This window comes from Oryzias latipes, chromosome 13 (genome assembly GCF_053564925.1).
Source record: "Oryzias latipes strain Hd-rR chromosome 13, Olatipes_Hd-rR_3.1".
Taxonomy (NCBI): Eukaryota; Metazoa; Chordata; class Actinopteri; order Beloniformes; family Adrianichthyidae; genus Oryzias; species Oryzias latipes.
This window is the reverse complement of record NC_136249.1, coordinates 9,727,916-10,016,273: the sequence shown is the minus strand read 5'-3', so window position 1 is coordinate 10,016,273 and position 288,358 is coordinate 9,727,916. Positions and strand designations below refer to the sequence as shown.

Genomic DNA, 288,358 nt, shown 5'->3' with positions numbered 1-288,358 from the left:
AGCAAATTTATGTTTGGGGAAAAGATAGACTTACAGCTGAAAACTATTACTAATATTGAAATCATCTGCTATATTTTATTTTAGCTCGCTTGAGTAGAAATGCCTTTTATTTGGCCATGGATTTTTTAATGGCAAATTATTTTATTTTGTTTTGAATTATTCCAAGTGGATCTTGACATCCTGTAAACTGTGTGTTTTGGTTTTCTTTAACTCAATTAGAGTAAAATATTCTGTTTTGAAAACTGAAAAAAGTAAATAGCAGGAGCTCTGACAATTTGTCTTGTCCCTAAAATGAATGAAAAATCTTTATTTCGGAGTTTTAAAAAAGAGGGTTAAAAAAGTAAAATTTACTGTTAAATAAGAATCATTAAATATAAGCGGTCATAAAATCCATGAAAAGCAGATGAAAATATAAATAAAGATAATTACATGTCATCCACTTTTGAGTATTAAAAGCTATTCTTAAAAATTGAGTTGCTCACCTTTTGGCATATCACTACAGGGGTCGCCACAGCAAATAAGCTTTCACTGATTCCCACAGGAGGTTTGGCAGAGATTTTTACAGCGGACATCTTTACCTAGGCTGGGGACCGACACAGGGACACCCACACTTGGGCAGTGGCGCGAAGGGTCTTGCGTAACCCTTGTGCTATCTTAGATGAGCCTACCCTTACATTGACGTGTTCTCCCTACCATGACAAAGGTGGATAAAGGTGGAAAGATTTCATGTAATCCATGGACACCAGTGAAGATCACAAATCATTGAGGTAAAAAGCTCTGTCTAGTGGGTCTACATGACCCAACTCCCAATGTCAAAGTGCCTAGGATAGCACAAGGGTTAAGGACCCACACGGAAAGAATCTCATCGCAACTCCTGGAAATTGAACCTTGATTTCACACGTTCCAGTCTGCACTTAACTAACGTAGCAATCCAGCTGCTTTCTAAAAAAAGATAAATAAAAATCAGTAATGAGAAAAAATAGCATAAAGTTCCATTTTTTGGAATAATGCACATATATCATTACTTCTATCAATACGCCCATGTTTTAATTCGTCAACTGTAACATAAAAAATACTGTAAAAAAATCAAATTTATTTGGAAAAATAGAAATATCAGAAAGTCCCTAAAGGTTGTTCATTTCCCTAGAAATCAGTAGAAATGTCACTTCTGCTCTTTTAAATAGACGTTTTAAAGGTCTGCTGGTGCATGCAAAAGCGCTGATTTATTAGCGATACACAGATGTGCTGTTTGTCACGTTTGACATAAGACAGTTAAAACTTGTGTCTTAACACTGAAAAAAAATACTTTTTTGGAGAATCTTTGCAAGCTATTCCATAAAGCATCTGGAGTAAGGTTGCACAATGGCGTAGTAGTAGCACTCCTGCCTCATATCAAGAATCCCTGGTTCCAATCCCAGATGGGACTTTTCTGTGTGGATTTTGCGTGTTCATTGCGTGTGTGCCCTGGGTTTTTACCGGGTTTCCTCCCACAGTCCAAAACCGTGCTTTGTCGGTCAATTGATGATTCTTACTTGTCCCTAGGAGTGACTGTATGTGATTGTGTGGCTCTAAGACACACTGGCATCTTGTCCAGGGTATGCCCTGCCTTCAGTAGCTGGGATGGGCTCTGACAGGGATTCAGCAGGTTCGGAAGATGGATGGATGGACGTCTGGAGTAAACTCATGGAAAACTTTGGAAACAAAAAAAAAGAAGTATGAAAAAAAAAATCAATAACAAGCTATAAATGCTTGTTTTTGTTCAGCTATGGGAAACCGTTTTCATTTATGATGTTCTGAAACTGAATTCATCTTTTCAGAGAGTGCTCTTTGACCAGATCCTGAAGTTCCACCAATTCTTTGCTGCAGGCGATGAATGCACTTTGAGTGAGGAAAGACTACAGAGGGAGTTAAATGTCAATGCGTGTCAATCTCAAGTCTCTGTCCTGTAAACTATTAAAACCGAACCAGACCAAGACCCTGTGCCTTTGAACCAGTGACTAATGTTTTGTATTTTGTAAGACTTTCACGGTTAAAAAAAGATTTCCTCCACACGCTCTGTTATCCTGGAAGAAGAACAAAGAAATGCAATGTCAATAAAATGTCAATTACATCTGATGTTCCTTTCTTTTTCATTTTTTTATTGTATTATGGTTTAATAAAAAAGAAACCTAAAGCCTTTAGTATTTTTGCAAATGTAAAAAAATATAAATTACTTTATTCCATAACAGCATAGTTTCTTTTTAAGGTTGAACTTATTTGATGTTTTATTAATTTCTACTCATCGAGAGAGAAAAAAAAGTATCCAGGGAAAGAAAGAAAATCTTCAGGACTTCACAAACTGATGACACTATAGTTAGTCTCTGCTTTTGAAATAACCAATTATTAACCTCTTGCCACCTCTTGATACAAATATACATCAAATCATTTTGATTCCAAAGTGACCTTAATTTAGTATCTGCACAAAAGTAAAAACACACACAAAAATTTTTTTTTTCCATATCTGGAAATAAATTCAGCCATCAAGGGGTTAAATAGAGTTTTATTCAACACGTGAAATTTTATATATATGCTTTTTTTCTCTCTTTATGCTTCTGTAGTATTACTGAGTACATAAAGTGAGCTAAAATAAAATGATCTCAACTTTAGTAGTCACTTCATCTACATCAGCGGTCCCTAACCCCTTTGTTCGTGGGACAGTACAGTGTGGTACCAGGCCGCAGAGAAAGAAAAAACAAAAATATCAGCTTTATTTATAATCTGATTCTGAAGGAAGTTTTATTTTGAAAAACTGAAGAAAAACTTTACCCTCAAAAGTCAAAGGAAACTGGAAGCTAGCAAAAAAAAATCTGATGCCCACTTTATTCTCATACAAGGCAATCCATGAAAACATTGTCTGACATTAATGCTTTTATTGGTTTTAAAGATTAATGACAATCAAGCTTTTTCCATTTTTTTTGAAGAATCTAGAAGTAGAAAAAAACAAATCAAGGAGTGGACATACACCTAAAAACAAGTTTACTGGGTTTCCTTTTCTTGTTCTCAAGAAAGTATGAAAAATGTTAACGCTCTGGGGTGTGTCATAAAAATGCCAACTCTGAAAGACTTGTAGGAGAGAAAAACAAAACAAAAAATACAGTAATGCCATGTAGTGCCAAGCTTTCACAAAATGCCTGATACTAACTTTATAAATCTTTGAAACCTTTTGTTTTTTAACGTTTGGAACTATAACAGGAGGTATTGCAAATGTATCAGCAAATGTATATATCAGTGTAAGAAAAAGAACACAATCATAATTGTTACACACCATCTAACAGGTGAGAAACCATCTGTTTCTTAATTAAAAATGATAAATTAAGATTCTTTATCGTTTGTTGATAGTAACCAAACAGGGTAAGCTTTCTTGATTTAAGGCATCCCTATAAAATATCATGTTAGAAGAATGATCCCCCACTTTTAATCTGTTACATGTTCCTGTTATCGCTCCAAAATCGTTAGCTTGAAGTGTTCAGGGCAAATCTTGGAATAAATAACTGTCATTTATTAACTTTTGAAGTGTTAGACCTTGATTACCACAGTATAAAGGCTGTTTTTCCCCCTTTTTTTTTTAAAAAAAAAAAGGCTTGCAGTTGCCCTACATGTTCATGCACATAACAAGCAAGACCCAAGAAAGCACATGAACTTGACTGCAGGGAAATTTACCACGCAGAAAGAGTTTAATCCACCGCAGAAAGTGCCGTAAGGATGTCTGCAATCGTGCAACTCAAATCCTTTGTCATTTTACTCTGCATAAAAATACCCGTTTTTTCTGTATTGACAGGACTCTATGATGTCATGTGTTTGTCTTCTAAAGTGGGATTTTTGTCAAAGGAAGAGTTCTTGGCTTTTATAAAGATGAATGACTTTTTTTTTTATTAGTGAGAAAGAGAGATAGACTCTTCAGGTGAGTCTTTGTATTTGGTTCAGCTTATATAATAAAAAATAGCTGGTTATACTAAAATACTTGCACAAAAGAAATATGAAATTAGAATCTCCTTGGACTTTTTTTAAATGGTGTTTTTTCTTTTTTGTACTCCCTTCAGGGGTCCACCAACCCATCGCCTAAACCCGCTATAGTCCCATTTGGAGTCCCAGAGATGGTGGAGGCTGCCAAGCAACTGTAGGACAAATTAGGGTACACTCGGGACAGGTCGCTAGTCCATTCCAGGCCCTGGCAGGGCTTGCCACGGCGTATCCATCCGCCTTCATCTAATTTTCCCATGCACACTTCATTTCAGTTGAGTCATGCTCTCATTTTCTGTAATGACCTTTGTCTAGTCTGGGACAAAACGCTCACCTGCAATTTCTATGCTATGAAGTGTCTAATCATTCATAATCTAAAAGAAAATGAAGAAGGTAGATATTGCAGTAGAAAGGCCTTTTTTTTACTTAACTACCTGATTGTGCTGCTAAGCATTCGACCAATATGGCCGCCTTAATGTATGCCATCTAGACAGGAGTTGACCGTGAAGCGATTGTGTTTGACACTATAAGTTTAGCGCTGGGCCCACACAGTAAATGCCGGTGGGATTCAGTAGGGTTTACAGCAGTGTGGTTGGCCTGGGTCACCAAAGTGAGCTTTTAGCACATGCAGGTTGAGCTTAATGGACTGGAGTTCCTTTTCAAACAAGGACAAATGAGGAAGAGCCAGGCTAAAGTCTGGCTTAGTGGCCTTGAACTGAAAAAACTGAAAAAATCGCAGTGTCAAAAAGGCTGGTATACCTGAGAACGTCGGAAGTGGAGTGACTTTTGTGCAAAGGTTAAAATAAGCAAAAAGTGAAGTAAATAGCAGAGGCCCCTTATTACAAACTTTCTCTGTGCCCTTTCTGTCCATCCTATTCTCTCATCTTTGACTTTTTTCTTCTTTCTGTCATCCTTTGCAACATCCTTTAATGTGTACCACTTTTTCTCATCTGCTTTCTTCTTGCGAACCACATAAAACCCATTTTTGTCGACAGCACATCTCTGAACAAACACAGAAGCGATAAACAAAACTGACATCAGAAGACGAGACAGACAGACAAGGAGTTATCCCGTAAAACCAGGGCTTGAATGATAGACCTAAAACAGACTATAAACTGCAGAACAAAGCCATATTTATAAAATCTCATGAGACTCAGTCAAAGTGAAAGTCAGAACATGATGAAACTCCAAGCAATCGGACCCCCAGTGAGCGAAAAAGGTAAGAGCTCCACGATGTCTGGTTAGCAGTAATGTTAACATTTGGTAATCTGGTAGAAGGGAAAAAATAGCGCCTTTTATTCATGGCAGTAAATCTGTTTTGTCGTGTTTTTAGGCTGAACTTGTTAAAAGCTATCTTAAAATCAGCAATACACAGCTTTCCACCTGCAGGCATGAAACCTGTTATTCCTGCTCCATTCCCCATGGGCTGGTAAAGTTCACCAACCAGCACTTGCCGCTCATCCTGATGAGCTGTCTTAAGTTGAAATGACATTTAGCCCGAGGCATTGGTTGCTGGTAAACATGAGGCCACTGCAGGTGAAGAAGTCGGCACGTAAAACAGGAAATTCTGCGTTGTTTGTTGTTGTTGCTTTTAGCTGAATTTAGTTACAATCGCGTTTTTCTTTTCAGTTCTAGATTTTTTTCTATTTCACTTGAATCTTCAAAAGCAAATTTAAATAAATTATTGTTTTTGAAATCAAGCAGGCATATGGGGAAAAAAATGAAGCTAAAATAGAAAGGTACTGTTGCCATGACAGAAGCTATATAATTTTGAAGGTTACAATTCACAGCGCAGCGCTGTACTTTGTCTTTTTCTTTTGAAGATGTACTCGGTTTTTATCAAAGATTTCTCAAGGCGGCGGGAATTGGGAGGGGTTAATGCGGATAAAACTGTTCTTTGTACATGGATGCGTTCCTCTCCTGTGCTCAGATACTGTAATAAGGAACGCAGTGGAAAACGTGGAGCTTTTTCGTCGAGTGGATGAGCAGCGGTGGAGGAGGATGGATGGAGGCTTGCGTTGGTGTGTGTGGGAAAGGAGCGGAGAGGTGCCAGAAGTCAAAACCGACCTAAAGTGATGATCCAAAGTAAGCCAGTGGAGCGACCTGGTCCAGTCTTACTTCTGTCTCCCCTCTAACAATCCGGCTATCGTTTCAGTTTCCTAATGAGTTCGTCTTGGCCTTGTGGGAATTTTGACAGGCAATCCATTCCCTGCTTTGCTGCCTTTTGTTGTTCTTTTTAAAAATCTTATAAGTGGGCTACTGTTATTTTCTTTTTGCTTTTTAGCTTAAAAAAAACCTCCATACATTAAGTCTCTTTGAAATAGCTCTCATTACTACCATCCTCTCTCCTACCTCTGGGCTTTGATAAGCAGCATATGGCAGAATTGTGCACATTTTCCCACAATTATGAGTGTATGTGGAAGCAAACATCACCTAAAACATGTTTATTATTCTGCTTCATTTCTGCATCAACATACAAAAATAACCCCACAGGGAATAGCAATCTTTATATTCCTAATTCTGAGTTTGGACAATATTTATAATTGTAAATACATGACATCTGACATAGTTGACAGTTAACTGAAAACAGCTCCTTGACTTGAGGTCACAGGAAGTCACAAAAGGGGTTGTTAAATGTCACAGACAGAAACACCATGGGGTCATAGGAGTCCTTTGAAAGGAGGTATAAAGCAAGATTTATCTCTCACCATTCATCTATTTTTAAACGGATAGTTCAGTCTGCCTGGGAATAATGTGATTTTCTAGGATTACCTGAGTCCTTTTCTTCCACCTGCCTGTCCGTCTAGTCTTCAGTGGGGGAGCAGAATTAAGTACTTTCACTGAAGTACTCAGTTTATAGTCCACACATGAGGCAGTGGAAGTATTGCACTTTTCTACTACACCATTTGTTTCACAAAGGAGGCTAAAGTTCATGTTTCACTGCTTTATTTATTTGAAACAAATGCACAATACTTTGAAATGATCTCAATCCTTCATCTGGTCAAAAAAACAAACACAAAACAATAAAATATTTTTTTAAATACCAAACTGACATTCTAAAGAAACATTTTAGCCGAAAACGCTAACCTTTTGCTGCAAAGTTCTTATAATACTCCACTCGATAACCTTTGTTTTGTTTCAAGCAATGGTTTCTAATCCATAATTCATAAAGGGGTTATTGAGTGTTTTTTGGATGGGCCATTTTCTTTTAGGACAGGCAAGGATCCATCAATCCAATCTCATACTCCTTTTTTCACCCCCTGAGTTTCCTTGAAAGCCTGCTTTACCTCCCACAGTGCATATTCCAGTGCTACACAGATGAGCTCTTGCAACCTCAGAGACACCAGGTGACATCTTCTTCTGAGTTTGCATTTTGTTCTGAACCAGCTGAAGACATCTGACACTGAGCAGGTCATGACTGCTGAACCGTAAAGTCCTTGATGACTGCTGTGGGAAACGCAATGGAAGAGGAAGCAACCAGCTAAGTCATAAAGACCAACTCGGATCATATTTGGATCGGTTTTAAAAGTGTTCCCAGTGCTCTTTTAATGATGGTCATTGCTGTTTTACCCAAAATCAAATGACCTGTGTTATTTGTAACCTTGTGCTATCATAGGTACTTTAACATTGGGAGTTGGGTCATCTAGACCCACTAGACAGTGCTCTGAACCTTTTTTCTTCAATGATTTGTGAACCTCACTGGTGTCCATGGATTACATGAAATCTTTCCACCTTTATCCATCTTTGTCATGGTAGGGAGAACACGTCAAAGTAAGGGTGGGGTCATCTAAGATAGCACAAGGGTTAAGGAAATACTGTAGTTTCTGCAGAGCGGCAGAGATTCATAAGAAATTTGCCTCTGAGTTCTGGGCAGAACGCTTGGCACGAAGGAACCCACCACCCTTCCTCTCCCTATTGTTGTGAGCTCTCTTTCTTACGGTCCCTCCCACTAGCTTACAGCCCCTCACAACCCCAACCTAACATTACAATGAAAATGTATACACTGAAATATAAGAGCTATCCAGCCATTCAGTTTGGAGCTCAGCTCGTTGAGAAAAAAAGACGTACATGGAGCTAGAAGTCCATCAGAATGGAGGGGAGCAGGGACATAAATGATTACATTTTTTAAACTGCGCCTTTTTGTTTTTTTATATCTGGTTTATATAAAGAAATACTCTGAAATGCAATTTTGAGCTTAGTTTTCTTAATATATGTATTCCTTCATCAGAGCAAAAAACATGACAAAAACACCAAAATTGTACTTCTAATCGGAATGGATCTATGCAGAGGAGACAGCCTGGGTTAAATGTGTTTTCTGAGCTATTTCTGTAAAAATGTATTGATCTTTATTTAAATGCTTTAAAAGTTTTGTCAGTAAACTTTTGCATTTTCTGTTAATTGATTTGATATTTGAGGCTGAAAGCAGCACTTGCATTAACCTTTTAAGATATGTTATTTATTCTGAAGGTTTATTATTTTCTTCCAATTCCTTTCATCATAATCATTATGCCCCAGTTGTTTTATTGCTTTCTTTTCTTGAATGCTATACGCTTGTTTTTATTCTGCAACCAAAAGTTCTCTCACCTTTGGAAAGGAAAGAATAGTCAAACGGAACAACATACTCGTGTTCTGACTTTCAACTGCAGTTTATAAAAAGACGAAAGCTAAAACTTTGAATTCACGTCAAAGCAAGAAACAATTTGTCCTATTTGACAGAAGCTGTCTTTTTCTCAAGGAGAGGCATCTTTGTGATCTGAGAAGTGAACCTAGCAGACAATGGGAGACTTTTGCCCTCGCCTTTTGCTGATGGAGCTAATTGAAGACAACAATCTGCACTCCTGTCAGCAACCACCCACCACTATCTCTAGTGCTGCTAATGATGAACGTGTGTGACCACTGTATCAGAACCGGGCCCTTTCTGCATCACTTCATGTGTGTCTTACTTTTTTTTTGTTTTTTCCTGTGCAACGGCACAACAAGGTTAAGAAATTGGGTGCAGTGTCTCATACTTGCAGTTTAATCAGGTCGAGTTTCTCGAGGAGAATCAGTGTTAGATTGACTGTTTATCAAAAGTGCAGGATCCATCGTCACCCCCCCCCCCCCCACACACACACACATTTTCCATATTTTGCCCTAAAAGTGTCTGATTGTCCTTCTATGCTGAGCAGAACATGCCTCCATTAGCCTGGAAAAGTTGGTAAAGACATTCCTCGTCGTTTCCTGTGATCTTGGCAACTGAAAAGGAGAATAAGACGCTCTATTTTTGAAACGAGCCTGACACACACACACACACACACACACACCCACACAATGAGACTCACATATGCTCAAAATGTCAGAGGGGCAATGAGCTACTTATTAGAGAAAATACTCCGGAGACAAGCCCTTCTTTAATTAATTTTGCACATGCCAGTGACATGGAGAGGAAGAGGAGGGGTATGGTCAAGTCAGTCTCCATGGAGACATCTTCAATCCAGGTGGGGGTGGCTATCCTTATTCAATACCTTTATTATACATGAAAGCACAAAGAAAAACATTAAACATATAAGGGAAATGCAGTTGTTGCCTATGGCTCACAATGTCTGAGTGAAATTAGCTCTGAAAGAAAGTGATGTCTATTAATGAGCAATCAGCTTTTAATGTGCCTCTATCTGGTGCTTTTTTTGGTCAGAAATAAATGCCTACCCTGAGCTGAACCACGTATGACTAACAAATCTCTGTAGCCCTCATTAGGATTGCATGAGCTGGACACATTGTGCCATCTCTTGCCCCCTGCTCCCCCTGACTGCTGTGTAGGATGACAAACTGTTTCATTTCCACTCCAACACGTAAATACTCACAGGCGCACATGCCCAATTAAACACAGACCATTCCCTGAAAAGTGTCCAAACAGATGACTGTGGATGAAACGGATGACTGAGGAGGCTTTTTTCCCACAGCCTGTCCATGTTCTGTTGGCAGATCCCGCTCAGAGGATTTGTGGATGTAGACATGTGGTACAAAAAAACACAAGGTTAAATGATTTTTTTTTTAGGTTTAGAAAAAAAAACACAAGTGGTAATAGTGTAGTATCAATTTTCATACAGTGTGATTGGCTGAATATTTATGAAGGATGAACCTGCAGAGATCCAATTTAGCCCCTGAAATGATCTGACATTTGCGGATAAAATGTATTAATGATGTGGCAAAAGACACGTGTTTATCTCCTGAACATGATGGAATTTAATCAAGAGGCATCAGCTCAAGAGTTGAAGTTAAAACACTTTCTTTTTTAGAAAGAAACCTAAGGTGAAGGAACAAACCACATGCTCTTAATATGTTACCACTATTGAAATTTTAACAAATAAACAGGAAAAGGTGTTAATTATATTTAGCTCTAGCTAAATTAAACCAGCGTGTTACTTTGTCGATAAGAATGCATGTTAATAAATGTGGTTATTAGTTAAAGCAGTTTGAAATAAACCAACAAAACTGAAGTTTATTGTGATGATTACAGATTCTGGCTGGGACAAAGACATGGATTTAATCCAGACACGACCCCAGCTCTGTTTATTATTATGATTTACTTCCATTTTTCTGTCTGATTCAGACCGCAGTGGGGCCTAACTGTTTTTGGCTTCATGGGAAAGTGATTAACATTTGCATGAGTGTATAATCAAAGTTGCAGTTTTGTTTTCTCACTAGTATCTTTTTTTTTATCTGATTGTTTTTATGCCACCAAATTGCCAGGAGGGTTACTGCCAGGGATAGAGATAAGCTCTTTGCCGGTAACAAATGAGCTGTCTTTAGTCACACACTCTAAGACTGCATCACCAAGGACGCTACATGTTCTTAATATATGCCAAGATGCAGGATGTAAGGACTGAATGTGGTTGGATTACCTCTCAAGCAGAGCGCAAAAGCCAGGGCATAGAAAGGAAAAAAAACTACAGCAAAGAACATAAATGGAGGAGAAAAGAAGTCTTGAGACTTTGGAGAAAAAATTGTTAAAAAGTCACAGTTTATATTGGCTTTTATTGTTTTAACTTCTTCCATACTAGCCAAAATTTCACTCTGCAGATTAAAATGGTATATATGCGACATCGTATGTCCTGATTGTCCTCACTTATCTGTGTCATTTTAAACATATCTAAAAGTGATATATGATAAATCCTAACAAACATAAAGATTATGTGGACATTCAAAAATATTTTAATATTATACAGGGGTAGTTATATATGAATAAATGGTGTTGTCACTGTTATTGTTGTATATTGATCAAGAAAATAATGTTTGTTGATAAGGACGACTATGGATTATAACTAATTAATATATTACCCTCAAAGTAAAATTATAGCAGTTTAAAGGGGCTCCAATAAGCTAAGAGTCTGCCAGCTCCTTTCAAACAATTTTTGCATTGTTGTTATTATTATTTCACTGTTGTTATATTTGGTAGTACAACTATTTTTATTTAAAATCGATTCAGCGATGTATCGCAGTACTTTCCACATAAACCCCTAAATGTTAGTTGACAATTGCAATAATCAAACATTTTATTCATTGTTTTTATTATTATTTTCCTGCTGTTGTTATTTTTACAATACCCCAATGTCAGTACTGTAGATCCTGGTGATGTGGATCAGGGAGTAAATGTCACGCTCGCTCTTAGCATATAGCTTGATATCATCGTTTCGGAAGAGGTGACTGATGTTGGCCCCATTTCTGATTATTTGGCTGAGGGGGTTCAGACCTATGCAGAAAAGCAGTGGGGACAGAGCATCACCTTGGTATATCCCACATTTGATGGACACTTGTGCAAGTGGCTTCCCATTGGCTTCAAGGGTGGTTTTCCCCAGCTTCATCGAATTTACTATGAAGGCTCTTAGAGTCCTGTTGATGTTGTACAGCTCCAGTGATCCACGTATGTGGCATTGAGTCATAGGCTTTCTTGTAATCAATCCAGGCTGTGCACAGGTTGGTGTGTCGTGACATGCAGTCTTGAGCGACTGTTCTGTCAACCAGGAGTTGGTGTTTGGCTCCTCTGGAGTCTCTTCCATAGCCCTTCTGTGTGTTACTCATGAATTGATCCATGTGCCTATTTATCTTGGTTGCAATGATGCCTGACATGAGCTTCCATGTAGTGGAGAGACAAGTTGTTGGCCGGTAGTTGGATGGGATTGCACCCTTTGAGGGATCCTTCTGGATCAGGATCGTTCGCCCTTCTGTTAGCCATTCGGGGTGAGTCCCATCTCTTAGAAGCTGGTTCATTTGAGCTGCCAGGCGCTCGTGGAGTGCGGTGAGTTTCTTTAGCCAGTAGGCATGTATCATGTCAGGGCCCGGTGCTGTCGAGTTCTTCATACCTGAGACTCTTTCTTGGATGTCTGCCACTGTGATGGTTACTGGATTCTTTTCAGGGAGGTTGCTATGTTCTTTTCTCAGAGAGACCAGTCACTGGGAATTGCTGTTATGTGCTGTCTCTTTCTCCCATATACTTTTCCAGTACTGTTTAGTTTCTAGCCTTGGTGGGTCTTCTCGGCTGTTTTGACCCTGCCACTGAGCGTACACTTTCGCAGGTTGCGAACAGCCTGTTTATCCATCTGGCTTCATTGTCTCTTGTGTACCTCTTTAGGCGGCTGCTCAAGGCTAGGAGCCTTTGTTTGGCAGTTTCCAGTGCTTCAGGTATGGGTATCTGGCTGTATCTCTTAGGTGCTTGCTTTCTCATTGTACCTCTTTGAGCCTTTGTCAGCTTACTCACATCCTTCCGAGTTGCCTTGATTTTGGCCCCTAACCATTGCTTTCATGGTGGGTATTGTTGATTCCATGGTTGCTCTTATAGCTAAGCATCTCAAGGATCCCTGCTGCTGAAGTGTAAACCAGTTCATTGTTTTTTTTGATTGTTGTGGTAGGAATTGCTCTCAATGCTTTATTCACAGTTTCTAAGAGACTTTCAGGCAGTACATCACTTAACCGTTGTAGCTGGTGTTGGGGTTGCCTAATGTTCATTGTAGACATGATCTTGTCTTTCAGGTCAGTTGCTGCCTTGCTCAGCATATCTGTGGTTGTTGGGGCTGTGTACCCAAGCTCAGGGTGGGAGTGTGGCGTAGCCTCCTCTCTGACATGCTGTTCTGGCTCTCCCGTGGTATTGCAATTGAATTGTTCCGCTTCAATCTCAAGTTGTGATAGGAGTTGCCGTTTTTGGATGTTCGAGCACTTGGCTGCCAGTTGTTTGGTAGTTAGCCTTGATTGTGGGTTTCAAAGCATCCAATCATTCCACATTCTCTGCATGTAGTGGGATTACTTGAGTAGTAGCATTCTAACAGAACCCACCTTGTTCTCACATCTAGTCCATTTCCATCTTGTTGCCCACTTTCCATCAGGTTTCCATCCATGCTCTGGTCCCTCTGGTGTATGTATATATATATATATATATATATATATATATATATATATATATATATATATATATATATATATATATATATATATATATACATACATACATACATACATACATACATACATACATACATACATACATACATATATATATATTATATTACAAACAGATTTACAAACAGAATAGATGAGTTATATTTTTCCTTTTTCACTGTCTCAACCCCTTTTTTGTTGAAACAAAGACTGCAGTCATTTTTGCGTAAAGTTGTGATGTGAAACTAGCAATGTCCAATGAGGTTTGTGGCTGGTGAGGCACTCACTACCAATTGTGTTTCATGTCCCATATCAGCATTCCTCCCGTAGACAGAGCAGGTACATTTGGGGGCAAAAGAAGAAAATAAAATGTATAGTGGTTCAGTAAGCTTTCCAAAAACACCAAGATGGATGATACAGACAGACTGTGACGTAGACACAGCACTAGGGTGTATTACCTCTCTTGTTTTTTTTTCACACACATGGGATTCACACACGGGTCTAACTTTTACTTGTAAATGAAATCCACACATCTTTCCTTCTGAACAAATATTTCCTAAATTTCAAGTCTCTCATTCTCAATGGAGAAACTTTGGTCTAACATGGGTCATCCATGATTAATCTCTTCATTTTTGGATTGAAAGTCCAGTTTGGGGAAATTTCTGAGCTGATATGTTAAATCTAACATTTTTCCCTTCTGTCAGAGAAAAACGTAAGTAATAGACTCCTAAAAAAACTTTACTTTAACACATAGAAGAACCACAGAGAAACATTGATTGCAGCTAAATTTACTCCTTGCTTTACCGTCAGTCTTTTTGGTGCTGCTTTATGCCAGATCTAAACACTAATAAAATGATAGGTATGTGACAAATAGACTTTTACATGGAAAGTGAGGACTTGTAATAAAAACATCAACAGTGCATTCTAATAAAGCATTACCGCAATTTCTGCACTGTAGGGCACCACAGTAGCGTATTCACAATACCCCTAACTCCCAACCTTGTTAGTAACACGTAAAAAATATAGTCCGTCAGCGGGCTATAAGGCTTTTAAGTGTGTCAAAGTGCAGAAAATGTGGTACATTGTTAGCATACACAGAATAAGTAAAAGGCACACGCCAAATCCAGTTTGCAAAGGATGACGTCAGGGCTACCTCACCTTGCTGCATGTGCTGTAATTGAACAGAAAATATGTAAAATACAGCAATTCTGAGTTTTACATGTTCATTGAGCATCACAAAAAAATATTCTTTGTGTCTTCAGTTTGAAAAAATAGACACAATTCTGATATTGGTTCAGATTTAACCTAAGAAAAAAGCAAAGCATTAGAGGTTTAAGAACTAAAAATGTGGAAAGAATTGTACTTAAGGGGAGAAAAAAAAAAGATTGCATGTCTCATCGTGGTGAGTGATACATTTTAAACTACCAGGAAGTAAGACAACTCGATCTCTGAGGCACCGGCTCAGGCTTCTTATGGGTGCCGCCCATTTCATGATGTCAACCTAGAGCCGACCTCGGCAGCGTGTCTGTGTTTTGCCCCCGAAAACAATATCCGTATTTTTGCAAAGATGGATGTGCATGTTGTGCATATGAAATGATAGCATTTTGTTAATCATCGCTAGCTCCACGGAGAAAGTCTGTGTGTGTGTGTGTGTTAGCCTGGTGGAAATGCTGGCTGCACAGACTGTTCCTGGAAGGGGTGTTTCTTACTTTGTGACATCACAATGTGAGAACCCACTTGTTTTCATGGATTGGGAAAGATTGGTCGTCAGGTTTCAGAGGAATGCTCAGAAATGCATGAATGGATCAAAATATCGCATTGGGGTTGTTTTTGTGAGGAATTAACAGTATAATACACCTCAAAAGCTCAAAAAAGTTGATTTTGCATGATACAGGCATTTGAGAAAACATGTTTAAGTGACAAGGATTTTTTTTTCTTAAAATTAGAATTTTTCTAACCCTATTGGAGATAACGTTTTTGTTTATTTGAATCAAATCTGCCAATAGAGTAAGACTTGTTGACTTATTTCCAATGGACCTGCTTTTTCAGTGAAGGCTAAAATGTGCTGCAGAGGTTAAACACATCCTCAAAGACAATTTTGTCTCCTACACATCGCATATAGATAGAGGAAAGTATGACAATCAATGGGGAAACATGTTCAGTGCTCAAGATACATTGCTTGGCATAACTGACTGGTCGCCCCCCAGAGTGATGACATATGTTTATAAAAATCACGGCAAGATGTCCTCTGTATTTAAATGTTCCAGTGCCAAAAGGAAAATGATAGAGTTTTGAACCTAACTATGCTTGTGTGACTGAGATCACATTTTTGTGCTGCACCATCTCCTTGTCAGTTCAAAAAACGGTTGGGTTCAAAAACACATGTGCACACGTGCCTGTTTCCTTCCTCCATGTCGCACAAGTACACACACTTGACCCAGAGAGTTACTCAGCACCTAATTTACATGCAAATGTTCCTAATTGAAATACAACACTTATAGGATGAAAGGGGTGATAATTACCCGCAGTGCAGAGAGTGGGGCACGGGCTCCCACTGAGCCTCTCTTTGTTGGCTTGGGTCACAGTCTGGACCCAGTATGGTTTCATGCTGCACGCAGGGGACCAGTGACAAACGACTGTACGGTATCAGATCAAGCTGTTCAATACCAGCACTGCAAAAAACCCAAGTGAAATCACAAAATGACAGATTTCAAAGGTTGTAACATGTTAATATATGTGTTACTTGATGCTTTTAAATGCAGAACAGCACCTTTGTGGTGTATCTGGTTTGTGCATAAACGACAAAAAAGTTAAATGTGTTCAACATTTTTTAGGGGCAGTTTTTGCTGTCAGTCAGTCTTGGAACTGTCGTCTGTTGTATGGCTATTTTGGAACAAATTGGGGGGCATGACTCTAAGCAATAGCAAAAGGAAAAAATATTCAGAACTGCTGGCAATTTTCCCAGGAGCTGATGTTTCAAAAGGTTCAATTAAAGGTCAAACTTTGCAGTGCTTGGAGAAATTGCAAAACAGTCAAGCTCCAAATCTTGTGCTTTGTATGCAACAGATACAAAACTAAACACAACTTTTTGTTTTGTTTACTACACTCGAAATTATGTTTCTGAAAAATATATCTTATCCCATCTATTTCAAATTCTACATTTTTGGTAAAGATGTTGTATTGACTCATCCCCAAATTATTCTGAACTTTGGTTTTGATAGTGCCATCCATCCATCCATGCATCCATCCATTCCCTTTCAGGGTCTTGTAGTTGCTGGAACCTATCCCACCTTTGGTTGGGCAAAGGTAGAAAACATACTGTACAGGATGCCTATCTGTTTCAGTGCCACATAATCATACTTAAGGGCAATATAGAGTCACCAATTAACCTGTGAACCATATTTTTGGCGTGTGGGAGGAAGCCTGAAGAAAACCTACACATGCACAAAGAGAACATTCAAACTTCACATGGAGAGGTCCCAGCTTAAACCAGGGCTTTCTCGCTGTGAGGTGAGAGTGCTGACCACTAAACCACCATGCAGCCCATTTTAATGAGAATTTTGTTAAAAAATAATAACATAGATTATTTATTTCAGATATGGTTAAATCCTTAACTAAATACTATTTATTAGCTAAATATCATAATGCAAAGGCTATTTGTAAGCATATTTGTAATGACAAAGTATTATTCTCATCCTTTCTTCATGTCCTGTTTTCAAAAATGTAATCATTAGTTTTTTTGTTATTTCCCCAAAAAGGCGAGTCTCGTTTTGTCCTCAGTGTCTGTCACTGTGCCCTTATTCCACACAGCAGAACACTGATGATATTATGGCCGACTTTCCACTGTATGTTTACTGTCACTGCTGAGGCTCAGTATTGTAATCCCACAATATGGACCCAGAAAGGTGATTGAACAGGTGTCACTTTAATTACGTGGCTTGTTATTGGAAGCTGTCAGTCGACCAGGAAAAAGTGCCTTTCCTAATTAGAATTGGAACACAGGTGTTAAAACATGGTGACAGTGACATGCTTTATACAAGCAAATATTTAGACAATATTTATCAGTTGGCATGACTTACGTGTTCCAACAAAATAAAATGTGTTCACTTTGGAGTGAACACAGCATTGTTTGTGGTTTTCTTTACCTTCTTTCGCTTTAGTAAACACAGCCAAATGAGCCGTAATGATGTGGATTACTATCTAAAAATAGGGAAAAGATTTTCCCTTTTTAGATGAATGTTTAGTCGCTAACAACATTGTAAAGGTTCATAGAGGGACAGAAAAGACCTTTCATCATTCTGAGGTTAATACATTTCTCATACCCAGATAAGTGGATTTGTTGAGTGGGTGTTTGGTTCATTCTATTGCGTCTTTCTGTCAAAATGTGGTCCCCTAATAAGGCTGAAATTTAAATTCTGATTTAATCCAGATGACTGATCAAAAAAAAAAAATCAGAAATAAGTGATTAATATTGAAAAAAGTTGACACCAGGCTGTAAATATGTATATTTTTACTGTAAAATGTGACTTCTTAAGCATAGTCATAAAGGGGAAATTGCTCACTGCTGACACCATCCCCCAGTGTTCTCTGGAGGAACTGCAACAGTTTGGAAAAAAAGGTGGGGACTCGGATTAAACAAAACCTGCCCTCCACCGTGCATGTCAACAAATGAAAGATTTGGAGTGTATTCAGAATGGAAAATTCATTGATCTGGACCCAGTCTGCTTAATTTGGTCCCAATCGAGTCCTGAACGTTGAGTTTGGTCTGTACTCAGACTGCCATCAAGCAGACTTTCCTGGTCTGACTAAAGAAGTCTTCAATCACTTGTCAGAAATTACGAGGGCGTGGCAAAGCAACTAGAGTCAGAAATTATGGAAGTTCTGCGCTCTGCAATCCATGTCGGAATAGTTCACTGATTCAAAGTCAAAATTTCGCTCACCAATTTTGAACGTCTGTATCAACGTCAGGTTGAATACCTTTTACTCACCTTTTTGGTCTGGTGGAGTCATGCTGCAAGGCGATTACTGGCAAGCAAACGACGTAAAAGGCACACTGATAAGTGTTTATGACACACAGATTGTCGCTGAAAACAAAGTGAGAAGCAATATTTGTCACGTTAAAAATTGCTTTATTGAATTTTCAATGAGTTGCTGTGTCTCATCGTTGTGATTTTATGGCATTGTTTTTAAGAAGATTCTGTTAACCATTTAGCTTTGAGGATGACATCCCAGCAGCGTCGCGCTTGTGCCACGTAAAGAGACACAGAAAAGGTTGTAAGAGGCGTTTTCAGCTGTGTTAAAATAAACATTCTAACAAGTAAAGAGTTGAACCCTCTTTTCCTCTTTGATAACATGACAATCTTTGCTTTATATTGGTCCACGGCTCATCTATTGCTGCATTCCTAATTTGTTTATATCATGTGACCACTAGCTACAGTGGTTGTTTGGTTCAGTTGTTCCACTCTAAGGTCAGATTGTATTCAGACTGAGGTATCTCAGAGTGAACCGAAGCTCAGTCCGATTGGAAACGAACCAAGGCCACCTCCAAAGATGGGTCAGAGAGTGGTTCCTGGTCCCAGACCAGGGTCTGCTTGAGTGTATTCAGACTAAAAATTTTGTTCTGGATTATCAGGGAAACGAACTCTGGGTCACCTTACAGGAACCAAATGTGAGTCTGAAGACACCCTTAAACTATCAAAGACCCAGTCGGCTTCTGATCTATTTTAAAAGTGTTCCTAGCTGTGTGTTAATTTATGATTATCCTGTTTTTAGCCAAAATCAAAAGACCTGTGTCGTTTTCTAGGACATAGTGTCTGCAGAGCAGCAGTAATTCATTAGCAAAATCAACTCCCCTTCCCATTTCTGAGACCTCGGAGAAGGGAGCTTGTGGCTCGCCCACTCAGCATATTAAAAGTTATTTTTCAAGCTGCATTTTTTCATCTGCTTTTGATTCACAATATGAATAAAGACATGCAATCTTTAGCTGAATTTTGTTTATATATGTCCTCCATTATAAGAAAAATGCCGCAAGAACATGTTAAAACATGGAAAACACAGGTTTCATCGCAGTGAGTCTTTAAAATATGCACTTTTTTGCAGGTAAAGTCTTTCACATTTCCATTTTCCAAGAAAAACTATGTGCAAAAAGAAAATAATTGTAACTTTTAGATATCTGGTCTTCTCACAGCATGTTTTTCTATGGGGAAACTAATAGACTGAAAGTTATCTTACTACAAAAATACAAATTAACAAGTTATAGCAAAAGGATCACATGTTATGATGAACCAAAAGGACAAAGTGGAAATCTATCACCAAAGAATGAACATACACTTAATATCATCCCAAGAAAAAAAATCAGATTAAAAATATAACCGAATCTGAGATATTGTCTTTTATGTGAGAAGTATTACTGGGAATTGCAGTCTATACTTGAGATTCAGTTACCGTCGCTCAAGCTATCTCTTATTACATTGCCTTTAGGAAACATTAAAATACCATAACATCCTTCTGTTTCTGGCACCGCACACTCTACCTCCTACATCTCTACCATTCACAGTCTCTCAGGAGATTGAGTTAATGGGGCTCCATCTTTCACCCACGGGCTCCAACTCCTCTTCTTATTTCAAGAAAATGTTGAAGATTTATTTTAAATGTCATTTTACTTAAACTAAGATTCACCTTTTCCAAAAGATTAGGAATAAAAATTGGGAAATGCAACATTCCATATCAGCCAAGCTGGTCAAAGCAACAAATGACCAGAAAACAAACTGGAATAAGGTTTGAACGGATGTTTGTGTTGCAACTTTGTGTGGACAAATGAAAAGCAGATAGCGTATGTTCTTTGTCAACAAACCAAAGTTTAACAAATCAGTTGAAGCAAAAAAAAAAGAAAAATCAGGTGAGGTTGGAATTCACAACGCTGAAACATTGTGCCTCCCTCATCTTTTTTGTGTCCATCCATCTACTTAGTTTTGTCCTGATGGGGGTCAGTCCACCACAGAGTCATACACTATAACATGTGCAAAAGGTCAGTGTTAAGAGGCTATGCACAACTTCTTTTTGGGGTGTTTTTGGACTGTAGAAAAAAAATAGATCACCCAGAGACAGGCATTTGCAGGGAAAATAGTCAACATTGGCAGATTTTGCTGGGATTTGAACTTTGACAATTCTTTGGTAGTTTAACAGTTAGCCTCCACTGGCATTTAAGACCTCTGATGCAACTTTGATAAGCTGTTGACAAAGACTCGCCCTCATATACTTATATCATGAATTAATGATGCTTTAAAAGAATAAATTGAATATACTGTTTAATAAGGAAGCATGGGAGACATACACTGACTGTGAATATCAGGTCTAATACACAGTTTTTAAATAAAGCACACACTATTGATTTGGCATGTTAAATCAAAGTGCAAGAATGGGCTGCTTCTGGAACTCTCCAGCTTTTTAAAAATGATCTGATATTTAGCACTGGCTGTGCATATAGTATTGTTTTGTATTTGTTTAAAGTCAGGCTACTTTACACCTGTCTTTCTGAAATAGCGGCTGTAGTTTTGCTGCATATTGTAAGAATCATATTATTATTATTTATTTTGTGCATTCGGCAAAAAGTTATCATAGTGCAAATTTATAGAATCACCAGTTGTGCATTTTATTTGCCCCTTTGACGTACACAAACTGGTTCATAAACAATGTGGCAATTGCTTTTTTATTTTTATTTTTTTTATTTGCTGTCTTTTACGCATCCAAACCTTACGAAATATGGTCGACAATCTTACTTAATGGTCAGAGCGGGCAGGTTCAGTTATTCTAGTTCAGTCATTTTAATTGTACTGTTTTTTTTGTGCTTATTATTGGTCTTTTAATTTCTCTGATAATTGTTTGGACTTATTATATGGTAAACTTGCTGTCTATGGAGTCCCAAACTGTTCATAATTAAATAAATGACCTTGTGCAATCACACAATCAACCAATAAATCTCTCATAAATATATAAAAAGATCATGAAATTGTAAAAAACCCGCACACAGATTTTAAATTAGCCATTATATTATTAAAGATATTTCATTTTGCTTTAAAAACACATTCCTGTTTTTCAGAATGACTTATTTATTTCATGAAGAGCTTTTTCAGCAGAATGAGTCTGTCAATCAGTGAAACTGAGTGGGATCTAAATGCATATTGGTTGCTCCCTGGAAATCAACTCGTATTCCTAGATACCCACTCTGTGGTGTGCCAGTCAGAGACGTATTTCTGCGACATCTGCACGGCTTTGCTGACATAAGAGGATCAAATAGAGACAAACAATCTGTCCGCTACAGAAGATGCAAACACATACGACTCTGTTTTTGCTAGTTTGAGGGTTCATGTAGACCACACCATAGAGGAGCCTTCTTTAAGCGCTGGTCCTCCATGTCTGGAAGTTCCCGTTGCATTACTCCCGACTCTCGTTCTCTGTGCGGGATTGTCAGATAGTGTCCAAGTTTTCCTGCCCAAAAGTCATCTGGAAACCGTCCGACCCAACAAGAAACCACCCAATCCTTCTTTGACCGCGGACCATGGGGGGTCTTAAATGCAAATTGATTTTCAATAAATCATAAATGAAAATGCAAAATGTTACCCCTGCCTACGCCCACAAGTGGCCAGGATAGGCTCCGGCAGCCCCGTGACCCCGAAAGGGACTAAACGGAATAGAAAATGAATAAATGAATGAATAAAACCTGATCTCTGAACATTCTCCGTGCATTCTTCCATACATTGTAGATGAGATGAACACAGACACAGCTCCATGTAGCCATCAGGCTAAAAACATTAGCTGGTAGCTCCTCCCACACGCGGCCTGAGAAAATAAAAAATGTAGAACCGACACCGCCCAAAGCCATTTTTACCCGCAAATTCAGAACCAAAACGGCCAGATCTGGCAACACTGTCAATGCGTTGAGGTGCATACTCCCACCTAGTGTTGAGGGGTGTGCATTGCGCCATCACATTCGCTGAAGTGACTTCCATCAATGTAGTTAGGGTGCTGCCACTTATGTCTGAGTAAAGGAGTAGCCAATCACATAAGTGTCTCCGCCTTGTCTGATTTGATTGACAGACAGACTCATTCTGCTGAAAAAGCTCATCATGAAATAAATAAGTCATTCTGAAAAACAACAATTTGAAATAAAAACAAAGCTATTTTGTTAAATAATGAATTTGAAATCCGAGGTTCTGAAAAAAGAAAGAATTCTAATAATATTCAACATGATTAAAAATGAATATTTTAAAATACTGTTTTAAAATAATGGACAGGTTTTTAAAGCAAAATGAAATATATTTAATAATATCATGGCTAATTTAAAATCTGTGTGCAGGTTTTTCACAATTTCATGATCTTTTTAGAAGGAGGGAGGTAAGAATGTGTGCCCTGTCTAGGCTACCCCACTTTGGTGGGACACATCCTGGGTATATAGATATAGATATAGATATATGAGATATATATTGGTTGATTGTGTATTTGCACAAGGTCATATTCATTTATTTAATTATAAACAGATTAGGACTCCATAGCTGTCTGCTGGTTGCACCTCTTTATTCTGTCCTAATTTTGTTTAAGCCAATACTTTTCTTAACTGTATAAAGTTTTTGAACATAACAATTTTCCACACTTGAGTATGAGATATAGGGAAGAAGTAATGATCTTGGTTTGTTACAATTTGTTTTACTTTGATGTGCTAGTGCGATGCCTGCGTCTAAGGTCGATATCCCAATAAGTGAAGAGAGGAGTCTGCACATCTTGAAAAGAACGAACCCTTTTTATACAAGTCAAACTACTGAATTTTGTGGAACAGGATTTAGAAACCTGCTCCTCATTGGATATTTTCATTATTTTTCCTATTTAATCCCCACTGAGTTCGGTCACTTTAAAGTTTTAGTTAAGCATGAAATTATGTACTGAAGACTTGTTTCACTGATACAGCCTGTTCCCATTTTTTGACCCAATTTTTTGTTCTTCAACAGCTTGTAATTCCTTTTTTATAAGCTCACAAACAGTCCTCTGGCAGTATTGAGTTTAAAGGCTCTCACCTTGGTTTTCCCCTGCAGTCCTGCAATTTAAACAGCTGAATGCTCTTAAGATCTGAACGGCAGTATTTGATTTTTTTCCTCCCCCTTTTTATATCTAAAATGTTGCAGAAAATTGCCTTGGTGCAGCAGAGTTTGAATGTTTTTTGAGCAATGGTATGCTTTCTGCATTACTCACCATGACAGTGTACAAATTGACAAGCTTGTGGCCAACACAGATCTGTAGTTAAGAAAGATCCAATGGTCCAGTTTGCCTACCGTAACTTCCCAACAGTAATTCACCAGCTTTTCCGCAAGTACATTTATTTGTAGTTTATACTCAAATGATATTCATATACTTCAGAGAAGACACAAACGATTTCACCAAAAGGGGTAGTAGGCATTTGGTATTTTATCTGCGTAAATAATTTCAATGTTTTATTTTCCCATCCATTTAAAAGATCAATCAATCTATGAATTTGTTTTTGATAAGATTTTGATATTGAATTCTGTTGCAAATTTTTGCAACAAATTTTTGCAAATAATGGTGCAGTTATGAGTGAAAACCCCCTGGGGAGGCTGTGGTTTATTGGATGGGCAGTCGTCTACCAGTATTAGAATTGGTGGTTCAACTTCCATCTTTTCTAGTCATGTGTTAAAATATCTTTGGGCAAAATACTAAACCCACTAATACCCGTTCCTGTGGATTTGATAAAGTTCTTCCCACCAGCATGTTAATGGGTAAACATTTGTGTGCACAAAATGAGTAGATCAGCAGGTTGAAACCATTTAAATTATAATTGGGAAAATCAATTTGCAATCTATTTCCCTGACTTTTTTTTTTTTTACTCCTATGATCCAATCCCTGTTATTTTATTTGGCTTTCCTGGATTGAAAACATTTCAGTTGGTTTTGCATACAATACCTTTTTTTTTAATATATAGATAATCATAACTAAACACAAGCAAAGGTACAGTGAGGATGTTTCTGTGTTCCCAACTCTTTAACATTCATATTCTTTAAATGAATTCAGGAGGGAAAATAAATTATTTGAAAAGGATGGATGAGTTGGACCAAGTTTATTTTTTGTATCCATTCATTTTAAATCCAATTAGGTCAGTAAAAGGTAGACCAGCCAAAACATGTCCCCAAGAGCAACATTACTAACAATATTATTTCTTAAGTCACAATAGAAACGTTTCCTTCCTAAGGAGTATATTTGAGTATCTTCGTCAGTTCTGGATGGCAATGGGGAATTCAGATTATATCTGTGCTCATTATTTTTAAGGTGCATCAAAAATGTTAAATACCTTGATAGATTACGAGCCAAGGCAGTGGTCAACTGTGCATTGTTCATCAAGATAGTCGTTTAGTGAGCTTTGGTGCAATATTAGGCTACGTTCACACTGCAGGGCTTAATGCTCAATTAAGATTTTTTGAAAAAATTCGATATTTTTTTGCAAGGCCGGTCACATTTCCAATTAAATGGGAACTTTTGTGATCTCCTGTGTGAATGTGAAATGACCCAGAAGGGACCCGCATGCACAGAAGAGTACTCAACGGTGAACGACTTCACTTGCTGTTTGCGGAAGTAGCTAACGTTAACAATGGATGTCAACAACGCAGGGCTTATCCCCCAAAATGCGGTCCAGGTCTTCGTAAAATGGACAGGTGATATGTTGACGGCCACTTTGTTTGTTCCAGTCTTTAACCTCCTTGTTTTTGGCTCCGAGGCTTTTTATCTTTCACTGGCATTGGACCCAGGATCGTCTGTACCCACGCTCGGCCATTATGCTGGAAATTTTTTCAAAAGCCACCCGGTTGCGATGAGAGCCCTGGAGTTTGATCTGAATAGAGCTGTCACCTCAAATATAAATCAAATCAGTGACCCTGCTTTTCTTCCACTGACTGGTCTCAGCAGCGTCGTCCGACATGGTTGATGTTTATGTTCTCGTTCCCGCCTACTTCAAAGCAGAATTATGACGTTTGTAGCGTATCGATGACACACGGGTCGGATACATGTGACCTGGCCATTCAGACGGCGGTGGCATTTCAAAAGATCGGATACGTATCGGATTCAGGACCACATGCCCAAGTGGCCTGGGTCACATTTAAAAAGATCGGATCCGTGTCGTTTAACTGTCATGAAAATATCAGATACAGGTCGCATAGGGGCAAAAAAATCGGAATTGGATTGTTTCAGCCTGCAGTGGGAACATAGCCTTAGTGAAGAAAATCTACCTCGCTTCCGAGGACACTGGGTTGTTACATCCACCTACCCTCCATTATTAATTAGGCTTTCACTTTGAACAAATAGCTGAATTGCCCACCTTTTCTTCTCAGCTCATCACAATCATGCTTTCACCTTAAAATACATAGATGGTTATCTTCTTTCATACTAGTGGTTTTGTCTCCCTCCTCCACCTGGAACAATGGTTCACCACAGTCTGCCCTTTCATCACCTCCTGGTCAAGGCTCTTGGGTGTATTTATCAATGGTCCATGCTTATTCCAAGCACCCAAGACGTAGTCTGCCCAGAGCCTAATCGCTAAGAATTATATACTTATTTAATGCACATTTTTTATATCACAAATAAAATCTTTGCTCTCATTCCCGGAAATTCTCCTCATTGAAATGTATTGGACGGTGTGAATAGGATGCTTGTCTCCTGGGATTGTACATGGGAGACAGTAAAAGTCTGACCCCCCCACCTCTATTAGGGGAAGATTTCTCTATTTTGACATAGATGGCTTCCTTCACTCCTCTTTCAAACAATCCATCCAGAATGAGCACTTTATTGTCTTCAAAGGATTGTCCAACGTCCTTCAGGACTTAGCGAACTGCTGAGTAGCAAACTGATATTGTGGCCCCTCTGTACTGTGCCATTCTTTTGTGGAGGGGTTATTTAGTTTCTCCGGTGTACAGATCAGAACTCTCCTTAATCTTTTTCCACAAGAATTCACTCAGCAGCAGTGTCAGCCATTTTGTTAATCACTTGTTTTAGGCTAACCCTAACCCTAGCCATTTAATATATAGGCATGCAAAATTCTGAGAAACTATATACTGGCCTCCCAAGTCATGTCTCACTTGCTTGTCTATAGCTTTATCCAAGTGATCTGTAGCTTTGACACAGGCTGGCAGTGTGCTACAATTCTCTTCTTCACAAACAAACACAATTCCCTGCTTCTTTTTCCACTTTACTGCATTTGTTTCTATGTGTTTGACTTTAATAGCTTCTAGGATGCATTGCATCACTTTATAATGTGTGACAGCTCATCCTGGACTAAACATTTAACGGCAGAAATCAGAAACTAGTTTATTTCCTTGAATTAGAATTTGAAATGTTTTTGTCCAATTAAAGTAAAGAAAAAACTCTCAGCAGACATTTATTTTGTTCAAAGTTATGCAACTATGAATTTGATGTAATGCCTACTGAAAGTCTGCATCACTGTTTTTCCAACATGACTTGGAAAAACCTCTGAAATCAGGTTTGTGGAGACAAGAAAGTATCATCTCTGTTTATTGACCAGTCGTTTTGATGTGCTCTAATGTTCCTACAGAACAGTCCAGGTTGTTCAAAAAGCATGTGTAGCAACATGGAGATCACCAGATTTTTTTTTTTGCATTTTACAGCGAGAACATCTGAAAGCTCGACACATCTGTGTCAGACCTTAAAAAAATATAATCGATAACTGACGACTATTTAAAGACCCACTTCATGGACAATCGTGTTTTTTTGTGTTTTTTACATGTTCTCGTGGCATTTTTCTCATGATGGAGGACATGTAATTAGAAAATTAAGATGAACATTGCATTACTGTGTATTTTTTCATTCAAATCGTTGTGAAACAGGAGCAGAACGAAACACGCTGTTTGAAATAAAGAGCGATTTTTTTTGTGACGTAGGAAATACACTGGGCGGGCCACAAGCTCCCTTCTCCCCTCCATTCTGGTGCATCCAACTTGTAGATGACTAAATCCATGTCTTGGTTTTCCTCGTCCGATCTGGTATCTGATCCAGAACTTTACAGCTGGGTGGCTCTAATATTGCTTGCCATTTTTATTGCACCACTAGTGTTAGACTGGGGTGTTAGGGGCTGTAAGCTCAGAGGTTTTTGGATTTAGGCTAAGAATGCCAAAGAAACCATCAGGAACACCTAAAAAAGCTCAAAAAATAAGTTGTTCTTTAATACAATTAACTTAAGAAAGGCAGACTTTTATTAAAAACACTCCTTTAATGGATTTTTTAATTTTTTTCAAATGTTTTACATAAGGGACTTTCGTATTCTAATAATAAAAAAAATCTTGCAGAGTCCACTTTTCAGTTATTCTCTGAACATTTGCATTCAATTTTGATATTTTGTTTTCTTTTAAAGATGCCACTTGTCCTCTCTGTCAAAGTCATTATTATTCTCAGCAAGTCTACGAGAATGTAATGAATGTTTTGTAGCCTTTGGGTTATTTCACAGCTCTGAAATTACATTTGAAGAACATTCTGCAACAAGTGGCTTGACATTTTTTTGGAAGCACTCTGACAACATGACATTCTGTTTTAATTACTAGACTTATCGCTGCCTTTTTTGACGTCAGTTCCCCACTTCTTCTTTCTTTTAAACATTTATTTTCTCACATTTGTCATCTTCCTCCAAAGATATCTTTTTAGAAAATTTCTCCTGACCTTTTGAGCCCATGATCACATCTATTTCCTTTCACTCTGCTTATCTGAAAACTTGAATAATTGCTAATTCCTTCTAATTTAAATGGCAATTTCCAAGCTGGACTGTATAATCTTATCGACTTTCAAAGATTTTAGTTGGTCATCCTAACACCTTCATGCTAGCTATGAAAAAATGTGATTTATCAAAAAGTGGAGCCAAATGCTTATTTAGTTGGATGTAACTAAATGGTTTGAGATCTATACAGCATTCCAAGGACGTGCTTTTTTCAAAGACGTATAGAAAACATTTAAAAAATGTGTTTATGTGAAAGCTTGAGACCTTCAGTATTTTCACTTAAATGTGGATCTAGATTTCTTTTATCTATACAGAGTTGTGCTGGAAGCTGGATTGTTAGAAAAACTTTTTTGTTGGGGAATCAACAAAGATAATTTCTAATTATCCTAAATTTGATGTATGGATGTATGAATGCTGATTGTATTGTTTCGTGCATTATTCTTGCTTTGATTGCTTAAAATAAAACATTTCAAATCAAAACAAATCAAACATCAGATCTGGTGAAACAAAGCCCCCTAGTAGGCTGATGATAATAAAAAACTATACTAGAAAACTTTTTGACCTCGTAGGCTGATGAAAAAAAAAACTGTCTTAGGAAAAATTTGGCATCAGTTGCAGACATAATTAGCCAACTTTCTCATGTCCTCAATGCAAAATCTGTTCACACCAAGTCTGCCTGCAGCAAAGGTTTATTAAAGTCACCATGGTTTTATTGTACTAAACTCAATTGAAAAGAACACCATAAAAGTGGAAAAATATGAAATTCAATTCAATTCAATTTTATTCGTATAGCCCAAAATCACAACATTAACAAAACTGAAACAATAAAAGTGGAATCAAAGGAAAATTTTAAGCATTTAACTAAAAACAGAGGAAAAACACCCAGTTATGAGACTTTTCCGCAACTGAAGCATAAGTAACATCCATGCCAAAAAAGTTACATGAGAAATGGAAGACCAGGACTCTATCAGAAGTGATCTCAACTTTGTGGTGTTTCTACCCTGTAAAGCCTGAACCATTAAATAATTGGCAGAAAATTTCATTTCCTTGAACATGGAGCCTTTATTGGTCCTTTTGATCATACAAACAAAAAAAATATTGAAATATGATTTTTCATATATGAGTTTCAATTTGTATCATATTTGATACATCAGGTCACACAGCTCGGGGATACGTTTTTTTCATGAACTAAAAACATGTTAAGACCAAAACAAATTTGTAATTCCAAACCTAAAAAGGGCTACCATAATGAATTATCCATCATTGGAAGTGGCCAGGTGAAAATCTGTAAACCATAACATTTCAGTTTCTTTTACACATTTTGCAGTTTTCAACCTATTTATTTTGTATGGTGGTAGGCTTGAAAAGAGTTTTTGCCCTTATTCAGAAAAAGATGTACACATTGGTAATGTGGCTTGTGCAGCGCTCGCATCTCTGTTGGGTTTCCCACGTTGGTGTCATGACGCTCTAGCGTGAGGACCCAGATGCTGTAACCCAGAAGGAAGACAGGTGAGGGATTTGGCGAGAAAAGGTTTATTATTCCTGCTAGGAAGATGGTAGGAGTTGGGTGAGGTCCGGACTTGACAACGGCTGGTGGCGTGGCTGGAGGGCTTAGTGCGGTTAAGGAGAGCCGTGGGATCCTCAGGATGTCTCTGAGCAGCAGGAGGGAAGAGAGCGCTGACGTCACTCGTGAGGTGCTGGTAATCCTGAGACAAAAGGCAATAATTAGTTTGAGGCTTGGAACAAGAAAAGAGTTTGCAGAGCATAAACTTAAGACCAGGCATAGTCACCATAAGGGGTAACGAACTGGCGTTGAACTGATGAGTAAGGTCTCCTTTTAAGCAGTATGGCCGATGAGGTGAGTGGCGTCAGCTGGTGGCAATCAGGGAGCAGAGCAGGCAGAGCTGGAGGGGGAGGAGTCTGACAGGCACCATGACAGTTGGGAAATGTTCAAGGCAATCCTTTCTTACATCGGAGGGTTTGGTTTTTCACTTGCAGGGAGGGGTTGGTGTTGCTTCTGGAGAGGACAGTGGTCTACCACACTTTTTGACCTTTCTTGCACTCGTGAGGGCAATGCCAACAGAAGCCTGAAACGTTTGCAGGGTCAGGGGTTTCTTCTGGGCTGCAATTTCTCCAGGTCTCTATTGTAACGGATCCATGCATTGATTACTGCCACTGTCACGGTGTGGACCCAAATGTAAATGTACCATCTTCTGAATCTGCAGCTGAACTTGTACAGTGCAGATATTTGACTAATTTGACAAAAAATAGTCAAATTTATAGTGAAAGTGCCAAGCAAACGGACATTTCAAGAATTTTATCATGGTAACACCAATTACCAAACCAACACATCTAGCTTTTTATTCTAAATCTGCCAAGTTAAGTAATTTAAAAATAACAAATAAAAAAAGACTTTATGTTGCTTGATGTTATAAACGATGCATGAAATACAATAAATTGACAATTGACTGCCTTTTTTCGGTTTTTGGTCTTCCTCTCTTCCCCCACTGCTCTAATCTCTGTCTGTCCTTCCTCTGAATGTGTCCAAGCCATTTTAATCCGGCTTCCCTGGCTTAATCTCAAAAGTATCTGACATGAGCTGTCCCACTGATGCATTCATTCCTGATTCTATCCATCTTTGTCACTCCCAAAGAGAACCTCAGCATCTTCAGCTCTGCCACCTACAGGTCTGCCTCCTGTCTCTTTCTCAGAGCCACCGTCTTTAAGCTATACGAGAGTGTTACTCTTACATCACACCTCAAACCTTCCTTCACATGTTCCGACCTGCTTGCTCACACCTTGTCACCTCTTTCCCACACTCTCTGTTGCACTGTTGACTCGAAGTACTTATGTCCTTCACCTTCTTCACCTCTGCTACCTGCAACCACTGCACTGGAGTCTTCCTCATTTACACTTTGATATTCTGTCTTGCTGAGGCTAATCTTTAGTCTCATTCTTTCTAGAGCAAGCATTCACCCGTCATGTTCCTGCTTCTGCTACCTGCTCTCACTGTAGATCACAATGCCACCTGCAAACATTACAGTCCGCAGTCCTTTCTGTCAAACCTCATGAGACATGAAATGATGTAGAATTTTGCTTTCGTTTTGCTATCATTTATGGATTGAGTCAAGGAAAAAAAAACATTCCTTTAGTGTAATGGTACACCATATAAATATATAAAGGAAGCTACAAAAAAAAATTACTACATCTAAAAGTATATAAAACATTTTTTTTCTATTCATACATTTATGTATAAAAAGTGTTTCTCTTTAAACAGATTCCGCCAGTGTGTTTTTATTTGAGAGTTCTCTCGGATTATTATTCCAGGATCCTGCTGTGCTGTATTTTGAAAAACTTGTTTTTCTAAGATTGTTTTTTGCTCCTGGAAGTTCCATCTGGAGATGTTTAGGTACATTTCACTCTTTCTCTAAAATACAGTTTCTAAAAGGTCTACAATGGATCAGAAGGCTGTAAGAGAACTTACATAATTCTTCCAGATAAATGCCCAAAAATAAGTCAATTTGAGTGTACAATTAGACTTGGTCGATATAAAAAACTAGCCATATTATCTATCTATTGTAAACTTACAATGTTCCAATTTGTTCTGAAGAATATTCATATAGTATGTACTACATGGTCTATAGCAGGGGTGTACACACTTTTTTTCTTTATTTTTATTTTTTTTAACTTGTCCTGTCCAACAGCTGGGCAGACAGATGAGTGCTGAGGGCCTCTTGTGTTGGACATATTTTACTTTAACAAGAGGGGTTATTAATCTTCAGACAAACCAAAGGTATGTCTGAATAAACCCCTTTTGTAATTGAGGCCAAAAATTATTAATTTCAATCATGTTTGAAAATCTTTGGTGTTGGACCGGACGGAAAAGGAAATAGGGGAAGAAGAGAGAGGGACGTTAGAGAGAGGGGGGGGGGTAGGAGGGTGATAATAGGAGGGGAAGGGGGATAAGACCATGAAGCAGCATAAAGCAACAAGTTTACTGGTTGTTAATCATTATGGTAAGGTTCAAATGTAGTACAAAAAGGGCGGAGCCTGTCCACACACACACTCAAATGTTATAAACACACCTGCTAGCTGCAAAAATGTCCACCTGTCGACATGTACACAAAACAGATAGTGTTCACACGCATACTTATGCCTTAAAACCAACTAGTGTGAAATATTTCAGTCATTCAGTCTGTTGAGCTAACACCTGTGCTCAGGTGAGTGTTTATGTTCTTCTAAAATGGATGGTGGAACGTGAAAAGAAGGAGGGAGAGTGCCCAGCCATCCCCACCCCAAGACCCCCACCGCAGCAGCGGCAGCCGGAATCCCCCCACCGCAGCAGCGGCAGCCGGAATCCCCCCAACGCCACACGGGAACCGGCAGAGAACAACCGCCGCCCGGGCGACCAAGCCCGCCACCCAGGCCAGGGCCAGCAGGACTGCCTTCTTTTTATTTTTTGTATTCCCCTCTGTTTATGGGTTTGAGTTTAAGTATTTGTTTTTAAGCTCTTGCTTGGTCTCCTGTAGTTTTAGGGTCCTACAGCCCTGGTTCCTCACAAACCATGTACTCTGGGGAGCCTGCATTTCACAATAAGATCATATTCAGTATTTATAATTCCTTCTGCACTGAACCACATTTAGCAATGTTTCCAATGTTATTATATAGAGCCTGTCTTTTCCTTCTGAGAGTTTTTTGAGGAAATATGTTTTGATACGTCATATGGTTTGCAACGCTTTGGGAAAGTTAAAGAAATAATATATTAAACGCAGGGATTATAAATAAATAGTTCCATACAAAATTGGTTTAGATTGCATCACTAATAACAAGAAAGGAAATGTTGAAAAGATCATTTTTAACTAAAAGTCATGCAATATACTTCAACAAGGTGAAATAAATTAAAAAATAAAGTTTTCAAAAAATCTAAAAACATAAAAAACTATGTTATCCAGCGCCCTGGATTTAATTTTTTTTTATAACGAGTATGACCTCAAAGATTTCACAAAGTGAAATTTAACTGATAAGAGAATTTTATGATGACTATTTATGAATCCACTGAATTCAGATGATGAAAACCTTTTTAAAATATACATTTAAATACAATTTTTTTTGCAAAAATTGTTCAAACGCAATGCATTAGGGTTAATATTTGCCAATATAGTGAGCATCGATGCACACTGATTAGCCCCCGCGGACCCTGAGGTCCTCTGATACAGGCCTTTTGGTTATTCCAAAAGTAAGAACAAAAACATACGCCGAGGCCTCATTCAGTTTTTACGGACCTCGCCTGTGGAACAGCCTCCCAGAGAGCCTAAGGGCCGCAGAGACTGTTCATGTTTTTAAAGGAAGGCTTAAGACCTACCTTTTTAATTTAGCTTTTAGTTGAATTTTAGGATTTTTTTTTTTAATTATTATTATTTATTTATATTTATTATTATTTTTTTATTTATAATATTTTAATTATTTATTTATTTTTCTTTTAACTAGTTTTATAAGTGTATGTCTTCTTCGTTCTCTTTCGGCTTTTCCCATCAGGGGTCGCCACAGCGAACGAGTCGCATGGTAAACTTGGCAATGTTTTACGCCGGATGCCCTTCCTGACGCAACCCTCTCAAAGCAACCGGGCTTGGGACTGGCACAGAAGTAGAGAAGGGAACAGGGAGCAGCCCGGAGTTGAGCCCTGGTTTCACGGATTAAAGGCGCCGCAAACCAGCACGAGCTAAACCGGCTCCCAGTTTTACATGTGTATGTAAATACATTTATTTATTTATTTATTCTATCAATTTTTAAGTCGCTCTTACTATTTCATATGCCTATTAAGGTTTATGTAATTATTTGTTTTTTGTCCATGTTTTATATATATTTTAATTTTATTCCTTTTACATTTTATTACACTCCAGTGTTTTCCTCTGAGGGATCCTCCACATCAGTGACTGACCCTTCTCAGTGAGCGGGGACACTGCAGTGGGATCTCCTGGGTCTGACTCTTTTGATCGGATCTGGGGGGTTCTGTGGTAGTGTTCTCCGTGAACATGGGTTGGGGGGTCGCTGGTGTGGACATGTCCCCAAAATATCGTTTCCCCACGTCAGGACAAAGCCTGGTCTCTACATTCTATCATTTTATCACTTTTTTATATATTTATTCATTTATTTATTGATGTGTGTGTGTGTGTGGGAGTGTGTGTGTGTGTGTGTTTTTGCCGGGGGGGGGTTGTCGAACGGTTTGTCTTGTCATCTTGTTTTTCAATTTTATTGTTTTTTTTGCACAACACTTCGAGTGACATATGTTGTTGAAAAAGTGCTATATAAATAAAGGTTGATTTGATGTGATTTGATTAATCACAGAGACTACTGGGAAATTTCTACAGCACTCGATTTGGAATAGTAGATTTTTTTTTTTTTAAACTCTTTTACTGTGACGCAACTACATGTAATTCCCCATAGCACATGAAAATACTTCTATTTGCCAGCCACAAAGTTCGTTTTCTGTTGCCTGCTAGCATAAGCCCCACTGTGGTGGATCATCTTTGAACACCGTCTGCCTGTAAGTTAGATCCCAGCACACACTGATGTAGGACTTAGAGTCTGTAGCTGAGTGGCCATGATCAGTGGCTCTGTGCTGTTTTTTATTCAAAGCACCTGAGCCAGATCTTGGATCTGTGTGAAGAAGTTTGTTCTTGCATTCTGGGTCAGGCCTTCCCTCATTGTGTCCCCTGATTCTGCCTTTCTGTTTTGTAGCTCTCAAGCTACAGACACTCCAGACATGTGACATGCGTTTCAGAACAGACTGAATGCAGGGGCATTTCTTCCTTTTCTAGTGTTTACTACCAAAGATCCGCCTACAGTTGGAAGAGGCTTAATGTGTAATGTTGAAGCGGTGCAAATCTTGCTCCAGGTCGGGCACAAATATCGAATTACATAAATGCCAAAAATTGAAAGGGCGTGAAGACAACTAAGCGGGCGTATTTAGAAACTGAGTGAGTGAACCTTAAAACTGTGATGGCGCAATTCTAACCAAGCGACCCCGTATTTTACAACTGAACGGCTGCAATCCTAACTGAGCAGTGATCCTGCTCTCTTTTGCACCCTCACCTGGATTTACGCTCAGTGTTAAGGGGGCGTTTTTGTCACTTGGGGGCGGTATTCAGGGGTGTGTTTGTCACTTAGGGGCAGGAACATTTCTGGTTGATCTGATTGGCTGAAATTTGCATGCCAAGCAGCGGGGCGGGACTTTTATTTTGGGGCTTTAATAGAAAAGGAAAGGTGGCTGTAACGTGGATTAAAAGCATTAAAACGATAACAAATACAGTGAATTTCACATGAGAAAAACTTTGGTTTGGTGACAGAAGCTTTAGTATCGTCAGAGCCATTGAGCATTTCTGTTATGATTCATATCTCTATTAAATTTTAAGAACTATAAGAAATAAAATAGAGGTTGACTTTCTAACAAAATTTAGTATAATAAATAATAATGTAGCATGACTATGCTGACGAGTCTTCATTACCAGTTCATATAAATATAGACATTTATTCGCTTTTTAAAAGTTCACTGATTTTTACAGAATGGTGTTTCACAGAGGTTGCACTTTGTTGACGGTCTCTTGGCAGCCGGCTCGCTGCTCTGTTTGCATTCACAGCTTAAAACGAACTATTCTGATTAAAAGGCAATAAAAACGAACTTTTTTCTTTAAAAATGCTTTTGTAGTTCACTCTCTGTGTTAATACGAAATGAGTGAGATACTTGCTGACACATTTAAACGTTGATCAGAAGAGTTATTGAAGCAGGAAGTCCGAATATGTGAAGATCTAATTTAACCGAACCACAGCTGCTCTATTCCCGTGTTCCTCCGCGTAGCTGATAGCTTGCAGTTTAAACTATGCCTCATAATTGTGTCTCTTTGCATTTCCAGGGTTTCCAAAACGAAGTAGTTCTGCATTGTGCTCATATCTGCTCCTTTGTACTATTGGGGGGGGGGGGGGGGGGGGGTCTTCTTTCACGTCCTCTCCTCTCTCCGTACCGTCATCATGCTGTTCTCTCCTAGATCCTCTTTACCGAACGCAATAACACATTAGGGCCGCTCTGTCCATTTTGGAGAAAATGTAAGACTTTCACCTTATGGTTGTGAAAGTAGTGAATATAAAAAATATGATAAAAGGCAGAGAGCTGCATGCAGCTCAAGAGCCACCTGTTAATCCCCCCCGCACTGAAAAATGAAGGTCCCGCCCCTCTGCCTCGCCAATAAGACATGCAAATTTCAGCCAATCAGATCAACCAGAAAGGTTCCTGCCCCAAAAGTGACAAAAACGCCCCCTTAACACTGAGCGTAAATCCACATGAGCGCGCAAAAAGGAATTGACCGCGCAAGATCACTTCTCAGTTAGAATTGCGCCTGCGCGGTTTTAAGGTTCACTCACTCAGTTCCTAAATACGCCCGCTTAGTTGTCTTTACGCCCTTTCAGTTTATGGCAGAAACGTAATTCCATACCATACAACCAAATCCTCTATTGGTCACAGTTTAAACTGGTTTGACTTTCAACGCGCCTTCTATGGCCACACGACATGGAGCCCGAAAACAGTACCAGAAAATGTGCGTAGCTTAGGCTACGTTCACACTGCAGGGCTTAATGCTCAATTCGGATATTTTGAAAAAATCTGATTTGTTTGCTAGACCGTTCACATTTCCAAGTAAATCCGAACTTTTGTGATCTCCAGTGTGACCGTGACACGACCCAAACGAGACCCGCATGTGCAGAAGCCAGAAGAATACAGTGAACAACAGTGAACGATGTCACTTGTTGTTTGCGGAGCAAACGTTAACAATGGATGTCAACAGTGTTGTCCAGTGCTCTTTTTGTAATATTAAATTTATTTTCACGAAGGAGCAGCACAATTACAATCTTCTCATTTTAAGAAGGTAATGGAGTCGGGATCGTCTGTACCCACTGTTGTGGAAAGGAAATGTGCATGTGTTGGGGCCGCGCGCCCGCTTGTGTGTGTGTGTGTGTGTGTGTGTGCAAGCGCGTGCCGCGATAGAGAATAGGGGGGGGCAGTGTGGGCGCGCATTGATGTTGTGTGTTACGGAGGACGGTAATAAAAGAAGGTTTCCCCCAGAATAAATGCTATGGACTCTTTGTTAACCCGTTCTGGAGAATCTAAGGATCAGAACAGGGAGGAGGAGGAGGATCGCATCGGGTCCCCCGCGCTTCTGAGCACAGTCGGAAAGGGGAGAAAGAAAAAAAAGTTATCGCGGGAAAGGTTCAACACCACGCTCTGCCATTTATCTGGAAATTTTTTCAAAAACCGCCCAGTTGCGATAAGAGCCCTGGAGTTTGGCCTGAAAAGAGCGATCAGCCCAAATATTAATCCAATCAGTGACTTCCCTTCCCTTCCACTGACTGATCTCAGCAGCATCGTCCACCATGGTTGATGTTTACGTTCTCGTTCCTGCCTACTTCAACGCAAAATGATGACGTTTGTTGCGTGTCGATGACGTAAGGTTCGGAATCAAGTCGCCTGGCCGGTCAGACGGCGGTCGCAATTGAAAAGAACGGCTACAATTCGGAATCAGGACGGCAAACCCACGGGGCCTGGGTCGCAATTGAAAAGTGTCAATGCGGGTGTTTTAAAGTCCAAAACATGCATTTACTGTGTTGCCGAGGGCGTTGTTAACGTAGCTTGACAAGTATTATTGGCATCCTTTTTCTTAGTCCAGTGGACAACATCAGAGTGCTGGATTTGGTATAGATTTAAGATCGCTCTTTCTTTTGCAAATTTGTAATCACAGCAGGATAATTGATAACTAAGACGGCCGTGCTGTTGTTTTGATCAATTTATTTCATTTTTTTTTCTGATGGCATGTCAGAAAGGTTTTAGCTGTGGCAATTTTCCTTGTGACATTTTCATGATTTCCATTTGCCCATTGGTTACAAAGGTATTTATAATGCTGCCCGTAATGATGGATAGATAGATGGATAGATAATTGAGAAATGTATTCACTCGCAGCCTGAAAGGTTAATTAAAATGATGTGTAATGAAGACAAATCCTTGGAGAAAATCACTTGTTTTCTGTGAAGAAGTTAAAAATTGCCAGAAAGGGTTGCAACTAACTTCCATCAGATGTCTATCCACAGTCTTCTAATTGTTGTCACAGAAGGAGGTTTTCTTCAATCACATAATTCGGGACCTTGATTACATTTGACATTTTAGTTATGGAAGTGGATTTTTTTTTTCCAGTGATGTGAATGAGGTGAACATTTTGTCATTATTCAAATAGGGCTGCAAATATTTCAGAAACTCAATGAAAAACATGTTTAGTGGCCGAGGCAGTTAAATGTTTGCTGGTATGGGGAGTAGATTTATGATTTAAAAAATAGTAAGAGTACTTTTTTCTTTTAATCTATATTTCCTATAGTTGCTCACGTGATCCACACTTGTGTGGAGAGCCTCTGTTGGAAGGAAAATAGCTCATGAACACAAGGGGGCAGTATGGAATCACAATCTTCGAGTCACAGCCTTTCCTATATGTGCAAGTTTTTTGTGTTCTTTACCAAAATATTTGCAAGCCTTTTATTTATGTTGGATTCAGAAAAGCCTGATCTCTGCTGGTTCCCCCATTTGCATCTTTCCCTTTAACCTGAAGTCTTTGCGGGATGTTTCAATGTTTACATGGGGTCATTATGGAAGGACGGGCACAATGCATGAAAAAAAATAAAATAATGGATTTCAATCAGTACTAACACACAGTGGCATTACGCAGCTTTGGTTTTTGCTCTCAGTTACTCATTAGCAACTTTCAGCGTGCATAATGGCATCAAGGCGGTTGCTTTGTAGTATGAATGGTTTGCATCTGACTTACCAAAAGACACTTAGAGGGAAATGTTCAGCTCATTAGAGAAAATGACTCACTGTTTTCTGCCCTTTCTCCCAACCTCCCTTTACTATACAAGCTTGGCTGCCACCCCCGGGCTTAAACCCCTCCTAATGTGCTCGCGTGAAGACTCCAATAACTCCCATATATGGCACAATTAAAGCATTATTACACCCTTCACTGGACCTGGTGCTTTGGTGTGAATTATAAGGGCGGAGAGGGTCGTCTCTGACCCCCCACTTCATGGGCTTCAGCCTACTGTCAAGCTTTGGCAACTTTTATCCCTGACCCATTTTGCTCCCCCCATGTGTCCCGCTTTTACACCAACACAGTCTTTCAGAAATGGTCATGCTATGCATACTCACACTGACACATTTAAGCCCCCACTCTGCTGTCTCCATCCAGCAGGCAGAAATATGGCATGGTGAGTCACGTCAGTGCCAGCAGCTGTGCAACGGGCGCCATGTGGGGCACTCATCCGGCCAAGCAGTGGGTTGGGGGGGGGGCGGTGTGAGCATCGTTAGGGATTGGAGGGTGATGTGCAGGCACCTTTTCTTCGTCTCCTACTTTTACCCCTCTCCTTGCATGAAGGAAGCCATCTGGTTGCTGCCAGTCATGGATGAAAGCGAGAGAGTTTGTGACACTTTTGCTCTTTGAGTGTGTCTGTCACCCGCCCACCTCTTCTCATGTACACGGGACAAAATGCCAAGATCTGTTACTGACCATCTTTGCGTTGGTTAGGCTTTTAAAGCTTTTTTTTGTGTTATTTTTTGTTATTAAGAGGTTTAGCAAGCAGCCTGACATGCTTGCTGAAAAATAATCTTTTTTTTTTTTGCATTGAACAAATAGATTGAGCCCGTCTTTCTTTAACCTGCACCTCCTCAGGCCGATCAACAATAGCAGGAAAAAAACGCATCCTTTTACTCAAACACCTTCAGCAAACTCCTCCTCCCCCTCCTTTTGATAACATCAGAGATCAGGAGTTTAGAATTTTTTTCCCCCGTATTTTGGCCTCAAAGATATCATCTTTTATTTCAGCGGGTAAGCAGGAATAAAAGGTCATCACTGCTTTTCATCAATCTGTGTTAAATAAATTTCCTTTGTGATTCAGTGGAAATAACTAGATAAGCTTGGGTTCCAAATTATCAACTTTAAAGATGCCCAAACAGCTGCTCCAGTTATTCGCTAAGGAACCATGTGCACTGTCCATGCATTATTAATATTCATTCATGCTAACAGTTTTTTTGAATGTGTCTGACTCAAAGAGATGAGCCTAACAAATGGACTCGCAAAAGAAGGCTTGCACTCCAAATGTCACGACTGCAGGCTGTTCAATTTGTTTTGAATGCACTCCAAATGAAAAGCAATTTAAGAGCTCCAACCATTAGAAAGAGCCCTCAATACTGAAGTGCAAACTGAACCTTAATTAGGAAAATCATAATTGCTCGGTGTGTGTGTGTGCTCATTTTGCTTTACAATCGCCTAACACCGCTTATTGTAATGCCTTCCCCTGAACAATTTATACACTTCAGCCATTTTAAATGCAAAATAACAACATCTCAAAGACTAAAATTTAGCTGGACGAAAGAAAAATGGATAAAGCTCCAGCATCATAACTGGAAATGAGGATAGTTGACATGCCTCCCAAGCAAATCTGGATATTAGGATCCCTGAGTTGCTGTTTTCTCCCTTAAAGTCTAATCAAAGAACACAGTCTGGAACAACAACGACCATAAAAAGGTCAAATATTTCACATGCATTTCAGCTTTTATTTTAACCCCTCCCCCCCGAAACAGAAAAGAATTTTTTTTAATTTTGTTGTCATTTTGAAGAATCAAAAAACATAATAGTGGCTATTGTTATTGAAAAACACAGTCAGAGTAACTAACAGCTTGATGTGGAAAGATAATGTTTGATCAACCCAAACTGCCCATGCTTAAAGCCAAGTCAACAGATCTGGAACAATAAAGAGCAAGCTTTGACACAGAGAAAGGTCAAAGGATCAATAATTCATTTAAGATGCTCTGTGGGACTGACTGTGCAGTCAGTTTGTAATCAGGAGAGGAGATTTATTTTCCTTAACCAACTTTAAATGCACATTCCTTTGGAAGGAAAGAAAAAAAACACAGTGCCACCTCAGTCGATTTTCAGTGCTCTCACAAGGCCACAGGTTTTTCTCTTTTATTTACCCTTGGCTTGGCAAGAAACAGCTCTTAAATGGTACTTTAGGCTTTGAAACATTAGTTAGAGGGAACGATCAAGGATAGACCAAAAAGCGAAAATGTACATAACACTTTTGTTATTTGAGCTTCTCCATGTTTTTTGAAGTAACACACTGTCCTTTTTTTAATCAAATACCTTAAAGACGCCCTCTGGTCATCTTTTGATCTATTTTAAAATGGCTCCCAGTGGGCTTTAAATTATGATTGTGCTGCGTTTAGCAAAAATCAAAATATATTAAAAAAAAAAAAATTTTTATGACATTTTCTGCAGAGGAGCGGTAGTTCATCAGAAACTTGTCTTCGAATTGTGGGCGGGACCGTTGGACTAAGCCCCTCCCTACTTCCCGACATCCATCTTTTTAAGTGCTTCCCTTAGCTTACTCCTAAAACTCCCAACATAACATTACTGGTGCAACAAGAACAGTGAGCAATATCAGAGCTATCCAGCAGCACAGTTTTGAGCCAGATTCCAGCTCAGATCAAAATAAACAAAGATGTACATGGATCTGTTTGTATGCAAGTGATGCATCAGAATGGAGCTTATGGCTATGTAGCTTTTACGTCACAACCATAAACCTTTCCAACTGCATTTTTTCTTGTTTGCTCCTGATTCACATGAATTTGATTAAAAAAATACTCAGAAATGCAATTTTAAGCAGAATTTTTTTTATGTGTTCCATTACAAGAAAATACCACAAAACACAATTTACATCCGTGTTGGTCTTTCAGGAATTCTGTGTATTTTTTCTTTCTTTCTTTTTGTGTGTGTTTTGAACATATCTAAGGTTTCAGACTTATTGAAAATGTACCATCCAGTTTGCAAGTTTTCTCCTGCATGCAGAGCTAACACTGCTGGACCCTTGATTTGGAAACGTACCACAGGCGGCCAGACTTCTGTAAATTATGCAGCCTTGCAGAGAAGGGGAATCCAGAGGTTATGTATATGCTCAGATGTTACAAACCTGACCAATATGAATGATTTAAAGGATGCCTGTCAAAGCCAAATCCAGGTGCAAAAAGATACACACATATATATATATATATATATATATATATATATATATATATATATATATATATATATATATATATATATATATATGGATATATATGATCTCAATTTTTTTTAATCAAAATGCACAATGCAAAGTTTGAGGAGTTTCTCTCCTGTGTCCTCTGGCAATCAAACAAACTTTCACAGTTGTGGCGCTGCGTAATCCCTGGTTGTATTACATTCCAAAGCAGCATGACTAAAAAAGGATTTTCAATGACTGAAATGTCACTGACACAACACTAAATACTTCAATGCTGGCCTTTCATCGCTTTGATTTTTAGGAAAACATTCAGGTAAATCTTGAGGGACATGTGACCAAGTGTGTGAGCTGTACAGTGCCTTTGACAATACAATAACCGTAGTTGAGGTAAAGACTAAAAAGAAAAAAACCTAAAATAAGTAACTTTTTTTAAGTCACAATAGACTCTTGTTTTTTATGACCCACTCTGACCCACTTAGTGAAGGCCCGTACACACCGGGACGAATATTCGCCAGCGTTTTTCGCCACGTTTTTTGTGTTCACACCCAGGCGATTTTCGCTGACGATGAGCCGAGCGAACATGCAATTACATTCCCTGACATTAGATGGCGCTTAATGTAAAACAGAAAAACTCCTGTACACAAGGTGGCGCTGCACAACTTTATGCTTCTTTAAGTCGCTTTTCACTCAGAGGAAGAGAGCAAGTACTTACGCGCTTGTCAGAATCATACAAAGAAAACATGAATATTTCAAGCACCAGTAGCTCCAACTAGTGCTTGGTTCGGGGATATTTTAGATTGTCCGTCATTATTTCTTCGCGGCAGTGTAGATGCTACTTGGCGTATATCTTCTTCGCCGCGACGTATGTGTGCTCAGCAAGACAGTTTTGTGTTTGAGCGCCCCCAAGTTGTGTTTTACTGTAACTTCAGAAGCTCCAGACACGTGTGCAAAAGCGCCATTCTCATTAGTCGTATAGTTTTCGACGCGACGCGTCAAACCAAAAAAATGAACCAGAGGCGTTTTTTAAAAAGTGACGCTTTGACGCGTGGCGTTTTTTCGCGTCGGTGTGCACACTCACATTGGTGCCCTTTGTTTAGTCACGAGGCGTTAAACGTCGGCAAATATCGCGGGCGAAATTCGTCCCGGTGTGTGCGGGCCTTGAGAGTGTTCCTAGTTGCCTTTTCATTTTGCTGATTTTCGCCAAAATCGGAAAAAAACTGCCTCTATCTGCAGAGCGGCAGGAGTTTACTAGAAATTGGCGTTTGAGTTGTGGCAAGGCAAGGCAAGTTTATTTGTATAGCACAATTCGTACACAAAGTAATTCAAGGCGCTTCACAAAACAGAAAAATGCATTAAAATCACAATACATCATAGAAATAATCAACGTAAAATTTACTTTAAAAGAAAAGAAAAAAATTTGAAAATTGATTTAAAAATAAAGGAAGGAATGGAAAGAAAAGTGCAGATAGGACCTTTCAGTCATATACACGGCTAAACAGAAATGTTTTAAGTCTAGATTTGAACATGAACACAGAAGAGGCCTGTCTTACGACTTCAGGGAGGCTGCTCCAGATTTTAGCTGCGGAATATTGAAACGCTGATTCCCCCTGTTTAGTTCTGACTCTGGGAATCAACAGGAGGCCGGCCCCTGAGGTCCTCAGAGTACGAGATGGTTCATATGGCTCTAACATGTCAGAGATGTACTTTGGTGCTCGGCCATGGAGAGACTTGTGCACAAGCAGAGCTGCTTTGAAGTCTATTCTTTGAGGTACAGGGAGCCAGTGCAGAGACCTGAGCACAGGACTAATGTGATCATACTTCCTGGTTCTGGTCAGGACTCGAGCAGCAGCATTCTGGATGTACTGAAGCTGTTTTACAGCTCGTTTGGACAGGCCGGTGAGCAGGCCGTTACAGTAGTCTAACCTACTGGAGACAAATGCATGAATAAGTATCTCTAGGTCTGGCTTTGACAATATGTTTTTGATTTTGGCAATGTTTTTCAGATGGTAAAATGCCGCTGATGTTACTAACTTGATATGGCTGTTAAAGTTCAGGTCAGAGTCCATGATTAGATTTCTGACTTGATTTGAGGTTTTAAGAGACAGAGAATGAAGGTAGCTGCTGACACTTTCTCTTTGTTTCTGTGGGCCAAAAATAATAACTTCGGTCTTGTTTGAGTTTAGCTGGAGAAAGTTGTTCTGCATCCACGCACTGATCTGTTGGAGGCAGTGGCTGAGTGAATCCACCAGCCCATATTCACCAGTTGTCAGTGACACATAGATCTGAGTATCATCTGCATAGTTGTGATAAGATATGTTATTACTGCGTATTAACTGCCCTAGTGGCAGCATATAGAGGTTGAACAGAAGGGGTCCCAGGATCGATCCCTGGGGCACACCACAAATCAAGGCCATGTAGTCTGAGAGTCAACTCCCAATTTCAACAAAATATTTCCTGTCTTCTAGATAAGACTTGAGCCAACTTAGGGCAGATCCAGAGATGCCAACCCAGTCTTGGAGTCTGTGCAAAAGGATCCCATTATCAACAGTATCAAAGGCAGCACTCAGGTCTAGCAGGATTAAGACAGAGACTTTGCCATCATCAGTGTTCAGGCGGATGTCGTTGGTTACCTTGATAAGAGCAGTTTCTGTGCTATGATGGGGTCTAAAACCTGACTGGAAAACATCAAATGAATTGTTTAATAAGAGAAAGTCAGTGAGCCGTTGGTAGACAACTTTTTCAAGGACTTTTCCTAAAAATGGCAGATTAGAGATAGGTCTGTAATTATTCAGTACAGTGGGATCAAGACCGCTTTTCTTCAGGAGAGGTTTAATGACTGCAGTTTTTAAGGCCTCGGGAAATATTCCAGATTGAAGAGACATGTTAACTATTTGAGTAATTGATGGCAACACACTGTTCAGGACAGACTTTAGAAATCTAGTGGGTAACACATCAAGGCAGCATGTAGACGACCTCAGACGGGTGATGGTCTCTTGGACAGTTTGGTCAGTGACAGGTACAAAGTGAGTCAGCTTAGAGTGAGTAGGTGGCCGTTGGATAGTTATATGTGTTGTGGAGTTGATGGCTTTTGTGGACAGGACTGTTGGTGTGGCGTAAACCTGCGCTGACTTTCCATCTTCTCATTGCTACCAATGAAGTTTTTTTTGGCCTGATTTATCTGCAAGTGGATGCAACAGTATGGAGTGGAGCGGAGCGGAGCAGAGAGCTTAAGGCCCGCCAACTGCAGTTTGTACGTAACGCTATATTTTTTCATCTGTTCCCGATTCCCAATGATTTGAACAAAGAAGTACTCATATTTCAGCTTGATTCTCTTTTTGTATATATCTCCTCCAACATGAGAAAAAAATGCCACAAGAACATGTTAAAAAACACAATTTTCAGTGGAGTGGGTCTTTAAAAGGAAACGTTTTCAGAACTAATCTGAACCACAAAGGGTTTTTCTACTTTCTTAACTGTTACAGTTTAATAATCAGAGATTAGAATGATTTTAGGTTAAAAAACACATTTTACCGATAACCATATAGTTGTGTTTGATTGTTTTTTTTTTTTTGTTTTTTTTTTTAACTTGTCCTGTCCAACAGCTGGGCAGACAGACGAGAGCTGAGGGCCTCTTGTGTTGGACATATTTTGCTTTAACAAGAGGGGTTATTAATCTTCTGACAAACCAAAGGTATGTCTGAATAAACCCCTTTTGTAATTGAGGCCAAACTTTATTAATTTCAATCATGTCTGAAAATCTTTGGTGTTGGACCGGACGGAAAAGGAAAGAGGGGAAGAAGAGAGAGGGACGCTAGAGAGAGGGGGGGGTAGGGGGTGATAATAGGAGGGGAAGGGGGATAAGACCATGAAGCAGCATACAGCAACAAGTTTACTGGTTGTTAATCATTATGGTAAGGTTCAAATGCAGTACAAAAAGGGCGGGGCCCGTCCACACACACACTCAAATGTTATAAACACACCTGCTAGCTGCAAAAATGTCCACCTGTCGACATGTACACAAAACAGATAGTGTTCACACACGCATACTTATGCCTTAAAACCAACTAGTGTGAAATATTTCAGTCATTCAGTCATGCAGGCTATTAGTGCAAAGGTGAGCTAACACCAGTGCTCAGGTGAGGTTTTATGTTCTTCTAAAATGGATGGTGGAACGTGAAAAGAAGGAGGGAGAGTGCCCAGCCATCCCCACCCCAAGACCCCCACCGCAGCAGCAGCGGCAGCCGGAATCCCCCCAACGCCACACGGGAACCGGCAGGGAACAACCGCCGCCCGGGCGACCAAGCCCGCCACCCAGGCCAGGGCCAGCAGGGCCGCCGCAAGGCCCCCAGAGCCAGAGGCTAGGGAAGCACGGAGGGAAAGAGAGCGCCGCCCCAGCCCAACCAGGAGAGCAGCCCCCCCGCCGCGCCGGGAGAACCCAACGCAGAGCCCCACCGGAGAAGGACGCCCACAGCCCCAAACGAGCACCCCACCACCACCCAGGAGTTCCGGGCATCCCCCGCCCCAACCCCAGGTACGAGCCAGGACCCCCCAAGGGAGACCCGCTCCGCACTCCAGGCAGCCATCCGCCCGGCCCACGGTTGGTCCAGGGAGGAGCAAGGCAGGGGGCCCGCCGCCCCCGCCCAGGAGGGGGGAACCCCGGGGAAAAAAAGAGGGCCCACAAGGGGTGTTATAAATATGGCCCGACCAGGCTCGTCCACAGTTGGAAATTTGGCGGGGCCCAGCACTCAGGAGCAAGGACCAGAACCCACCCCCCAGGGACCAGACACCCCCGGCTCAGATGTAATGTGAACTCCCCCACCGCGCGGAGAGAGCACCGCCGGGCCCAGGAAGCCGGCACCCCGGGGACACGGCCGCCGTTGCAAAGGGGCCCGCACCCCCCACCAGGGAAGAGGCAGGGGACAGATGGACCCAGGTCCCACCTTCCTTGCAAAATGTGTGTGCGTGTATGTGTGTTTGAGATGGTGTGTGTGTGCATGTGTGTGTGTTTATGTTGGGATGTATATTGAGGGGGGAGGGGTGTGTGTACTAAGGGGGGTGCAGTTAAAATTGGCGGGTAGGGCACTAAGGGGACATCTCCTGATTACTCACAGTGACGTCCCCTCACCCTCCCCACCAAGGGGCCCTAAATGTCTAAGGTGCGGTTAAAATTGGCGGGTAGGGTGCTCGGAGGACATCCGCTGCTTGCTGGCAGTGATGTCCAAGCACCCCCCCTACCAAGGGCCCTACATGTCTAAGGTGCAAATAAAACCGAAAGAGGGGGGGCCCACTCCATACGGCAACCATAGGAGGGGGGGGGGCACTGCCTAGTAAACCCCCCCCCAAGGCTCATCGCAGGCTAAGCACCCCACCCCCTCACCCTATTATGAGGTTATATGAGGAAGGGGGTAAGTTGGGGACAGCTGATAGACTGTCCCCCGGTGGTCAAACAGCTGTCCCCCGCCCCCCCCCCGGCAAGGGGGTCAGGCCCACCCAGCCCAGGGGCCCCACCCCCGGAGGCGCCGACACCCCAGGCCCAGCACCACCCCCCCCACACAGAGAGAGAGGAGCCAGAAAGCGCCGGCCCCCCCTGGAGCAAGCCCAGGCCCCCACCCCCAAACGCCGGCCCTAGAAGAGCTCTGGTCAGGCCTCGGCGGGACCGAGGAGGCCAACCGGCCGAGGCAACCACTGATTGCCTCAGCGGAGACCCCGACCCGTCAACCCCCCCTGCCCCGTACCAATAGTGGACCCCCCCCCTCCCCCAGAATGCCCCCCCACAGGTCAGGGCCGACAAGACCCCCCACCCCACCCCCCCCCAGACCCCGCAGCCGAAGCGGAGGACACCCAGAGCGACCGGGGGCCCCAAGAGGGTTGTGTTTGATTGTTGAAATTAAAGTTACATAAAAGAAGATTTCTACACTGATGTGATGAATCATTAGTCCTTGTAACCCTTGTGCTATCCTAGGCATTTTACCGTTGGGAGTTGGGTCATCCAGACCCACTAGACAGTGCGCTGAACCTATTTGTGATCTTCACTGGTGTCCATGGATTACATGAAATCTTTCCACCTTTATCCACCTTTGTCATGGTAGGGAGAACACGTCAATGTAAGGGTGGGGTCATCTAAGATAGCACAAGGGTTAAGAGACAGTTTTGTGTTAATGTTATTCTCATCAACTGCCTATGGTTAGTTAACGACAAAGAAAATAAAGGTAAAGGCTGTTTCATCAAGAAAACAACAGACCAGAACATTTGCCTGAGTGCATCAGTCAACTCTACTTTTCAAATTGTTTTTAAACCATTTCAGCTTACATTGTGAAAGCCACAAACAAGTTTGACTGACAATCTAATCGGGCAGTAAGAGTAGGGGGTAAACACAACAATTTTCTGAATCTAAATGCTGGCTGACTCTAGAATATGGACAAGTACACTTTTGTTGGACACATTGGTGTGTTTGTTAGCTATGCAATTGCCAGTCTGTTCATGCTTACTCTTCCTCTACATTATTTTGTTAGACAAATACCTGCTTCTCCAATTTTCCTGATGGTGTGTTGGCATCCCAAATGCTCACTCTGCCATTTACTCTAAATTTCCTCTTTGGTTAAATTAGACTCTGAATGCAATTACATGCCAAGGTGGGTTCATGACAGACTAACCTGTCATGGCTGCTCATTTGAAAGGATGCACAGTTATTATGAGTCATTTTGCTGCAGTACCGTATCTGCTGGAAGAGGTGAGGACCACGGGGAGCTCTACAAGCTCCACGTTGTCAGGGAAGGCAGGGATGAATGATTAGTGCCTTCCAGTAACTAGTTCCAAGGAGAGTGTTTAAAGCAATAATGCAAGCAAATGGCTGGCCTAGTTTGCCTCAGTAATGAGTTGGAGCACTGTGATTAGTAAAATCCATCACAAATGGCACCATTTGTGTAAATTTTATTTGGAAAACAGCTCCTTTTTTTAATTTTCCTGGGAAATCATGTAGCTGGCAGAAAAACTCTCAGTATGTGGACGAGTCTGGCGGTTGCACCTGCTTTGAGGTAAGTTGATTTTGGCAGGGCAAATCTTTGTCTGCTGGCTTCACAGGTTTCGTACTTTGTCATCTTCCGTGCCACACGGGGCTCGCAAAGTAGAGAACTTTTTCCTATGATGGCTGCTAGAATGCCACATCTCTCTTCCCTGATTCCAAGTGGATTAATTCAGCCCAGGAGTAATTGCCCTTGCATTGTATTGACTATATGCATGAGGGAATCCAAATCACATTTAGGTTTCAGTTCTGTAGGACCACAGCCAGTATTTGAGACAAGTTAAGGTGTTTACGGGAGTTCATTTAATTTGGATGGGAACTGCAATGGTCGTATTAATGGATTAAAAGACTGCATGTAAATGTAATGGCGTGAATCTGCTGACTGCCTGGGAAAGAGGGAATGGGGTCAATAAACAGCCGTTGCAGAGATTTTCAACAGAAATAAGTATGTAAGTCAGGCACAGAATATGAAGCAACTGATGAGTGTCTGAGAATAGAAAACTAAGATATTTTGATGACAGTGATTTAATCCTGTGCAGCAACACTTGACAAATCAGTGTCACAGATGGGGTTTTTCTGCTACTATTTTTGCCCCATTATTTTAATTAAATTAATTTAAATTAATTTAATTAATTAAAAACAACAGAAGCTTTAAGAATGTATTCGCGGTTTTGATAATAGTAGGAGTAGGGGAATTCTCGATCAGGTTTTTTTGACCCTGATCCGAGTCATTTAACTTTAATTATCTGCCAATGCTGGGTCCCAATTCTCCTGTAAAACATTTTAAAAAAATGAAAAAATGTAAAGAACAGATCCAATATTTTCCCCCATTCTTATCGCATTAACCTTCTTTTTTCATTTAACACTTCACAGAGCACTTCTGTGAAGTAGCTTTTACAATAAAGTAAAAAAAGTACAAATATTGTAGTAAAAACAGGAAATTATTAGTCAATTTGGTGACTGTAGTTTTATGATCTTCATAACTATTGAACGTTTTTGATAATATCTCCATGAATGAATCCCTAATAAATAAAAACGATTTAAAAAATAGTTGTAGCGTGAATATGATGATGAGTATTCATGACTAGCTCATATCAATGAAACAATTTATTCATTTGGGTTTTTATTGAGATATTATTGATTTTTCTTAAATACCTTTTTTCTGTGCTCTTGCACTTTGTAGACGGTCCCTTGCCTGCCATCTCACTGATGTCTCTGTCTGCAGCACGGAATGAGAGATTCTTATTAAAAGTAAACAGACATACATCTTTCTCTTTTGAAATGCCTGTGTAAGTTGTTGTTTGCATTTGGACAAACCAATAGAGACACTTTCTGCCGGTTAAATTTTTTAAACGAGGCAGAAGGTCAAAATCTATGAATATCTTACCAAACTGGTTTTTGTCCATACTGTATGCCCTACTCTGCTGCGTTTTACGGCAATAAAATATCATGACCCATTCAAGATACGCAGACCCCTACTAGTTTATTTACTTGTAACAATATGCTTGAAATATAAATTGCTGATCATAATAAGACTGATTGGGATTTCAACTCAGATCGAGTGTGAAACTTTGTGATCTCTCCTGATTTCCGATCAAAGTAAGAGGACTTACAGTATGGCTTGCATTGCATTTGCTGTGCTTGTTATTGAAACCATATTCCAATGAGCTTCCTTAAGAGTAGATTTTCTTTTCTGCCTCAAGGTGTCCAAGGACCCACTCAGGCTGTTAATGACTTAAATTTTCTCCTAATCATTGGATGCTTGTGAGTGTTCTACGAAACTGTTGCTGTTTGCTGCCTTTCTTATCCTTTTTCAAACAGCTTCTCTTCCCTTCTTCTTGTATGTAAAGGTTTATTCATGAAGTCATCAAACCACCTGAGTGGATTTAGATTGTCAAAAAGGAGCACAAATAAACGCAAACTCAAACATCAGTTTTATTCTCCAAATATACAGAGCAAAAGCATCAAAGATTCACAGACCAGGACAGTTCAAATACAACTGTTTTTTCCTGTTTTTTATTTTTTTTTTCTTAGACACAGATGGCCAGTGCCTGAAAATAGTGGATTACCTAAGATAATTTACACATTATCTTCTTCTTGCACATACTGTATGTTTATGGTTATTGTTTATACAACTGTTGAAATGATCATCCACAGAAAGTACTTTTTCTGATCTGTGACCTGGGTGTTTGTGACTAATTCACTATATTTGTAGTACAACACTTTACCCAATCCCTTTTAGAGGCTTTTCCGTGATGCTTCCAGCTTTCTTGTCTGACTTATTATACACGAGAAACCACGTTGCTGCAAGCCAAACCCCATCGATTACCCATGTGCCCTGAAAGTTAAAGCAAAATCGGAAGATTGTTTCTAAAACACTACACAGCCCAGGTCATACAGTTGCGTGTTATTAAAGTACTAACAAGGTATCGATTTTAAGGAAAGAAAAAAGTGACAGAAAGACAAAAAGCGTTTATACATCTATGAAAGGCTTATTATGATCAATTCCATGGTTGAAATGGCACCTGCTCAATGCATCCCATTGTGAACATTAACACCTCTCAAACACAAAGGGCATCTTAAACCCTTTTAAAACCAAAATATACACATGGTCGTGTAAACAAAACATAATTCTGCTAAAGGAGCAATTTTGGTTCTCACCTTAGAAAAAGCTTCTTTGTGATTCTTCACTGTTTTTTTCCCCCTTAGTGTCTCTAAATACTAAAGTGGCCTGAGTCGTCTCCTCTGGATGGGTTGTTCTGTTTTATCAGGAAAGGGCAGCGACCTCTTGTAATTGTTCTGGGTCCCCGTGTTTAATCATCTGTTCTGCCCTGGCATCTGTGCTGTGCTTGTCGCCAGACAAACAGGCGGTGCCAGCATAAGTAGGCCAGGCATCCACAGGTGAGAGGAGCACACTTTTTCCTCACATAGGCCGCATTTCTAACACCGCAACATCCACAGACTGGAGGACTGTCGCTCTAGACACTCCTGGTAGATTGGCCAGAAGGCTTGCCTTTATTTCATTTTTTGTGCATGTGTTTTTGACTAGAAAAGACATTGTGTCAAACAATGTGTGAAATAAATTTGACCCTTTTTAGCCCACATCTAAAAACTTGTGTTGTTTTTTTTTTTTTATTTCAATTGCCTCTGAGTTGTGGCAGGACTGTTGACGTGGAACATGCCCGCCCTTACTTCCCAACATCCTTCTGGTTACACTCGCTCCCACTAGCTTACAGCCTCTCAAAACCCTAACTTAGCATTAGGTGTGTGACAAAAATGGCCAGCAATATTGGAGCTATCCAGTAGTGCATTTTTGAGCCAGCTTTGACGAGGGAAAACAAAGACATACATAGATGGTTTTTTTTTTGTGTGTGTCCACAAGTGAATGCATCAAAGTGGAGCAGAGCTGGGACCTTGTGGCCCACCAACTGTGGCACCTACATCTCAGCTACAAGTTTTTTCCTTCAACATCCGCTCCTGATTCACAATGATTTGAATAAGGAAATACACAGAAATGCAAAAGTATTCTCAAATTTCCTATAAATATTCTCCTTCATGAGAAAAATTTCACATTAACATGTTAACAAAACCAAAAACACAATTTTTTATTGGAGTGGGTCTTCAAAGAATTATATGCACCAATTTTTTTGTATTTTTATAAACCTATCTGTTGCAAATCCCATCATGATTGAATGCTGCAGATATCAAGGGAACAAAGGGCTTATGCTTATAAATTCTTGGAAAAATAAATAAAAAAGTGGCCAGCCATACTTGACAGTCTTCATGGTGCCAAGCCCAAAATACGACTGGGCATCTCTCCGAGGGACTGAAGGAATAATAACCTCTTACTGCCTCTCACTTCAAAGCTGTCCCAGATAAGCTCTTCTCTTACCTCTCTATGTTCTTGGCGCACCCAGAGTCACATTTTTTTTTGATAGAGAAAACTGCGCACACAAGCCTTTAATGTAATTTTTCCAAAACAAGCAGTGTTGATTAAACTTTTGAAAATGAAACAAAGAAAAAAAAAAAGATTGTCTGTCTGTGCAGTTCTTTTGCCACGTGTTTGTCGAGCTCGAATATGCTGCATTGAATTCTGCATAAAAAAAAAAAAGACAGAAAAACCAGGAAAAAATATATATACAGAGAGAGACAGGATTAGAGATTTATATACAGTCTGCTAAGTGCCAAGCTGGATTATCAGCATTGAGACAGAGCTTTTTGTCTTAAGCTGTACAATGGGCACCAATCCATTTGTAAAATTAGTTCAAACCACTGGCACTCATGTGGAAAACTATTGAAATGACTTGAATAAAATCATATGTAAAGTGCTTATAACAACAATTTGCCTTTTCTCCGCAACATAGCATGCTTGATATTTCATGGGTCGAAACAGATTTAATAGTTTTATGCTCATCCAAAATCATTTCAAGCTCTGACTGCTGCACAACATCCAAAAACGTCCTGATATTGGTTTTTTTTTGTGCTGTGCTTTGACAAAACAAAGTGGACACAATGAGCTGCTGTTCTTTCAGTAAAGTCTCTGATCCATTTATGCTTCCCAGAAATGCTCTTTGTCTTTTAATAAACTGATGAAATCAGTTGGAAGAACCCATGAAAGTCATAGCGCATGATTCTTTTCTTTTGTTTTTATCAAATGTTATGTGGAACTCTGTATCGCTCCTGCTGTTTGTTTGCTATTGGTTCCTGCTAGTTTAAATTGACAAAGAATAGGGTAAACAACAATAGGTGGCAGTTTTTAGTTGTGTGATTTAGCTGAGGCTAAATTAAAACAAAATTAAAAAAAATAGGCAAAGTTTTTGCCTCCATCATTAGAGCATCTGCTGTGCACAAATTTATATGAGAACAGCCAGATTTGAGGACTCCAAAATAGCTATTTCCGTCTGTTATGACTTTGTTTCGGTCGGAAAATATTTGGAGATTTGGATTATAACACATTTATCAACCTGCTTGTGTGAAAATATAAAGTAAAACATGAAATAAATCAATATGCTGTGTTCCCTATTGAAATAAATACATAATCAGTGACCCAATAATCTAATTCCACATTTTGTGCATAAACTGTCCTCACTGTCTTAACCCTTGCAGTAACAAAATAAAGAAAGAAAATGTAAAGCAAAATGAAACTTTTGCCATGTCCCCTGTGTGCTTGCCCAAGCACAGAGAGTAAGAATGCGCTCATCTCCAGTGTCAATGGTGATGCAAATAATATTTCCGCACACTTTAAGAAGTTTGAGCATAGTGTTTAAATTGCATTCAGCAGGTGCCCTCAATTATAGCTGTTGGTGTGTGTCTTGTTAGGAAGAGAAACTCACAGGTACAACAACAAGTCACAATGTTTGGCTTTCCTGCCACATATGCCTTGAAGCAGGATTAAGCATGGTAACATCGTGGTGGTTGCAGCTCCCCAACATCAGACGAGCTGATAGTGTTTGTCTAAGCTCTCACTTAGCCAAAGTTTGTAATGACCCAGTTCAAAAAGGCCCTCAAGGCAAAGTAGATATGGACGTGAAGAGGCGTTCGTGTCTCAATTAGAGTCATCCGGCTGGGAAATCAGAGTCAGAAATTAAACATTAGAAAAGAAGTAACATATGTACACTGATATTGTTTTATCTCAAAGTAAAATGGTGGGTCTGGGATTAAAAATGAGATCTCAGCTTATGTTTCTTACTGTGGCTCAGATACAACCATGGTAAAGGGGAGGACAAATGTTTTCAGTATTTGAGACATCTGTGGGCACATGGAGAAAGTTAACTTCCACCTACACTGTCAGCCACTTTTAGCAAGCAATCACTTAAAACTGTAAAAAGTGTGGAGTGGGGTAATCACGACGGTTGTTAAAAAAATAAAACTCACAAGCGCATCCATTGTTGTGCTGTAAACTATAAAAGAGTGGCAGGACTTTAGCTTGCGCTCATTATTCTGCAGTGTCTCATCGTAATCTTGCCCGCTTTGAATGACAATCTTCAAAAAGCAAACTTCACAACCAGTGAAGCTGATTGTCAGACAAAGCCTTGTTGTCCTGCCCTTTGTTGTGTTAACAATCTGATTGTGGAAATCAAAAGCTCAAATTCCTCTCATGAATAGTGTCCTTTCTTGGCGAGTAACCTCTCTGTGGCACAAGTAATTATGGGTTGAAAAAAGAGGGAGCTAATGAAATAAGCATGAGGGAAAAGTAAGGCTTTTTCATCCATTATTTTTTTTTCTTTTTGGGAAACTAATAAGTCAAAGAAAGTCTCACAGGCCATCAAGCCAAGTATCCCCAGCATCTTTAGGCGTCCATAGGAAACAATTCATGGCATGGATGCTTTAGGGTTTCCTGGTGGCGCACTCTTTTAAAGTCTTACAATCCAGGCTGCTTCAGACTCCCTAACAACACCCTCCTTCCCAAGAAGGTCAGACATGGGTCTGCATGCGCTTCTGGAGGGGACGAGTGAGGTCAGAGTTTTGCGAGGAGGACTGAGAATAGTGGGATGAAGAGGAGGCTGATGCCTTGCTGTCTTTGTCGAACTGCACGTAGCCGTCTGGCTTACTGTAGCTGCTGATGCTGCTGTCGCACTGTGTGTCGATAAAAGAGCTGGAGTCGCTGAGCGAGCCGCGCTGGAACTCTCGCTCACACAGCTCGATGGAGCTGCTGCCCATCCCCAACACGAAGCGTTGACTGTAGTCGTACAGGCGGTTGGAGCCCGCTCCCAATGTGGAGTAGATGTTGGTGAAAGACATGCCTGTTGGTACTCGCTGCTTGCCCAGGGTACCAGTGCTGCTTGGGTTCCTAACCTCGGTGGTCTGATTTCCTGACATGGTGGGTGTGTGGTTCTCTTTGAAGGTATTGACGCTGTAATAGCCATTTGTAGGGTCCTGTTGAAAAAGCACAGACAGTATAAGAATGTTAAAAATGATTTGAAGCCTTTGGTACATAAACCCGCATAGGTCAACACCAGCACTGCCGGGTTTTGGGGTTTTCTGGGCCCGTAGAGGGTTGAAGAGAGGAGGGGCAGCATCATAAAAAGTAAGTCTGGATATTACCAATAATTTCCAGAATCGATTCGATCAATTCACGATTTTTTCCGTTCTTTCAATCTGCTCGATTTTATTAGATTCCATTTGGAATTTACCCGGTTTACACATTCATATATATTTGTATAGAAATACATTAATAATCTATGTATGTTTTTGAAGATATCCATATTATCCTGATTAAGTTCACTTACTGTAAATGTTATCAATGAAATAATAAACCAGAGAGATTGTTAACAGCATACAGTGTTACACGATTTCTCAAAAGAAGAAGCTCCAACATGTTCTGCCTCTCCTGGAGGGCCGTTCAGTTTAACCTCTAGGTGGACCTGGTGCTGTAGCATTAAACTTTATTCCAGAAGATTTGAGCAAAAAGAGAATTTGCTTTAGACCACAAATTCTTGCCTGTGAGTCTATAAAGCGGTTCATTTAGTCAGCTATGTATGTTAAGGTCGACCAAGCGTTAGCATCAGCTGTCCTACGGGAAACTCTATTATATGTTAGCATCAAGCTAATGGACTTTTTAACTGCTGTTATGTGTTAGGTCACCGGAATAGGAAAGGAGTAAAAGATCGATCTCTACTTTTATGGATCGATTGTTAATTTATTCATCTTGGATCGATTCAGATTGATTAATTGATTTTATCAACCCAGACCTAAGAGTGCACGCATGTCTTGCAGTTCCCTTGAAACCCATGTGGCCACCTTAAGGGATATCATGAAAATAGAACATATCATTTTTGAGTGTGGAAAGTGTATATTTGACATTGGATGTCCACACATTACACGCTGATGATCTAATTTCCTCATTTCTAACAGTCAAGCTGCTAACATTGGACATGGGAGGGTTGCACAATTATTACTTAAACAGTACCAACAGGCTTTGGCAGTTGAAAAAATTGAAAAACTTGTATGACATGCCTGTCACCTATTTCCCCCCTTACTTACCTCACGTGTTGTCATTCCAACTTTACTACATGTCTTGTACAGATTTGCCCATATTTGAAAAGTGGGTAAATCAGCACAGCACTTTTACTGGAATTGTGTAAAATATCATTGATTGAGTACGATCTTAAAACATCTGGTGAGCCACCTACATGCCTCGTACAGATTTGCCCATTTTTCACCTGCATACAGCCCTTATCTACCTAAGGCTTAAGTGAAAGAAGGAAGAAAATGGAAAGGAACAGGTTTGTATCTGAACATTTTCATGTATTTTCAAGACTGTGGCAGCAGAGGAGCTGCTTTAAAAGTGGCAGTAATTACCATTCAAGCTGGAGATCAAATTAAGTAACAGTCTGCTGTTTTTGTCATGGGCAAAACCCCGGTCAAGCTTGGAATGAGGGTTTAGGGCAGCTACCGGTAAGATTAAAATAAAGTCTCTCTCTAATTAAGCAAGCCTTAATGATTTACACTTTGGCGTCCAAGTGTCACTGAAAGGTCCCGTTTGTTCACGTCCCGTCTCGGCTGAATAACCTTCCGAGGCTGCAGCCCTGCCACTTGTTTGTGTGTTAGATTGATGACACCACACTGCTGTTGCTAAGGGTCCAGTTAAGGCATGTGAGCGCTTTCTTGTTTCTTTATGAATGGCTGTGAATGTCAAGCACAGTGAGCGTGGTGACAAGTCCCGAAAGAAGAATGCTCAAAATGGGAGAGACAGCCTGAGAGGATCCTCGTTATGCTTGTCATTATCAGACAGCAGTCAGAGAGATTGTTTGTGTCTGGCCTTTATCTCGCACCGGCTTCTCTCTCCATTCTCACCTCATGCGCGATGTCATTAACCAGGATCAAAAAGTGTGGTCTCCAGAGGCAGAAAAGAAGCAGGGTTAGCACAAAAGAAGCAAGCTTCCAGGAGCCAACGCCAACGAACGAATGGACAAAAGAGCAAACAAATGCTATAGAATCTATCTAAATGTGCTGCACAGGGTTGCTGAACAACAGATGTACCCACTTCTTTGGTAAAAGCTGTGTGCAGTGCTGAAATCTGTTTTTTCTAACGGAATTTATTTACATTGAAAATTGAATGTTAGCACTAGAATAAACACCTGCTGAGATAAGCCGCTGTGCTTGATTACCAATGCACATACATGAGAAGCACTGATTTGTTTTTTTTTCCTTAAGAGGTTTTAAGACTTTTCTCACGCATTTCAGTACTTTTATTGAAACTTGTGAAACACTAAGATTTCCTCTAAGAAAACAAGCTGTTCCTTTATGCAGGTGACAAATCTACTGTTAGATTTATTTAAAGTTTTCTTAAATCTTTAGTAAGTGAATGATTGCTTTTAAAGAGTTTATATTACTTACTTCAGCATTCAATATTAACCCTTCAAGACAAGAGCTTTAGCTACAGTGTTGACATTCTGTCGACTACCATCACTCTTTGACCTTTTACGAATTCAAAAGCAGCTTTGCGTTGATATGCAGCACTTTAAAGTAGTGAAGCGTCAATGAAAATCAACTGATTCGAAAAATCGGAATATCGGAATTGAGCAGTAACCCTTGTGCTATCCTAGGCACTTTAACATTGGGAGTTGGGTCATCTAGACCCACTAGACAGTGCTCTGAACCTTTTTTCTTCAATGATTTGTGATCTTCACTGGTGTCCATGGATTACATGAAATCTTTCCACCTTTATCCACCTTTGTCATGGTAGGAAGAACACGTCAATGTAAGGGTGGGGTCATCTAAGATAGCACAAGGGTTAAGCCCTGCAGTATGAACGTAGCCATAGGCAGGCAAGGTGGGAACCAAACCTGCAAAATATCGAATCGAGGTCAGACGCTCTACCAGTGCACCGCGGCCACCAAGGCTAAACTCAGGGAGCTATTTAACATTTGTCAAACTTTAACATTGGATTATGTCCAGCTCCATAACAACAGTGCACTCAAGTTGATAAATGTGGGCAGGTAGTCAGTAGTCAGTTAGTACAGGGTTAAAAATGACGCGTGAACGGCAGCCCCACAAATTTAGTCTAATGTAGAGTAGAAAATGCTGTTTACATCACTTTTTTAATAAAAAATATAAACGACGGCAGAAGCAGCTTTTAAGGCTAGACCTGCTTTTATCAACACAACTGCAAACAACAAGAGACAAAGCGAATGGTGAATTTGACCTTTACAATAGCGCATTTATTGGTAACCTGCAGAAAAACAAAATTATACATCATACAGTGAGCTGTATGTTTGGAAAGGGCTTTATGTAGTAAAGTGCAAATCATTTGTGCAGGCTGATCTTTTTATTTACCATGTAAACGTGTAGTCAGGGGGATGCTGGTCTGCTGTGAACATTTCCTTTAACAGGAGTGGGATTTTAGGTTGAATGTGACCTCAACATCATACATACAGAACATGAATGTGTGTGAGCTCCGAAAATGCTATGATGAATGATCAGAAAGGTTGGCCACTCATTTTGTACCTTCGGTGTCACTGATCAAACGCACTCCATGGATTACCTCATATATCAAGTTTCTAAAAAAAGCATTTGTCTCTTTTTTTTCTTGCAACCAGTAGGGCAGAACCTGACATGTGAGTCACGCTTTGCTTTTCTCACATGCTGATTATGTCACTACCCATTAAATGCTGGTTTGATTCAAAGAGCTGCAGTCTGTAGTTGGTCAGAAAAAATTAAGCTGTTGCTAACGTGGTGACCCACTGGGAAACAGATGTGATGACAGACAGCATGTTGGGTGGATGAACTGAAAGGCCAGTTAATGATTTTGTTGAAGCAGCCAAATGACTAACTTAGAAACTGGCATTCTGAATGTAAAGCTGCATTCACACCAGCTGCATGTGGTGCGTTCAAAAAAATGCGCAACACGCGGTTTCATGAACGTGCATCCAGCCGGTGATGTTCACACCAGACAGGCAGGAAGCGGCAGGGAGGGGGATTCTTCTTATTTTGTTTTTTTAACTGCCCATCACCTACAGTGGGATAATGCTTGATGCGAGATGCACAAAGCAGTGAAAATCCCGCAAACCTTACTCCAGGCTTATTCTTTTTCAGCTTTGCTCTTATAAATGTTCCTTTTGGAATCATATCAATCCGGCCAATTAATAGGCACAAATCACAATTATTAATTTCTCCTTCGTGATCATGTTTACAACAGTTGGCATTGGTCACAATGCTGCGTCGCCACGATTAAATGTGAAAAAGTTCAACACATGCATATATATATATATATATATATATATATATATATATATATATATATATATATATATATATATATATATAAAATGTCCGTTGATACAGCAGCTGCAATTTTAACGACAAGGCAGACAAACTATATGATTATTATGAGTTGTGGTTTGATTTAGCGGCACTGACTACAATAGTCTGACTGAAAAGTGTTAGTTTTTGGTTTAGGAAATTCTTTGAAAGATTATGGTAAAGTTTAGGAAAGGCTTATGGAAAACCATTGTCAAAAAAGTGTACGAACCCTGTTAAAAGTAACTCAGAAGCCCAAAACTACATTGCAGATGCTCAGAACACTGCGAAAAAAGAAAACTGTTGGTTTTCCTATGTCCTGTCAATGTTGCACTCACAAAGCATAAACATTAGATAATTGAGACGAGCATATACAAAATGAGGTTGCATGCAGATAGAATTTCTGTTGGTATGAAGGAAATTGAAGTAGTGTATGGAAGTGTGCTGCATTCAATTAAACAACAAACAAAAAAACCCACAGGTGATCTTCATTCTAATTGGTTTCGTTATTTTTGTTCTAGTAGTTTTAAGAATTCACTGATTCTGGGACAAAAGACCTTCAGAAAAACTGAATCTGTTCTATTTACTGTTCAAAAAAATGTGTTGACTTTCATATTTATAGTTTAATACATTTTCAAACTGCAATTTAATTGTGATATAAATGTTTTCACAATTATGAAGACTTAATCTTATAGACAAACAACAAAAGGCGCCATGTCACTAGTCATACATTTGAGCAAATATATCTAAAAAAAAAGGAATCCAAAATTCCTTTAGATCTAAGATAGTGAGTAAGTCCATCCATTTTGAATTAATGAAACATTTAGGTGGGACATGTTTTGTCACGGTTTGTCCTGACTCTCAAAAATTCAGTGAACTGCAAAAGCAAAGAACTACAAACTTACTAACCTCATCTGCTAATGAAAACTACAAGATGAGCTGCAATTAAAAATTGAAAAGCCACAAATTGTCCATGTCATAGACATGATCGGGAGAATGTAGGTTTGATTCCCGCCATGCCTGCCGTCATGTCGAAGTGTCCTTGGGCAAAACACTGAACCCCATCTTGCTTCTGGTGGAAGGTTGGCCCCAGTGTTCAGCAGCAGAGCCGCCATCAGTGTATGGATGTGACTGGAAAGCGCTTTTGGCCTTTGAGGAAGGTAGAAAAGCGCTATAGAAGTACTGTATATGCCATTTACCATGATCCATTTTGTTTATGTGCTCGTCACATATCGCCAGTCTGTTATTCCTACTTACTTTATCCACAAATATTCGAAAATAAAACATTGGATGTAGTTCAATTGACCAATAGGAACTGTTTATTTTTATCTGTGGTTATTGGTGCAGAAACCGAGGCTACGTTTTCTGCATGTGAAGGTACAGAGGCAGGGAGGGACTGTCAATAAACTACATGAAGACAAAGCAGTTACTCTGTAACTCACCCTAAATAATCTCATTCTCTTTACAGTATTGTTAAAATAAAATCCACGGGATTTAGGATTAGAGTAAACCCAATGCAAGTTTTAGACGCGTCCTTATCTCTTCATTTCAGGATTACAACTCTCATTGGCCTTAAAAAATATTAAAGTTGACCACACCCACAGCGTGACATCCAGCAGGTCACCCACAGACTTTGCTGGCTTGTGCCCGAAATTATTGCCGTCGGGATTGACTCATAGACGAAATACATAAATAAACAGTTCATACTGATAAATGATTAATACTTCCCCAAGTATTACATTGGTTTGTAATGTTAGTGGATAACTTAAGCAGGAAGACAAAACAGATAAGCGATATAGTGACAAGCACATAAACTAAACAGATCATATGACACGGACACATTGTGGCTTTTCAACTTTATATGAGCAGATGAGGTTAGAGCCCAGCCTGTTTGGAGTTCTTGGCTTTTGTAGTTCTTGAAAATATTAATACAAAAATAACGGAAAACATTTCAACCAAGACCACCCTTTTTTTATTGAATGCAATATCTCATCACCAATAGTGTGAGTTTGAACTTCTCCCACATTTAAAATTCAAATCTCATTAAACTCTTTTATTTTTTAATGTATTTTTGCATCTGAAATATAAAAAATTTCATGACTTTTCCAAAACTTTACAGAAGATGTCATTTTTCACAAACTTTTCAAGGACCTAGAAATTGCATTTTCCATTTCCAGAACTGCTCCAGGCTTTTCATGACCGTGCGAACTCTGTTTCAGGTTTCTGTCCATTCGCACTAGAACCTGGCATGGGATTGTAAAGGAAAATCTGAATATGCATCCAAAAGATTTTTGATCAACTCATCGGTACAGTTTTCCCTTGTGTATCGCAGGGCTTACTTTCTAAAAATAACCCACGATAGGTGAATTCCACAAAGTAAGGCTGTAAAACACCTCACTACACACTTGTGTCAAACTGAGCGTACAGTACAGAAGACACCGCACAGAGCAGATTGATTGACAAGGTCAACAGAAGATCAGGATGCAGAATACAGAACGCTGTTAAATTGCACTGAAATAATCACCGAACAAGCAAGACCACAAAAGGTGAACAACAAAAGGACCACTATATTAAAGCCTGCTGTGTGAATGTAGTCCAGTACTGAAGACGATGAAGGTCATGACATTTTTTTATACATTTGTCTCCTTGAGTTAACAACCTAATTACTCATTATTAAAAGTCAAAAACTACTGTTTTTCTTAAGAAGACAGAATAAAAGTAAATCTTATCTCAAGATCACAGTTTAAAACAGAAAAAAATCTTAATCCTAATTTTCTTTTCATATGATGATGATGGCAGACTTGAAAGTTGTTTCTGACTGACAAACTTGACTATTTCTCAGCTGAAAAACAGGCTGGAAAAAATGCAAACATGGCAGTGTGCTAGTCTTCTGTGATGTAACTCTACAGTAGAAAGGCCTCAAATGAAAAGAAATGGTTCTGAAAGTTGATTGCTTTTAACACAGATGCTTGGCATGATGGGAAACAAAAAGTATTAACTTATTCAATTAGGCTTACCATCCTTTCAAGCTTTTTGTCAGACTTTCTGCTGGTAAATTTGAGTTTTTTCTTCATATTTTAGCCATCATTTTAGCTAAGATATCAATTAAATTAGTTATGTAACACAGAACTTCAGTTTTTCTGGAATCAGATTTGCCAACAACCAGACACCATCACATTATTTCAGCTAATTGTAAAGCTCCTGGCCTTCTTGTGTGTTTGTGTGAGCTTTTATTTCTTTCCTTCCGCATTTGTCTCCTGTGGCTGACGAACCACATTTAATTGAAGCTCTGTTTAAACTCCCTGGTCTGCTTCACACTTATTGGGAGTTTGTTCAGTATTGTCTCTTGCTTTGGTGAAGTAAGCCAGTTTGAAGTCCCTCTCTTACATTTTTCATTAAAAGCCTTTCTGAGAGTTTTTTTTTTCTTTTTTTCCGGAAAATAATTTAATTTAGAAGGAAAAATAAAAACTTAACAATCTTGATGCCTAACCTTTTGTGGGTTTATTTTTTTTATTTTTTGGGGGGGCTTTGATTGCATCAAATTAAATTAATATGGAACTATGACTGACAATTTATTATGCAGTTTTATAAAATAATATGTGAACAATCTGTAATATTAAACTATTCTTTTTGGTTAACATATGCTTTCAAAAAATAAAAATCTTTAAAAATAAAGTTGGATGGCAAAAATAAAATCAGGCCAGGTGATCAATACCCAGAGCTTTAACCAGGTCCTATCAATCTTTCAGATGACTAATTTCAATTTGTGCATTTATAGCATAAGATAAGTATGAAATAAAGCAGCTTAGAGTCTACTGATTTTTTCAGCTTGTGTAGTTTATAGATTATTTGTCGATTATTGACTATTATTTATAACTATATTAGTAATATTGATTATTTTTGTTTATTATTATTATTTGTTTATTGTTTTCAGTTGATTATGAAAATTATTAATATAAAAAAAATCCTATTTTTATAGGTATTTTTTCTTATGATAATAAATCTGCACATATTTTCGACACTTGATCTCTACATGTTATGGTGATTTCTGAAATAATTTTGGGTCTATTTACATGATCATTAACTACCTTATGTTTGTCATGCGATTTGCTGAGACTTAGGGATTTTTTAATTACCTGAATATGTATTGGCAAAGTATAAATAACAGATCAGAAGTTAAGAACCAGATAAGGATAATTTAGGTAAAGAAATAAAATTACAGGTCAATTAAAGCAAAAAAAGGGGTGGGATTATAATTTCCCACTAAAGCAGTCTATTCACCGCTTTTTGACTGTCTAAATATTTATTAGTTTCATTGTGCCAGAAACTATAGTGTATGTGGATGTATGAGTATTTTCCAAACATTTTCAATTACTATATATCCTATGGATGATATATCTTTGTACAGATCTATGTCTATTCTTTGTCTTGTTTTTGTATTCTTTCTGCTTTGATTGCTTGAAATAAACCTTTTCCAAATCCAATCCAAATCCAAAATCAGTCCTTTGAGATGACCTAATATGCCTGTGGAGATGTCTTTGAAAACAAAAAAAAGAAATGTAGGAGGAGAGGAATTAATGCTGGACAGGTTTGAGAATTGAAAACCACTATTTCCCCCCTGGCTATTTGCTCTCACCGCCTCACCATTTTACCTTTGGGCTATCTAATACCTGCATTCAAGCCATTGTGCTGTCAGCGTTCATCAGGCGTACCTTTATGTGCTGATACTCCTTCTCCTCCTCTTGTAACACTTCCAGCTGCTTCAAAACAGATTCCTGCTGAAACTCTCCACGTTCAACCTACACAGACATCAAGTGAGGCATGTTAAGAGCTTGGGCTAATCGAACCTGCTCCACTAAAAAAAGACATTCTGAGATAAAAGGGTTAAACTTTTATCACTTGTTCTCCTTTTTTAATATCAGTCAAACATGCTTCACCTTCACTCAGGGCTGGCAGGGAGCATTAAAAATTCATCTCTGAATATCTTTTATTTATCTTTACATAATGCAGATTTGTGCGATAGCTGAGCTAAACTTTCTGCTCCAACAGCAAGTGCCGACTTCACTAAATATTTTGAAAGAAAGTGCAATCTCAGGGCTTTATCTATGAATAAACCAGCAGTTGAACAAACTAAAAACAACACTTGTAAAGCTTAAAGGAGGTTTTTTTTTTTTGTTTTGTTTCAAGGATGGCTGTAGAAATGCAACAACCGCTGTAGGATTACAGGGCGGTTGTGAAAAGACGATGTACTTTTATCCAAAATACATTTATATACCCAAAGTCTTCGTGAAATGTTGCATTTTTACAGAAAACACCAAGACCAGCAACCACATGCATTCATTACTCAACTGTCAGATTTGAAAAATACGCTGATATCTCTGATAAAGGAAGGATGCTGTGACACTCACACTCACCATCAGTTGTTTCATGGAGCTGTGCTCTTCGTTTTCTCTCGCCGCATTATGGTCTTTGTGCACAATCTCCACCCGGATGTCATTTTTCGCCGACACGGCTCCTTTCAGATCTGTCAGAAGAAGACGACACATGCGGCATATCTCAATAATTTCCCAGAAACAACCATCTGTATTTGTTGACATAATGATTTCCCACATTTCAGTTTGAAGCATTGTAATGCTTAACAAAGGCCCTGGGTCTGCTTTGTTAGAGATCTCCCCTTTTTCAGAAAACAAAACAACAAAAAATTATCAATTATTTGCTTCCTGCCAGCACACGATCATCTGTCTTTTCACATACATGCAGTTTTCCAGCGGTGGTTCATTCTGTTCAGGAAAATGCTGATGTTATGCTGTCATATAACAAAGTCTTACTTTCTGTCTTAATTTTGCTTGCAAGTTCTCTCTGGTGAGCACAGATGGAGACGGGCAGTGAGGGCATAACCAGGTGCGCTTCCTCTGTAGTATACAGACAATAGACATGCTGAGGGGACCAGTAGCACAATGTGGTACCTGGATGGAGACAGTGGCTGGCTGCCTCGAGCTGTAGTCATTTGATTTATGGGTGGGTGACGATGGACAAAGTGGGACGTAAAGAGTCTCAAAAGCGAATGCAGCCTGATTGAGAATGCACAAAATGAGCCCTGATTCTGATTACGATCTGGCGATCTTTGCAAGACAAAAAGATGTCCATCTTTAGAAGTCGTTTATTCTTTTTAGAACTATCAGAATGAGACAGAATTTTCCTAAACTCAATTTAAAACCTACAAGAGCCAACAATGTCCTAATGGCTTTGTGTTCAAGTAACAGCAAAACAAAATCTACAAAAAATTGTTTGTTTATAACACACAAATTTGTTCTCTATCCCTGAAGTCAAAACAGAATCTGTGTTTGGGTGGATGGACATCTTTCAGTGTGCTTTGGGTTAGTACAGCACTTTGGCATGCATGCTAGAAAGGACGTAAGAATAGAGAGAAGACGTACTTCTTTGGGAACGAGTGCAGCAGAATGCACCGATGGTGCCCATTAGGACAATGAGGGCCACAAAAGCTCCCACTGCTATGCCGATGATCACAGCCACTGGGAGGGATTCTGCAGAGAGCAAAGCAGACACATGTCCTTCCACAATGAAAAACCACAAACATCTCATTTGCACACTGAATTCCAAAAAAAAAGGACTTTCTGACAGGAGTTTAGACCAAACCAAAAAAATCACATGAAACAATGAAACAATCACATGAATCTTCTTCTATGTCTCTGCTGCAAAATTGAAGTTTCAAGCTCTGTCTCTTGGGGACCATTGTATCATCTCAAAGGTAGTGAAACTATGAAGGCACGATAGATAAATGTATAAATGTGAGCAAAACTCTAATTACCAAACATTTTTTGTTATTGCTGTGGAAAAATATTGAACAGAAATTCTCTCATTATTTTATCGTCCGATGAATATTTACATTTATTGAAGCTATTTTATTTTTTTTCCACTGTGTGGTTTCATTTTCAATCAGTAAAGCGCAGGTGTTTTTCTATCTATTGAACTGTAATCATGTCTTTGGTATTGGTACATGGATATTTATTATTCAGTGTCCCCATTGTGGGGTCAGTAAAACTCTATTCTATTCTATTCTATTCTATTCTATTCTATTCTATTCTGTTCTATTCTGTTCTATTCTATTCTTTCAAACTGTTCAAAAATAGACAGAGATATCAATGGCATTGAAAATGAGGAAATGTGTGTTTTTCACATTATGTTGGATCCTACTTTTGACAATAAATCTTACACTGTTGGAAATCCTATTTATTACTCTTCAACACTGTTGAGGATGTGGGTTGCATCCTTGAAGAAACTGCCATATGTTTCCAGCCAAAACCAAACACATTGTTCTACAATTGACTCTAGTTTGGTGGTGTGGATGATTAAATTTGAAAGACACAAAACACTTTGGGAATTTGACACTTGATTCTTGCAATAAACAGTTGCTTCAGAGCAAATGAAAGAAGCACAATACTCTGGCACCTTCTACTAATGCTGGACACCACCCTGGTCACACTTACCATATTAGATGATATTTATTCAATCAGCATTTGCCAACGCTCAGCCAATGAGGCTGTGTTTGTCACTGTTACATGAACATCACGCATTGGCTGATCTTGCAAGTATTTAAGTTTATGGTCCTATGTGCTGTGCTACCTATGTGCTAAAGTGTCATCATTGTGGAATGCAAACTTCATGGCTTGTCTCTGATAGCTCCCATTATAAGGAATTTGGCCCTCAGTCTTATCTAGAGATAAATGTCTCAGCACATGGACCCTATCCAGATCAATCAAATGTGGCTTACTGGGTATTGGAGCAAAATCCTAAGGACCACTGTGGCAGGGCACATGCTCAAAGGTGCGGGGGGTTCCACAATCAACAACAATATAAGCTGTCTGGCACAGGCAGAGAACATTTGGCTTTTTTAAAATAATAATCAGAGCAAATTTCCTAAATGTATGTGCCAAGTTAATCTGGTAACACACTCTTCATTGACCACTAAAGCTACCAGCCAAAATGTATAACCTATTTGGATGTCAAACACACATGATTGGTGTGAGTGTCCCTGTCACAATTAAAGTTTACATAAAAAGTTTAAATAATGTCTTCAATTAGTAATGTCAGCTTCATACAAGATCCTCAGAGGATGAAAACATGATAAAACTGGGGAGGAGGTGGCAATAAACAAGTATTTTAGGTATTTTAAAGTAAAAAAAAAATCACTTCAATGCTCAATAAAGGCCCTTACAGTTGAGTTCAATCCCAATATATTGACAAACTCAGCCTACCATCATGCCGCCTTTTAACATACCATAAGAATAGCATGTAATTTAGGGTTGGGCGATGTCCCTTAAATTGGCCGTTGACGATGTTTGCTGTCAACCATCGGGATGGACGATGACATCGTCGGGGGGGGGGTATTTTTACATTTTTCGTTCTTATATAACTGCTATTCGTTTTTTTTTGCTTTTTTCATTTTATTTCCCAATTAATGACTAATCCACGATGATCCAGTATAAACTGAGGGAAGTGACTTTAACAAAAAAAAGTAACAAACAAAATAGAAAAGAAGTGGTCCGCTCCCGCACTTCACTAGTGAAGTGGACCGGCAGAGCGCGGACTTACAGCTATGTGTTTGAGGGGGGGGGGGGGGGGTGCTTTGTTACATGAGCGGTATGTGGGAGATTTAAGACTGCGATCCGTCCCGCAGCTCTAGGGGTACAAGCAACCGAACTCAGAACCGGGTCTAAAAGTGTGTCTCTGAGCACAGCTCGGATCGTCAGCACACAGCGGTTTGAGCTTCAAAGCAGAAATGTCGCTCAGTCCTTAGAAAATATTCAAACAATCACGTGGATTTGTGTTTCCAGTCGTGTCCCGACTAAATAAAGGCTGATGTTATTCTTACATGTTTACGTGCAGCCAGCAAGCAGCACCACCCAAAGCTAATGTTGTTAGCCCGTTAGCATACTGCTAATCCTGGCTTCGTTCAGAAAAAGCACTGACCACACGGATTAAAATTCAAATGATGAGCGAACAGGTGTTTGATAATAACCGTAACATTGTTAAAAGCACGTTTAGAAGATCGTCTCGTATTTTACCGAGCTGACATGTCAATGTATATAGCCGCTCGGCGCTGTTTAACATTGTTTTGTATTGAATTGTTACATTCAATAAAGTTTGAAAAAAAAAAAGCCGCTCGGCGGAATTTATATCCTTCCGGTTTTCAAACCCTACTTGCATGTGCGAATGATTTATTCTGACGGAAAGTGTGACCTTAGTGAACGTTTTTATATTCTGAAAACATTTTTCTGGGCCCATGTACACGGTTGGATTCTAATCCGACCATTGATCCCATCAAGATATTTTGTATATGTAACCGCGGCTTATGGTGTCGACGCGCAACGTGGCGGGGGCGTGGCATCACGATGGTGGTCTCTCCATCGGGATGTCAGTCACCCATCACGATGGACGATGATATCGTCCATCGGCACAACCCTAATGTAATTATTTGTGCCCAATGACCAAATACCATTTTAATGTGGAAAAGAATGTAGTTTGCATTCAGATTTTGTCATCTTACAAAACCTGTAACATGTATGTTCCTTTTATTAAAAATAAAAATAATCAAAGTATACATATCTTTTGACTGCATGAATTTGCTATTACAGTAAAGTATGTGTCTCCATTGATTGTACTTGACTGGGATTTCAAGTGTTTATACCACATTTGTGCAGGAATGTATCTGCCCTTCTCTTTTATTTATGAAAAGGTAAACACTAATGGCTACAGGTCCACACTATCCAACTAAAAATAGAACCAAGGTGTATATCATTCCAAATCAATTGGTTGGTCTCCACAGGAATCCTTATGACCTACTAAATAATCTGTGGAGCAAGAAAAAAAGTATATTTAACCTGGAAAACTGTTAGATTTCATAAAAAGATTTGACTTACAAACAAAGGAGACAAGAACCTCCTTGCATATTAGAAGTTCATAAAGGTAGTTATTTTTAACCTTAATTTTTAAGCAGAAAGTAAATGGAGTAGTGAGCATCTTTTAGTTGACTCTTATGTCATCTGCCCAAGTCTTATCAACGACGGCAGTACAAATGAACCTTCCTTAAGATCACCAGGACAATTTCAAGAGCCCATTAAATCTGTTCACGCTAAAGTAACCAGATTGCATTGGCTTTCTCAAATAACCTGGTTTCTTGAGTCTTTTGCACACTGGAAACCTGGTTTCCTTAACCAGGGTAGGGAATTGGGAAATCAGCTTTTACCAAGTGCACATTACCATGACAAAGGCAGTTGACACAGAGCCCTCAATTTTCATTGGAGAGAAGCAGATGGATAAAAAGAGAGATAAAGTCCCAGTGAGGGAGGGAAGGTATGGAGACATAGTTTTGTCCATGTAAAACCATAAACTGATTAAAAAATACAACTGAAGTCCAGGTAAAGAAAAAAGAAAAAAACACTGTGTCAACAGAACTTGGAGACCAAAGGAACAACCACAGTTTGCCTATCATCTATCAAAAGTCTATAGAAAAGCACAAACACGGAATTTGAAGAAGAGGAAGGTGGAACCTGTCGAACCTTGGCTCCCACCTTGTTCCTTCAGGCGTATGATCTCAGTGTCGGAGCCAAAGCTGTTCCATGCTGTGCAGTTGTAGATGGTCTGGAAGTCTGCTGGGACGATGTTGCTCATGGTGAGGGTGGAAATGACCCCTTCCTCTGTGTTTACAGTCTCTACAGTGTAGCGGCCAGAAGTTCCAGACTCCAACACGGTTTCCTTCCATGACCATGCCTAACAATGGAAGAAGAAGAAAAAAAGACTTTTACACTCAATACAGCAATTTTGGAACATTTTTCAACTTTTGTGAGCTGTACAGACATTTAGCAGATTGCGATGGAGGGGGGGAAGGAATCATTACGTATACAATGAAATACTGCCTGCTGAGTAAGATTTGAAATAACTAACAATACGGTCTGGTGGAGGTGTGCTGCGGATGAAGCATTTGATCTGGCCCTTTTCTCCATGCAGAGCTTGCTGAGTCTGGGTGCTGGATATGGTTGGTGGTCCTGAAAAAGAAACAGAACAGAAGTGATAAAATAAAAATAAATAAAAATATCATTTCCAGTGTTCTTCAGTTGGATCTTGTTAGTAACATCTGTTCTGAGCTTTGCAGCTTTGGCTGCATCTGCACGTTTCCTTCATAAGTACAGTTTTCCCGTATGCACCTTTGCCAGATTTGAGCAAAGGACATAAGTGGTGACCTAGACATCCTTCTGGATCAAGACGCTGTTGATTTATGGCTTGGTTGATTTCTCCTGCTGAGGTAGATTTTGTTCTGTGAAGCGTAATCAAGACTGCACAGATGGAAGAAGGACATGCCTCTGTGTAGAGATAAGCGCTTGATGTAGTGTCCCACTACATTCTATTAACTTACAACAAAGTTCACCCCTAAAACACGTTACTGGAGAAAGACAATGTAGAATCTTAGGCCTCTACAGTTAATAAAAGAAAAAGTATGAATAACTGGTCATTAATTAAAGATTGGACATTTGTCAAGCTGTCTGTTTCTGCTGTGAATTACCAGTCAACAAATGTTTAATCGCTTACATTTGTTCTACGCCATTGAGTTCCCTCATAAAATTAGTTAGACTAAATTAAGTGCTCTTATTATTACCTTGAATTCCTTGAACAAGATTAGCTTATTCAACGGGAGAACTGAAGCCCTGCACATAAAGGCAGTATGCATCCTTAGAAGTTGAACAAAATCTTATTTGACACATCTGGCGTCGTGCAACCCGAATGGCTGGTTTGGAGGCTTCTCGCCTTAGTTAATGATGTTATGTGTGTTTCACTTTAGTTTAAAAGATTTTACCAACAATGATTTTAGCGTATGACTACGGAAACTGTGATGAAATGTACAAAACTAAGCCTTTTTGCTAAATTCCCGGGCGCAGCTCGTCTGCAGTTCACCGCTCCCCCAGGGGATGGGTCAAAGACGGAGAACAAATTTTGCACACCTAGGTGTGTGACAGAAAGTAGCACTTTACTTTGCTTTCTTAACTGGCTGCTATATTAATTCTTTATCCTCGTTAAATATGGTACAAAACATTATGTTCCATACCTAAATGTTTGCTGTCACATGAGCTTTAGCACATCTGAAAGCTGGGCTATTACAAAAAGGCAAATGAGAAAGTAGTGAGAAGTTCCTCCTGTTAGAAAGGCCTTTAAAAAGCAATAAAAAGTGAATGTTATGTGATAGGGTTAAGGTTAAGACTTTGGATTTGACATAGAGGGGTAGGCAGGCAAGCGAGGAAGCTTCTTTGATTAGTGAGATAACTCAAATCTCTGCCAACTTCCTTAAACTCCCGCTCTCTGCCATCTCTCTGGCGATACATAATTGCAGTTTATTACCTGTCTCTTATTAAAATGAATTAGCATTTTAATGAGACTTTGCCAGATGGTGTCTTGGTATGCTTCTGGAGGATGCTGGAAGGCTGCTACTGTACTGCAGTGCGCTGAGCTGCAGTCGTTTTCAGATAAATGTGCTGAAAGCTGTTGTCCTGTTTCCCCTGGTCAACCAGCATGGAATAGATGGGTTAACACAGCAAGTGCATGTCGTGCTCCCTAAAAGAACTTTTTAATCTAGAATGTAGAGGAATTAACTTATGATATATAAACGTGTGTGGTTAGCATCGCTTCAAGCTCACAAGGAAAGATTTATTGCTCTGAGGCATGTTTTGATGCCCGGAGAGGATGTGTTCAAGTGATAAAAGCAACAAATTTAACAATATAATTCAGATAGTTTTATCTCTCTGACTTTTCTGGGGTTAAAAGTGTGTGGATGTGTGTGTGTGATTAGTAAGCAGACATATTAGGAGCTAGGAGGTGGGTGGCAGTACAGCATCAGTGTTTGGGAGGATAATCAGAACACGGAGTGCATTGCTTTTATCATCCATCCGAGGTGTTAATGCTAAAGTGGACATCCCAGTGTTATTGCACGGTATCAATGTGGGTGTCAAAATGCCAGAGCTTACATTTCCTTTTCAAGCTGAGCTATTTGATTTGAACAGATGCTTGACATTTCCTGTCTACCTAGCAGATCGGCTTTCAAGATTGTCAATTTTTTTCCCTTTTTTGTGAGAAAAGTGAACACAAATAGCTCCAGGGCAACAGAAACGAAGATACTCAGTCACTTATATTTAAATTTAAAAAATGTGACTTATGAGGGGGAGACTTTGAACCAGCTCATTTTACTCTAAAAATATTTTAACCCTCTATTTCCATTTGTATCTTAGTTCATACAGACATTTTCTGAGACTCCTATCCTATTAGCATTTAAAAAAAAATAAAAATAAAAAAAACCTTAGAAATTGTTTGTAACTTGAGCCATATATGTTTCCCTGTAGTCCCTCATCATTCCACTAGAGGCAGTAGAGAAGCTTTTCCTGCTGATTTCAAAATGAAAAAAATATTTGGCGGAAAAGTTTAGCTAATTTTCAAAACTTTATGGTGAGAATAACTCATCTATTGCCATTTTTTTTTTTTTTGTGTGTGCCTTTGGTCCATGTCTTGAAAGAGCGCAGGCATTATTAGAGACCTGCCAACGTTTGCTTCACTGAGCCAGCACCGCCAGTGCAGTGTCTACTGGAAGGGGCTGTTCCTCACTAATTTATGTACGGTGGCCAAGAAGGGTCACAACACAACACTAGATTTCACAACACAACACAATCACTCACAACACAACACTTTAACTCACAACACAACACCATAACTCACAACACAACACAATAACTCAAAACACTTTAACTCACAACACAACAACTCACAACAAAACACAATAACTCACAACACAATAAGACGCAACACTTTAACTCAACGGAAGTACCAGTATATCTGCAAAGGAAGTGCTTTTATTCTGAAATTTCCACTGGGCTCAAACAGTGGTTATTAGTCTCCATTCAGGGTTCACAAGGTCATTTGTCATATGTGACCCACTTTGAAGGCTCAATGTTCCTCAGTAACCCATGTTATTTTGTGTTGTGTTGTGAAATCTAAAGTGTTGTGTTGTGACCCTTTCTGGGCCACCGTATCTATGTCACAATGTGAGAACCCACTCATTTTCGTGGATTGGGAGAGGCTGGTGCTCGGCGCAGGTTTTTTTAGAGGAATACTCGGAAATGCGTGAATGGATCAAAATACCGCTTTGGGTTTTTTTATAGTGAGGAATGAACATTATCAAAAAGCTGATTTCACATAAAAAATACCCCCTTTAACCCTTGTGCTATCTTAGATGACCCCACCCTTACATTTACGTGTTCTCCCTACCATGACAAAGGTGGATAAAGGTGGAAAGATTTCATGTAATCCATGGACACCAGTGAAGATCCCAAATCATTGAAGAAAAAAGGTTCAGAGCACTGTCTAGTGGGTCTAGATGACCCAACTCCCAATGTTAAAGTGCCTAGGATGGCACAAGGGTTAAAAATGTGTGGATTGAATTGGAGGCAGTGCTTTATTTTCCTGAACACTCATTTCAATGTTTTGCATCCTAAACTAAAAACTAAAACTAAAAAGAAAGCAATATTTTTTTGTGGATTTCATCAGTTAAAAAAAATCATCTTAAACACACACACACACAAAAATCTGTGAATTTTTTAATGTAGTGAGCTGTATAGAGTTAAAAAACTAAATAAAGGAAGCCCAAACATGTGATTGTTACAAATGAATTTGTAACAGTTTGCACAAAATATTTTTAGCAACTGTTAGCTTAAATGAATCTATGCAGTTAAGCAGATAATGCTCAAAACGTTTATGCTTAATAATAACTAGTAAAAACATTCATATTAAATTTCAAAAGAAATAGCGTTCTTCTTCTAGTTTGTATTTTTCTGTTGTCTCTAAAAGTTTAGAGAATGCTGGAGTTCTAATGAACCAGCCACATAGTCCAGAAGAGATGAAGATTTATAACAACAAAACACTCAGCAGGATATTGATGGGCTCTCTGGCCCTCCCTTTTTCTTGTTGCGATAATGGGTTTTTTCCGCCAAAGCTCCCCAAATACCGCATGGGTGTTAGTATACGTGTTCCTTTGCCCCTATAGAGACATTTGTGCACAAAAAGAAATAGAAGTCAATTCATAGATATTTATAAATCATATAGAAGTCTAATAGATGTACTTTAAAAACTAAACCCTTTCAAGCACGATAGAATAAATTACTTTTTTCTTTTTTGCAAAGCATTAAAAAGTAGACATAAATTTACGTTTGTTTATGTACTGTGTGTATAATTAGATGTATGAACTATATTATCTGACAGGTTTGTAGCCATAAAAGTAGCTTTTTGGTAAAAAAAAAAAAATGTCTCACTGCAGTAAGCAATATATATCCATTAGTGACTTAAACACAAACTGCCTCCCCTGCCAGCTATTTGATTATAATTAAATTACATTCATCCCCAGGGAAAGAAAAATCCTAATGTCTGTGCGGCATGGCACAGTGGGATCCGGTGACACAAAACGACTGAGTGAGATAGACAGAGGCGGTGATAAATTATAAACACATGTAGTTTAAATGATGGCTGTAAGGAATCAGGGGATAACTGCAGGGAAAACAAATAGCACAGAAACACCCAAAAATGCTGCAGACGCCATCTCATCATGAATAATCACACGTACACACTCATGCGCTCTCTTAGTGCAATCAATCGGGTGCATCTGAATGTCAACGAAGTTGGTCCTATAGGGGTGAGGGGAGGCGAAGCATGCCCAGGTTCATCCGCAGTTGAGATTGTGGCATGGGACAATCAATAAACCAAGAGATGAATCCCTGCACGGCTCCACTTCAACCACACTCTTTGCACATTCAGTAGTTTGACAATCTGATTTGCCTGGAGGTCCAGGTAAAAATTGACTCCGCAATACTCATGTGGTTTGCAAAAAAGCAAGGGAGGTTCAATTATTGAGCGAGAGGGACGAGGTCAGGTGGCTTTAAATGTCAGATGACAATCCGAGCACGGAGGCAGAAGATTATGAAATAGGTGAATGAGCAGAGCACATTTATTAATTCTTTGGGGAAACAAAAACTTTTCAAAAGCCTCAATTGTCTTTTCATCAAGGCAATATTTTGTTTTCAGAAATAACATTAACTACGTAACATGAGCACAGAAAAACTGCTGTAGAATAAACCAACACATTGAATATAATGAATTCTCCTGTAAAGATTACAGCTGAAAAGAGGACACTAGTATGGGCTGCAATCAAACAAATAGAGGACATTTAAAGCAGTTGTGAATTTTTGTCTTACGGCTGGATTTCAGCTTAATTCCTCTCCGAGGATGAGGGGGCTTCTTCAAGTTCATAGAAAGTCATGGTTCTGATCTTTGGCTGGAGGGAATACTGACATTCCCTTCTCTGTGATATGCAAAGCTAGTGTCTGGGTTTTGAAAAGGAAATCTTTAAACACAATGTTTGCTGCTTGATGTATCTACATTCCCAAATCAGCATGAGTACTGCTTACAGGCAAACTCCTTTGTTAGCTTTCAAAATGCGACACACTAGGAGCTTTAATTCAACATCATCCTGCCAGCTTGGTGAGGCCCGCTTCCTTCATTTTTTCTTTGTTAGACACATGTTTCTTTGAGATGGACATGGGAAAAAGAAGAAACATGTAAATCCTCCAGCTAAAAGCCTCTGCCACACTGAAGCATGCTCCATGAATATCAAGCGCTGATAATGAAGTCATTTGTTTGAGAGTCGCCAGGTCTCCCACCAAGGCTGGTATTCATTAGTCAGTCAGTGCCTCAGAAAAGGCAGCTTCCAAGTGATTCATGCAGAATATAATTAGCATTTAAGCACATTTCACCTGTTTATGAAATGTAGGAACACATTCTCAAAAGACTGGTTTATATTTACTCCATTCCTTTTTATATGTAAAGGCTTCTAAATAATACCATGCGATGAAATGACTGCTTTAACATATTGTAGGAGACACATTGTGAATTTGCATGCTTTTGTACAGTGTTGCTGTGGTGCGTGTTTGCTTAAGCTTTCCTATAACGCCTGCCTGGACTGTGATGCCCAAAAAAATATCAATGCATTGAATGAAAAAATAATGTGAAGAGTAAATGTAGGAAGAAATTATGCTGGAATTTCTCAAAGGAACACTTCTGTAAACTCTCAGACGAGTTGCTTACTTCCTTGTGCTGTGGTCCTAAGACCTCAAGTTTCACACTTGCATGTGTTATGCACTTGAAAACCTATTGGGAGGACATCCAGACTTGTTTGTGAAAAAAGACCAATTAGTTGTACAACTTACCATTAACAGTAAGAGAGACCTCCTTTTCGCCTGCGCCGACACGTGGGACCACGGCCCGGCAAACATATTTCCCAGCATCTTCTTGTCGCACAGATTTCAGTGTCAAGAGGTTCTCATTGCTAAGAACCTGCGGCAAAAGAGTCAGAGATCATCCAATGCAATGATTGGCAAGAAAAAAACAAAACAAAAAAACCTTTGCATTTGTGAGAGCTGCAAGGCGGTGCTAAGGGAAAAACCCAGGCAGCGCACAGACCATTTAATACTTTAAAGGGCACTTCTTCTCAATTATTAAAATCCAATTTAGGGTCCAAGCTTGGTGAAGAAAGGCTATGGCCCTTGATGTTGACAAAAAGTAAAGGGAAATGATTTTGAATTTGCGGATCAAAGCGATGGATCTTCAGTGAAAGCAAGTCAGCAAAGGTTTTGAATAGAATTGTAAGACTTTAATGGATACATAAGATTTTGTAGCTAGGACAAATAAATTACATTAAGTCTTGCCCAAATCATGACCAGCTTGGTTGATGCTATAACTTACCACTCCTGATCCTCTTTTCATCCACACAATGGTGAGAGAAGGATTTCCAGTCCAGGCACAGTTGAACACAGCGTCCGAACCAAGGTCAACCTGCAAGGACTGAGGCTCTGCAGCCATGCGAGGTCCAACTATTGAAAAGAAATGGGGCCAAAAATCCAAAACTAGACTTAAAGAACAAGTCATGATATTGCACTGCAGTCAAACAAAGGCATAAGAAGTGCTCTCACAGTAGACATCGACATTGCGGCTGACATTGGTGCTGCCGAGAGAATTGGTAACCTCGCAGGAAACTGGTTCGGTAAAGAAGGAGTGGTCCACTATCACCTCATATGTGTCTCCGGAGACCTCTTTAATTATGCTTCCTCCCTTGGCCCACCTGATGCAAAGACAATAGAAAAAAAAAACAACAGAGGCAAAGAGAAAAATGAGTCAAAGGGCAAAGACAGTTTAGACAGGTTTTCGCACCCTCTTGAGTCAACAGTTTTTTTCTCTTGTGCAAATAAATCATAATTCTGAGCGAGGGGTTTTGTGCGCTGGCTGCAGCGCATTTTTGTGGCAGTGCTCCATGCTGTGACAAGCTCCCTGGCAACTCGGAGTAGACAGCACGTTCCTCATTACGCCAGGCAGAGTGTGCAGCGCGGGGCGCCAGCTAAGAAAAACAAATCACAGAATGACAAATGGGTAGCTCTTTGAAGACATTGCTTGACACATACTGTATTAAACACAACAGCTGACATTAATAAATTGACTTGGGATCACATAAGAAAAAGCACATCTGTTTATTTTTGTGAATGATGACTTTAGTGGCACTCCACACGTGTTTAGGTGAGACTTGTATGGTGCCGCGGGCAGCTGCATCTCACTCTGCATGGCGCTGACAGCTCTCTGCTGTGGCAGAAGACAAAGCTCATTTATAAAAACGAAGCAGAGGTATCTGTGGAAGTGCTGGGCCTCTGGAAAATTAAGATGGTGCTACAGGACACCCGATTCGTCACTCGCAAGGAAAACCACCACTGCGAGCAGGTGGCAGCATGCTGATGTGAACCGGTGACAACACAACCGCTAGCTGTCTTCACTTTATATGCCTGCCAGTTCTAAGAAGACTTTTCATGGGATAGGGAACTCATTTGTTTTCCCTGACTAAGCTGGGCCAATGCTTGGCTGCAACACTATCATCTAAATGAGAACAGATTACCTCATTCAATCAGTAAGTGAAGTGAAGCAGAATTCTAATTGGGCTTCATGGGATTTTTTTTTTTTTTACCCCAGCTCATTTATTTTAGGCAGTAGATCTTTTCTGTGCTTCGCTCTTGTTTGACAGGAAGAGTTTTGTTACACCTGTGTGTCCAGAAATGTTGAAATTATGGCGGATGTGTGTTTCAAACCCATATCAAACAGAATGCTGCTTGTACAATGGATACTTTTGGGGAAATACACTGATTTATTACTGATAAAAATTGCACAAATGGACTGGATGATGATGAAAAATCGACAAAAAAGATCATTCGTGATAACTTGACATCAACTGCAAAATCATGATGAAGAAGGAAGAAGTTTTGACAACCTAGAGTGTTTAGTCTTTTTTTAAAATATTTGTTAAAATACATATTTTTTTCATTTCTTGAGGTTTTTAAAATTTAACAAAAATGCAAGATGCAAGTTATGCAACTTCTCAGAATTTCATAGGAAAAAGGTTTGAAAGGTCTTTTAAACTAAACTGACTTTTAAAGACCCACTCTGATCATCCTTTAGACTAGTTCCAAACCGTTTCCCGTTGTCTTTTAATCATGATTATGCCATTTTTTTTAATCTCAAATAAAAAAAACAGTTTTTTCTAGGACAGACTTCCTGCTGAATGGCAGGAGCTCATTACAAATTCACCTTTGAGTTGCTGTTGGTGCAGTAAGCCTGCCTTCTTTTCTCATCATCCATTCATGTACAATCTCTCACTCTCTTACAGCCCCCTCACAATTACACACTAACATTACAGGTGCAACAAAAATGGTGCGCGATACAGGAGCTATCAAGCCGTACAGTTTTGGTTGAGATTCACCATTGCAGTAAAAACATAAATACATAAATAAATTTGTGCAAACAAAACGTAATCCTGCAATTAAAAAGAAAAGCTGCAAATAACAAGAGATGAGGCTACAAATAAAGGAAACGCTAATGCAAATAAAAACCTTAAAAAAACCTGTAACCATCTAGAAACTTGTTGCTTTATGCTGCTTCATGGTTTACCCCCCCTTTCTGTAATCACCCTTCTACCCCCCCCTCTATAACATCCCTCTCTCATCTTCCGTCCTTTTCCGTCTGGTCCAACACCAAAGATTTTCAAAAATAACTAAAATGAATAAAGTTTGGCCTCAATTACAAAAGGGGTTTATTCAGGGGTTTGTTAGAAGATTCAAAACCCCTGTTGTTAAAGTAAAATATGTCCAACACAAGAGGCCTTCAGCTTTCATCTGTTTGCCCAGCTGTTGGACAGGACAATTAAAAAAAAAAAAAAAAGCGCGAAAGCAAATAAAATCCATGAAAATAAAAAACCCACAACATAAGTGGAGTAGCGGGGATATTTTTTGTCCGTGCACGGCTGTGAGAAGAAGGAGAAAAAAAGAACAGGAGTACGCATTGTCTCACCATTTGTACTTTTTAATGTGTTATTTGGCTAGGCCATGTATCCCTAGGTTTGAAGGTGAATTAAAGGATCCCGGTTTATTGTTAGCTTCGGCTAACATTGAGAAACCCAATGTGCAGAAAGACGAGAGGAGAGGAGAATCAAGTTTGCGATTTCACTCCAATATACAACAAAACATAGTTCTATGCACACAGTCTCACTCCAGAGCAGTGTTTTCCCCAGACAAACATAACTATTAACAGGTACTGAGAGCCTGGAACGTAAAAACATCCGAGTGGAAACAGCAATCAGCTAAAATGTTCAACTTCCGGTCCGGTGCACCGGCAAAAACCAATCCACTTCCATTGTAGGTCTTTTATTTGCATTAATTTTTTTAATTGTACCTGCATTTCTTTTTATTTGTATCATTTCTTGTTATTTGCAGCTTTTTTTTTTTTTTTTTGCTGTTTATTTTTTTGTTTGCACACTTTCAGTCAGACAACTCTTGGAGTAAGAAATATTTATTTGACATACTTAATTTGGCATTCACATTCATACAAGTTGGCATTCACATCTTTTCGTTTGGCATAGGTTCCGTTCAATTCCAAGAGAAATTTCCATAAAATCTTTGGGTAACAAAACCCCCCTTTACGGAGCCCACAGGTGGAAGCCGGGGAGGAGGGAGGGGCGAAGAATGAGCGCTGAGGGTAAGAAAGAGAATGAACAGCTGCGCACCTGGGCTTAAATAGGACGCTGAGCAGGTGAGTTAATTGACTGAACCGCCCTAAGGTTGTTACCTGTAAAACACTGCACCGAGTATCTGCCTGAAATACGACAAGTCGTCATTTATGTTGTTGTTGTTGCTGCCATGGTGAGTCATGACAACCTTAGTTTTGAGCTACTTGCCAGCTCAGATAAGAAAAACGAAGATGTACATGTATATTTAGAATGGAGCCGAGCAGGAAGCTTGTGGACCGCCAACTGCAGCCCCTACGTCACAGCTACAAGCTTTTTCCAATGGCATTGTTTGTCTTCTCCTGACTCACAATGATTTGAACAAAGAAAAACCTCAGAAATGCAATTTTAATCCTAAATTCTTTAACATATTCCCTCCATCAGAAAAATGACACAAGCCCATGTTAAAAAGACCAAAAACACAATTTGCATTGGAGTGGGTCTGTTGTAAAAAGAACAGTAGTGCAGACAACAATGACACTGTAAGAAAACAATATTGTTCCCACCTACACGCTATCAGCTCATAATGCAGGAGTCGCAATAGGTTAAGCACAGCTGTTTGGCCAGCCGGCTGCTCCCGAGTGGAGGATGCAGCTGCCAGGTTTGGGACCCCTTGACTGCATTTTAGGGAACAGCGACAGAATGTTGTCATCCTCAGGGAGCAAGGGAACTGTGCTGAAGTGTTGGGCCCTGTCCAAAACTCATGTCTAAACATAGCTGGCCCAGGGTAACACAAACACCTGCATTCCCTTTGGGAGGGTGGAAGGGTCAGTGCAGCCTCCCTCACCAGCTGACTCACTCTGTATGCTTCTGTAGCCTATTCATGAAGTTGATTCAGGCGGAGAGTATGAACCCTGTCTGCACAAGGGTGTTGGTGTGTCTCCACGCTAACACACACTGGAAATGAGGGCAATTTACGAGTTTATTTTCAGTCATGGTGTAACAATTCACTAGGATAGCTAGTCCTGTTACTAAAAAAATAAATACACGAAAAGGGGTCAAACACAAAAGAGCGTCTTAATGCGTAGAAATAATTTGCAGATAACAGAAAATTTCAGACACAACCCGTGCATAAATCAACAGCCAAAATTAAGGTATAGTCAGTTCAACCAATATGATCATTGTTCCATTCAAAAACAAACATTCAGGTGATTAGGCGTGCTCAGCCTTAGTCATTCATAGAGTTCAATTCTTCCGGAAAGTCAATAATTCCAAAAAATGAGGAGAGTCAATAAAGAAAGAAAAAAAAATAGCCCTAAAGCGATCGCTATTTTCTGGTATACCAGTAACTAAAAAAATACGGTTCGATCTCACCAGCGTTACTCCGGGATCACTGACGTGGCCTCTCGCAGCAAACTCTCCTGCTCCCGATCACGAAGCACATCTGCTGTGGGAATCGCGCCTCCCGGTAAAGCTTCCTCCGTTAATCCAACGATCCGGCTCCGGTGGGTTTCTTTCTTTTTCCGTTAAAGCTTCCAGCGTCCGAAAAAGTCAGAGAATTGACTCCCAACATCCACCTGTGGAGCTGTCATTCGCGGCCTGCAGGTGACAGGGGGAATCCTCGCACCACACCCCTCACCGGCGTTTACGAGGAAGTCAGCTGGCCCCGCTGTCTCGTCATCACCCCCTTATATAGTTTTTTCAGTCAGACAACTCTTGCAGTAAGAAATATTTATTTGACATTTTTCCACATTCTTTAAGTTGGCATTCACATATTTTCGTTTGGCATAAGGCTCCGTTCAATTCCATAAAACTTCCATAAAATTCCATAAAATTTCCATAAAACTTTCGGGTAACAAAACCCCCCCTTTACGGAGCCCACAGGTGGAAGCCGGGGAGGAGGGTGGGGCGAAGAATGAGCGCTGAAGGTAAGAAAGAATGAACAACTGCGCACCTGGCTTAAATAGGACGCTGAGCAGGTGAGTTAATTAACTGAACCGCCCTGGGGTATTTACCTGAAAACACTGCTTCGAGTATCTGCCCGAAATACGATAAATCGTCATTTCACGAAGTTCACCAATTATTTAGTTTTGATTCTTTTCTGTTTACAGAGTAATTTACATAAAAAAAACAGGCATCCCTTTTCCCCACAGCAGGAATACATATATAAATTTTTTTATATACAAAACATAAATTCCTGACGGTACCATGTCAAAAGAATTTTCTTTACTATGTTTTGCACACATCAGCATAATGTGACATTGTCACAATGGGTGTGTGAGCTGATGCAGTTCTAAAGGTAAAAATTGTACTGCTTATGGAAATATAATAACAGAGGCAAGAAAGAGGTGTTTCCGCACTATCATTCAAGAGAATAAAGCTTTATTATGAAAAATGTTAATAGTAATTGCTATAGAAAGCTGTACCATTATATCAATACTGTAAAATACCATTTGGATTGAGGTACAGTGGATTTTTACTTTACTATAAAACGTAAAATGATAAAGTGACATCAGAACGGACAACACACATGTAATGGCAGCAAAAAGTGATCAGTCCATCATTCCGGTCCAAATGTGTGGAAACACTTTGAATTTAGCAAAAAAGTGACTTTACATTGTGCTAGAATGTTCTAACAATGTTCCCTTTGGATTATTTGGATATAGAAAAACAACAGTGGGCTGAACTTTAGGAAACCAAAATGTGAATGGATTTGCCATTCACATTTGGTTTCCTAAATATATATATATATATATATATATATATATATATATATATATATATATATATATATATATATATACATATATACATATATACATATATATATATATACACATATATATATATATATATATATATATATATATATATATATATATATATATATATATATATATATATATATATATATACATACATATATATATATATATATATATATATATATATATATATATATATACATATATATATATATACACATATATATATATATATATATATATATATATATATATATATATATATATATATATACATATATATATATATACACATATATATATATATATATATATATATATATATATATATATATATATATATATATATATATATATATATATATACACATATATATATATACACATATATATATATATATATATATATATATATATATATATATATATATATATATATACACATATATATATATACACATATATATATATATATATATATATATATATATATATATATATATACACATATATATATATACACATATATATATATATATATATACACATGGTCGATTCTTTGGCTAAAGATGTCCTGGATCCATTTTAGGCTAGAGAATCAAATAGTTCAAAATGAACCAAAATCGATTATAAATCATATTGGCAACCACAAATGATGACATGAATCGAATTACCTTAATATATGTATATTTAAAAGTGCTGTGTGAACATCGGCCTTTGAAGGTAATTACTTTTTTTCCGGTTGTTTCTTGTGTTTGGCTACAAGGTGTTTTACTTTGCAATACGACCCATTAATGCATGATGTGTAATTGCCACCATATTGAGTTACCTGTCTTACTCAAGAGCACATTCAAACCAGAATTTGTTGTTGGGGCAGAAATTTAATGATTCAGTCGACGTGGTTTTTAAACAACTTCTCTTAAGCAACAACAATCCTAATAGATTTTTAGTGGTGGTTTGTGCACGTTTTATGTTCCTGAGTGTAGATAAGGTTATGAATATGCTTGTTTGGTCGTCTCTCATTGGTCATTATTATAAGGAATCTTTCTACGGCCGTATCAGGTGACAGTGGGGAGCTTGTGATGTTTGCTCCTTTTACCTCTAGCCATTTGGAACAGTGACAAAACTTTTTTTTTCTTTTTTTTCAAAATTACGTCTTCTCTCCTACTGCCATCATCTTCATCTCCAACTTTCTGACTTCTAATTGATCTTCTTTCTCCCCTTTAGCTATGGACTGGTATCCATTCGTATATCAGTGGAAATTTGTCACATTTCCATTCTTATTGTTATATTGCTATATTTTTACTCAGATTTATTGAACCAGATCGGTAATCAAAAAAGGCTATAAGGCAGAAAGAGACACCATCCCTTTGACTAGTGTCCCCTCTATTTTGGGCTTGTGTCTCAAGTGTGTATTGAATTGGAGGATAGAAGAGTGGTGCACTGCACATTGGGAATGGATGGCTCTCTTGGGAAGGGAAAAGAGGCCATCCGTCTAAGAACTACTCCATCTTTGCGCTCTATCTGATATGGGGTAGACAGAGTGTATTAGCATGGAGTAATGGCCCCACACTGCTTGACCAGTTTCCTGCTCTCCACTGTGATATTGCTCTCTTGAGGGGACTGTCTAAGGGCCCATAACTAGTTGAAGTCCTTCAGGCAAGTCTTATGATGTCCAAAAATCTCTCATTCATAATATTTTTGACACTAGTGGTGCATAAGTAAAAATGTGTTTATATACACTGTAGGTAAATCAAAATGAGAGATGATGGCAGGCCCACCATTTAAAGATCAGAGGACATGATCTCAGCCAAACATCACTACTTTAGAGGCAGAGAGCATGGAAAACAATGGGGGGTGGGGGGTAGTTTCCAGCAGCTGCGACCCTCAAGTACTTTTCATTCCTTAAATTTTTAAACTAAAAGAAAATCTTGTGTCACTGAGTCTCGGCTCTCGGTGCTTTGTGCTAAAGTTGGATTCAGCATTGATCCAAGCTTTCAACAAAAGAGATGAAATCCGTTTGCAGGTTGAAATAGACGTTACCTCTCTGGTGTGCTCCACCGCAATCAAATCTAAAGCTTGTTTTCCACAATATCACTGCCCCCCCCCCACACACCTTTCCGTTTAAAAAGGGCACGATCCATCAAAACAGCAACATCTCTATTTTGCCACATTGGGAGTGTGTTGTACATCCATTTCATTTGCCACATCCATCGCACAGTTCAAAACCCACCAATTCAACTTACTATCGATTCCACAGAATTTGTTCTCTCCTGGTTTTAAAAGCCTCCCACACTGAGAACTATATCTTGACAAACAACTTAAGTATTCTACTATCGGGCTTGTAAAAAAAAAAAATATATATCCTTGATCTATCTGTCTGTGTGAAACCTTTCTGTTATTTAAAAAAAACACTCTTGGAAGCTGTTGATTTTAAAGCGTAGTTAACATGCTTTCTCTTATCAGAGAGCTTTACATTCCAATCAAACTGGAAACAGTTATTTTTAAACACACATAGCCAATGTTTTTGCTTTGTAGTTTCACTGTTTTCTTTTGTTTTTTTCTGCTCATCAGTTAGTGATTTTTTAGCCGTGTATTTTGCCCTACGTCTGAGTGATCTTCTGCCTACTTGGTCACATCTAATTTAAAAAATGGTTAAGCAGGATCCTAACAAAGACCTGACTCGCTTCTTTGAAATTTCCAATCCCTGGAAAAAAAAAAGAAGGTATTCATGGAATATGCAAGCTTGAATTCTTGCAACACCATGTTACAAGCACTAGCAAACCCTTGGGGCAAGTGCTGTCTTATTTTACCATAACAGCAACAGCTGCAATTTCTGACATCTTTATCAAATGTCGTACAAATTATCTTTTCAGCTTTTCTCTGACACACTGATGGACATTTGAAAGTTCAAGGGAGATGGTGTGCCGACAAAGCAAAGAAGAATCCAGCAGTGCAACTTGACATGGTTTCCCAAATGATTTTCTTCTGTGGAATATTTTTATTACTTTTTTTTTTTTTTTAGGTGTGTTTCATCATTTTTCATCCCCTCATATCAAAGTGTGAGTAGAAGTAATGGCATCATAGCATCATCAGAAGATGTCTGACAATGATTAATGTTATCAATATGCAGCGTTAAATTTGACTACATGTGAAAATTATTCTCCAGCAGGGACATCAATCAAACACAGCCTCATTGTGAATTAACTTCTCTATCTCCCAAATGTTACCTTATCTTTCATGGTTTGTGCATGGCTTATACGTCTGGTTCAAAGACTTTTGCTTCGTCTGATCTTACCTGTAGAGCGTAACAGGAGGGTTGGCTTTGGCAGAGCATTGGAATCTCACAAGGCTGCCCTCCAGAACAGCTTGAGGCTCCACAGAGAGATTGACAAGTGGGAGATCTATAAAAGACACAAATACAACCAATTTTCAAGTTCCATTCTTTGTAAACATCATTGGTGAATGTTCATTGGTGAATAATAACTAAAAAAAGGTATAATGTGAGAGAACAGACACCTGACAGTAAAAAAATACAGTTTCTGGACTAACTAACTTTTTTTGTTGCCTTTGTAAAAACATTGTGCATGGGAGCACAATTTTTTAAGTTGAATCTCTGGGTTTTTTAACTTTCATGAAGCTAGAAAGCTACATGGCAATAGGGGCAACCCCAGTGTGGTAACAGTGCTCTCAGAAAAACACAGAATTTACTGAAAACCTAAGTGTAAGTCACATTTTATTTGGATAGTTTGGCCAGGGGTTCGACTTATACTCACAAGTGACTTATTTGTAATTTAAAAAAGACAAATATTGGCTCGTATTTTCTTTGTTTCCCACTAACAACCGCTTGCCCTCTAGCGTGGGTTTTCTATTACAGTTTTTCTTAGTCACTTTAGTAAAATTCTCAGATCAGAATGAAATTCCCAAAACTATTTGTTCAATCTTCACATCATGATGTCACTTGTGCACATTATATAAGCAGTTTCTCACTTCTTTGAACAAGTTGCAATTGCTTTGGTAGATCCATGCAAATGATTATATACAATTCTCTGCTCTTTGCTACATCATCAATTGTTTATGTCATGTTGATCAAAATGTATCATATAGTTCACTGTGCAATAGTCTTACTCCTCAAAACACCTAATCATTAGTTCATCGTGTAAGTCATTAACTGCAAATTAGTTGACCAAGTTCTCATAATGTGACAAACATATTTCGCTGCCTTGCAAGAGAGGATATTCGCTGTGATGTGGATGAGAATTTGTGGCCTAACATACAGGAACGACAAGAGGTGTAAAAAAACCACACCAATTCCTACTGCACTGCCTGTACTGTTGTACAGAATATTGTCCTATCTTTTTTTTCCCCTTTGTGTTACTGTTTGCAATGTTTTTTTTCTATGTTGGTATGACATGGTCTGTCAACAAATTACAATATGAACAATAAAAGTGTAAATGTGAATCTTGTCCAGTCTCTTGCAATCAAACAAAAAAGGTGTAACTTACATTTTACAATAATTGTCATCAAAACTTTAGCCATAGTTTCCATCAGAACCTCACTCTAAAGTACACAGTTATATTGACAACATGACTAAGTAATTTGACTGTCTTGTTCGTAGACAATGACACAAGGACTTGACATTCTGATGGCACTGACATGTTCAATGACATTAAGACTTAGTTTTGAGAGATGAACAAAAGATTTTGAGCAAGTTACAGGCTTTTGCAAGAAATCTATAGTGTTTTGCTGTTTGTACAAATTGTTTTGAGAAATGCACACACATATTTGCAAACTTCAATTCTGATCTGAGAATTGTACTAAAGCGACTGAGAAAAACTGTAATAACCACTAGGGAGCACTGTAGGTGTGTGCATCAGTATTTGCTTCTGACAACAACACAGAAGAAGAAGTGCCGTCCAGAACAAACACAGAGGAGAATCTTGTTGTTCTCGTCCTGAACTTGGGATGGATGGATGGATGGATGGATGGATGGATGGATGGATGGATGGATGGATGGATGGATGGATGGATGGATAGATGGATAGATAGATAGATAGATAGATAGATAGATAGATAGATAGATAGATAGATAGATAGATAGATAGATAGATAGATAGATAGGGTCTTTAATAACCATGGACTTCATCAACTGCTTTCCTTGGACTAATGCAGAACAGCAAGTTACATAACTGGATTACAGAGACATAGAAGTACCACTGAAAGCGCCATCATTCAAACACAGCTCGTGCAGTAGATGGTAAACATTTGTAAAAAAAAAAAAAAAAAAAAAAAAAAAAAAAAAGAATAACCACTAAATGATCTCATGAACCCAGAAACTGAGACATGATTAGCGATGCTTTTGTAGAGCTATATACAGTATGTATTTTTTCTCTTTATTCTACATTTTTTGGCTGCTGCAACTTATGTTTCAGAACGACTTATACTCTGAAACATACAGTATTCATATTTGGAAAACAAATTTAGTATGTGTGTTCACATTTTCCCCTTGGCATAATAAACATCTAGCAATGAGATAAGGTTGTTATACCAGGCACAGTATCTACTGGCTGAAGATTATCCTCTTAACATTTGTACTCTTCTTCTCAATATTTTAGACACAAGTGGGCAGCATTCAAAGCAATTGTGTCAACCTCATCCCAGTTTAAGACAGGATTATCTTTCAAACAATAGACACATTTTCTTGAATATGTTAATGTCTTAATATCATATCCTTGCTGCCCACCACAGATTTAAGACTGTGTTGTTAAAATAAAAAAATAAAAAAACATAGATGTTTTCCTAAAAAGTGTGAGCTCATGCTCTATTTTAGCATAAGGATTAAAATAAAAACAGAAAACAGCAGGAGAATTGATAAAGAGCTTCTCAAAATGGTAATTTACAATTAAAAGACTAGTCTTTAGTGAAATCTAGAACAATTAAAATACAGAACAACTTTGGTGGTTCAGTGCAGGGAAAACAGCTCTTTCAATTACAAATATTCAGATTATGCAAATTTAGCAAACAGCTTAATATATCCTAATTGACAAAGGTGGGATTCTTTTTGAAGATACTTGTTCATTTCCATATCAATCCTGCCCCATGTGAAACAAGCAGCTATTTACCTCACAGACTCAGAGGAGGAATTTAAATTAGGCAGAGCTATTTGTCAGGCTTCCTGAAAAGATGCTACAGGTAGGTGTATTTTGCTCAGCGTCGCAGAAGCAGAAAAGAGAAAACCCTAATTAGCAGTGGTCTTAGTCAGGAGTCTTTCAACGTGTTTTGTTTGAACATTTCGAGGAAAGTGTCTAATGCATTTGAACATATGATGGTTTCTTTAAAAAGAAAAAAAAAGGAATCTTGTTTTATGACCCTTGTCATAAAACTTAAAAGCCCATATTTCTTTTTCCCTTGCTTCACTTTATTCTTTTTAACTTTAGTACCAGTAGCCCACTGGTGAGGTGGCATGAAAAGTAAAGACGCAAAGGGAAGCAGGCTTTGAGTTGGAAGCTAATCACCTCTTTTTAACATGTATCTGGTCTGTGTTCAGTTACACAAACGGATCAACCCAAAATCTGTTTGGATGTGGATGAAGACTGCTGCAGTAAGCACAGAGGGCCAAAACAAATCTAAGAGGTGCACAAGCACCACTGTAACGTCGCCAAGCAATACTGTGTATAGTCACAAAGCATGAATGTGTGAGTGTGCTTCTGTGTGTGTCTATGGGCATGATGTGCAGGAAATCTGCCTATTGCCCTGTGGCTGTGCAGATGCTCTAGGTTGGCTCAGCTGCAGCAGAACCCCAGAGAGGGGGTTGGTCCAGGTGCCACATTCCTCTCCATTCGTGCACCATGTTGCCCATCAGCAGATGAATTTCCCTCCAGTACAATTGCTCCCTCCTCCTCTCTACCTTGAAATCCATGAGCTCCACTTGTGCCAGATCTCCCCAGGCCAATAAAGAAAACAACAACATTGTCGATCCCAGGAGACTTTTCAATTGGCATTTCTCCTCGGGTACTGAGCAGGTATTTGCTGTGACGGTGCCCATGTTCAAGAGGTATACATGCATATGAACAAGGACACTAAAGTGTGCATTATTGCAATGAAACGTATCGCTGCTCCTCAAGGAGTTTTTGCCTTGTGAAAGGTTAAGACTGAAATATAGATAAAAGTGAAAGACTTTATACGGTAGAACCAATGGGAGAAGTCGAAAAAAATGTTTAGTATTTGCTTTAAGACCCACTCCAATAACAGTTGTGTTTTGGGTGTTTTTAACATGCTTTTGTAGCATTTTTCTAATGATGGAGTACATACATTGAGAAAATAAAATAACATTTCTAAGTCCGATATTTTTTGTGTGGAGAATAAGTCGCAGGTTTTTGCATAGTTTGGCCAGGGGTGACTAGATCCATGTGCATCTTTGTCTTCCTCATTCAAGCAGGCCATTTTTGTTGCACTGGTAATATGGGTGGGGTGGGTAGTTTATTTCTAAGTCAACGTACATCTTTTTATTGCAGTAAATGCATATAAGGGTTGTAACGATTAATTGATAAATTGGTTTATCCAACCAGATTGATCTGTCTGATGCAAGTTGTTAATTGAGTCAAATTATACTATAACATTGTAAAATCGTTTTAAAATCAAATAAATCAATTATAATCTATGTTGAAAAAATGCTGTTTGGATTGAGGCACTGTTTTTTTGTGTGTGTTTTTAACTGTAATGTAAGAACGACCAAGTGCAGACAACACACATGTGATATCAGCAAAAACTGATCAGTCCATCATTCCAGTCCAATCTGTGGAAACACTTGAATTTAGCAAAGACATGTGACCATCCAGTGTGCTAGAATGTTCTAATAATGTTCCCTCTGGATCATGGAATTGGACTGTGGAAAAACAACAGAGAGCTGAAATTTAGGAAACTAAAATGTGAATTCTTGTTAACTTGTTTATTTGTACACATATTTAAATGACACTTGATTATCTTGCAAGAAATACAAGGAACCTGGAAAACCTCACCTACACTGTTCAGTATAACCCAGGTATTTATCTCTGAGTCACACTGGTTGAAGTTTTAGATAAAGATGTCCTGAATCCATTGTAGTTAAGTGAATCAGATCGTTCAATTCTGAGTCAGATCGTCAACCGTAAATTATGACAAGAATTGTTACAGCACTACAGATAAATGCAGTTAAAAATAAATCTTGACTGTAAGTACAACTGTTGATGGGCTATGTGGAAAAAAAATATTTGAATTGATTATTGTACTAAAGAACTTGATAAATGCAGAAATACATCTCCTCCTTTCTCATTTTCTTATTCTCCTCTACTAATTTCAGCTTGTACATCTTCATCCTCACTTGCAATCTTCCTCTTAAACAATCTTCTCTGCATATTCATTTTTAAATGACTTTTTCAAATATATATATATTTGTTACTGCACGTTTCACTTCTACCATTTCATTGGGTTTTATCTTGAACTGTCAATCACAATAGTGTTCAGAAAACTATAGGAATCATTTATTGTTTTTCTTGTCCTGTTGCAAACTAACCAACTTCCAGCTTGCAGATAAATATGCCTCTTTGACTGTGAATGAATGAATGAAGTATCCCTGCACAACAAATCAAAAGGTATCTTGTACGCTCAATGTGTTTGTTTGGGGAAATGAGAGAATTTTTGGATAAAGTGCGAGGAGAGAGGGACGGAAATTACATTTTGCAGCGATGATAAGACACTAAAAAGCACAGAGATGCTAAAATGATGAGATAAAGTGCTACCTGGTTCACACTTTTAGCAGCATTAGCTGCAGTTTTAGCCCGCAGCTGCTTTGATTAAGTGTTAAAGTAGCAAAACACAGCTGATCTTCCAGTCGGTCAGGCGTACATCCACTGTTACACAGTACTGAACCATACCGGCTTACTTTCAGCCCTGCTGGGTATGTTACATTGGGGGTGTTGGCAGGAGAGAGCGTAAACAGAGAAAACTCAATGGGGAGGGGAAAGGGGGCGGCATTGCTCTGTGCCGATAGTTCCACTTACACCTCAGAGGTGAACTTTGAATGAAATACTGCTGCTCTGCAAAAACTATGTTCTTGAAAACATTTCTTTTAATTATTATGGCTAAAAACAGCATAATGATAATTAAAAGATGACAGAGAAGGCTTTTAAAAAAGCTCAAAAGATGATCGGAGTGGGAATTTAAGCATTTAGAAAGCGATGTACGTAAAGGAAAGAAAGGAGGGTGATTTGAAATATTGTTTAAAAATGAACAAAATCCAAACAAATATAGAACTAACACTATTCCTGCATGGGACATTTTAATTATGTGACTCTATTACTTTTTGCCAAGAGGCTTCTAACGACTCTAATGCTCATTACTGTCAATCCCCCCACAAAATCAATGTTCTTTTCCCATGACTGAAGTGACCCTCTCTCAGCAACTCCCCCAGGCCTTCTGGACTGGAAGTAATGTCATGATGAGTTTAATTTACTGATGTTTCCATTGCCTTGAGACAGAAAAAAAAGACATCTGTGGGGTCAACAGCTGTCAAAAATGTGTCCGTATTGGTCCTGTGCACGAATCAGGTTGTGCTGCCCTCTGACCCTGGTGACATGACAGGCTGTTGAAAGAGAAGTCTATTTGCCACTTTGATGTATAAATGAATGAGCTGCTGGGCTTCATGTGACAGCACATCAATATGCACGGCAGTAATTCTCCACATTCCTTCAGGAAACAGAGGCAGAGGAGGGGAGGAATGGATAGATGGAGGAAAACGATGAACGCTTAGATCGATCTGAGATTCAGCGAAAAACAACAGGATGAATGGGGGAGGGGGAGGGGGTTTGGTCGGCCGACAGCTTTTGATCGGTTAGTTCAAAGTGGAGAGCAGATGGTGTTTTCTGGAAGTTCTCTCTTTCCTGGAGATAGTGCCAGCATTAATAGTTATTTCCCTTTCTTAAAGCTCAATTTCCGATCTCTCTGGGTCACCGTGGACAGATGTTCTGCAGCAGGACTAGCCTCAAACTGCAGGAGCGTCACATCCCTCTGATGGATGCAGAAGCTGTTTGCGGACCATTCGCCTGTGGATTACAGCCTCAGCAATATGGGCATGCTGTCATATGGCTGGCTGAGTGGGAGACTTCAGGATAGAACAGACTGACAGACAACCTAAGGTCTAACATATTATTCGTGAGATATTCACATGAGTAAAGTCGGAATTTACTCAGTTTAACAAAGGCAGATGTTCAGCCTGGTTCCCTGTAGCATATATATATAAGTGTCAAAATTTGTGCGTCTGCCCAAAGTTTTCTTTACAACTCAGAAGCCTTTTTCTTCAAGCCCCATCACTCTTCCAAACCCCCCCCACCCCCCACCCACCATTCTCCCTCTCAGTTTCTGTCTCTGATGAATTTACCATTATCTGCTTGATTAAGCAAGGAGAGCATGTAGCAGAGCAAGCTTCCCCAAAACAAATCCTCCCCGATTGCACATGTGCATGTTCTTTATTAATTAGTCTCAACAAATGGCATTCATTTCCCCCACACATGGCTCAGCTTGTTTGCAATGCAAACACACCGAGAACCTTGGCTTTACTTGTCCCTTGTGCATTCGTCTTTCAAAGCGCGTCTCTATGTGGGGCAAAGCTTTACAGATATGCACCAGAAAGTATTTGAGGAATATTTTAAAAATTGTGGAATGAGTGGGAATCAGTGGGTAATGAAACTGTGGCATCCAAAACTTTTTTTCATTTTTTTCTTTTTTCCCCTGCAGCAGTGCATCTTAACGGCAAGGAAGTGCACTGATTTAAGTTTAAAAAGGCAAGTTCAGACATGCTGCTTGAGAAAACTACATCAGGCGGGGGGGTAGCCACCCCTCCACCGTCCACTAATTACAGTCGGCTAATGGAATGTTATAGACAAGTGAAGTCAGCAGTCTAGCCAGAGTTTTAAATCACCTTTGTTGGCACCAGATTTCACTCATTTCCCATACTTCGCCTGTGCATACTATATATTTAGATGCTAATTTGCCTGAACCTTGGTCAGATAACTGGATGAGCTTTAGTGGGAATGAAAATGCTGATGTGGATGTAAACCACAAAAAAAAAAAATAATAATAATCCAGTTATTAAATGCAAAAGGTTTAAGGCTGGTTTAAGCCAAAGAGTAAAATGCCGGGTTGTGTTTCGATTGCTCTCATTGGGATTTCTATTAGAATAAGGCGATGTGAAAAAGGGGCAGCAAAGCACAGAGGTGAGCAGAATACAAAGCACTCAGAAAAGCACATTTGAATTCAGTTTTCATATTTTTTTTTTCGCAGTCATTTCCTACTGGTTCATACTCATCACACGATTTCATGTTATCTCAGTGAGTGGATCAATAACAAGAAAATAAATGAGACTTTTAGCTCAGCAATGCAACTGGAGTTACCTGTGCTGATATGCCCTGTATTTAAAAGGCAACTTTTAATATGTTAAATTAATTACTTTATGTAAATTATTATTAATGTTTTAAGGTAATGTTTTTTTTTTGTTTGTTTTTTTGGGGGGGTGTGGGCACAGATAAACGAAAACCATCATTCATTCATCTTTTAAACCCGTTTCATCCCTTTCGGGATCACGGGGCTGCCGGAGTCTATCCCCGCCACGCGTGGGCGAAGGCAGGGGACACCCTGGACAGGTCGCCAGTCTGTCGCAGGGCGGAAACCATTATTTGAACAATACATTAAATAAGATTAAACTTAGCTTTTAACAGTTGTAGACTAGGGGGTTTCAGATAAAACTGTGACCATGTTTATTAAGACTAAACAATACCAAGGCAGGAGTTTTTGTTTAGCCTCACATGTCCAGTCGCCAACATCTGTTCACTGCCATCTAATCTAATCTTCATTTTATAACTTCTAATTATTTACTTATGTTTTCTTTTTTTATATCCCAAATAATACATCTTAGAGACACCTTGGAGTACCGCTCCAATCACCTTTTGACCTATTTTATAGACAATCCCAGTGGATTCAATTATGATTTTGTTGTTTTTAGCCAAAAAGAAACAAAAAACGAATTAAACTTGTGTCATTTTCTAGGACATAATTTCTGCAGATTAGCTGTTGTTCGCTAAAAGAGTTGTTACTGAGTAAGCCCACCCAACTTCCCATCATCCATTTGTTTACACGCTATTGGAGCTATCCAGCCGTATGGTTTTGAGCCAGATGCCAGCTTAAATTCGGGAAACTAAAGCTCACATAGATTTAGTCATAGTCAGGTGGATATCAGAATGAATCTGAGCAGAGAGCTTGTGGCCTGCCGATTGTAGTTTCTACATCAGAGCTACAAGCTTTTTCCAACGGCATTTTTTCAGCGAGCTCCGTGCCCAGTGTCCGGCAGAGCTAGCTATACTGTCAATATGGAGTTAATTCAGTCTCAATAATCAGAAATGCACACAACCTGATTCACAAATACACACGCTCTGATTCACAACTGTAATTTTACGCAAACCTGCAATATTAATTTGGAAATGCACACGTGTGCTTCACAAATGCACACCCTGTGTTTCACAAACACACACGTTGTCTTTCACACATGCACACTAAATGTTTTACACATGCACAATAAGTGTTTCTCACAAATGTGCACGCTGTGTTTCACAAAAACACAATTCATTTTTCAGAAATTCACAATACATTTTTTAGAAATGCAAAATAGGTGCTTCACAAACATCATTTTTAGGTAAACTTGCAATATAAACTCACATATCATGCAAATTTTAGAATTGCTTACTTTAAGCCAAGGAACCATTTGATTGGCTGAAAGCGAGCATGCCTGCTTTGCTGATGAGTTTGATTGACAGATTCATTAGCCAATGGTGACATTAGTTGACCTGCAGCATGAAGAGAGTCTCAATATTCACTGTAGAAAAATCTCTCAAAAATGTGGGGAGATTCACAAATAAGAGCGCGTTTGTGAATGCACATTCTAAAATTTGCACGAACTGTGAGTTCATATTACAAGTTTACCTAGAAATGATGTTTGTGAAGCATCTATTGTGCATTTCTGAAATTTTTTTTGTGTTTTTGTGAAACATAGCGTGCACAAATGTGAGAAACACTTATTGTGCATGTGTGAAATTTTTAGTGTGAAACACAGGGTGATCATTTGTGAAACACAATGTGTACATTTCCAAATTAATATTGCACGTTTGCGTAAAATTACAATTGTGAATCAGAGTGTGTGTATTTGTGAAACATTTGTGTGCATTTCTGATTATTGAGACTGAGTTAACTCCATATGTCAACTGGGCGGCTGGCTAATGTAGCGGGCCCGCCCAGTGAGTGCCCACCAATGTGGGCTAACACAGGTGGGGCCACCACGGAAACTCTGGACAAACCCATTTGGGTTCCACATTTTTTTCCCACTTTTAAACAATATGGGGCCCACTTGGCCTTGCTGGCCGGGACTAAATTGATTTAGTCACAAAGACTAAATTGATTAGCTTTGTAATTTTGCACTGCTACCACTGCTTTGTTGAGTGTGTACTAAAATACAATAAAACTAAAATAAAGAGGGCCTGAGAGAGGGAGAACCCCAAAGCACCGCTGTAAAGCGAAGCCTGTTAGTGGTTTCATTTATTTGGCATCCTGACTGACACCTCCAGAAAGAATCATTTACCCTGATACGTAAGTGATGCATTTCAGCATTGCTGTGAAAGGCTTCGGAAAAGAGAGCAGCAGTAAAGTGCAGGTTCACTTTCACGGGTTTTTGAAAAAGTTGCAACATGTCCTAATGTCAGCCCCTCAGTGTTGTGAAAGCAGTAGCTTCTAGCCACTAATAATTTTAAATTTACCAAGTTATCATTTCTCAATATCATTAATTATAACCATATGTTTCTTGACTTTATGTTGTGGTGAAATAGCCATTTTGGACCTTTGTATATGTTTGTCCCAAAATATGAAAATATCAATCTATTCAAATTATTTCTGTCAGTTTAAACTTTTATATCTTTGTTATTTGGCCATTTAAGCTTGAAGCCTGTCATCCTGTCACAGTGCCATAAATCTGAAGTGGTAGTTTAAGGATATAACTATAAAATATTTTGACATTCTATCCTGCCTCCAAACAACAACAAATACCTTCATTTCACAAAGGAAATGAGTACAGACACATTAACTTTAAAAAGGAAATCTTTCCAGTCAACAGTGTAAAAAATGTAGAACTGCTTAAAGCACTGACGTTCATCAAAACTTTTCAGCTAAATGTAACAAACCTGAAAACAAATTGGACACATTAAATAAAGATTTAAAAATAAACATTACAGGAAATTGACTTTCAGTGAAGTAAACCAAACAAACCTACGAAAATGTTGTTTTATCCTCCCTTTCAAACTGCATTTTTTAAATTGCCTGTCTGAATTGCTCATTAATCGCCAGTTAAAAAGTAAAATGCTATTTGATTTAGAAAGATAAAAATATGCCATTAAGCCAAAGTATTGTTGAATCACCATAGACTTCCACAATGTGATAAAAATGAAGCATGCTTTAGAAATGAGTCTTCTGTAATCACAGTAACCGTCATTTTATTTATTAGGTGTAAAAAGTAGCCTTGTATTTCTGCCAAGCTTTAGTTTTGCACATACATGATTCAAGACAGCAGTGTAACTAGACAAAGGCAATTGCACTGAACATGTCTGAGCACCACGCTCACAGCATGTGTCTGGAGGACGGGATGCATTGTGCGCTTGCACTGCAGCCACCTGTGTGTGTGTGTGTGTCTCACATGACGTCGCCTGTTGGTTCACGTCTAATTAAATTAGACTGCATGGAAATCTGGCAAACTGATAGCCAAATGAATGAAAAGTGCGGTTGCGACGCGAGCAGCTTTATTTGAAAACTGAATCTCCGTACACTGCGAAAGTGTCAAATCTGTGTAGGAAGTGGGAGGCTGGTTGAGCATGAAGGAGGAAGGCTAGAGCTTTGGCCTTGCGGGAGACAGTTTCAACAATTAGTCTGTGCTGTCGCTTGGTGTGATCTCACACTGTGAAAAATGTTTTCAGGAGCTTTAATTGTATAAAGATGACATTTTGTAAACGCTAATTAGAAATCTGCTCTGCTCATTTTTCAGGGTTAAATCATACAACCAGAGACAAGGATGATGCTGCGATGACGAGCATTTATCACAGACGCATCATTATTCATGGTGACAAATCAGTTTTACACGTGGGCACATTTCTGTTTTGGACGACCAAAAAGGAAGAGGAAGAAACTTCGAGCGTCGCACACACCAACGACTGTTAATCACTCCTTACTCCCGCGTCTGAATCGGCCTTGTTGTGCTGTGCCGGCCCGTGCCATGCTTGCCTCTTGTGGTGTGCATAATAAAAAGAATGGAGCCGTCAGTCATAATGGCTCCCTAAATAGCATTTTCTGCTTTATTAGTCATACTTAATGGTGTTGACGGGGTTGCAAGTGATGCAAAAGCTCATTGTTCAAAGGCCTTCTCTTACTGCGAGCAGTTCTTGATGGAAAAAAAAGGATTCCTGACAGTTGAGGCTGAATATGTTTTACACGCTGGGCTTGCTTTGCCTATTTTGGAGCGAGGATTGTGGACATTCTCATCAAAAAGATTGATGGCACGAGCAAGGAAATAAAAGAGGTGAAAAGAGTTTGCATTGTGCCACAGCAAGACGGTAGCTGGACCAAAAAGGAAGCCTCTTTAATATTGGATGGACAAATCCTGACATTTCATGAGAGCAAACAAAAACCATCATGCAGCATCAATCACGTAAAAAAGCGAAGGGCAAAGTAATTATAAATGCCAATCATAGCTGATGATAATGCTGTAGGGCTGTTTCTCCCACTTTTTACTAGCATTTTTTTTTTTTTTAGAAAGATAAGTTTAGAAAAATTTAAGATGAAGCTGTGGTCTGCTTACGTTGGATGTCAATTGTAACACTGGCCTCCTTGCCGTTGGGCACCGCCTTGTTGGAAGCCCTGCAAATGATCTGCTGACCCGTCTCGATGTTGGAAGGTGATAGATAGAGCGTGCTCACTGTGCTTTCTCTTCTGCCGTCCCGCACCAAAGCCTGCAAAGAGTAAAAAAAAAATTCTGTGAATGATGATAATCAACACCAGAAGTCTTGCACTGTACTTTTGATAAAAGTAAGTAAAAAATTGATAAAACAACAATAAAGATAATTAAGAAAACAACTACTTTACTAAATTCTGAATATAACTAGTTGACAAATGAATACAGAAAAATGTAGAATTAGAAAACAAACAAAAAAAAACATTAAGGTTTTGTGTATTTAAGTTAGCAAGGAGAACAAAAGGGGAAAAAAAAGTTAAGGAAAGGCCAGGAATGAGCAGGTGCCTTAGTCCCAAGTGCCCCAATGGGTAAATATGGGCTGTCTCAGGGCGAAAAATGGGCAAACCTGTACGGCATTCATGTGGCCCACAGAAAATATCAAAGTCGTACATGGTTTGGTGAGTGAAAATATTCATGCACCTGTAAGTATGTACAGGTGAGGTAGGTGACATACAGACACGTCGTACGAATGTTTTATTTTTTCAATGCCCCTGAACCCTGCGTGCTGCACAGACAACATGTAAGCACTATTAAAGTGGTAGGTGAGCACATTCTGACAATTAGAAATGAAGCAATTAGACAATCAGAGTGCAGTGTATGTGGGAATCCTATGGGCACCTATTTGGCTGTCATGAGTGCGCGCACCTCACTAATGACTTGAGTACGGCAATAGAGGACCGTACGCCATCATCACGTCATGAATGCTTGTTACTCACATTATCCTTACAAATACTTCATGTTACATTTACCACAAGCACGACAATGGTTTCATATTCATGATGTACCTTAACCTTCGTGCTATTTTGTGGGGTCCAGATGACCCCACTCCCAACATTGGGAGTGGGGTCATCTGGACCCCACAAGATAGCACAAGGGTGAAGGTGGCCACAATAGGCTCAAGAAAACTGCAAGACCTCTCAAGAGGGAGCCCCTTCTTATTTCAACTCTCTATGGGCAACCTGTATGAGTGCATGTAACAAAAGAATGCAATCACAAAGGTCACTCTGAAGTGTTAAATAGATGATGATGTAGGGTTAACTAGTTTGTAAAAACACTGAAACTATCTATCTAGGTCTAGATCTATCTGGGTCTATGACTTGAGCCGTTGTTCTCCAGGTAAGGTGCTCAAACAAAATAATAACAATAATTTTTTAAAATCAACATTAGAACAAATGGGGAAAGAGCAAAGCAATTATAAACAGAGGCAACTCAATCATATATTACCAAGAAAAGAATCTATACTGTACATGTATATACATATGAGATGCTTTTTGAGCTTTTCTGTTGTGTGTTTAGAGAGCTGCGCTCCGCTGCCTGGTTTGTCATTCTCCACAAAGGAAATCAATCTTCTTTTGAGCGTTCATCCTCTGAGCCCTGCATTGTGGAAGCCATCTGGAATGGGTTGGTAGCGCTCAGTAGCTCTCGGTCTCCCTCAAACGCTCAGGGGAGGGCTCTGGGAGTCCATGTTAAACAGTGCAGGACAGAACAAAGTCACTGACTAGAACAAATTGCGTGGGCATCAGGGTGCAGTGTGGTCAACCACAAAGTCAAGATGCATTTCCTTGCCATTCCTTTAAAGCTGGCTCACTGGTGCTGTGTGCTGCTCGTAAAAAGAAGACTGTTCTAAAATGGAAACATGGAAACAGAACAGCTATTTTGACTCGTAGGAGCTCACTGTGGACTTGCTTTGCTGCACTGCTACCTTTGGATTAGTTTATGGATTTCCACACACAAAAGCACATGAAAAAACAACAGTGTTCCAAATCAACATCCAGCCAGCATTTTTAGAGCATAGTAAACTATTACCTCTCTCTGTGTTAAGGTGCATTTGTTCTGAAGGGTTAAATATGTGACAAAGCTCCTGTTGTGTCTTAGAGCAGTGGTCAGCAACCTTTTTAGGCCACAGACCGGTTTACTGTCAGACAATATTTTCACGGAGCAGCCTGTAGGAGGCTGAGGTGGGTGTCTGATTTTTATTTAGCTTCCAGTTTAACCTAACTTTAGATGGTGAAGTTTATATTCATCCTCTGTAAAATATTTGCAGCTGCTTTAAACTTTCTTTGTACGCTAGATTTTCCCTTAACCCATAATGGTCAAAGTGATGCTAAAAGAAATACGACTTTCGAGGTGCGATAGATAAATGGTATTTTATAAACGTAACAATAAGCTTCATCCACTGTTTGAGCAACTTTATTAGCAGCATCATCACAACATTACAGATGTGGTACCTGCATAGTATATGCAGTGCAGACTTGTTTTACTTGAAACAACCTCTTTTAAGTAAAGACTCCTGGTTTTTGTCTATTGTAGTTTTCTTTTATTTTGAAGTCGAAGGCTCTTCATCTATTTCCTCTGTGGATCTTTTCTGCCAAAAGACACTTTCTTAATATTTTTTTAAAATCTTTTTTTGTTGTTAATTTTGCTAGGTTTCAATTTAGCAGTCGTTGCAGTAGATGTATCTTCGACACGTGATCCAGTGACTTGACATGCGTCAAGAATGAGGGGGATGTGGGGGAGAGAATCCAGGAGTTTTCCCAAAATAAAACATCTTTCAGAATCAGATTATAAACAAAACAGATGCAAAATATATGCATACACACATTCCATGTGCTCTCACTCCAATAAAACAATATTTTGAATCCTGTAACTGAAATGTCTTTGAACTAGACGCAGCCAAATTTTTTTTTCATTTAAATCGAATCTTTTATACTTCAAGCGCTTCACCTAAAATAACCTGCGATAAGAAAATCTTTCACATATTTATTGACGCTGAAGCAGAAACAAACTTTTAAACTTCTGCTAGTTTTCTGTATGAAGAATGTGGTTAATGCTGTCTTTTGTGAAGACCAGTTTTATGGGAAAAACCTTGTAATGGAATTCACGGTCGTGAGTGAGTCACATCAACTGCCAGTTGGAGGCTATGACAAAGCTATATCCTCTGTGGCACCGTTGGAATTGTTTCCCTCATCGCTCTGAATCTGTCTGCAGTCATCAGTCATTCATCTTTTTTTTTGGTTTGGTTTTTTGTTGTTTAGTGGCTGCAGAATGGAATTCCTCAGGATTCTACACTGCAACTGTTTTATTTGCATATTCACTCTCTTAAATGCAGGAGGCCACAATAGGATTTACCTGTGTTGTTGTTTTCTAGGTGCTTTTGAAAGCTGTACAAATATCTGACCTCCAGGAAACATGTAGCTAATGAAAACATTGGCAAAGAATGAACAGTAAGCTCTGGTCTTGTAACTTGTGCTATCCTAGGCACTTTAACATTGGGAGTTGGGTCATCTAGACCCACTAGACAGTGCTCTGAACCTTTTTTCTTCAATGATTTGTGATCTTCACTGGTGTCCATGGATTACATGATATCTTTTTTCACCTTTATCCACCTTTGTCATGGTAGGGAGAACACGTCAATGTAAGGGTGGGGTCATCTAAGATAGCACAAGGGTTACTTATGGTTGTGCCGTTTTTAGCCAAAAAAAAAACATAGTTTCTGCAGAGTGGCAGGAGTTCTTCAAAAATTTGTTTCTGATTTAGGGGCAGGACAGTTGAGGGAGCGCAACCCCAGCTCTCCTTCGCCTCGCCAACGCTGAGAGCTCTCAGTTTATGCGCTCTCCAACTGGCGTACAATTCCTCACAATCTTAACTTAACATTACAACAGATGTGCAACAAAAATGCAGAGCAATACTGGTCCTATCCAGTCACGCAGCTTTGAGCTGGGTTCCAACTCTGAAGAGGAAAACAAAGCAGAATGGAGCAGGAAGTGGATTTTCTACGTCACAAATACGCTCTTTTCTTTAACTGCATTTTTTACATGCAGCTCCTGATTGACATTTGCATAAAGAAATACTTAGAAATGAAATTCTAAGCTTAATTTGCTTAATAGGACATGTTAAAAACACAAGCAACAAAAAAAAACAATACCTTTGCAAAAATGTTACGGCATGTAGATCCTGCTTAGTGTAATTGGTTTTATTTACTAATTGTTTGAGTCTCTTGACTTTAACAATGAACATATGCACCAAATGGTAATACAGTCCAACCACTGAACTAAAAATTAGCATTACTAGCATACAAAAGGCTGAGAACTAGTATCATGATTCGACAGGAAGATATTCCAATACCGTCCAATTCCAATATCTGTTTATTTTAAAGATACAAAGTTATACATAGCTACCAGAAGTTTAATAGCAATATTCACCTTGAAAAAAATCAGAGAAAGCATTAAAGATGATTTAAAAAATGAAAACATTTACTGCAAAACATTTGCCTTCATTATAAAAATATAAAGAACCCTGCTGGATCACCTTATGTTAACTTCAGCTACCAATCATCACACAGATTGTGTTTTTTTTAATACAATGTTTAATGTATAGTTGTATAAAGGCCTTTAATATGGGCGTTTGATGTGTGTGGAAAGAATGTGTCAGTCATGTTAATGAGGAGATGAAGGTTTGCTATTTTCTTAAAAGTTATAAAAAGTGTAAAGGCAAAAGGAGAACCCCTAGCTGAGAAAAAACATGTCAGCCAATCAGTAAACAGCTTAATGTCTGGAAACCTGTGACCTGTTTTACACCACATACAGAAAAATAACATGTTTTTTTGAAGCTCGCCAACCTTAAGAACAAAAATCCTCTCTTGACAAACACTGCATGTAAGATTTTCTATAAATTTAACTGTTTGTTCAAGGAGAAAATGTATTTATACAGCTATAATTATATTTGACCCAAGGTGTTATATTTACATTTAATAAAGCGTTCTTTTTCTATTCGAATCCCGACTCTCTTCTTATTGCATCTGATGACCTTTTGAAACATCTCACTCATCCTCGAAAAAGCCAGAAAATTTGGCATTATTTAACGAATGTACTTTTACTTACCCTGTAAGTAAAAGATATTTATGTAGCATCAATATTCTAATAACCTAACACACCTCTGACTTAAAATCAAATGTTTATTTCAAACACCCACTTGAAAGTTCTCGAAAATTCAAAACAGTTAAATAAGGTCAGAATCGTAGGTGTAATCACATTATTAGTAAAGAGTAGTGATATAAACATTCAAACAAACCCAACAAGATAAAGTAAACAGCTCCTATCACTTGTATTTAGTACTTCCTGAGCCTAATAACGTAATTGTCCAAGTCATTTTGGAGCTTTTTTTGAAGGAAAAACGCTATTTTTACTAAGCAGGTTATATCTTTTCATTAATATTGTCACAGTGAGTTTAATATGACTGAAAGAATTGTGCTATAAGGCTAACAATATTTAACCCTGTCAGCTTTGTCTACATATCTTAATATAAACCATTAAGCAATGGTGAACATAAATATGGATACAATGCAAGTCCTGTCTTTGTTTAACCCTTGTGCTATCTTAGGTAACCCCACCCTTACATTGACGTGTTCTCCCTACCATGACAAAGGTGGATAAAGGTGGAAAGATTTCATGTAATCCATGGACACCAGTGAAGATCACAAATCATTGAAGAAAAAAGGTTCAGAGCACTGTCTAGTGGGTCTAGATGACCCAACTCCCAATGTTAAAGTGCCTAGGATAGCACAAGGGTTACAAAATGTCAGATGAGAATTTCATTATGTCATTCCGTTTTTGGTGTTATTACACCTTTTGGGCTGTAAGAGAAGATTTCCGACAAAACAGAACCAGCAAAAATAAATAAATCCACACTGTATTTCATAAAAGAAAGCTGAATTGATAAGGTCAATACGGACAAAATAATTCTTTCTTTCCTGATATTATTATTCACCGTCTTCTCCTTTAGTGATTTAACCTGGCATTAATCTGTGACACAATTTTCCTTGGAAGCTGAGAGTGTGAACAATCTGCAGTTCCTCACAGTGGGAAGGTAACATGAAAAAGTCATTGCTGTTTATTTAAACACTTTACCACGGAAATAGCCTCTCTGTCTCCAGCTCACCTGTCAAAAAATATGTGTAACCCAAAGAGAAGTGTCATTATTTTCTTCTGACTGACTTTTTAAAAAAAATTTTAAAGAAAAAGTGTCTTAATGCGAAAACATACTCACATCAGAACTACTTTTCAAACTTGCAGGCTGAATGTGGTGACGCTTTTGAGAAGATGGGAGTTCAGTATTTTAGAGGAAATGGAGGATTTTACAAGAATTCTGTTTTGTTTATTTCTTTTTTGATTCCTACTCTTTTTGTTAATTGGGGATATCTCTCAATCTTGCAATACGGTAATGCTTTCCAAAGCTGCTCTCATCAGTTACAAATATTGCATCAATGCAGCTGCCGGCATGTGGAAACTAACCTAGAGTTTCACCAACTCTGATCATCCTTTGATCTAATGTAAAAATGTTCCCAGTGGTCTTTCAATAATGATTATCGTCTTTTCCAAAGTATAAGTTGACCTTTTTTTCATGGTATGGTAAGGGGTGTGACTTGTACTCAGGAGCACAAGATCTTTTTTTTTTTTTACATTTGCCCTTTAGCAGTTGTTCTTACTGTTAACCACTAGAGGGCACTGTACGGTACGTGAGCGTATCAGTATTTGCTGCTGAAAGCAATGCAGAAGAAGAAATGTCGTGCAAAACAAACATGGGCTATGTCAGAATTCCCACCTTAATCCTTAACTACTACAAAACTAAATAGTGCAGGAATATCTAGTGCCCTGGAGTTTAAAAGCAATTCGGACACCATGCTCACTGCTTTTTTCAACCCGCCGATTTCACGAAGTCGTCTAATTGATATGAGCGTTTTATGACAACTTATAAATCCACTTTGTTCTGATGATGGAAACGTTGATAGTTTATAAGACATAATACATCAGCGTTTAGTTTATGAACACATTTTTGGACAAGCAATAAGCATCGGGTTGCACACATTAAATAAGGCAGCATATGTGAATTTGATTTGTAAGTGGCATTTGGTGTGAACTTAGCAGTATGTTGGGCTAGACGTATTTATTTATTTTTTTCATAAATAATTGGACTTTTCTCCTAAAAATGAAGCTTATACTCCTGAATGACTTGTATATTTTTCCTTTTCTTTATTATGCAATTCTTATGACTCCTGCGACTTATAAACCAGAAAATGTTTTAGCCTAAATCAAAAAATACCTTTGTCCTTTTTTTTTAGGACGTAGCTCCACAGCTCGGCAGTAGTTTATTAGAAATTTGCCCCCGTTTTTTATCATTACCCATCTATTTACGCAGTCTCCCGATAGCTTACAGCCGCTCATACACCCAACCTAACATTACTGAGGAAACAAAAACGGCAAGCAATCCAGCAGTACAGTTCTGAGCCACATTCCAGCTCAGATGAGGAAAACAAAGATATACATGGATCTATTGGACTACAAGTGGATGCATCAGAATTGAGCAAAGCGCGGATCTTGTGGCCCGCCCAGCAAATCTTTTTATGTCAAATACGCTCTTTTTCCATCTGCATTTTTTCTATCTGCTCCTGATTCACAATTTGAATAAAGAAATACTCAGAAATGCAATTTTTGAGCAGAATTTTCTCAAAATGTGCCCTCCACTATGAAAAAAATGCCACAAAAAACATATTCAAAACTCCAAACACACGATTTTCATACTGCTCCAGTGAAAAGTTTTTGGTGAGGTCACAGCATTGGGGGTTCAGGATATACATATTGGGTACTCATCTGTGGGTCACAACTCTCATTATGCCTGACACCATCAGTAAAGCCATCTCAGCAAATCCTCCACCACATCTGCTCAAATTAGACCTCTTCATCTGTGGAATATGAGAGCCCCATCAGAGGAGATCATTATGTTCGCAAAATGTCCTCTCACTGCTCTTCGGACCCAAAAAAGTAATCTTCTTTTAATTGAGTCCATTGCTTTTTAATCTTATGCAATAGAGATAAGGGTGGAGAAGCATAAACTTGGGTTCAGTGCAGGCATCCATCAACTGCCAGCTCAGAGCTTCTCTGCATCTGATGTTGCTCAAAGGGAGAAGAGAAGGAAACTCACACCCCTAACAAACAGCCCCCCGCGCCATCATTTGATTCCAAAAGGCCTGTTGCTGTGCTCAGGTCCAGTCAATGGCATTTATCCACTCTTTGAAAAAAGCCGATAATGGGATGAGGCGGCGCAGGCAGTGAGCGAAGGCAGGGGAGGTGTTAGTGCTGTGAAGTGCCAGGTCTCTTTATGCGCTTTGTTTAAGCACAAAGTAGGACAGGCCCTAGTTGAATGGATGATTAGCCCTAAAGGCTAATGCCAAGCAGCCGTCTGCGCATCGAGGGGACGGCAACACCAGACTGGTGGGATTAATAAACTTTTTACATAACGGGACATCAAAAGTAGGAGAGCGCAATCTGCTGTTAAGATGCCACCACGAAAAGATTCAGGCCGACTCCGGCATGAAAGGTGCCATAGTGGATGATAACAGGTGGGATGGTACAAGCTGTTGTAGGATGATATCAAAACAGCAGAAAGAAATGCCAAGTTATTGATAGTTTCCTGATCTCGCCATCTGTTGTTTTGGGCTCACAGAGGAGAGAAAAGAAAGAAAGAAAAATCCCACCACATTTGTGGACAAAACTTACTCTGAAGAGATTTTATTTCTAAAAACATGTTGAACAGTGAGACAGAACCTACCAGTGAATGTGTCAAAGAGCGAAACATTTCATGGTTGTTTATCGCATTGCTGAATTTATTTACAGCAAAGTGTCAAAAACAGATGTTTTTATTTCATTATATCATTGAGCTAAAAAAAAAAAAAAAAAAAAACAGAAAAAACAAGGGAACATAAAAAAAAAAACATGGATCTGAATAAGATAAATCACTTGGCAACACTTTACCAACACATTTTGCATCAGTTATACAAACCTGCGATGACACACACCTCTATGCTTACCTTGGAGTACATGGCCCCGTTAAGGACCTCTCCATTACGCATCCAGATGATCGATGCTGCAGGCTTGGCATTGTCAGCATGGCAGGTCAGGTTTAGGGGGTCACCGGCCCTTAGGCTCACAACCGGCCCTCCGCCGATGACCGGGTCATCTGGGGGAACTAGAATCAAAGGGGGAGAGTAGTAAGTATACGGTTACCAACAGGTGGCTGATCCTGTGCTTTGTTAACACACTCGCTAGTTGTTGTTTTTTTTTTTGATGATTTACAATACGCATCCGTCTTCAGAACAAAGGTAGAGCGTCTGACCTCTGATCCCAAGGTCACATATCCTTGGATCAGACACTGAACCCTACATTGCTTCTTATGCAGCTTTAACGCCATCAGTGTGTGAATGTGTGTGTGCATGGCTGAATGGGACTCATGACTGTAAAGCGCTTTGGGCCTTAATGAAGGTACAAAAGCAGAATGTAAATATACGCCATCCTGAGTGGCTATAACGAGCATCATCAAATCAATGGTAAATGTCACATGCAGGGATTCGTCAGCATGAAATCAAATCTTACTTTTAAGTTTTCTTTATAGTGAAAGCATTTGCTTTCTTACAAGAACAGGAGAAATAATTGTTATTCAATAATTGTTAAATAGTGTTTAGCTATATTATATATATATTTTTTTTGTTCTCTGGTTTTTTCAAACCTGTAACTCTACCAAGGGAAACGGATGACTACAAAGAACAATGTTTCCATATTTCTCATTAAAAATAAATAAATAAAACAACAACTATCAAGTCAGTTATTACTCAAAGACAGAGACATGCAAGCATCGGATTTTTAAAAATCTACAAAGAAACAGCTGATTCGTTTCAATACGCTCTGACACATAAAAAGCTTGGGACTGAGAGAAGGTGCGCTTTTATGTCCCCATTAAAAGTAAGTCAATCAAATACATAACTCTGATCACACATGCAGCTGACGCGGGTTTCTTCTCTATTCCTCTCAGTGTTGACAAAAACAACACAGAAAGAGAGCATCACAACCATGTGCGTGCCTCAAATGGCACAGATCAAAGCCCAATTCCTGTTTTACCCATGAGTTGATCTGTTTTTTCTTTCTTTTTTTTATAAAGTGAAGCTGCAGTGAATTATTGATTGACCTCAGTGCTCATTACAATGCAGATCTGGGGCAAGAAGAAATCAAAGGCTTCAGGCACATGCGATATTCCCTTGCAATAACATCATGATCGGAAGAAAAGTTGTTATGGATTTGAATTCTTTTATCCAACAGACCTGGGGTGGATAGAAAGACTGTAAATGTAATTTTGGGTTTGTTTGAAGATTTAATGAAACTTAGTATAAAGATGTTCTTTTAAGGCTGCTTTAAATGAGAACATGGGGTCACTGCAGTGTGGATGTAAAGAACTACAGACTGTTCTGGGTACTGTCTACATGAATGTCTTCTGAGTTTATTTTAATTGAAAGCTGATAAATAATAAAACAGTTTTTTTTTTTTTTTTGTAACTTGGATTAAAGCTGCAGTTACATGAAAAAAGTATATTACCTGAGTCATCTACTACTGTGAACTGAAACATTATTGCTGTAGGAGTCTAAAGCTATAGGACAGTTTATAATCCAGTAACCAGGAATCCTTATTTTCTATTTGTTCTCAATGTGGAACTTGCTGCTTTTCTACATTTTTAAAGCATTTTCATTAAAAAATAAACTAAAATAAATACTTATATTAAGTACCATAGGCTCTCCTAAAGAACTCAAATTCCAAATAATTTGATTATAATAAAAAAAAGGAAATTAAAATTGAGACATGTAAACATTGGAGAGAAAAAAAACATTGAATAAATTAAATGCTAGAAACCTTTTTTTAATGTCAAACTTAACTACTTTTTATTAATAGTTATAAAAAATATACACCACAAAAACAGAATAAAAGGCCCTAGTTACAAGAAAACATATTTTTATTTGCCTCATAAGTCATAGTCTTATTTTCTATTTTTGCAAGAAAATATATCTCATCTAGATGCTTTTCAATAGCAAAATAATCTATTTTTAATTTCAGTTATTTATTTCAAGCATTAATTGTAGTGAATACGATAAACACATTCACATAAATGTATTAAATTCATTACAGAAATATTGAAAAAGATAAAAAAGCAAAAAACAAAGACACACTCAAGTGACATTTGATTGATAAATTATAGTGATCATTAACTAGAGTCAAGTAGAGCTTGATTTATTGCTTGACAGTGGGAATAAGCGAGTCCACATAATCCCACTCCTTTAAAATGCACGTTTCCTAGTTTAAGAAAACATGCATTAATGCCTGAATGTTTTCTGAAGATAATCAGTCATCAATAAGTGGACTGGAATTTGTTACTTAAAAAGAATCTATCTGATCAGAACTGGATTTCAAAAACTGTAAAACTATCAAATGAATTGGGATTATATAAACTTGCTTCTTCCCACTCCTTTCAAGCAATAAATCAAGCTCTACTTAACTTTAGTTAATTATCTCTATATTTAATTAAGCAAATGTGATTTAAGTGACTTTTTTGTTTTGTTTTATTTTTCTGTCTTCTTAATTTATGCATTTCAACATTTTTGCAATGAGTTTGATAAATGTGTAATTTCTTTATTGCTTTGACTACAATGCTTGAAACAAATCAATAAATCAAATCACATCAAATGACTAGAATTTTTTTCAATAAAATAAGAATTCTTGGTAAGATCATTGTTCTTACCTTATTGGAAAAATGTGTGGATATGTAAAGGATTTTTTGGTCTTTTTTGTTTTGTTTGAGATTTTTTGAACAAGGAGCAACAAACTAATAGCAAATATTTTTTTTTTGAAGAAGAATTAGTTTCACACCTTCTTAGTTATAAATATGAAAAATGAAATGACTCACGAGATCAGACAATTTTCAATGGTAATACAAGTTGGTTGATAATCCATTTTACCAAAGACAAGCCACATTTAGAAGCTACAGTCAATTTGTTGGACAGGGGTGTCATTTTAGTGAAGCATTCAGCAGTGAAGTCTAAATTTCCACTCCCAGCTGAACATCTGAATCCGTAAATGCAGCTTCCAATATGGGCTAATGTTTACCATGTGAGGCTATTTCTAGGTAGCTCTTTTTGTTTTTAAACTTCTTCTTCGTCTCTACGTGAAGAGGAGGAAGACACTGGGGAGGTTCATGCCGGCATAATCCCGTCAGACGTGAGAGTGGGCCGGTTTACAAAAGTGAGGAAGACTCTGCGTGAGCATGTGGACACCTTCTGCTCTTTTCTGCGCCATTTGAAAAACAGGGTCATCTGGATCACAACAGTTTTGATTTATTCATTTGCTAAGAATAGAACAGGTATGTAAATGAGCATAGGAGCAAAAAGACAAACTCAGAAAAAAAAAAAACCATTATGCATTTGGAATGACACTGGAGAGAAAAAAGAGACTCTGGGGATTGCTCGATGACAGTTGATTGGAAAGATCCTGTGTTGGCTTGCTGTCTGAGCTCTCCAATGAAATATTAATTAAATGTCAAGCATATAAGGCAGCCATAAAAGGCTTCACTATATGAGGAGAGGGGGAGATTAGATAGGAAAGACTGCATCACCAAATATGTCCTTTGGAGCTCAAACCAAAAAAGCAAATTTGAACAAAAAATACATCATACATCAGTGCCTGTAAATGAGGTGAAATTGTCACTACTAATAAATGTACTCAGACTTTCAAGGATCAGAAGTGACTCTATGCTTCCCTGTGGATTCCCTTTTGGCATTTAGTCCCAGTTTCTGCGATGATTAAGTTTTAAGTTTCCAACTGAGAGATGCCAGAGCATGAGAGAGCAAAAGAAGTTTGAGATTTCATGCGTAGTGGACTTACATGGAAAAATGCAGACAACCCGTGCTCTGATGCACTTCAAGGTCACGCCTGTCTGAAAGTGGGGGCTTGCTTGCCAGCTGAGGGTGAATAGTAAGCTCGGCAAGCAGATGAAGGACATGCTTGGCTGCCTCCATCCTGCAACATTCAAACCTATGCACCTCTGTCGCTCAGCGTGGTTGGCAGAGACTGACGATGTGATACCATCAGTGACAGTCTGGACAGATATTGTTGCAGCGGAATGTAAATAACAAAAATCTGGGATACAACGTGTCATCAACCAAACAGTACAGTGGAAGACTGAAAGTCAGACGATTTTGAAAACAATTTAGAGGAAATAAAAAACCAAAAAGTAAAAAAAAAAAAAAAAATACGGATCTGTTGATGATTGGGAGTCTGTGGTTGACTAATAACATAGACACCACTGTATGGCACATGCCTGTGAGATAAGTTATGACCCATTTATTCATTCATTAACAAACAAGGACACTCAGACCCACATGTCCACACCGACCCAGCTGGGTCTTCTCAATTTGGAAGAGAAGTAGCTCAATTCCTGGATGACTGAGTTTTGAACCGCAATCAAGTTATCCGTGCATTAAAAATACTTTTTTAAAATGTTCTTTTTTTAAATAAATAAAATTAGCCAATTGTTGTTTTTTTGACATTATTTTTCAACTACGTAAGCTCTAATTGCCACTTTGCTGTTCGTTAGAACATTCATTTGTTTTGTAAATCTGTGTAAATGTCAGGCTTCCGCGTTTAAAACTGTCACGTTCATGTGTCGCTACACAAGTTTTCGGGCTCTACATACAATATGAAGCCATTGAACGCACATTGAAAGTCAAGCCAGTTAAATTTTGACCAATCAGGGGTTTGGATTTGGATTTGAGTCCAGATGGAACTACATGACACCTAGTCTTTCATATATAGTATCAGAGCTGTGAAAGAAATTTTTTTACATTTTTTGTGCTGCTTTTTGCTATTGTTTTGGTGACAGTCCAGTGTGAACAAGAACCCGCGTTCTTGAACCCGCATCACATGCCCTGTTTGTGTTTAGCCCAACAGTTGCAGGACAGCAGCTCTGCCTTTTGCATGACTCCATCCATTCATCCATTTTCGGAACCCGTTTTATTCCTTACTGGATCACAGGACTAACCCGGCCACTGTTGGGCAAAGGCAGGGTCCACCCTGGGCAGTCTGTCGCAGGGCCACAATTCCACAGGATGGCAAGACTCCTCTAGTCGAAAATTCAGCTCCACCTACTTCCAAGAGCACCTCAACAGATACCATAACAATACTACAAAAAAGGAAAGATTCTGGCACAAAATAGAAGAAGAAAGAGTGTAGATCTGCCCTCTTATAAAGGGAACAAAGCAGTTCCACTTTATTCGGCAATGCAGGAAATGTTTGTATTTTGGATTTCCAGGCTGATGAAAGCACAGATGTCTACTAAGGAAATGGAGAGGAGGGAAGATGGGGGTTGATCATTACCCTAACATCCATTGAACATACAAATGACTAAGAAAAAGTGTAAAAAAAAAGTGTTTATCCTTGGAGAAGTCTCTCACTGATCCTGCCTGATGGCTGCCAGGTTTGACAGCCACACAAAGGCTAAGCCTCAAACTTGAATCAGCCATCATCATTACTGGGCTGTTTGCAAACTTGGCAGTCCCTAATGGTTCTAAATTAGCTCTTTACTTTAGCCATTCGATGGACTTGGCGTGAGTAGTGTGGTCAGTGGTACAGATTGATTGCTCCTCTTTAATTAAAGGGCTGACTCACTGCTAACCCTACTCTTTTCACTGATTCTTTTTTTTCTCTGCAGGTAAAATAATGTAACCCCCATTTCAATGCTTTTAGAAATTTGCATTCTACTATGCATGCACTGTGGGCAGGTGCACATTTCACAAGTATTCTGTTGATTATAGGCTTTCCACATATCAAAGACAGCAGACTGGAGACCACTCATGAAAGACTGCATGCCTATCTGTAATAATAAATGATGTGAGGTGGGTTTTCACAGGAAAAAAAATAAAAAGCTCCAACCAGTTTATTACTTCAGTCAATTGAAAGTGTTTTAATAGGGTTATATGCTTTGATTTGTCCTTTGATTCAGTGGCTTTTCTCAGATTGCAGGTATTAAGATCTGTTACAAGTTCCCAGCAGCTGTTCTATGCCTCAGGGGAAATCCAAATGAGTCTTTTAAAATTCATATTGACCTGTCTTACTTGGTAAGTTAGACACACCACTCTAATTTGCTTTCAGGCATGCAGATGTCATGGACATCCCTCACCTTACCAATTCTACAAATGCTAGACACACAGACTGTATATCCTGAAAGCCTGAACTCCTTAATAAAAAAGAGGGGAAGGGGCTGAGATGTCAGAAAGCAGGGACTTCGGTGTAATAATTTCCTTTTAGTGTAAAATCAAAGATATCCATAAATGAGACGGAGGCCTATTGATGAGTAATTAACTCAACAGAGCAAGGCTGTAAGTTAGTAACCTCCAGGATGAGCCTGAATAAACCCTGGGGGTTGTAAAGCTGCCTTTTGCTCTTTGAGACATGAATTCTCCAAACATCAGTCATAAAATTCTCCCCCACAAAACATAAAAGTTGAATTTATGTGAGCAGACTGATTACATTCAGTATGGTTGTGTGAAAAGTCGTTTTCAGGTTCATGCTGATGATGGTGAACCTGCTGAGTGTCGGGGCCAGACCAATATCAGTGGTCTCTCCCAAGCAGCAGATGAAATAAGCTAGAACCCCAGCTTTCCAGGAGTCTGAGTAACAGAGAAAAAGCAATTTGGAGGCAAATGAAGAAGTGAAGGCTCCTCACAAGCAGCCGGGAAGTTATAGGGGAGGGGGAAGGCAGCGTGTTGCTGCTGTAGTGTTGTGCTTCGACAGACGTGTCCTGTGCAACAATGAGCTTTCTGTCTATGTGACTTTCCTGTCTATTTCAGACAAATGCTCGCATGCGTTGCTTGTCACCATACTGGGTTCCCTTGCATAGTTTCTGATGGATAAATCAGTAAAAAATAGAATTTAAAGAGGAGCAGGAAAGGTATCCCATCACAGGTGGACGCGTGAAACATGTGTGGCTCACTGGCCCAAATCACCGGCCCTTCTTGAGAGCTGTCAGTGCACATCTGCTTAAGAACCTGAGAATCTTCAGCCAGATGTGTGCAGGTGCATTAACACCCACACATTAGACAGGGACAGGAAAATAGGGGGAGAGAGAAAAAGAAGCTGAAACAGTCATTCATTTCACTCCTGAATTGAGGTGCAGATGGCAGTGACAAACAGTGGGACAGAAGAAAAGAAAAGTCTGAAAATATTGCTAATTTACACAGAAACCACATGGCATCTTGGGGGAAATAGTAGAACAATAGATTAAAAAGAAGAAGTGAAACGTAAGGAAGCAGCTGGAAACAAATGAGAAGCAGAAGTGGGAATATTAAAGACTCAGGTATGCACTGCATTTAAATAAATGCGGGATGAAAAACATTTAGTAAGTGTTCAGGGGTGTCTATGACGAGTGCCAAGAAAAATGGAGGGAAGGAGGGATGAAGACGAAATGAGGAGTGGGGGAGATGCCAGAGCTGTCAGATATGTGAATCACTTGCTCTGTCACACCATAGCCATGTGCAGCCCCAGAAGCTGCTCTCCACACACTGGGGAGGATGCTGACATTGCTGAGTTGCACTTTGAGTTTGTGTGTATGTGTGAGAGAGAGCGGGAAGGCAGTGTTTTTTGGCTTTCATTCTCCAAATTGAAATTAAAAAGTATCGTCTCCCTGCGCTGAACATTTGTCATTAAGTGTCCTTGTGGTTTGAAAAGTTTCTTCATGTCAGTCATCAGCACACTAGAGGCAGTTCCAGCCAGCTCTGATGTAAATTCAAATCACTTCAACACAGTCTGTGATGTTGATTTAGCAGAGCGCAGATGTATTCACGTTAGCTCTACTTTTTCAGCTGGAATGCAGGGAGAGAAAGTGGAAAAAAAAAAAGATCCTACATGCCGTCTGTCAACCATAATCATGCATCTGTTCACAGCCTCTCTGATATCATGGATGCAGTTATCAGCCCATCTCGTGTTGCAGACAAAATGGCAGGAAAGGCGGCGCAATCTGGATGTTAAAGTCTGACTTTCTTCAAGAATGACTGCCGTTTAGGGAGACACCTTATCTCCACTTGAGCAACTGAGATGCTTGGGTACATCTTAAATCGGCCCTTGAAAAAGACAAATTGGCTACTTAGGCAGAAAGCTACAAAATGCAAGAGTTTTTCAAAACATGCAGACACATTTGGAGCCAAACCGTGAGATAGATATGGGTGGATATATATTACATGAAAAAAAAGTGAATGGAGAAATGCAATCTTGTATTTTATAACTTACATTACGGTTCAAGTATCCGTCTTTTAGCCTTAACTTTCTTTTTTTTATTGATTTAGCTACTTTTTTGCTCTTTTAAGTGTGCAGAAGCGATCCGTCGGTGAAAGTTTTCCATTTCCAGCACACTCCTTAACCATTTTCCACCAGAGGCTTAGCTACAGTGTTGACATTTTTTCAACTACTGTGGCTCTTCAACCGCTTGGGCAATTAACGTAATTCCAGCGGATTCTTAAGCAGACAAAAGCAGCCTTGCACTGATGTGCAACTCCGCACAGTAAACCAGCTGATTGTGTTGCAGAGAAAAGCGGCTTTGCATCGACATGAAACACTTTCCGTCAGTAAAGTCTTAGAATGTACAATTGTCACGTTTGTGGTATGTGCATCGTAAAATATTTGTAAGGATAATGTAAGTTACATGCACTTATTATATGCAAGGTATTCTGCTCTACAGTGCCCTTACACTCCAGCCATTAGGGCAGTGTGTGTACTGGCTCCTTACTGAGCACATGATTGTGTAGGTAATTTGCCCATAGGATAACCACAAAAATTACACTCTGATTATTTAATTTGCTCACTTAAAAAAAAAAAAAAAAAAAATTCCAACCACATGCCTGCGTCTCACCTACTACCCTTAAGTGTGAAGTGTACTCTACAAGCTGATGCCCGCAGCAGGCCCGTAGTAAACTGTGGATGAACGTTTTCACCTTTCTGAGTTGTCTACAATCTCAATATTACCTGCGTGCCCCATAAAGATTTGTCCACTCTTTACCCATATTCACCTGTGAGGGCAGTTTATTGTAGTTTATTGGTTTATTGCGTTGCATGTCAGTGCAAAGCAGATATAAAAAGCCACTTTTCTCTGCGTCTGAATCAGCGGATTCATGTTGATCACATAAAAAGGTCAAAGAGAGTGTGTTATTTAGGTGTTGCCAGGGGTCGAAGGATACATGATTTTAAAAGTCTGCTTTACAAAGACTGAAATAGTACATGTATGTTAATTACCAAGATGTAACATTATTTTTGTGAAACATAAACTCATAAAAAAAAGACTATTCTTTCAAGGCAGTGTGGGAATATTAACATGACAGAATTTTTTTTGCAATGTATTAAAAAAAACTACCATAAATTCCAAACTATAATTAAACAGGTATTTTAACCAATTCCTAGCCCTACAGTCTTTCTATTGGCAGCATTTATAGTGACATTCACGGACCATCAGTCTGGATTCTCTTTCTTTGCCATATGAACTTCAAATTCCTCCGCAGTATTCTTCATCTTTCTTTTCTCCTTTGCGCTACCCTGAAAGTTCATTTCAATTACTAAAAAAATGGCAGCGTGATCCTTGAGAAATAATGAATCCAGACCTATCCAGAGAAATAGCTGATTTAGCTTTGTCAGTTGGGAGCTACAGCAACAAAAGATACCCTTGGGCTTTTGTGCACAAGCATATTGTTGTTGAAGCGTGGGTCCCACACACTAACAATGGAGGAAAGGGAAAACAAATATCTTGCACACATGGTTCATTTAAATGGCGCGCTATCAATTATGTTTGTCTGACGACCAGCATCGCATTGTGTTTGTGAATGCGTTTCATTTTGACAGATGTTGTGAAAAGGTTTGTGAGTTTCACTTCCTGGAACCACTGCAGGCGCGTCTCATTTTAATTACTCATTTAGACTCACTGAACACTGAGGTTCTTTTACTTTGAAGCAACTGTGACTCCTGCTAAGTCCTGGAAACACAGACATAAGTAGTGCGTTAATAGAAACTTTAGCGGAGGAGCATCATCTGTTGTTACATGACACAAAACTACTTGAAGGGCAGCCATAAAAAGTTTCTAATTGGAAGTATCTGTGAGGTTAAACAAGAGGGCGGAGCTTGGTTGAGTATAGAGATAGCCCTTTACAGTTGTCCCTCGCTATATTGCAATTTTTCTTTCTCTCGAGCTTATTTTTAGTTTTACAGTGAACTGTTTTCTTTATGCTGATTGGCTGTGGACCTTGTCAATCAATCTTCTCCGTGCTGTGTTCCCTGTACTGAATGCATTCATTTTCTACATAAACCTAAATACATCTTTAACCACAATCAATTCTTTTGTTTTTATAATTATATAAAACTGTAATCCTTTTTCTATAAAGGTTTGAACTTTGAGAGTGTAAATAAGAGAGAAAAATGTTCATTCCTGTCTGAGAAAAAGCGTTTGAAGTGAGGGATTTTACAGCCTTAAAACAACTATAATTCTTCTTGGCAGATTTCACCTATCGCAGGTTTTTTATGAAACGTCTCCCTGCGATTAACGAGGGAAGCCTGAACATGATAGGGTAATTTATTAAAATTTTAATCTGCTTTAATAAGCTTTGTTTGTCCAAGCTTTACATTATAATTAGTAAAAAAATAACACAATTAATCAGTGTTGAGAATGTTACTTTAAAAAAGAAATCAATACTTGATCCAAAACTTAATTGAGTTTGTAACCATTTACTCTAAATTAAAAGTAACATGTTACAAGGAAAAACATATGTTTGTATTAAAAGGAACAAGCTAAAAGGAAGACGCCACATTACAGCATAAAATAATGTAGAATATTGCCATGTTTATGAGGAACAACAAACATCTGTGTTTTCTAATCTAAGAAAGAAAAGTAGAAGAAGACCACAGCAAATGTCTGGAGGCGAGCCACATTGCTGCAAGGGATATAATTAGACTCTGGGGTCTTTTTTGGACTTGAAACTCTCCATTGTTTTCTTTCATGACTAATTCACAAGACCTTGATTATCCTTTGGCATTTCAGGGAAAGGCTGAAAGCCATGCAGACACATAGACTCATTAAAATTACTATCTTTTTACTGCAGTTTTTTTTTGTTGTTGTCTTTTTTATTTTTATAGGTAAAACACAAACCAGGAAGTGCAGTTCCTCAGAAAACCCCCAGAGGCAGGTTCCAAAAGAAAGCTATCACCCATCGACTTACATATACAAACAAATAAAAAAAAATACTCCAAAAACCCATATATAAGCAGCTTGGTGTCAAAAAATGTTTTTGTTGTTTATTACTATATTTTTAATTGATACTATGTTTTGGTATTAAAGGGGCTTAACTTTTGGCATTGTTAAAGGTACATATCAGAGAATATCCATCCAAAGTTTTGTATGTGAATCACTCAACTTCAAAACTGTTTATACATTTTGATTTTGTTTATTTTTGTCTGCTTTTTGACTGAAATAACTAAAGAAGAGAAAGAGTTGTCCTTGTTCTTTACAGTGGATAAACCAGGAAGGGTAATTCTTGGCACTTTTTAAGGGCCTTCCATTAAACTTGACAAATCGTTACAACAAAATGGAAAACATTTGAAACTTTTTTTGTTTTTTGTTATGGCTGTGATCAGAGAAAATATTTGAACCATGTTGTGTCTGAGCTCATCAAAATCAGGAGAAGAAAAGTTCCCTAGACATGGTACATAGAGGAGTTTTGTCTTATAGTGACTAATGAACAATGGAGGAGAGAACTTTACCCAGGATTTATTCTGCTTTCACTTTTCAAAAAGGGGAGGTTGCAATGCATCCATGCATGCATGTATGTGTCTGTGTTTGTGTGTAAAGGTGTGCGGGTGGGCATTGCTGTGTATTTAAGTGTATAAGCTTAGATATTTTTATCCATTTGTGTGCAAGTTATGGGTATCTCTGTGTGGCCTTGGCTGTCTTCTGTGTGGATAGACTCGCTCTGTCACCAGTGGCAAGTAACTGACAGGCTGGGAGTTTGCAGTGACACGGACCTTGCATACATTTCTTCCATTACCTTGTGTGTACATTGGCCTGGTGTTCCCATTGGCAGTGCATGCAGGAGTTATCTAGCTTGGTAGTGGATTAAACAAGCACCCTCTACCCTGGCTTTGGCAGAGGAAAGATAAACTCCCACCCCCATTAATTCAAATGGCTGGCATATGCTTCCTGTTGCATTTCCTTATTTGTGAACTACTCGCAGCATTTACCTTATAGTGAGCAGGAGGTATTTTGTTCTTTGAAGCTCCTGCAGTGGCATTGCTGGCATACGTGTTGCAAAACGGGAAATAAAAAGTCTGGATGGGTAAGAAATGAATGAGGAAAGGACATTTTGCTAACTCTGTTATGGCAATTCAGGTGTGAAGAAACTTTCAGATAATAATCAGAAATCAGAAACCCCTACAGGTTTCCTAGGAGCATATAAGACAAAATCTAAATGAGTAACTTGATCACTGAGCGAAATTAAAAATAAATAAATAAAGCTAAGACTTTGTATTGTACCCCAAATGAAGATTTCAATCAGAGACGTGAAAGCAAAAAAAAAATAAAAAATAATTTGTTGTACAAGGAAGTGCAACTACAGACATTTTTAGCTCTCAGAAGAAAAAAAAAAACATCTATAACTATTCACCTATGTCCATTTGAAGGGGGCTCGCCAGCCAGAGAAACATTTGTCTTCACTTTGCTTTTCTTCTCTGCTTCCAGCTCCCCTACAAATCGTTACTTCGCTTTTCATTAGGCTGGATCAATAAGGCAGATCGGTCACTGGTCAGGTGGCAGACACCCCGCTCCGTCTCTCCCACTCTTTCTATTTATCCCTACTTCTTTTTGCTTTTTCATTTCACTCCTCTTGTGTCTTCAGCAAACATTCAGCAGGTAGGTCCTGGGAGGCAGCAGGTGGCTTCAGGCAGCAAGCTGGAAGATTGCTTCCCAGCCTAATATAAAAGCAATAGTTTGAGGTATCACTAAGTGTTTGTGTAACCCTAAGTGATCCTGCACTATAGTATAATCGAGCATCTAACCTCTCGAATCTATTGTAATATTAAAATTGGAAGGTGCACACAGATGAAGGTAAAGGAAATATAAATGTTCACGCTTCAGGTATTTCCTGCAGATCGGTCCTCTAATAAAACACAACTACACTCACCGGCCACTTTATTAGGCACATCTGTCGAACCACAACAGTGGACAACAGTGTTGTTTGATGTCTGTGTGTGCTCAGTTTTGACTCACCCAGCACAGTGAGTCGGGCAGGACGGGACCTCATGGCAGCCTGCACAGCCTGGCACTCGAACACGGCGTCATCCATCAGCTCCACGCGCTGGATTCGCAAGTGATGCTCCCCTGAACCGTGGTCACCAATCACTGTGTAACGCGGATAGCCTGCAGTGCAAACAGAGAATTTGTTCTTTTTAAATGACCTCTGGAATCCAAACACGTACTGCTCATCTCCCAAAGGGGGGAGGGTAAAATTCTCATTTTGAAGTCGGTCTCCAGCTATAAAATGTAAGCATAGCCAAGCAGGACGGCATATGCCCAAGTAACAGATTAAAGTAATAGGAAAAGAGCATTAACTGTGCAGCAAAAGCAGATCATTTAAATAGCAGGGAAGTTAGAATATCTATGACTTGACTGTTGCATTTACAGTGGCTTGGTTGTTTTATTATTAATACGCACATACCACATTTCTGCCTGTGTTTTTACAGCTCTTCTAGGAATGTTAATGAGCTTCTGTTGAGGTTGCTGCGTCCTGAAGAATCATGTTTTACTGCAGCAGTAAACAAGAACAGCTCAAGTTTGAGTGGTTTCCGTGTTGCTGTAAAGTGATTTATAGTTTAATAATGATAGAAAGCAAGGGAATATCCAAGAACCATGTGCAAAGTCAAGCAAAGGGTTTTGAAGTGATCCCCTTTACCATTGTGAAAATGTGCATTGTGAGTGTGATGTTGAGTGCATTTCTCCACAGGGGCAAATAAGAAAGAAGAATCTGTCTAAGCCGAGTGCACTGCTGGGTATTTCAGGTGCTTTTGGAATTACTCATCCCTGAAGATCACTTTTCTTGTTTTTATACTGCCCATTTTTTCTAATTATTGGGACTACAATTTGTGGGATGAAACAGGAACCCAGGTTTATTATGTGAAGAATTTGAGCTTTTTTCTTCACACTGTCCTTCTACCATTGAATAGTGATGAAGTCAGAGGTCTGGGTTCAAATATGCCAAAGAGACTTTCTCCAACTTTGAAATTTCTCAGCTTTCAACTTTTTTCTCATTAACTATCTCTATAAAGTATCATTTTTACGTTACTGCAAATTTACCCTGAGAGAAAGTAATGGCGTCTTGGAAACACATCAAACAACAATTACTTTAGAAGTCCCTGAAAGCATGAGGCTTTTAACTGATCACACATTTTTAGCACATGCTGGAAAGTCCCTGCGCTTATCTATTGCAACAACTACCGTATCATGCAAGTCCAATTACTGACAGTAGCTGCACTGAGTATGGCGGGTCTTAATAGAGCTTGAAGTGGCGATCATTATATGCTGGTGGGGTGAGGAACAGCTGCTTAGGCATCTATGCATTTTTTTATTATTTTTTTTCCCCTTTTGAAGACCTTAATCTTAAGGGGCAAATAGGAAGAAAGATGACTGAGAAACACCTTGACATAATGTTTAAAGTCTAAAAAAAAAGGAACAAGACAGGTCTAATAGGCAAAGTTGGCAAATCCGGGAGGTGAAATTTGGCAGAGAAATGCATTGAAGGGTTCATGGTTCCTTTTTAACAGCTCATGCTGCCTGCCTCTGTGTCCAAGAAAGAAAAAAAATCTATTTTAGGATCAACTAATGGTGAATGCTTACAGGGTCAACTTAACTGCCACCATTTCTGATGCAAGCAAAGACAGCAGGAACGCTGTCTTCCTTTCAAAGTAAAAAAGTCAAGGAGCCAGAAATGTATTCGCTAAGTCAGACGCTGCATATCTTTCATTTCATGTTTCTAAAGAAAGTCAAAGCAATATTACCACTTAATGGAAGGATAACAATCACTGCGTACCGTAAGTCTGAACTTGAAGGTCTGCACGTCTTTGCTTAACAGAGCCCGCTTTTATATGAATAGAATGTTTTTGACATTATCTGTTTCATTGCATCCTAGCTTTCAGCAGATGCTCTCATCTGCAGTGAATTTCAGGTTTCCAACAATTGAGGTAAATGTCTGTTTGGATGTCTTGCTCACGTCGTGACTGTCAAGCACTGGATTTGACCCACCCCCACCCCCACCCCCATCCAACCAATTGGCAGACGGCTGCTCAAACTTCATCACTGCAGTGCAGAAGCCGCGTACACATCTTGTTCCACAGACAGAAGATGTTGCCAGCTACCTCATCTGCGCTTCTGGCAAACTAAGAGTAATGTTGCTGTGTGGAGACATGGCTGTCTTCCAGTTTCATTTTGATGCATTGGCTGGATTTAAAAGGAAAAAAAAAACATCTCGATGGATGGAAAGTGATAAGAATGTTATCATCTCATTTTCAAAGAAGATTTTTTTCTAATCTATGCTGCTGCCTTATAAGCACCTTGATCAAGCATTTTGTCAGTGTGATTGAAATAAGGCTGGCGTACATGAAGACTGATCACCTGCGCACGTGTGATGTGTACCTGTAAAGGACCATTGATCTTAGATCTCAGCACATTTCAAAGACGCAATGAGTAACCCAAAGCAAACAATGTAAAATAGGCCCATTAAGGAGTAATGAATCCATCAGGGAAAAATGGATTTGTCTTGAGGGTGAATCAATGGCGTGCGTTCATGTGCGCTTGCAACTATGGCCTAGTGATTTATGGTGTTCACCTGGAACAGGTTTCACACAGTGTAACCACCAGGGGATGGAAACAGGTTTGCTGCAGCTGTGAACAGGTGACTGGCTGTTCAATTTGTTACTACAAGATGCAGAATTGACACACGCTCACTTCTAAAGGTCTTCTGTCAGTTTGTCTGCCTTAAATGCACACAAACACTCACATCTCCACCTTTTACTCCGCTTTCACTTGCGACTTATTTTGTTGTGTGCGGCAGATACCCTCCACATCATGCATAATCACTCTTGGTATGTTGAGACTCTGCAGGGCTACTTCACTTTTCTTTAATTAGAGTGGAAAAGCATGTTACAAAAGGAAATGAAGAGGAAATTCAGAGACAGATAGGAATCATTGGCTTTTGTGCTGTGATTTCTCGCTCTGAATGGTGAAAGAGTTCTCTCGGTTTAATCACTGCTCCTGTGAATGGAAACAGGTCCCAGGCGGAGCACGCTGCCAACGCAGCTTCTTTCTATGAATAGCAGAGCAGACCTATATTATTGAAATGCTCCATGCGACATTTGATTCGTCACACGCTTTATGTATACAGCTGCCACTTTCCTTTCATTGTGTACATCTCGTGCTGATGCGCCATCGGTCTTTTACCGCTGCCTGCGTTCCGTGTTTTCGGTCGGCAGGCGTGATAAGAAAGGACAGCTGTGCAGTGCTTTATTTTGAAAAAAAAGTGTTATCTGTCTCAATAAGGCACACAGCCTCCTCTCCAAGGAGGCGGCTATTCATCTTCTTCTAAATCCCCCCTTTTTTCAACACTCCACCTTTCCTGGAGAGGAGAACGGCAGTAGAGAGGAGCAGGAATGCTCCATGCTGTACAAGACTTTTAAGGCGTTCGCCGATGTGATGTAAACAGTGATCTACTCTTGTTCACTCCAAGTGTAGCTCCTTATCAGTTTCTCCCTCTATTCTTCTCTCTCTGACCTACCCAAAACATTAACGGGATCATGTTGTGTTGATAAATCAATAAAAAACAGGCAGGCGGATAAATGTCTTTTCACCGCTCTCCGTCTAAATAAAAACGGTGACCTCTTTTTTCTCTCTTTCATTCTTTCTTAAGCAATAATAAGTTCTCTTGTCTCTCTCCTCTTCCTTAAAAGGAGACACAGAGGCTGCAAGACAATTGTTTACGGCTCCCTCTCCAGGTCCGTTGGGCCTGGTAAGTACCTGAGGAGAGAGCAGGATGGCTTTACTGGAGCTCTGTCAGCCGTTGAGATTTAATTACAAACTAGATCTAGGACAGGGAAATGTTTGCTAAAGGTTAGAGGGTGGAAAGCTACCACACTATCTTCACAGGAGACATTTAAAAATCTCCAAATTCAGACTTGATTTGCCTTATTTTTTTTCTTTTACACAACTATAATTAGTGTGTGCAGGTTATATAAAAACATACATTATACATACATCTGTTTGCCTAGCTGTTGGACAGGACAAGTTAAAAAAAAAAAAAAAAAAAAAAAAAAAAAAAAAAAAACATACATTATACACACTATCCTAACAAAGTAATGTACACTACTCTGCATGGCTGCTCGGTAACTGTTCAAATGGGCCATTTTCAGGGCTGAAACGCAATGATTACCACAAGCCTGTGCATCCTTTTTATAGATTTTCCTATCAGCGCCTCTGAGGATATGCCTACTTAGTGGAGTGACACATTTCCTTCAGCGCATCCATGAATATGCATGAACCCACAATTCGAGGAGCAACAGGCTACTAAATGACAGTGCAGTAGTCACTTTACTTCAAATCAAACAATTAACACAATTATGCACGAGGTGCTGTGTAATTAGTTGGAGGCCAGCTACTTTTCAAAATGCCATTTAGCGGCCTGAAGCACCACAATGCGAGAAAACTACTGGTTTCACATTTCAGCTGGGTTTCTGTGCTCTATTGCCAAATAGAAAGCAGCAGAGATCTAGTTCTGCATATAACACAGAGGGAGATTCATTTTTGATTAGTTTGAAATATAATTAACACACTGGAGATGGAATTAATCTCTGTTACATAGGACTGGAGGATCTGTTTCATTTGTCAGTGACCTCATGAATTTGATAGGGGGGTTGCCAGCTGTCACACAGAGGCTTTAAACAAGTCATTTACTGAAGTTCATAGAAACGCTGCATAAGGTGAGAGGGAAAGACATCACACAGCAAAAAAAAACTGAATACTGAGAAAGGAAAAATATACTTGTTTCTTGAGAAAAATGTCCCATTTTCTGTCTTGTGCTACATTCACACCAGGCATGTGACGTGTGTTCAAGAAAGCCCTAAACTTGTAAACAAATCCAAGTCCCTGAGAGGTAAAATTTTAACCTTGTTTAACTTTTGTTCAGTAGATGCATGTTTTGAATGCGGAAGCCCGAAACACGCATTCACAGGTGTTTACATGGTCTTTTCATTGGAAGTGGTCGCTGGAACACACATTGCCAAGAGTGGTGTGAACGTAGCTTCACAAAACAAATTATAATTTTTACGTGACAGTTTTTCGATCTTAATTAATTTGTCAAAATTAATTTTCTTAAATTAATTTTAGTTTAAGAAGTTTTAGTGACTAATATAATTTTCTTAACCCTTGTGCTATCCTAGGCACTTTAACATTGGGAGTTGGGTCATCTAGACCCACTAGACACTGCTCTGAACCTTTTTTCTTCAATGATTTGTGATCTTCACTGGTGTCCATGGATTACATGAAATCTTTCCACCTTTATCCACCTTTGTCATGGTAGGGAGAACACGCCAATGCAAGGGTGGGGTCACAGGATAGCACAAGGGTTAAAAAGGAATCCATGGTAGAACCCCATTGGCAGAATTTTATGCTTATTTAAAGATTTTTTTTCTTTTTCAAATTCTAAGAATTTTATATTTAATAATAATGGATTGGATTTATCTGTGCTTTTCAAGACACTCAAAGCACTTACAGTGTGTCCATTATTCATTCACTCCTCATTCATATTTGGTGATGGTAAGCTATGGTTGTAGCCACAGCTGCCCTGGGGCAGACTGACAGAGGCGTGGCTGCCATTTCGCGCCTACAGCCCCTCTGACCATCACCGGGATCATCCATGCACATTCACACACCAGTGGAGCCACACTGGAGGCAAGGAGGGTGAAGTGTCTTGCCCAAGAACACAACGACATTTTTGGCTGGTGGGAGCGGGAATCGAACCGCCAACCCTTTGGTCATTGGATGACCTGCTCAACCACCTGAGCCACTGTCGCCATTTATTTCCAAGGAGGTTGTTTTAAAAGACTGTTCATACCGGAAAGGTCTCGGCCCACTCCCAGTGCAAGCCCATCTTTGATCCACAGGACAATGCCGTGATATCCGGGGATGGAGCATGGTAAGGTCACAGGCTGGCCCGCCACGACCACCAGATCCTGTGGCTGCTGGGAAAACATGGCGCTCACCTCTGAAGAACAAAAGAAAAGGAGAAAAAAAAAAGTTTTATTATACACTTTATTATTTTCAGTGCAATCAAGACACAAGTGTAAGATGTGGTCATGCCTTATGTCTCTTGAATACTAACAACAATCAAAAACCTTCTCATCTCATCTTAGTTATTGGCAATAGTTTATTAGACATTTGCCACTCATTCGTGAGTGGGACTGGTGGTGCAGAATAAGCCTCCGCTGATATTCTACATGCCTTTGTTTACACGCACTGCTGCCAGCTTACAGCCCCTCACAACCCCAGGCTAACATTAGATGTGCAACAAAAACTGAGCTATCCATACAGTTTTGAAGCCAGATGCCAGCCAGATAAGGAAAACAGAGACGTACATGGATCTGTTTGTGTGCAAGTGGAGCGTGGAGCTTGTGGTCTGCTGATTGTAGCATCTACGCCACAGCTACAGCATTTTTTTAATGGCATTTTTATATCTGCTCCTGATTCACCTCAATTTGAACAGAAAAATACTCAGAAATGCAAGTTTGAGCTAAACTTTCTTTATGTATGTCCTCCATCATGAGAAAAAAAATGCTATAAGAACATGTTAAAAACAAGATTCATATTCGTGATAAAGGGGACCAGTACCAGAGTGCAGAAATCAGGTTAAAATACTGGCTAAGAGACAGGAATCTTAGCTCAGCTTGGTTCACTTATGAAAGATGTCACCCCACAGATGGGCTGGGCCAACACACACCACAGCAGATATCACAGCCTTATCCGCCAACACTCCAATAACAGCATACATTAACTCGAGCTTACACCCATGTATTCCAACTGTGCAACTGCTATTAACTTCTCTGCTCAACTGAGCGTTCAGGAACAAAAACACTCCAGTAGAGGTGTGTTAATGGCGTTGCGGTACGCTGACAGTTGAGGAACGTGAAGCCTGTGCTGGTTTGGAACCTTTGGTGGCCATTATGGCCATGGTCGCCGCTGAAAGTACAGAGTGGTGTGTATTCGGAAACGTGTGCGTTTGAGCTGGGGCGTGCGCACACTGACATGTATTCACTAAGACACTCACAGGCTGTTCTGAGAGCACAAACTGCAACAAAGGTTTAAGTGTTGCTCTCTCACTCACACTTGGAGACAGTTTTGCTCACAGCTCCCCCCCCCCCCCTTTTTTTTCACTTAATATCCTGAGTGGAAACGTGAAGCCATGTATTGTAAGTGGGAAACCTTTTTTCGGCTGAATGCACTTTTTCACTTACTGGCTAATAAAATGTGCGAAGTAACAGAACGGATGGGTTATAAAAGCGAGCATTCATCTTGCATTTCTAACATTTTGCTTTTTTTCTATGTATTCAAAATCAAGTTCGCATTAATGTAAACAAAACACAAAGATATGAAGGATTGAAGCCTTTCAAGATGCCTCTTTTAATTTAGGTGGAAAATTAAAGCTTTTTTTCCTTTTTTTTGCCTTCAACTGATTTTCTTTTGATGGAAGCTGGGAGTATGCATTTATAAATTAACTTGTGCGTTCGTGCACTCACTGAGTCCACTGTTGAAAAATTACATTACGCTTGCACACGCACATTGCGCCGGCTCACACTGCCTGGGTTTAATATCATTTTAATAACCATCACATTTATCACCAAAGCTACATCAGGAAAGAAACCAGGAACTCTTTCTCAAAGCTAATAATGAGCTTTCCAACAACATGTGGTTGAGCTCATCTCCCTGGGTAACTGCGTGGCTGTGTGCTGCCGCTGATGGGAACTTGGTGCAAAGCCTGTGTTGTGTTGTCATTTGACTGTGTGACTGTATTCCCAAAGCTTCTCTGAGCTAAGAGCATATTAAATGCGCTGAAACCGAAACAGCTATTTATCAAGATCTGCAGAGTGATCATAACACAAACAGAAAAAACCCTGACACTGTCACATGGCCACAACTTGATACTTAATGATGTGTTTGGAACAGGACTTATTTAAATTTTCATTGACTGTCACACGTTATCTTGATAATACTGCAAATGAGAGTTTGTTCTGTAAAGCAGCCTTTTTTTTTAAATGATTACCTCTCGCTAAAGTGAGTGTCCAAGGCTATTGAAAATCTATCCACATCCATTTTCTTTGAAAAAATAGGATATTACTAAAGGATGCAGGGGAAGAAAATATTAGAAAAAAGGAAATAAATAAGACAACTTTGATGATTTGTTTTATGAATCTCGTAGGAAACCTCTATTATAATTTTTGCTTCTCCCCCCCCCTCTGCTGTAGTAGAGCTTGCAACGGAAGATTGTTACAATTGTGAAAAGGATGCAGTGTTGTTCCCATTGTAATTGGCTTTTCATTTTTTTATGATCCGTTATGCAGTTTTAACATAGTCCTTGGGATTGTGCCAGAATCCTCTATCAAAGCTGCTAAGACGTGTGCTATGTAGTAACGACATGACTTGATTTAATCACTTGTGATACAAAAATGACGGAGACAAATCAAAATGCAACCACAATAAAATTAGAATTCAGTTTGAGCACAACTGCTTAAAATGCTCTAAAGACAGACACAGACAATGTGGGGACTAAGAAAGTTTGTGCTTAATCACTTATTCAGTTAAAAGTTACCTCCTTCATTCAATTTAAGGCCTGGATGGGTTTTGCAGCCAAAGTGTCCTCACAGAAACACAGCTTCGGGGAAATGGAGCGATGTGTGCAGGTGTGTGTATGTGCATCAGACGGCTGGGTCTTACATCAAGGTGGTTACACTCATTCATCCGTCGACTCATCCCTCTGCAATGAATTAATCTTTGTCACATGTGTCTGGCATCACAGCATTGGGGGAGAGGGGAGGGCACCTAATCTGTCTCGTCTGTTTTCTGTGCCTGCCGTCCCCCTCTCCTATTTGTGTCAAATATTTTCATAACTGAACAGCTCAAGTCAGAATCAAGCGTCTCGCTTTAGCCTCCTTCACTGACAGTAATAGAAGGGGAGAGATTGTGATTGCACCCAGATGTCTGCAGAGCTGAAGATCCATGTTGATAATGTTCAATAAAGCACCACAGTAGAGTAAGAAGATTGGAAAAAAAAAAAAAAAAAACACAAGAAAAAAAAAAAGTACCACTTTTCAAGAGTCAAGTGGACCTTGACTTTATATTCTGCATCTGAGTGGCCACTTAACACAAATAACTGGATTTGCACTGTGACCAAGAAGAAAAATACCAGAAAAAAACATATTTTCCTTCTAACTTTTTTGAATGCATGGGTTTGTTTGTTTTGGGGACTTCTGTCATCATAGATCTAACTTTGCTGAAAAAACACTGCATAATTTTGACAATTCAATAAAATCACATGCTGTTACAACCTCCCTGTGTAGCAGCAGAACAGTAGTGTTAAGAGATTCAGTGTTGGGAGTGAACTTTAAATACCTTCAACAAATTTAAAATAATCCCTGTAGGTGTCAAAACTAGGACCTGCTCAGTCAGCAGACTTTTCTGGCAAACATCATACCAGAAGATGGACTGCATCCGTCAGCAAATCTCAGATTATCACATCCAGAGGAAGGTACTGCCACTGAAATGAATCCAGCCAACTCCCAACAACCTGCTGATCTTGACCAACAACAAACACCTTACTATTAAACCTTAAACATTTAAAATAATAACTTTGTTTGGAACCAAAATTGTTAAAAATATACATCAGATTTTTTTACCAGGTTACCTGTAAAACATTAAAGTCGCCCCTCAGATTATCTTTTGATCTATTTTAAAGGTGTTCCCAGTGGTCTTTAAATTATGATTACGCCGTTTCTAGCCAAAATAAAAATGAAAAAACGTGTTGTTTTCTAGGATGTAGTGTCTGCAGGAGATCATAAAAATGTCTCTCTCTGTTGTGGGTGGGACCCTTGCTACAGATCAGAGTGAGGACTTACAAGCTTACAGCCCCTAAAAACACCAACCTAACATTTGTGGTGAACAAAAACCGCAAGCAATATAAACCTGCAGTCCAGTTTTGAGCCAGATCCCAGTTTGGATGATGACTTGATTCACAACAATCTGAACAAAGATATACTCAGAATTGCAACTTTAGACCTAATTTTCTTTATATATGTCCTCCATCATCAGAAAAGCGTCGCCAAGAACCTGATTTTCATCGGAGCGGGTCTTTAAATTGCAACACATGATTAGGAATAGTGAAGTTTCTGCACCATTTCCATGAACTGAAAATTGCCTTGGAGTTTCAAAAAGGCTTATGATGTTGTGTGTGTGGGTGTAAATGAAATGTCTTACTGTGGAGGAGAACCAAGTTTAGTTCCAGTTAGAACTCTCAACTTCTCTTTTTTAACCTTCATGCCTGTTGAGGTTGAGGTCAGGCATGTCTAAATAAGGTTAAACATTGTCAAATACACAGCTTGGGTTAAAACGTGTCTCTAAAGCAGTGCACATCTTGTGCAGTATAGTGTAATATTTGCAGAGGATAGTTCTGTTTGTGTTTTCTCCTGAAAATAGAACCCACCGTCCCAAAACATGCTCCATTGGTTAATTGGTTACTTTAAATTGTCCCTAGGTGGGACGGCAAGTGTATTGGTGTGTGAAAGTGGGACAGACTGGGACAGACTGGCGACCTGCCCTGGGTGTACCTTGCCAATCCCACGAGTGGCCGGGGTTAGGCTCCAGCGGCCCAGTGACCCCAAAAGGGACAGAAACGGATTTGGAAAATGAACAAATGAATGAAAATAGAATAAAATACCCGCCTATTTTAGTTTTTTTTAACATTTTGGTATCACACCATTTCCTTTTTATTTTCTATTGGGAACTGAATATTGTTTATGTGTATCAAACCACAGACTATGATTCATGCTCTGATTGAATGCCCTGCATTTAGAAGAGTGAGGCCAGAGGTTTTAGATAAGTGTTGCCCAGTTATTTCAAATGGTTGGAAACACAAAAAACCTGATAGTTAAAAATTGAGAACCCAGCCGTATTTATAATGTCGACCGGCTCTTTCCTTTGCCTAATGTTGTCATCTCACTTCAGATAATTTGTTTACCATTGGCTGGCTACTGCATTGCCGCACACTCCAGCGCTACCCCCCCCCCAGTGCTAACTGCCCCCAATTTCATCTCTCTTTCCCAATCAGGCCTGGAAATTACCGTTACGAACACACATCCAGCCAACTTCAGAGGAATAATCAGCGTGCTGTCTGTGCGACATGTGGCCACACAGCACCACAGCTTAGCACATGATCATTGTCAAAAACTATTACCCCTCCGGCCAGGACGCTTTTCTACCAGCAATTTAGAAACACACGAGAGCTCCACAATATGATAGACTTGGTAAGGTAGCCATGGATGTGGTCATTTGTTTGGCAAAAACCACAACGTCCACGCTTGATGATTTTGCTGCCTGTGGTGTTCATCAGGTACAAAGGTAAAAACGATAAAGAAAGAGTCTTTTACTTATTTATTTTTTGCTCCTCTAATGCGGTGGCGCAGCCATGGCTGACAGGGTGCTTGTTAAAGGTGTGAGATTTCAGGAACCAAATCAAGTTGTTATTATAGATTGCATTGCAATGACCAGCAGATTTCAGCAGAAGGTCAGTTAAAAATGTAATCCGTTCTCTCTGCAGGAGATCCAACTGGTTCCTTTATTTAAACGAAACTAAGGGAAGGCACCCTGCAGGAAGGCAAAAAAAAAGGAGCATTTATAGACCATACACAACTAGATTTTCTTTTTCTCTCCTTTCCAAAGCTCTGTGAATCATCAGTCAACACTAGCAGTAAGACGGTTGTTTCATTCAGACTCACGTGGTAGTTCAGTATAAACACAAATCCCTGGCAATATGGATTATTCTATCTAAATCTTCATCTCCCCCCAAAGAGAAACTAACATACTGTAAAACATGTTAAGGTCTTTCTCTCACCAGATAATAGTTTTTCAAAAGCCCACATCTCCACTGAGTGCCCTGTAAACATCACCAAGGCCCTTATGGTCATAATTTTATAATTACGTGTTCCATATTCATTAAATTAAAGCAACACAAAAGAGTAATGTTGCATGCAGTCCTATAAGTCCTCCCCGTGTCTGCGGAAATTGCTTTTAGATAAGTGATAAATGGGTGAGAAGTATCTGAAAAAGCATTTTGACGAATGCAGGGGGGAGAAAGCAAGCAGGGGTAATTTCAGTTGCGATAAAGCGACATCACCGCTAATGTGTGACAGAAACTTGGCAAGAACGGTGCCAAGTGTAACCCCTTGGCATCAGAGAAGCCATCAGACTAACTGTGAGCACCTGGCCCCGCCCTTATTGTGAGAGGCCTGGTGTGTATATAAGTTCTTGGTCAGCTGGTGCACTTCCTACTTGCTGCTTGCTACTTCCTGCTTCCTGTTTCCTGCTTCCTGTTGGCTGCTTCTTGCTCTCAGCTGTTGCTGCTGCTGTGGCCACACCAGGACGCCTAAAACATATTACGAATAATACGAACAAATACGAACATATTTGGACACCTCAGCATTTACCTTTGGACACTAACTAACCCCAAAGAGACCTGCTCATTGGTGAGTTTTTGCGGTCGCGACACCGAAACCAGAAAAAAGCTTTATCATAGTCACAGAGCTAAGCTAATGCTGCCTCACCTTTGAGACTTTGTTTTATTTAATGGTTCTTGTTTGGTTGTTTTAATTTAGTTGGCTGAATTCAAGCCGACGCAATTTTGTTAAGTCGCTTTCCTCCTTTTGTGTTAATTGAACACTTTGAACTGTTACTTTTATTTCCATGATGCCAAAATGGCCACTGTCTTTGAATTAGATAATGGAATGAAAAACCATGTTGCGCAACATTTGAAATTTGAAAGTTTAATTTGTTTAAAATTATTCTACTTTGATTAATAATGGGATAAAATTAATTGGTAACTTCAGAGTACATTTTTGATTTAAAACTTTTATCCACTTACCTTGAACCTTGATATGGAATTGTTTGACTTGTGTACACACTTTGAATTCTATTTGAAACAGTTATTTGATTTTTTGATAAGAATATTGTTTCTCTTGTTTTTACTTTCTACAATGATGATTTATCTGACCTATCAGTATACCCAGTGAAATGGCTGTGGCTTGTTTTTGTTCAATTCTTGATTTGTTTTTTCTGACCCTTTCTAGGTCAGGTTTTTGTTATGTATTCTTTGATCTACAACTTGATGGCGAGCTACCCAAATCTGAGATCCTGATACTTCCACCCTCAATAACAACTCCTCACCTGCAGCAAACCTCAACTACATCCCAACCAATAGACTTTTGGAAACCTCTCAATAGGACTCAGACCCATATCCCGGTTCCTTTTGTTGTTGTTCTTTTGTATTGTTTAAATGTCTATTTTCTGTTAATACAATCGATTGCCTTTTACTTTCATCGCTGTCTTGTTTTCATTTACATACTTTGGGCTCCCTGAGACGAATTCTGATTATTGCGTCTAGTCCCATAACCTGAGAAGCGTTACACTTGGCGAGCTAGCTAGGAGCCCTGGTGTGTAAATGTTTTTCCTTCTAGTTTGTGTTAATTAAAAAAAAAAAAAAAAAAAAAACAAAGGAAAAAAACAATGGAGTTTGTGACACGATCTGGACTTAATGTTAATAAGTCTGTTTTGATTACAGGGGTAACAAACACTAAGGCCGATAATGACGTTATTGACTGTTTGCGTAGTTACGGGAACCTAAGCCGTGTGTTGTACGTAAACGACCCCACGAGTGCACTACACAAAAACCTGATCGTTGAGTTTGCAGACGAAAATTCATACGCTGCTTTAGAGCCACTGTTGCCGCGCACTCATACATCGGCGAATGATGAGCTTGAGTTCCGCTTGACACCTCTAGCCTCCGAGTGTGTTGCCGCAGCAGACAGTAACAGCAGCCCCCCTGACTATCTGGCCGAATTGAAGAGGATTGCAGATCGGAGTGGCTGTGATTTCGACAATGTCCTGAAGTCGGTGATGACCCAGATCGGCCACCACTTGGATTCAGCAGCAGCAAAGAATATAAGTCTTAAGCATGAAGATGACTATGAGGATGATGAGGACAGTGACGACGATGAAGAGGAAGCAAGAGGAGTTGACACTGGCTCAGAACAACCACAACCTGCACCACCTTTCCAGCAGGAGGCGCTATCCCGTCAGCCTAGAGCAAGGCAAAGAACGTCGCTGTCTCCTGACCAACTAAATCCACCCGAGGTCCAGAAGGTGGTTGTGGAACATGTGGTTCGGAACACTGACCTACTTTCATCTTTTCCACGTCTGCGACCCTTTTCGGGGAAAACACCCAAGCAAAGCAACGAAGCAGATTATGATTCCTGGCGTGGACAGATAGCTCTCCTACTGACTGATCCCAGCCTGTCTGCCCTGCAAGTCACCCGGAGGATCATGGAGAGCCTTCTTTCACCTGCAGCTGACCTGGTGAAGGGGCTAAAGCCAGACGCGTTGCCAGCAGTGTTCCTCAATACCCTTGATGCAGCTTTTGGAACTGTTCAAGATGGAGAAGAACTGTTTGCCCAGTTCCTGAATACCCTCCAAATCCCTGGGGAACGACCATCTGCATACCTCCAGAGGCTGCAGCTAGCACTCAGTTCTGTTGTCAAGCAAGGGGGCGTTTCACCATCTGAAGTTGACAGACATCTTTTGAAACAGTTCTGCCGTGGGTGTTGGGACAATTCCTTGATTATGAAGCTGCAACTGGAACAACAAAAAACAAATCCACCCTCGTTTTCTGACCTGTTGCTTCAGCTCAGGACAGAAGAGGACAGACAACTTGCCAAGGAGTCATTGATGAAGCAACACATTGGTGCAGCTAAACAGAAAGCAACCATTCAATCCCACAGTGCCTGTTCATGTGGCCACAGTCCACCACCAAACAGAGAGCTGAAGGAGATGAAAGAACAACTCCAAAGACTCCAAAAGCAGATGTCACAGCTTCTGACCCGAAACCTGGCAGCAGAGTCCAAATCCACCACACGTCTCAAACCAAGTCCTCCTCAAAAGTCATCCACCAAGCCCAAGCCTTGGTATTGCTTCAACTGTGGAGAAGATGGTCACGTTTCTTCCACCTGCACCAACAGAGCCAATCCAATTCTGGTGCAACAGAAAAAGACACTGCTACGTCAAAAACAAGCCGCATGGGAAACCAAGCATCAGTTAAACTGAAGCCAGCTTCTGTGGTGGGACGCTCAGCAGCTGTTTTCCCAAAGAGTCCCAAAGAACCCCTGCAACTACCAAGAGGCCTAATCGGAACAAAGACTACTGGGGAAGTTAAAATAAACAATCAATCATACAACTGTCTTCTTGATTCTGGTTCTCAAGTAACGACAATACCACATTCCTTCCATAAAGCCCACCTCTCAGATCATATCATCAAACCAATCACAGATTTACTGGAAATCGAAGGTGCAAACGGGCAAGCCGTACCTTACCTAGGGTTCATTGAATTGAACTTGACCTTTCCAGCTGACCTCCTTGGTCAACCCATAAATGTTGATACTCTGGCACTCGTTGTACCAGATCAAAACCAGTCAAACCCTCAGATCCTCATAGGCACCAATACCTTAGATGTTGCCTATCACAAACATTACAAGACCAAGAAAAGATTTCAGCCTGCTGTTTCTGGTTATTCAGCTTTGTACAAGATCCTCCAACATCGCTCAAATTGCAACTCAAAAAGCCAAGTCACCCTGCGATCCAACCAGCCTCAAACTCTACTGGCTGGGCAAACCACTGTCATAGAGGGGAGCCTGGTCGCAAGGCTACAGGGTGAAAAGACTGTAATCATCGAGCATCCACAGTCCGGCTCTCTGCCTGGTGGTCTACTCGTGAAAAGCTGTCTTGTCAACCTGCCACAAAAACGGCCATGTCACCTGCCAGTTGTGGTGTGCAATGAGTCTGACCACCAAATCCAGATCCCTGCAGGAGCCCTAGTTGCGGAAGTCAGTTCGTTTCAGACTATAATTGCAAAAAAACAAAGCATCGAAGAACTGGATACAGCACAACATCCCCACCTGCAATATGATTTTGGAAAGTCACCCATATCTGCTGAATGGAGACAAAGGATAACCCAGAAGCTAAACAGCATCCCTGAGGTTTTCGCCACACATGACCTTGACTTTGGCAGAACCGGCACAGTTAAGCATGAAATTAAGCTTGCGGACCCTACTCCATTCAAGCAAAGGTCCAGACCCATTCATCCTCAAGATATCGATGCCGTTAGAAAACACCTTCAAGATCTCCTCGACTCCGGAATCATCCGTGAGTCTGAATCACCATTTGCATCCCCCATTGTTGTTGTTCGCAAAAAGGATGGGGGAGTGCGACTTTGCATCGATTACAGAAAGTTGAACCTCCAGACAATAAAAGATGCTTATGCCCTGCCCAAACTTGAAGATGCCTTCTCTGCCTTATCTGGATCAAAGTGGTTCTCTGTCCTGGACCTGAAATCTGGCTACTACCAGATAGAAATGGAGGAAAAGGACAAAGCAAAAACAGCGTTTGTGTGCCCTCTTGGGTTTTGGGAGTTTAACAGAATGCCACAAGGTGTGACAAATGCACCAAGCACTTTCCAGAGGCTCATGGAGAAGTGTATGGGAGATTTAAATTTGAAAGAAGTATTGGTCTTCATTGATGACATCATTGTGTTCGCACCCACCTTGGAGGAACATGAAGCACGACTCATGAGAGTTTTGAATAAACTAAAGGAGTTTGGCCTCAAACTCTCATTGGAGAAATGTGTGTTCTTCCAGACCGAAGTAAAATATCTCGGACATGTGGTGTCACAGGAGGGAGTTAAAACCGATCCTGACAAGATCTCCACACTCCTCACTTGGCCTGTCCCCAAGACCCTCAAAGAACTCAGATCCTTCCTTGGCTTTGTTGGATATTACAGACGGTTTGTTCAGGGATTCTCCACAATCACAAAGCCATTGCACGATCTTACCGCAGGGTATCCACCAACTCAAAAGAACATGAAACCACTGGTCAAACCAGGGGCCTATCTGGATCCTAAAGAGCCGTTTAGAGAACGGTGGACACCAATTTGCCAACAAGCCTTCAACAAGATAATAGAAAAACTCACTACCGCCCCTGTCCTGGCCTTTGCAGATCCCCAAAAGCCATACACACTCCATACTGATGCCAGCTCAACTGGTTTGGGTGCAGTGTTATACCAGAAACACGACGGAAATGACAGAGTTGTTGCCTACGCCAGCCGAGGACTCTCCAGAAGCGAAGCAAAGTATCCTGCCCACAAGCTGGAATTCCTGGCTCTCAAATGGGCAGTGACTGAGAAGTTTTACGACTATCTGTATGGTGCACAGTTCACTGTGGTCACAGACAGCAATCCTCTGACGTACATCCTGTCATCAGCCAAACTTGATGCTACCAGTTACCGATGGCTTTCTGCCTTGTCCACCTTTGACTTCAAGATTGTCTATCGGGCTGGCAAGCAAAATTTAGATGCTGATGGCCTGTCACGTCGACCGCACGAGCTGTCCAATGATGCTGTCTCTATCAAAGAACAAGAGCGAATCCAAAGATTTGCACAGCAACACCTAAAAACAGTCACCGCACTTGACCAGTCAACTACAAGAGCAATCTGTGATCGTCACCTTGTGTACAGCTCGTTTCCTGATCCTGCTCATGCCCTTGTTCTCTCAATATCTTCAAGTGTTGACAGCCTGCCTGATGGTTTCAAAGATGACACCCAGTTTGCCTCTTCTGCTCTCCCTCGACTCTCACTAGCTGATCTCGCAGCCAAGCAGCGAGCCGACCCAGTCATTGGACATGTGATTATTCAGCTTGAGCGGGGAGAAACACCACCCCCAGCTGTGAGGGGACAACTACCTGACCTGCCCTTCCTCCTCCGAGAAGTCAATAAATTGGAGCTCCATAACAACCTTCTGGTGAGGCGAAGGCAGGTTGGAGAGGACGTCACCTATCAGTTGGTACTGCCAGAAGAGTACAAACCTGTGGTCATGTATCAGCTACACAACCAAATGGGCCACTTAGGCATTGAGAGAACTTTAGATCTCATCCGTTCCCGGTTCTACTGGCCGAAGATGGCCATCGACATAGTGAACAAAATAAAGGGCTGTGAGAGGTGCATTAAACGTAAAACTCCACCAGAACGAGCTGCACCACTAGTCAACATCAAGACATCCCATCCTTTGGAACTTGTTTGCATGGACTTTCTATCTGTTGAACCAGATGGAAAAACAAAAGACATTCTAGTGATGACTGATCACTTCACCAAATATGCTGTAGCTGTGCCAACACCAAACCAGAAAGCCAGAACTGTCGCCAAATGCCTATGGGAAAACTTCTTCGTCCACTATGGGATCCCTGCAAAATTGCATAGTGACCAAGGCACAGACTTTGAATCCAAAACCATCCGTGAGCTCTGTGGTCTGGCTGGGATACAGAAAATAAGGACAACACCCTATCATCCAAGAGGAAATCCTGTGGAACGGTTCAACCGTACCCTATTGGACATGCTTGGTACACTCTCCGAACAGGAAAAGAAACACTGGAAAGATTATGTAAAACCCCTCGTTCACGCCTACAACTGCACAAAGAATGACGTAACCGGATTCTCACCCTATGAGTTAATGTTTGGCCGCCAACCCCGCCTACCGATAGATCTCGCTTTTGGGCTTCCCTTGAAAGAGGACCGATCACCCTCTTACAGGGAGTATATTCAGAAGTTGACCTCCCATTTGGAGGAGAATAGACGGGCAGCCATCATTAATGCAGCAAAAGCCATGAAGAAAAACAAAGAGAGGTTTGATCGTCATGTCATAGCTGCAGATCTGGATGTTGGAGAAAGGGTCCTGGTCAGGAATGTGCGACAACGGGGAAAGCACAAGCTGGCGGACAAATGGGAACAATCAGTGTATATTGTTGTGAGTAAGGCCGGCCATCTACCAGTATACACCGTTCGACCAGAGCACTGTGATAAGCCGTTGAGGACATTACATAGAGACCTTCTCTTACCTTGTGCCTTCTCATCAATACCTCCAGGGGATCCAGTTTCCAGAAAGAAACCAATGAAGGACGACAGTTCTCCTGTGTTGCCTACACCACCTACTGCAACAGATTCCTCAGTGGATGAAGACGAACAGGTGTATATTCCATCACCTACTGAACCTGTGAGTTTCACCTCTACCTTTGTCTTACCTGCAGTACGTCAACCAGATCCTGCCACCCAATGTGAAACCCCTCTCCCAGCTCCACTGGCTGTCACTACCGCTGCTGATGTGGATGACAGTGAAAAGGGAGAGACTCAAGAGGATACTATCCCCCACCGGGAACTGGTGGGTGCTGTTGAATCTAGTCCCGCATCTGTGACATCGGATGCCAGCGGAGGTCCTGGAGCTGTGTCAGCCACAACACCAAAAACTCCTGGACCAGTGCAAAATGAAGCGGGACCAGCCTCATCAGTCGAATCTGTCCCAGTGTCGGCAGATCCTCCACAATTAAGGGAGGAGCCCACCTCGCCTGTGACTTCTGAGTCGCACAGTCTGGAGGAGCCGCAAGTGCGAAGGGGACAACGTGTCAGAACGCAACCAGTCCGCCTTCAGTATCAGAAACCGGGTAGACCCCTTTTACAAAGTATCCAGACCGTCCTCCATGGATTAAGCTCTGCCTTTTTCTTTGCCCTCCAGGATGATGAACAGCCTGCAGCATCATCCTGATGCACTCATCAGCCTGAGCAATTATCACATGAACGAGGACGTTCATGGGATAAGGGGGGGGAAGTGTAACCCCTTGGCATCAGAGAAGCCATCAGACTAACTGTGAGCACCTGGCCCCGCCCTTATTGTGAGAGGCCTGGTGTGTATATAAGTTCTTGGTCAGCTGGTGCACTTCCTACTTGCTGCTTGCTACTTCCTGCTTCCTGTTTCCTGCTTCCTGTTGGCTGCTTCTTGCTCTCAGCTGTTGCTGCTGCTGTGGCCACACCAGGACGCCTAAAACATATTACGAATAATACGAACAAATACGAACATATTTGGACACCTCAGCATTTACCTTTGGACACTAACTAACCCCAAAGAGACCTGCTCATTGGTGAGTTTTTGCGGTCGCGACACCGAAACCAGAAAAAAGCTTTATCATAGTCACAGAGCTAAGCTAATGCTGCCTCACCTTTGAGACTTTGTTTTATTTAATGGTTCTTGTTTGGTTGTTTTAATTTAGTTGGCTGAATTCAAGCCGACGCAATTTTGTTAAGTCGCTTTCCTCCTTTTGTGTTAATTGAACACTTTGAACTGTTACTTTTATTTCCATGATGCCAAAATGGCCACTGTCTTTGAATTAGATAATGGAATGAAAAACCATGTTGCGCAACATTTGAAATTTGAAAGTTTAATTTGTTTAAAATTATTCTACTTTGATTAATAATGGGATAAAATTAATTGGTAACTTCAGAGTACATTTTTGATTTAAAACTTTTATCCACTTACCTTGAACCTTGATATGGAATTGTTTGACTTGTGTACACACTTTGAATTCTATTTGAAACAGTTATTTGATTTTTTGATAAGAATATTGTTTCTCTTGTTTTTACTTTCTACAATGATGATTTATCTGACCTATCAGTATACCCAGTGAAATGGCTGTGGCTTGTTTTTGTTCAATTCTTGATTTGTTTTTTCTGACCCTTTCTAGGTCAGGTTTTTGTTATGTATTCTTTGATCTACAACTTGATGGCGAGCTACCCAAATCTGAGATCCTGATACTTCCACCCTCAATAACAACTCCTCACCTGCAGCAAACCTCAACTACATCCCAACCAATAGACTTTTGGAAACCTCTCAATAGGACTCAGACCCATATCCCGGTTCCTTTTGTTGTTGTTCTTTTGTATTGTTTAAATGTCTATTTTCTGTTAATACAATCGATTGCCTTTTACTTTCATCGCTGTCTTGTTTTCATTTACATACTTTGGGCTCCCTGAGACGAATTCTGATTATTGCGTCTAGTCCCATAACCTGAGAAGCGTTACACAAGTAATTATCAGTTATGACCAAGGAAAGTCCCATTTCACTTATTTAATCTTCACAAACAAATTTATTCACAGGTCACTCAATAACCCTGATTATCTGTAATAAATCCAGCACTCATGTGAGTCAAAGTACTTGTGCTTCATGTAAAACTCTAATAGTTTATGAGAATGACTGTGGCTGGGTGTAAATCACTTTTTTCTGACGGGCCAAATTAAGTTTAGAGTAAATAAAGATGTTGAACGCTTGCAGATGCACATGCACAAACATGTTAACTGAAATTTATGTCTGAGGCGTTCAGCCAAGGAGGCTGGCGAAGAAAGCGACTGATAACTAATAGTTTTCCTCTGATTTCCTAATTATTCTTTGAGATATCATATCTACTGCAGTGTGAAGTCTAATAAGAAATGGAGAGCTGGCTCTGAACTTTCTGTAATACACGGAACATGCTTTCAAAACTACTTTAATAAGCTTCAAGCCATTCTCATAGAAAGTATGCCGCATATGTCCCAACATGGGGAAGATATGAATTTTAAAAAAAGTACACGAATGACAGCATTTTCATATTTCGTATTTGCCATACTTGTGCTTGAGGCAGGTGTAATAATGAAAGTTTTTTTTTCTGCTTTGTTTTTTTTTATATATTCTAAGATGCGGGAATTCAAAAGTACCTGCTTTCACTAAAGCCTTAACACATGCTGCGATATAGAGTGAAGCAGTGCTGTTTCTTGGAGCAGTTTTGCTGCACGGGCCACCTCATTAATATAAAAATGCAATCCCTCGTACGCGGTGTTGGTAACCAATAATGAATATTTCATGAAGCCCTATCCAGGCTATAAAGGGTGATATGTTTGACTATCAGAATGTTCAAAAATGTTCCCTTTTTCTTTTGCGCCTGTCCACTTGTGAAAGACTGTATGTAGACTGATAAAACACTTCTTGGCGAGATGCCGGGTATTATGAGTAAATTTTATCAGTGGCAGTGGTAAATCATGAAGCACTGAAGATAAAAATCAGTGTTGCTGGAAGCTGCCGCTTTCTTGCTTTTTCTCCCGCCGTTTATAAGTGGAGCATGACAGTTACCAGGGCGCATTCAAGATAGATCAACTCCAGAGACAATTTCTGGAAAATCACAAATGCCAGAAGACACAATGGCCTTGCAGGCACTCGTTTTGTCTTTACACAAAGTTGCAGCAGTTCATGGGCATCGGAAAGTGGAATTATCATATCTCTCCGGGCTGCTGCCTCTTTGTCTACAGGCCACATACAATAGGCTGCAAAAGGTCATCAAGGAATATTGAGGCGCACGGATGGTAAATCCGAAGCAAAGAAAAACTCCATGGTCTAATGAAGAGGAAAGAGTGCCTTAATGGAGAGCAAAGGTCTTCAAGGCCACCAGTTCCAAGCAGTTCACCAACTCTCAAATGCAACACAAAGAAGCGCATTTCTGAGATTTTCTGTTTAGCTGTTCTGTAAGCACAAGACTGAGTTTGACCACTGATTGTAATTACTGTTATAAAACAGCAACATCCGTGGGCTGGTTTCCAAGGTAACTTGAGCTTCTGACAACGGTTCAAATATTCCAGTAAGAAAAAAGTGCATTTTATCCCCCTCCACCACCACCTCAGCAATATAGATTAAAAATGTGGGGAAATGAAGCGACTCACTTTGCCGCCTGTACTACTTTTTTAGTGCACATTTTTGCATAATAGGAAGCTGGGACATTAAAGAGATGCAAATGAGCAAGAGGGATAAAGGAGAAAAGGAGTTTAGAGTGAGTTCAGATGCAGCTTGATTGAAAAGGAAAGGTCCCTTCTGTTTCTCTATCAACTCATTAAATCCCTGCTTTGTCCACACTCCTCACTTCATTGTCTCTTGCCTCTTTAGTTTACTCTGCCACAAGAGGATTTCCCTAAATGTTTCTTTTCTTGTCGCAAACGCATAAAAATATTTGTGTATTAGAGGGTTTTTTGTACATAAAACCTTGAAAATGTACTAAAGGTATAGATTTTGCTGGGAAAAAAAACAAACTCATGGTCCTAGACTTGACGCTTTATCAACAATGATAATGGTAATGAAGAAATTATGTAGATTTTAAAGATTGCCTGGTAAAAGATTTGACAATAAAAGCACAAAGATGGTCTCAGTTCAGTTTTATATGACATATATTCTAAACCAGAATCCCTTATTTCTATTACCTGATATGTCACAGGTTAAGAAAGCTTAATTACACCTCCTTTTTTAAACTATAACCTATACGATAGAATTGAAAAACGTTCACACTAGACATGTTGATGAACGCGCTAAACTTGGGTTCTTGAACACATGTTTAGTCCATGGTGTTCACACAGCACAAGCAGGGTGGGGCTTCTTCTTCTTCTTCTACTGTTCACTATAGCGAATGTCCGCCACTTACAGTTGGAAGAGGCTTAGAGCGAAATGGCTAAGCAGTGAAAATCTTGCAAATCTTGCTCTAGCCTTTTTTTTCACATCTCTTTTACGACAAATGAAAGACTTGGTGTCATATAATTCCAGCTGAACCCAAGACGCAATTATTCATTTCTCCTCCATGATCAATTTTCAAACGGTTGAAACTTAAGCGAACTAAAAGTGGGCTACAGACAAACGTCACTCACTGATCGGTCAAAGTTTAAACTCTGTGTACATGGATTTGGGTTTTGTATGTAAAATCGTAAAAACACATGAATGTGAGAATTTTGAACGTGAAGTCCAAAACATACTATCTGCACGAATACTTATCCAGACTTTTCATTAACAGTGGTCACTTGAAAGCATGTTGCTGTGGGCAGTGTGAACATAGCTAGACTTTTTGTGCATTTTGGTTGGTAATTGTGGTAAAATACAATTTGCCATGCTCTTATAAAAAATGTAAAAAAGAAAATTCTATTTAAACAAAGAATGAATAAGAGACAGACAAAGTTACTGTATTTCAGGCAGAACTTACACATTAGTAATTAAAATGCTAATAACCTTTTCTCTTTTTTTTAATGCCTATGCCTGTAATACTTTACACCAAGTAAAGTTAACAAACTTACAGACGTTGAATAAAAGTAAACACTGTTCTCACAAAGAAATATAGATAGATAGATAGATAGATAGATAGATAGATAGATAGATAGATAGATAGATAGATAGATAGATAGATAGATAGATAGATCTCATTAAAAAAGGTGATTTCAGACGGTATTCATTGACTCAAAATCCATTCACCATGCTCCAGACAGTCCAGACATCCATTTTCCTCTCATCGTCTTCAGCTATTGCTTCCCTTGGAGACAGCCTCACCTCATTCTTCTTCACCGGCTGCTGTGACATTGAAAGAGACCCCTAATCAAAACATTTGTCTTTTTTTTCAGCCTGCGCTCAGACCGGTGAATGAGAGCTGACACCAAAGGGAGACGTATTTCCCAATCAGGGCTTCATCTCCGTGTCACCGCCGGGCGAGCGTTTCATCTCGACAGGGCACTGATGAATCCGCCACTTAGCCTTGATTTGGAGGAGCGGCTCTCCAACGCCAAAGTGCCAGGTTGAATCACGACGTCAGTGGCTCAGCCACGGCCATTACAGGCAGCACAAGCATTCTGCCTTTACCATAATTGTTCACAAATGTTGCAATAATGAGTCCCTCCCTGTGGATTGTTAAGTGACCTGTGATCATGGTGTTATGTCCATGTTTCAAAATAATATTCATTCATAGCTATATTTAGTGAGTGGCATGTAAATATGGCAGACGATTTGTGGGTTGATTTAAAGCTTAAATGCATTTATAATTTATAAATGGGTTTATAATCCAAGGAAATTCAGTTGACTCCTAACAGGCCTTTAGCTCACAGCAGCATAGTGCTATTTAAACTAGAAAGGCAAGTCCCAGCTCTTTGCGTCTCACGCCTGGCTTGTTCAGATTCCAAAACAACACAGCGGCTGGAAAATCATTTCACGTTTGATGTCTGATAGATCACTCCTTCCACCATCTAATGGCAGCATTACAGCCAGTCCCTGTTATACCATTAGGCTTCGTCTAACTTATCTGCTTTCTGGTTAGCTGGTTGGAACGTGTCAGCAGTTCTCTCCATTAACACAGCCGATGGGGATGAGTGTAATACACTTCAGATTAAATTAAATACATGTACGTTGCTGCACATCCAAGCTGCTACATTACTGAAAAAAGCTTTTTGAGAAAGTGGGAGAGGGAGCCCGTGTGTGTGTGTGTGTGTGTGTGTGTGGATCTGTGGGGAAACAGAGATGAGAGGCAGGCTCCTGCAGTACCTGTCAGACAGAGTGCAATGTTGTTACAAGACCAGAGAGTAAAGGAAGCTTTATCAAGGTGAGAAGGATAACACTGACATGAGATGAGAGACCTGAGTGGGAGCTACATTATGCCACACCTTCACTAAGAGGACTACGTCAAGACAGGAGTAAAGAGATCCATTTCAGTAAGAGGGTGCCACCTTAATACTTGACTAAAAAAAGTCACTGCTTTGCAGTTTATATTCTCTTTCTATAAGTGCATATAAGGCATTAAGGTTACACTCTATCCTGTAATCACATTTAGATTGCATTAAAAAAAAAATCTACCATTTATATGGATGAAAAAAAACTTATTTCCAGATACCTTTACACATTGTTGCCAAAGTGGTGAAGGAAGATGAAGTTCACAATGAGATCACCTGCAGAAATGATTCTCCACTTTGTCTTTATGCCACGTTTTGCACATGAGTTAGTCCCAAAGTGTCCTCTGCGAGACTTTGCAATCCTCCGGTAATTTATCACCAACTAAATGAAATAACTACATGTCCTCCTTTTTGGACTTGCTTTCAAACTGCCATTTTGTCTAGAACACCTTTTCATGACAATCTCTCAATCAGAGCCTCATTTGCATTTCAAAGTAGCACTTTACAGCCATGCTGAGCACATAAAATCACATCTGCCTTCAAATAAATAAATGGGGATTCAAAACGGTGTTATAAAAAAAAAAAAGATATAAAGGCAGGAGCTGGCAGAAACATGTGCTTGTCATTTTTTTTTTCCTTTTACAGTGCATTAATAAATGCCATAAAAAAGCACAGATGTGCGAGAAGAAAAAGTCAGGGTTGAGGTGACTTAAGGAAGCAATATAAACGTGAAGGTAATGTTAGAGAAAAATAAAAGAATAGCCACAAAACTGCAAGTGAGAAGCCAAAAGAATAAATAATGATGCTTTTAATTATTACAGTCTCCCTTAGGTATATGTAACATTCAAAAACAAAACCTGTCTTGTAAAGGGCTGTTTTTTGTCTTAAGGACTCCTTACTTCTTGCAAAATTAACTTATTTTTATACAATGGATGCTATAAATCTGCTTTGGTTCTAATAAAAAGGAGCATCTTTAACCCTGTAGCTATGATGCAGACCACAGTCAGACAGGGAGGACAGTTTCTATGGGTCCTTATGGGGACACAGTGACTAAATGCAGAAAGAGCGAGCTTTGAGTGGATCACAGCAGTGGTTTGATGCTGAATCTCAGGTACCTCTCATCTCAGCTTACGGTCTTGGTGCTTGTGGCCTCCCCTGGGGCACTTTGCCACATCCAGCTCATCATCCTGGTTACTACACTGTTAAATCTTGAGAAAGCTTTTCCCTTTTCTCCTGTTTTTTTTTTTTTTAATGTAATGCTGTAGTTCTCCGTCCTCCCATTCACCACCTCTTGAACTTTCTTTTGCCAAAAGCAGTGCCTGTGGGCATAATTTTGCTCCAAGTAGTGGAAGAGCTTTGAACCCCTGCAGTCCTCCGATCACCACATCCAATCCTCAATTCAGAACAATCTCTTTTACCCTGTCCCATTTTTTTAACAAATTGATTTGTCAGGTTTGCTCTTGCTCGCTTTCATATTCCTGCGCTAGTAAAACAGTTCGACTTAAAAGAAAACCATCAAGGAACCATCATGCTTTCAGCTCAGCTGGGCGGTGGTTTTATGAATAGCTCTGACAATGCTTACAGAGAGGAAGTGCGCACAGATGACACAAAGCGGCGTGAAGCTGGCTACATCCACACATACACATTGTAATTGGCTTGTCATGTGCGGTAGGAGAGTTTAGGACTTTTCTTTTTTTTTCTTTTAGATTAATCCAAATCCATATTGCAAACTCACTCCATGCACTGGTTGCTAAAGGACAAAACCGAGTCCCGCAGATCTGATAAAAGAAAGATCAGAGGCAGAAACCAGGAAAGCTGGGGTCAGATTCCTTTTACTATAACCCAATGAATCCCAGTGCCTATATAGGAAAAACAATGAATGGCAGAATGAACTCCCTTTGCACTCATTACCGCATTAACAAAATCCCAGGTTACTGCCAGTACCTATTTCAAATGATTTAAAAGAAGAGAATCGATGGAAAACATGGTGAATAAGGGTTTGAGACTGAGACCTCATTTACAGCTTTTCATACGAGGATTGTCCCATAAGGGTACTGCAGATTTTTGAGTTGTCCATGCCAGTGGATATAGTTGCAGTTCCTTTGAGGCTTGTGCCGCCACTTTAAAGGACGTCATGAAACTCAACGTAAAATTGCGTGTTTTAAACATATTATGAAGTGTTGTTTACACTTGCCCTGCCAATGTGGGCCAACACGGGTGGAGCCAACAAATCCATTCAGGGCCAACATTTTCTGCCCACTTTTAAACCCTATGGGACCCACTTGGCCTTGCTGGCTGGGAATGTAGCAACAGATGAGCTGCAGACAAATGTAAAGCAACGGTTATCGTGTCATCAAACAGGAAAAAAGGGTCCAACTCTTTACTTGTTAGAGCATTCATTTTAACACCACTAAAAACGTTTCTTATACGTGCTTTTCTGTGTCTCGTTATGCGGCTGTGAAGTCACCCTAAAAACTACCTTGTTGTTTCCTTAACAGTAGTTTCTTAAAATAATGCCATTGGACCACAATGATGAGACACAGCAACTCACTGAAATGTGATCGGATCAAGGCAGGTTCATCAAAACAATTTTTAATGTGATACACATTGCTTCTCACACTGTATTCCCAAAAATCTATATGTCATGAACACTTATCAGCGTACCTTTATACCCAACATCTCCTCATCACTGCAGTTGCTAGCATTCTCTGAGTTAGAGCACACAATTCAATTCAATTCAATTTTATTTGTATAGCCCAAAATCACAACAACAGTCGTCTCGATGGGCTTCGAAGTAAAACATGAACTGAATGAAAAAGAATCACGAATACAAAGAGTTCAATAGGAAAATACTAAAATGAACTAACAAACTGACTAAGCTATACTGGCACAAGGCACGTCTCATTGCCACTAACCGCCTTGCAGCATGCCTCCGCTGTATCAAAGTAGCAAGTAAAAAGTGTTGTTCCCCACTTTCAAAACTGTTAATCAACATATAAAGTTTTGATAACGCAACTGTCCCGAATAGGATTGTAAAGAGCAACACGTCTGTCTTTCTCTTGTTGTTTTGACCTGCCCTCGTAGTTCCTGGCAATTGACTGATGAGATATTCAGTCACAGGGTTTTGTTTACAAGCTTTGGTCTGGAACAGGTGGTCTGCTTGATTGCAGTCTGAATACAGACCAAACCCAAAGTTCGGGACTCAATCCAGACCAATTTAAGCAGACTCAAATCGCAACAAATGACTTTCCCCAGTCTGAATACACCCCTTAAGTAAAACATCTTCCATGCAGACCTGTTCATGGTTGCCCTGGTATCCATGGATCCATGGATCCATAAACTCTGCATTAAAGGGGAAGGCATGTTGTTCTCATTTGCTGTCAAAGTTGCGGTTTTGCTGCATGCTCACATACTCTCCTTTTTTTAATGCTTGGTTGCTGAAATGTCTCTGTGATCCCGGAGTCTGCTCACTTATCTTTAGTTATTTCCCCATGGTTGCTTTTGCCTTGGTTGTGAGAGCTTTTGTCCCAAGCAGGTTCATAGACTCTGCGTAGCTGCGATTAACTCGCAAGCATATGAGCCCTATCAGCTCTAAACACAGTCATGCAGTGGATGTTCAGGTGGATAAAACAGACAGACCACTTTTGTACACACTAATGCAGATAATTTCACACTAATAAAGGTCAGATGAGGTGAGATTAGAATGGCTGTCCAAAACTGACAGGATGACCTTTAGGAGGAGGGGAAGGTGTGACGGCCTTCTTTACACAAAGGATTCTTCTTTGTGTATCCATTTGTTTGAAATATATGTATTCCAGCCACATCTATACATTATCAGCGATACCCTTGAAAGTATTTCTTAAAGCTGAGAGAAAAAAACTAAGAAAGAGAACTACATGGTTTCAGCTACGAATGAGAGCTCTTGCTGCTACATGGATGGGAGGAGAGAGCTGCAAATAATGCACCAGCAGATCTCAGTCTGCCAGTTTGTTTTGCAATCGGTTGGAGTGGATTGGACTGGGCTGGGAATGTGAAGTCCATTGGGAGGATAAGCATCTTCTACTATTGTGCTTTCACAAGCAGCGCCTGCCTGTGTGCGAAGACAAGCGTGTTAGCTGATATCAGTGCTACCCTTCAGGGTGAAATGGGGAAAAAAAAAAAAAAAAAGTGGGGCCATGACTTCTTAGTGGTGTCAAGACTACATGACAGCTGTCTTTTGCACCATGTTGCAAAGAACCAATTAACACATCACAACCTAAACCTCTCAGTCCAAAGCTTCCTGAGGTTTTACCTGACTCCCAGTGACTCCAACCTCTCTATTAATGTTGCCCTGACCAAACCATGCCACCGTTGTTCCTCTTGAGATTTGCATCAAGCGTTGCAACTGTTCAAAAGGAAAGTAGCAGACCCCAAAGTCCAAGTAGCGAGCAGAGCTGCACATATTGCATAGTTTAATATGTTCCTTGATCCGTCAGCATTTATGTTGCATAGTAGAAACATAATTTCCCTTGCTAGATTTTATTGCTCACACCCATACAATAAAGTGGTACCCAAAATCATTTATGTTTACTGCAAATTGCTTCTGCCAGAATGCTGCCGTGTAAGAAAAAGAGCATGCAACAAAGGCTTATCTGCTTGAAAGGAGAATTCACGAGAGCTTCCTGTGGGTAGACATTTTGTTGGAAACCAGCAGAAGTGCATTAACATATGGATTTCACTGTAGTGACACGGTTATTACCACTTAGTTCTTCTACATCCACATTTAACCTTGGCTGGAACTGTGCTGACTATGAATAACATGTTGGGGGTACTCACCTTTGTCCTGAGTTAAAAATACTTTAAAATATATTGCTGTGATAGAGCTGTATGCATAATGTCCCTTTATATTAATTTGCAGGTGTATGGTTTTGTGAGCAATTGTAGCTATAATCACTTCTTCCCAGTACGGAAAAGCAAAGTGCTAGAACAGGAGGAGGGTGCTGAGAACACACATGTTCTTCAACGCCTGTTAGTGATAATGAGCAACGATTGAGGAAATAAAACCACAACTACTTCTGCAGAAAATAACCCCAAATCTGGGGAAAGGCAATTGAAAATCCACTATTTTGCCAATTCAAGCAAGATTAAGTGTGACTGCTTGTCAGTCATTGAAAACCTGGGAATAAAACAAATGAGGATTTTGTGAATTTGAGTCTCACTTTGGTTAGACACAGCAGGATTTCATCACCAGCTGCTAGAATGATGTGCTTAATGATGCACCAAATGTTATCACTACAGGGCCGGTTGCAGATGTATTCATTGATTAAGATTAATCCTATCAGCTTACACTTTGTGCACATCTGCATTAAATAACGGGAAAAGTACGTTGATAGTTGCACGTGGGATTGGATTTTTTTTTGGGTTGTTGCTTCACACATAGCCATGAGAGATGGAAATTTGTAGAGTTCTCATGTCGATTTAGGAAGACTTTATAAAAAAAGCCCTGTTAAGTCAGTCAATCAATGATTACAATATAGACTTGAGAGGAGCTGATGTTGTAGATTCCAAGGATTATCCATCACTGCGAAAACACATGCTCATCTTTTGGTTTGCCAGCTAAACTCTGCATTCATTCACACATTTTGCTTAAAATAATACAATAACGGCATTGCTGATCTGAGAGAAACATGAATGTTTCCATGATCTGGCTCATCTGACATATAACTTTCTATAAATGTTTTAAAGAGATACAGGTATAAAACGTGTCTTCATCTTCCTCATACTTTGGTTTGTTTGTTTTTTCTTTTAAATATATCATTTTTTTTTATTGTTTCTCCCTCTGTGGCCACCAGTGAGGAGCAAATTTTCCGTGATCTCCGGGGATCATGGGGTGTTTAATGAAAAGACTCCATATCATCCAGTGACCCTGGCTTCACGCTGCAAGGCTGCTAATGAGCCCTCAGCAAACAGGATGACTTTTTTTCTCCCTTGTCTGTGCCAATCGAGCTGTGACCCAGCAAAGGCCTTGCAAATCAAACACATCTTGAGTCCATTCATTATTTACTTGTGACAGCCAGCAGAGAAACATGATTAAAGAGAGCCAAATGAAATACAGGGGAGAAAAAGCAGAGGCAGCACCATTGAGATATGTGAGCGGATTTTATCAGACATTTACTTTGCACTTCAACCCAGCTGAAAGTCACAGCTGTCAGTAAAAAAATAAGGAAAAAAATATATCCAAAGCTGTTTATCCCTCTTTTTTTATTATGAGAAAAAATTCACCTAGCAAAATTTCGCTACTTTAATTGAAGTATCGTGTCTTAAAATCTGTGCGTGAAAGTCATAACTGTTTTGCCGAGTGTCAGTGAGGAAGGTGAGAGGATGACTAAGCGGTGTCTGCGACCGCTCGAATCGTTATGAGACCTGCACGCATCCGTCACCTTCGGCGCCCTTCAAAGTCACTTTGTCTGTCACCGCCACGTGTCGCACAGCCGACCGAGGAACATCCACAAGGTCAACGCGCTTGACATGCTTCTCACAATCATGATGTTGTGTTTAGGAAAGTCATTTCCTCATCAAAAGGTTGAACACTCGAGTCACATAACAAATTATAAACTTACTAACAAGACTCTCAGGCTGCTCTTTAAAAAAAAATAATAAAAAAAAGCAAAAGAGCAAAGCAATTAAAAAATACCAACAGCAAAGCTCAAACTAATCAATGATATCCTCCTGAAAGGCCTGTGATGAACACAAAATTCTGAAACGTGCACTGCTTCAGTGATTGGATGCTGGCAGAGGAAAGGGGCTGACATTGAGTTTAGTTTTATTAAAGCTCAGCTGCTCAGGCATATGTCGGCACAGACAAACATACTTATGAGATGCAATTTACCCATTAGAAGGAGGCTTTCAGATGTCAAGGCGTAAAGTCGTGGAGAATAGGATGGAGCAGGCCTTTGGGGAACTTTGAGGGAGCTGGAGACTAAATCTAGCTTGTCCTTAGCAATGTGGAGAGGGCTTAATTAGGGCCCGGGCACTTCATTAAGGCAGCCATTAAAGTCAGCTTTGTTCAATCCAACATGTGCATCCCTCAGTGGGACCCTTGAGCCGTCACACACAAACATCAACGCGCAAACACTGCAGTGCTCATCCAGTGGAACTGAACAATATGCAGTGGAGCAAATTCCTTTCATCATAATTAATAAGAACTCTCCCAGCCCCCTCAGCCTCGCAGCTGGAGAGCACACAGGTACACTGAATCCTCCACCGGCTTTTCTTTACACTCACAGGAGCCATCCATCATTCTCCCTTAAAGTGTTTAGTTGCACCATGCAAGGACAGGGGGTTCTGAATGAAACTATAAAGGACACTTAGACTGCCGTTACATGCAAGAGGGGATACTATATATCACACTCGAGCGTGTGTTCATTTCCAAGAAATGACTTAGGCCTCCTGCTGTAATAAATGCTTGAGCTCTTCCCCCGTTTATTGGTCTCTACTTCATAAGCATATAAAACATGGGAATATGGTAGCAAGCACTTAAGTTGTAATTTCATTACAACTCTATTCGAGATACATTTCATAAAAACCTTTGCCTCTTGTTCCACCCCTAAAGATGAATAAAAGTTATTTCAGATATGCACAGTCCTCACCGCTCACGAGGCAACATTGCAGCGGCGGGATTCTCCTTAGTGTCATTTAAAGCTGAGCCTCTGACTTGATTTCTGCCAGCCTGCTTTTCATTCTTCGCGGTAAACTGATCTCTAAACCCCTCTGTGTGGCTCCGCATGCACAAGTCATTCCACGGAGAGATTGGAAAGCTGGGAAGACGACAAAAACGTCAAACAAGTGCGCGAGAGAGAGATAAACTCATCTCTGATCTTAAGTGACAATTTGACTAGGCATTTTGCCAAGAGAATGCCGTACTGATGAAAGAATGCATAAATAAAGAATGCAGAGAAGATGTCAGCCAGACATGGAAGAGTGGAATGGAAAGGAAGAGAGACAGGGCCACTGAAAGACAGAGGGGGAGTGTGAAGCATTTGGACACCTCTGGCTAGATTCCCTTGCCCATTACAGCGTCAGGATCTGACTTCAAATGCCATTAGGAGCAGTGTAAATCAACAATTAGGTGTGCAAATGAAGAAATGTCAGCTATTACCTGGAGCCACAACAGACCAAGAGAACTTGCATTCCAGCACAGAGGGATCCCTCGTCTCACAGTCACGCAACCCACCCACCCACTCACCCACAGAGGTAGAGACTCACACACACAAACTAAGAGCATGTTTAACAGACATCCGCCAACCCACACTGGTCTCCACTCACAGTTCAATTGAGCCGTCGCTGAATTGTTCTGGCAAGAGGATGGCACTCAGCCACATTTCTCAATTAGACAAGTTGTTGTACTTTAAAGCAAGAATGACAACTGTTCCCTGCGGGACTTCCAGACTTTCCCTTAAGCATTGCGTCCAACAAACAAAATAATGAGCAAGAAAAACAGAGACTCAGACAAATTGTGAATTTCGCATTCAGGTAAATTATTTGCACTTTGATTTGAAAACAAGTTACATAAAAAAGAAAACAGGATTTTCATTTTTCCATTATAAATTCGTGAAAGGTCTACAAAAAGAAGAATAGCAATTTGAGGCTTAAAAGAAAGAGGCCGGTTCAACCGACAGGAAGGGTCACAAAAGATGGGACAACAATAAATAAACAGCTTTTTGTAGCTCTGGCAGCACATTCGTCCTAATTATGCAGCCACCCAAACAGAGCCCTCTCTAATCCACGGACACACTAGCCTGTCACATTTCCTGCAAAGATCAAGAACAAAATGCCCATGCACACATGCAAACACCACGCAGCTCTGCTTCTGCTTACTCACCCCATGCCCCCCTGCATCTAAACAAATTCTAAAGACATTTGTAGATAAGACTGACTTTGAGCGCACAGTGGCCTAGATTAATCTCCATCCAAGCATTGCTTTTGCCAGTATGGAGGATGGGGTTCTGTGACCTAAGGAAACAGAGGCATAACTTCATCTTGGAGCACCACCCTCTGGGAAATGTGCTCATTCTAATGCAAGACATTAGAGCAAACAGCTGCAGTAGCCATGGGGGGATCTTTTGTGTGTGTGTGTGCCCTTTCTGTGTTTGGGTGCAAGCGCCCTGTAAATGCTCAGCAGTGACATACACATCCAGTGCTGATCTGGTCAGATATCGCTTGCTACACAATAACAAGCTCTTTCCACGAACCATGTCTTTTGGTGCATGGTTCTTGAAGCAGACTAAAGCGTTCTTCATGGCTTGTCTGATAATTAGATACACTTTAACGGTGATGTGCTGGAGCTGAAACCCATTATTCACTTCTTATGGCTTCTGTCTCCGATCTAGGTAACACTTTTTAATGGATGTGGTGTTACTCTGACTGTAGCCTGATGGACCCCTCCTGCTGTTACCACAGCACTTGGTGCAAGTTGACATTTTAAGTTGTACTTCTGGTGGCTATAGAGGGAAATCAGAGTGACACCAAATCATTCCTGCAGCAATGGTAAGTCGCTGGAGTGGCTGTCTGATAAGGAAAGGCAGCTTGTACACTGTTCTTGTAAAAGGGCTTTGCTGTGCTGCTCTGAAATTGAATGAATTTGTGCAAATGGGAGTTATAGGAAAAATGTAACTTTAATTGAAATTTTTGTAATTACAGCATCACACTGTTTCATTAGAATTTTGATTTTCTGAGCCCCAATGATTGTGTGATAGCACATATTTATTATGGTTAGTGAGACAAACTTCAAAGAATTGTTTTTTTATTTTTCATTCCAGATCAGTGTAATATCTAATTTAATTTTAGTTACTCTAATTTAAGTGCTCTGATGTTTATTTTATTTGGATTTTCTAACAATTATTTCTCGTTTAATCCCTACAAAACAAACAAAAAAGGTTGTTATCTCCTCACCGTTGTTCCTAACACTTGTTGTGAAGTATTTGAGCTGTTTCTTTTGTTTTGTTGGTCAAACATATTGCTCTTCCACAGTGTCTTTTCACACCAGATGACAATTTTAGGTCCATTCAGAGTTTACAAAAAAAGTTGTTCCCTTGCATAGATTTATTTTGTCTCTACTCCTGTTCAACAAAGCGGCGCAGCTTTTTTTTCTCTCCAGACTGAGTGAATGTGAAAATATCCTATAATTTCCAGATTATTTCATCTAACATTGCATGTCTTGGACTTGAATTAACACACATGGATGCAGGTCCAGTCAGCTTTATCAAAATTCTTGGTTTGGTGTAAATATGCTAACGCGGCTAACGTGTAGCAGTGTCGGATTTTTTTTTTTTGTCGTGTCATTTAACAAGGTTGAGAGTTAGTAACAGTAATATATGTATATATATATATATATATATATATATATATATATTAGCCACGCTGGAAAGATATTTGGGAGTTACAGGTATTGCAAATACAATAGTGTGACAAATGCTTCTAATGTTGCTAACATGTTGCGTGTTACGAACAAGTCCTAGAGTTACTGTGAACTCAAGTCTGACAGACTTATCTCTGACTCTTTTGTCTCGCTTAAGGTGCTTTATAGTTCGGTACGCCTTATATATGACAAAAGTTTGAAAATAGGCCATTCAAACGGTGCTCCTTATAATTCAGTGCGCCCTATAGAATATACAGTTTGTATTTTCTTGTTAAAACATGTATGAAACAGTGTAGCGTGCAATGTTTTCTTAGTTATGTGAAAAGCTGTGAAGACACTTTAGGGTAGAACATGGCTGATTCAAATCGTTTTTATTTTTTTTATCTTTTATGATTGAATTTGAAATCCCCTGCAATGGACAGGCAAACCATCCAGGGTGTAATCGACCTTCAGCAGTGGCTGGGATAGGCTCCAGTATCCCCATGAAGCCAACAAGAATGAAGTGGGTTTGGAAAATAGATGGATATTTAGATTTTAAAGAACATAAAAGTGAGTTGTATCATTTTTCTTATTTGTGCAATTTAGATAGTAAGGGTTATGAGAGTCATGACTGTATTTTTAAAAGTGAAGGTCAGCCAGAAGCTCCCTTTTAAAATATTTCTAGCGTTTACATACTGCTTCAAAAACAATTCTTAAATTTAACTAAAGCCTTTATGGAAACCTGACCATCCATCACACAGTTTATATTAATTATAATTCTCTCTTTTCATGAAACTCAACAGAGTAAGCACAGATGCTTTCTAAAATTGTTTTCATTTTTCTTTAACATAAGAGACCACAATTTCTCCAAAACAAAAAGTTACTTATTTTCACAATGAGGGCCATCGTACTGCATAGTCGTGGACTGCTGAGTTTAGAGTAGTGCATCAGTAGTTGACAGCATCTCCCAAACATGCAGCAAAAGTATTATGTTTAGCTTTAGCAGCAAAACACACACAAAGAAGGTTAGTAAGATGAGCTAAGTGGGTGGCTGCTTTAAACAGACCCTTATAGCGACTAAAATAGAGTTTTTTTTAGAAAGATAACCGAGAAATGATGAAGAAAGTAAATATACAACACATTGAATCCTGTTTGGTAGCATTTAGGAATTCTAACAACAGTGGGGAAAAAACAGAACATATTTTTGTTTACATGTACTTTTTCTGTTTCATATGCCCTCAAAGATTGGAGTGTTACTTAGATATGAAAAAAATATCTAGAGAAAAAAAACACTTCATGTTAATGACTTGTACATTTGTACACGCACATAAACATACACACACATGCCCACAGAGTTAAACCGCAAATTTCTGGAGACTTGTTGAGATAAAAGTCTCGTCAAGCAGGTCAAAACAAGGAAACGTGAATCTTTTAGTGCAGCAGTTGCTCTTCAAAGCACCCGTGGCCTGGTTGTAGAGTTTAGTTTAAAAAGGAACTTGTGCCCCAGGTGCAGGCCAGTGGCAGTTGGGCTCAGATGGATGTAAACCACCATTTGCACCATTGGCATCACTTTGTCTCCATATGCTGTAGAGTGGGCAGGCAATGTGGGACGCTCAGCTGGCCATGTGGAGTGGGTCAGGAGGACAGAGTTCTATGCCCATGATTGTCATGAGGTTTACTGCGTCTATGTAAATAGATTCAGAGAGTGTGCTCACAAAAAAATGGAAGTCCACCTAAATTACACAGTGAAGAGTAATACTGATGAGAAAATTAAAGAAGTTAACAAGGAGGCATACCAGTGTTTGTTGTCCCTTTGCTATTGGATTGGATTGGTTAGTGTACAACCCTAAATGGAGCTGTTGGCCATACTGTTGATGCATTAGGAAGTATTGAGAGTGACAACATAAGTATCCAAAACGAGCTTCCATTGAAGTTTAGCTAAGTCTTGTACCATGAGGTATTCCATGATGTGCTCAGCTATCCAAGGATATTGTGTTGAAAAGAGCCAGTTGGGATTATTTGGACACCTGATCAGATTATCTGCCAGACTCCTTTCAATGTGGGAGCTCTATTGCGTCCTTTAGAACAAAGCTTGTGACAGCACCAGAGATCCTTGGCTGCCTAGTCCAAAAGAGTTAAAGAAGGTGGAAGTGTGACGGAAAGAATCACACACACACAAAAAAATGTGTTTGTAAAAACTCATCATGTTTGTTTGTTTGTTTGTCTCTTCTTGTCTGATGGAAGGATTTCTTACACAACAACTATATCCCGGTTGGATTTATTTCTATGTCACTCTTACAACGGAACTAAAGCACAATACGAATTTTAGGCATGTCTTTATTGTGCATTTTCATTAAATATATGTTTGTTTTCTCTGAGAGTAGACGTAATGGAATAGTGCAGTGAAGGGCATTTTTAAAAGCACTTAAAGCTTCCTCGTAAGAAGAAGGAACTGGAATTCTCCAGAATGGACATGCTTTAATAGGAACAGCATTTGGGCAGTGAGCAACTTTTTTTCTGTTGGTTTATTATTGAACCAAGGTAAAAAGAACAAAAAACAAAAACGCCCCCCCCTTGGCTGTTGGATTCTTGTTTGTTCATTACTTTGCGTAGAGTCTGCTGGCATATGTCTGCAGAATGTTGAACCAGCGGGTCAGGAGTCTAAAAGGTTGCCGTTTTTCGATGCAACAATAGCACTGATTTACTGTCTTGATAAGATCAAAGCATAATGGGGGTTCAAGGGTTACTGTTAACACCGTAGGAAAATAACAGTGCTTGCCATGTACTGGTTTGTTGATTTGCGGCCTGATGGATTTTTAATATTCACCACCGGGTCGTTCTGGGCGGTTGGTCGTAACTATTAAGCAGCTCAGTGCTTCTGGATGGACAGCATGTTTAAACCACAGAGAGGTGACAAGGGTTTGCAAAGGAAAAAAAAAAAGAAGAGTAGACGCTTCAAATTAATGCTGGCATGTGGTAAGTCTACTCTGGCCTTGGCTTGTCTGCAAAGAGAAATGTATGTTCAGTGATTAAAAGGTTTGTTCTAATTAGCTGAAGTGACTGCATCCAGATGAGGAGCCAATAATCACGTCTGGAAAGATGAGAAGGGAAAGGGACAGTGTGACCCTTGAGGAGAGAGATATGTGCAAACAAAAAGATGAGGGCAAAGCATTTCAAACTTGGTTTACTGATTGTTACGGTGGATGGCCTCGTATAAAAAAAGGCCTTGCCAACGTGTTCACTGCAAAGCGAAGGCACGAAGTCATTTAAAAAGTACATTCTGTATTTGCTGGAGTGGAAGTCTGTTTTCACGTTTTTACTTTTACTTGCACTACAATAGTTTGCAATTCCTAAAACATCTTGTGTCCACCGCCTCCACATTTTCCACCAAGCCTCTTCCAACTGAAGGTGGCGGACATGCGCCAGTAAACAGTAGAAAAAGAAGAATCCCCTCAGTGCTTGTCCAGTGGGCTATGCACATTTAGGAATATGGGTCAGTCACATTCTTGAACGCATGTCACATGTGTCTGTAGCTTGATGAATGAAAACGCTGTTATTCACCTTTGTGATTGGCTATCTACTTTGGCGATTTTAGAGCAACAAAAGATGCTCTTCATGCATGTGCTGCTGGTGGATTGCCCCTTCAAGAGAATTGCAGTTTAACAATGTAACCGAACAAGTAAACACACTTGTAATGGAGTACAATTGTTTCTTTAACTCATCCCTTGTTGACTCGGCCGACACGTGTGGGCATGAACAGAGTAAACACACAAAACAAAATTCCTCATCTCTGACCCCGCAGGCAGAGCGACACATGACAACTGAATCAGAGGCGCAAAGGAGATAAATTATTCATAAAATGCAATAAATAAACAGATACATTTTCAGGTTTGTGAGTTTGTCAGCCAATGTGTTTCCCCTGGAAAGCATTTGTTTTCCATTCGTGAAACGATTCATCTTTGCCCAGAACTGCTCTGAAGAACTGTTGGAGTGATGGTGAGAGTTCTGCCTCTGAGCTGCAGCCTCCACTCTCTCAGCAAAATGAACCCCAGCGAACCTGACTCTATCCACGTGCACGATCTGTCTTCTGCAACTGGATCCCCTCAGTTGCTGCTGAAACTCACATTGTGTCTGAATGATCTAATATTTCTCACTAACCTGTTCTCACATGATACTATTGATACATGCTTTTCGGCTTGTTCTAACGAATGGTAATCCAATGTATCCAGACTTCTCTTGCAAATTATGAAATGCTGTGTATTTGTCTCATGTGGCATGCTATGAAATCTCCTTTTATTTGTAGGTGGGTCCAATTTAACATCTGCCTCATCATTTACGATTAGGCTTTATGGACCCTAATTGGCCATCTGCCTCTGCCATCTTGTCTTTCTGGAGAGGGGCCATGTTTGTCTCCTGCTGTTTAGAGAGCCTGTAATATTTGGACACTTGCCTTTGGTCGGAACAAGACTCGTTCGATTATTTTAGCCAAACCAGAAGCAATTAGGCAGACAGTTACAGTTCAGTCCCCCCAAAACACGATTCAGATTTACACATTGGACATGGTATTTTACAGTTTTACCCTTAGATTTGGCAAATTCCGTGATATGCCCTAAACCCCTATAAAATGACTTCACACACAACAAATTTAGTTAAGTTTAGAAAAATCGTACATCCATTTTCCTACGGGTTATGATCGTTATTCTACAATCTACATCATAAACTTTAGCCTTTTTAAGTGAATTATTAAAAGGCTTAAAGGGTGTTGTTTATAATCACTAAAATAAAAAAAGGGTTTATGATCCTAAAAGACAGAAAAAGCCAGAAATAAAAAAGAAGTTTCATATCTTCTTTCTCAATAATTCAGGAGTAATCTCAAAACCACTGGCAGGTAGTGTAATTGCCCCGTTCGTCCTGTCAGTCATAGTTAACTCTCCGTAGTCGGTGCCACTTTTAGCTCCACCTGTGCTCTATCGTCTGCTCGACGCGATGACAGGAACCGCGTATCTGATGACAGGCAGGAAAATCTTTAGTGACAGTGGCTTTCATTCCTTCATCCCCATCACTCATCCTGGCCTCTGGGAACAAATGGTTCAACTTAACTTGTCGTCTCTATACAGTAACGACTTAGCACTGACAAGGGAGAATTACGTCTACATGTGCATTTTTTAGAGACGCCGTGGATGATGTCGACATCAACCTGCAGAGGAGTCTGCGAGCTGCAATAAGTAAATGACCTCATGGATGCTGGAGTGATCAAAAGAGCCTGCGATGGCAGGTTTACTTTAGCCTCAGGCAGCATCCTGCAGTTTGAATAGAGCTGGCAAATCACTGCCGCTCCATCCCTCTGAAAAGGGGTTATTTTTAAGTCAGCTATCAAATCACAGAGGCCCCAATATCTGTGTTTTCCCTCTGCCAAACTGCACTAACAACTCCAAAAAGAGCTGCAGTCAGATTCAGCGGACGTTGCATTTTCAAACATTCAGTTGGATTTCTCACTCTAGGCAGATTTATTTTCAATAAAATCATTTCAACAGCCCAAACTTCAAAAACTGTTAACAAATTAAAGTGAAATTCTTTAGGATGCTATTAGATTTTAAAAAAAGCTCATTCATTTGAGCAGAAAGATTCTATTTTCACCCTGCTGTCGTCTCAGATTTCTTCATTTACCAACAAATCTGCCTCCAACATTGTGGCTAACATAACTCAAGGAGCGTGTGGATACTCAGATTATAGGCATTATGAGATGTTCATGTCAGGAAGAGCTAATAACAGTTGTTGCCTCTTATGACACACGATAAATCTAGGTCGGCTTACACAACGCCCATCAAAATCAAGCACAACAGCCCAAGCATTATGAAATAGTAAATCAAAGCCTTAGTCACAACTGCCCTTACGGGAGAATGTGGGCAAAAAATGAGCAAACCTGTACATGGCATGCCGGGGTCCACACGGAATTTTAAGATTAAGATTTGTGTTTTCGGATCTCGATCAGCTGGTGAGCCCATAGAGCGAAAATATTCATGCACACGTTTTCTACAGGCATGCTACAAGCAAAAGATCGTTATACAACACACAATGGTAAAGGCCATGCCACACAGCCACTACATACACTTTCTGCATTTCCCATGCATGAAATTTCGGTCTTTCGTGATACATTCGTGTTATACGTAAGTCAGAAGTGTTTCTTGCGTTCGTCAATTGTCGATGTGCGCAGATGTTTCGGTTTTAATTTTTCCGAAATTTTGGTCAGTTGAGAATTACACAGTTTGTGTGTATTTCACATTGTTTTTGCAACTAATACTTCAGTCGTATGCAACTGTGTGTGATTTTTGCAAGATACATACACAACTTTGTGGCTTTCCACAACTGTTTCTAACAGACATTTCAGGCATGTACCACCAACTGATAACTTTAATATTGCGTAGATAGCTCACATATCACATTAAAAATACATATATGGCACCCGAATCACTTATGAATTGCATAAACAGCGCAATGATCACGCACGGTTTTATGTTGATTTACGTGTTCTTTGTGTGGTTTAATTGTGCTACATCTGAGACAATTTCATGTAAAAACCACGCCTTATGGCACTTTTTCCTCATATATTCGTCCGACCAATTTTCATCCATGAAATATGTACAAAATGTACGTAGTGGCTGGGTGACATGATCTTCAGTCATGCTGAAGAAAGTGAGATGCTGGTGTGTGAAACTGATTTTTCTGTTTTTTAATAGCCCAAAACCGTAAAAGCTGTGTTAGGAGCCCATTAGTTCTGTTCAAATGCTACGTCCTGCTTGCATGCAGCCTGGCTGTTAGAATTTAGGAATTAAGGCAGTGGCGGTTCTACACTAACTTACTCCCTGGGCGAGTAACCCCACCAGCGCCCCCCCCCGCACACATACAAAATTTGACAACATCCTGTTGTGTTCCCTATCTTCTATTTAGCCATTTTACTCCAAAAATACATGGATTTCCAGACTCATATTACAGGGGGGTCAAACTCAGTCACACAGGGGGCCTAAGTTAAAAACACGCTTAAGGTTTTGGGCCGAAGAAGATAAACATTTACTGAACAACACACTAAAGCTAAACTTTTAAACCTTTTAAACTGAACTTTTTGAACATAAATATGAATAAAAACAGGAACATTAATCCAGAATAACTCAAGTTAAACCTTAAATAACTTGTAATATTTTGTTCTCCATAAAAATATATTCTGTCAAAATTATACAAATATGAACATGCTGCAGGACAAAAAACAAAGAAAGCCTGGAAATATTAATAAAAAATTACATATCAAATAATTCCATTTTTGTTGCTCTTTCATCATTTTTTGAGCATTTTTTTTTTAGAGCTGGACTCCTGCTTCATTTTTAGCAATAATTTCTTAATGTGTGACGTCCTGTGTGTGTCTTTGTGAAACATATCAGAGGGATTAGATCTAAAAAATAAAACTTATTGTGATTAATATGTTTAGGTCTTATAAAACATTAAAGACTAAATCTTAGAACTCATCAGTGGGATTACTCCAAAAATATTTGGCATTTCCCTAAATTTGTGCAACACCAACAGTAGAAATCCTCCAAAAAACCTCAATCCATATAAAATGGTCTGCGCTCACCCCCCTCCCCCCCCCCTTCCCCTTCCCTCTCACACGCGGCTCCGTCTCTATGACGGGAGGCGCAGCTGCGGCCCAGAGTTGATTGTTAGATAGAAAAAGACTCCCAATCACCTGTTAGTGTGATTCAGCCAGCCACCGGCGAGTTGCGCCCCCCTCTCGAGTTTTTTGACTTATGTTCCAAAGACTACCGCAAAGAGGTGTGGCCGCAAGCGTCTTGTAGCAGAGGGCGGTGGTCACGTGCGCATCGGGTCTGCTGTGTCGGAGCAAAGAATTGTGGGAAATAATCTCCATTGCCTGCTTTCTTCGAAATTGGGTTGAGCACGGATGTTTGTTCTGCCTAATTCCTTTTCATGTGCCTGTTTTACGTTGTTTCACTCTGAGGTATTCTTTTTTTTTTTGTTTTTTTTTTTTTTTGCACCACAAGTGTGAAGAACAAATAGGAGGAAGACATTCTTAAGAGTCTGATGTGTCAAACTTAAAGTATTAAGCGTCGGTTGCTGAAGCATTTTCAAATTAAAAGCTCTAAGCTTCCTCTTTGAATATAGTATGTAGCACATTATGTGTAACGCCTCAGGCACGGCAAATGCCGCCCCCTATGTATTGCCGCCCTGGGCGACCGCCCACATCGCCCATATCAAAAACCGCCACTGAATTAAGGAATATGTCTGATCTGCACACACCGTATGTGCGTTTTGTGCAGTCAGTACCTTACAAACAACTAGTGTGACGGGATAGCATTACCTGTAATGCATAAGTAGAAGTACCTCTCATGTGCCTTACTAATACTTTACGATACATTTACCACATGAACGACAATGATGAATTCCATTTTTATAATGTCCCTTTAGGTGGCCATACTAACCTCAAAGGAACTGCAAGAAACAGCTTTGCTCTCTATAAGATGTGGCTGATCCTCTCTATGACCCTCCAAAACCCAAAAACCTACAGTATCCACATGGGTCGACCCCGGTATGGATGCGTATGACTAAGGTTTGAGATGCCTCCTTTTCCAGATGAACCAGAATTTTATATTTTACTTCTATGATCTGTTAGATTTCCTTTCAACTCTGAGATCGTAGGTGTGAGGGGAAAAAATGTCAAATGCAGATTTGATACAGGTTCAAGGCCAAAAACACTAAGGCAGTATTGTGTCCATTATTTAGATGGAGTTATTGATTGTGAATTTCCATTTCAGATAGCGTTCTCCGTCTTGCTGATGTGTCATACCAGCACAGCAGAGCAAACAAAAGGGAATGCATATAGTTAGAAAAGCAAAAAACATTCACCCTTAAACTTTTTCTTCCTCAACAGCTCATTGTGTTGAATCTGAGTCAGTTTTGACTGTAGACGCTAAAGAGTAAACAGAGGCCAAGATAAGCATACCGCGCCGCAATCGCTGCCAGACATTTTACCGATTTGCCTCGCTTTTCTAGGTTAGATCTAATCCATTCCTGTTGACGATCAATTTTAGCTGAGCAGCCTCAGAGAAAAGTGATACACTGGGTTTTCTGTTAAGTTTCCTCTTTTCTTGAATAGTTTAATATTTCTGCAACTTCCCTGTGGTCATTTTAGTATGTTCAAGCACTTTTAAAGGGTGGAATGTCAAACTAAACAGTTTTTGTGTGAGTTTTTTTATTACCTTTTTTAAGACTTTTCTTTATGTTTTTTATATAAAGCAGCTCAGCCAGATCCGACTCATGAGGAAATAAAAAGTATATAAAGTAAAACCAAGTCTTTTGCTAAGATTCCTCTTTAGGGAGTAAAAGAGAGAGGCTGTACTGGGCAGTGGCGCAGGTGAGATTTGACTTCAAGGCCTTGGATGCGTGCGCATGCTGTGTAGTTTGGCTTTAAAATGCATGTAACATGGTGCATATTTCATGCTGCATATTTGTGTGTGTAGCTTTTTTCTGTTATGCATTGATGCTGTACTTTCAAGAGCAGCACTCCCTTGTAGGTGTTCAGTTACATTACCAAACACATCTGTCCAGGCACTCCTCTCTGGATTGCTGCACAGCATACCCTGATACAGAGGTTGGAGTTAGCTGGTTGCTGTATCACATTGACAAAACATGACAGATGTGTTTAGGCAGCGGAGTGCTGGACCTGCCACATGACATTAGGCTCACACAGTCAGAAAGGATAGCACTGAGTATTCCCACACAGGGAGGCCAATCATGGACATAATAATGGTTTGTCCACATCGAGGGTCGGATGTCTGAGGCAGCCTGAGAGACTGCTGCAGAGCATAAGTGCTGTAACATGAATCTTCCCGAATAACGGCGACTCAGTGGCTTTGTCAGCATGGAGTATATCTAGGAATACTTTAGTTTGAAGCAAATTTCAAAGTGAATTTCGGGAGCTCAATTTAGCCCGTAAATTACCGGCATGAGCTTACAACAAATGATCAAAGACAATCTCATTCTTTCTCCGTCATTGACTGAGACTTTTCACAAAAATCCTGATTAATCATTAATTCATCATAAGTAGAGCCGTGCGCACAGGGTTTGGGGGAGCTGACATCTTCTTTGACAGGTGTCCTCACGCGGCTTTTCATGTTCATTTCTCATCTGCTGCTCAGCCTGCATGGAAACCAATCAGGGAATTACAAGGCAGTCCATTGTCGATAAAAATCCTGAGCTGATGACAGATCTCTCTTAAAAAATTCAGTGTTGATGAATTATGGAAAGGTATTATGGGAGTTGCTGAGGTCTTTTCATTTCGGGTTTTGGGTGTCACGGTCAAATGTGTCACGCAATATCTTTATACCTCTATAAAAATATTGAATGCAAGCAAATAACAAACATGGCCTTTTGTTTTTTTCAAGTGGTTCACATTTTAAGTTTTAGTCTACTGAAGTATGGTAATTTCATTTAGAAAATCCCCTGGTGAGAACTTAAAAAAACATGTTGACTTTGAAAAACCTCACTAAAATAGGTCTTTGATTACCGTAAAATTAACTGCCAGTTCCAATACATAACAGGAGCTCGTACTTACAACCTTTGCTCTGACCCAGGAGGGACTATTATGCAACCTAATTACTGGCAACTCTATTGTTGGAAAAGATTTGATCCTTAAAATATAGATGAATTTGATAGAAATCTGGATGTTTTTATTTGTGAATTCAGACAATTTCCCCCATATTTTTTAAGACAAATGTGCTGCGCCGTCGTGGGAAAAAGAGGATCAAACTCAGTTTGAGAAGAAATGAATGTCTAATAATACATAAATAAAGCAGAAAAGATGTGAAAATGAGCTCAAAGGGTTTTGCTAACACTTTCTACAAACAAAATCCCAAATTGAACATGAAGGCAGCATTAGATTTCAAGTTAGGTATTTTTTCACTTTTGGGTTTTTACTTGTATAGTTTCATATCATCCTTGACATAGGTGGGTTAACCAGCTCAGATGAAAAAAACAAACAAACAAAGCAAACACCTGTGAGACACAGATCTGTGAGTTGGGGTCTTTTCTAGCTAGCAGTAGACCACTCAGTGGTGTTGTTTTAGTGCCCCAGCCACACTTAATAAGCCTTGCAATAGCCTGGTATCATCTCTAAAGGATAGTGGACACATCGGGCCTGGGGGTTTAAGTGTGAAGTGCAGCGGCTGTCAACACGGCTGTGGTCACAGCAGAGGTCAGTGGTGCCCCCCCCCCCCCCCCCCCCCCCCCAGCTATGTTGCCGGTCTTTTCTTTTATTTCATGTGGCAAGGTCTCCGTTTCATTCAAACTTGCATACAGTCAGGTACATAAATAATGGGACAGCGACACAATTCCAAAGTTTTTGGCTCTATACACCACCACAAAGGATTTGAAGCCAATTGGCCCCTTACTTTGGGTTCCTTAACAAGTGGGAGGCACATATGCAAACAGATGTAATTCCTACACCGCTCACCTGATCTGGATGTAAATACCCTCAAATTAAAGCTGACAGTCTGCTGCAGTTAAAGGACATCTCTTTTGTTTCACTTCAAATCCATTGTGGTGGTGTATAGAGCCAAAAATGTTGGAATTGTGTCACTGTCCCAATATTTACGGACTTGATTGCAGAAACGTAACAGATAGATTTTGATTGTTTCACTTGACATTTACTGTGATTTGTGACGCAGGTTTGTAGATCTCCTGTGTTCTCATCAAAAATCACCCAACTTTTTATTATTAAAGTTCAGATGCCAAAAAAAGTCCCAAACAGATCATGTGCTTAGTCATCATCACCCTTCAGACAGTGTTCAAATCTGACAATGTTCAAAGGAGCTTCATCATGAGTGACGGCACAAGCAAAAATAAGTGTCTGCAAATACTTGAGTTTGTCACATGCCCACTCACTTCTCTCATCCCGTCTCTTGGCGGTCGCCATGGCAATTGAAGTTTCCTGATGAAAGCTACCCACCAATGAGATGCATACGTCATCCTAATCGGTCAGGCAGCCTGTTCATGCTTACAGCCCTACATCAAACCTTTAATTTGGCAGCTGTAGGCTTTAGAATGCACACATACCTCAGCAAACGCACACACTGCAGATACAAGAGATCCTAATGAGAGCACACATGTTCAACTGCAGACTCAGAGTGGTTCTGACTTCATTCCTTAAGCTAGGACCCAATTCAACACTTGATGTTGCTGTGCGGGTGTGACACTTCCCAGGCAAGGGCACATTCACACACCTTTCACAAGCTCCCTGCTCTTGGGCAGAATCTAAAAATAATGTGAGGGTGTTGCAGTGATGTGGTTTCACAGTAAAACCTCTTCTGAGCCAGAGACTTTTATTGCTTCTTAATTGGCCACAGGACCTTCTCACCTGCTTTATTGGATGTTTAGACAGCAAAAAGCCCAAATGCTTCCAGCAGCCTTGAAAGGTTTTCAATTTGATCACTGAGTCACTTTATTCTCAAACTCTGCAGTGGCAAATTTAATTGCGTAATCAAGCAAATGTTTTGATCTTCTTGTCACTTTGTGGAAGTAAAATTTTCCCTGCCCACTTCTAGAATTAGGCTCTTTATTAATGTTTTGTTTCTAGGGTAACAGTGTTTTGAAATTGTTAAATATTTGAAAATCCAGTACTTTTTTATTTATTTATTTTTTTATCATTAATGCTGCCTCTTAAGGGGGTGCTAACATAAAATACAGTGGTATTATTTGTGGGCTGCTATTGATTCAACATCTGTGACATGTGGCTTTATTTAATAGGTAAAAAATGTAAGTAAAAATGTAAAGCAAACAAACATTAAAATAACTAATTAAAATCCAAACGACAAAGAAGAAAACATAAAAAGTACGGAGAGAAAAAAATAAGAAAAGCAATCCACTTTTTTCCAGACCCACTTCAATGAAAATAGCATTTTTGGTGAAAACGTAGATTTAATTTGCATTTTTAAGTACTTCAATAATCAGAAGTAGATGCAAAAATGTTGTTTGAAAAGCTTGTAGTTGTATATTTGGCGGGACAAGCTCCCTGCTCTGACGCATAAGCCTGCAGACAAATAGATCCATGTACGTCTTCATTTTCCTTGTCTGAGCTGGAATCTGGCTCAAAACTGTACAGCTGGACAGCTTCGATAATGCTCACCATTTATGAGGTTGTAAGGTTGGGGTTATGAGGGGCTGTAAGCTAGTGGGAAAGAGCACACACATAGGGATGATCGGAAATTCGAGCAGGCTCACAACTCAGAGGCAAATTTCTGATGAGCGCCTGCCGCTCTCCAGAAACTTTGTCCTAAAGAAACGACACAGGTTTTTATCTTATTTTGCCTTAAAAGGACATAACCATAAATAAAAACCACTGGGAATGCTTTTAAAATAGATCACAAGATGATTGGAGTGAAATTGTAATGACAGAAAACACTTCCTGTACAGAGAAATATACGTGCAAAATATGCCATTTTAAGTAAAAAAAAAGATGTTAGGATGAGTTTTAGAGGATTTATATCTGTGAGCAGTATTAAATATATGTGTTAGATTGTAGAGGTAGAATCCATGTTTAGAAAGTTTTTTGTACTGCACAAACAAGGGCAAAATTCAGAGTCTCGGTGAGTAAAGCTGTTTCAGAGTCTGGTGGAGCACGGCTCTGAAACCCTTTTCCCTGACGACAGGAGGCTGAAGAGGTAGTGTGAAGGGTGAGAGAAGTCGCCTGCGATGCTGATGGCTCTGTGAATGAGGCGGGTGGAGAGAAAATGTCTGTGAGGGAGGGGCAGTGGGGCACCCATGATCATGCTGGCTGCATCCACTATATGGTGGCTGTACAATTTTTGCAAAATGCAGTGTTGGAGCCAATAAGGTGGCTCTTAATGCCTATCTGGGTAGAAAGGAGCACATGATGGACGTTGGGAAGGTTTTTTATTTTTCTTTTCTTTAATAGAAGGTATAGGTTTGAGTCCTCCTGGCCAGCAATGTGGCACAAAGAGTGTGTCTGAAATGTGCAAACCCAGAAACTTGCTGCTCATTCTCTCCACTACAGAACCTCTGAGGGGTAGGATGTGTTTACGGTGACCTCCTTTTAAAGTCAAATCCATCACTTTGGTTTTTCTAACTCTTACGAAAACAGTGTTTTATTTATTTATTTGTATTGAGGCATTGCCAGGGCGAGGGAAGTCTGGGCATCTTTTCTTGGACTTATACCCCCTTGACCCGATCCCGGATGAGCAGAAGAAGATGATTGGATGGATGGATGGATGGATGAAATGCTGCTGCTCTGCACTTTTTAAGGTCTTATAGTCCAGAGCTTAGGTGATGACATGAAGGTTGATGAGTGGATTTAATGACAACCTGAAATGAAATAGTCCACTGCAAATAGAGGTAACCTAAAATTAGAAATGAAGATTCATCTTAAGTAGAAAATTACTAGAAGTAGTAAAATCATGTCCATGTGGCGAGGAATTTTTACTTAAAAAATTTTAGAATAAAAAAAATTGAACAATTAGTTTCAAACAAGCATTTAAAAAAGGAGAACTTAGCCAAAAAAGCTAACTGTTAGAGTTACATCAGATTGAATGTTATTTAGCCAGTTAATACATTTATCCTTTTTTTTTTTGCTTTTTTCTAAGCAAATAGTTTTTGTTTGCTTTTTTCTTTTGAGTTTTTAGTAAAGGTTGCACCATCTTAAAAAAATCCTCAAATGAAGTTAAAACAACTTCCAACTGGGTCAAATATCTTGAATGTTTAAACACAAGGTTTTAAATCTTTGCAGGTATCATATAGTTAGCTGTGTTCACGAATGCATTTGTGAAAACCTTTTTAAAAAAAATGATTTTCTATTTTTTTCCCTGTTTCTAGATTTAATGGAAAGTCATAACACGTAGACAAATTCATAGACAATCTTCACACAGGGCTTTGATCAAATATTTATTGAAAGAGGTTTTTGTCATTTAGAATCAGTTGTGAAGGAGATAGTTATCTGTTTTATTGTAAGTCTGCATTGAACCAAACCAGAGGATACAAAATAAGTTTGCAATACTTTATTTGCTCTATTTATAAAGACTGGCCTTCCACAAGTTGGCTTTGATTGGCACTCAGGGAATAGAGGCCATGTACTTGCACTCCAGCATATATGTGAGGGGGCATATAAGGCTAATGGAGAAACCTGCCTGAAAGAGTAGATGGAAGCCCCCTGGCCTTATTGTGCTCAGGAGCAATAGCACCCAGAGTTGCAGTAGAATTAAAAACAAGCTCTTTCAATTTTCATTATTAGGCATCAGGTGCTGTGCCATGTCCAGTCGGGCTTGACTGCTCTCCACCACCCTCAGAGCCTTTTAACCCTAATTGCTAATATTAAGTTCTCCTCCCTCATGTTGCCAAGGAATCAGACAAGAGATGAAAAGGGTTGGGAGGATGGAGATAGAGATGGCATGGATCAAATGAGATGTTTTCCGTTATTACGAGAAACATATTTTGGTTTTCTGCAACCAATCACCATTGACCAAAGGGACTAATGAAAAGGTCGGAAGTCTGATGTTCTCGCTTTTGTGACGATTGACTCAGAATTACTGTTTTTAACTTACAAAACAGCTAGAACACCCTTGTCTGCTAAACTCCACTTGGCATCTCAACCCATAAGCCGTGCATCTATTTCTGCATCTTCTTCTCCCTCCACCCCGCCGTTAAACGCTGAGCGAGCCCTGCTAATCTGTGGGAAGAGGCAACTAAAGCTACTGCTAATCCATTCTGGAATTACGGGGGAGAACAAATTAAGAAACTTCAACTCATTAGCTGAGCTTTAATTCGCCGCCCCTCCTGGATTAATCCCCAAACTCAACTGCTCCAGTTAATTATAGAGAGGCCCTGCTTGAGAGGTCCTTCATTGTGGGTCTGCTGTTGTTGTTCTTTTTGTTGTGCTGCATTCGGCCTGTGGGGTGTGTGTTTTGAAGAGTCTACCTCGTTGCATTTGACTATGAAAGGCCAGGAAACATCAATGTCACAGAGGTCTCCTTTAGTGAGAACCACCAAATGTTTAATATTTCTCTCCTGGACGCCTTAAAAGTTCCAGTCATTTATATTTTCAAGGCTTCAAACAGTCAAGGAGAGGAAGGGGGGCATTTGATTGAGCTTGGATACCGCTGTATTTTTTTACGCTGTGATGCACGAACGTAAACTACATGATGCATTTAAAATGGAACCTTTGATTAAAAATATGCTTCTATCTCTTTCTTCCCACTGGTTTGAAAGAAGTTTCATGGCCTTAAATACAAAAAAGAGATTTTCAAGAGTCATCTGAGCTGAGCTACAAACTAAATGATAGAGCAGTTTTTTGTTCTTTTTTTTGCACTTTGGCATTTTCTCTCTCTCAGCTCAGAGTATTGATGTGCACAAATGTCTGATATTGGTCCCTTTTGAGCTGCAACCAAAGAAGTGGAAAAAATGATTTGGCTGTGCTGTGTGAGCAGTGTTTCTTTTGAATGTTTAAACACAAGCATACAGTGTTTAGCAGGGCTTAAATGTGTGGTGCATCCTCTGAGGCAGCTTGTAACTGATGTGCAGTAACTCCAAAACGGCAGTACAAACTAACAGATTTTTGCTCCTATGTCCAAGAGTGAGTTTGGAACCTATTTTTAATCCATCAATACAGGATTTTTAATTTGTGCTTTAGACGCCAGATACTCTGTAAACTGACAGGAGTTGCTGCTGCTGTGGCCAGCACCTCAAAGAGAGGATTTCAATGGCTTTCTGAGCTGTACAGATGGATTCACTTTTGAACTTTATCATTACATGGGTGATAAGCCACCCATAAGAGGGGGCTTTTGTAATTTCAAATATGGATAAGAGGCAGTGGAGGATCAAGCAGGAGCGATGGATGGGAAGATAGATGTGCAGGCTCGTGCTTTAAAGCCACTTCACTCCTCCCGCAGAGAGACACATGTGGGGCTTGTTGTAATCAGACGAAGCCCTTCAGGATACCTAATATGGACACTCTTCTCTACCTGTTTCCAATTTGCTTTTGTTTATGCTCCATTCTCCCAAGTAGCTTTGCCATTTGCAATCACCGCCTTTGTGATTAACCCACAGCGTTGTTGTCCAACAGATGGGGAGGCCCTTCCTGCTCCACTACACCCTGTTGTGACCACATTGATTTGTGGGCCACATGAGGTTAATGTGGTGGCCACTAGCCATGGATCTCCTATCAGACTAATAAAGCTCGGTGTGATAACTTTGGTTAATACGTCCAAAGTCAACATTTGAGATGTTCATTGTCTGGTGCTAATTCCACTCTTTTGCCGCCTTTTGATTTCCATATGTTTATTTTATTAAAAATAACTCAAACACTTTTCAGTCTAAGAAAAATAGTCATTTCATACTAAAAAAAACTTGTGTGAGGTCACATGAAAGGAAATCCTGTTTCTCTAATTTAATTTAAAACAGCCTTTAAAGCATGTACAGGCACACAGCAATAACAACAAAAAAAAAAAAAAGAGCTGAAAAGAAGCAGAATACACGTCCTTGATCCTTTTCATTATTCTTAATTAGTTTTCCCGCACACCAAAGAGAAGCGTTTGTTCTGTTTGGCTTTTCATTGTCCAGGAGTGATGGCAGATTTCAAGGTATACAGGCTGTTTTATCAATGAACACAACATTTCAAAATGATGGATTGTCAAAACATTAGAACCTTCAAGCTCACTTGTCGTCACCAGTCATTATCTTCTATCTTCTTCTTGAAGGTGTAGTGGAAAAACAAATCCGATCTCATCTAATGAATTGCAAGGTCAAAGCCTTAAGTCTGCCAACAGCTACAGTAAAAAAAAAAAAAAAAAAATCTCCTTTTAATACCTGAACCTAATTAACTTTGAAATCTGGGGTTAATTAAACAAAAGAAGGTTAAATTAAGGGACTGTGATTTAAGTGGCGACATAACGGATTAAAACCACCTCCGTCTTTCTGTAAGTCCCTGATCCTCAAACCAAATCCTCTTCTGATCCTAGTTTATTTTGCGACATTTGGGCTACAAATTAAGAAGCCCTTTTGTCTCCTTCACCACTGAAAGCACATATTTTAAATGGTTAAAAAAAAGTTAAAATGTTATTAGAAACTAAGGATGTACCCAGATTCTAGATGAGTACATCCCAGAATAGCACTACATAACTTTTTTTGGTGCAATTGATGAACATGACAACAGCAGAGTCTGCAGAAGGGTAAAGAAACAGATTTAAAGATGGTTTAATTAGACAATTTCTTCACTTTTTGTCGGTTTTTCATCGAATAACTCAGAGTTTCATATTTATTTGGGGGTCTTTGCATGAATTTGTCCTTTCTTCATCCTTGTATCACAGTGTTTTTGGGAATGACACTGTTCTGTAAACACATTTGGAGAAACATGTGTGATATGGACATAATAACTGAAACAGCCAGAAAACAACTAACATTTAAATGGTGGTATGAATACTACAGTGCCGATGCGCCATGTTTTTGTGAGCTTCTACTGAGGCCACCAAAAAGCCTGCAACATTTTGTTTGAAAGCACTGCTCTCCACAAATGACCTTTCATGGGTGGAGAGAGGAGGAAAATTGGCCATTCGTTCCTTTTATAGGAGCAGTTGTGACATGGTGGTAGCCCAGCCATTGCTGGCACTTAAAAGCCCACTCCTCTTACTGCCACCTGTTTTTGTTGCACAGGCCTGCCTGCACTCAGGCTTTCAGTGTGGTTACTTTCCGTGCAACTTCATAATGCTGCCCACTAGGCTTGCAGCTCTCCATGAAGGGCTCTTCATCTTGCCTTTATCAACAATTCTTTATATCCACAACATGCTAGAACCAGCAGTCTAAACAGTTTTTGTTCTTGCATGTACATAACTTAAAGTGTTTCTTATTGAGGGTATACTGACTCTATATCATAAGGTTTTTCCCTTGGTTTATCGCTTAGATTTTACAGAGAAGGACCAACACATACAACAGGCCCACCCCAGGTTGTCACTGAATTTAGGCCTTTCCCTTTAAGCGCATCGCACAGACGGTTGAGACCTCAGTTCCACATGTTGTATATTTATCCCACCCAAATAGCTTCACTGATCCTCTCACTGTCTGGCCTTCTTTTTGTACCTCACTCCTCCACCATCAGGACGAAAGAAATAGCCAGAGGGGGGTCATTTGTATCTGCTGCCCCTGTTCTGTTCCCTTGTCTTCGTTGTCCAGCCTGTAGGCCATCTAGTCATATGGAACCAGGTGTCAAACGGAGTAATGGCACAGATCGATGTCAGAGGATGCGCTAGCTGTGGGGAGGCACCCTCTCTTGCACATTTGGCTTTCGTCCAGTGGCTCAAAAACACTGCAAGGAAACTGAGCTTTTTCATGGCAGGAAGTGCTGAGAGGTTACATGAAGCATTGTGGAAACAGATTCCCTTTGTCGTACAACATCTGTCATTACCCTCCAGGAAAAATGGGTGGCAAGGATGTGTTTGGCTTGAAGAATATTTTCACCTATTTTTTTTTTTCTCTTAAGAAAGGAGATATAGCAGAATCAAATCCCCAGCAGTTTGCAAGAATCTAAAAGTAACATTCAATCAATCATTAAAATGGGAGCACAAAAAATAAGACTGATCGTATGGGAAATTGCATTTTTTTTTAAATTTTTCTATCATTTATTTCCTTACAAAACTAAGAAATGCCTATATTACTAAACATTGTCGACTGTTGTGTAGGCTTAAGACTTTAGGAGAGATTACGAGAGTAATCACCAAACTGTGGCTCCTCCAGGAATCGGCTATGAGAATGAATGGATTACAAGAAAGTAATTCCAAGCTCAATATCAGAAGCTATCCTGAAGCCAGAAAAACAGATTCTGATCTCATACTGTTGCCGTGTCCTCCGGCTCTGAGCACCCGTCTAACTACCTCTGAGACTTCCTAGTGCATAAACCACCTTTATAGCAACATCAAGGTCACAGGTTCACTTGGATATTCTACACCTCTACTTTCACCCAGTACTTTTGAATGGTATGCAGTGACAGCATCATCATGCATAAACAAGAACAGACATTTAAAGAAGCCAGGTAAGGACACTACGGAGAATGGACGTCCATGTCATTGTTAGGTCTCTGAAATATTTCAACAACAGGAACTCTAAACTTTCCTGCAGTAATGACATGGAATCACATCTGTCACCCTGTGTTCGCGGTGAGACCCTGTCTCCTAAGAGAGAAAGTATGAGACTGCTAATGAGATCCCTCCGACACTTTTATCATAAGGAACCATATGCACACGGCCACCCGGTTGAGCAGGGACTCATAGCTACACATGTGCGTGTCCAAACAAGCAGTCCCACCAGCAGAGCATGGATGGATGAAAGGAATGTGACATAACTAACCAAATCCATCTGTCCGTCTCTCTATCTATACAATAGAAGCCTGCATAGCACCCACTCCATCTATTCTTTATAGACCATTTTTTTTGTCGTTCTGCTGCCTCCATCTCTCCTCTGTGATTAACAAATGACTAACATAAAATTGCATATTGACTCCAACAACAGTTATTTATAACATCATTGCCTAATTCCCCTCAGGCCCCCGCATCCAACAGCGCATGCGACAGGTTAATGCTTTAGCCAATTTTTTCCAACAAAAACCTTCACAGCCACATGTCGGACTTCAAAATTCATTTTAGCTCTGTGTGCTGCCCATAATCACACCCCAAATGAAGCATTTGCATGTCTCTGACAGTTAGGTGGTTCATTCACATTTTTGTTTTGAACACTGATTTAATACATCTGTTTAATACAATTCAGTAAAAAGAAAAAGTGAAGACAGACATTGACAAAAGCTACATATGGAATGCCATGAAAGCATCTCAAACCAAAAAAGCATCTCAGACACAGGAGGTTTAGAAAAAAAAAAACGTTGCACATATTCTTTACGCTTGAATAAGTTTCACTCTATTGGACGTGCATTTGATACAGCTATCACAAATTATAAAGTTAACTAACGCAGAGTGGTCAAAGTGAAAAAAGAAAGCACATTTATTAGTTTCTTTATTACTGGGTATGAATAGACACGTTTCTTTGTGCAGTCTGGGTTAAGATCTTGATTAAAGGAGCAGACAGGATTTTATTTTAATTTCTTTGCTTTCAAACGTCATTGTCGTCTATTAGAAGCAGCAAAACAATTTCAGGAAAGACTCAAGTTTTTACCCTTAAAGCGAAAGACATGCAATTTCCAAACAATCCTATTTCTGAACGGATGAAATGATGTTGCCTTATTGTTGGACATTTGAAAATGATTGATGTAGCCATGGCTTGTAAAATGTACTGTATTTGTTGTCCCTTTTCTAAAACATGAAACACACACAGGGTCGATCTTGAGAATTTTGATTGAAATATATTGATTTAATAAAAACGTTTGTACCAGACCCCTGAGAGCACAGACGAGGAGTGATGTGTGTGTATGTTACAACGCAGCTGACATGCTCACTAAATATCGATAATGACTAGAATGGTGACGACAAACCTGCTTTATGCCGGTCAGCGGCACAGTCATATTAACGACGGGTCTGTGATTTACCTGAGTGCCCCATTTTCACAAAGTGGAGGGAATGCTGCTTGGTAACAAGGCATGAAATTGGTCTTAGTAGCGGCATGAAATTAGAATACACATTTGTGCCACACCACTGCTCGCTATTCACCAGGTATCAGATAGAGAGCTCACATTTAATCAAAGTATTGATACTTTTTTGATTATGGTGCCCAGTTACTCCTACACCACACTTTTTTTTTTTTTTTTTCCAGACTTAATGATGCTCAGGTACAGGGCTCACTGCCTTGTCAAGTGGCACTTTTTGATTATTTGTGGAATATTTCAAAAAAGGGAACACTTTCATGAAAAGCACAGTCTGCACTTTGACATACTTATCTCTTTTTTTGTAGTCAGATACTCTAACAGGTACCAGAGATTTACCGCAACAAAAACAAACTGAAACTCCTGCTAAAACTGGAAATACTTTGTACAGCTGAAAACAACTTAGATGTCACATCTTTGATTTGTTTTTCCTTAAAACATTTAAATCAGGACTTCATAGTGGAATCCAGCATCACAGCGAGAAGGCCCTGGTTCAAATCCCAGGTGGGAGCTTTCTGTGTGTAGCTTGCATGTTCTTCCCATGCATGTGTGGGTTTTCTCTGGACGCTCCAGCTTCCACACAATCTCAAACAAAGATGCTTCATAGGTTAATTGATGAATTTAAATTTCCCCTAGGAATGCATGTGTAGACCCTTAAAGGGGTACTTTTAAAACAAGTAGCACTACTAACCTAAAAAAAAATTAGCATTTGTAAAAAAAAGAAGAAAATAAAAGGAGCATAATGATTTCCACAAGGATTTGTTGATCTTGACATCTTAACCCTTGTGCTATCATATGGGGTCAAGATGACCATTGACGTGTTCTCCCTACCATGACAAAGGTGGATAAAGGTGGAAAGATTTCATGTAATCCATGGACACCAGTGAAGATCACAAATCATTGAAGAAAAAAGGTTCAGCGCACTGTCTAGTGGGTCTGGATGACCCAACTCCCAATGTTAAAGTGCCTAAAATAGCACAAGGGTTAAATAAAAGTAGCATAAAGAGTCCTTCACACCTCCTTCAGCAAACAACCAATTCCAAAAAAATGTTTATGTGAACGAACGTTTTGCCAAATGCTAGAAAATTGATCGTGGATGGAAAAGTCTTTCATAAATCAGAATAAAGTTGTTAAAGAAAAAGTCTGCAGCAAGATTCAGGACATTTGCACTGCTTCAACATTTCACACCAAGCCCCTTCTAACTGTAGGTGGCAGACCTGTGCTGGAAGACAGAAGAAAAGGAAAAGAAGAAACCCCTCCTGCCTGTCTAGTCTGAACACTGTGGGCTAAACGTGTGTATAAGAACCTGCGTTAGCATGTTTTTGAACATGCCTGGTGTGAATGCAGCAAACCCTGAGCAGAGGGCAAAAACCTACCAGATATATATTTTTTTTCCAGCTGTAGAAATGAAACCTGATGGTGAGAGTGAGAAGGTGAGCCACAAGGTTAAAAAACTCATCTTTCTCCCCTCTATCTATTTCCTCTACCCTGTCATGCCTATGGCTAACCTCTCACCTTCTCCTCTCTGTGCAGCCGCTCATACTCCGTCTTTCTGTCTGCCGGCTTCCATTCCCACTCATGCATAAAATAAATGTGTGCCTGAACCTGATGCACACGCAATATCCTGACAACCAGTGGGCTAAACCTAGAATTTACCTCAACAGCTGGGTTCACCATCAGCTACAATTACAACCATTAGCATGCTTAATTAACAGATTTGCTGGCAGCTCATACAGGCTGAACATGGTTCCTCCTTTCTGCTTTTAACCACCAGGTCTCCGGAGATTCAACTCCCACATCACTCCCTCACAAGGTAGGAGGCTAGGCGAGTATCATTGAGCAGCTTAGCCCCAAATGAGAAAAGGGATAAAATAAAAGGGAAAATAACAACTTTTTTTTTTCTGTTTGTTGTCTGTTTCAGTGACCTCAGCTGTGATTGATGCAGACCGTCACCGCTGGGTCGTCTGAAGTGATGCGAGTGGTCAGACACTGTGAACATGTAAATAAAAGCTGTGTGAGTAAAACAATCAACTCCTCGTCATTGTAGCTCACTGCAGGAAGGAACGTTGGCTGAAGTGATCTGGCATACTTCTAAAAGCAGCCGGAAAATATGGGGTTGCGAGAATGCATTTCCACGGTACTTAGTATTCTGAAACATAAACTAAAGTTATCTGTGTGTGTTGTTGTAAAGTTTGCAGCAGCAAACAACAAAAGCAGTTATGTTCACGCAGACAGACTCACCATCTTCTGGTTTGTTCGTAAACACTTTTAGTTGAAGTCTTTGCTGACTCCTACACAAATGCTGTGTGAAAAAACAGGAGGGCCTCCTTCTGCACTTGGAGCAGGATGTTAAAAGTTTTTTTCTACAAGTTTTTATCCATTTGGTGCAACATCTTCTTTTTTGTTAATAAGGTTTATCAACAATAATTTGTGTTCAACCTTGAGAAATTTCTTAAAGATGCACTCAGATGAAAATGGTGCTTTTGGTGTTTTTAACTCCATTTTTTTTGATGATGGAGGTAAAGACAATTTGGATTAAAATGGCATTTCTGATTATTTCTTTATTTAAAATGTTGTAAATCTGGAGCAAAGAAAAAAAAGGCCATTGTTAAAAGCTCCATTCGGATGCATCCATGTACATCTTCGTTTTCCTTGTCCGAGCTGGCATCAGGTTCAAAAGCTAGCGGCAGAGTGTGTAAACAGATGGATGATGGGGAATGTGGGCAGGCTTACTCCGCACAAAGAGTTTCACCCACATTTTAAAAGTGAATTTCCTAGAAAACAACACAGGTTTTGAGAGTTTGCCTGAAAAACAGCATCATCATAATTAAAGGATCACAGGGAAAGCTTCTAAAATAGATCAAAAGATGATCCGAGTGGGACCTCAAAGTATTCACATATATTGATTAACTCGTTATATAATCATGATTTTTTTTTTTCCTTAGGAATGATAAAAAGGTTCTTGGTTTTTGACACAAAAATCTACCTGTGCACATAGACAGGCTGATTATTGCATTCTAAGGTGTTGCTTTAAATGTTTTTAAAACTGGTGCTATTTCTCAAAAAATATCCAAAAGATTTTAAATAATTCTGTGATTCTATAATTCTTACCCGTAAGGCGCACCATTATCACTGTTGTAAGATTTCTAATGCTCTGCAGAAAGACTTCCCTGCTGATTATTTAGCAAGATAATTCAATTTACTTTTCAAGAAAAAGAGAAAAAAAAAAAAACCTTTATTAAACCCTAAGGGGAAACTAAATAACTCGGGAACTGAGGTGGGATTATGTAAATTGATGCTTAATTGCCTTGTTTAAATAATAAATTTGTGTATTCTTTTCTCTACTTGTCCAAATCAAATTACTGTTGTAGATGTGTACATACTTCAACAGGTTCACCATTGGACACCTTTTAAAGTAAGTTTAGAACTTTATATAAGACGATTTGAGTGCCACAGTGGTGCTGGAGGAAGGGAGAACCCAATTAGATGTGGGCACTGGTGCACAGTCGTCTTGAGAGATCGGCTGGCTCAGTTAAAAATGGATCATAGTGCTCAGCTTATTAAGATGTCATCTGTGCAAGCTCTGCAGGTTCAGGGTAAATACCCTCATGGCATATTCTTCAGTGGGCACGTCGATCCACTCTGTCACCGTTTGTGCAGTCGATGGCTCTTTAGTGGCTGTCACTGGTTGCCTAGAAAGCTTCATAAACATCTTGCACTTTTTCACCTAATTAGGCTGGAGGGATTTCAGTAAAATGCAGGCAGGGGGGGAGGCTGTGGGGGTTCTACTCACATTGGCAGTAGTTAAGAAGTCACTCTATACCTCCATGAAGAGCCAGGGCTCTCTCATTCTCTGTCTTATTCTTTTCTCAATTCCTAAACTAAGCAGTGCCATGCCCTTCTTTGAGTTTTTTTATGAATGAAATAAAGTTTTCACTACAACTTTGGGACTGGAAATAAAAATGATTATGAAAGTTCCCTTTTTTAGTCTTTTTTTTTGTCTTGCAGTATAATTCTGTTTTGGTATTCTCATTCAACATTACTGTGTTTACTGATCATATTGCAGTCATCTCTGCATTAAATGCAAATACTGCTGGCGGTTATGTTTTGAATAGATAATACGGCTCGGGCATTATCTGCTGAAAACAACAATGATTTCCCATCTAATTAGGCTCCTGGCAGAATAGAGAGTGCTCTGATTCAGTTATAACATTTGCTAACGGGCGTCCACACTATTTGGCTTTTGCCAACATTTACACACATGCGTATGGGCACACAAACATTAATGGCCACGCATAAGGACCAGACACAGTGTGAGAAATGTGAGAACAAGACATCTACATAGGCAGACCAGCTGACCTGAGACTTGCAGAGCTGCTGGTGACTCCAGGGAGAAGCAAAACAGCATTTCTCCAGCCGCCCTCACGTTAATTACAACAGACCTTCGCTCTGGATAAATATTTATTCCGAGGATACAGCAATCTGAATACATATTGTTCCCAACCAAGGTCTGGACAGTCCGGACAATGAAATGCTGCACAGAAACAGGATTGGAAAATAACTAAAAAAAAAAAAAAGCAAAAGAAGTAACTGACAAGCAATTACATTTTTGCACGATGACATCATAATAGAAAAGAGGTCTGCAACAAAGTTACCAGAAAAAGACCATTAGAAACATGCACAAAGTTTGTTTCTTTTTCTTGAGGTTAGTTAACCACCTTGGTGGGAGCCAGTTTAGCTCGTGCTGGTTTGCGGCGCCTTCCATCCGTGAAACCTGGGTTCGACTCCGGGCTGCTCCCTGTTCCCTTCTCTACCTCTGCCGGTTCCAAGCCCGGTTTGAGAAGGTTGCGTCAGGAAGGGCATCCGGCGTAAAACATTGCCAAAAATTTACCATGCGACTTGTTCGCTGTGGCGACCCCTGATGGGAGAAGCCGAAAGTGGAAGAAGAAGTTAACCACCTTGGTAAGTAAAAAAAAAAAAAGAAAAAAAAAGAGCATTTTGTATTAGCAAATCCAACCACAATGTAAATGCACCATCAGTGTTTAAAGTTCTTTTGTGGCCACTAAAACCACATTTGCAGAAAAAATTTCTCCATCTGTGTTTTTTTATTTTCTGAATCTGTTGCAAAAATGTACAGTTTTTTGTTGATTGACAATGATACTTGATTTACAAAAGTTGCTTCAACACCAGTCAGCAGGTAGTGATTTCATAAGTTAGGGTCTTTTGAATGAAAATTGCTGAAAAAAGCCAAGAGAGCTAAATACTAAATGCTCCACATTTGTGTTCTCATAGATGTGACTTCCAAATTTTAATGAGCCCTTCCTCTTTATTTCTTAGATTTGCACACGCACACACGCGCACACAGACAGTCCTTCCTCTTTGCTTTGTGGGCCAGGCAACATCTGCGTTTGGTGCAAGTGGAAGAGCAGCTAATGAACCAAACAGAATGCTTGACAATCACATCTGCTGACGCTTCCCAGCTGCTGCCAGCTGGTTGGCCTTTGCAAGCCCCTTTAGACCAAGACCTAACACCGACCAAGGTAAGCACCAGGGAGAGACACCGCAGACATACACACGCATCGAGTTTGTGAGACTGCATTTGTGTGCATACTCACAAACACAACAAACCCACAGGCATGGGTTTCCTGAAAATTAGCTTTTTGAGTCTGATCCCTGCGGTACCAAACAGCTTGATTTTAGAAAAAAACTGAGGTTGCAGACGTTAAATGCGGAGGTGGGAGCAAAACGAATACATTTGACCGTAGTTAATATAAAGTGAAACCGCAAAAGCCATAACCGACTGGTGCTACATCCACTTTATGCAGATGCATACTGGATATCTTTGTACATTTTGCTACACGAAGCTGTACCTTTTTACACCCCAGAACACAACATCCTGTTTCATTATGCTGGTTGTGTCAGTATGTACAATTTCTTGCTGTGTGACTCCCTCTATTTCTACATGTGTTCATTCAAAGACCCACATTTAAGAAAAAATAAATCTTAATATTATTGTGGTAAACAAGCAAGTTGCCATGTTTTTTCCAGAAAACCTTCTACCAAATGAAAAAAGGCTTTTGATTGTCGCTCTCCTGAGGTCAGTTGCTTCCTTATATACAGTAAGTTTAACATGCAAAGTTGCAAATGACAAGACCCCAGTGGCATGATGGGTCCTATACTCCTATGAATGCAGAGATGTCTTGCTGGTTTATGAACCCTATGTTGAAATTACAGGAGTTTGAATGCTGATAGAACCTCAACTAGAGTGAGGCTCAATGGACTGTGATGGGTCACCAACTGGGTGTAAACCCAAAACAACTGGAAAATTGGCAAGTTAGTTTATTTTTTTATTCGGTTTGTACTGAGCTAGTGTTATATTATTGGATGGATAACTTTTCTTGATTACAATTATAATTGTATTTTATTCTTAAGCAACTAAAAAAGTTGTCTAACAATTTCAGCACTTTGGGACTCAGGGAAATCAAATCACAGAAATTTAACAATACTTTTTTTTAATGATTCAGATATAGTGAACTTGATTTTTAATTTGAATTGATCCGACAATCCATCCATCCAGTTGGATTTTCATTTTGAGAAAACATTTTGAATGGCTTTGGGACACCCCCATTGGCATTTGGAATTCCTGCAAACATTCCGTTACGACTCATAAATCATTGATTGTTACGTGTCAACATTGACTATAAAAGGTCTGGACCAGGTGAGTGTGATGTCACCAATAGAAAATGGCTGACTTCCAGCTCCAACAAATAGAAGTCAATTCAGGCCTCATATTTTTACGACAGGAATGCCGCTATGTTGGAGTGAGATGACGTTAGTATACACTGATTGGTCCACATCAGTTTGACAGTATTTCCGAATTCCTTCACTACTCTCTACATAGTGTTTTATAGTGCGTTTGCCATTTTGCAATGCTGTCCAAATCTACAATTCCAAAATTAGGTTTTCCAAGAAATTTCCCAGAATTCTCAGAAAAAAACAAGTATGCATCAATATTCACTAGACTGGAAAATATAGTCAACAATGCATTGTGCTTGGACATTTTTTGCAAAAATAAAAAGTGTTTCAATATACATTTTTTTGATGAACCATCAACATTTCCATTATCTGAACACAGTGTATTCATAAATGTACGTCATAAATATATGTCATAAAATGCTCATATCAATTAGATGTTTGATTGTGAAATTAGCGATGTCATATTAGCTCTTTAAAAAAAAAGTAGTCAGTATGGTGTCCAATTTGCTTTTAAAATCCAGGGCAGTATATAGTCCCACACTATATAGCTTTTTAGTAGTTAGGGATTAGGGTGGGGATTCAGACACAGCCTGAGTCATGGCTTCCATGGCAAACACTTTCACCAATCAGGAGTGAGCGTGTTAAAAGTCCACCATCCTACAGTCGGCTCAGAAGATTCTGTCTATCAAATGTTTCAAATGTTCGATGAGGGGGCCAACAGGCACCTTGTATTTAAGCATCTGATTTGTCCGTTTATAACTTGAATGTTGATGAAGGTTCTCATTCATGCAGGTGGCGGTCACCCACAGATTAAATGCTATTTTCAGTCATCTAGGTGTTTGTCGGTCTTTTTATCTGTATCTTTTTTTTGCTTTGTTTTTTTAAATGTCAAATTCCTCCGTGTAACAGGATATCAGGGACTGTGCAACTGAACGTTCTCACACACAGGCTTTTATGTCTTTTTCTGCTTCCTGCTGCCCTCTGTGGACCATCTTGCCAGATTTCTTTGTGCACACACTTTCTCACAGATTACCTTTTTTTTTTTTTGCCTCCCCATCCTTATCCCGCCCACCATGTCCAGGATCCTAATTTAGTGAAAAATGGCTTGTCTTTTCTGATTACATTGGATAACAATTTTGTCAAGGCTCTTCTGGCACAAGGCAAGGAGCAGGCCCATCAGCAGCTGCAGCTAATTAGCCACTATCGCTAGCTCTTTTGGCTCACCCTCTACCGCTTCCCTTTGGCCCAGTCACTGCGAAGTATGAATTATTGGATTGTTAAGATAAACGAAGGCTGGCAAGTAGGAGAGCCAAGAAATAATAGATATGAAAAGAGGTGATAAAAAGCATGTAAAAAGTGAAAGATAATACAATACTGTGGAAAGCAGCTTCTGATTCCCACTGTTTATCCTCATGTCCTTGATTATAACAAGAAAGTTTATGTAACTTCTGTTTCAGTTTGCATCAACTGCGGTCAAATCGATTCAGATCGACTTCTACCTCCGCATCAAAAGCAGAGATAACCTGTCTAACACCCACTGAAAAACCCAGTGCTGAAGATGTAGTTTTACTTTAACGTAATCAATTTTCTATTAACTTCAAAGTATGAAGGTATATTTGTAACAAAGCCCCTAAAGAAGGTAGGCTGCCCTCCTCACACCAATTTTTAATAAGAACACACCTGAATGCCCTTTTGGCTACATTTTTTTCCCCTACATTCACAAGAAATTCCACCTCAGATAGCAGAAAAACCACTGCAGAGACTCCAGAGTACTTCAGATGATTTGCTTTGTACCACCACGGTGTTGCCAGTTGCTGACCATGCTGAAAAAATGTTGCTAAATTACTGTGATAAATAAAAAAAAATAAAAAAAGTGGCCTGATGAAAACACAAGGCAATCAGCAGAAAGTCTGGTCAAGGACAAACAGCAAGCGATAACATGTGGGTCAATCTTATCCTCTTCTGATTAATTCCAGGTCCTGTTTACTTTACACTGGATACAGTGTCATCAGCAACCTCTATGTTAATGGAAGTTGCAACGGGGTTGCAAGAATCTGGCCCAGAGAGAGCTGCGAGTGTACAAAGATTAACCTCCTCACCATTAAAGCCATTTTCTTCCTGTCATCCCTCATCCCGCTGGGGGATGAGGGAAAACAGAACAGCAGTATGGAAAAAAACAAAAAAACAAATGCTGTAGGAACATTATTTTGAAAGGACGTGAAAATACTGAAATATTTAACACCAACAATTTCATAGATCTGCCCTCCTGTAATATAACTGAACAAATCAGCCTCCCGTCAAAGGTTGGCAAAGTCAATTCTTAAAGTAGAAAAATATCCTCTGTGATACAAGTACCTTGAAAAATGTTGAAATATGAAATAATAGCTGCTTGAATAATAGATTATGAACGGTTTGGGTGGCATGTGTTAATCAAACTGTCAGGGTCCTTCAATAGCCGAATAGGCTGTAAAATTACTTGCGGAGTCAGATTTTTTAATTAAATTGGAATATTATGTGGGTCAGTTTTTTTAGACCAAAAATAGCTAAATGATATCAGAACACTGGTTTTTAACCTTGTTCCATGTGTTCAACCATCCGTCTCTGTGAGATAGCATACAGTGTAATGAGTGTAATAAGTAAAACATACACTGTTTACTAAAAAGCCAAACATTAAAGTGAAATGGTTAAGGCTTTAATGTTTTCAGTAGAAATATTTACCATGACAGTACATTTTTAAAGGATGTGTGCGCATATTTTATAGCTGTATCTTTGTGTGGATTCCATCCGTTTTTGTATTACATGATCCCCCCCCCCAGAAATAGAGAACCCATGCCAATATTCAAGGTGTATTATAAATTAAAGCTGCCAAAAAAAAAAAAAAAAAAAAAATCAAGTCTTTATTTAAATGGCGGTGTTTTGATTGACATCCTTCTTTGCTTCACGTTTCACGCCTTCCTTTCCCACCTAATTAAAAAAACAGTTATAACCTCAGAGCTTCAATGTAATCTAGTAGGGATGTGACTGACTTATTATGGGCTGATACACAAACTTATGCACTTAGTTGTGAATAGTGCAACTAATTATAAGTCTCTTTCCAAAGAGCTGTCAAAGTAAACATGAGGTTAGGTGTTATGAGGCACATTGACATTCCCAGCTTGTACAAAGTTTACTTTAACACATAGAGTTTTATGCGATTCAGCCTTTCTTTTCCTTTTTGTAAAATTGCATGCTATACGTGTGTGTCCCTTAAAAATAGACATCCCCTTATATCTATGCATTTAATCAGTCAAGGGAAAAAGAAGTGAAAAAGTCTTCCACAAGTGCAGTCGCAGGTGCTTTCATGCTAATTGAACATATGCCAGCAAGCTTCTTGGTGTCAAAAGCACACATATCATGAGCAGCTGTGGTTCATCAAGGTGAATAGTAAGTGGTGTTGGAGAGAATAACATCTGGTTCCTTTTGCAGCCTCCCTTCAGTGCGTCGCCCCTTTTGGATGTGTGTACTTTATTTGTACATACATAGGAAGTTTTCACAGGAGATGAAGGTACTAGAAGAAGAAAAAACACACACAACACACACAGCTCCTGAAAAGTCTCAAAAGCTGCTAACCAATGTGTGATTTGCAATTCCAGTATTGACCTTCACATGTCAAAAAGGCTGACACGGGAAATGTTGTTCTATTTCTCATACTGTGCATGTGCACTCAGATGAGGGTTGTGTATTTCTTCAGGAGTCAGGAGCATGAAGCAAATACCTATAGATGGAAATTCTGTGTAGAGTGGGAGAAAAAGAGAAATACAGTTTTGTCTTGGTTTTTAAGAGTCTTTAAGGAATCAGAAATTATGCGTACATCATGCATATGAGTGTAATTCAAAATCTTTGTTAGTTAAGTAAAGTAAGGCTCTAACATTAGTTTATCCAGGGAACAACTCTCTTTAAACCAAGAACGAAATCTCAAAGTAAGACAAACACACATTATGATTCATGGTGAGTGCATGTCAACATTAAATACAAGTGTTTTCAAGCATGAAATAATCTGACTAAATGGCAGCAAACATGTTATCAAGGAATCAATTAAACTAACTAACTTTGATTAACTTAAGGATTCATTGTATGCTATACTATATATTATATTAAAGGGCAAATCTTCCTTCCTTTTTTCTATTCCAATGAAATTATGATTAATCCTCCAATGGTTGATATATCTATATATGGACATATATCCTCTTTTTTATTTATCAAAAAGATTTGTTTTGACGGAATAAAAATATATATATTAAATAAAGTGATGCTTCACTAAATTTGATCATTAATACCACACAAAAAAAAAAAAATCAAGATCTAAAAGCTTTATTTGTTGTTGTATTTCAATTCAATTCAACTTAATTTTATTTCTACAGCCCAATATTACAACACAGTTGTCTGAACAGGCTTAAACCGGTAATTGTACAAAACATAAAATCAGTTATAAATTACAATAGTTCTTAGTCAACAGACTAAGCTAAACTGGGCATCCCTGCCCTTTGACCCTCCTCGGTAAAAAAAAAACAAAAAAACTATAATGAAAAGATTTCTTTTTTCAGAAAAAATGTTTTTCAATTGAATTTTAGAAGAGAAGGAAAACAAAAGTTATTATAGTCAATACTCTATCACTAGATTTCCTTCATAATAGTTTTTTTCAGTAAACTGTTTGTACAAAAAAGAAAGTCTAATTCTTACGTTCTCCGTCCGATTTGTTGTGAATAAATGCAACACAAACTCTCACTCAACTTTTTTCACAAACACACGTCTGGGGCTTTGATGCGCATGACTGATAAACTACCCTTTCAATAAATGTTAGCATTAATCAGACAGATAATGGTCTGCACCCTTATTGCATACTTGACAGATAAGAGATGGATTGTGGATGTTATGTAGAGGCAATGAATGACACACCCCATTAGGTGTACAGGAAAGGTATTCGAATCAATAACTCTGTCTTGTAGTGAGGATTTACCTCTTTCCCTTGAGGTGAAGACCTGTCAGACAATGACACCTCTATTTGTTTAACTTGTCCCTTTTAGATTCGTCATTGTCACATATTTTTTTGAATGGGGGCTGTGAACTCTGAGTTGGGTGATGAGCTTTAGGGGAAGTAAACATTCTTTTGACCTTGGCTGATGTAACCTTTGATATGTTCAGAGGAATATTTAAAATACTTTCAATAAAGACAGAAGCAAAATGTGTTTTGACTTCCTATATTATATATATATATATATATATATATATATATATATATATATATATATATATATATATATATATATATATATATATATGATGAAAATATTATGATAGTGTAAGGAACAGAATTATATCAAACCAGCGTTGTATCGTGCTACTTTATCAAAATACGGAACAATCAGTTGTAAAAGGAAAAATATATCAACGATAACAAATTAACAGGGGAAAACAACACAAAAAAAGACAAAAAATGTTATGCTTTGCTCTGATTTTGAGAAATGGTTAAAGCAGAGGGACGGGAATCTGACTGGGTCCTGACTGATTGTTTTTGAGTAATCGCTCCACACAGTGCGTAAGATCCTCCAGGCCCGCTGCACTGCATCTGTCCAAAGACAAAGCTAATCGTGGAAGACGGCGATGTGAAGGATTGTGGTGGACGGGTTCACCGCAGGGCAGCTAGGCTCACGCTGAGTGTGATGTTTGTGTGTGTAAATGTGTGTGCGTGAATGCCACTTTGATCCTGGGCTCAGTGTGTGGGTCCGAACTTGCACATCACAGAGGCTTACCTCAAACTCCACAACTTGTTCATGTGGCATGTTTTTATATTTATTTATTTATTTTTGTACACGATAGTGTGCTTAGATGTCTACTAAGTTTGTCTCAAAAGCGGAGACCACCTCGGGCTAATATTGCTTTGCCATATCAAGAAACAGTTGAGCCAATCTGCTGTGGCTCTCTGTTAAGAGATAAGTGAGGGTGAGAGTTTGTGAAAAATGTCCTTTTTTTCCACGTCATTGTGTGCAGTTCAAGCCTTGTAGACTGCACATAACGGGATTCTTTTTGTAACTTTTAAAAAAGGATTCAGACTTCTATTATGGATTGAAAACCAAAAGCAAAAATGTCCACCAAGGGTTCCACGATGAGGCTTTACAGCTGATTTACTGGTCCGTCTGGGGTGCATCTCCATTGCGTTGCGTTGCGCAGTCAGTCCGTGTCATGACCGTTAGTTAGTTTACATTGTCTCCGTTGCGTCTCCGGACTGTCCACTTTGGCTTCAAGGGAAGTGCTTTGTCCTGTCCTCCCCCCACAGCCCCCTCAATGAGTAGTTTTTTTTTGTCCATACCATGTTAACGTTATCGTGTAGGTATGTCACCTTAAATATAAAATAAAATGTAATACATTTTTGGTTTAAAAGTACAACGGAAGATTTTGTTATAAAACCTTGGACTCGTCTCTCTGTCTTTTTGCCACAAAATCAACACGTCGACAAACTGGAAATGGAACTGCTGTGTAAAGCTTGTGTTGCGTTGCAGAAAGACGGCTGTCTGAGGCAGACGTGATAGAGGCAATGTAAACATTCCGAATGATAAATGAACATTATATATTTTTTCTGTCAACGCAATGGAGACACACCAGTCTAAGTCAGGCTTTGCAGAGTTTTGTCACTGACTTCCTTAGTGAAAGATGAAAGCAAAAACCTTCTCTTGTGAGATAATGATGAACATCATTTTTATTTCTCCAGACGTCTGCTGTGGTAAAATGGTAGCAGTGGAAGGAAAGTAGTCATCTGGAAACTCCGAAGCCACTGGGAGGTATTGTCAAACACGAGTGAGGATGCTGAATGAAGGATTTTAACAGGTGGGGGGGGGGAGTGAGAAGAGGAGTGGCCTCCTGGGTCGTCTGTACCCCAGTAAATGGGAAAAGTAGTGGAGGTTGTGAATAACAAATTAATTAGAAATGGGAGCAAGATAGCAATGGATGAGAGGCCTAACGGAAAGGGTCCAAGACAAGAAAAAACAGGGAAAAAAAAGCCAATCATGGAGCAGTGAGCTGTGAGCCCCATCCATTATGTGGAGACTGACAAGTTACCAGCAGTCAGAGCAGAAGCTGCACTTAATAAATCAAAGCTGACAACTCCTCCTTGGCCCTATCTCAAGTACAGCTTTCCTACTTCCCCAGCTTCTATTAAGCTTCACCTTCTGCAAATGTGAGCTCTCCACCTTTCTGAGAGCTCTACATGATCTGGATATGTTAATCCCCTGGTTGTTTCCTAAAATATACACTCCCTACTAGGTTAAACATCGGTAGTGACACTCAGGAGGTAACTGGTTTGAGCCAAAAAGGTTGTTGCATTGTGTGATTTGTGGAGCTGGTGAAAAAAAAAATAATGGAGGGGAAACACCTTTGACATAAATAATTGTAGTTACTTCTTTCATTTATCTTACAGGGGTAAATAAATGGTACTACCACATTCTCCTTTACCATCCAAGATAAATTAAGGCTAAATTGGGTGTCCTACTTTATTTTAAAATGTGCATACAGTTATAAAAAAGGACATGACTCATAGTTGTACAGTATTTTTTTCTGGATGGTAACCTGGCGTAGTTAAACAGACTGGAGGCAAGAGCTCTATTATAAAGTTGCATGAACAAAAAAACTAAAAAGTTGATGTATTTCCATAAGACCTGCAGAGGAGTCATATTTTAATTGAAAGAAGTTTGTGCTTTCTCTAGTTTTTTTTTTTTTTTTGTTAATTCTTTCATGCTTGCTTTTTATTAGGTCAAAATCTTTCAAAGGTTGACCAATTAGCACCTGCCAGAGAAGCAGAATATCTAAACAAGTCTTGTGCAGTGGCAGCACAACATTTTCAGCAATTAGGACTCTTGCTTGTACTAAGTGGAAAAAGCTCTTTAGGGAACAATTAGATGCACACACAAACATGCATCTGAACACACACACACACTGAAAAGAGGAAAAACAATCTGTGTAGATGCTTAATTTTTAGCTGCAGACCCCCTATGTAGTGTAAAAGTTTAAAAGCAGCCTTGACCCTTGATTTCATCCCCATCCTTGTCTTTGGAGACGCTTTTGTGAATAGCTTGATTATAGTTTACTTGTGTGCTGAATAATGACACAAGCATGTTTTGATTGTAAAGGTCACTGACTTAAAACATGGGGGGGAGGAGATGAGTCAGGAAAACATGAGTAATGCTCCTATTCAGGAGTGAGTAATTTAGGAGAAAGTCAGGATGAGGAGATCTTTGTTCTGCCCAGATGCAGCTAAGATTCCTGCTTGCTGTGGATTTCTGCAGCACAGGGGGGCAATTTTCATCTGATTGGAAAATGTTTTGCGGTTTCTTCAGATTTTTCCTCCATGGACTCTCATTCATTGTCAGAACCTAATGCTTTAATCCATCTCAAATTAGTCCTCCAACTCCTCTCAATGGCTTTTAGCAATTATTTGGCTTCTTATTCATGAAAGTAAAATGAACAGAAGTTCAAAAGGCAAGGCAGGTTTATTTGTATAAAGACGATTCAAAGTGCTTTGCGAGAAACGTTAAAATGAACTTTTAAAAGATTCATTAAAAGGTGAATTCTACAATGGAAATGTAAAAAAAGTCCAAAAGAAATTAATTTAAAAAAAGATGAAAATAACAGGGCAGATGTAAACCTTTGAATACAAACCAATAGAATGCAGCTGAGAACAGGTGGGTCTTTAACCTGGATTTAAAGAAACAGTTCCAGCTGATCTAAGACTGTGGAGTGTAGACACTGAATGTAGCTTCTCAGAACTGACAAAACCTGGATCTAGATGACCGAGAGGTACATACTGGGTCAGGAGTTCAGTCATGTATGTTGGTGCTAAGCAATCAAAGCTTTTTAAACCAGCAACAAAACTTTAAATTCTATCCTCTGGAAGTCAGGCAGCCAGTGTAAAGACTTCAGAACTGGACTGATGTGGTCTACTTTTTTGGTCCTTTTGAGAAGCCGAGTAGGTGATTTCCTGATTAGGCTGCAGTTTTCTTGGTTGATTTTATTATTTATTTTTTTCGGTAGTCCTGTAAAAACAACAGTGGTTCAGAACAATTTTGCGCAATTCCTCTATGTGCTGGGAGATTACTTTGAGCCAATTTCTAAGCACAAAAGAACCAGCAGCAACGGTAAAAGTAAAGCCCTGCAGCCAACTGTAGAAAGTGGGGAGGTCCCTCAAACATTTTAAGACTTTTTGAAAACTACCTCTTGTTTGCACTTTGCTCCTATGAGGCAGACCTTAGTCGTCTGTCACAATAGAAATTCTGAGTTAAGAGATCATTACCTCGTCCACTTTTGCCACAGGTGCTCAGTTCTCAAACATGGTGTAAGATCGCCTTCTCACATCACAAAATAAAAATCTTTGGTGTGAAATTCAAGAGATTGTCAAAGTGGCCTTCTGACCCACCAGACATAACTCTGTTTAATTCATTCTTTCCACGCCTGTGTGCAAACAGCTATAACAATGCATTTCTGCTATTTTCAAAGCTGTTTTCTGCCATCACCTTCCATCATCTTCCACGATGGAGACTAAAGAGAAGACACGTCGGTTGACCCATGGCTAGAGAACACATGGTTTGGTTCAAGGCTATTGCAGTAGGAAATATGCTACATGACAATGTTGCTGGCGTTTGATCTCCACGTATACTTTTTATAATTGCATAACTGAGTGAACATTTCACCTGTCAATCAAAATGTTGTTTTTTTTAATGCATTGCATTGAACTGCTTTGTCCTGAGAAGAGTTAAAAAAAAAAAAGCAAAAGCCGATCCGAGCAATGAACACACATGGCAGCAGGTTGCCAGTCCATTGCAGTGACACACACACACACAGACAGACAACACACACTCACACATTCCTAAAGGGAAATTCAGTGTCACCAATTAACCTATGAAACACATTTTTTGGACTGTGAGAGGAATTCAGAATGCCTGAGGAAAAAATACAAATAAAAGCATGCAAAGAGAAGTCCAGAAAGGACCCTGGTGGGATTCAAACCAGGATTTTCCTGCTGTGAGCCAATGCTGCTGTCACTATACATTCCAACAAAATTGCCCTGCGACAGACTGGCGACCTGTTCAGGGTGTATCCAGGCCTCACTTTACAGTAGCCGGGGCGGGCTCTAGCAAAGGGCAAAGGGGTACACCGGGTTAAGAAAATGGATGGATAGAGAAAAATGTTACAAATTGAAAGTGTTGCTTAAGTTTTAAGATGATTACATTAATTGATTTTCGTGATGAATGACACTACTGTTACAAGTTTACATATACAACAGCTAATCCATCCATCCATCCATCCACTTTCTGAACCTGCTAAAACCTTTTCGGGGTGACGATATTGTTGGAGCCAAACCAGCTACTGTTGGGCACAGGTGGGACGGGTTGCCATTCTGTCGCAGAGTCACACAACCACACACACACACTTACACCTATAGGGACAATTTGAGACTGTGGTAGGAAGTAGGAGTGCCTGGAGAAAACCCAGGCATGCAAACTCCACACAGAAAAGACAGAGTTGGCTTTTGAACTATTCGCTGTGAGGTAAACGTGCCTACCATTGCACGATCAAGCGCCCCAAAAATTGAAGATAAAACAGAAAATAATGTTATAATTTATATAAATTGGGCTTCTGCTCTTCTTTTCTTTTTTTTTTACAGAAGATCAAATCAAAAGTGATTAAAAATGGCTTCATTTTATATTTAATTCAAATGAAACTATTTTCTTTTATAATTCTGTGGTGTTACCACCTCTTGGACTTGTGCTGGTATCAAAACCCCCTCACCGCAGTAAGAGACTCTTTGTACCTACAGCACAAAATTTTAGGTGTTTGCCACGATAAATCCGATAAGCATCCAACCTGATGTGTTTTTTGAGGTCTGAACACATAATCTGAGGACACCGTCAACCCAGTTGTTCTTAGGTATAAAAGTCATATTTGTGTCACTTTGTGTCTGTATAACCGCGTTATTTTGCAGTACACCAGCATTATAATTACATTTGCTCTATGCTTCAATGTTCTTCTTTGTTGCTCAGATCTTATGCTTTTCTTACATTTGCAATACTTTTGTTATATTATAAGACATCGGAAAGCAGTGCTCCTCCAGGTGTTTTGGATTGAGAGGTTCATCCGCAGTGCTATATGAGCAGTAAATGCATTGTTTTCAGCCCTGCGCGCTGAGGCTCCGTGGTCTTTGTTGACCTACAGCATGAACTGTGTGCCTGCAGTTCTGTGATAAAGGCACAAGAGATTTAAGAGATTTATGAAGCACAAATTCTCCACAGAGTCAGAGAGGCTGTAGACCTGCAGCATTAATACACACGCCGCCATAATCTGGATATCTTTGTTTGATTTGGAAATTAAAAAGGGTAATCCCAACAGAAGTCTGTGCTGCATGGCTATGGAGCTTTGGCAAGTTGGCCGGTCTGCATGTATATGAGTTTTTTATAACTCTGATTCAAAAACATGAAGATGTTGATTAAAGAGAAATGTAAAGCTATTGCATTTCTAATAATCAGCACAACAAAAGAAAGACTATCTGTACCAAAACATGGCATGTACCCTCTTCTGCTTTAGAAAATGTCAAAGCAAAAAAGCCTTATTTTTCTAATTTGTTTTATCAGTTCCATTTAAAACCAGTCATTTATTTAACATTTGAAATCATTAAACCTATGTCTGTATATTGTATAGATTTTTTTAGTTGGATCTCAGTGACCTTAGATCTCAGGAGGCCTCTCCCCTCTAAGCCCTCCTAGATTTGTAGCTTGTGGCTGTATACAAATTGGGGATATACTGGATAAGTAAGCACTTACTGCAAAAATCCTCCCCAGAAACATTCAATTTTTCCACTGCATGCCCTTTGCAGGTACTCTACGACTCTTCTCTCCAGGCACAGATTGCTATGCATGTGCTCTTGGGGGAGGGAATTGAGGCTATGTGGGACATTTCCCACATGAGGGAAGTTGCCACTCCACTTTATATGACATTAGCTCTTTCCTGAGTTTAAGTAATTGGTGCGCCTGTCCCCGTGCCCAGAGGGTTAGGGGTTAGGGGACTCAGGAGATTGGAGTAAGAAAGAAGTCAACAGTTCGCTTGCAGCTGGTTTCCCTTTGCAGAGCCCCTTCAGATGACGTCCCAGGGTTCTGTGAATCTGCTCTTACAGATAAGCATACCTTCGATGCCACCAGTAGAGGTTGTTTTTTTTCTTTTTTTCGAAGAATCTTCTTCACTTCTTTGCCTTGTTTGGAATGAAAATGAGGTAGGAGTTGTCATAAGGAGAGAAAAAAAACTGAATCTATGGTCAGTTTGGCCTTAGTCACCAATGCTTGAGCCAGGAATCTACAGTGGTCATTGGAGACTGGACCTTAAAATTATGCACAAAATCCCAGTTGTCCCTGCCCTCTGAATTTTGATTTCATTTTTTGCCACAGAAAAATTCCATCAAGCAAAGAAAGACTGCAAAACAGCATTAAAAATCTGAGAGGCATCTCTTATCGGGAAGTTATTCTCAGGTTTGTAAGAAGAGTGAGAGTGTGCACATACATTCTCAAGCCTGAATTGGTAAGTCAAAGTCCCTCTTTGTCTGGTCTGAGGCCGCGTGACAGACAGATGGCTGCTGAGATTATACTGGCTGAATGTACTGCCTTTCTTTTTGCCTTTAGTCACTGTGTTTAATGTTGCAAGGCCAACACTTTCAAAATAATAACAGGCTTTCAATCTATAGCATGTATTATGAAGACAGGAAGGGAACAGCTGCAGAACATCAAGAACAATAAAAAGATTGGCCTTGGCAAGAAAAATAACATAGCAATGGTAGCCATTTCTTGGTGTTTAACTTTGCATACTGCAGCCTTTCTCTCTGTCTTTTTGTTTTACTTAGAGGTTTGGTGTTTGAGCAACAACCCCATGCATTTAATTTCTCTTTTCTGTTAATGTGAGCCGTACCATACCGTACTGGTAAAACATGGATAATAAGGTGATCCCTTGCCGACATTTGTCGTGCTGTGTTTCTGCTACAGTTAGTGTGTTATTAGTGTGTTATTCCAGACATGCCACAAAATCAGTAAAAAATATTGTCTGTAAAACAAATGACCCCTATTTGGCTTGCAGCTAAAATAAAGCCTTTGTTGTTGTCTTACTGTCCTGTGCTCCAGATAAAACCTGATAAAGAATTAATCAGCATACTGTCCTATTTTATTTTATTTATTTATGTACTCCTATTTTGTTTTTGTTTTTTTTTGGGGGGGGGGGGGTGAATTTAACACCCTGATCTTATTATACCAAATATGTAAGAAGTTCAAAAATATTTAGGAATAAAAAAAAATTGACAATAAGTGTTTTTGGTGTTTCTAACCTGTTATTCTGTTGAAGAAAGACATATATAAAGACCGTTATGAATTATGAATAAATTGTTGTGAATTATGAGGAGATAAAAAAGAAAAAAAAAAGTTTGTTGCACCAGTAATGTTAGGTTGGGGTTGCGATGAGGCTGCAAGGATCATGGGAGAGCGTATTAACTGATGGGTGATGGGAAGTAGAGTCCCGCCCACAAGTCACACCCAAATTCTGAAGAACAACTAACTGCTCTGCAGAAACTATGTCCCAGAAAATTTGGCATAATATTAATTTAAAAAAAAACACATATCGGTTTACTCTTCTCTAACAATGAGGACATTTGCAGAGAAAAAAAAAGAGAAAAAAAAACTGCTTAAATAAATAAATAGCACCTGTCATTCAGTGGTAACTGTTATGTGGGGGTCACCCTTGATCAGTAAAGTTAGCATGAGCTCATGTATCTAACCATGACTGTGTGGTTAAAGCAAATTATCTTTACTTTTATTTTATTAATTAGGGCCATTTGTCATACATTTGTTGTGTTCAAGGTCAGGCGAGAAAAACACTGTCATAAAAATGAAAACTAACTTGGACCCAGTGTCTAATGAAGCTGGAGTTTTTTCCACTCACTCGTGAGCGTAATCCCTGATCTTGTAGATCATGGTGAACCTAAACCGTTTCATCTCCTCAGGTACTTTTTCCAAGCTTTGTGGCTTTGTGTTTGATTAGGATTGCATGTGAATTTCTGTCCTGATAAAATCCCATTAGAAGGGTCTCTGTATAAACCCCTGTGTGACCATAAATCCCGCTAAACTTTGGTGTCAAAGAGCAAGGGGAAAGCAGGCAGGCAGGTTCCTGTTTAGTACATGTATGTCTATGCATAGGAAAGTTAGGGTGACTTGGGTGGCAGGTAGTTTTCTGCCACCTCCATCTCTGAGCAGCAACATCCTTGACCGCTTGTCACCAATCCGTCATGGTGGCCCAAGTGATGGCCCAAGCGCATCTCTTAACCTTCTTTTAATCAACCTGTCTCTCTGCATCACCTTAAACATAAGAAGCACCTGAGGGGAGACAGGGGGCATTTGTCTTTGCATTACGGGCAGACAGCCTCTCCTTGAAAAGCCTACCAGATTCATCAGTGTGATAAAGTGGTGCTCCTTAAAGAAATCCTTGTGAGTGAGCAGAGAAGGAGCAGAAAAGCACAAACAAAACGATAAGAGGACCAGCCAGAAAAACACGTGGGAAGAGCAAAAACAGGTAACAATAGGTATGTAAGAATGGTGTTTATATGTTTATAAGCTGAAATGGTTAAAACTCAAGGCCTGCAGAGCTTTCAGACAATGAAAGTGTGCAGTGTCACTCTGCGACTTGTCTTTGCATTGAAAGAGATTATTATAGGCTTTGCATTGTTAAGCTAAATAGGACTTATTAAAGGGCCATTTTTCAATGATTAGCTATGAAAAAATGTCAGTATGATTAAATAATTTATGGTTGTGAAATAAAACAATAATCATGAATAGATAAAAATAAATAAATATGGAGTCATTTGCTTGCCAAAAAATGATCACTCTGAAAAATGAGCAAAAACACAACTGTGATTGTGCTACATCCATAAAATTTCCATTTATTGTGTCACTCAAACCAAAACAGATTTTTCATCTTTTATTCATCACGGCACACAAGGTCCAAATTTGGAAAACTGGAGGAATCATCACAGGACACGTTATTTCACTTTTACAGCAGCGGAGAAGAGGCTAGAAATGCTTCCTTTTTTATTTTATTTTTTATTTGGTTTGATTTCACTTAGCAACAACCTCGTTTCCGTTTGGAGTCTTCACCTACCTTCTGTCTTGAATCGACTTTGCAAAGCTTTTGTTTCACCTCCTGCCAAACCTGAATCTATATGAGTCACCTAGAATTTCATCCCCCTCCACGCAGTATTATTCATGCCAAATCACTTTCATACTTGACTATAAACACTGGCAAATCCTCAACCCGGCCCACCCACCCAGGAGGAAGCTGCCCTGGGCATGCGCTTCATCTTCCCAGTGGAGTCCAGGGCTCCGTTACAGGTTGAAGGTTTATGCTCATTCATACATGCTTTGTGAGCATCAGGGAGGTCCAGTTCCCAATCAGAGAGCATGTTGAAATCCTATGGAAAGCCTGAGGTTTTTGGATGAAAATCTTTTTAGTCACGGCAAAAATGGGGAGGCAGATGCATGAAAACATCAAGTCCCTGAAAAAAAAGATCCACATACACAATTTATGCAGATGAAACACATCAAACCAGAGATTTTAAACACACAAATCCATTATTAATCATAAAAAAAACGTACTTAATCATTCACCTCAACCCTTCTGAAAGTCAGACACAAGGATGTTTGTCTGATATTGGTTTGAAGAACATTCAAGGAATTTACTGTTGTCTTGTTATTCTCCCCAAGGACAATACAATCACAGCCCTGCACCATCTCCCCTTACACAAAGAGAAGCCTCTGAATATATACATCACACCATGCTAAATTTAGCAAGCCCATGGGAACAGGGAAAACACAAGAAACAATCCAAAACAACGTTTCAGACGAGGCGGCATATGTCACAATGATTTTCACCTTCAACTTGTGATAATCGACGTAGCAACTAATTGATTACCTGCTGAAATCAAAAAGGACTGAAAAGGTCAAGGTATGGCACCATTCAAAGGATAAACACCACAGGTAGCAAGGAAAGGTCACAGCCTCTTTACCTTTCTCAAGAAAGAAGTCGTGGATGAGCTAACAAGAATGCTAGGGGAGCACAGCATGAGTAATTTTGGGGCAGACGGCAGTCTTGTCTAAATATAAGCACTCAAGCTGTGGTAGCTGGCACATGTTGAAGACCCGGTCTTGAGACAATGTTGAAATCCAGGTCAGGAGGAAGTAACTTTGCTTGAAGCTAGAAGCTCCAATCTGCAATGATTTAGCAGCAGGTAGCACTGTGTGTCACGCCCTGACTGTAACATTCATGATAAGTCATAGACTAAAATATATGTATGAGTTACATTGTGTTACCTTACTGATTGATTGGGTGGTGGCACAGCATGCAAATAGATTTATATTCTAATCACTCAGTGAAAACTGATTACACAAGAAATTAATTGTTTTTTTTTTCATCTTTTGAGGTTATATTTCAAAGCACGTCAATCATCTTTTTATCTATTGTATAATCGTTTCCAGTGGTCTATTAGTTATGATTATGCCATTTTCAGCCAGCATAAAAAGACCTGTGCTACCTTCTAGGACATATTTTCTGCAGAGTGGCAGGATTTCCTTAAAAATTCACCTCTGAGATGTGGGTCAAATAAATCCGCCCCCACTACCCATCACCCAACCTTTTACATGCTCTCTTGCTAGCTTACAGCCCCTCACACCCCAGACCTAATATCAGAACAGAAATGGCTAACAAAATCTGAGCTATCCATCCGTACAGTTTAGATCCAGATTCCAGCTCAAACGAGGAAAACAAAGACGAGAGATTGTGGAGCTTGTGGCCCACTGATTGTAGTTTCCATGTCACAACTACAAGCATTTTAAAGCATTTTTGTTTTGTTTTTCTCTGCTCCTAATCCACAAAATGCCACAACAATGTGTTAAAAACACCCCAAACACAAAATAAATTAAGAGTGACTGGCAGCAAGTACTTAAATAATTGATTCTTTGGCATCATTCAATGCTAACTTTGTTTTAAAATAAGGCATAACTTTACAAAATTAAAATGTCTTTAACAGCCCCTTTTGTGACAAGAAAAAAAAATATTCAAATGCAAACCCCTTTTAAAGCTCAACAGGCAGAGTGTTGTGCATTAGCAGGGATTTACATCCCTGCGCACACTTTGACTGCTAAACCCATTAATGCAACACATGGTCACCGATTCAAACATCTAGGTCTAATGCTGTATACGCATGTGCCCAAGATTCTGTTTGGGAGACATATATGTCTTATATGATAGACTCATCTGTTTGTAACAGCTGCTTTTACCCAGCATCAGCACATACGTTTAGTGCTTTATTTTCTCTTCAAAAAAAACAAAACAAAAACATGAAGTATAATGTTGGTGACAGCCACATCCTTGCAGGAGCAGGAGGAATGCCGCTTGTTAACACACAGAGAATGAAAGAAGACCCGTGTACACTTCAAGGGCAAAGAAAAAGGTTGAATAATTGAAAGCCCCGCTCTCGCTAGGACTACGTGTTAAAAGAGCCTGACGATCACATCGCATTGCTTTCACTTTTCCAGTTGCTTACCGCTCAAGCGGCGGGCAGCCCTCGCTGGCACACATGCATTAGGTATTCTTACATGTAAGCCCTACTTTTCCCATGAGTGCTTGAACTCTATTCAGAGTACAAAGGGGGGATAGTGTTTGCCGGCTTTGATTTACTGATTTAGGGGCCCATAAGATAAAAGCAGCTTGCCAGTCAAACTGCTCCAAATACTAGGCTCAGTAGACACCAGTTAACCAACAGAGCTCCCTAAGGACTGGCGGGACCCACTCGTCAGCTTGATATGTGTCATGCTGCCATTTGCACTTTTACCAAGGAGGATTTCCTCCCTAAGGGGGCCCACAGAGAATTCTTTGGTTAAAAAAAAAAAAACATGGCAGCGAGGTAAAAAAAAAAAGAAAAGTTTTCATACACTCATGTAAACACTTTCTCACACATACATGCTTGCTACAGTGGAACGTGTGCACACAATTATGATTAAATTAACTTAGCTGACTGTAGCACAATTTGACGCCGTCTGTCGAGACGTGCAACATATTGGTTTTTATTGTAGGGGTGCTTTAAGAGGAATGCAGCAACCGCATTTAATGCATTTGCTTGCACATATATATTTCATAAAGAATCAGAGCAGCACATCACAAAAGTAAGAGGAGGCATGCTGCAATAACCTTGGCACATTATGTTAGCCTCAAGACTAATGCACTGCAAAACAACGTGCCGCGTCTCGTCTTTTTTTTAAGAAGTGAGTTGTTTACATCTTGTTATTCAGAAGTTATCATCAGAGGTTTCCAGATTAGGCAGGACAACCCACTGACACACCGATGATCATTCACTGCCATGACCCATCAATCACATCTGAAGTGGCAGGAGATACAAGACGCTTGATTAATACTATGTGTCATTGTGCTGTGGACAAAATTCGATTAAGGTCATGACTGTGAGCCTTTGGGAAGTTGGTCAATATGTTGCTTGCCAAACTATAATTAGTCCAGTGGGCATCTTGTACCAGACCAAGGTAACTTTGAGAGTCAACTGTCATCTTTAATTCCCATTACTGTTTGAAAAAACAATTGTGCAAAGACATCATATGGTTTTGTATTTATTGATATGGACCATAAAAACCCATTATAAACAATATTGTTTTTTCTAGTGTGGTCATTGTTGGTCTAATGGATTTTTATCAGAATCCAAGGACATAACTGTTTCTCTATTTATAGCTGCTAGACATCTTATCACAGCCTTGGCTAAATCCTTCTTTGTTTTTTAACCATGTTATGCTAAAGGTATCCAGATAATCTTGTTTAAAGGTTCCCTTTTAATCCTTGAACATCAGAACCTTAGTCACAACTGCCCTCATGGGTGGATATGGCCTGTCTACGGCTGAAACATGGGCAAATATGTACAATACATATGTGAAGCCAACCCGGTGAAGCAGATAAGGCAAAAATGTTCATGCACATTTTTTTGGGTGGGTATCCTGTGGGCATCTTACGAGCACTTACCTATCACGTGCACACCCAGTGCGTGCAGCATTTGCACATGGTCAGTTAGGAGCCAGTGCACGCACCGTACTAACTAATGGAGCACTGCGTGATGAACACCGTATGATAGAATTTTCTGCACATCACCAGTGCGTGTAACTTACATTATTCATGCAGATACTTCACAATATACTTACCACGCATGTGACAATGCTACCTTCCTGTTCTTTTGTGATGTCCCTTGAGTTGGCTGCATTAGCCACAAGGGGACTGTTTGACACACCTGTGCTCCTCTTATGATTCCGCTCCACCTGGCTATCACCCTCCATGGGCCTGTACAACCCAAAAACCCGCTGCAACCAAAGGACTCAACCCCCGTAGTGGTGCTTTTGACTAAGATACTAGAAACACACAATCTTTGGCATAATGTGAATCTCTGCCTGTTTACAGAAGCACCATGAATCAGCTGGTTCTGACGCAGAGAAAAGCCACTTGTCATATTGGCTTTGCGCAAATATGCAACACATTAGGAACTTTGTGTTGGATTACGGCACAAAACCAGTTTTCTCCGCGACAGAATCAGTTGATTTACGTGGATTGCATTTCAACACAAGGCTGCATTTCTCTGGGTCAGGATCTGCTATAATATAATTAATATATGAGTCGTGTCAACAGTTGAACAGTTACGGTAGTTTAAAAGTGACATGGATGTTACAGAAAAGCATTGATGCTGTTTTGCTCAAACTTTCATCAGAATCAAGAGACCTTCAAATACAAGGAGGTGAGAATTTCGGAGGAAAATCTTGAGCCATCCAGGAGTTTATGTTAGCATTGTAAGGCTAATCTGACGGTTCTAAGACTTGAGGTACACTGTAAGCTTTAGCAGAGTCTTTGCCAATTGAGATGGAATGCTGTTAAAGTCTGTAATGGGTAGGGAGGAACAAGAGGAACAGAGATTATATTTATGAGATGAGACATGCAGATGAATATGTGTGCATGTGTACACACACAATAAAGAATCATTTTTTTCCAGAAAGTACAGCAGTGGCATGTAATTATTTCCTCAATGGCCAACCATGTGTTTATCAGAATGTTAATGTATGCATAATAACAGGCTCCACAATGCCTGTAAAAATGTCAAGGCTGTCGCCCTGTCAATCAAGCCTCAAAATAGCACTGCAAATAAGTATGCAGTGCTGTCATGCTAAATGACAGACAGAGCCCCCTCATAGCCTTTGAGCTGACAAATATACAAATTTCAGGCAAGTGCACTGGGTGGAATTATTCTATCAGGGAGCACACTGAAACTGGTGGTCATTTGGCCACAGGCAAACCTCAATCTGAATGTGTGCGCCTAAGAGCAGAGAACAGCAAACCAGAATAATAGACACCAATAGAGGGGAGGGAGCAGGAATGTAGGGACGTATGTGTGTGTGTGTGTGTGTGTGTGTGTGTAACTGAGAAAGAAAGAGAGGGAGCAGTTTGAAGAGGACAAAAACATAAAAAGTGAAATAGTACAAGAGATTTCCCCGCTGTAGTGTAGAGGACAGCCATGAAAACACAGAACACAAGCTGCTCAAGAGTAGCTGCTATTATCTGTCAGTCTTCTGGAACCCCCCCCCCCCCCCCACACACACACACGCACATACACACGCACATACGTTATGCTCACACACACAAACACACATCCACACCATATCTACATTTGACCTTAGTTGAAGAAACCATAGGAAAGTAAGGGGGGGGGGGCTCTATTATTTTTTGGAGATTTATTAAAACACCTATTCCAATTAAAATCTGGCTTTTGGTATATTTAACATGCAGTGGCATTTTTATGATTATGGAGTTAAGCTTACAATTGCATTTTTAAAGTATTTCCTTATTTTAATCTTTGTCAAGGACAAAAAATGCCATTTGAAAAAGCTTGTAAATGTGACTTAGGACCTAAAACATGAAAGCTATAAGTTCATTGCCCCTCTCTATTCCACTAGATCCGTGTACATCTCTGTTTTCCCCATCCTAGCTGACATTTGACTGGAAACTGCAGAGCTGGAAAGCTCGAAAACAGCTTTTTGTTGCACCTGTAATGTTACGTTGAGCATGTGAGGGTCTGTAAGCTAGAGGGAGAGTGTAAACAAAGGGATGATGTGAAATGTGGTAGTCTCCCTCCGGGCCAACGATCCTGTCCCCAACTCAGAGGCAAATTTAGAATAAACTGCCGTTTTGCAGAAACTATGTCCCACACAGTTTATAATGTATAATTTGAATAAAAATGGCATGATCATAAATTAAAGACTACTGGGAACAATTTTACAATAGATCAAAAGTTTTCTTCCTCTCACTGTAATAGGAAAGGGACAGACGTCAAAGAGAAATAGCAGCACAGCTTCCTGGTCTGATTTCTGTGAGCATCTTTAACCCCCAAAGATTTTTCACTCTTGTCTGGACCACATGTTGTGTAGGATAACCACTGAGGTGTGCGCTGATTCAATTCCCAGTGATATAGGAAGTGAAGAAAACAGGCTGGCAGATAGGCTCAGATTGTCATAGACAAGTACACAGTCATCTGTATACATATTTTTTTAAATGTTGTATTCATAAGAGTTTATAGGTAGTTTTTATAACAGAAACATAATAAACAGACACATATAACTTCAAAAATTAGTAATAGTTAATAACTCATGAAAAAAAACTGAACTTTGTCCAAAAACGTTTCCTCATAAGAACCTATCTTTTTCTGTTTTTCTGTCTCAGATGCGCTGTCTGCCACACGCTGCCATGCATCACAATATAAGCAGTTTATTCTCTTCTCATCACCCATGCCTGAAGCAAATCTTTAATAAAATTGTGACGGAAAAGGAAATGTTCATGACTGGAAGCACAGTTAAATTGTGCTGGAGATGTATGGCAGCCTGCTCAGCTGATTCCTCTGTTTTTCATCTATTAGAGTAATAAGAACTGTGGCAAACTCTCAGGTTCTTATTGGCAAGGACACCGGGGGCAAAGTCTCACAAGTGTAAATCTTTAAACAGTGAGGTCACCTGCACAGATTTAAGAGAATTAATGCCAGGGCCCCGAGGACAGGATGGCGTGTCAGTCCATATGACTGAATGCCGGAGAATCGAGTTAACCAAGCAGGGTCGTCTTACAATAATCAATTCTTAATTTCATGCTGAGTGCCTCAGATTAATCTGTGCAGCAGAAAAAAGTAGGGTGAGCTTTGATTTTTGAGCAGTATTGCTACATTACGCTTTTTTTTTTCTATTCCAAGGAAACAGAGAGGATGGAATTAGAAAATGATGGGTGGGATTTCTCTGGCCATTCAGGGACATGCACAACACCAAGCATATGCTTACAAAATGGATGATATTGAAATCCATCTCAATCATGGGAAGGAGATCACAGATTGATGCCATTTGCTGTAGAGGGAATTAAACCTAAGCCAGTTTGCACAAACAGTATATTATTGCTTGCAATCTGATTTCTTGAGTTAACCATTTTTTCAAAGCGACCATGTAAACAGGATAATTCAATGTCCTTTTTTCAGTTCATGACAGTAGGCCTGAAGCAACAACAAAGAAAACATAGTAGAGTTCAAATTAAAGGAAGCTAAACAAGTATTCATAAGATGACGTTTTCAAAGTCAAAGCAACATTCAAAAAACTAAAATGCAATTTTAAAAGACAATTCAGAAAACAAAATAAATGTCCAGAAATCAAACTGAAGTATTAAAATAATGAGTCTCTCACCTATGAGTGTCACATCACATTGTCTTTGTTTAACCCTTGTGCTATCTTAGATGACCCCACCCTTACATTGACGTGTTCTCCCTACCATGACAAAGGTGGATAAAGGTGGAAAGATTTCATGTAATCCATGGACACCAGTGAAGATCACAAATCATTGAAGAAAAAAGGTTCAGAGCACTGTCTAGTGGGTCTAGATGACCCAACTCCCAACGTTAAAGTGCCTAGGATAGCAGAAGGTTTAAAGAATTTATTTGCAAATTAATTTGGAAACAAGAAACCAGATTACGACGACGATTTTTATTCCAAAATGTTGATACCTGATTTTGTTTGTGGTTTTACATCTGGGTAAATGAAAAAGGTTATAAAGAAATGGGAATCAGAGTTGTGTGGTGAAACCAAGGCAACGTTCATTTCCTCGCTCAAAACGGCAGCGGTGTGTTGTCCACAGCAGATGTATTAGTTCCACATTAGCAAAGCTAATGCTAAAGTTATCTGCTGACAAACACGAGTTTTAAATGCATCAGATGTACTTTCTTGGAAATAAATAAGACTAGATAAAAACACAAAGACAACAACATCATGTTTCCAAAGTCAATTTGCAAATAAATCGACTTTTTCATAAATCTTTCTTTGTGTGCATGTAAGCAGGATTTAAAAAAAACTGCTTTCACATTTCAAAGGTATTGTGAAGGCAGACTTTGAGAGGCCAAAAATCATGTTCTCCACTGATGTTCAGCTGAGGCTCCCCTCATGCATTTAAATGACCTTCTCCAAGATTTATGACTTTTTTTGTGTATAATTAGCAACATTTTTGCATTATTAACCTGGCTCAGCAAAACCTTATTGAATCAAAACGAGCAAATTTGGCCTTAATGACAACACTGAGGGAGCAAGGCTGACATCATTAAGGGGAAAGATACAGTTATGTTACAGAGCTTCTACACATCGGATGAGGCTCTCCTCCAGCATGACCTTCACACAGCAACCATCAAACTGTCACACACACTCACACTTCTGCTCAGAACCCACTTTCTAATCACAGGGGCCGATCTGCTGAAAACAATCACCCAGTTAATTAAGAACAGTTTAGTAGATGAGTGTATCAAACACACATCAGCACAAACGCAGCCACACTCACGCAGAGGAGGAGAGCTTACAGGGACGTCTCCGTTATTTACTAAGTCATTTGTCTTATCACTTAGCTGTGTAAACAGCCAGTGGGGAGTTCACGCAATCTCCGGTGCTGCTCACTCAAGAGATCAGTACCCAAAACAAAACAAAAAAGAAGAAAATATTGATAAACCAAGTTTGTCATCGATGCTTGAATACAAAATGATGTTACGTGAAGACTCTTCATATCCTATAAAATGCCAATTCACATTTGTGCAAAGGCAAAAAAAACCACCTCTGTGCATACTGAACGTTACCTCTCAGTCAATACCCTGATACTGAGCTGCATGTTTCAAAGACTGATTTAGTCGCTGACCTTGTGTAATTGAACCCTAACTAATTGTAATTAGGAAGCAGAGGGGTGAAACCACCCACTTCACACAGAACAGTGTGCCTACCATCAGAAAGGCTTGCAAGACTGCTGTCACATGTGAGGCCCAGTTTTTGAAAATGGAAACAGAAAAGGCCAAATCTTATAAAAAAAAAAAAGAGGTTTTACTGTGAGCATACGTATTAGATAATACATTAAACCAAGCATCTGTGCCTCCGCAGTACTGTTTCTTTTCATTTTTTCCTTTGCTATTTTAAGGTGGTCTGATGTGTTCACACCAGTATTATAGAGATAAATCTATCACCCTGGGAACTGCCATTGTAGAGGTTTGATTGCCTTCAAGTGAACAGATGAAAAAGAAAATGCTGGGATGTAATGTAGATGATTTATTTCAATTGTCTGGAGTCAAAACTCATATTTCCTGTAAATGTTGCATTCCATCAGAAGGAAACTGTTGGGGAAAAGAGGAAGTAACATTCATACAGCCATTACTAATTACTGGCTGGAAAGTGACAAAGTAGGTTATTTCATTCTTATATGTCCTTTTTATTTGGCAACACCTTTTTATAGCTCATGAAACTGCCCACCACCACCACCACTACACCCATATTTCCACCACACACATTGCGATCAGGGAAAATGTCTTCTTTCTCTTTTCATATAACGCAGAGATAAGCATTCTATCTCATAACAGTATCTGTCAAGTGCCATTAGTTTTCCAGCTATTCCATTTCGCTCTTTGGATCCATACTCGGTGCCTGGTAATGATAAAGTCACTTAAATGGATGGCTCTTGGGCTGGTTGTAGATAATCTTCACTTCAGAACAGTCGTTGGTGTTCCGATCCTTGAAATCCCCTCCCTGACTTTGTAACTCTGCTCTAATGCGTGTTGGACTCTAGCAGAAAACGCAAAGCTCTCCAAGTGTGTAAATAAAACCATTTTTTTCACCTCTACACATTTCTAACTTTCTTTCTCATTAATAACTATTTCCTGGACATTTTTCTTCAATATTTTATTAGCGCACACATGCTATATGATGTGCTCACATTAGTATAGAATCAATCAATGGTTTTGTGTCCTTGGAGCATAAATTGTGTGCACACATATTTCGCTGGAATATGATTAAAAAAAAATTGGAAGGAATGTTAACTCATCTAATATTTTTTCCACCACATATTCTTTATTGAAGCTTGCTTTGAATACAGTCAAAAGAGGCTTTAATCAGCTACAAAGGGCATCAATCAGGAGAAATCCAGTGCTAATCAAATATTATAAAAATGAAAAAAAGTTCTTTTCATGAGCACATTTATTCGAGTTTGTTTCCTTTGCCATTAAAAATGAACAGTTGTTAGAATGCTCTTAATAATACACTGTCATGGATGAAAAGATAGAATTTCAATGGATTCTAACCCATACTTTCCTTCAAATAGTTTAGATGATGATGAATAAGGAAAAAATAAATAATTGACCCAGTTGTAAAAAAATAAATAATCAAAAACCTAATTTCTACTTTTTTTCAGTTACCTTAATTTGGAAATCAATGACAAGAAAAAATTCTGTTCGTAAAAGTTCAGTAACATCAATAAAATGTTTTTTTGTCCGCCACCAGATTGGTTCACAATCTGAAATGGTTCCAGGAGTTCTTTACATCGACATATCAGAAGATATTAACCTTTCATCTTTGCCTTTCTTTCCATATGTTTCATGCAACATATGGAAACTCAACTCATCTCCTGAGTGACATCGACTGAGGTGGAAAAGCACATGCGCATCTATCTCCACCACCTCGTGCTAAATGGAGGGAGACTCAATCTTACGTAAATATATGATCTCTGTATCTGCAAACCTAGTTGAGCACACAACATTAGTCATCCAAAGTGAACCCCAAACTGAATTCCCCAGACAACTTGACAGTTTTGCTCATATCCATAGCAACACACGCTTAGTACTTTCAACTCAAAGTGAATTTTTGATGCCACTACAGCAAAGTATATTCTAGAATTTTTGGTTTCACATCCACTTCATAAACATCACTTTTTTCTTTTTTTGTGGAACCCTCCATGTTCATTTTAAAAACAGATTTGAAAAGAGTTTTATTAGGAACTTTTATTTGAAGGAAAGCAAAGCAATCAAGGAAATGTGTCCCATGAGGTAACATTCTGAGAAGAAATAGGACTTTAAAAACAGGCAACATGTGCTCCAATGAGGGTGATTTCAAGGACTCCCCATTCACAGCTGTCAGCTGTGGTCGTTTGTGTAAATTTTTTGGCAACAGATGCTTCAAAGGGTAATTCTAGGTGCGCCTCAGGGCAGATTTTTAACACAAAAAAGGAGTCAATATTCTGAAGACGGAGACAACAACTTAGGTTGTTAAACTAAATCTGGGAAACTTTAGGATAGACAAATTAAAGACACTCAGATTTTTTTCTTCATGAAATATAAAGTTTGAAAGCCTGTTTTGGCAAATGTAAACACATATGCAGGCATAAATGTGACAAATCATATGTTAGGATGATGAATAAATATGCTAATAGTTTATTCAGCAATGACATTTAGTACCCTTCATAAGTTGGTATTCTCAGTCTCAATAGGACTTATATATATATATATATATATATATATATATATAAGTCCTATTGAGACTGAGAATATATATATATATATATATATATATATATATATATATATATATATATATATATATATATATATATATATATATATATATATATATATATATATAATCCATCCATCCACAGAAAAAAAAAACATTTTCAAATAATTTCTTGCAAAGTGTAATAAGTTTGCAGGATATGTGCATGTGTGGGTATTCTCCAGGCACCCCCCCTTCATAACTATGTTTCATAGGTTAATTGAAGAATCTAAATTTCCCGTTGGGAGATACCATGTGTGGTTGTTTCTCAATGCATGCAGCCCTGTGATATACAGGCTAGCTGTCCAGGATGTATACTGCTTCTGCTGAAGGACACCTGACCCTAGTGACCACTGTGACCCTGATGCTGGATGGAAATACCACCAGCAAAGACATTTATGCACACACAAATACATCTGTATATACAGATATCTGTATATGCATCTTAAAATGTAACCAATCAAACTCAACAGCCCACTAATTGACATTTTATGCATTCATCTTCTAAACCCATTTTTGTCCCTTTCGGGTTCATGGGGCTGCTGGAGCCTATCCCAGCCACTTGTGGGCGAAGCCAGAGTACATTCTGGACACGTCGCTAGTCTGACACAGTCTTGCATTCACACCTAGAGACAATTTAGAGTAACCAATAAACCTATGAATCATGCGTTTGGATGGTGGGGGGAAGCCGGAGTCCCACACAGAAATTGGGGGTTCAGTTTCTGGTCCCCTAGCCAGGACTTGAACCAGGGCCTTCTTGTTGTAAGGCGCTCACCACTGTGCCAATGTGGAGACCCATGACGCCATGAAATTTTACCCGAAAGAATAGTAAGTGCCTTCATGTCCAGGATCATTTTAGATACTTAAAAAGGATAATGCCGCCTGTCCTTTTGTCTTTTGCTAGAACAATGAACTAAATAAAATAACAAAGTCACTTTAAGTTGAATTGAGAACAGTTGCTGGAACCAAAAATGAATTACATATGGTTAGCTTTTTGTAATTCACACTACCTCTTTCATCGGATTCTACACAGCACAAATGAAACCTCAAGTGAGAAGGAGATATGTACTGTGTTTTACTCCCCTCAACTTAACAGTATTCTGAAAACGGCAATTAAGAGAAGTCAAGGTTAATGCTGTGTGAGTTCTTATCATTGGTCAGCCGACTTGCCACGCAAAACAACCAAACCCACATTGCAAAGATTTGGCCCTTCCTGGTCAGCGTCAAAATTGTGAACGGGAGGTATGGGGCTTAGTTTGACCACATAAAATCAGTTTACTACTGCTTTGATTCCACTGGGGGAATGAAACAGTAATATGTCTTTAAACGGGGGTATACATTTTTTCTTTTTTGGTTTCTAAAGGGATGAAAGATCCACGGGACATTGAACCTCCCTGTCCAGTAATGTTGGACTTGCTAGGTAGATTAAGAGAGGTCCTAAGCTGAGTGCTGCAGATTGTCAGGATTTAAGGATTTATTGGGGAAGGATTGACGGTAGCGCGTGCAGATCATAGTGGAGATTGGGAGCAGATGGCTGTGATTTGGGCATGATTATCCAGCACGTATTGTCACTGATCTCCATCATCCTGTTTCAATTTCTCAGAAAATGCAGCTCATCTAAAATAGAGAATCCAACAGCTACAATCTCAGCCAATGGATTCTGTTAATGGTGAGGATTAAAGATATATCGTCCCCCTTTCCATTGGTATCTGTGTCTCTCTTCTGACCAGACCAAGTTCATTGCCAGTTCAAACATCACAATTTATACCAACAACATGAAACATCTGACCTGCCAGTGTCTCTTTCCAGAAATGTCTAGACTTTTCCTGCTACCGAGGGCCGAATCAATACAGGTCCCAAAATTAGGACAAATGTATTATGCTTCAGAGAAGGCCTGCCAATGGACTTGGGCCAAAACAATGAAATTCATCTAAAGCAATACTGAGTAAGGAGCGGTAGAAGCAACCATAATGAATCTCATGCATGAGTGTGTGTCATCAGGGCTGTTTTTTTGGCACGGTGGAGTTCATTCAGAGCCAGTTTCTGTCAGCTGTGGTGGCATGTCCACAATTATGTCGCACTAAGGTCAACCAATCTTCCTAACGTGGCATATTTAAAACAAGGTTAATCCCACTGCTGTGTGTGCTTATGGAGGATGCACAAATCTATGTGCTCTGTTAAAAGCGTTTGGAAGGTTAGCTCAGAGGTTTTATAAATGCTTACCCACATCAAAGACACTTACACACACACAAATACACACACATTTTAAGGCACATGTGCTTGCAAGTTAATATTTCAGCCTTTAGGGATACAAGCACAATGAGTTGATAATGCATTTTTCAGCTATATTCATTACAGATTCCATCTCCAAACTAAACTGTTTTTGCAACCATAACTTTTATAAGGGAGAAAAAAAAGGGTATTTTATTTTTCTATTTCTTTTTATTGCTTTAGCTTCTGTTTGAAAAGCAAATGTTGTATGAGACATTTTTGCTGTGTTTTTGTTTTAACTTTTTTGCTGTTTTACACCTCATAAGCAAATGTGTCAACCTTAATGAAGATGAACAACTGAAAACATAAATAAAAAAGAAAACAGATGCTTCAATTTACAACTGTCTTACTTTCAAACTACCAAGGACTAATATCAAAAACGTGGATTTTTTAAAAATAGAGTTCCATAAACGCAAAGACAAAATATGATAATAAATAGTGATTACCAAAGCCTACCTAAACCCCATCAGTAAATTAAAAATATTAAATCAGATGCGTCTTCCACACAAAATACAAAGTTGATTTAAAAACAAAACAAAGTATTTATGGTTTATAAGGGTGTGAGATTTTCTCTTTGCCAAAATTCTGAACAAAAACAAAAGGAAGATGTGTTTCACATCAATTAGTCAGGATTTGGAACGATCAACAATCAATGAAAGAAACCAAATCAACTTCAAATAACTGGTTAGAGAAGGACTGCTGCAAAAATACAATCAATGAACCTTGTTGTTTAATTCTAGGAGCCGTAGAAATAAGACACAATAGACTGGACTATTTTAACCTGAATGCTTTAATGTAGACCACAAACATACCTGTGCTATGTAGGAATTGCTCACATGTGTTTACATGTGTCTTTCTTATATTATTTTTTACTGTTTTTTTCTTTCTTCTAAGTATGTAAAAGGGGGCAGAAAATATGGTTTCTTCTATTTCCTCTCCTTTCCTAGGAATAAGATTTAAGATTTAGAGTTGGATCTCTTTGTTTTTACCGTTTTATGGGAATAAAGGTAAGTAAATAAATAATTACTAAAATTGTTTCGAACCTTTACTAATATCACCTCAAGTTGCCTCCAACTCATCTTGCATGAGGCTGAACTGGCAGCATTACACTTCATCTCAGTTTAGATCTCTGCCCATTATAACTGACAAAACCCTCCATGAAAAAGGCTGTGGGCATAATTTACACCAGCCAGGGGTGTGAGTGAGAATCCCACCACCACATGCCATTAACAAAACCCCACATCTCATGTGAAATCCCTGCTTTTTGCTGTGTGATGGGAGCTGTCATGGATGCTTGCTGGTGTTGAGGTTGATATATGAGACCCAGGGCAGGTGTTGAACATAGGAGCTCTAAATTTGGAGGTGGTGGCACCTCTGTAATGACAGTGAGGAGGCACAGTAGGGCACTATACCAGAAAGCGATTACAACCTCTTGACCCCGTCTGTTTTACATTCACCGCATTAGCGCCACACAGGGACAGTAGCCCAACAAAATTTTTTTTTTTTTTAAATAGAAAGATGTCGGCTTCAGGAAGAATTTTTACTTGCAGCTTTTATATTTTTTCCTCTTTGTGCTTTCTCTCAGTCGTTTCCCTGGACAGGAAAAATAAGAAAAGTTGGCGTGGTTGCACGACTTCAATGTCACTTTGTCAGGAAAATGTTTAGCTATACTTGTCAGAGCAGATTATTTCTAAAGCCTCAGCCAAGCATTTTAGTGTCAGCACATTAGAAAAGATGATCCATCTTCTGCAAATATACAACTTTCAGAGGGTCGTCTGAGGTCTTTGAGGCTCGAATCTCTTTTGTTTCCAGACTTTAACATAAGGGCTGCACAGAGTGAGCTTAGCTGTCTTCAAATAGAACACGAGCTTCAAAAGAGTTTTTGGAAACACAAGGAATGTATTTATTTTTTGAAGATGTGAAGCAAAAGTAAAACTCAATGCATTAAAACAGACTGGCTGTTAGACAGAAAACACACTAGAATATAAGTATTACACATGCTAATGAGAGCTTCTGTGCAGAGTCTAGCATCCTTAGACTGAAGGCTACTTTACCCCTGTGTATGATGTGTCACAGTGAGGGGAGTTTCTTTATTTTCCTGTACATTAGTGCTTCACATTGTTTATATATTCAACCTCGGGAAAGCATCCCCACTCTTTGCTATAGGGATAGAAGCATTATGCTAATGAGAGCTTGCCCTGTGAAGAATACATTTGCAGTTGGAAAACATTTTGGCTTCCGCCTTGGGAGCTAATTGAGTGCTCTGACAATGCAGTGCTTGGCTGGTTCACGTACACACAGGGGTGGAAAATTCAATTTCACAGCAGGTTCAGAGCACTCTGCGAGAAGAAGCGAAAGAAAAAGTGTTGCCGGGATTAAAGAGTCTGAGCTGGCTCTGTAGCCCAGTGTCTGGCTCAGTGGGTATATTCTTTTCATTACACTGTCGTGTTTTATTGTTTTATTGACCAGCTGACAGTGAAACTCATCACAGAAAATACAGGAGAGCGCCCACAAATGAGGGTTTGGTTAATCACTGAAATGGGCCACATGTATGCAGTCAGGCCAGGAATTTAAATATTTCATCTGGGATCCTGGATGTCATGGTTCATTCAAAATCACACACATCAAGAAAACAACGGCAGTGGTAGTTGTTTTTTCAGGGTTGTTTGTTTTACTGTGTGCTTTCCCTGAGGCTTCCTTTAAAAATTTATCACAGGGTTTATTGTTGCCAAAAGAAAAATATTGAAAGGAATTCCTTTGTATGCTTAATCCTCATGGCTTCCATGTTCCCAAAAAGAAAGAATGTCGGATTTTGAACAGGTAGCTCACCATCATGATCCATAGTTGTGTATGATGAACGTCAAACTTCAAACATACATTTCACATACGTGTGTGTGTGCATTTGAAACCTTTAACGCATTGGAGATGTTGCCAGTAACACCTAAATAAAACAGCCTCTATTAATATATATTATATGCAGCTGAAGGGATATTCGAAAAAATGTAAAGAAAAAAAATGACATTTAAAATAATTCACAAAAGAATCAGTCACGAGGTAAATGCAACTACTTTTGTACCTACGCTGAGCTTACTGATCCATGACCGAAAAATCAAGAAAAATAAAAGGCCAAAACGTTCTAAGTCTTATAAATAAAACGATCTGAGACATTGTCACTGGTTATCAAGTGCTGTGGCCCGCACAAGCTGTCTGCACTTATATGATGCAGTTCAAGGATGCATTACAAGTGGCAGAGGACCCCAGCTGGTGCCACTGGCCGAGACCTAGACCAGGCCACGGCATGGGGTCAGTCCCAGTCATATGGGATTGCTCTTTATGCCCGTCTTGCTGATACATTCCAGACCCAGTGTACAAGGAAGTGTCAGAAAACAGCCTAAAGAAAGAAAGATAGAAAGCTGGAGTTAAAACTGAAAAAAAAAGCAATAGCAAGTGGTCTCTCAAACCAACTGCTGAACGGATCCACACTCACTTCGGAATACTCCCATCGCACACGAGTCAAAGCTCTCGCTTAGGGGATAATTATTTCTACTTTGTCAGCAACTAAGTTGTGAAGTTCAGAAACTTGGTATTCATGCGTTTTATGTGCTGAATTTTGGAAACACATTTGCAAAGTTCAGTACATACACACAAAATAGGGGTGAAAAATCAATAATGTAGTCAATATCAGTGAAGACAACTGCAGAGAAGAGGATGCTGGGAAGGGGGGAAAAAAGTGTATTTTGAAGGTAAGGTTACAACACTCCTGGGATGGCCCACAGATTTCTCATTGTCATCAACATAGATATGCCCTTGATCAAAGACAGACAGGGTTCCAATTGTTTGCACTGGAGATCAAGGAAAAATGCATTTCCCGCGGTTCTCCTGAATACAAAGGAATCTGTTTCAATTCCCTGTGAAAGGAACACTTCTGAATCAAGTTCCTGTCTCACAATTTAAAATCAGTATAAGATTAAAGTGCTGTTTTGTGCACATTGATTTGGAATTTAGAAGATAATTTACAGCCAAAATTTTCACAACACTAATAGTCCTTTCTTTTTCAAATGCTTTGAACCTATTAGCTGTTTTGTTCTGTCAGAAATTACCAGCTACTCCAGCTCTGCATTTGCATTATAATGCGGAAAAAGCATGTTTTTATTTGGCACAGCACGTTCTTTGCCAGATAGCGCGGACAATTGGCTTGCAGGGCTCAGTCTCCATGCTGAAAACTCTTGCTAAGTGACTGTTAATTCAGCACATCTATTATATCTTTGAATACCAGCAATTGATGCTAGATGTGCTCCATATTGTGCTTTGGTGAAGTATCGGGACTGTAGGGCCTGTCCACCAGTTGGCGAGTGATGTTAATTTCAGTATGGGGGTGGCTTGTCGTGGGTGGACAAAGTTGAGATTCCAGCCTTTTTTACAGTCTCGCAAGAGTACAGCATCCACCACGTACCTGGTTTTTACCCAGGGGATGTTTCTGTCTTTTGCACTTTGTGCCAAAACGTTTATGTAATGTTAATGATGTTGCCCTACTATTATCTGCTAATTCTTTTGCTATCTAAGGTGGCAGTTGACAGAGATTTTTAGAAACTAGGGCATCTCCTGTTGTGGGAAGATGACATCTGGTAGCCTGTCATTTGCTCCAGAGGGTTTGGAAGTCCTTGGCATTTTAGCCACATGAAAAAGGACTGAGTGCCTGGTCAAGCCTGCAAGTGGTCTCTTGTATTTTGCTATGAATAAAAATAGATAAATACGCATCAAAATGCTATTAAACATTAACCTGCAGCTTGCCTGTCACATTTTAATTGTGAATCTAACAAGAGACTAAAGGCAAAATAGAAGCAATTATTAAGTTAACGTGTTCTTTTATCCCCCAAAGACTAACTACTCTGCCATCAGTCAACTGTTTGCTTCACTGTCATACTGCCATATGTTAGAGTTGTCCTGTCATGTTACATTTTGTGAACTTTAAGATGGCCCTGACCTGCTTTATGTCACCGCGGGGCGATGAAACTGTGGGGTGGGATGACGGGATGTAGAATTACATGCTGTTTTTAAGCGTGAATTAAGTCCAGGTACGAGGAAGAGTAGACGCGCTATTCCATTATGCTGCTTTTTATTTATTTTCATTTATTTTTTTTGTCATCCCAGCCTCCCCTTGCATGATTCTGGTTCAGTTTGCAAACCCTCACTCCAGTCGTGTGACTTAATCAGTCTGACAGACTCTGGGCGCCTGGGGAAAGTCTCTCCCTCCACAGTCCCCTTTCTCTTCAGGTTTACGCTCTCTGTGACAAACTCATTGTGGCACCTTTCAGTTGTGGTGTTCTCCGTTGGAAGGCCCTCCATGGTTCCTTCACACACATGTACATATGCACTGAGACTAGGAGCGCAAACTCTCTCAGGTACATGCCATACACAGAGCATGCATACGTGCACGGGCAGTATGCAAGGTAACACACAACCCTGCAAATATGCAAAGAACATGGCTATAAATGAGAAAGCACATTGTCCCCAGGCCTTTGACATACATGTTATGTCTTAAATACCTATTCCAACGAATGGAATCAAAGATAAAAAAAAAAAAAAAAAACACTTAGTCCTTTTTTGTCCCACTTCAACTACCTTTTGATCCATTTTGAAAATGTTTCAAGTGAGTTTTTTAATCATGATTATTCCTTTTTTTTTCTTCCTCCAAAATCAGAACAAAAATTTCCCTCTGAGTTGTGTGCAGGACTGTTGGTACAGAGTAAGCCTGACCTCATTTCCCATCATCCCTTTGTTAACAGTCCCTGAGAAATACTCAAAAACCAAACTAAAATTAATTGTATTTACATATTTCATCCGTAATGGGAATAATTTCTTAAGAACATGTTAAAAACATCAAATAAGACTAAATTACAAAATGGGTTAATTCATATAAACAATAATAATAATAATAATGTGTCAGAAGATTCATTACCTATTTTGTAGCAGTAAAATATGTCCAACACAAGAGGCTTTCAGCCCTCATCTGTTTCCTCAGCTATTGGACAGGACAAGTTAGAAAAATAAAAAAAAGGATCAAAGAAAACAATCAAGTGTGTCTTTATATGGTACAATAACAAACAAAAATATAGATATTTTTCTCAGTCCTTTTTAAGCCCTACTCTAGCAGTTCTCATGGGTGGAGAAGTAGTGCTTCTTCCTATTGGTTCATTATTATCGATGTAACTTCCTAATTAGTTTTCATTTGAGCCTCGCGGTGTCCGACCCCTCAAGATCTTTTCACAGCTCATTATGAAACCAATGGGATTCCACAACTATGATGCTTCCTAACCTCGGATCATGTCCAAGACTCCCTCCCAAACAAAGTGAGCTAAAGAAAACTTCAGCTTGTGGTTAAAGACTTCCCTGAAGGCCTGAAATGCTTCTCTTTTTAATTCAGCTGCACAAAAGTACCCCCACGACCTTTTCAAACACTCCACTTAATCCAAGTAATAAAAAAGGATTCTTATGTTGTGCCACTTCTTGTCCTCTGAGACCTTGGCAGAAAGCATTTTCCTGTGAAGCCTGATCAGGCTGCAAAGAAAGTTTACAATAGTTACGCTTGTGTCATAGGTAAACATGACTGTGTGAACATTTGAGTGTTGGATTCAAATGAACCCCTGTGACCCTTGTGCTATCCTAGGCACTTCAACATTGGGAGTTGGGTCATCTAGACCCACTAGACAGTGCTCTGAACCTTTTTTCTTCAATGATTTGTGATCTTCACTGGTGTCCATGGATTACATGAAATCTTTCCACCTTTATCCACCTTTGTCATGGTAGGGAGAACGCATCAATGTAAGGGTGGGGTCATCTAAGATAGGACAAGGGTTAATGCAGAACCAAAGAAAGACCATTACATCAAACATTTGAAAGAAAATTTGAATTTTTGCGTATTATAATGTTTTTTAAGTCCTTAATGAAATCCACAAAAAAGTTGGGTTTTTTTGCAATAAATGTTTTTTTAATAAAGTATACATAGTTTTATTTATGATAAATTGGGTGATTTGGTAAGTTTTTGCTCATTGTAATGTTAGTTTAAGATCCAAAAATATTGACGTGAGTGTTAAGAAAAAAAGCACCTTATTTACCCACTGTCTTAAATTTGAGACATATTTTTAAAAATGGTTTAACTTTATTATAAATAAATAATTAAAAAGTGTTGAGTTCTTAAAACAAGTAATTTTCAAAATAAATTACTAAACATTACTTACTCTCACCATAAAGTTTAGAAAATTAGCAAAATCTTTTTCTTGCCAAAAGTATTTTTGAGATTTCATGGAAGCCCTTCTACTGCCTCTAGTGGCTACGAGGCAGAAAACATGGCTACAAAGGGTTAATCAGTTAGCTGAACTTAAACTTATTCAATGATCTATGTCAAATCCAAAAACAACCATGAATCTTGAATCCAAACAATTTGTATTGTAGCTGGTTTTACTTCCCCTTTGTTTGTTTTTTAAAGAACTTTTTAAAAAACTTATTTTTTTCTGTGCAGCTCCTTCAACAAACTGGCATTTTCCCCCAAGCTGGACCCTGCCTGCCTTTTGTTTCAAAGGTCTCTGGAAGCTAAGCTTTCATACGGATAATACCTGACAAATGTTCCCCCTCACATCCCATGCCCACTCCTCCCATCTCCTGTTGTTTTCTTCCACATGTCTAAGCAGTGTAATGATATGGGCTTGCAGGCTTTCTCTGGTCTGGCTGAATGGAGGGAACAAGGGTCCTAAAGAGCACAACCAGCTGTTTTTTTACTGGGAGGCAAAACAGCAGTGGAAGTGGAAGATGCTGATGAGTGATGTTCTGTTCAGGGACTCACCCGTTATTCTCCATTCTGAACAGATGCAATAACGAGAACAAAACATTTCCCATCTTTAAAAAAAGTGGCAATTTGTTCTTTTAATGTTTTTGTTTTTGCCAACCATCCTTTCAGCTACTCTATTTGCACTAACTTCTGTTTTCTTTCATTTTATTTATTTATTTTATCCTTTTTCTTTTCTTGGCCTCACTTTATTTCCATTAAGCTTTTTTCTTCCCAATTTGTTGCTGTGATTTTTTTTTTTTTTTAGGGCCGTCAGCTTAAATGATGTGGCATGTCGACATGGCCCGGGCAAGTCGTGTCTCCCCCTTTCCCCTTCTCCTTTTAAAGGAAAGCTGGCCTAGTTTTGAACAGGGAGAGAAGCATTACAATTAAGGTGGCCACACCGAGCCCCTGGTGGCCAAGCTGAGGGACCAGATGTCCTGTCTGAGAGATGCTGGCCCTCACCTCCAGGGAGCGCCAGGTTGATATCTGGTTCATATCTCAGTGGGGGCACAATGCTGTTCTTGTTACACCATTAATTTAAGGATAACAGATTCTGCAGGTATGAACCCCTCTTTTATCTTTTTATCTCTTTTTTTTTTTTATTCTGGCTTTTGCAGCTGTTTAGATCAAACTAATGTATCCAAGTAGTAAAAACAAATGTGTACCGACGCCTTTAATATTTCAACAATGGCCAGTAAAAGAAAGAAATCAGCAATACAAAATAAATAGGAGAAATAACAATTGAATACCCAAAAAATGACAACACTGGCTTCAACAGAATTATGGTTTTAATCTGACTCTAAAAATCAAATAATTGAATGTCTTTAGGAAACAGCCTGTGGGATTTGCTTTCTGAACACTTCAGAGCTTTTTTCTTTGTTTTTCGTTTCTTGACAGAAGCCCAAAATGAAAACTGCGGAAAGATAAATGCCATTTCCTTCGGGGGGTGGGGGGCTTAAAGGAACCACAATCACTCAGATACTTTTGAATCTTCACTTTTTCCAATTCCAAGCCCGGGATACGACCATCCTCTCTTATTTTGCCCTGTTCTCATTTTGTATAAGGCAGCTTCTGCTTTTTGAGATGAAAGACACGTGTTTGGCAGTCTTCAAAGAGTCACAGAACTCTAAAAGTCACTTGTATAGCAGAGCAGTTCGTTCTCCATTTTATATCCAGTATGTAGGTGATGATCAAAAGAGTCTGAGTCAGGCGGAAGCTGAAAGATGTCTGGTTTCATAGTAAACAACAGCAATACCCAGACCTCTACTTTTAAAGATCAACCTGCATTCGAAATCAGACATTTGACTATGTCATACTTCATATATGTGTGTATGTATATAAATATATATATAAATATATAGATAGATAGATAGATAGATAGATAGATAGATAGATAGATAGATAGATAGATAGATAGATAGATAGATAGATAGATAGATAGATAGATAGATAGATAGATAGATAGATAGATAGATAGATAGATAGATATAGATATAGATAGATAAAGATATATATATAGATAGATAGATAAGCATCGATAAATCTGATGTAATTCATGCCACGGTGCATAAACTTTCTTCATGCTGATTCTACATTTCTTATCTTAAATCTTAATTAAAGAGGGAAAAAAAGCAATTACTATGAGCCGGTGGACTGACAGCAGACTCCAAATCATTAAGTCTTCACTCAGTGTGAAGCACATCCATCTGGAGGAGACTCTTCAGGCGACCACAGATCCAAGACACATTTATGAAATAGTTCCTTCATGTCTCAAATAAGACTGTGTGAGAGTTTCTACAACCGTTCTGGACAAATTTCATTTTTAATGAAAGCCTTGTTAATAATTCACACCCATAACCTGGGGAAAGATTAGAGGCCGTGCACTGGAGGTGATGAGAGGATTTGTTAGGACCTCTGAACATCCCTCTGTGTGTAGCTTCCACCCTCCTTAGATGCCCGGTTGCATTTTTAATGCCCTCCTGTGCAGTGTCACACACTTTGGAACAGTGGCAAAACTCTTCCAGTCCCCATAAGAGTCAAACTTATGTTAAAAGTCAAGCAAGGGTATTTCTAAAACCAGCAACTGGTGATAAATGATCCTCCAAATGTAAACAGCACTGGGGAAAGAAAAGGAAAATATAGAATCGCGCAGAAGTAGTTTGAGCCGAAGCTGTTTGGAGTGAGATAGGAAAACAATGTTAAGTAATAGAATTAGTGTGCGACCAAAGTGGGGAATAATCACATTTGTGCATGTTTGCACAGACGCACAAATTCTCCACTCAGACAGTAAATACACTAGCATTGAGGATTAGGGCTGCAAGAAACTGATATGTTTTCATTTCTGACACAAGAGCTTTTCCTTTTCAGATTTCTTTTTTTTATTTCTCTTCCTGTTTTTGTTGTTCTTTGGTCTCTTTCCACTCCTAAATATAAGTGGTTAGACTTATGTGTTTACCTCAGAGTCTGTGTGTTGTCATTACTGTCATCTGTCCACAGCAAAACAATATTTAAAAGACAATGCTTCTGCTGTCAGGACTAAAGTGTTGTGACTTTCTTTTCAAATGTATCCTCATTTTCAGTGGAGATTGTAAATGAAACAGTTTCTCCACAGTCTTATCAATGATAAAACCAGAGCCTCCCTTTAAAACAGATCTGCACGATGGTGACTGACTGCCCATTTTATCATGATTCGCTTTACTTCCTGCTCTTAAACAAGATGAGTTGACCCTGCTGCACTTGTCCACCCACCAAACCCATCTTCCCTGATCTTAGTTGTTTGCAGTATTACGTCTGCTCATTCCTCATTACACAGGCATCTCTATTGTAACATTATAGCTTGAGAAGAGTCTCCAATAAACTGGCATAGCTTTTAGGGCTCACTCCCTTTTGCCACTTTAATCCAATCTCTGATGCGGAGTCTGTTCTTCATTGTGCACCGCAAGCTTTTTCTTTGTCCCCATGCTTTCTGCACAAGAAGTAATGGATGGCCCTGCCCTTTGTTCACCCCAAAGCCTTCTGCTTCCTCTTTACCTGTTTGTTTTCAGGTTGTCTCAGATGTAACTGAACTGTGGTATTTTGATTTGATTGATTTGGGTTTAAAAGGTTAGACACAGAGATTTAAGCTGTTTACCCCAACTTCCCTCTATTGTGTGCTGTTTAGTGTTCACTGTTTAGCGTTGGGCAGTGGCCAGCGAGAAGTGGAAACTGAAACGACTTCTGTGCCCTTTTTGTGATTTGCACTAATGTCCCCCAGGGATTGAGCAATGACCACTGTGAGTTCCCCCAGGATGCCAGCCAGATTGAGTCCCCTGCCAACAGATTTGAAAGGATGGCAAATCATTTAAACTCCCCTATGTGCATTAGCATTTTTTTTCATTGCTCGTGCCAGCCCCCACAGTATTAAACTGCACTTGATAAAATAAAATACAACATGTAGTGTGAAAAAAAAACATTTGGCTTTAGTGCCAGCAGAGTTAATAGTGAAGTGGCCTCTAAAAATAAATAATATGTGTGTGTGTTTTAATGAAGAATTGTAAACATACACTCATAGAACTTAATTGATAAAAAGAAGTATTCAGGACACATAAAGGCTGCAGTACCTTTTGGGGTATGCAGAGAGGTAAAAGTAAAGAAAAAAACTCAGGGATTGCCTTTAGCTGGTCTCGTCTGTGACACTAAATTATACAGCGTATAAAAATAGGCCTTGTATTACAGCCTGCAGATTGAATCCCTGCAGTACCATATTAAAAACTCCAGAAGCAGAGGCTCACAATCAATAGTGCTTCATTCTTATATTAGGATATATTAACATTTAAGGATCAATACAAACCTTTATTTATAGCGCATTACAGAATCCTTTAGTTCCCGGTGCTCGTGCTGCACACCAACAGAGCAGCTCTTTTGTAATGCAAGTGTGTGCAATGAGGATGTGTCTTTCTTTATGACAGCTCTGCCAGATGATGCTTTGCCTCATAAACTCCTAAAAAGACACAGAACCCCATTGAATTTACACCCATGAATACCAAGAAGCTCGAGTCGCAGAGTTTCTATGGTTGGTGTCAAATTCTCCAGCTTTCCCAACAACAAATACACAATTAGGGCCTGGCCCGTTGCCCGAATCGGTAGTTGTAAAAGAGATTTGCTGGGCAGGGGTGGTGTGAAAAACAGTTTCCAGCCCCCATATTGACACTGTGGTGCCCACAAGAGAATGGATCTTTCTTCCTCACTGCTTAATTATCTTAGTGGGACAGGCAGGTGGCTCAAAGCCTGTTTTGGCATCTAGTGAAAAAGGAGTTGTGCTCACCTAAAATGCTATGGGAGTGTCGGGGGAGGGTGCAGCCATTAGATATCCTTCATTCTTCCCGCTAAACCTGCCTCCTCCTCCTCCTCCTTTCCTGGCAGACATTCAAAACTTTGGCTTGGACGGGGAGCAAGTTTGTGCGACGTTGGTGTCAGACGTGCCTTGCTGAATAAAACATCCTTTGGTATCGGTGCCAGATCAAATAGCCTTTCAAAAAGCCATGTCTCTCTCCGTTGTTGCCTGGTGCCATAGAGAAAACAGTTTGCCTATCTTTTTTAATAAATAATATCACATGTGCTGCCAGAGCCACCGAGCAGCCCTTAACTGAATTTAGATGCCAAAATGGAAGTGCAGAAGTTGAGAGGTAACGCCAGCGGCACATCACAGCGTGAGACTGTCCCGCACAATGATGATTTACAACCGTTCCCATGAGTCGGCAGACACAACAGCTCCAAGATTTGCTTACAAAGGGAAATACTGCGTGCACTATCTTCTGCCAGTATTTAACATGCACAGCTGTTGTAATGGCAAGCAGAGACACATCCACAGTCACCTGCAGGTGAGAACCTTCTGCCTGCTCATGTTCAGCTTGAACACATTAAAAGGCTGATTTGCATTTATATTGCTGTTCACCATTCGTAGCAATACACGTAAGAGCACAAGGGAAGTGCACAGTGGCGTGTACATGTGCATGTACGGACAGATGAAAACACAACATGCATGTGAGCGGCCCAGAATGGAAACACTCCCTCCTGGTTTACTTCTTTAGCATTACAATGCTGAAGTTGAGGAGTGGGAGAGGGGGATAGAAAGGTTTACAGCAGGTAGGCAATTGAATTGGAGGGGTAGTACGTAGGGTAGTCCTACTTTCCCCTAAGACAATAGGAAGTCACACTGAGATTTAGTTTTCATTTCCTTAAATGCCTTGTGAGATAAAACATGTTCCGTTCTATTCTGGAGATGTTTTCCACAATGATGTTGATGCAGCCATCAGATAGTGCGGATGTAATTTTTTTTCAATTCACAGAGGCAAAAACAGATGACAGTACAATGCCATGCGATCATGTGATCTCCTCAGACTTCAGGCAGTAGATCTAAAAAAGATTCCTGCAACAACAAGAGGAAAGAAACTAAAAGGTTTTTGTCTTTTACCAAGTACAGTCTCCCTACCATATGCAGATCTGTAAATAAAACTCAGCCGACATGCATTGATCAAAGGAGATGAGAAGCTGCAAGTGCGTTTGCTTTAGGATAATAACTGATTTGTGCTTTTTTTTTTTTTTACCATTTTTTACTCCATTACTCCATTTCGGCCACATTTCTTATACTTCATACAAATAAATAAATTACAAAGTGGCAAACACGCAAATTACGCCTGAGTTACACTGGTCTGTCTGTGGTGTATTTCAACTGTGTTGACGCAAAAAATAGAACGTACATTAATCAATTGGAATTTTTACGTCGCCTCCGTCATGTCTTCGTCTGATGTCCATCTCTCCGCCCTACCAGCTTAATGCAAGAGTTCTAGTTCCAGTTCAACAATGCATTGATCTCACAGCAAAAAGCCAGAGAAACGCGAAACAGGTCGGGTTTCAAAATAAAAGTTTTGTTGTACTTTCAAAATAAAACTTTCTAAAAATGTATTTCATATTTAAGATGACATGCCCACACAGCCACGCATGCTAACACAGCGGATAACTCTGGCGTTCATTGTTGCTATAGACGACAACAGTTTCATTTTAGAAGTAAGAAAATATAACATAATTTATGACACAAAAGATGTATTTTACAAGGACGACCACAAACAAAGAGAGTGGTACAAACTACTTGACATGGGGATGGCGGGACAAACCACTCGAGGTGGACCAGAGATGCCACAAAGAACGTGTAAACTGACGGTCGTGAGACGGACTCAACCACGCAACGAAAGAGGGACGCACGGCAAACGGATCGGTGTAAATCCGGCTTTATTCTCAATGGGATTGCTGCGGCTTGCAATTTTTCGAGATCAGAGGTAACGGACACCGCAATTCTAATGAACTGATGCGTTTGATGAATCTGAATTATGAACCAAATAGCTCAGACTTCTCTTCATAAGAGGCTTTCATAAAATGTCTGCATAGAATTTTCTTTTTACAAAGATATCAATTAGTGTATAAACATAGTCGTTCATGTATAAGCTGACTCACAAAAGAAACAATATTTTGAACATGTAAAGGCAAAATGTTCTTTTCAAACTGAAATGCTTTTACTTCTGTAAAATTGTTTTATTTATTTATTTTTTTGAGGGAAAATCTAAGCTCAAGCTTATTGTATCACCCATGTTAGCAAACAACAAACAAATGTGGCTAATTAATGTTTTTCACGGTTCAGAAAATGCAGCCATTTTGGATCACTAAGGAAGACAATATGAGACTGATTCAATTCCGTGCTGGCAACTTTGAATGATCTGATGGTGTTCAATGTGTAACAAAAAAAAAATGAGCACTTCAGCTAAAATGTCTTGAACAGAAGGCTTATTAATTCATTGGCTGTGCAGAGCAGAGATTTTGACAAATAAGGGGAAAAAAAAAAGAACAGGATTCTCAACATTGTTATGTTTGAACACAGCTTGTACAGCACCTGTGTGGATCAAGCTGCTGCAGATGCCAGTTGCAAGCAAAAAAAGTAGAAAGGAAGAGACAAACATGGCTGAAAAGACACTGCTTTGAAAGATAAAAGTCAAGGTCATATTAAAGGAACTGTGTAGTTCAGCTGTGCCAATGTGTTGTCCTCTCTAGGAACTAAAAAAAATAAAAATAAAAGTCACAAACTATGTTAGAAAGCAGCCCCTAACTAAAAACATGGAAACAAATCACAGTGAAGGCCGCTATAGGTGCTTATGCAGAAAAACAGCGTGTTGTTTCCTTTGCATTAAACAGCAATTTAGAAGGGAGTAATCCATTTTATAATCTCTAACCAAATAAAATCCCACTCCGGGTTAGACGGGGGTTTCTTTCTGTTTAATACAGCGATGGCATGACTGTCTACGACAAACATGTCCACGATCATTTTACCTGTGTGCTGAGGATAAGGTCTCAGAAGGACGGGGCTTTGACAGCAGAGTGTTGAAAGTGCAGCTGCCACACCATCTTCACAGGTGACCCAGTGATCACAGCGGCATCTGGTTGAATTACTTAACACTGCCGCCCAACAGACATGTAATCCGGGATAATGCCCTTTTGCTGAGTGCTCCAATCTGGATAAATTCATCCCAGAGGAATGAAATCCAGCAGCAGAGTGTCAGAGAGAGGAGATGAGGGGCTTGGAGTTGGTATTAAAGAAAATTGGTGAGACCGGGAAGAGGGTCTTCATGATAGATAATGAACCCCAAGAGTAAACAACTTGATTGTGTTGACTGACTGAGTCTCAAGAGACAGATTGTTGCCTGTTTTTCCAAGAAGATCTCAAGCATTTCTTTTAAATCTTCCCTGGATTACGCACTCCTTTAAAATGAAGTATACACCCTGCATCAGTAAATATTGTATTTTACAAATATAACTTTCACACACTGAATCATATTTAGTTTATTATTTAAAAAAAAAAAAACATGTTTATTGACAGATTCTCTGAAATATCTGGAAAAACCATCATCAAATCTGTCCCTTTTTGCAAGAAATATTAATTAATCCTTAAAAATACATTCCTTTAGAAGCAAAAGCCTGTGACAAAAATCGGAACTTACACGTTCCAGCTGTCCAACAGCAGCCTCCAAGATTATTTATTCATATGTTCACTTATTACCATAAATATCCAACAGGGCACTCGGCTCAGAAGGATTACAGTGGGCTTAATCTATTGCAGCACAGAAATGAGCAGGGGTCACAGCAACTGAGGTGACTTAAGCTGGCTCGCCTTGATGGGACATGGAGCACAAACAGCAAAACAGACTGCATGACGCTGGACTCCATCATGAGCTGATGACATCATGAGACACTCGCCGCGTGCCTGTCATGGATGTTTGGGAAGACTCATCACGATTTGTAATAGTTTTCCCTGAGAAAAAAAAAAAGAAAAACACTCCTTCCTCAGGAAAACAGAACATGTTTGTCACTAATTCAACCAGTATTCTGCTGCTGTTGATGGTATCTTTTAGCCCGATGACACAAAGTTCATCCTTCTTATGCCACGCTCACACCAGGCATGTGACACGCATTCAAGAACATGGGTTCTTTAATGTGCGTGGTCTTCACTCTGGACGAGCAGGAAGGGACGTCTACGCCTTTTCTTGTCCTACTATTTACTTGCGCCACCTACAGGTGGAAGAGGTTTTGTGCGAAATTTTGAGTGAATCTTGCTCCAAGCTTCTTTCTTCAAAGCTCTATTCCGATGTATATATATAAGACTTGATGTCATGTGATCTGGGCCGGGCACAAATCACAATTATTACATTTTCCCTCATTAACAATTTTTAAACAGGAAGGACTGAATTAAAGGGACGTCATCCATTTTTCACCACCAAACTCGTATCCCGAATTGGTCAAAGTGCAACCCAGTTTAACTGTCAATGCCCATTCAATGGACGGCCCAAAAATGCTGCTATGCGTGAACAGGAGAGTTTTGAATGCGGAAGCCCAAACAAAATGCACATTTACGTGCAGTGACATTGACTTTTCCTTTGAAAGTACGTGGTAGCGTGAACGCGGGCTAGAGAGGGCGGCGTTAAGGCCGCTTTAGTCCGCTAGTTGATGGAGACATCTCAGTTAATTCCTTTTGAGTTGTTATAATTACAGTCCATGCATTTCACAGCAGTGTCATGATAATGAGGCTGAATGTGTGTTTTTTTTTTTTCTTCTTTTTTTTTGTTTGGGCTTTGTAACACCAGTATTTATTTGTCTGTTTTTTTTTTTTTGGAACAGCGAGAACGACTTCTCCGTCTACAAACGTCCACACATCCAAACAGACATTTAATTATACTCTAGTTGGGAAATATGTATCAAAGCCTGCCGCCCATGAAAGAGGATTTGGAGTCGTCAGACGGCAGTTAATAGACAGCAGTAAATGAAATACGGGATGTTGGGGGGTACTAAGACATGCTTTTCAGGACTTAGAAACAGCTTAGTCTGGCTGGGTGGCAAAATCTGAGGTTTGGACAGGAGATAGATGAGCGGGGGGAGGAAGATAATGATGGTAACGAGGGCCAAGAAGGGGCAGCAGTTTTTAAGAAGATTGGGATTACAGTTTTGCACAAAAGCCTTGCCTCTAGAAGGCAAAACTCAAGTTAGGGGTTGCCCTCTAACCACAGAAAGTTTGTTCAACACGCCATGGGGTTTTGGAGATGAAAACAGGGACAGATAAAAAACACTTAACACTGACGGCGCGTGATTTCAATCTTGAACCGTTTTTCTAACTCTGGCACATTGAGATCAAGACTATTCTTAAACTGCTCCTCCTGGCACGGAGCTCCTCATGCTCTGCCATATATCAACCTTTCACCCGCTCGGACAGCACAATCGATCACAAACAGCAAATGATAAATACTAGAATAAATGAAAAGAGAAACACAAACGTTGAATGGCCGAATGGAGACGACGGTAACTGGCCCTGACGGCACTCTCAGAAGTCCCCGAATGTTCTTTTCACATGTTAGTCCAAAGTGCAAAATCTAGCTGGCTCACAATAGCGGGGAAAAAAAGGGGTGGGGGGGTAAAATATCTATAAAAAATAAAGGGATTGCATCTCTCCACAAAAATACTTAAAAGTATCTTGCAGATAAAAGTCACTTTTTCACTTTTTTATTGCGGCACTGCAATGTGAAAATTGACAAAAAGGTTTAAATGTAAGACAGGATTCTAACTTGAGGTGTTGGAAAAAAAAGGTGGATGAGAGATGGAGGCTGTCCTTGACAAGTTTGGTCTGAGATTAATGTGTTCTTTGAGATTTGTCTCCCTGGTCTTCTGACGAGCGCTGTGTCATCTGTCACTGGTTGAAGTGACAGCATGAAGGGAAGCTGTCCCAGATCTGCTAACAGAACACTTTAGGATGAAAAGTTCGCTACACCTATTCCAGCCCTTTGTTTTTCCCGCTTTGACTTGTTCGTTTTTGAGCCGTTTTCTGTTTCAAAGTTAAAAGAGAAACCCTGCCCGGGTTCCCAGATTTTCCCTCTTCGTACAGTCTCACAGGATATCTGAATCTGGGATTATGATTGCCATGACCACAGCTCCTCGTTCCCCTCCGTTCATAAAAAACGGATTGTTTTCCGCAGCTTTCTGCTGACACTGGCTCGGCACATAAACAGAGCCGTATTTCGTACATCAGGAAGCTTTAGGGAAGCACTTCTTTCTCCCAAGGGGCATGCAGTGAGGAGGTGGGTTGTTATCCGCTGTTTACCTGGTAGAGGGAAGCAGTATTTTATATTATGGTAATAACAGACTCTGCTGAAATGTGCAGAAATCCTATTTCAATCCAGTTATGCCTGTGCCTCACTTCCACTTTGTTCTAAATGAGATATGATGTTAGCTGTTTGCAGAGCCGGCGCTAAACCTGTGATGATATGCTAATGAAAATGGGATTTATTAAGGATAATAGCCCAAAGCAAAATGTTTATGTCAATAAATTAAGACAGCAGTTTTACCGTCTAACATTACTATGACACTACTTCTGCACTAGACTTGCAGAAAAGGAAAATACACGGACATGGACATGTAGGCAACTTCAGAGCAAGAAATGAGGTGTGGATGCAAAACTTGGAGGCTTAGCAGAGTGGAAGCAGGCAGACTGACTGATTATGTATTTCTGTAACACAGTAAGAACAGATGGCCCCGAAAGAGTCAACAGTGAAATCACAGAATACAGCAAAGCAGAGACATTCAGAGCGGCATCATCTGCAGCACAGCGCGGGATGTACCATAACTGTTCTCTACCATCACAAACAAAAGAGGGAACACTTCCTCCAAGCTGTCCTCTCTCTCTGGGTTCACTTCAGCAGATTGTGTCAACATGCAAAGTTTTGAAGGAGGCAAAATGAGCACAGCAAAGACTGAGATTGTGAAGCTCCAACAGTTATCTTCAATCTGAGGTCTTCTAATATTTGGGAAATACTCTCGATGTAATCAGGGAGCACTCTTCTGCTATTTGTGTGCTTGAGCACAAGTCAAGATGTGGAACAGTGAGACACAAAGAAAATGATCAAGTTTGATTTTTTTGTGGCTGTTCTAGCAGTGTGTTACGAACTCTGAGCTTCAATCACAGTAAAAAGGTGTCAGCAAACTGAAATCTCTGCTATAAAGAGGCGGATTTTTGCTTTTTCTGTGCTCCTTTGGGGACAATTCCCCTCTGGGAAAAGGCTACACAGTGAAAACACGCATACATGGGGGCCATTCATTCAGTCGCTGCGCTCCTTACAATGTCGTCCAGACTGACAGGGTCAAACTTTAAAAAGAGGAGGCGGCTTTGTCGGCGACCCTGACCCTGCGCAGCATAAGCCGGGGCGCTCGCTGTGAGCCGTTCTGATGCTGCGAACTGACCAACAGGCTGATTACGCTCCGGCACATCACATACTGACACCGCAGGGGTAGAGTTCTGTTCAACTTTACCCACATCGATTGTTTTCCAAAGACAACCACCTGGTGGCAATCTGGGCAAAAACAACTAATTCATCCCGATTCCATTTACAAACAAGACTGACTAGAAAAACAATGATAAAAAATAACAGCAAATACAAAAAAAAAACTGCCAATGTCCTTACGATTCTCCCCTTAAGTGATATGGAACTTTGTTTTTCCTCTCACTATTCTAATAAGAGTCCTTGTAGTTAAACTTGGAGGGGACAGGCTGTCAGTTCAAAACAATGTGACTCAGGAATGAATGCTTGACTGAACTAGAATGGGGGTTATAGGGCTTGGTTTGGGGGTGTGTGTGTGTGTGTGTGTGTGACAGGAATACTAAGCCCACATAGGAAGTATTTAACTTGTCTGCTCTGATAGCTATGACAAACTAAAGTGGAAGCTGTAACTCTCCGTAGCGTCTCAGCCCACATCGTTCTCAAATTGCCTGTTTTTCTTTTGCATCCGACATCACAGTGCACACACACACACACACACACAGAAAAAGCTCTTTAAACGCACATTATGGCAGCAAAAAAGATGATCTCTCAGCCAGCAAGTCAATCACAACCACGCAAGATGTGATAAAACAGCAACTTCATCTGGAAAACTTACCATGTCCGGAGATCCACAGGATCAGAAGGACCCAAGGGATCATGACTGAAGAGCGGAGAGGGCAAAACCTAAGGAAAACAGTAGGCGAGTGTGAAATTGAAGTTGGCAGGCACAAAGAAAAGCACAAGATGAGACAGGGTTCTTCTGTGCTGCTGGCAGGACGATACTACAGTCACTGAGTGGTGTCTCCTTTTACCAGTGGAGGGTGGTTGTCTGGCTTTCTCCTCTTCTGTTAATTCTTTCTTTCCTCTGAGTGCTACTCTTCAGTCTGCTCTGCCCGACGCGCTTGATGATGTGAGCTTGAATACTTTCTGCGTCCCCGCTGCTGAGTCCTGGAATACACGCACTCCCTCTTCCTCTCTCGCTCGCACGGGTTCTCATTGCCCATCCATTCTCACTGTCTTCAGCCCTCACTTGCCCCCCGCCCCTACCTCCTTTTTTTTTTCCCTTTCTCTCTTGCTCTCCCACACACCGAGTCAGGGGATGGAGCTCCAGACTCCTCCCTCCATCACTCCCTCCCTCACATCCTCTCAGCCTGGCTGTCTGGGTGGCTGAGGCTGGGAGCGAAGCTGCCAGGCTCGGGTCCTCACTCTGGGAACGGGAGCCGCTATGGGAGAAACAGAGAGAGAGCTGCTCAATTAGAATGAGAATAGGACTGAGACCTCTAAAGCTACATATAACGCACACATCAACAAAAACTTTTTTTTTTTTCCCTGTCTCTCCCCACCCCTTCTTTTTCTGAGACCTTAGCCTCTTTTTAAGAGGGGTGTGGGGGTGGATCTCTGGATAGTGCTGCATTTTTTGGATCCCCTTTGGCTGAATAAAGATCACATTAGCATTTAAGACAATACTGTTATTAACATTCTGCTTATATTGGGGTTAACCACATGCATTCTTAGTTACTACGATTTGCAACACCAAGCTTCAGAAAATGCTCCTCTAAACCTTTTCCAGAATACAAAGGAACAACTTTGTTAATAAAGACCCACCCCAATAAAAATGGTGTTTCAGGTGTTTTTTTTAACATGTTCTTGTGGCATTTTTTTCATGATGGAGGACATATATAAAGAAAATTAAGCTTAAAATTGCATTTCTGAGTATTTCTTTACTCAAATCATTGCACCAGTAATGTTATGCTGGTGTTGTAAGGGGGGTGTACGCTGGCATGAGAGCATTATAAGTTTATTTTAATTTCTCTATCAATCAACTTTTTTTTCTCCTTTAGTCAGAGAATTTTTTTTTGTTTCATCAAAAAAAATAATAATAATGTGTTAGGGTGACCTTTCTGATTCCACTTTGGTATTAAATCAAAATAAATTGTTCATGCTTTTATTTTCCCATGACACTGGTGTGCCACGTAAGTAAACAGAGTCTGTCAGCATTCTTATTTGCTTCAAACTGATTCATTTCAAGCCATCTTACTCCTTACAACATTCAAGGTAAAAGGAAACTCCAAAAATGTTTAAAGCACAGAGAAAAGTGGTGGTTGACAAGAGGTCGCAAATGGAGACCGACTCATGAGCAAGAAGGTAATTATAAAAATACAAACTCAAACATTATGAAACGGAAACAGGAAAAACCTGAAACAAGGACATGCAAAGTTACTTTAAAACAAAGGATCTGACAAAGACCAACTGAACTCCAGTCTCTAAAATGCAATGAGGGTTAATTGAATAATAGAAACCAGCTGTAGTTAAATAACAAATAAACTTGGTGTATTTTGACAGTAGAAAACACTCTGACAGAAATTAACAGATCAAGTAAAATAACCACATTTACGATGACGAGATTTGATATAATTAAAGCACATAAAAAATAATTATTTTAACCCTCTATAACATTTCATATCATTCTTGATACACACATTTCTACGACCCCTATCTCATTATTATTATCAAATCTTTCCTTAAAACACCATTTAACAGGTTTTTTTGTTCTGTAGTTCATCATCTTTCCCCTAGGGGCAGTAGAAGGACTTTCCTGCTCATTTCAAAATGGCTGCCTACATTAAATCTCAAAAATACTTTCAGTGAAAAACGTTTTGCTAATTTTCAAAACTTTATGGAAAGAATAACTAAACCATTATAACACACTTTTATAATGAATGTTTGCCATACTGAAAAAAATGCTAAATATGTTAATAAATATTTATAATAATCTTACACCATGTTAAACGTGTGGATCAATTTTGAAGTGGTGGATGAATAAAGATTGAACGTCAATGTTTTTGATTCTTTATCGTTTTATCTTTGTGTCGTTATAAAAGGGACATAGTAACACTTTGTTGTGGATATCATCAAAGGGTTTAAAGTCACATCCCAATTGTATTTTTTTGTACTGTAAAATTGTTCCCAGTGGTCTTTTAATTAAGCAGTTTTTAGCTAAAGAATCAAAACCTGTGTCGTTTCTTAGGACAGAGTTGCAGGATCTCTGTAGAAATTCACTTTTGGGTTGTGGGTGGGACTGTTGCCGCTGAAGTTAGCCTTTTTCCCAGGATGCCTTTGTGTGCACTCTCTCATGCTAGTAACACGCGGCTCACAAGCCCAAGCTAAGATTAGCGCAAACAAAAACAAATGGCAAGCAATATCGGCGGTATCCAGCCGCACAGTTTACAGATAGATGGCAGCTCAGACAAGAAAAGGAAAACGTACATTTGTCTGCAAGTGGAGGCTTTAGAATTGCAGCAAAGAAAGCCAGATATTTTCCGCCCATGTCAGTAGCTGCGTCAAGTCTGATCTTTTCAAATCCGGCTTTCCTCACCTCCCAGTCCAAAGCAAAATGAATAAGGAAATACTCAGAAACACAGTTTTAATCTTAAATTATTTTATATATGTCCCCCTAGTATGAGAAAAATGCTCCAAGAACAATAAAAGCGCTATTTTCAATGAAGCGGGTCTTAAAAAACATCCTATTTTGTGTTTGGCATCATGTGACAGTCATTATTTGACACCTGTAACACAGACTGTAGATTGACAGAATGACATTGTTTTGTAAAGTGCAGTTGTTCAACGCCTTAGATAGAATCTAATATTGCAAATATCTAGTAAAAGAACATCTCTCCTCTATATTTCATCACCACTACACTGGTTGACAAAGCTAAAGGCCATACATGCCTCGCATCAAGTGTGTTGATAATTACAATAGCTATGAAGAAGTTTTGGTTGCATACCAACTGCCTGTTTGTCAAATAGCTGTCTGATGGGTCTGAAAGCTAAATACTCCACTGTCTAAAAAACGGCTTCTCCTCTACTATGTAGCTTCCAAACAGTTGCTGGCGAATTCAGCATTTCCCCGTAAGGGTAAATATTCGTTGCTGCAGTATTTTTGCTTGTCTAAAAATCTTTTCTCGTCCATTCTTCCATCTGTGCTTCTATAAATTGGGTAAGACGGAGTCACAGCAAAAAGGAGAAAGAATGTGTATGAGATTTTTGAGCCAACACAATGCTGCTGTCTTGGATTGCCATGAAATGACCTATGTCCTCAACAAAAGAGAAAAGCATACAAACAAAAAAACATTGCATCTAAAGCCTTAACGTATCTAACAGAGACTAAAATTTGCGGTATATAGTGAAATACCGGTTGTGGGTGAATCCATTTAAACTGTTTTGCTCACTGTCTAACAATTGCATCCACTTGTAAACATGCCTCAATTCTTGTTGCCCCTGTCAACAAACACGCCTCAGACTTCAAAAGCAGAAACTTGTTAGTCTGACCGAAATAACCTGTCACAATAAGTACCTTGTTAGCAGCTGGAAGCATGCCTTATTTTTACATAATGCTGTTTTAACCATACAATTATTCAGCTTTGTTGCTACTTTCCAGGTCACAGTGGTTCCACTGCTCATTATTCCGAGTCCCTCCACATTAAGTTGTTAATCCACAGATGCAGTAATTAAATCCATGGGAGGCTGCTTGATGTTATATTTTCAGAACACATGTTAGTATCTGTCATATTTTCAGAGGGCAAATTCAAGGTGCCACGAGAGGTGACAGTGATTAAGCAAGAACGCGGGATGCAACTGTAGATAGACATGAAGAAAGTGAAGAAAAAGAACATCAAACTTTTCCTGTTCTTTTACTTTTATAAACTTTTACTGTTAGTTCACATACAAAATAAGCTTCAAACTCCATAGGTGTTAAGATAACTTTTAACGAGTTCTATTAAAAGTATTAGCTTCCAGTGTGGAATAAATGTTGGCCCATCCCCTTTTGCTACAGTACTTCATTTGGGGTTTGGAGCATTCGCTAAAGTACCACAGTCCTGCTCCAACAGCATAACTGGTTTGAAGTTTGGCAAGGTCCATCTGGTTATTTTATCATTTTTTTGCTGAAGTGTGGTTAATTATTGTTGGCAAGAAAGAGCCTGATCTTATATTTTACTATTGAATCCTGTGTAAGGAAAAGACAGAATCTTATAAATAAGCTGATATAATTGTATAATTCCGTGTTCTATTTATTTTCACAACCAAAATCACAGATCATTAACCTACCACCACCACACTTAGATTTTGGTTTTGTAAGGTTGTGCTTTTTTTGCATGACAGTGTTCAAAACTCTCATGCATAACTTCTTATATTTTGGAGACCATTGTCAGACTTTACGTAAACGCATGGTTATTGAATGCGCATTGCAAGTTCAACCAGGTCAAACTTTGACCAATCAGGGACTCGAATTTGGCAGTGACGAATGGAAATGTTTACTTTAATTCACAAAAGTGCAAACCACTTGAAATTGGATCATGGAGGAGAAATTAATAATTGTAATTACTAGTGAAACGTATCAGAGAAAAAGAAGAAGCCCCTCCCTGCTTGTCCAGTGTGAACACCATGGGCTACACGCGTCACATGCCCGTTGTGTACACAGCTTTACAGTTAATTTTGGAGACTCCTTTTTTTTTAACTTAGAATTGAGGGATCAGGCAAAAACAAAAACCATTCAGGGCTGTAATGTGGTGTCTAGATAAAAAGCCTAAAGTGCCATTGAAGAAAAAAGAATTGAAGGAAAAATAAATAAATAAAAAAACTAACTGGTGTGCACCTGTTAGTTTGTTTTTCTTTTTTCTTTTGTGATGCTGTGATGCTGAAAAACTCATCCATGCATTTGTTACGTCGAGGCTGGATAACTGTAACTCTTTGTTAGCGGCGTGTCCTAAGAGTTCCTTAAGAAGTCTCCAGCTTGTTCAGAATGCAGCAGCTAGATTGTTAGCAGGAACTAGCAGAAGAGATCACATCACTCCTGTGTTAGTTTCGCTCCATTGGCTCCCAGTTGATTCTAGAATCAAGTTCAAGATCCTCCTGCTAACCTATAAGGCCTTACATGCTATGGCCCTGTCCTATATTGAGGACCTCATAGTCCCTTACCATCCAAACAGAACGCTTCGCTCCCAAAATGCAGGACTGCTTGTGGTTCCTAGAATTAGTAAAAGTACGGTTGGAGGTAGAGCGTTTAGCCACCAAGCCCCAGTTTTATGGAATAAGCTCCCAGCTCATGTAAGAGAGGCCGACACAGTTAGACTGAAAACATTCCTCTTTGGACAGAATTATTGTCAGACTAGTTAGTATTCAGAGATTATTTAACTTAATGTTAATGTGTTTAAATTAAACTTAATAACAATAACAATTTGTTTTTAGTAGGCTGCTATAGGTTGAAGCTGGGGTGGCTATGGTGCACTGGGGTTCTGTCCTCTTTTCTCATCTACTTCTACCCTTCCTCTCCTCTATTTTTGATCATTATTCATCATTTAGTTCCCTCTGTTTGGTGCAGTGTGATTCATGTACTGTCCCTCTTTTCCTCTCCCCTCCGGGTGAGTGGGAGTGCTTCCAGATTCCAGTTGGTTCATCCGTGCTCCTGTACCTGACCGTGTACCTCGTCTCTGGCTCGCCTCTACCACAGCTCGTACACCTGGCTGTGGATCCTGCCTCTGGCTCGTCTCTGCTCTGTACCTGGCCGTGTAACTCCTTTCTGTTCCTGCTCCTACTACATCTGGCTGTGGTTCCTGTCTCCGGCTCGACTCGCGCCCCCGGCCGCCCCCCCAACTCCGTCTGGATGAAGCTCGTCTGCTGGACTTTAGATACGTAGTTGTAGAGTTAGATAAGTTAATTCTTCTCTATGAATTCTGCTAATCGCAGGATCCCTCTTTCATGTGGGCACCCCTGAGTTTTCTTCGTTTTTACCGGAATCCGTTTTTTTAGGAGTTTTTCCTTACCGCGAAGGGGGGTCTAAGTGCAGGGGTGCCAGTTTAGCTTAGTCAGTTTGTTAGTTCAATTTCGTATTTTCTCATTGTATTCTATGTATTTATGATTCTTTTGATTTAATGTTTTCACTTTTTCAATTACCGATACGAACCCCATGAAGACGAGTGTTGTTGTGAATTTGGGCTATGCAAATAAAATTGAATTGAATTGAATTTTACTTCAATTTTATTTTTTTACTTCAAATTTTTTTTCCTTCAATGGCCCTTTAAATGAAATGAAAATAAGGTTTCTTCTAATTTAATGTAGTAAAACATTACATGCTTTGCACTAAAAAGGTATTTTTTCAGCTGGACATGAAGGAATTGCCCACCATGTCCCTGTTATTATTGATTTATGAATTATGACTGATACAGAACTAAATCTCTGCATACTTATGACAGACAACAATGCCAATAGTCTCCAGAGCATGGCTTTTGTAACGACACAGTAAGGATTGCATTAGGGTTTGAGTCTACTTCATATCAATTTAATCTCTCTCTTACCTCCTAATCTAATCAAAGGGTCTGTGGATGACAGGTGGTCTTTTCATCAGTGCGACTAACAGCTACACAGAAAAAAACAACCCCACTGCGGCCAAGCCAGAGGATAACAGATTTGCATTTTGTGTAAGAACATGATGAGAGGGGGCAAAGAATAACAATGGAGCTTATGCGCTTCAAGGTTGAGCAGTAAGGGTAAATCGGGTAGACGGGGAAATTAATTTATACGGACAAGGCTTATAAACTTTGATTTTGTAGGATAAACCTCATCCTGGATTACATTTTCAAAATATTCGAGGTATTTTTATATATCTGACAACAACGGAAATGAAGTCATCTTGTTCATTGTATCTCGTAAAAATACAATGTTAAACAATTACTGATATAATAAAATGTATGTGAATCTCCTTTTCTGACTGTACGTTTTAGATTGATGCAGAAAAAAAAGACGTGTTTTGCAGTCTTGAAAATGGCTCAAAGGCTGTCAAACCTACAGGGTGCATAATCTTTCAAAGGCACAGACAAGAGGAAACTCATTTTCTTAGAGCTTAAGAGACTTATTATTACACCTGTGATCATAATTCTCAATAAAATTGACAGAAAGACAGCGATCCAGAACTGCTTCTTTAAATTGTGAGAGCAAAAAATCCCTACCGCGTCTATGTATTTTTAACTTCTGATTATCAAAACAATTGGAAACAAAAAAGAAAAAACAACATGATCACAGTCTCAATCACAAATACAGGTTTGTTCTTGTTTTAAAAAATTCTACTGTCGTGAATAATCTGCATAGTGTAATATTCAATTTGAGCATCTCAGCTTGCCGGTTGGTGTTTTTCACGTGTCATTACTCAGTTAAAATTCATTCATCACCTACATTAACCCCCTCAAAGGACCCTTCCTGTCCTGCTAAAGGTCATTGTCCGTCAACAATGAAAACGTATTTTTGATTTAAAATAATTGCAAGGTGGGCTGCACGGTGGCGCAGTGGTTAGCGCTCTTGCCTCACAGCAAGAAGGCCCCCGGTTCAAGTCCCAGCTGGGGGACATGAAAAACACATCAGTAGGGGACCTTTCTGTCTGGAGTTTGCATGTTCTCCCCGTGCATGCTTGGGTTTTCTCCAGGATCTCCGGCTTCCTCCCACCGTCCAAAAACATGCTTCATAGGTTGATTGGCAACTCTAAATTGTCCATTGGTGTGAGTGTGAGAGTGAATGGATGTGTGATTGAGGATATTCTACCCTGCGACAGACTGGCGACCAGTCCAGGGTATCCCTTGCCTACGCCCAAGTGGCCGGGATAGGCTCCGGCAACCCCGTGACCCCGAAAGGGAATAAACGGTAAAAGAAGATGAGATGAATAATTGCAAGGTTTTTAATAAAATTGCAGAAGCACCTTTTTTAAGAAAAGAAAAGAAAAGCAGCAAAATAAGGAGCTGCTGTTTTGAGACTGTTATATGTGACTATAAAGAACATTTTTGCATAAAAGAAAAGAAAGATCAAGTTCTGCAACAAGAGCTATAAATGTATACAAGCGACTTGTGTGGCAGCTAAGAGATCTTGTGAAAAAATACTAAGGCTATATTATGTAGTGAATGTTTGTAATTATAAGGCTGTCAGGCTTTGACGAAATAAAAAAATGAAATAAATAAATAAATACTATATTTATCTTATCATGTCTGAACTAAACTCAGAAGAAGATGTAAAGCATCTATAGTGTTTTTAAATGCTAACGCTTGTTTGGATACATATCTACCCCATAACAAGCAGATCATTCAGTCGGGTCACTTCATTTATAGGGTTAGGGTTAGGCTTCTGTTTTAACAGGAAACTGACTATCATCTGAAATAAAGAAATGTGTGCTTTAGTGAAAACCTACAAAAAAAACGTTGACAGTTGAATTGTTATACATAGAGCCTGGTATCCACACTCTGGTGTCACAAAATATTATTTGGGGGTTTCATGGCAACAGCAGATAAAAAGACAATGTGGACTCAAAAAAAATAAATAAAAATAAATTTAAAAAACTGTGTAGTTTTCTAGGACATAGTTTCTGCAGAACGGCAGGAGTTTATTAGAAATTCACCTTTGAGTTGTGGGTAGGACTGTATGGAAGCGGTTCTGTGGCATAAATAAAAGTAAAAGGCAATTCCAGAAATGCTTTTTCATTTTCAAAATGTAACTGCATTTTTTGGCTCAAAATTAAAATGAAAAAGCAATCCGCCACAATGCTTTTTATTTTTCTACTTCAACCCTGCTTATTCTGTCACTTAATTAAAATGATAAAGAAAATGGTATTTGATAATTCATTTTCAAAAAGTTCTCTGTTAAATGTGTAGCAAAATTCATTTAGAAATGTCTAATTTGACAGTTAAAATGCATTAACAGAAATGCTTTTTCTTTTTCAAAATGTAGCTGCATTAAATGACTCAAAATTCAAATGAAAAAGCAATATTTCAAAATGCTTTTTCATTTTATACTTAAAACCGCTTATTATGTGTCATAATTAAAACGAAAATGCAAAAAAGGGGATTGCATTTGCATTTTCACATCCACCCTGCATAATCTGTAGCAAAATTCATTGAGCATTAGCAGAAGGGAGGCGGGGCGATGACGTCACTGCTTTGTCCGTGTGTCCAGCCGCTGAAGTTGGCTTGCGATTCACAGCTTCTGATTCGCGAGGGCACTAAAGGAACATTCTGCTGCATTTTTCGCATTAAGATCCAGGAATCCAGGTTTGAGCAGTCCAGGTCCAGCGGTTTGTGAACAGGATCCGGTTTTAGGTGATCTTACCAGAGAACATTTTGAAAATGAAATGTGAAATACCATTTTCATTTTAATTTCAATTAAGTGACAGAATAAGCAGTGTGGATTGCTTTTTCCTTTTAATTTTGAGTAAAAAAATGCAGCTTCATTTTGAAAATGAAAAAGCATTTCTGGTTTTGACTTTTCTTTTTATTTATGCTACACAATCGCTTCCATAGGACTGCTGGCACAGAGCATGCCCGGTCCCACAGCTCAGAGGAGCAAAAGGAAGACGTCTACATGGATTTAGTCATCTACCACTTGACGTATCAGAAGGGTTGAGCAGGGAGCTTGTGCCTGGTTGTAGTTTCACAGCTACAAGCTTTGACCGCTCCTGATTCACAACTATTTGAATAAAGACTTATACAGAAATGTAATTTTAAGCTTCAATTTCTTATTACCTGTCCTCCATCATGAGAAAAAAAAATACAAGATCATGATAACAAAAACTCAAACATATTTTTTTATCAGAGTGGGTCTTTCAGATCACTCATTTCTCATTTTTTTGTTTCATTCACACTGTCGGTCTACTAAAATCTCCCACTGACAGTGTCTCTAAAGTGGCCTGTAACAGACGGAGTTAGCAAAGCTAACCATCAGTCATGCGCACCACTGGTTCTGACTTTCCATATAGAATTCATAGATCCAAACAAAGGAAAAGGTCAATAATCTGTATTTTTTATTCCCTGATTCTTTTCATTGTTGCATCACTCCTCACTTTCCGTCTGAAACCTTTAGCTCGCCTGTCTTCTTAATAAACCCAGTCAAAGCCTCAAGCTTTTTTGATTGGCAAGCAAATTTGTCAGAAATGTTTGACTGCATGACAGGAGCTCATTCTTTGTTTGAGGTGTGCCAAACTAGCTACCAGGCAGGTATTATGCAAATGTGTTTCATGGTGATACACATGAAGGAAGGTTTCAGGGTGTACAGAAGCAGAGCCTGCCTGCTCTTGGAAAGAACACAGTCTGTTTCCATCCACTACAATGCCTCAGATCTTTTCCTTGCATAGAAAGAGGACACATTCTGAATTCTTTCGTTGGGAATTTCAGTTACCACCACTTTGCAATCTTGAAAACCCTTGTGCAAACTTGTCATTTGTACAAAAAAAAACTTGTTTGTGCTATTTATATTTGCTACATTTAATGAAATTTGTATTAAATAAATTGTCTGTAGTTATTCAAGTAGATAAACGATTAGCAAATTAAACATATAGCTGTTCTTGCACCACTGAGCGGTATATATAAAATTATTAATACGGTATATTATTAGTATAGGTAAGACTGCATGCATTTCTACTTAGAAATTACAATTTGATGCAAATTCCTAGAGAATGTTGAAAAATTCCAAATAATTTGATTGACAATTGACTTTTTTAAGAAAACCAGCTTACTGCATTTGGCAGACACCACAAAAAAACTTTCCTTTAAAGACCCACCCTGATGAAAATGGTCTTTTTACTACTTTTTGGGGGTCATTTTTCTAATGATGGGTGCCATTTGTTTAGAAAATTTAGCTCAAAATTGCGTTTCTGAGTATTTCTCATGAGCAGACAAAGCAATGCTGTTAGTAAAAGAGCTTATTTGTGATGTAGAAAATAGGCTGGGCGGGGCAACAAGCTCCCTACTCTGTTGAAACAGAGCTCTCAGCGAATGGTGAGGGAAAGGGGGCGGAGCTACTTGGAAACAACAGCCCCACCTGCAACTCAGAGGCAAATTTCTTACTAAATATAAACACTGTGCAATAACTATTTTAGGTTAAAAATGACAAATATAACCAGAAGACAACTGGGAACACTTCGACCTAGATCATAGATGAACAGAGTGGGTCTTTAACCTTCTCTTTTATTTACTTTGTAATATCATACACTTTAAACACCAACAAAGAACTTGTTTTAACCACATTTTCTTTTGTTTGTGCATCATCTTTTTATTTATTTATTTTAACTTGTCCTGTCCAACAGCTGGGCAAACAGGTGAGAGCTGAATGCCTCTTGTGTTGGACATATTTTACTTTAACAACATGGGTTATGCATCTTCAGAGAAACCAAAGGTGTGTCTGAATAAACCCCTTTTGTTATCTAGGCCAAACTTTTTAATCATATTTGAAAATCTTTTTGTGTTGGACTGGACGGAAAAGGAAAGGGGAGAAGAAGAGAGAGGGATGTTAGAGAGAGGGGGGTAGAGGGGTGATTATAGAAGGGGGGGGGGGGGGGTAAAACCATGAAGCAGCATAAATCAACAAGTTGCTGGATGGTTATACTCATTACAGTGAGGTTCAGATGTAATGCAAGTCTATAAGGGTGGGGCCTGTCCACACATACACACTCAAATGTTATAAACATACCTGTTGTACCAAAAAATGTTCACATGTCAACATTTACACAACACAAATAATGTTCACACACGCATACTTATGCATTCAGTAGTGTGAAATATTTAATTCAACTACGCTAAGTATTTGTGCAAAGGTAAGCTAACACCTGTGCCCGAGTGAGTGTTTATGTTCTTCTAAAATGGATGATTGAATGTACCCCCCCCCCCCCCCAGCTGTGCATCATCTTTGACTTCCTTAGTTTTGCATCCACATAGTTCTGTTCTTTCTGATTGACTCTCACTGTTCCAGATGAGATGAGAGACTCCATTATGTCAAATGCATGGGATAAAGTCATTAAGGGACAGGAACGGATTGATTAAAAAAGGAAAATTACAACAACTGGTTACTTTATAATAAAGAAAATTGTTAATCGAATAACAGCATGAGTTTTTTGTTTTTTCAGCAAAGCCTCACTTTTTTTCTCTACAGAACGAGTTTGTTTTTGTCTTGTCTCGTTTTCCTCGGATGAAATGCAAACGTATCCTCATGGTTAAAAACTGACACATTAAGATGATGGACAGCCACTCTGTTTCTGAGCAGAATAGAAAGTGACATATCTGCTTATTTCTCCTGGGCCTGAAATTCTGTTGCTGAGACGCCGAACATTTTGAAAGACTATCAGTGTCTGTGTGTGTCCCTGTGTGCTAAAGTGTGCTGCCATCAATTTGTATTTCAAAATTAGTAAATCAGCCAGTTGTCTTTCAAGGAAGGACATCCACTCAATCTTTGTCAGTCAGATGATTCTCCAGAGAAGCTCCATCCACAACACTGATGCTTTAGATTTTCATTCCAATCAAGCCTGAAAAGTGGCAAACCAGGCCTGAATGAATGGGATTAAACAGTGTGGGGAGATATAGGGGAGATGGCAGCATATTTTATCAAAAAGAGAACTTGTTTGGGAGACGCATAATGCTATTGGTATCTTCTTCATTTGCATTTCAAAATGAAAACCACTGTGGACACTTGTTTTGTAATTAATTTTAATTCTAATTAACACAAACTATTTCATACTTTTTACTGATAAATTCAAGGGGTTGTTACCCCAATCATGAAGCTTAGATAAGATCCATTTTATGATCATTTTTCAAGCATTAGAGACATCCTCCTAAATGGAACACCGTTGATGATGATCTTGGAATTGATTGTGGATTAATGCTCTGCACAAAACCCAAAAGTGGGACAGTTCAAGTTTCATGAAAAGCTTTAGAAGCTGAAAGTTTGAATTTATCTTAAAAATACTGCATTGTTACACACACCAATAATAAACACAAACACAGTCACAAATGCTTGCTTTTGTTTGGTCATTGCTACAAATATTCTAATCTGCAACATATATCACTTTACACTTTTAATAAAAAATAAGAAGGGGTTACATAAACTGGGACATTTTCCTCAACGACTCTTGACAACAGTATTAACTACACTACTCAGAAAAAGGTAGAGATGTTTTGAAATACTCAGTGGATGTTGTATACTGAGTGTTTCACTTTCCAGATTTTTGGAATAGGGAGGCAATTGTAGTGATAGACACGCCCCATTTTGTGTTTTCCAATCAATGGTCTCATCTGTTTATAGTGTGTCTTACTTACTTGTGCCAACAACCAAACAAGTTCTAAAAGAAAAACAATTTCAATGTGGCATCAATCTTAACATTTTGTGGGAATAAGGAGCGGATTTTTGCCAGTAAGTCATTCCAAGTTTATCTTTCAAACAGCCAAGAAAACCCAATGCCGCTTAACAGATGACCAGAGCCACCTGTCCCTTGCACCTTCAGGTTGGTAGTAGGCAGTCAGATGTTACTTGTAAACATGGTGAGTCTCAAAGTGTCATTAGAAGACTCACATCAAGACACAAAACTACTTGCAGTTTGTGACAGGCCCAGGAGCGGAGCTCCACAAGTCACAGATTGCAACCATGGCCAGTATCTAAGGACCTCTGCACTGAGACATTGTTAAAAAAATCCACACAGCTGCAGGTCCATTTACCAGATGTGAGGAGCACTAAGATTTCCAGAAAAATCATTCACAACCAACTCCACCGCTTTAAATTGACCCGCTGTGAACATTTGCAGTGGACACGAGACTATGTGACCTGGACAATGCAGCAATGGTCTACCTACTGATCAAAGAAGATTCACCTTGCACAGAAATGATGGTTATCAGTGTTGCTAGAGATGGTGAGGTGAAGGATACGCTCATGTCAACATGGTCCCCAGGGTTCGCTTCGGTGGAGAAGACGCAACAGTTTGGGCAGGCATCACCAGTCAGTGAAAAAACAATTTGGTTATTTTAGATGGCCCAGTCACTGCAATTTCTTAGAGACATCATAGAACCCATCATTGTCCACAATTCCACCAGCACACCCCAAACTTTCTGTTCGTGGATAATAATGCTCAACTACATTGAGCCAGAAGGGTTACTTGAGGAAGTCGGAGAGCCTCTGACCTGAATTCCATAGAGCCTGTCTAGGATCGGCTGAAGCAGAGACTGGATGATCATGCCTCACCCCAAAGTGACCTGGCAGAACTATGTGTAGTTCTAGTGGAAGACTGAAAAGCATTTCCTCAGAGCAACATAATGAGGCTAATGAGGAGCATGGCACGTCACTGTCAAGCTGTTATTGCGGCAACTGGTAGAAATAACATGGTCAGTTTGACATTATTTTTTTTTATTTTGGGCTATTTATGTCTTCATTTCTGAGGTAATGCAAACCAATTGGTTTCTTCTTATTCATTAGTCAAAGTCAAAGTAACTTTATTGTCAATCTTTACAATGTTACCGCATACATAAAAATGAAATTCCGTTTCTCTTCAGGTCTTAAATTCAAAATGAATTTTATTGTCTCTCGTGAAAATTAAACCAAATATGAAAAGCACTTATTTAAATAACAATACTCTAACTTATTGTCAACAGTATATTTATTTATTATATATATATTTTTATCTAAAAATTCAAGATGCAGTTATAATCGTAGTTCCATTTAAACCTGTGGCATATGTAGCTCAATGTGGATTCTATAGATTATTACTTTGTTCAACTTCTTGAAAACTTTAGTAATTTTTCAGTAGTAACAGAGTGATGCTGCTCTGCCAGGCAGCTTATCTTTCTGAGAAGAAAACTTAAATTCAAAATCAAAGGAGGATATCAATTAAAATTTAAAGTCATGCATCAAAATACAAATAAACTAAAACAACACTGCAAACATAGGTGGACAACCTGGTGACTTATTCAAGCAATGATTAGTGCATGTTTGCAGTTTGAAATCACTGTAACAGAACAACATGTTCCTTTGAAGTGCCATTTTGCACTTAGCAAAAGTAAAAAAAACATGGATTTAAAAATAAAAATGTGTTTCTGTCTCTGCTTTTATGCAAGGTGAATGTTTTAGCTGGGTACTGCTAATCAGTACCAGCAATTGGTAAATAATCATGAGCAGGTGTGCAGACCCTCATATGACTTCTTATGAACTGTCGTATTCAGTTCTATTAGCACAATGCTGAGGGAAAAAAAGAAGAAAAGAACAAAACATTTGCTCCTTTATGATATGGTAATTTTGCAACGCAAAACGTTTGGAAAAGTTTTTTTGTCCAACAGATGGGAGCTGAAATCCTCTTGTGTTGGACATATTTTACTGTTACAACATGGGTTTATAAATATTCTGACACACAAGGTGTATATTTGTTTAAACCCCTTATAGGCTAGGAATCATAAAGCAACAAGTTGCTGGAAGTTTGATATTCATTACTGTCAGGTGTAACTGTTTGTCTAAAAGGGGTGAGCCCTGTCCACACTCAAATGTTAGAAACATACCTGTTGGCTCCAAAAATCTTCACATACAAACATGTTAACATGTACACAGTACAACTGCACTTCACACACACATACTTATGCATTCAAAGCATCACATGTCAAGCATTTAATTCAGGCACGTATACTATTTGTGCAAAGGTGAGCTTATACCTGTGCTCGAGTGAGTATTTATGTATTGTTTAGGTGTATGATGGAATGGTAAACAAAAGAGGGGGAGTGCCTGGTCATCCCCACACCAAGAGCCCCACCGAAGCAGCAGTGGTAACCAGGACCGACACCAGCACGGTATACTAGATAGAGCAAATCTGTCCGTAGCGCAATCACGTCAGCCACCCAGTCCAGCTAGACACCAAGACCAGGGCCAGCAGGACTGCCACAGGGACCCCCAACGCCAGAGAGCTGGGAGGCACAAGAGCACATAGTGCAAGCTCCAGCCCAGCCAGATGAACCCCCACCACCTAGCTCGGGGCCAGAGCCTGGGAACACACCCCCAGCCCCAGATGAGCAACCCATCACCACAAAGGATTTCTAAGCATCCCCCCACCCAAACCCCAGGCATGAGCCAGGGCCCCCAAAAGGAGACCCACCCACCCACTCCAAACGAGGCCGGAGAGAGCAAGGAAGGAGGACACCCAAGAGAAGTGGGGTCCCCGAAAAGCATTGTAAACATGGACTGACCAGGCTCACCCACTGTTTGAAATTTGGAGAGGCCCAGCGCTCAAGGGCAAAAGCCAGAACCCACACCACAGGGACAAGGATATCAGGTATCCCTCCCCTTGCGTGGAGGGAGGGCCACCGGACCAGGAAGCCAGCACCCAAGGGACACGGCTGCTGTTGACAAGGGGCTGGTTCCCCCCAGCCAGGGATGGGGTAGGGGACAGGTCTAAACAGAGAAGGGAGGGGCCCAAATGCATGCAGCAACCATGGGAGCGGGACCACAGGGCCAGAGAAGAAGTGATCTCAGCCCCAGGTGCATATGGGCAGCCTATCCAGTGTAGGTGGACCCTCCCTTCGGGGGGGGGCGACCCGCGCCAGCCTCCCCACACCCAAATCTGGGAGACCATGTGGCGCCCCCACCCAGGTGCCAAATCCGACGCCCCCAACAAACGGAGTCTCTACCAGGCACCAGAAGACCCCGGCCGCAGCCCGACAACCATGGCAGATGGACAAGGAGCGTTGACGCCCTGGCACCCCGCAACCCTTATTTATGAAGTTAGCACTGGGAGACCAGAGAGACTCTGTTCTAAGTTACTTGAACTCTTCATTGTCATTTTTTCTAAGCTGATATGACCAATAGCAGATTCCTGTATTGACTTTGTTTATTTTTTTTCTCTTTTTCTTCAGTTTATTAAAATTGTTTTTTTGCAATACAAAAAAATTATGAAAATTATAGATAGTAACCGTCCCTCTGTATTGATGAATCTCATGTCACCAAGCGCCAAGCACCAACGTTTTGGAAAAGTTGAAACCACAATCACTAACAAACATTGAAACAAAAAATGTACAAGCAGTCTTCATAGAAATTAATGACACTACAAATTGGCTCCACCACAAATTCTCAAACATCAACCATGCTATAATAAAAAAAACAATAATATGAAACTTCTCAGTAGGCAAATGCATAATACCCTAATTATAGTAAGATAGTAATCAACATTTGGTTGTGTGAGTAAAAACACTGCTCAAAAAACTTAGGGGAACACCTGAGCAACTTAGTCTTGCTCCAATTCAATCATACTTCTGTGTAATTAAACTGTATTTAGGAAGCAGCCCTAACTGACAGTCAATTTCACAAGTTTTTTTACAAGTGGTAAAAACACAGATGGAAATAACAGGCGATCAGCAACACACCTCCAGTTAGGTGCAGTTCTGGAAGTGGTGACCATAGACAACTTCTCCGTCTTTTTCTGAGTGATGACTTTTAAATGCTGAGAGTGGTGTGACTTCAGCAGTACCATGAGACGGCATCTATAACTCACACAAATGGCCCAGGTAGTCCAACTCATCCAGGACGGCACATAAATGCGAGTTTTGGCAAGATTTGTTGTGTCTGTCAGTGTAGTATCTAGAGTATGGAGGCACTACCAGGGGACAGGCCAATACACCAGGAGATATGGAGGAGGCCAAAGAAAGGCAACAACCCTGCATCAAGACAACTACCTCCTCCTTTGTGCAAGAAGAAACAGAAAGAGGACTGCTAGAGCCCTATAAAACCTCCAAGACCTCCAGCAGGCAACAAATGTTCATGTGTCTGATTAAGCTGTTAGAAACAGACTTCATGAGCGTGGTCTGATGGCCCTAAGTCAAGTCCTACAATGTGCAAAATGTTTAGCATTTGCTAGAGAACACCAAGATTGGCAAATTTGCCACTGGTGCCCTGTGATCTTCCCAGATAAAACCAGTTTCACTGTGAGAACATGTGTCCGATGTGACTGATTCTGGAGACAGTCTGGAGACACCGCCGAGAATGCTCTGCTGCCTGCAACATTGTGCAACATGACCGGTTTGGCAGTGAGTCAGTAATGGTTTGGGGTGGCATTTCTTTGAAGGGCAGCACAGCTCTCCACATGCTCACCAGAGGTAGACTTACTGCCATTAGGTATCAAGATGAGACTCTCAGACCCCTAGTGAGACCGTATGCTGGTGCGGTTAGCCCTGGGTTCCTCCTAACGCGAGACAATGCTAGACCTCGTGTGACTGGAGTGTTTTGGCACTTTCTGCTAGATAAAGGTTTTGATGTAATGGACTGACCTACCTGCTTCCAAGACCTTAGATCCAATTAAGTACATCTGGGACATCATGTCTCGGCCCATCCACCAACATCAGGTTGCACCACAGACTGTCCAGGTGTTGGCGGATGCACCCAGGAGACCATCCACCGCCTAATTTTGGTATGGTTGTGTCATCAGAACATGCATTTTTGTAAAGAAAAAGCATTTCAAAATAATATTTTATTCGTTCAGGTATATGATGTGTTTTGTTAGTGTTCCCTTTATTCTTTTATGCCGTGTATTTTTTTCTTTTTGTTTTTGTAAATAGTGATGTCACACTACCCTCCAAAATTGATCTGCAAATTATTAGCATTATAAATTTTATTTTTTTCATTAATATACAGTTTAAATTAAAACTATTTAACACTATACTAAACATAATTTTTATCATATTTATAAATTGAAGAAATGGATAGGAATTATTCTAGGACAAAATCTTTGCATTTATTATTTTGCTGCAGTCGTATTTTTTTTGTTACATCAATTATTCTCTGTTGGACATCGCTCTGCTGACTTGCTGATATATACTTAAACATAATTAGGCTTTGAAAAGGCATTTAATTCCGACTAAACAACAAGAAGTAAAACAAAAACCTGCAGGGTTCAGAGAGATGAGCTGTTAAGCTCTCACCCTGACAAAATGGAAGTACTGCATAAAAATAGGCATGCCTATAGCTCTGTCATTTAATGAGTCTTTTTCAATTACCTTTCTGAGACGCAAATACGATCAAAGGTTCTGATGAAAAGTAAACCAACACTGAGTGCATCGTGTAGCTTGAATGACAGTAAGTAACACTATCGGATGCATAATCAAAATGTCAGTGTCAGCCCACCAGAATCCCATTACACCACACCATGACCATATGTTTGCAGCAAACTAGATAATCCTGCTGTTTAGCTTTCCGCTCACATTCAGGTCAGCAGCTTGTTGTTCCTGTAAATTGATCAAATTGTGTTTCCACACCAAAATACTGTCCTCTCGTCAGCCTACAACCCGACAGAATCAGTCAAATTCTTACTGCTTCATGCCAAATGGGCCATTTGACTCCCAGCCATTTGACTTGCATTTTCATTGCAGAGTGGCAATGAGGTCTTCACATGCAAAAATCATGCAATAGATTTGTTTGCTTTGTTTTTCTAGATTGGGACCGACCAATGGTCAGCAGCATGCACCTTAAGAAAACTTGTCAGGTATCATTGTTTTGCATAAGTCAAACTGGAACCCATCTTGTTTGGGAAATGGATGCATGTTGTTTGGCATCTGAAGCATCCAGCACAGCCATCTTCATCGCAATCATTACACTGCTGCTCTTTCACAGTTTTAAGGGAAGTAAAAACTGAGTGATGAATGGTGGATTTGCCCTCAGGCTAGGACTCAGTGTATGTCATTAGGAGAGAAGTGACTACATGGGCTACAGGGAAGGCAAACAAAAACAAACTGTTGTCCAATGTGGTTTTAGTTTTATTTATTGTGTGCATAAGAGCACATGCTATTAAGGGGACTGTATTATGAAACTGTTTTTGTTTATTAAAAGTAAGGTAATTCTGAATGTATATACTGTTTGTTCATTTAAACATGATCATTTCAACATAATTACATTGGCAGTCTTTAGGTGTTGTGAGGAGAAGCATATGGATTGTTGTGAGCTTGAACAGCAAACACATGACAATGAGATTTATTCTGTTGTTCAAGTAAAAAAAAAAAACGCTGATGTCCACAAAATGCATATTTTTTTTCTATTCTGTCAACCTGCTGTAATTGCCCCCCCCCAGCGGTACTAATTGGAAATGCAAAATAAGTCTCAGAGTCTTTGCATACCAGATGCCCAAAGCTAAGCATTTGCTTATATATCCAAATTGCGCTTCAAGAAAATCTGGACAGCAAGTAAATTATTTTCAACTAATGTTGTTTATAATTTAAATTTATCAAAGTAAGTACAACAAATGTATTCACAGACCTATTTTTATTTTTTTGAACAATAAAAAATTGACTTTTTTGCAAGGATAACACACTGAAATTATAATTCTTTAATTTACCTTTTAAAACTAATAATCATATTTTTTAATTATATACTTGACTTAAAAAAACGAGTGCATAAACAAAATGTGATCTATTATTCAGTCTTTAGTGTGTTGTCACATTCCTGAATAATTCATTTGATTTTCCCTCATATAAACAATAAATAGTCGCCGGTGAGGTATGTTAGTGCATAGATGCCAGTGCTCGGAAAATATGTAACAACTTTAGTTTTATAACTTTAAACTAAAACATTGCTTACATTCAAATGTAAACTTCCGTGCTTTAGAGCACACCCACGTTTCTCTTCTGTGGCACAGTGCGATGTGGAACACCCTTCCGGCAGAGGGATATCCCGTCCTGAGTCACTATGGCTGTACTTTAAAAAGACAAGTTCGGACGCCACTACGGCTCCAAATGCCTCTACGATTGTAGAGGTAGGGAGAAGCAGGATGCGTGGGGGTAGAATTCGGTTTCGGCCACACTGTGCTTGGGTGGCAGTGAAAAATCAAAGACAGTGTGATCTCTTAAATAAAAAAGACAGTGCCTGTGCTCAAAATCATGGCAAAATTCTGACATTCATTCTTTGGGCACTCTGGCATTCTCCCACAGTCCAAAAACAGGCTTTATGGATTAACTGGTTACTCTATAGAGTCATTAGGTGTACATGTGTAAGTGTGTGGGGGAGTGAACCCCGCCTTTACCCAAAAATAGCACAAAAAAAAAGGCTACTGCAAACATGTGACCCCAAAAGGGATTTAGCTGGTTAAGAAAAGGGATGGATGGATGGATGGATGGATGGATGGATGGATGGATTATGTCACTAAATAAAATAAGAAATGGATGAAGATGACTCATAAAATACATATTTTCATAGTACTTCATTTTAATTATTCCAACCTCTAACTCGTGAAAAGATAAACAAATAAAAGAAAGAGCGAGACACTTGGTAACATTTTGCAAATATCAAGAAAACAAAAGAAGTGCTAGAAGTAACCATTTTCCACACAGTATAACAAAAGACAACAAAAAAAGGTAAAACCCTTTCTCTCAAACAGACTTGCTGTGACAGGCATAAGATAAAGCACATATGGAAATTAAAATGAATTTGAGTCTTTATACTGCGTATTTCTGTGCATGTGTGTTCAGGAGTTTGTGTGGTTATATTTACTTTGAGGAACACCAAATGTATCTTTGGCAGGTGTAAAAAATCCTATTAGATGTTGTTTTTGTCACACCTTACCGAATTTTTTTCCATTAAGTCTCTACCTTATTCGAGCACATTTCCTGCCAAAGCTCGTGAATGAGAAGGAGCTTTGATAATGCCTTTGTTGGCTTGTATAATTATTTTTTTTTAATCACTACATTTAATCTTCATATCATCTGTCAGTCCTTCTGTCCAAATGTTATAGAACAAGTTTGTTAAGCTAGAATGAATGCAGACCCATCTAAACTTTTTGAGTTAGACAACTTGCAGAATTGGTGACTGCAAAATACTTTTATAAATATGCGCTTAAATAATAGTATGCATGCAATAAACATGTGTGAATTTTAACTTTCAAACTCAATGATTCAAATATTTATGTTGTGAATAATCTATTTAATCTAATTAAGAGAGTTATGCATGAAAGCATCGCTAAAAGTGATCATATACTTAAATAAACCTTGAGCAATTTTATGATTACAGTGTTAATTTAGCAGATAGCAGCAGGATCCTGTTTAACAGCTCATTGTTGTCCTCCTTCCTGATTGTGATAGCTCCCTTGAGCAACTGCTTATCTTTTTGAAAGTCTCTCACAGATACGACAGGTCATTAGGGACGAGAATTTTAATTTACTCCACAAAATGAAGTTGTGTCCTCAAACGCCTCTTGAAAGTTATTGCCTAAGTATAACTTAAAGGTTTCTATCATAGCTGCTAATATAAGATGAACTGGACTGAGTGAGTGTGACATCACCCACAGACAACTGCTTCCTTGCAGCTCCTAAGCCTATTCAGTCGTTTTTTCCCTAATACTGACGGTACTATTTGGAGCCAGATGAGGTTTTTAAGCAATAATTGGTCCGAGTCGGTCAAAGTCAACATGTCTATTGCAATTAGTGTTGCCAATCAGGAGCGAGCTTGTTGAAAGTCCACACCCCTTTCACTGAAAGTGGTCTCAGGCCACTGTCAATCATACATTTTGAACGTTCAAGGTGACAGCCAAGCAAGAACCACATTCTTTTATTGAAGTATCTGATTGTTTATGACTCAAATGAATTGCAATACAGAAAAATTCTTAAAAATACAAAGTTATGAAATGTTAAAAGTAGATAGAAAAGCAAGAATGGATATTCTGACAAATAAAATGACTTGTACTTGAAGACTGCACCATTATTGGGGCAAGATAGAGGAAGTGGGGAAACAGTTATTCACAGTTTGTTCATTCAAATCCGATCAATTGATTAACCAACGTGGCTGTCTCAAAAATAAAGGCTTGGCCCTTTGACATTTTCACTAAGATCTGTGTGTTACATAAGCACCAGAGCTGTTTTTCCACTAGTATCCTTTTTGTAAACTGCAGGTCTTCTCTTCCAGGTGTGAATTGTGATATCAGAAAGTCAGTCTATACCAGTGCTGTTCAGCTAGGTCCTTAGGATCTACTACTTTGCCTTTTTTTCTGGCGCTTCCTTTCCCATTTGCTGTTGATAAACCGACTCGGGTGTTTCCACGTTATGATGGACTGAGCTCACCTGATCCAGGAAATGAGTAGAAAGAAGTGCAGGTAGAGTGGAAAAACATACAAGGGGTGATATCTCGAGGACCAAGATTGAGCAGCCCTAGTCCATGATCTAAAAGAGTTTAAATTTGATCTTGGAAAGAAGCTTGAAATGGCCACCTAAAAAAAAAAAAAAAAAAACTACAATTAGCTTCTACATAGAGGTTCCACTGACATTAATATCAGACATATAGCAAAATAGACATATAATTTAGAAAATAGGCGGGATTGCCTTTTCTCCAGACTGGGTTAATTCTTCCCTAAACTCAATACTGTTTTGTCACTGGAAAACTGTAGCCATCAGCCTCTCTATCTCTTTTGTTCAGAAACACATTTCTAGGCCTGTTTTTGACACGGTTTATCTGTGACCAAGTCTCAAGCCTATATTCCCTATTTCCTGTGAGTCTCCTGTGCTTTCCGTTCAGCCTCTCAGATAGTCTGTCAGATCCTGGATATTTATCTGTAGTTGTTATTATTTTAGGTGATAAATCCTCAGTTTATTTAGGCTCATAATTTTCAGTTAGTCATTGTGGGCTCATGCTTTGTTCTTGTTTCCTAGTTTAATTTTTAAAGGGGGAAATCTGTGCCCTGTGTTTGATTCGACAAAGACCGACAGCTTTATTTAAGTGAATTTTAAAAAAGAAGTATTTAAATACTTTTTGACCTCCTCATTTATTTCTTTTTTTGGACTTTAAAAAAAACCCTCTCTGTTTGCCCTTCAAAAAATCATTTCCTTTCCTGACCTTTTTTTTCTTAACTGTTAATCAAACCAAATAACGTTCTTATGTCTTCAGACAGTACTGCAGAGCAATCTATTTTAAGTGCTAATGGCTATTCAGACATATGATGAGTTGTCTCTCAATGCAAAATAATAAAAAAAAGGAATACACTTTAGAGCAGAGTGACACTTCAATTAGCCTCTTGTCATTTTATGCTCATTGCAAACCATATAAAAAAAACAAGGCAGATCACTGAATGTGCTCAGAAACTCAAAAGATTTTTTCCCTAACATTTCTCCTTTTTTCTAACAACTTTAACGTTGCACTTTTTTTCTAACCCTTTTAAAAAAAACTATTGTTTATGTGTTCAACTGATTTAACCGTGACTCTAAACCTTCATGAGAAATTCATATTTTCTGCTCTACAATTTTCTGTTCGCCAGTTTTAAATGTTGTCATGCAAAACAAACAAAAAAATCAAAGGACATTTTGACATCAAAGGTGAAATACTGGAATGTAGGGTTTTTATTAAGAAAAGGTTAAAAAAAAGAATTACTTCAAGTAAAAATCAGTATTTTAACTTTTTCTCAGGTACTTCAAATTGACCTGTTTTGTTGCATGTAATACATAATTAACCAGTTATAACATTTATTTTATTAATTTGTCATTTTATGTCAACAGTGGAGCTGCATTGTTAATTAGAGTTATATATAAATTACTCTGTATAATGAAATTAGAAGTTTAACATTAAAAATGAATATTTATTTATCTGTCATTTAATACGCTCACCTATAATGCTCACTCTCTCAATTATAATGGTCTCTCCGACTCTTGTCCTTCCGTCTCTAAAAAGAAAACCCTTATATGATAAGCATGAATTACAGACACAAATCTACAGAAGTACTTTCAGTTAACAAAAGGTACATCATGAAGCTAACACTGGTAAATCACATCTCCTCAACAATTGCTGAGGATGTTTGACAGTGGTTGAAGTTGACTTGTTCTTGATTGGGCCAGAGCACGTACCTGAGAGGCTGGAGATTAATAGTTGGGTCATAAGACTTCTTGTGCCATTCTGGGACAGTGTCTCCTCCCCGCCAACAAGGTCAACAGGCCCCATATGGTTTAACAGCAGGCAGAAAATGTGGGCCCCAGATGGATTTGTCTGCAGTTTCCATGGTGACCCCACCTGTGTTTTCCCACATTGCCTTCGTGGGCACACAGTGCTGTCCACCGGGCAGCTGGCTATAGGGTTACCCGGACACTCCACTGCCCAGTGGAAAGCTCAGTTGTCCACTGGGCAGCTGGCTGGCGTAGCGAGCCAGCACACTGAGTGTCCACTTAAGCCAATGTGGGCAAACACAGGTGGGGCCACCATAGAAACATTTTCTGCCCACTTTTAAACCATTTGGGGCCTACTTGGCCTTGCTGGCTGGGCTGCAAAAAAACAGCCCACCCAACATCCCCATTTTAAATGGCCAATAAATGTACTTGAAATTCTTAACTTCAAGTCAAAAGATATGAAAGAAGTGTTTGCCTTGAAAGACATGAGTTTGAAATGTTTTGTTTCTGAAACAATGGGACAAAGGGATAAAGGATATTGACTCATTTAGTTTATTATTACATTAATTTATATTCAGTTTGGGGATTTTTTCTGTTACAATAGTGTAGCCTGTCCATATTCTAAAGTCAAAGGTTTGAATCTAGGTTTGTCCGCTGATGACAGGTATCTTGCATTGGGGAATCAGTGAATGACTTCTTTTCACATAAATTAATTTATTTGAAAATCAAGTTGCATTTTAAAAACCATTCAACAGAGCCTGTAGATTCTTTGTGTCTTAGCTGAACAGTAGTTTGAATCTTTGTGAAATACCAAGGTCATGTTTGAGGCTTTAAATACACTTGTAAAAGGATTCCATATGCTGCATTATACATAAACCACATGCATGGGGATGATTTTAGTCCTTCATCAACAGTGTTTTACCACATATCTAAATAAATATGACATGAAATATCATCACAGTATCGATACAAAGCAAAAAAAAAAAAAAAACAACCACATATGTTCACCTACACAAGAAAAAACTCCACACATCAAGAATTGTATTGCATGTCCTGTTTCGGGCCTTAGACTCATATCATGTGTGAAAATACAATTTTTTAACGTAATCATGATTCTACAAATGAAAATGGAACAAGATTTTTATTCATTTCTTTTCTCTGGGCCAGTATTAGCATATGGGCAAGACAGAGAACATGCTGTGCAACAGCACTGAGTGAACTAAAGGTGATATAATGCTCTCTGGTAGCAATCAAGAAGTGCAGAGCTTCAAGGTGGAATTGATGCAAGGATGCTTGGTGGTATATACTAAGTGGGATTTTCTCCAGGTGGCAGCTAGGTAACAAAGACAGAAAGACCAGGAAAGTCAAATGTTTTTTATTTTTTTATTTTATTTTTTCCCTATTCACTGATACACCCAATTGGTTGAACTTGCATGTGTCTCAGATGCACTTTTGTCTAAGCTAAAAGCCTGGCAGGTATTTGACATATATTATTTAGTACTTTTCAAACGGGTCATGTTTTTTGGCCACCATGGTGCAGAGATAGAGCAGTCAACTTCTGATCAGAAACTTGAAGGTTGCCTGACCCAGTGTGGAAGTGTCTTGGTCAAGACACTAAACCCCGTATTGCTCCTGCTGGTTACAGGTTGGTGCTGATGTTAGGCAGCACAGCTCAGTGTGTGGATGTGTGTGTGAGTGAGTGGATAGGACTGTGACTGAAAAGCAGTTTGTAAATTATGAACACCTATTTTACAGCCAGGAAATCTCATGACAACTGGGTTTTTTTCTCACAGTGGGTGTGTCTTGTTTTGTTACGATGTTTGCTGCTGCAGCTTCAGTTGCACGGTTGTTATTTTCTGCAAAAATGTGTTGATTCCATCGTTTGGCTTCTTTCATCTGGCTTTAACATCACCTTTTTCTTCTTATGGAATCTACATCCCTTAAAGTCCTAAGAGCTACCTGCATCTTAAACAAGCCTAGACACAAAATTTAACCATGCTTCATTCACTGCAGAGATTGGAATTGCACCAACAGCAATGTAAGCTGTTTTGGTTTCTTAAGCTGTGTTCACACCGAACGTGATTCAGACGTCGAGTTTCAATGCTAATTCAATGTACAGATGTGTTTTGTGGTTCTGTGGTGCAGTTTGAGTGTTGGCCCGTCAGTCCAGCATTTGAGCGTTGCGGTGTGATTTGGCCATCACGACTTGTCCAGAGTTCAATAAATCTAAACTTTGGTGAGGACAACACGTCTTGTCAACCAATCAGGGGCTCAGCTTGGGGCACGTGGCATGTTCAATGATCTCATGGACTCAGACACTGAGAAGTGATTACTGAGGCTTTTGTAAAGCTCTTCAAAATAAATACTTCTGATCTCTCAATGTCCTCTATGTCTTCCATGCATTGTAAATTACATATACACAGAAGATTATCCATGTGGTGATCAGGCTAAAAACGAATCACGTTTGGTGTGAACACAGCATTAAAGTACAACATAAATTTCCTTCAGACCCCTTGGCCAGAGGTTGGACTGAATTATTTTTCTCACATCTCCAAGTTTTAAGACACAGTGAATACTTTTCTCCAAGTCTTCTGTTTCTTGCCAAGTTCCTCTTATACCTTCAGTACTGACCTCTTTTACTTTAAATGAGCAAGCTCCATAATAATTTATTCACTGAAATTTCTTGCTTTCATTGTGTGTAAATTAAAACACTTTGTGTAGTTCATTTTCAGCCAAACTTTGGACTCTTCTGCTGAGGATGTTTGTTAGTCAGACACATTTAGAGCCAAAGTTCCTTCTAGCTTTAGGTGTTCAGATGTTTTCCCAAATACTTCATCAGCCACCTATAAGAGATTTGATTTTGTTCAGGCGAACCAGTGTCTTTTGTGTCGACCGGTATCTCCTTCGACCTCATCAGCCTTACAGTCCCAAGCCCAAACCATATGTCAAAAGGCATTCCAGGAGGGGAAACTTTGGAGTCAGCCATTTGCAAGCACCTGCTGGCTGGAGGAACTTGCAAAAGGTAAATTGAATTTACTCTAACAAATTAATTTAGGGAAGTGGGAGACGTCATATTTATTATTAATGATTTTCGTTGTAATCCACTTTTGTCTTAGTTATCAAAGTTAAGGCTCTTTTGTCCCTGCCGGCCGCAGCCCTCGACGGCAGGTAGGGGGAGGTGTATGTTGTACCTTCGCGCCACAGGCAGATTCAGCGGTAAACGCTGTGATTTCCAATGATGCGCAGGGAAGAGTGGTGAGTAGTTATGCCGTTGGGAATTCGCTTTTGACAAAGGAGCAGTGGGCGCTCGCGGGCTCAGTGTTTTTATTTTTTATACACAGGCGGAAACTTTGCCAAGGGGATTCATCTTCACTGTAGTGGATTTCTTTTTGCTAAATTCCGCATTGTGGAGACCGAATTTGAAAGAAAATGTAAGAAGCTATTATTACTATTGTTATTATTTAGCTTTTCCATACCGTTCCACCCATGAGCTAGCTTAAAGGACGGCATTATTTGATCAGCACACAGCAGCACACTTCTGTGTCTCAGTCACCTGTCAATCATTCTCCGTGCACATCCCCCGCACAGAATGCGTACATGGGTGGGGGGATTAGCTACTCCCGATCTGCTAGCTTAGTTTGCAGTTTCCATTTCAAAATATGCGGGGGTCTCAGTGGGCGGTTTGAATTCATCTGAATTTTTTTTTGTTTTTATTCATTGCAGCTGTTACTTTCAAACCAATGCTGTTTAGTTAGTGCAATGATACAACAAAGCTGTGGAAGTGTCACTCTTGATATTTGTTTAAAATTTAACACGAAACTCAGACATCTCTGTCCTGATGACAGAGCTCATCACACACTACCAACTGCTCCTCCCTGATGGAGATGTCCAGGTGTCCGGTCCTCACTGAGTGAGGTGGGTCCTCTTCACCATGCATTCACCATATATTGTTGGAAAAATTGCATCCTGAATTTTAATCAGACTGAATCGTGAGGTAATCAAGATTTCCAGCTCTACTCTTTACACACACCTTTAATGCATAAAGATACATACATTATAAAAAATGAAATTGAGGGGCAAATTTGTCCTCATGTGGGACAAAGGTCAATCAGTTATCCCACTATCTCTGTTAACATGACACGAAGAATATTATGATTTTGTTAACCCAGTAACTAAGTAATTTGTTTTCAGTGTCAAATGTCCATTGGACTGTCCATATGCATAAGAAAGTATTGGCTGTTTATATGATAATATGCAATTGTCATCTTAGTATTCAATTTAAATATTATTACAATAATTTATAAATTTAAATTAAATATTTTGTTAATTTCAAACAAATAATAGTGTTGCTAAACATTTTATTGTTTTTTAAATGTTTGAAAAAGTTTAGCTCGTGCTGGTTTGCGGCGTCTTCCGTCCGTGAAACCAGGGTTCGCATCCAGGCTGCTCCCTATTCCTTTCTCTGCTGCTGTGCCGGTCCCAAGCCCGGTTGGATTAACAGGGTTGTGTCAGGAAGGGCATCCGGCGTAAAAACATTGCCAAATTAACCATGCTTCTCACCCTCGCTGATGGGAGAAGCTGAAAGTGAAAAAAAGATGGTAAATGTCATGAAAAATCTTATTTGTCTATGTAAAATTATTAGGTGTAGTAAAAAAGAAGCATTCATTACGGTAGAACATGACTATTTTTTTTTTTTTTTGCAATAATTATGTTGGCACAACATAAAGTTTTTTTTCCGCGCAACTGATGTCCGTGATCTTTTTATGTAAATCCAACAGATCTTTTTTTTTCAGTGTATAGACAACTTCATTTTCTCCTAAAATAAAAAAGAAAGACAACTAAGTCATTTTTTCCTAAAACTAGTAGGTGGTACTTTACATCAGGTACTTACATCATAAAGTGCTCTCTGCTGCCGTATTTTATCTATTTTAAGAAAGCTCAAATTGTTAAAAAAAAACCTCAATATTATAAAATTATCATGTGGCACAATCTTTATCAAGGATTTACTTCCATCTAAGTCAGCAAACTCAATTTCACTTTCACTGAGGTTATACAACCTGGTTAAAAATCAAAAATAGCTTTGGTTCAAAATTGTTTAGATAAAATAAATAAATAAAATACACACACATCTTATTTATTGCCATGAAAGGATATATTTCAAAATACCTTATAAGAATGCAATTATTATTATTTTTTTACCCGAACAAAAATCTGCATTTTTCTTTTACCTGTTTCTGGTGAATTTGTTTATTACTGCATCAAGCAAAAGCAATGCAGACAAGTCTAACTGTGAACAACTTACAGGTTCTGGCAAGTTTAAACACCTTCCCTTGATTTTATTTTCTTCAACCATTTGCATACTTTTCTATAAGAAACTTTGCAATACAGTGGACCTTTGTTTGTCATGGATGTCATGTTCAAAAGATAGCCCGCCATAAAGTGAAATCTGCAACGTTGTCAGCTTTATCTTTAACAATTTTTATAGATGCTGTAAGGATCGCTACACACTTCATACACACTCACTCAAACGTGAAAATTGTCACATTTTTCTTTTTATTATAAAGACATTTTTTTTTAATTATTTGAAAAATCTCAAAGTTCTAACCTTTGTAAAAATAAAAAAAATAAAAAAGAAAAAATTTAAAAAGCCATTAGAGAATAAAAACAAAGATCTGCTTGTAATTATTATTATTTTTTTTTTATTTGGCACACTGAACGTATTCTGTACAGAACATACAGCACAAAAGAGAAGGATTGAATATAGTGGTCCACAGCCCATCAGGATGCAAAACAGTGTGCTATAAAATAGAAAATTAAAAAAAAATAAAAAATCACAGCGAGACCACAAAAGATAAACTGCATTATAACAAGAGACCCTGTAGAAGTGAAATTGTGTCCTGGGTCATTTCTTTCCTTTAAACTTCAGAGAACGTTTATTCATGCAATATGGTTCAACATTATCAACATCTCATGAATCCTAAAACCTCTTTTCCTACCATTTTCAGTGGTTGATTCCCATTATTCCTTGGTCCTCATGGCATTCAGCTTCAAACTCCCACCCATCCACAACAAAATCTGCCACTCGTTTCCCCTTTGCCCTTCTCCTCCTTCTAACCCAATCCAAACAGCAGCAAACAGAGAGTGACAACTCTTCCTGTTCATCTACAAAATTCATGATAAATCTTTCATTAATCATGGCTTTTTGAAACATTCAGCTCCCTAGGGCTTTCCTCCATACTAAAATGAATTTATAAAAGAGCCAAGAGCACACAACCACTGAAAGACATTGCTTTTTCCATGCCATCCTTCCTTAGCGTGGAAATAATGGCCACTGTTTATGGCATAGCTGCACTCAAAGGTGCTTTTAGGGGAAGACTATAAACCCAAATGGTGTTCTAGAGTTTATATGTTGTCTAATTGCAGTCTTGTCAAGAAAATGTACTCAGTACTTATGCTTTATTTTAGCTGTTTATAAAAGATTAATAAACTGTACGATTTACAGCACTGATAAAAGAAAACATTGCTAAACAGGGAGTCTTTTGTGCATTTTATGGCTTATGGGTTATTGGAAAATAAATAGGGTTTCTTCAACCACCTTTGCAAAAAGGTATAGAAGCAGTCCAACATTTTTTAAAGAATATTGCCAAGATAGATGTGATGTAACCTTGATAACACAAGTAAAAGGCTTCTTTCATTTTTCTCTTCCTTGTGATTCTAATGCTTAAAAAATGTCCCCACTGTGGCATTTAAAAAGTTATTTGAACTTTTATTCCATCATGCCATACTGCTAGACAGTCTTAGGAAAACCTTGTAGGTGTTGACATTATTCCAGCATGCCAATAAACCATGGAATAGAGGGTTTGGAGAGGAGGAGTAGTTATGTTTAGATGAATAGCGTCTTCAATTATGCCAAAATCATCCCATCTATAAAGTATTTTCATCTTTAATTGAAAAGGTAGGTCATATGGTGAAGATCGAGTATCGCAGCTCTACTATACTAAGACAATGATCTGTGGCCTGATCTTCAGAATTATTGGCCCGACTGAGGTGTGCCAGCGCTGTAATTAACTATGCAATACGGGGGGACTTTAAAGGTTGGTCTGAAAATTCATCCCACACATTTGATTGGTGCATAATTTCCCCTATCCCAAAAGTAATTGCAATTTCATATGTTAAACAAATAAAAAAAGAGAAAGGAAAAGGCTGTAAAAGCCCCTTCTTTCTGCTTGCTATAGCTCAATATCTGCTGTTTTTACGTCATTTTGCTTGTCTGTCAATGTTATGGGCATATTTGAACTCTCAAACGTTCAGTTTGAATTTAACCCCTTCACTGATATGTAACGTACCAAATAATTCAGGACTTGAGGTAATTTAGCACAACTTTTAAGAGAAAAAAACAATGAAGAATGCTTTTATTTTTCTAATTGCAACAAGCTGGTGACCCATCCAGGGTGTAGCCCGTCTTCACCCAATAGTGGTCAGTTTAGGTTCTGTTAGCCCAGTTATCCCGAAAGGGATACAGCGGGTTAAAAAGAACAAGATGGATGGATGGATGGATGGATGGATGGATGGATGGATGGATGGATGGATGGATGGATGGATGGATGGATTGATTATTAGCAATCAATTCAGGCGTGTAGGTTTGAAATTAATATATACTTTTGATCTTGCAAGAGTTTCCATTAAATAAATGTTACTATTGAAAAGTTAGCAGAAATTGTGACAAAGACAGAACTCCATCTGCAGATGGCTCAGTTAGCATCAAATTCACAATGCCGCCGGATTGTTAAATTACCAAATTATTCTTAAGAGTAGTGTTAGTACAAAGTCCATCATCATCACTGATGATGCCCCAAGACTGATGTATTACTGTGCCTTCATCCATATCAATACATTTCACGAAGCAGTGTCAAAGTAGTTTTAGTTAAAATCAACTGCATGCATAAATATTGTTTTATGCATCAGATGTTTTTATTTCACCTATACTACAGGATTATTAGAGTTAAAGAAATATGTATTAAAGGGTCCTGCTAAAAAAAAAAAAAAAATAAGTCAAACCTTGGTTTCGTACCCTCAGCCAAACTGGGAAATTGCTGCCCAAACCATTGTGCTATTGCCACTGGACCTTCTCACCCTAAAATACATTGGGTCATGTTAAGTGAATGATCTTGTAGTACTCTGTTTTCACAGCTCTGCCATAACAATATTGATTTTACACCTCCCTTTTGTTTCCGCTGGACTGATTTGTGGACAACGGAGGGTGAAATATGCTTTCTGATCATTGCACCTACTTAAACTTGTACAGGAAAATGCTTCTTTTTACTGTTTTAACTCAAGCAAAAATCCCCCCCCCCCAAAAAAAAAATAAAAAAACTTTTTGTCATGTGCTCTTTTAGGACTATAACACACATCTATGGCGTATCTTATCTTTAAGAATGCTATGCCAATATTCCTTGCAGACAGATCCTCATAACAAGTTTTCCTTCTCAAAAAATAATCAAAGTCACATTAACTTTAGAATTATTAAATACAGAATTAATAAATGTAAATAGTTTAGCATGTAGCACTTCTCAGAAATGGACGTGTTTACCCTGAATAGTCCATTAGAGGCTATGAAGCATTCCTAATGTTTGAAAGCAGATGTCTTACAATGGCAGAAAGTCTCTTAGTGCTCTTGCTGTGCGGTGATATGGGAGTGTGTCATGCACAAAGAATCTCTGTTTGGCTAATGTGGTCCTCTGCAGCTGTTAACTGGAGTTTAATAATGGTCTACACAACAAGCATCCTGGAAGAGTATCATGGTTAATGGACCCCGGCTGCCATGCAGTTTTTTCTGTGAATCAATGAAAGCTGGAAAAGTGAGTCATCACTGTGAAACAAGCATTCATCTCCCCTTTACAGATGAATGAATGCTAAAGATGTTTTCACATTTATTTCCCTCGATTTGAGAAGCATGCTGCTGCTTTTCTTTCACACTTGACTCCCGTGTTCCTTTTTGGGGAATCATCAGGACTGGAAATTTTCACCGATTAGCTGACAAAAAGCATTTGGGATACACAGCGCTTTTACCTATCAAATATCTAAATGTTGCATTGAGAGGATCCTCTGAATGGCCTTGCAACATTAATATTGTAAGTGCACACATCATTAAGCAGTGGCACATTGTCAGGAAAGTATTGCATGTAAACAGTCCTTCTTGAATAGTTTGGGCAGCTAAAAGTTCTTGAACAGCGCCGCACAGTGACGGCCTAATGGTAAACTGGTAGCAACAATTGTATTATAAAAGCCTTTGACATTTAAATTAGTAGTATTTCAACAGGCTTCTTTGAATGCTGTGCTGCTCGAGTTAAGCCCTGTATATGGGCAAAGACTAGGGACATGCCATGTCCAAAAACTTGAAGAGATACAGGGTTTGTTGGTACGCTTCTTTGTACCACTGGGATGTCATAGGCAAGTTGGCTTAAATCCAAATTAATATACCTCCATCCAGCTACAAGAGCAGACGGTGACCCTATTGTTCATGGTAAAAAAATGTCTGAAAAAACTACACAATGAAATACATGGAACCAAATTCAGCACAACCCTTACAATTGTTCCACCACATACAGTAATCAGATAATCTATTCAAGTCCTAAGGAGAGAGTTTAAACCAAATGTGTTTTTAGTGGAGATTTATTGCATTGTTTGTGCTGTAAAGTGAAATGATAAGAGTTCCAATTTGTAACAGTAAATACCCAACGACTCTTGGTAGAACAACCAACAAAAAACAAATAATGCCTTGTTTCATTTTATGAAGAATTTCACAAGTTAACAACAAAAAAAAAGTTTCCCTGACAGGACAAAGATAAACACAGAAAAACTTAAAGATGAAAACAAAAAATGGTAAGATGATCACTGCACCAAGGACAAAACAGGATGAAGACAGACTAACTGAACATATAGGGCAAAAAATGGTTAGTTATTGCAAAAATGAAAGAACAGAGAGCAAACAAGCATAAAATCAATGGAACATCTATAGGATAGGAAAAAAAAGATGGTCTCTACAGACGGGAGAGAACATGAAATGATATGTTTAGTAACCATGAGAGAAAAGGAGGAAGACAGACAAAAAAATACAAAGGAATATCTTTTAAACGGGGGCCCCGGGGAAGACCCAGGACACGCTGGAGAGACTACGTCTCTCGGCTGGCCTGGGAACGCCTCGGGGTCCCCCCAGAAGAGCTGGAGGAAGTGGCTGGGGTGAGGGAAGTCTGGGCATCTCTGCTCAGTCTGCTGCCCCCGCGACCCGGTCCCGGATAAGCGGAGGAAGATGGATGGATGGATGGATCTTTTAAACGCATTTATGGGTTAGAAGCAGTGAGAGAGAAAAAGAGTTGAAGCTCAGTACTTCCTAAACTGACAGCACCTATGGTACTTCTACTTTTGAGAGGATTGAGGAAGCAGGTAGAAGAACTTGATACTAAACCCAATCTTCCTTTCCACTTTAGCCCGATAACTAACCAGAAACGTGGGGATTGCATTCAGCCCCGGTCCTAATAAGGCCTCCAAGTCATCATAAAGTCAGTATTTGTGCTTGAAATGGTCTCAATAGGGTAACATGTATAACATATGCATATAAAACCAGCCTTCAAGCATTTAACTAGTCTTTAAAGTAATTTTAGACTTTCCCATCATGTTTAAGGCACTTCATATTTTCCTTTATTACTCAAATGCTAACACAATAGCCTGTAACTCACATTGGCTGTTGTTACAGTATTCAAGCACCTAAAGGTCAAGTGCACAATGTATTAGTCAATTGAAGTGCTGGTCAACATAATTAGTGCCTAATTAACCATAAACTTATGAATAATTAATCATTAACTTATTATACATTAATAAAACAGGATTTAGAACTTAAAACGCAATTGCACCATGACAACAAGGGATTTTTTTTACTGTTATTTGGCAACACTAAAATCTTTTGTAAAAGTCACAGTTCTGAATACATTGCTATCTTTAATATCCAGATTTATATCCGAGAAGAAACACACACACTTCTGCAATTTGTTTATAATAAATTTTAAATAAGGTTTCTTAGTGACTTTTGGTGAGATTATATCCCTCTAAAATATGAATACCCATGTCATCTGAAGTTTGGACTTTATCATATCTGTACAGATGGGTAAGGCTTATAATTTTATAAAACTGTCCTGGTTTAATACTTACTCTCGCTTTGTTTTTTACCTTAAATTTGTTAAACAAAGTGTCACTTGAAACTGTTAACAAGTTGGAATTTTTTCCCTCCTCAACTAGTTGAAAATGTCATTTATATGATTCATTGGGCTCTATAATTAACTTCCACTATAAGTTGTCCTGAATTACCGACTGCAAATCGTTCCCTTTCCATTTTAATTAACCACAGCCTAAAGCATGAGCGGGAAAGTGAGGGAGGAAAGAAATGAGTGTGAAATAATGAAAGAGATCACATCTTAAGTAACTGGCAGCAGCTTTGACAGAAAATTAGATTAATTTTCTGCTGAGAGCAATCACTGTGATTTGAAATGATTAGTGTGAGGAACATTTCTGAGGAAGCACCCGTTGTGTTTGAGATAAGACATGCAGTGCACATATTTACACTGGCAAATCAAACAGATAATTTTCTGTGTATCTGTCATGATTTGCAGCATTTCATTGCACAACCAGCTACCATTTCCCTGAATAGCTCCCACATCTCACAATTATTTGATTTAACTCACTGAGGTTACAGCAACTTCTTGTGTTGTTCTTTAAGGTCAGCTTGAATAATAAAACTTAAAGCTTTTAATGTTATGTTAGGAACATGTCAATGAAGTGCTGTCAAATCTATAAAAGATCATAAAAGAGTAAAAATAGATACAAACAACTTGACGTAAAAATAATAAGAAAATAATATTAAAAAAATATATATATATATATATATATATATATATTTTCCTAAAGACTTTTCAATTTACCAGGACAGGAAAATATATAAAATTTGGACAAAAATGGAACAAAAGCCTTGAAGAAAAAAACTCAGATATTCTCGCTAAAATGATGAAAGCATTTTTTTCTTTGTCTCTTTTTTACTTTACTATGCATTCTTTCAGACAAAATATTAAAAAACTTTGCTGTCACACTTTTCTTTTTCATTTTCATTTCATTTTTCATAAAAAGATGCACTTGGAAGATTATATGACTGTTTATTTGTTGTGCAGAACAGAGTAAAAGTGAACAAAAAACAGCAACATTTTTATGCTTCATGATGTTTTCACAATGTCATTTATGCAGGAATCAAGTTTTTCAGCAACTATGTTTGTGGAAATTGTGCTTGCATAGAACTCTTTTTTTTTACCATAGAAAAAAAAATCCTTCCTAACTCTTTTTTTATTATTATTCATGGTGGTTAATTTTGAATTGCAACATTTTTACCCCCTGCAAATGTTTTTAAAGTAATAAAAGTACCAGAATAACAAAATAAAAAGGAACTTGGCTGCAGACACCAAAATCCAGAACTGGAAGTTACCCCCATATTGCTTAACAAATAACAAAAATAAAAACTTTTCCCTGTTTTAAGCCTTAATAAAAGCCTTTTCCAAATTCTGCAATTGTGTATTACAGTTATGGTCAGGGTTAGGGTTAGTTGTAAAATTTCCGCTTCCGGCCAATGATATCAGGCGCCATCTTGTCTGCAGCCAAGTCCCTAACCAAAAATAAGAAACAAATACATTGATATCATTTAATTATTTTTTCATGTGCATTATTGTCATAAACAATATTCACTTTTTAAAAGTAAAACTGTTGTGGGACAAACCTCAAGACAATTCTTTAAAATATAGCATCTTTTGAAATCAAAAGAGTGTGGTATACAGTACATAAATATTGCTTTATTCTATTTCTCGTACTAAGTGTCTTGATAAAATCTAATAACTTGGAGAAATGACTATGAAATGGAAACTGAAGGTAAATGAACCCTAAACCCTTCTCTGAGAGAACACTGACATTTTCAGGATATGCTTGTGTGACAGATATGATTTATCAGTATTTTCCCATAGCTTGCAAGATAAAACATGTTAAAAAAGGTGGAAAAAAACTGAAAGAAACAGAGAGAAAGATTATATATATATATATATATATATATATATATATATATATATATATATATATATATATATATATATATAGATATATATATATATATATATACATATATATATATAGACATATATATATATATATATATATATATATAGTTTACAGTACTTAAAAGTTAAAACAATAATTTACTGGAAGATTTCGTATAGTTACAGAGAAATATAAAAGGAAGACATAGCAAAAATAATCAATGTATTTTACATTTAAAACGTAATTTGAAAAGTGTCTAACTTAATGTATTTAGTGTAAAAGATTTGTTAATTCAATAAAGATAGTTTTCCTGTACAGTAAGATCACATGCTTATGTTTACACAGGAAATGGCAAAAGTAGTTTTACTATCAAGTATTTTTACCTAGTTTTATATATATTTAAGTTTAATCTAATAAATTTAATCAGTTAAATATATTTTATGTTAATAATTACTTATAAAAACTACAAATCAAAATTTTACCATAACACATTATCAGTTTGATTCTGGAGTCCAATCTCTAATGCTTAAGCCTTTGTTTTGTTTGTTTTTATTTAACGGTATTTGATATATTTAAAAGGTATAGACACTTAAGTTATTTATACTGGATAATGCAATTACCTTTGCAAGCAAAATTATGTTGAGGTGTGATGCTTTAACATGGAGCCGTATTTTCGTGTGGTCCCTGTGGCATTGTATGTATAAACAGTATCTGTGAGGTATTTATCTGTATTTTCGTGTGTCTTTCTAGTGTGTGCTGATGCATGAAGAGATGATAAAGATAGCTACACTAGGAGATATAATTAGAGAGCAGATATTGAGAAAAAAAAAGGAACAACAAGCTTTAAAGGCTTTAAATAGAAAACAAATTAAAACATTTATGTGCTTTCACTTTAATATGTAAAAATCTAGCTGACAAAATACATTTGTTCTTTTACATTTATTTTAATAATTAGTATTGATTTATCTTTATGTTCCTTTAGCAAAGCTTGAAGCTATTTGAAAATTATGAATATTTATTTTCTAAAGTTTTCAAGCATAAATGTAACATCACACACTGTATTCTGTTGAAGAGCTTTGTTGGCTAATGAAAGGGGCAAAATTCACTTTTATACCTCAATAGATTTGTTTAACAGCTTCAAACAGCTGTGTTTGTGAGACAGGTGTTAATGTGTTATTTTATTCATGCTATTGGGCAATCCAGTTGTTAATTTGAACAAATGTTGGCACAAATAGTGTAGTCCAAATATGTTAACATTCATGTGAGGTACCAGTCGTTACACCAGGATGGCATCTTCAGACCTTGATATGCCCACAACTTGAGATTCGTTTGGACTCAGGGTGTTGGAGAATTTAACACCTTTGCCCTGGATGACTTTGCAAATTTGAGAATGGGCCAATGGTATTGCCTTAAATGTCTGTAATGAAAATACATAATTAAAAGAAGGCGACAAAAAACATTGGAGCCTAAGAACTACTTTTTAATAGGACTTTTTTTTTGTATTTTTTAACTCTTCCCTCCAGTTATCTGAATACTTTGCATACTTTACACATTAGAAACCACACCTGAGTTCATTAGCTGATTAGCCAAAATCTATTTTTTTAGGTGGAACACGACTGTTCACAATAATAATGCATTTTATTAATACTCCATACATAAAGGGCTCCATGCTACCAAATAAATAAAGGGCTCACCCAAACATAAGTCTGCCCCAATCCCCACTCTCCCCCCTCTAGGGAATTCCTGAATCACCTCATCCATCTCACTCCGGAATTTCTCCCTTAGCTCACATTCTACCTGAGGGGCATAACCACTGACTTCATCACACCTTTACCTTCAAGCTTCAGACTCATCATCTTTCCTTACACTGTCTTCACCTCCAGAACATTTTTACCAAACTCCTCCTTCAGGATCCTACAGTACTTTGTTCGTCTTTACATCCATACCATGATGAAACAGTTTGAATAATAATAAATAATAATAATAATAATAATGGATTAGATTTAGCTGCACTTTTCCAGACATTCCAAGCGCTTACAATGTGTCCATCATTCATTCACTCCTCATTCATACTTGGTAGCTACTGATGTAGCCACAACTGCCCTGGGGCAGACTGACCTGAACCTGCTCCCAATCCATATGTCTTGCTCCTTTTTCTGTCTGGTCTCCTCAACAGACAGGATATCCAGCTTTCTTCTTTCCACAATATCAGCCAACTCATTTGTTTTCTCTGTCAAAGTTCCCGCGATAAAAATTATTCTGTCTCTGCTTACATATGTGTCTTCCTCCTCTTCTTCTTCGATCAACAGCACTTGAATTTCCACTGGCACCCTGCAGGTCAACAGCATCGATGGTGGTTGTTGTTAACCCGGGCCACAATCAATCTGGTATGAAAGGTCTGTCTGGATTCACCAAATTGTTTGGGTTTGGTTTAACGTCAGATGCTCTTCTCGACACAACCCTCTATATTCAAGGACTGGCACACATTGTGCTCCCGTGTGATTGTATTCCAGTTACCCATTGGTGACAAGAAAATCATTTGAATAACAGCTTTTGATGTTCACCTTTATTCCTAATTGTCTATAAAATTAGGAGGAAATTGCATACAATCCCATGTTACCAACCGCTTGAAGTATAGTTAGAACTTCATGTGTTTTTTTCAGCAATGCTTAATGTCACTTTTTCTGATCTCGATTTAGCTTCCAGCTTCATCAGTTTCTAAAATGTTAAATTTACAACCTACTGCTTTCAATAAGATGGTTTAAAAAATGTTTCTTTTCTCCATGACTGGATACGTTGCTTTTATTTCAAAGCAGCAACTGGGGTATTTAGCAAGACGGAAAAAGTCAATACACAGGTATGGAAGAGATCAGTCTTTGACATATTTTTCAATACAAGAGATGATGCAGTTGTGGTTAAGAGAAGAAAAAAAAGCTCATTATCTCTCAGATGATGAGGGGCTGTTAAGTTGATCACTCTGTAGGTAAGTCTTAAGGTCTTGAACTTAATCTAAGGGCTAGACAACTCAAGGGCCGCATTCCTGCATGTTTTCCTGAATACCCTGCGATGGCATGTTGGCTGGACAGACCTGAAATAGGTCATCAGTCATGAGTAGGGCTTGGACATTTGGAAATCATGCAGACACACCGGCCCTTGAGGTCTGGAGTTGCCCATCCTTGGAGCCACTGCAAGGATCTGAACTGTTCTGTGACTTCATGCAGACCTTGTTAGGACCATCACTAAAAATATACCCATCTATCCGCATGCAAAGTCCACATAGAGCGGTCCCAGCCGGGTTTTAATCCAGTGACTTTGGTGTGAGGTGAGAGTGCTACACTAAAGAAAGGAAAGCGTTACAAAAGAATGACAGGAAAACAAATCAAGACTTTTTGATTTGAACTTTCTTTGAAAAGCAGCTAAATCTGTAATCTTTTTAAAATTGCTTTTTCTTAATTCTTTTTTATATTCTGTGTTTTACTGTGAAGCACTGTGATTTGTATCTTGAAAGGTGCTATACAAATAACGCTTATTATTATTACTATTATTAAAAAGCTAAAAAAGTAATCGATTCATTTTTTTCTTACTATTGATTGCTGCATTTTTTTTATCAATGTTATTTTATTTATTTTTTGTTACTTTCTTCTTTGTCATTCGTTTCCCCCCCCCCTCCACTTTTACCAAGCTGAACTGTAATTTTATTTTTATGAATTCTAAGTCAATAATATTTTTTTTCTGTCCAAAACTAAATGTTTCCCATGCAGTGTCTTACCTGCATTATATCCAGTGTTATTCGCCCCCTTTTCCTTCACCTGCTGTATGCCCTGACCCCCAACACCCCTCTGTTTCCCTCTCAGTGTAAGTGGCAGAGTCTGTTACATGAGCAGACTGCCAGCATGCTTGGTGCCAACTTCTCCCAGCTCTGGGGATGTGGTTAGCAACCCCTTATCTCAGGGAAACAGACTTGTCTGATCACATCCTCAGGAAGCTGGTGTGGGCAGGCAGGACAAGGAATGGGAAGGGACCAACAGGCTTCTCTTTCTTCCATCCCAAAGTGATTAAATAAATATGGGGCAGAAAAGGTGCTGAAGTCTACAACTCTATACGCATGCATGCACAAGAGTTAAATAGATAAATTAATAAAATGGTTGACACATCAATCTTTTCTTCTACAGTTATAGGAAGTTTAAAAAAATATTTGATTAATGTAACATTCAAGTGCCTTTCCAAACTCCAGGGAGTGCTTGTTACTGTTAAAATATCATTTCACTTTCTCTGTTTCTGTTTTTGTCTCTTTCTTTCCTTTGCAACAGTTTTTGAGTGGGAGCCAAGCTGACCTGTTTGTTATATTTGCAAAACAAAATTCCCTTTGTTTCAAACTCTGTCTCCTTTCATTCGCGCTCAGTCATTCATCTCCCTAAAATAAGTTCTCCCTCTCAAAGGATGACAGCAGTGCATCTTTGCTTTGCATGTCTCTAGTTTGCTCGGGGCTAAGCTCTGTGTTGTTTTAACCATGTGCGATAAGCTGTGTTGCTTCTACAAACTACTAAGAGACTGGTCAGAGGTGATCATTATGACTGTTCTCACTTGTGGATTTTACAAGGATTTCTTTTTATTCTGTTTTCTTGTAGGTCACAGAAGGCTTGGGAACCCAATTTTTTTGACTTTTTTTTGTACTCCATATTTAACAAAGCAATGGATCCATCCTACACTACATGCCATTTATTGATTGCTATGCAACAAGAGTTTGCAATAGTATGCTTCATCCTCTAGAGGTCTTTAGTGGGTTTGTTTCATTCTTATGTTGCCATCTGGCAGCAGTTTTAGCCGCAATATTTTTTTTAATGGTTTTGTATTTTAATGGCCATCAAAACTTGTGGTTTATTGTATGTAAAATTGCTCAGTTTGCAGTTTATCTGATGTTTTTGTTTAAGGTAAAAAATTATGGCCTCAATGATAAAGTAGATTTTGTTAAAATGTAAATGATGTAGTTTTGATCTCAAACTCAGTCTTTGAGTTGAAGTAAAGTAAATTTACCAACAAGTCCTCATCCATCCTCCAAACGAGTTCAGGGCAGTCAGAAGCCTCCAGAGACATCACCAGGAGAGTCTGGTGTCTGGATGTCAGCTACAGATCAAATGAGCCCAGTGGGCTTTAACTGGAGGTCTTTATGGATGTGCTTGTTTCTCAAAGATGCCAACAGATTACATGTTGGCTTTTGGTGAGTTCAGAAGCCAGGTGAGCACCTTAGTCTCTTTCTCCTCAGCTTTCTTCCTGAGCCTTTTTAATGCTATCCTGCTACAGACAGCAGCCATTGTAGTGTTGCTAAAATATGGTGGATTGTTCAGAAAAAAAGTTGTTTCCTGACAAGTAGTGCAAGACAAAAATAGTGAGATTGCATGGTATCAGTTCAAAAACCTATAATAGCATCTGTGCTCAACAGATAATTTCAAAAAATTTTCTAAAATTGTAAAGAAAACTGACTTACCATTTGTGCAGCACAACTTGAATGAACATGAAGTGACACCCAGTCATGAAAATTAAGTCGTTAAGACCCACTCACAAGAAAATGGTGTTTTTAACATGTTCTTGTATATCATCTTTCTGATAATAGAGGCCATATATAGAGAAAATTATGCTTATAAATGCATTTCTGAATATTTATTTAGTCAAACTGTGAATCAGGAGCAAATGAAAAACGGCTATTGGACGAAGTCTGTAGCAGCGACATAGTTGCTACAGTCGAGGGCTCCATTCTAATGCAACCACTTGCAGACAAACTGTTCCATTGTTCCATGTCTTTGCTTTTCTTGTCTGAACTGGTTTCTGGGTATGGAGTGATATTTGTGCCACCACATTGCAGACAAAATTTCTAAGTTGCAAATGAAAATATTATATATTGGCTTGTAACCCTTGTGCTATCTTAGGCACTTTACCATTGGGAGTTGGGTCACCCCAGAAAACACTGCGCTAAACCTTTTTTCATCAGTGATTTGTGATCTTCACTGGTGTCCATGGATTACATGAAATCCTTTTCATCTTTTTCCACCTTTGTCAAGGTAAGGAGAACACTCTATTTAAGGATCGGGTCATCAGGACCCCCTAGGATAGCACAAGGGTTAAATACTTTTTCTTTGCTTTGAAATATTTTTTCTTTGCTTTCAATTTTTTTTTGCTTTCAAAAAATATGTTTGCGTTTGCAAAACAAATGTTTTCGCATGCATTGTGTCTCTTCCCGCTTTTTTCCTATCTTTGATTTTGCTGGAATAAGTTTTAGTTTAACATGGCAAAGCTGCCATCAAACAGCTGCTGATTGGTCCAGTTTCTAACCAATCAAATATTCATATTTATCTAACGTGGTGTCTACTACTGCAGCTTAGAAGCCGAACCAGCTCTTTTTACTCTCGATAAAAGACAGGTTTGTCTTTTCATTCTTTTTTTTAATTTTTCTTAAATGATTTTTTTTTTTTTTTATTTAGTCAGATTTGTGAGTTCATGGCTGGATCTTCTGAAACTGTAAAATAAACTGTAAAGTTTATCTGCGGACATTACAATAAATCGGCAGGCCTGTGTGTGATTTGTGAATCCTTATTGGTAAAAAGTTAGATTCTCTCTAAGATCTGTTTGGGAAAAAAAAGAGAGAGAGATTTAAAGCTCATTATTTTATCCTGCAGAAGTGTTTTGGAATAGACTAACATCATTAAAGGGCAAAGAATAATGGGTCACCAAAGTAGACTTAATGTATTGAGCAGAAGAAGAAGAATTTTAACTTTTGTTATTTTCACAGCGTCTTATTTTTAAGAACTCCTGTGCTTTTGTCAAAAGTAAAAAAGAAAGATTCTCACGAAAAAGATGCTATTTTTTCTTCATATTTCAGCATTTATTGATGAAAATCAAACAATAGTTCAGATACAAATCTTAATCGTAATAAATGTAACTTCCGGCTAGCTGGACGGACTCGGATCTTGGACCTCTTAGTGGCTTTCCACTCTTTCTGGGTTTAACTCCAAGAGAAACGGGCAGGAATGGTTGAAAACGGCAGAATCGTGTTCCAACAGAACCGATACAAAGTCCAAAGTCCATGTCTGCCTCCAAGCACAATGCGTGAATGAGACACCTGATTGGTTAGAATCTAGACCAATCAGCCGACTGTTTGGTGGCAGCTATGTCTCGCTAAACTGAAATTTATGAGAGCAATAGCATGATTATCACTCCATAAACAGCTGGATAGCTCAGATATTGCTCGGGGTTGTGAGGGACTGTAATCTACAAGGAGAGAGTGTCAACAAAAAAGGGATGATGGGGAGTCAGGCCAGGCTTACTCCACACCAGCAGTCCTGCCCACGATTTAGAGGCAAATTTCTGAAGAACTACCACCGCGTTCCTTAATCTGTTTGCCTGTTTCAAAGGGTCCTTCATTTTCTGGTCTGATCAACCGATTAACATCAGAATAACACCTGATCAACATCAGAGCTTGAGCTCCAGTATTCACATCTTTTCAACTACCGTAATGTAACTCTTCAACCATTAACGCAATTGAGGTAATTCCAGTGGATTCTGAAGTGGAGAAAAGCAGCCATGCGCTGATATGCAACACTGTACAATTGTCACAAAAAGGGCAGACGGCTGGTTAGAAATGCAGCAGGTTTATTAGCTCAGCTAAAAGTCCACAAAGCTAAATCAGGGTCAGGCAGGCAGAGGTCAATGGCAAGCATGCATCAGAGAAGAAAACAAAGACAAACCAGAGTCAGGAAATCAGAGGATCAAGTAAGGATATAACGCTCAGTAACGCAGGCAGAGGGGACAAACAGTACTTTGCACTAAGTGAGCCTCAGTGCAGTGCTTAAGTGTAATGAAAGTCAGGTGTGTGGCATCCAGAAACTGTGAGCTGGGGTTGCTGGGAGATAAGGGACATTCAGAACTCTGGAGAAAGTTCCCACCAGTGACCAGAGGGGGAGACAGAGCTCTGACTTCTGACAACGACATCAACTTAAATTTTGTTGCGGAGAAAAGTAGCTTTGCGCCGATATGTGAAACTTGACGCAAGTAATGTGTTGGAAACCGGAGCACTAACAGACCGCTTTTTACTGCGACAAAATCAGCTGATTCACAATGATTACATGGACAGTTGAAGAAATATGGTAAGTCAAAGAACCTGTGTCATTTACAGGTTGTTGAGAACAGCTCCAGTGTTAAAGGGTTAAAAGGGTTGACAACCCCTAAAACTGTTGTCTCACGGGTGTCAAGATATACTCAGACTGGTTCTGTATATCTTAAGTTTTATCTTACGTTTCCTGGAATTTTTTTTCTTATTTTTTTTCTAAGCCTTTCTTCAAATCCACTGCATTGAAGTGCTTTAATAGAATTTTTAGGTTGTCCTTTATCTGCCTTTTTGAAAAGGGGTACAGTGACGATGAGTACATTTATTTTGACTATCTTTTGTTGTTCTAAATTATTTATTAATGCTTCTGTGTTAATATTTTGTTTTCCCGTTTTTGTTATGACTCTTCCTGTGTGTGACACACTCCTTTTTGTTTTGTTTTTTCCACCAAACTAATGATCTTTGATAAATTTATTTAAACGTTTGCTATGTTCTTGTTTTGTCATGTTTAAGTTTGTTGGATCATGTGTCTGTTCATTCATTCTTTGAATGCTGGACATTCTTCTTCTCCTTCACAGTCATTTGTGACATTTGTTGTAGTGAAAATTTGTAAGTGAAAATTATGCAATGTTTGTGTGTCCAACTAGCACACAAACCATTATATTTCTGTTAAAACATTAAACTTCAGGGAGAACCCAACAATTTACCCAAATTAGACTTATTTTAAGAAGATTCAGAATACTTTTATGGTAATTTGTTAAAAGTCTTTTTTATGCAGTTGAAATAGTTGTCCTGCTTAAAAATCAAACCAATTATAGATAAATTAAAAACAAAATTAAGATATATATTTAATAAGGACCTCTCTCTGCAAATTTGGCTTATTTTTTTTCCTTCTTTTTTTCAAGTCTGGCATGTTACATGATATCTTGCAAAAAAAACAGCTTTTACAGCCAAAATAGAAAACATATTAAACAAAATGTGTTATCGCGCTCCCACAGCTTACAGTTTATTTTACCTGTGTGTTGACAATTGAAAAAGATGATTTAATTAAAAATAAGAGAATATCATTTAGAAAAAAGAGATTGAAAAAATAGTAGAATTTATTAATTTCTACCCACTGTGTGCGCAGTGGTTAGCGCTCTTGCCTCACAGCAAGAAGGCCCCTGGTTCAAGTCCCGGCTGGGGGACATGAAAAACACAACATCAATGGGGGACCTTTCTGTCTGGAGTTTGCATGTTCTCCCCGTGCATGCGTGGGTTTTCTCCGGGATCTCCGGCTTCCTCCCACCGTCCAAAAACATGCTTCATAGGTTGATTGGCAACTCTAAATTGTCCATAGGTGTGAGTGTGAGAGTGAATGGATGTGTGATTGAGGATATTCCACCCTGTGACAGACTGGCGACCAGTCCAGGGTATCCCTTGCCTACGCCCAAGTGGCCGGGATAGGCTCCGGCAACCCCGTGACCCTGAAAGGGAATAAACGGTTAAGAAGATGAATGAATACCCACTGTGTGCATATTTCGTCTGGCCATAATAATTTAAGGAACTATCTCTGATATTGTTGTCTCCAAATCATTATGTCCCAAGCAAAAATCAATTAAATATATACAACAATTCCCTTGTTGCCATAACTTTTTGTGTTTTTAGAGAGAAGTTTTTACATGAACAACAAAAGCAAAAAAGGCTTTAATTTATATATCTACATTCAAGTAAGAAATGCCTGCCCAGCCTCACAACAGAGAGATTTATGTCCATTCTGGACCAAAGGCTGGCACATCTTGCTCCCGCTGCTCATTACTCTCCTTTGGAAACTTTGATTATTTGTCAACTGACAGTGATTTTAGACTCCACTGTGACCTACATCCTCCAGCTCTACTTTTTGCTAGCTTCTGAAAAAAACACCACCTGGCGTTGACATTTTATATGTTGCAGCAAGACTTACATTTGGGTTTTACAAACATGGACTATCCTGTCACTCCTCTTTCAACCTGTGACAGCTGTTTTCAACTGAACTGCTGCTCAGCTTTACCTACTTCGACTTCCATCAGCAACATTCCACCTGCACCTGGACGTCTGGATTTGGTCCCTTTGTTGATACAATCACCATGGGCCTCATGGTACTTCAAGCTGGATACCTCCAAATCCATCTCCTTGTTCAATGCACCAACTGGGTCAGTTGGTCACCAATGTGCCATCCACTTTGGTTTACTCAGAATCTGCTTACTCAAAAGCAAAGTAAACTTTTTTCTCTCAGACATAATCTGACTTCTACTCTGGTTTATTTTTTTCAAATGAAGTTAACACCAAGACTCTATCACTATCAAGTAAGGTACTCCAACCCCAAATTCGCTGCCCACCTGCACTCAGGTGATACCTCTAAATCCTATCGATGGTAAAGTTCATTATGTTCACAAGAACCTCTTATTTGCCTTACCCCTCCTCAATGTTTCTCTTATTGTCAGCCTTTCTCCAATTCTGAACTCCCCACTGCCTCTGACATCTGAAATCTCATCTATACACCCAAGCCCTGCATTTATCAGTTAGATCCCTTACTACAAATACCTTGTAAAATCCTGCCTTTCCTCCTCATTCATCTTGGTCATAACGCATTCCTCATTCAAGACTGGCATGAGCAAATAACTGTTTAAAACTACTTATATTTTATTATTCTTTGCTCTATTCCTAAATTACCATTTCCACCATTATTGAGTTCCACCTAACATACATTGGGTCTATAAACCTTTCCTTGTCTGGTATTTACCTCTGCTACATAACTGAAAAGGCTTTAAAAAAAAAAAAAAGAATAATCTAATGACAGTTGACCCTGATTTATCTGTTATCATCATGCTCTTCCACCTGAATCCCACGTTCAAAACAATTTGACCCTGTTTTCTGCTAAAAAATACTTTTTCCATTGGTATTTCTTACACTCCACTAAATTAGTTTAAATCTTACTTCTGGCTACACAAAATTCCTTCAGATCCAAACCTGGTTTGAATCTGATAGCTTGGTGTGTATTGATTAATTTACTTAATCAAAGAATTAATTCATATCAATCCAACCAGATTAATCTAAGGCAAGTTGTTAATCAAATCAACCTATACCATAGAAATCCTTTCAAAATGAAATCAATCTGTCGATCTTGGAAAATGCCATTTTGATTGAGACAGTAAATTTATTTTACCATAATGTATAAACCAACAAGTGCCATCACAGTGAACAAAACACATGTGATGGAAACCAAAAATGATAAATCTATCATTCCAGTCCAATGTGTGGAAACACATTGAATTTAGCAAAGACATGTGACCTACACTGTGGTAAATTGTGGTAATGTTCCATTCCAAATTATTTCATATGGAAAAACAACAGTGGGCCGAACTTTAAGAAACTAAAATGTGAATGGATTTGACATTAATTCTTATTTACTTGTTTGTTTGCACACATATTTAATTTACACTTGATTATCTTGTAAGAAATACAAGGACTCCGGAAAACTTCACCTGCACTGTTCCATACACAGGTATGTAGCTCTTCACACTGGTTGAAATTTTGGCTAAAGATGTCCTGGATCCATTTTAGGTCAGTGAATCTGATCGTTCAAAGTGAACCAACATCGTCTATGAATCGTATCGTCAACCACAAATTATGATATAAATCGAATCGTTGTAAAAATGAATCGTTACTCTACTAATGTCTACATTCCACTATTTTATCAATAATCTTTCTAGGTATACAATTTGTAACCCACAGTATCAATTGTCTCCACCCTTCCCTCAAATACTGCCACAATTCTGGTCCACAGCTTTGTTATCTCAGTGTTTGAATACTGTGATTCCTCTCTCAGAGTTTTTTCTTCATCAGATTACCTTAAGCTTGACTGTGTTCAAAGGACAGCTGCATGCTTCATCACCAAAACCCCTTTAACCCACCACATCACTCCCATCCTTTAGGAATTCCACTGGCTTCCTGTCAAAACTATCCATACGCTATTCATATTCAATTGTATGTAGTGTCACTAGAGTTTTTAAAGCCTATCCGGGACACTTCAAGGTGAATTAGAGTACATCCTGAAAAGTTTGTTTGTCCATCACCAGGCCCCACACTTTGGGACCGTTTAGAGCCACCAACCAATGAAACATGTTAGACTGTGGGAGGATCTTCCCACATTCCCACAACTGGAATCTCTCTGTTTGGAGTTTGCATGTTCTCCTTGTGTGTTGGTTTCCACTGGACACTTCAGCTTCTTCTCACAGTTCAAAATGTATCATAGCTTCATTGGTGATTCTAAATCATCTTTTAGGTTGGATTGTGTGTATCCATCTGTAGTTAGTCAGTCGGTTTATGAAAAGAAAAACATATCTGATTTGTAAAAAAAAAATAGGGGGATGCTAACATTACCTGTAATTGTCAAAAGTAAAGCCCCTTTTAGACATTCAAGTGGCTTCAAGCAGGTGAGCAAGCACTGGTCAAAAGTCTGATCCCCATTGGTGGTGCAAGTAAACAACAAAAGTATTGTGAAGGCACAGTTCACACAGCAATGTGACAAATCATATCTGATATGTCAGATTATGAAGTAAACCAGAGAGGCATGGAATGCTGCTGTGTTCTGCACAGAAACTTGCTCATACCTTGTGACTATTCACATTTTAACGAGCAGCCACAATAAACACACTATGACAAACCAAATAGAAGAAAGAGATAAAACTTTGATGAGGTTGGAGGAGATGAGAATAAACTCCAAGTTGAGAGGCAAAGTGCCCCCTCAACGTCAAAACACTGAGATGTGAAGGAAGTAGGTGAAAACAGAAGACCTGTTAGCAAAAAGAATAAATGAATGAACTGTGTAGGCTGCATGGTGTAGTGTTTATCACTGTTGCCTTCACAGTGAGAGGGCCTTAGTTCAAATCCCAGTTGAGACCTTTCTATGTGAAGTTTTCATGTTCTCCTCGTGGCTGTGTGGGTTTTCTCTGGGCACACCGGCTTCCTCCCTCAGTCCAAAAACAGACTTCATATGCTAATTTGCTATTTTAAATTGTCTTTAGGTGTTCTGTGTGTGCGTGATTATGTGGCTCTGCAATAGACTAGTGTCCTGTTCAGTCTGTACCCCACCTTTATTCAATAATAGCTGGGATGGGCCCCAAAAACCCTTTGACCCCAAAAGGAATTAAGCGGATTTAAAAGATGGACAGATGGATAAATAAAATGCCATCTCTTTTAGAACTAGCACCACAGCTTTGCACTAAGGTAAGCCTGGAAAAGTCTAATTCTGTTGATAAAATCACCTTGCATGATAAAGAGCTATCTGATGAAACACATCACAACAGCCTTTAACAGCAAGTACAGATGATCAACAAGGGGATTCAGCCTACCATTTACCAAGGAGAGAAAGACACCAAGGAACTCAAATAACTTTTGATCAGCTTGACATTCCTTCCTGCCAAAACATCCACATCTGGGAGTCTGGGGTCCGGGGAGCCTTACTGAGTCTCTGTATGACTAGAGGAGCTTGGTTCACATAGCCAGCAGTAAGTTGGACCTGTTCCTGGTTCATGCTGGACTCCAGCA

The 288,358-nt window shown here is 39.3% G+C and overlaps 1 protein-coding gene and 2 long non-coding RNA genes across 18 annotated transcripts; 1 reads left to right on the top strand and 2 right to left on the bottom strand.

The window, feature by feature from the left end:
- Nucleotides 1-51,245: 51,245 nt before the first annotated feature.
- On the bottom strand, nucleotides 51,246-237,359 carry kirrel3b (kirre like nephrin family adhesion molecule 3b). 16 transcript variants are annotated; one of them, XM_023961934.2, is made up of 17 exons: nucleotides 236,723-237,359; nucleotides 236,527-236,594; nucleotides 128,591-128,740; nucleotides 122,704-122,853; nucleotides 109,397-109,566; nucleotides 100,393-100,543; nucleotides 87,772-87,877; nucleotides 78,644-78,792; nucleotides 78,417-78,544; nucleotides 77,882-78,008; nucleotides 71,535-71,635; nucleotides 71,150-71,360; nucleotides 67,007-67,114; nucleotides 66,398-66,481; nucleotides 65,978-66,093; nucleotides 65,282-65,368; nucleotides 51,246-56,204 (listed from the first exon to the last, which is right to left on the bottom strand). In XM_023961934.2, the coding sequence occupies exons 1-17, from the start codon at nucleotides 237,322-237,324 to the stop codon at nucleotides 55,743-55,745; spliced, it is 2,970 nt and encodes a 989-aa protein (XP_023817702.2). In that variant the 5' UTR covers nucleotides 237,325-237,359; the 3' UTR covers nucleotides 51,246-55,742. The 16 variants fall into 16 exon arrangements, with proteins under 16 accessions (XP_023817702.2, XP_023817703.2, XP_023817705.2 ...); XM_023961935.2 differs by having other exon boundaries at nucleotides 65,984-66,093; XM_023961937.2 differs by having other exon boundaries at nucleotides 71,162-71,360.
- On the top strand, nucleotides 181,842-182,195 carry LOC144981662 (uncharacterized). Its single transcript, XR_013647232.1, has 2 exons — nucleotides 181,842-181,981; nucleotides 182,090-182,195. It is a non-coding gene; the product is annotated as an uncharacterized LOC144981662 (long non-coding RNA).
- On the bottom strand, nucleotides 182,539-189,813 carry LOC144981663 (uncharacterized). Its single transcript, XR_013647233.1, has 2 exons — nucleotides 185,127-189,813; nucleotides 182,539-184,886 (listed from the first exon to the last, which is right to left on the bottom strand). It is a non-coding gene; the product is annotated as an uncharacterized LOC144981663 (long non-coding RNA).
- Nucleotides 237,360-288,358: the final 50,999 nt, after the last annotated feature.

Bases quoted from the DNA above. Each gene is read 5' to 3' on its own strand.
- kirrel3b (XM_023961934.2), bottom strand. From the start codon at position 237,324: ATGCAGCACTATCCAGAGATCCACCCCCACACCCCTCTTAAAAAGAGG. The intron at 78,793-87,771 runs GTAAGATCAGAC...TCTTTGCATCAG, and splicing joins CCTCCTGTTACGCTCTACAG to GTGGGCCAAGGGAGGAAGCA. The intron at 66,482-67,006 runs GTACGTCTTCTC...TGTATACTACAG, and splicing joins CTGCACTCGTTCCCAAAGAA to AGGAAGCGCACCTGGTTATG.